Source organism: Zootoca vivipara, chromosome 8, assembly GCF_963506605.1.
Source record: "Zootoca vivipara chromosome 8, rZooViv1.1, whole genome shotgun sequence".
Taxonomy (NCBI): domain Eukaryota; kingdom Metazoa; phylum Chordata; class Lepidosauria; order Squamata; family Lacertidae; genus Zootoca; species Zootoca vivipara.
Window position 1 is genome coordinate 25,791,601 of NC_083283.1, and position 288,358 is coordinate 26,079,958.

The 288,358-nt window shown below is 42.2% G+C and overlaps 7 protein-coding genes across 12 annotated transcripts; 3 read left to right on the forward strand and 4 right to left on the reverse strand.

Moving 5' to 3' along the window:
* Positions 1-13,067: 13,067 nt before the first annotated feature.
* SLC26A7 (solute carrier family 26 member 7) lies at positions 13,068-88,798 on the reverse strand. Its single transcript, XM_035125263.2, has 18 exons — positions 88,146-88,798; positions 76,360-76,470; positions 71,935-72,107; positions 62,914-63,078; positions 53,284-53,436; positions 51,890-51,972; positions 50,157-50,304; positions 48,230-48,343; positions 43,806-43,883; positions 42,956-43,051; positions 39,526-39,632; positions 38,500-38,566; positions 37,403-37,543; positions 29,414-29,462; positions 25,162-25,265; positions 21,922-21,976; positions 21,721-21,824; positions 13,068-18,128 (listed from the first exon to the last, which is right to left on the reverse strand). The coding sequence occupies exons 1-18, from the start codon at positions 88,336-88,338 to the stop codon at positions 18,093-18,095; spliced, it is 1,977 nt and encodes a 658-aa protein (XP_034981154.1). The 5' UTR covers positions 88,339-88,798; the 3' UTR covers positions 13,068-18,092.
* A 16,889-nt stretch (positions 88,799-105,687) lies between these two features.
* On the reverse strand, positions 105,688-126,111 carry LRRC69 (leucine rich repeat containing 69). Its single transcript, XM_060278191.1, has 8 exons — positions 125,815-126,111; positions 123,188-123,314; positions 121,989-122,061; positions 120,183-120,378; positions 118,862-118,933; positions 113,247-113,348; positions 111,014-111,193; positions 105,688-109,574 (listed from the first exon to the last, which is right to left on the reverse strand). The coding sequence occupies exons 1-8, from the start codon at positions 126,109-126,111 to the stop codon at positions 109,464-109,466; spliced, it is 1,158 nt and encodes a 385-aa protein (XP_060134174.1). The 3' UTR covers positions 105,688-109,463.
* A 2,684-nt stretch (positions 126,112-128,795) lies between these two features.
* OTUD6B (OTU deubiquitinase 6B) lies at positions 128,796-137,225 on the reverse strand. Of its 2 annotated transcripts, none has more exons than XM_035125386.2 (7): positions 137,070-137,225; positions 133,230-133,384; positions 132,401-132,493; positions 131,364-131,676; positions 130,358-130,419; positions 129,486-129,592; positions 128,796-129,107 (listed from the first exon to the last, which is right to left on the reverse strand). In XM_035125386.2, exons 1-7 carry the CDS (start codon positions 137,188-137,190, stop codon positions 129,023-129,025), a joined length of 936 nt encoding a protein of 311 aa, XP_034981277.1. In that variant the 5' UTR covers positions 137,191-137,225; the 3' UTR covers positions 128,796-129,022. The 2 variants fall into 2 exon arrangements, with proteins under 2 accessions (XP_034981277.1, XP_034981278.1); XM_035125387.2 differs by having other exon boundaries at positions 129,486-129,587; positions 130,354-130,419.
* Positions 137,226-147,724: 10,499 nt separating this feature from the next.
* On the forward strand, positions 147,725-175,496 carry PIP4P2 (phosphatidylinositol-4,5-bisphosphate 4-phosphatase 2). Of its 4 annotated transcripts, XM_035125385.2 has the most exons (7): positions 147,725-147,995; positions 161,532-161,680; positions 166,075-166,181; positions 167,769-167,892; positions 169,866-169,918; positions 171,798-171,888; positions 173,973-175,496. In XM_035125385.2, the coding sequence occupies exons 1-7, from the start codon at positions 147,890-147,892 to the stop codon at positions 174,114-174,116; spliced, it is 774 nt and encodes a 257-aa protein (XP_034981276.1). In that variant the 5' UTR covers positions 147,725-147,889; the 3' UTR covers positions 174,117-175,496. The 4 variants fall into 4 exon arrangements, 1 of the variants encoding a protein (XP_034981276.1); XR_009557997.1 differs by lacking the exon at positions 147,725-147,995 and having other exon boundaries at positions 161,544-167,892; positions 168,820-174,086; XR_009557996.1 differs by lacking the exon at positions 147,725-147,995 and having other exon boundaries at positions 161,544-171,888; positions 173,973-174,018.
* A 4,361-nt stretch (positions 175,497-179,857) lies between these two features.
* C8H8orf88 (chromosome 8 C8orf88 homolog) lies at positions 179,858-188,839 on the forward strand. Its single transcript, XM_035126013.2, has 5 exons — positions 179,858-179,970; positions 183,520-183,615; positions 185,694-185,770; positions 188,016-188,100; positions 188,721-188,839. The coding sequence occupies exons 2-5, from the start codon at positions 183,546-183,548 to the stop codon at positions 188,837-188,839; spliced, it is 351 nt and encodes a 116-aa protein (XP_034981904.2). The 5' UTR covers positions 179,858-179,970; positions 183,520-183,545.
* NECAB1 (N-terminal EF-hand calcium binding protein 1) lies at positions 187,825-232,768 on the reverse strand. 2 transcript variants are annotated; one of them, XM_060277714.1, is made up of 14 exons: positions 232,390-232,768; positions 229,947-229,971; positions 223,350-223,458; positions 220,558-220,641; positions 212,955-212,980; positions 211,804-211,901; positions 203,556-203,692; positions 201,441-201,553; positions 199,072-199,148; positions 198,290-198,343; positions 197,714-197,826; positions 196,250-196,324; positions 195,446-195,537; positions 187,825-192,883 (listed from the first exon to the last, which is right to left on the reverse strand). In XM_060277714.1, the coding sequence occupies exons 1-14, from the start codon at positions 232,501-232,503 to the stop codon at positions 192,855-192,857; spliced, it is 1,146 nt and encodes a 381-aa protein (XP_060133697.1). In that variant the 5' UTR covers positions 232,504-232,768; the 3' UTR covers positions 187,825-192,854. The 2 variants fall into 2 exon arrangements, with proteins under 2 accessions (XP_060133697.1, XP_034981902.1); XM_035126011.2 differs by lacking the exon at positions 220,558-220,641 and having other exon boundaries at positions 187,827-192,883; positions 232,390-232,545.
* A 19,945-nt stretch (positions 232,769-252,713) lies between these two features.
* On the forward strand, positions 252,714-270,317 carry TMEM64 (transmembrane protein 64). The gene is made up of 3 exons (XM_035125762.2): positions 252,714-253,871; positions 267,721-267,876; positions 268,415-270,317. Exons 1-3 carry the CDS (start codon positions 253,101-253,103, stop codon positions 268,604-268,606), a joined length of 1,119 nt encoding a protein of 372 aa, XP_034981653.1. The 5' UTR covers positions 252,714-253,100; the 3' UTR covers positions 268,607-270,317.
* Positions 270,318-288,358: the final 18,041 nt, after the last annotated feature.

The window sequence follows — 288,358 nt, forward strand, 5'->3', positions numbered from 1 at the left end:
TGAAACTCCCCCTGTCCTGAAAACATGGATTCAATCAGCAGATAGTGTTGTACAACAGTGTGACAGGACACAAGTCAAATTCAGTAAGGTGCTTCCTCAAAAAAATAATCACCTTGTAGAATCTTCACCACTTCAGTCATCAGCTGGTAGTTGTTGCCAGACTCAGCGCTGGTGTTAGGATGAGGCCGTCATGCCTGGGAATGAATCTGCAGCCCTGCATTCTGAAGTCCATTAACAGCCTTACACAGTATTTTTTCCCTTTGTACAAATGTCTTTGAAAACCACTTTCAAAGGCATCACATTGCACCGAGATTATTGAGATGAAAAAGAGTTAAAAGTTTTTAAAAGAAAATAACAACAGTACCACTCCGACGATCCCCCTTTTTCTGAGTAACAACCCATTTCACGTCCGGAAGAAGCAAGCAAGAGATGAACATAACATGTAGCTGGATGGTATTGTAGTGAAGCGTTGGGTCTCTGGGGAGCTTAGAGTTACCAAGAAGCTTTGAATTAAAAACCCAAAACCTGCCCTCGGACATGGAGTGCTGCCTGACATCAGAACAACTCTAATTGATTTCAGTGGGAGTTGCATTCATATATCCAAGGGCAGAATTTAGCATTCTGTGTGGTTAAAATGCAATGCTCAATGCAATGTAGTGGAGTTTTTTAAAAAGAAAGAAAGAAAAAAGAAAAAGAATATGATTACTATAGGATTCAGGTACAAAAGTGCCTATTGCTTCAGGATATTTTTGTCAAGAGCTAGCTTGATAGAGATGGTGGGTTACATAATGTTTGCCATTTCTGAACTAGGGAAAAATATCTTAAATATATATTGGAAACAGAGAACAGAAAGCACTGGAGGTTGATAAATAGATTTCACTCCAATAAGCCCTGAAGGATGCAAGTACAGGGAACAAATGGCCTGCACCAATTAGGCGGCAAGGACACAGTGAGCTCCAGCCACTTATCTCCAGGCTAGTGATGGGGAACACATTTGACTGGGTTCACATTTAAAGGCGAATCCACCTAATTTTCACTTTCTGAAACCATACGCAAACTGAAATGCAGCTGTTGAAATTTGCACTTTTCTGAATTTTTGCAAAGTGGTTCTCCATCCAATCAATGTGTGATTCTATATTGTTGTTGTTTAGTCGTTTAGTCGTGTCCGACTCTTCATGACCCCATGGACCAGAGCACGCCAGGCACTCCTGTCTTCCAATGCCTCCCGCAGTTTGGTCAAACACATGTTCGTAGCCTCGAGAACACTGTCCAACCATCTCGTCCTCTGTCGTCCCCTTCTCCTAGTGCCCTCCATCTTTCCCAACATCAAGGTCTTTTCCAAGGATTCTTCTCTTCTCATGAGGTGGCCAAAGTATTGGAGCCTCAGCTTCACGATCTGTCCTTCTAGTGAAGGATTCTATATTAGGGAACATAATATGCCATTACTACTAGGTGGACTTGCTTGGCAAAAATGTGTGTATTTCGGCAAAATTGCATACCAGAATGTTTATATTAGGAGGACAACACACTGAAATGCTGTTGAATGTGCACAATCTAAGATTAGAAAACTGAAAAAAGGAGAGAAACTTAAATTGACAAAATGGTCTAGCCTTACTCCAGGTTTGGGACCAGGTAGCCATATGCTGCTAGTAATCAGTGGAGAGATTGTACAGGCTCCTGAGTTGTTCACTGTGTAGGAGGGGGGGGGCGGTTTCAAAATATATTCTTCAGAACCTTCCTTGATCATCTTTCATAATGTGTAGGACACATAACTAGGCATTTCCTCAGCTGCAAGCAACATGGCCCATAAGGATGTGAGTGATTATTGGGTCCTGATGGTGGGAATTTGTTTTACTTTCAAAGGTTAGGCAATACGCTATATGTGGTTATGTTTATTTTCTTTGATTGGTATCAGATGCTGAGTCAATAGGTACCAAATGCAACAAGAAGTCCTGTTTACTTCCTGTTTACATGCTGCTTTTTAGCATCCCTCGCAGGCAGTAAATTTCAAGCTCGCTAATGCCAGCTGTGAGTTTGGCCCATACAACTGTCTGTTGCTTCTCCTTGTGGTTTTGGCATGTCTGTTGTACGTTAACTGAATCAAATGACTCACAGCTCCGTTTCCCCCCCACAAACCTGTCACAAAAGCCCTCGTTTTATTTTAACTTAAAAAAAATAAACTCTGCTGAGGAATCACTTGATGAAAATGCTCAAGCATCTTTTGTGGAATGGGATCGAGAGTGTTCCATTTGTACTCTGACTATACTCATCGGATGGATTGTCACAGAATCACCTTTGGGCAATAGGAGCATGTAGGTAAGACCTCAAATATATGAATTCAGTTGTTTAACTAGATGGCACTAATGCATTTTGGCAGGACCAGTTGTTAGTGGTTTGTAGCTATGAGGCAGCTCATCTTATGAAAATTTAGAGTTCCCGATAAGTGCCAAGAGTAGGGGAGGGAAAGAAACCATCTCATTCTTTGGTAAACCGCTATTCGTATTCAGAAACGTATCCCCAAAGGATTTTTCATCTCCCCAACAGGTAATCATTGACTGAAAGACTCTCAACCTGCATATCAGATTAAAAACAGATGGTCATAGATCTCTATTTCGGAATATTCTTCAGCCACAAAAGAAACAAGAGAATGTGAGAGCATGCGACCAGGCACCATTGCAATCAGAATCAGTGAATGAATGGTTTGGGTTGTTCTTTTGTTCCTTTCCCCCAGCCCACGTTACACGAAATCACTTTTGCTAAAGCTTTGAATGAAAATATTGCGTTAACTAAGATAACACATGTGAGTATAATGGAAGGAGGGGACCTTATAGACTGGGCACTGGTTAATATCTTTACTTTCAATGGCCACCATCCAACTAGCTCCATCTGTCCCAGAAAGTCGGGATTTGCGTTTCTGGAACAGCAAGATCAGCACATGCTCACATGCCCGTTTTGAAACGTGAAGGTGTTTCAGAAGTAGTTTGTTACATGGCAAGGGTGGGTTGGCTGTTCAAAGGCTGGAAGGCATTTCAACACCAAATTTGGGGGCCCGAAGTCTATCATTGCTCTAGGGCTGGATCTTGACAATGGTTGCAAATAAATGGGTGTCAGTTGTAAGGATGCAAATTTTCACTAAGCATTAGAGGAAAACCCCTAACAATGGTTCAATAGCAGAACAGACTGCCTCAGGCACCCGTCTTTGCTGCGGGGGGGGGGGCATCTGCCAGGGATCCTTTAGTTGCAAGATTCCTGTATTCAACAGGGGGTGGGCCAGAAGATCTTAAATTCCTCCACATTTAAAACATTCTGGGCAATTAGAAGCAAAAGATGTGCAATGAGACAGAGCCAGAACCTTGCATTTGTGCAAGCAAAGAAATTTTGTAGTTACTATTCACAGGACAAAACCAATTATTTTTTCACTTTGATCGATCACATAAGTTGACAGTTTAACAGATGTAAACAGAAAGAGGTCAGATAGCTGAGCTGGCCAGTTTCCCAGGTATGGAAAATAACTGGTTCATATATACCAAACCCCTACCCTCATTCCAGCATGCTGGCTGGAACTGATGGGAGTTGTAGTCCAAAACATCTAGAGGGCAGAAAGTTGAGGAAAGGCTGGTATGTAGTATCCTTTTGGGTTCTGTACTGGCAACAAAAAACAGTCTTTGTCTTTCAGCGCTGAAGAGAAGATACCTTGGAATTGATGAACACAGCACATAGTTTTTGAACTCTTGTTTAGGAGCTGGACAACAATGAAGCCCTTTCATGGAATCAACGGTTGAGCCAAGTTCACAATGCTTCTTTGATTAGACAAAATGATTTTTGTATGTTATGCCTTGGGATGTTTCTTCAAATTCTTCTCTTCCTTTTCATTCCTCCACTCTCCCCCTCCACCCCGAAATCCCTTTCTGTTATTTGGCTTCAATAATACCTTGTGTGCTGGCTTTTATTTCAAATAATGAATTGTATGGTTTGAATAGATAAATAGCCTGATAAATATTTGTGACGCTATGATGCTGAGGCTGGAGGTAGGCACAGCAGCCTGAAGGCTTCATTGATCGTTTCCCCCTCTTTCAACTGTAGAGCGATTCTACACGTCTGTTACGGCTAAGGAAATCTCGTCATGGAAGGAAATCTTATCAGAATCACCTCCATGTTGTGTTATAAACAGCTGGCCACCTCAAAACCCCTCCGCTGAACTCTAACAGTGTTTGATTCTATATTTACTTGCAATGAAAGGTCACAGAAGAAAATAAGAGGAGCTCCGCTAGATCAAAAACAAGGCTTCTGTTGGGTCTGTTTTTACAGTGGCAACCCAGATGCCCACAGGAAGCCTGCAAGCCCGGCATGAGCACAAGAACACTCTCCTTCTTGTGAACTCCAGAAACTGGTACAGTGGTGCCTCGCATGACTAGTTTAATTCGTTCCACGGGTCTTTTCTTATAATGAAAAATTCGTCTAGCGAATCCCATAGGAATGCATTGAATTTTTTTTGAATTTTTTTTGCCCATAGGAACGCATTAATTGAATTTCAATGCATTCCTATGGGAAACCACGATTCGCTAGACGAATTTTTCGTAAAACGAATTTGTCTAGCGAGGCAACCTCCGCTCGAAAAATCCTTTCGTTAAGCGGAAATTTCGTTAAGCAGGGCATTCGTTAAGCGAGGCACCACTGTACTGCCTCTGATACTGAGGTTTGACGGGTGGGTTGCTCTGCCCACCTGTCAAAATCCCTTCCACTTGCAAAGCCCACCTGCCACTAATCCTTTCAACCTCTAAACTGAAGATTGAAAGGGTCGTTGCGGACAGGTTTCCCAAGCCTCAAACACCCCTCTTTTCAAGTTTTGCAGGGAGCCTGCCATGCACTGATCCAGTATGAAAGCACCAGTGCAGGCTTTCTTCCATTACAGCAGCACTGGGAGGAGGGCGAAGGGGGGGGGAATAATTATTTCTGCCACTGGTAAACATGCTGAGAGGGAGAAGTGGGTCCCTCAGACGACTTCCCCCTCCTTGAGCAAGGTGTTCTCCTACTGTCCATCACATGCCCTCCAAGTGTCCTGCTTTTCCAGGGACAATCCAGAACTGTGAAAGTCATCCTGGCTTCTGATTTGATCCCAGAACGTCCCTATTTTCCCCACTAATGCTGCCAGGGTAAAGCTTGGGGAGGAGGATGAAGTGACGCTTGTTTTCCGAGCGATGACAATGGCAGCTATGAGAAAGCATCCCGTTGTCTCTCCATGGCCACTGATGCCGGCCTTCTCCCTTGGGCAGCTCTTGTCTAGTCTTGCCCCTTTCTAAAATTTTATTATTGGTGCTTTTTCTTTTTGTATATCCAACAAAGAATAAAATAAAATCAAGATTAAGGAGTTTAATTTCACGCCACAGATTTCCCGATGACGTGTGTGTGTGTGTGGCAAACAGCTCAAGTAGATAGTATAGGTGTGCTATGCCCCACTGGTATAGTGGTGGTGTCCTTCTTCTGATATGAAATGCTTTGTGGGGTGAAGGACAAAAATGGTGGGTGTCAAGGAGGCTTAGTCGGAAAGGAGTGAGAAATTTCACTGTTTTCATCCAAGGAATTTTGAAGGGTATGCCATCAGCTGATGGGTGGCTTGGAGAGAGCACAAAGGAGAAATCAGGAGTCCATTTTGAGCTCACATTTGTTCTGTGGATACCCCACCCTTAACTGCCCCATATGTGTATGATGCCAAGTGTGGGAAGGGTAGGTGGGGCTCCCCAGAACAGCTTCATGAACTAAATGGGGAGGACTGGCAGGCCATATTTGGGCCACAGGCAGGAGGTCCCCAACCCAATTTAGGGTAAACAAGCTTTGTTTTACTAAGCAAAATGTTTCATAAATTATGTCTGGACTAACAGTGCCTGTTGGGGGAAACTTATTCCCTGAGGGGACTGCTAATTATTAGTTTGGAATACTTTCCCAATATCAGCGATGGCTTGCAATCTCTGGAGTCAGGAAGTCTGCTCTCACATTTTATGTCACAAACAAGAGTGAGGGTCACGGAGGAGCTAACACCATAATGCAACGTAAGCAAGATGGATGCCTTGAGCCATCAAAACGAACCAAAGAAGAATCAGGTCAAGAGTTTCCTTATCACACTATTTCCTAACAATCCCCAGTATGGAATCCTTAGCATGGATTCATAGCTGTGGTGTTTACAAGGACAGGTAAAGACAAAAACTGGACTTGCTGCATGGTAAGATCTCAGTTTTCCAGAGTCTGGAAACCATAAAAACCTATGTTGAGTTGAGCAAGCCTCCTTGATATGGGCAGTTACACTGTGCACCAGTCAGAAAGGGCTCAATTAAATTGCCTGCTTTTGATGCCTGCATAAGATGACCAAAACAGGGAACAGCCAGATCTCACCGGAACTGAATTCTGGTTCCTCTCTGGTGGGCACTATTGCCTTTATAAGAGAATAAGGGAGGCATTCATTGTGAGTTCTGGCACATCTTTTTCTAGAAAAATAGCATGGTGTGGGGGTACTGAATAGGTCACAATTAGGGATGGTCAAATCTGTCAATTTCAATTCTCTTTGTTTCTCATTTTTCCAAACTTAAATTGTGTACCTTTTGCAGCAAATTGCGACTTAAAAAAAAAATCCTCATAAACATTCATCGCTATTTCTCCTAACATATGTTTAATGCAGTTTTAATATACACATTTTTGCAAGCATTTTCCACTAATATAATGCATTTGTGTATGTCATTTTCACAAAATTGTGCATTTCTCCCTAATAATTGTATCTTTCTTTGGTTGGAAATATGCGTATTTTGAATGATAGTGGTGGTCTGACTTGCACATTAGTTTAAGGAGAGCAAATTAGGTAGTTTCTCGTTAAAATTCAAGTCACCTCCCTCGCAATACAAGCAACAACGGTTGTGGTGGGGTTGCGTTCCTGACCCCCGCACATGTCAGCAGAGCCCCGCTCCAGCCCCTTTTCTGGCAACTTCTGGGTTGTGGCACTGTACCTGGTTGCACATCAATTGAATGTGCATATATATTGATCATTGCCTGTATGTGACTGTTGGTCAGGGTTTCATGCAAAAGGTCACAAGTTATGGAAGCCTCAGCTGGGAGGTAAAGGGCCAGTTAGGTCCAGTCGCAGACGACTCTGGGGTTGCGGCACTCATCTCTCTTTACTGGCCGAGGGAGCCGGCGTTCAGCTTCCGGGTCATGTGGCCAGCATGACAAAGCCGCTTCTGGTGAACCAGAGCAGCACACGGAAATGCCGTTTACCTTCCCGCCAGAAGGTATCTACTTGCACTTTTGACGTGCTTTTGAACTGCTAGGTTGGCAGGAGCAGGGACCGTGCAACGGGAGCTCACCCCGTCACAGGGATTCGAACCGCCAGCCCTCTGATCGGCAAGCCCTAGTGGCCCATAACTCTTTCAATCTCAGGATATACACTTTTATGCACAGGAGTTTGATGATGAAAAATCACACATGATTTAATTGTGTTTAGCAGTATTAGTGCACTTAGGATTGCATGGCGAAGGGTGGGCTTTAAATGCATAAAAATAAATAACCCTTGGTGACCCTGGGTTCTAACAATACAAGATGGGGGGAGGGGAACGTTTCTCTATCCATTTTTTCTCAGCATGCATCATCTTACACTCCTCCAGCGGCATACCCTTGTGTGAGAAATACCTGAAAGTATTTTTTTAAATAATGGGGGTTGCTAATTGGTATGCAGCCCAGTATGGATAAGATGGGGTTTAGGACTTGGATGGAAGAAAACACAGAATCCAAATATGTTTATTGAGTGCATGCCCTTTCTGATGTGGGTAGCAAGATTAAGACTGTGTGTCTCCATGCGTCTGATGACCGCACTTCCTCCCTGTTTGATACACCATCTGCTTGCAGGTAGAACTATCCCATTTTGGCCTGGAACTTCCTTCTGGTCATTGGAACAAAATGCAGGACCTATCCTTAGGCTCACCTTTTCTCTGTGCTATGAAATGCAGCTGAAACTCACTCACATTAAAAGAGCTGTTAAGCAAACTCAAACGTGGATGCTGAAGTCATACTTGTAGGGTGATGAAAACCTGCAATCTAAATATCTTGCAGGAGGACAGATCACAATTGAAAAGCCCATTGCACTGCCAACTAAGAACACAAAACAACGGCCACTATTTATCTATGATCTTGTGTGTTTTATACTCCCCAGAGCCAATCAGCCAGCTGAGAAAACACAAATTAGCTAACAAACCCTGTCCCTGGGGATTTATTGACATCACTGATGATGCAGGTGGACCGAAGACGGAAGTTGGCAAATCAGGACAAATAGAAATCATTAGCTTCAGCATCACTGGAAATATGGGCTGGGGGGAAAGGCTGGACACAGATTCTTTTTAAAAAAAAAAAACACACCAAACAAGTTTGACAAATGGAAAATGGACAAACACTGGGAAGGGAGAAAAATCTCCTAGATCACTAGTTTTTCAAACTGTATTCCAGGGAACTGTGGGGTTCTTCAGAGGTTTATTAGGGGTTCCTTTTACAGTGGTTTATGAACACAATTGGTTCCGGAAGTCTGTTCATAAACTGAAGCGTTCACAAACTGAAGCGAACTTTCCCATTGAAAGTAATGGAAAGTGGATTAATCCGTTCCAGACGGGTCCGTGGAGTACTCAGCCTGAAGCGTACTTAACCCAAAGCATGGGTGTAATTGGTTCCGGAAGTCTGCTCATAAACTGAAGCGTTCATAAACTGAAGCAAACTTTCCCATTGAAAGTAATGGAAAGTGAATTAATCCGTTCCAGATGGGTCCACGGCGTTTGTAAACTGAAAATTCGTAAACCGAGGTGTTCATAAACCGAGGTTCGACTGTACAAAGTACTAGTCATGCTAGACAATCTTTCCTAAAAGGCAAGTTTTCTACCATTTTATTCATTGAGTTCCTCTATCACTCTTCTTTTGTCATAGAACTGAAGGAAACATATGGGGTTCTCCCACTGTTTCCTATCCAGCTCCTCCTTACCCGCTTCAGATCTGCTTAGCCACCGCAAGTGTATCATGTGTCCTCAGACTGTGCCCTCGGGCCCTTACTACTCAAAACATTAAAATGGCACAGCTACAGGGTCGTGCTAAGTGTTCTTCCACCCCCATACATTGTTGGACTACGGTTTCCATCATCCCTGACCATTGGCCATGCTGGTTGGGGCTGATGGGAGTTGCAGTCCAACACCATCTAGGGGTCAAAAGTTGGGAAATGTTGCCCTAAGGTCTATTCTCAGTTTGGTGAGAACTGTGGTGCAGCCTGGCAGACCTGCACAATAGCACCCAACCCAGACTGTGTGTGGGGCCCACCATATTTCCCAGAATTCTTGGCAGAAGCTTCCTCAGCCAATGCACTGATGTTTGTTGAAAGGGAGGAGAAGGTTCTCAGGGGCTACCAACCCTGGTGGGTATGTTCTACCTCTATGGTGAGAGGCCATACATATGCTTCTGAATACCAGCTGCTGGAAACAACAGGAGGGAAGAGTGCTGTTGAGTGAAGCCTGCTTGCAGGCTTCTCACCGGCATCTGGTAGCCCTCTCAGGTTGCCTCAGTGGCATGGAGTGCCTTCCCTCAGCTTTGGCTGGTGACCCAGCTGCGCCCCTATCTGGACAAAGCCTCACTACTGTTGTCTATGCTCTGGTAACTGCTAGGTTAGACTACTGCAACATAAAGGGCTGCCTGTAAATACAGGGGCCATTGGTTTGTTTTGGTTCTCTTCTTGTTTTTGTTATGTATTTTGTGTTCTATCTTGTATTTTTATGCTGTGAAGCATCCTGAGATCTACTCATCGTCATTAATAATAATAATAATAATAATAATAATAATAATAATAATAATAATATATACTGAGTCAGGTCAGCTGAGATAGCTCAGTCGGTAGAGCATAAGACTCTTAATCGTAGGGTCGTAGGTCATTCCTCTGTGCAGCTCAGTATTGACTCAGTTGGTTACAGCGTGGTGCTGATAATGCCAAGGTTGCACGTTTGATCCCCGTATGGTACAGCTGCATATTCTTGCCTTGTAGGGGGTTGGACTAGATGATCCTCAGTGTCCCTTCCAATACTAGGATTCTATTACTCTATTCTATGGGTAGGCAAACTAAGGCCCGGGGATCGGATCTGGCCCAATCGCCTTCTCAATCCGGCCCGCAGACGGTCCAGGAATCAGCGTGTTTTTACATGAGTAGAATGTGTCCTTTTATTTAAAATGCATCTCCGGGTTATTTGTGGGGCCTGCCTGGTGTTTCTACATGAGTAGAATGTGTCCTTTTATTTAAAATGCATCTCCGGGTTATTTGTGGGGCCTGCTGGTGTTTCTACATGAGTAGAATGTGTCCTTTTATTTAAAATGCATCTCTGGGTTATTTGTGGAGCATAGGAATTTGTTCAATTTTTTTTTTCAAAATACAGTCCGGCCTACCACATGCTCTGAGGGACAGTGGACTAGCCCCTGCTGAAAAAGTTTGCTGACCCCTGCGTCTATTCTTATGATTCTACAAGGAGAGGCGGCAGCTCTCCAGGGTTTCAGGCAGGGCTCTTTCCCAGCTCTCCCTGAAGATGCAGGCAATCAAGCCTGAGACTTACTGCCTGTAAACAGTCTCTGCATAACCTGTGCTCTTGTCTATTGATATTAGGCTGATACCCATGCTATATTATTTTATATGCCTGCTTATTTATCCTCCCCCCCACTTAGCCTAGCCGAATACATAATTTTGTCACCTATGTTCATTTCGAAAAGTGTATAGATTTTAATCTGTGGTTTAGTGACAATTACTTTATGTAATTTTAAATAGTTTTGTGGATTTAGTTACCATTTTATTATGCACATCATGACCTGCCCAAGGCCACTTGACAACTGAGGGGAGAGCGGGCCTGGATTTCTGACATGAAAAGCCAACCCACTTGGAGCAATGGGAGTGTTGCATTCCACCATATTGCATTTTGCAGGGAAGTGATGATCATTAAACTTCCCTCAGGAATCCTTAGCCTTGCAAATGCCAACTGGAAGACCCCCTCGAAGCGATGGTGAAGGAAGGGCTTCAGGAGATGTGGAATGGGTGCTACTTCTTCTGTTTTTTTGTTTAAATTTAATTGAGGCAGACGGTATAATGTGAAGCTTTCAACTAATGGCAATCTCAGCCTATGGATCTTTGCGATGTGGCTGATCGATCATGGGCGATAGCAGCATATGCTGCTTTCAGGCTCCAGTTTCCGAAATGCCACGAGAAGCATCCCCAGTTAGTAACCGAGGCCATTTAACACATCAGCTAAACTGCTAACTGGCACGCATAAAGCATCAGAGCTCATCGTGTAGACAGAAGACCTATAAAGAAAGCAGCGCAATTCAGCATGTGGAAGGGGAATGACGAAAAGGCAAAATAGTAAGGGTTTTAAATATATATACATAAGAAAATGTCCCTGTGGTCCTCTCTTTAAATGTCAAATCAGCATGTTTGTTGTCTGTCTCGCTCTTGCTGGCTTTGCCTTGGAGAACTGAGAGAGGCATTTGGCCTTTTGTGGGCCTGTGTCAGAACTTGTATGTCCTGAGGAGAAAAAGTAGCTGTTTTGAGAAACTATAAAGCAGCAATGAACAGACAAATGGTTGGAATGGCTGAGTTAAATTTTATGGAACAGATGTTATGTCCCAGAGCAGCCCCGGGCTTTGTCTGGTGTCAGCCCTTTGGTAAATGGGTTTTCATAATGAATTTAGCTGCTAATTCGCACATAAAAATCTATGTTAAAGTAATGCTAAGGGACTGTCTCTTAAACCTACAAAAGCCAGGCGGTTCAGGGTGGATGGCTTCTTCACCTGTCTCTGCAGGGCTCTTTCTTTCTGAAGGTAGGCCAAACACCTCATATATGGGGGGGGGTGATTTTCGGGGGTATTACAGTACAGAATGCATCTTCACCTGTAATGGCAAGATAAGCGAGCGAGCTGTGCAGCAGTGAATTGCAAGTCATTTTTAACCCATGAAGCTTAAAGCAGTGTTTAAAGCTTCAGTCCACGCAAATGTAATGACTAGGGTGTCCTTTTTTATTGTGCATTCCTGATCGGTGCACACAATGGTATTGGCGCAGTTATGCACAATCCTGCGTTCCACATACCCCCCGCCAAATGTCCTTATTTTCCAGAGACAGTCCTGGAATTATGAACGCCATCTGGACTTCTGATCTGATCCCAGAATGTACCTATTCCCTCTGCCGCCACCGAGCTCAGAGAGAAGGATGAGCTGGCTCTTTGTCCTGAGTGGCTGTGACTATGAGAAAGCATCCCATTGCCTCTCCATGGCTGCCGCTGCTGACATTCTCCATTGGGGAGCTCATACTGGCTGCTGGAGAGGTGGGGGGGGGAGAGGCTGTCACCACTGAAAGCCAACCTCACATGATGCGCCGGCTCTGCAGGGCAGGCAGGCAGAGGGCAAGGCTGCCCCCTGTGCAGAAAGAAAGGTGGAGTACAAGGAGTCTTAATTAAAACATGCTTTGTGTCTGATCTTGCCCCTTTCTAAAATTCATTTATTGGTGCGTGTTTTTCTTTTCGTAAATCTACCAAAGAATGGAATGGAATAGGAAGAGGGATAAAGGGGTTTTCTCAGGACAGTGAAGGCTGTGTGTGCTGTGACTTCAGATCAAGCTTTGTTGGCAGTAAACAAACCAAACCTAAGCTGCTGGACACAATGGCAAGCCACGGTTTACTAAGTCATAGTTCAGTAAACCATGGTCTAGTATTACAGTATACGCAAACCAGGCCTACATCAACCCATGTGAAGTATATACTTAAAAATCATGCTGAGAGTCAACATTCCTTTTTGTGGAGTGGGTGACAAAGTAGTAGAAAAAAATGTTTATACAAGATATGACATCCTAGTCTCTGGATGCAATCCAGTGCTTTTATATTGTATCATCACTAAATGGTTGAAAACTAAGATTGAAAAAGTGGGGACTGTTTAGCACAGGACATTAAAATTTTTAGCACAGTGCAGTGAAAGAGAGAACAACCCATTCCTCCTCCAACATTGAAATTATCTACATGCCAGTTTATTTCCATATAAATTTATTGTTACATATGCGAATAACAAACAGGGGAAAACAAACAAAAGAGAAATGCATTGTTAAACATACAGAAATGAGCAGATTGTACTATCCTTGCTAAAATCCATCAGAAGGATGAAAGCACCATTTCACATCCAGTCTGGAAACACACTTATTTATGAGAAACATTTTATTATTATTATTCTTTTGGCAGACAGAAGGAAGTACCCCTCCCAGGAAGTGCATTCTTTTCTAAACAACTCGTTAGTATTATTTTGCTAGCCAGCAAATGTCAAACAATCTTAACAAATGCTTTTTGGCACATTAAGGTTTTCATTAGACAAGGAAGGTATCTTACACGGTAGATTTATGCCATCCAGCTCTGTCCCAGCGTTCAATAAATTATAACAAGGTAGCTAAAGCCAGACTTTGTGGCACTTAATATAGGGATTTAGGGGGAAATAACCTTTAAAAGGGAAAGCACAGGATGAACATTAGGGACATTTAATTTGCATAGCAATGATCCTAACAAGTCTCCCTTATTATGCATTTATGTCTAAGTTATCATTTTCACTAAGTTTCTTTTTAAATACTTTATTGATGTTCTCTCTGTGTGTGCGCACGCGCACACACACGTACAAGAGCTCATAAAAACAGAGGTTGTAGCACTGCAGGTTTGTACAGTCTGTGTGGCTTGATTTTCAGGGCTGTTCAGAAAATTTATGGGACCCTGGGCATTAATGAATGAAGTCCCCATTAATGTATGTCAGTCTGCTTTTCTCTCCCAGAGCTGATTTGGTAAACTTGTGGGGTTCCCAGCTTGTTTTTGTCGCATTTCAAGAGGTTTTGGAACTCAGGGCACCACCAGGTCCTTATTTTGGCACATCCAAATGCACGAGGTGTTCACAGTAATCCCAGTCAATTGACACAGAAGCCTGGAGGGCCAGGTCTATACTTGGGAAGCTGATTTGGGGTGCCATGGAAGGTTGATGTTGATAATACTGATCTAGGAGGGATCAAATGGTCTGACTCTGAATAAGGCAACTCCTTATGTTCCTATGCCCAAAAAAAACCAAACTTTGCTGGCCTTGCTCTGGGGTGTATCTCGTGCTAGTCCTACTCAGAGCAGGCCTGTTGAAATGAATGAACATGGCTAATATAGGTCCATTCATTCCAGTAGCTCTGCCCTAAGTTAAGCTTAGTGGGATAATAATAGTAATAATAATAATAATAATAATATTTATACCCCGCCCATCTGGCTGGGTTTCCCCAGCCACTCTGGGCGACTTCCAACAGAAAAATAAAACACAGTAATCTATTAAACATTAAAAGCCTCCCTGAACAGGGCTGCCTTCAGATGTCTTCTAAAAGTCTGGTAGTTGTTTTCCTCTTTGACATCGGATACAACCACCTTGGGTGTTATGCAGAGCCAGCCACAAAATGCCTGAAGCACCAAACACCTCCAAAATCCTGAGCTATTGCTTCACTGAGTTCACCAACTTTTGGCACACTGCGCTTAAAAGAAAACGGGGAACCCTCTGGGAAATTCTGCTTAAGGTAAAGAGAATCATGCCAGCTGCAGCGTTCTTTTGGCTTCAAAGGTGCATTAAAAGAAGGGTTGCCAACCTTTTTTGGACCAGTGGAGACATTTTGAATTTTGAGAGTATGCTGGGAGTGCCAGCCACAAAATGACTGCTATAGGGCAGCATGGCATAGCAAAATTAGACAAGACAACCACCCCTGACAACTGTATGCTTATCATGGGAATTCAGCTATGTCCTATTGGTCCCAACTATGGGGATCATTCAATATTGATTCTACACACACACACACACACACACACACACACACACACACACACACCTTCTAATAGCAACAGGGAGCATTCCTCACAACACTCAGTTTAATTTCACAGAAGTCACTTAGAAGTTACCTGCACATTTTGCCTTATAACTTTCTTTCTAGATGGACTAGGGACTGACTTTTTTATTATTATAAAAGGCACCAGGGTGTCCTTTAGGGCATCAGGGTTGGCAACCTCTGCATTAAAAAAGCAGTTTTGGGCCAAGTGGATTCTTACAAGCTGTGTATGTGTGTGTGTGTCCAATTTTTTATGAAACATTCATCGCATTATTAGTTTGCTCCATAACAGCTGACTTTTTTCTCCCAAACCCTGATGGCATACAATGAAGAGATTCTGCAAACCCAATTTTTAGCACACTCAAACATGGGTGCACACACCCATCTTTTAAAGTCAGCCATTTTTTAGGACTGCTGCTAGATTGCCTGAGAAGATAGCTTGATTCTTGCCTAAGCCCTGGAGAGGCTACCTTTGTCCACCCACCCCGACATCCCTTGCAGCATGGCCAGTTGCAAGGGATGGTGGGAGTTGTAATTCAGATACATCTGCACAGCCACAAGTTAGCCACCCTTGCCGCCTTACCCCCCCCTTAGCAAGTTATCCTAACCACACTTTTACTCCAGTTAAAACCCTCTTCCCCACAGTCAACGAAAGCTTGTAGCAGATTGAGACCCAACAGTTTTCCTCCATATTTCTTTTTTTTAAATGCACAAATGTATAATTGACCCCTTCAAACTTATTGCTTCAAAGACCTGCCAATTTGGAAAGTGAACCCAATGTTCTGCAGACATCATCATAAACAACCAGCATAATCCAACATAACATGAGGCAATTATTTAAGTGTGATTGCTTGGAGCCCTCGTGTCACAGCGCAGATCTCCTGCATTCTTTGCAAATAAGCAAATCATAACCACAATAAGTGCTAGCAGCAGAAAATGGTAACACTGCACATTGCAAAATTATCAACCTAACATGTCCTTCTAGTCCACAAAAGTTTGTGAAACGTGTGCTTTTAATAAAGGATTGCCAGCCATTCATAATCGTTATGGATTGCTTCTATTTATTTTTTTAAGAGCCAAGTCCATAATGTGTAGAAAGCTTGCTCATTTCTTTTGGGGAGGTGGGGAGAGAGAATAACAATAAATTTTGCATGAATTATGAATTCACCACTTTGATAGAGATGCCATGAATATCAACCCCTGAAGCAAAAATTGTGTACTCGCTGTTTCAGACAAGTGTCCATTGCACATCTGTTTTATGAAAAGCCAATTGTGCATGCAATGTGTAATAACGGTTCAGATCTGCCTTAATTTATATGGCTTTTGAATGCAGATGATGCACAATTAAGGAAATTATGAAATGTGACATGCAAGAATTATTCCAATCTGCACTACTTAGAGAACACAGTTGTACAACTACATATAATGAGAAGCATGCAACACAATGCAATGATTTAAATCAGCTCTGCAAACACTGCACACCCACTTTTGAGGATAAGGATCCCAAACTTGCAGTGCCAACATGTTGAAAGTCTGCAATATTCACCAAGAGAAAGGTGTCAGATTTTGCACACCCTGCACTTTCAATATGTCTCCTATATAGTGTTATTTACATCTACATTGTCCTCATATCACTAGAATCCAATGTGCCAGATGGAGAAATTTGTCTCATTTATTAACCGGAGCAATTAAACTATGTGACTAGATATTTATAATTTTATGGGGGGGAGAGAAACAATTCTTAATGTCCTCCATTTTTTGCCCAAACTTGGTTGTGGCTTGAATTATCTGTAATTAGCAAGCAAAAAGATTGCAACCCCACTTAAATATCTATGACATTTGTCTGACTTTTGTGCACTGGATTAGAAGCACTTTCAACAAACTGTGCAGAATACTGCTAGTCAAAAGCTATTTGAAACAATGGCACTTTTGCTTTCCACTTATCTATGCAGAATTTCCCGATCATTGTTTAGTTGTAATATGAAAACATAATTTAGCATCCTATGCACGAACCTGCATCCTTCTCTTTCTTCAGTATGGCCATGAGAAGGAGAGCAGCCGTTTAAAGCTAAGAAGAGTTTGTTGCTTGGTCTAAACTCAGAACTGTGCTTCGTTTTATCCAAACAAGCCAGGATGAAAAACAACTTGTCCCAAAGTGACAAACTGCTGTTAACTTAAAATACATGTGGATGCTATAGCTACATTGAAGGAGAATGTGCAGGGGGGAGAGGATGAGCCCCAGGCTCATGCATGTAGCACTACACTATGGTTTAGTGTGTTACATTCTAAACCTGCCCCCCCCTTGTGCTTGCAGAATTTGTCTGAGCACTTAGATCTAGAGCTGCAAACTGGCCCTCTCTGTATGCAGATACAGACCTATGTGAGCACATGTCCTTCCCTGCAAAATGTGACACAGAATAAGCCTCTGTTACAAGACCATCCCCCTGATCACTGTAAATTAGCACCATTCTACTTAATTCAATGGAGCTGTCAGCATAGGTCAAACCTGAGAATTTTACAACAAATGCTAAACCTTTTCACAACAGAAGGGGAAGCAAGGGCTATGTTCGTAACTGGAAACATTTTTTAAAAAATTCATGAGAAGATACATAAGGCAGCGCAGAACATAAGTAACACTCAAAACAGCCAGTGACCTTGGTGGTTTTGATAGAATATGAAAGGGGCACGGTGGGATTGCTCTAATGGGTGCCCTGCATATCTAAGAAGAATCACAGTTTGTGTTTCCATGTAACAAGCTGTACATCCTTGGGATTAGATACCACCGAATGCAGTACAAAATTCAGTAAGGTTGTATTCTCTTGTGCACAAAATGATACAACTAAGTTACAATAGGACAGTTAAAAACAATATACACTACTGAAATGTCCTAAATTGCATTCTAATTATTATTATTTATCTAAATGCATACAAAAATATGTAGGAATCAAATAACAATTTTATTTTTATTTAATTTTTTTTTTTAAAAAAACTGTCATTGCTGGTAACTCAAAGAGATACCTCCAGGAACATTTTGACAGTAAACACTGTTGATGTTGGATTTGTTAAATAGTCTTGGCATACAATTATCACCATCAAAATCCCATGTATGAAGACCTGACGAAACACTGGCAAAGTTCCTTCTGTAGGTAAATGGTTCAATATATCTATATCAGGCCAGCTTCAGACCTCAGTGTGTTCATTAAGCTTGCAGAAATTCTAAAATTGAAAGAAGAAGGAGATTTCACCCTACAGCTACAGTTTTCTAGAATACATTAGCATGTAAGTCATTAACAATCCAGGCATTTAACAATGAAAATAGACCCAGGGCCTAGGTTCTGAGTAACTGTATTGTATCAACATTCCCAGAAGTGGTACATGAGTCTACCACATTTGCAAAGATACCATGATGTGGTCCATATAAAAAATGTCATTAGTATGATATGTAATGTAAAAGAGAAGATCTGGATAGAACTGGAATTTGAGAAACCTGTGCAATACAGAATACCAGGCATCCCGTTCTTGATTCATAACCGAACTATCTTAGAAATGATAACAAACCCATTTGCAAAAGCAGAATTAATCCTAGATGCATAAATTAACACCACCTGTATCACTACCAATTCCCTTCACGTTGCACCCATCCTTTTACAAACCTGATAGAAAACTGATTGGTATGAAAGGAAAGGAAAAGGCTTGTACTGCTTGATTCACTTTTATGAAAATGACACTTCTCTCACAGCAGGGCAGATCATGGAAAGAATGGAGGGATGCTGGGTGAATTGGCTATCAGGTGATGCATTGTGTCTCAAATTCAACAGCTAAATCTCAGGCAAATTAAAACAATGACACCATTTGAACGATTGATACTGAACATCCAAAAAAAATGCTATTAATTTTATATAAAATACTCACTGATCTAGCCATTGGACTGTTAACTTGGTTATTAAACAAAATTGGGAAATAGACCTAGCCATAGCAATTGAAGCAGCATATTGGAACAATCTCTGCACAATTAACCCTCTAAAATCAACATCAACCCACATCAGAGAAAATAATTTTAAGTTAATACATATGTGGCATTCAACACATGTACGAGTCAGCTATATAGATAAAGCATCCACTTTGGCACATGTGAGCAGCACATATCCTGCTGTTCTAAGAAGGTTATCATAGTATAACACAGGCACCAAAATTCACGAGACCAGCACTGCTAGTAATGCATACCTGGCGTTTCATGGGAGTGTTATGTTGAGAGCTACTGACTTCTTAGCTTCGTGGAGAAGAACTCATTTGTCTCACGGAATCCACGTTAAACACACTAGCACACATTAAACGTAGGCTGGCATAGTCCAGATGCTGTTGGATTTGCACCTCCCATCAGCCCCCTGCCAGCACAGCCAGTTGTGAGGAATTATGGGAATTGTAGTCCAACAACTTCTGGTGGGTACCTGGGCTGGCCACCTGAGCACTAACGCTGTCATTTGCCAGAGTTTATATTTGCCCAAGGATTCTGTGTACTAGCACTATGTCTGCTCACTAGGCTAGGTCTCAAACCTTAGCTTGAGATCTGGAATCCCTGACAATAATGCAGCAGTTGGATTGTGGGGGCTAATCTGGATGGAGTGCTGAACCCAAGGACTTGAGGGCGTGTTGGGTAGTTCCAGCACTAGGATAGAAAGAACCTGCTGCTCCACTGTTTTATCTTTCCTTTGATCCTAAGGGAAGCTTCAGGAAATTCATTTTTCACCCAATGAGTCATGATCTCTGGGGCCGCCAAGTGAGAGGAAGCCACTGCAAACAGGTGGGTCTGAAACCAAGCCCAGTGTCAGCACTTGCATGGAGGAGCCAATGGGCTCGGAGAGTCCACCACTGCTGACACTGGCTTCCTTAGACTTAATTTGTTTTTGCTTAAAATGCTTTTTTTTTTACAGCACTCTGAAAAGAAGTCCAAAGGCCACCTAGAGAAATTAAGATGGTGGTGATAGCTACAGCCATTTCCCCCAGCATTTGTTCCCAGCCCAGGGCTGTGTGAGACCATCCAATAATTCCTGCTCTTTGGTGCAACCTGGAAAGTTTGTGAATGGGGGGAGCCCATCAGGGTGGTACTGAGGGGAGCATCTTGCCCAAGGCACCTTCAAACCTGCCCACCACACTTTGGGCCAAGCTGCGAGTTGTTTGTTTACTGAAGCCTAGGTGAAGGAGGAACTCTCTGTGTGTTGAACCTACTTGCACACTTTAACTCCAATAGCTGTAAAATAAAAAAATAACACACACCCCAACACAACCTGCTTGTCCCATAAATATGTAAAAACTAAATCAAAGAGAGTGTAAGTTTCAAATAGCTAAAATACTGCCTTTCTCCTGTTCGGCCTTTTGCTCGACAAACACGGCCAGTTTTCCTTAGTTTTAAGTCAATCAGCCTAAAGCGATATTGGCGGAAAAGGAGGATGAAGACTTTTCTAATTAAATTAGCAGAATGTGCCTATTCATGGTAACAGGGGAGGGGAGGGCAAAGAAACAGAAAACAACAACTCATTGACTAGTTTTAACTTTAATCCATCTTGGAGGGGACTCTGTCTTGGACCCCGGCCAATGCTGTAGTCATGCATAAAACAATGAAAGCCAAAACTCCACTGGCTGCCTGAACATTTGGTTTAATAACAGTTACAGTGGAGAGTCTTGCAGGAGTTTACGCTATAAGCAAGTCTGCACCCTTTGAAACCAGAAATGTGGAAACACTTTGGTTCCAATCCAAATAATACCCCTGAGCTGTGTTGTATAATATCGCCTTAACAGAGGCTGCAAGGGTGGGGCTGGACTTAGGCAGCTGTAGGCAGCCATGAATGAATGCAAACAGGAATGGACAATCACACTGCAGTAGACGACCCTCATAGCTGCTGGATATTGTTGCTTCCAACTACCTGCTGTTCCTGTTGTTGCACACACACATGTGCATGCGCTGATTTTTAAAATGAAATGGCTACTATATGTTAAACGGGGAGGTCAAGGGGCTGTTTAGCTTAGAAAAGAAGAACGGAACATAGGAAGCTGCCTTATACTAAATCAAACCACTGACCCATGTAGCTCAGTATTGTCCACTCTGAGTGACAACAGCTTTCCAGGATTTCAGGCAGGGGACATTTCAAGACCCATCTGGAGATACCAGGGATCCCATTCAAAGCAGATGCTCTACCACTGAGCTAAGTCCCTTCTCATAGGTCATTAGGGCTGAGGGTTGGAGTAGTCAACGTGGCACCCTCCAGGTGCTTGTGAACTATATCTCCCATCAGCCGCAGTCAGTATTGCCAATGGTCAGAGATCATGGGAATTGTTGTCCAGAATCATATAGAGGGCACCACATTTATAACCCTATATCAGACTAAGAGTGCCATGGACAGAGTAAATAGGAAAAGCATGACTCACCTCTTTCAAGGCATAAGATCTCAGGTCAGCCAGTGAAATTAGCAGGTAAGAAAAACAAAAGGAAATACTTTATGACATAGCCCATCATTCACCTATGAACGTCATTGCTGCTGGTTACTGTGACTGGCTTAAAAAAGATATAAAGATGCATAGAGAAATAATATCCACTGGGGTAGTGAACAGCAAGTGCCAGAAATGCAGAAAAAGTACACCTCCTGACTGCTGGATGCTGAAGATGAAGAACAAGGTACAGGGATAACCATCTCACCCCGTTTGTGAATTTCCCACAGACATTTGATTGGCCACTTTGCAGAGGGAACTTGAGTGAGGTAGAAAATCATGATAGCTCTCTTATCTTCTTCTGTTCTCATGCAGTGAGACTCACCTTGTTCAACTGAATGGCACCAACAGCTGATGACACCGATTCAAAGAAGACTGCATTCTCGGATTCCAGCTTTCCGCTGAGCTTCAGTGCCTTTATCAAAGAAGCTGTAGTAAGACAGGGATGTGTGCACTTTAAAAGAGAGGAACGACACCCGGGAAAGTTAATTTTTAAAATTTATGCTCACCAAAAACTGATACTTGCCTTTGCAATTTGCCAGTAAAACATCGATGTTTCTTTTTTTAGATTCCGTGTAGATCTAAAAGAATCCAAAAATTTAAACTACCTTACTCAAGATGCTGAAGTATCACATTCAGATGAAACGATGCTCCCCCTCCCTCTTCTCTGTTTTAGATTTTCACACCTGGTTGTTGTTGCTTTCATTATTTCATATAAATGAATTTAACACAAATTAGCAAGGCCCACTTTCAGCTCAGGAAAGATGTCATTCAGTAAGAAACAGGTAGGGTGCATACACCCCATATCTTTAAAACATGTTTAAAGCACATTCCCCTCCAAATAAAGTTGGGGGTTGTGATTTATCCCTCACAGAGCTATGGTTCTCAGTACCCATAACAAGCTTCAGTTCCCAGGATTCTTGGGGGGTGGGGGTTGCTTTAAATGAATTATGTGTGCCCAGCCTAAATAATATTTAGCAAAAAATATACATGCTGAATTGCAAGTGTCCACCAGAGGGAACTGTTCCATAATATAAACATCCCCCCAAAAGCTAAAAATCCATTAAGGTTTTGTGGTATGGAATGGTTAAGCCTCAATGTCACATTGTAAGGACAAACACTGCTGTGATCCAGGAGGGTTCTGCTTAAGTTCCATCTAGTCCAGTATTATGATCCCCTCAAAGACTGGCCAGTTGCCTCCAGGAAGGCCACAAGCATGGCAAGAGCCTGTCCCTGCTGCCGTCCCTGCAACTGGTCTGAGCTTATTTTGACCAATGATGCAAATGCAAAGAGAGCACAGACCAGAGCATATATTTGATGCACCCCCTGCCCTCTTCCCTTAGTCCATGGCACATGCAGCACATGGCAAGCTCACATGCACTTTGCTATGTCACGTGGATAAAGGGTCCCATCAGTAACACTGTGGCTTCATCGGTTCTTCCTTAAAACATAATGCAAATATTAAACCTATGTTGGTCACATCATCAGTACGGCTTTTAAGCGTTGAATGTACAGTGGCCCAAGTTTGCATTCTTTCCTAAAGCAAATGCATGTTTTCCAACTGGCGTGTAGCAGCTAGGGATTAAGGTTTCCAAAACCCTTTAGTGCCACTGGATCTCAAGGTAGCAGCTTTTGGTCTTTGCCCCTCTGTGAAGCTCTCCCACATGTAATACAAAAGAAGCACATGGCATCTGCTTTCTTCTAACTAATCTTAAAAAGCAATGTGAAATGATCTATTTGATCTAGGACTAAAGGCATGTGATGTTATTTGTGTGGTTTGAATGCAGTATTTTTCTTTCACAAATAGCCAACACACACCCCTAAGCAGGACTGGGGGTGTCAGGGGATGCTTAAATATTTTGCCCCATTTGATTCCCATCTGGATAGGTCAAACCCTGCATCTTATTTGCACAGGGAGCTTTTTTCCATGCACATAGCAGGCACAGGGGGATATCTGGATTGGGAACACAGGAGCAAATGTCTAAAGTCCCTCTCCCCTCCCAATCCAGCTTGCCTCCACCCACTCACTGGCTATTGTGAAAGAAAAATGGAACAGTTCCAGTAGGATAATACTTCAAAGGAGATTGGCAAGTGGGTGATGCCACCCATCTGTCCAAGTTGGCCCGCTGGGGTGGGGGGAGATAAAGATCTCTCCCAATGGGCCAAAAAGGTTCCCCACCCCAGCTCAAGGGCAAATCCTGCCATTCCTACCTGGTCAATGATTTCTATTAAGTTTGATGAGTGCAATGTCCACAAAAGCAATGTCCAGTCACATATGTTGTGACTGCTCTGGTTCTCTGACCCTTTTCTCTCTTGTGATAAAACTTGCATGTTTGACTCGTGACTTCTGAACACTTGTTTTGCTACTCCGTAAAGTATCCGATTGTTAACAGAGAAGCAAAATAAAAAAATTTCCTTCAGTAGCACCTTAAAGACCAACTAAGTTTATATTTTGGTATGAGCTTTCGTGTGCATGCACACTTCTTCAGATACCATGCATGCACACGAAAGCTCATACCAAAATATAAACTTGGTCTTTAAGGTGCTACTGAAGAAAAAAAATTTTATTTTGCTTCGACTCAGACCAACACGGCTACCTACCTGTAACTAGAATTAACAGAGAAGGACAGCCAAAGGCTTTGGATAGGTCATCTCTATGGGGAAGGAGGGGCAGTTTCCGGGAAAAGGTGAAAAAAAGAAGCAATCTGCACTTGGTCAAAAGAGGGGGGGGGGGAGAATGTCTGAGAGGAAACTTCCTAGAAAAAAGGGACAGCTAGAAAGTGAACATAGGACCCTATAGAAAAAGATACAGGAGGCAAATAGTTTCCAAGCCGGGATCTGATTCCCACGTATGTGTAGGTCAGTTGATTTCACAAGATGACTTACAGTATGAAGATTACACCACTCCATTGGGAAGTATTGTGTTTGAAGCGACAAAGGAGGGGAATTAGATGGTGATTGACCTCTGAGGGCTTATAACCCACAGGCAAGTCATCACTTGATGTTGCAGCCATCAAGCAACAAGCATGGATGTATAAATTTGGTCTCAAGAATTTTTTTTTTAAGGATCAGCACAAAGATTCGTGCCCATTCTGCAACCATTGGACGGTTGTGATATAAATGTTTAGGCGGCCTTCTGCTATCCTAGATTATGCCAGCAGTATACTTGTTGGAACACGTAACTGGGAGTAGAATGAGTGGGAGATTCACCCACAGAGCACACACACACAGGTAGGTCTATAGAATCATATAACTATATAGTTGGAGGGATCCCCAAGGGTCATCCAGCCCAGCCTCCTACAATGCAGGAATCACAGCTGACAGATGGCCACCCAACCTCTGTTCAAAAAATTCTGATGAAGGAGAGTTCACCACCTTCCAAGGTAGTCTGTTCCTGAGTCACACAGCTCTTCCTAATGTTTTCTTGGAATCCCTTTCTTATAATTTGAATGCATTGGTTTGGGTCCTACCCTCTGGAGCAGCAGAAAAATGCCTTGCTCCATCTTCCATGTGACAGCCCTTCAAATATTTAAAGATGGCTATCATATCACCTTTGTCTCATCTTTTTCAGGCTAAACACACCCAACTTCCTCAATCGTTCCTCATAAAGCTGCTTGGTCTCCCTCCTCTGCACATAATCCATCTTGTCAATATCCTTCTTAAGGATTGGGCACAGTACTCTAGGTGGGGTCTGACCAAGGCAAAATACAGTGACAGTATGGAATAGTGTGGATACAATAAAATGAATGTGGTGAATCATAAATACCTGAGTAAGCACAGAGATGCCAGTGTAGTCAAAGAAAGTCAGGCCACTGCAGTCAAGTATTAGGGAATGCCTTTCGCTGGGCCATTGCTGTAATGATGATTCACCTATATGGTTAGTTAAAAGGTCTGTTATTTATTTATTTTATCTGTGGGCTATAGACAGATGCGGTATCAATCGGAAATAAGTGGGGATTTCTATATGGAATCGTAGAGTTCAGAAGCCCAGAGGTTATCTCGTCCAACCCCCTGCAATGCAGGAATCACAACTAAAGAACCCCTGGTAGATGGCTATCCAAGCTCTGCTTAAAAATCTCCACCAACTTCCAAGATAGTCCATTCCACTATTGAAGAGCTCTTACTGTCAGAATGTTCTTCCGAATGTTTGTCAGGTCAGAATCTCCTTTCTTGTCAATGGAACCCATTGGTTTGGGTCCTAACCTCTGGAGTAGTACCAGAAAACAAGCTTGCTCCATCTTCCACATGACAACCCTTTGGACAGCTGAAGACGGTTATCATATCACTTTTCAGCCTTCTCTTCTCCAGGCTAACCATACCCAACTCCCTCACATGCTCTGTATGCTGAAGGCCCCAGATTCAATCCCTAGCATCTCCAGGTAAGACTTGAAGAGGCTCCTGCCTGAAGTTCTGGGGAGCTACTGCCAGTCCATGTTGACATGAATGAGCTAGATGCACTATTGGTCTGATTTGGGATGTGACAGATTCCTATGTTCCTAGGCATGACTGGAGAGAAGCTGAGATGACCAGAAATGAAGCCCTGTGGTGGTTTAACAGTTTATTTTATGGTTTCCATTCTTTATCAGATTTCCCAAAGAGCTTTACGGAAAAGCCTTGCTAGTTCCTCAAAATAAAAAACAATTCCACTTTTAGTGAAGTTCTTTAGCTTCCTTCAAAATTCCTCACATGTTTTGCTCAGGAGGACCTCCTGGATTTTGATTCAATTTCTGTTGGCACTTACCACCCAAATTTTCTATTAGGGGAACTAATGGCAAGTTTGAGGGAAACTGCCTCTTCTAGGACTGTAAAGGGAACAGCTTCATAGATGCTTTCCAATAGGCAAACTTAAAACCATAGAATCTTAGAGCTGGAAGGGATCCAAGGGTCATCTAGTCCAACCCCCTGCAATGCAGGAATCTCGGCTAAAGCATCCATAAAGCATCCACTTCACTAGGTAGCTGCTCGGTTCAGGTAGCAGGTGGTTAGCCACTAAGTATCTTTAAACACTTGATGCTTCTCATAATAATGTGAGCTTTCTAAAAACATATGCTGAAGTTACCACTTCTAAGAAATGTTCCATAGCAACCTCAAAGAAGCAGATTCACAGGCAGTGCTAAATAACCATCCCATGAGCGCAAGGATTTCCACTTGCAAGGCAGAACTTCTCCCCTCTCTCTTCCTGCAGCACAAAGTCTGCCCCCTCCTCAATTCTACTCCAGATGGTTGGGGAAAACCCCAGAAAAGATTTAGGGGGTGCATGGTGGTGGGTCGAAATCCTTACCCTGATAGGATAGTTACTTTGCACTGCCCGAAATACAAACCACAGTATTTGCTTTCCAACCCATTACGAGGATCTGACCTACGGGACGCAAGTATCATTTGCTTTCTTTTGTTAAATATTGGAAGGGAACTAACCTTCTAAGTTATAAACTACAAAGGATGGAGATACAAAATGAAACGGTTTAAACTAAATAGTTTTGACAAAGAATATAAAGGGCTCAGAAATTCTTCAAGGGACTTAGGTGCTGACAATGTATGGATTTACATTGGCACTAAATCCTCTCAATGAATAGCCAAAGATTCGGTGCTTTTTTGTTGTTTGCAGTCCTTGAGGTTTATTGGATTATTTAATTGTATATGCATAATGTTTTCCAAATAGAGCAAAAGAGAAATTATTTTCAAAGAAAGTAAACTCCAGCCAGCCAGTAACTAAAAATAGACTCAAGAGAGCTGCTAGGCCTTTAATGCAATCCTCTCCACAGCCCATACAAAAATGTCAAAGAGTAAAAGAAAATCTTTGCCCCAGAGAGATAATGAAAGATCAGGAATTATGGGAGAATACATCAAAAGCTTGGAAAATTCTCCAGTATTTGTTTTACCTTGTAGTTACTGATTTACCTGAATAGGGGGGGGGGGGGGAACATTGCTGGCATTTCAACGCCGCCAGGTGGTCACATTGCCCCATAATATACGGTACTTTTCCATGTATAAGACTATGTTTTTTTACTCTAAAATAATGTTCAAAATCTGGGCTCATCTTGTACATGGATAGTATCTCCCCCCCCCCATTTTCTTATAGACAGAAAAATATCATATTTATAGGTTTTTATAACATATAAAGTTCACAATGTTTTTATCTTACTTTGTCCCAAAACACAATCTTTGGACATGGAATTCAATGGGGAGTGAGTTAAAGGATTCTTTTGTATTTAAAAAGCCTCCTGTCCCCCGCCTTAGCATCCCAATTAAATGAGAAAGTCAGGACATGGAACAAGAGATGGGGAAGAATTTGTTGAGTTTGCATTTTAATGAAACCTACTTAATTTGCACTTTCCCCAAACAATACGCAAGCTCAAATGCGGCTACTTCTTCAACTTTTAAAATTCAGTTCTCCAACCAAAAAAGTGTGTTCAGAAATGTGTATATAAAATGCATATATTAGAGAAAATAACATTCAAAATGCAGTACAGTGGTACCTTGGTTTGCAACCGTTTTGGATTACAAGCATTTTGGATTACAACCCCCCCCCCTTTTTTTTGGAGGCAAAGCGCACTTTGGGTTACAACCTGTTTTGGTTTACAACCGGACCTCCGGAATGGATTATGGTTATAAACCAAGGTATCACTGTACTGTAGGAGAAAGTGGTTGAAAAAATGTGTTTGTCAGGTAAAAATGCATATAAAATGTAAATTGGGAGGAATGAGCAGTAAAATGAGAGTTTTTTGGAAACCACTTTAAGTTTTGCTTTGTTTTTACAATCAAGTGGTATACACACATTTTATAAAATAAACAAAATACTGATTAATTTAAGTGAAGCCTAGTGGAGATGAGAACATAAGACTATAAAAATGAGAAACTGAAACAGACAGATTCTTCCAGGCCTAGTAAGAGACAGCCTGCTCTGCCAAGCTAAGGTTCCATTTGCACTATACATTTAAAGCAGTATACCAATTTAAACAGTCCTGGTTTCCCCCAAAGAATTCTGGGAACTATAGTTTGCTATAGGGTCCTGAGGGTTGTTAGAAGATGGGGGGGGGCAACATAGCATGCTCTCCTGAGTCTCTTGTCCTGAGGTGAAGAGGGGTGGCAGTTGGAAGACCAGGACTCTGATTCCTGCATTGCAGAGGGTTGGACTAGTTGACCCTAGGATCCCTTCAACTCTACAGTTCTGTGATTCCCCTCACAGAGCTGCAGTTCCCAGAGTGGTTTAACAATCTGTTCCTCCTCCCAAGGAACTTTGGGAACAGGGGCTCTGTTAGGAGAAAGGGGGGGGGGTCTCCTAAGAACTCTCAGTGCCTTTAACAAACTTTGCTTCCCAGGATTCAGGGGGCGGGGCAGGGGGACCATGATTGTTAAAAGTGGCTAGATACTTTGAATATATGGCATAGAAGGGATCTAAATGAGCTGGTTCTTGAGCTTCAGGAAAGTCATCTTCGACCCCGTTAACAACCTTTTGGCCAGTCAGGCATCAGGAAAGCTCTTCCCTTTCACCTCCTCGCTGGCAGCCATTTGTGTACATCCTACAGAACTCATGTCATGCCTGCCTGCCTCTAGGTGATTCTAAGTGACATCACATCATGCTGTGGAAGATTGAGAGCAAAGTTCTCAATGAAGGCACAACACCACAATTTGGAGCTTGTGTAGTGCATTTGAACTTTAGATTCTAAAGCAATAAAGAACCAGGGGGGAAGAAATATGACCCAATCATATAATTTTATGGTATTCCACTGATCTCCAAAGTGGTGCAAACCTGGAAATCTATATCACCTATGTTTGGTAACTGTCCCACATGTTTATTTTACAACACATTTTGAACTCCTAGTTAAATCAACACACTCATTCCAATACATTCGCAGCCTTCAGACCCTTCACCTCCTGCCATGTCAAAGGGAAGGTATGTGGGCCAGTGAGATAAGTTCGATTCCTGATCAAATTTTAACAGCTGACATGGGTCCTAGAATATGATGGGGGTAATTTGAAGGCCCGTCGAATGTTTATGTCTTAAATGATAAACTCACCATGGCAATTTCCATTGGATAATGGGCTGAGCAATGTGTTCTGTTCATACTGTAAGAAAAAGAAAAAGGAAGCAATGAGAGAAAGAACTGTCCCTTGTTTTGCTGCCTTAAAAATTTTGCAAATCCACCATACGCAAAGGTAACTGAAGTTCCATTGTATTAAGCTCTGTGTTTCTTTACTGGGCCTGGAGACTCAGTGCTTCTTCGTGAGGCAACTACAACCCAGCCTCAGTAGCACCAACATCCTCACTTTAAAAGGGGTGTGATGCAAAGATTAAACAAGAAATAAATACTGTTTATTATGGTACATTTGTACTCAAACTCTCCATTAAAAATGCCCAAGGTGGCTAACAGTAACACTCACAACAGAAAATCGTCAAACCCTAATTTTTTTCAATAAAAAACCCCCATACACAGTATTACAATAAACCTAGGGGTGACCCTAAATTTGCCTCAAACTACCGAAGGAGAGGCTCAAGCACATGAGGGGAAGGCGTAGGGAGAGAAGAGGGTACATGAGCCCAAAATGTGTTTGAGCTGGGAACACGTCTATTGTAGCATGGTTTGGCTAGCAATGGCTCAACAGAATAGCAAGATGGGGGAAAGTGTGGCTGCAGCAGCAGCAGCAGCATAGATGCTAACACCATGTTATATGGGCCATAAAATGCCTCTGGTCAGTTTCATTTATGCATATATTTGCCTCTGTAACTTAAGAACCTAAGAATGCTGCTGGGATAGACTAAAGATTCTGGTCAAGAATACTATTTCCCATAATGGCCAGTTAGATGCTGTCAGGAAGCCCAGAACCCAGGCATAAAGGCAATTTCTTTTTCTCTGAATACTGCTTCTGAACATGGAAGCTCTATTTATCCATGATTGCTAATAGCCGTTGATAGATCTCTCCTCCATGAATTTGGCTAATCCTCTTCTATGCTCACTGAACTGACACCACATGCACACACACGCAAGCCTACATCACACTTGTAGAATGCTTCATTTACTGTGCACAACTCATTTTCTATTTGAGTTTGGCTTCAGTAGCAAGCAGTGTGTCTGTGTGTGCGTGCCGAGCATCAGAGCTACCCGGCTTAACTAGTTGGCACACGGTCTACCCTGGATCCAAGCACTGGCTTTTGGATTGCTGGCTCTGACTAGGTCACTGTTTTCTTAGGCGTGCTTTGAGTCATGCTCCTAGGTTTCTAATCTGGATCAACTCCATAGCTTCAAATGCTGATTTGGTGGAGGGGCAGGGGAAATGGCCAGGCATGGAGTATTCATATAAACAAAGTCTTTGTTAAGAGTGATGGATGGACCACTGTTCTGAAAAATTAAGCTTTTGCTTTCTCAATCATATCTAACCAAAATCAACAGAAGGACTCCACCACTGTAGCGATGGAAATTGGCTTCTGTGTTGCCATATCACACAATCTTACTAAGCGGGAGGGGGGAATAAATAATGTTGTGCTTTCAATTCCTTCAACTATGGGAGGTCCCAGTGTAGCTTTGCACAGTCAGTTTGCTTGAGAGAAGTGGGAGTCCTGGAGATGTCTGGTGGTTCTGTAATATCTAGCATTGGCTTGCAAGACTCACCAGAGCAATCCGAGGAGGGAAATCAGTCATTACCAGAAACACCAGGAGCTTGCGAGAGAGGCAGAGGCTATCTCATTCAGCACCATAGTGGCATATTGGCTAGGAACCCCAGGTGCAGAATGCTGACATTGGTGGGGGCTGCTAGTCAGCCAGCAACCATGCACTTGCATACAGGTGACTGAGACACCTCCTGCCTTCACGGCTGCCTCGCAAATGTCTCAGGTAATGTGATAGTTTTCCTGCAGCCACCACCAATGGTACTTGAAAGCGAACCACAATGCTGACCTGTACTATACAGACAATATCTTCTTATTAGCAAATTTATTGATTGAGCAGGTTACGAGCACAAAAGGCAATGAGATATCCAAATTATCATTGCCCTCCCACCCCCTGCAATTTAGTATCAATATCTTTAGCAAATTCAAAACTGCCTTCCTCCCCCATTGCTGCCCAGACCCCACATTCTGACAAGTTAAGCCCGTTTTACTGCTTCTTCTCACTTTGCAGGTGGGTGTCAGCCACAGTAATTATCGAAATAGCTGAGTTGACCTGCTGCCTTGATCATCCATGCATGGTCAGCATTCATGGTAAGCAGCCATGCCACTAAAGGGATGCTCTGAAGATCAAGACAAAGGGGCCACTATTAATAATCCTGAAATTTGCTGCTGCATATTTGGGGTAAGGTTCCTCCATCCAGCCAATACTGTATTGTCAACTTGGATGGTCAGTAGCAAGGTGCTTCTCCCCCCCCCCAGTCAGAGCACACCGAGGTGTAGTTCTGGCCCCTCTCAGGTGGATGTCATTGTGGACTGTTGCTCCCTCCACAAAACAAACATTTCAAGTCAAAACATTTCAAGTCAAAGCTGGCCAGCGTGTGCGAGTCTACACTTTTATTTAAATCTACTGTATGACTCCACCTGGCTCCTAGCTGCCAATTCCTCCTTCCTTTTCCTCAACTCAGGCTTTATGCTTTCCAGCCAGGCCTCTACTAGTGCACACATACATGTTTGTGTGAGGGCCCTTCCGACCTGCCCTAGCCATCCACCTGAAACTAAGAGAACGAGGGAGGTGGGGGCACATTTATTTGACCTGTACCAGAATCAGGGGAGACCCCCACACCAGTTAGGGAGACAGCTTGCCGTAGTTTTTAGACCCCTGTGGGTGGTGAATGCAGCTGTTGTCAAAAGCGGCATCTGTTCAGGGCTGCCCTTAGTCACCCAGTGACTTACTGTAACAACTTACTGTAACAACAGGAGTGCAGCGACTGAGGAAGGAGCAGAAGGGCTGCTGCCTCTTGGATTTGGGTGACTGTCCAGGCTTGTGTGGGTGTTTGTTTCTGGCTGTGACCTTGTTTGTTTCTGGCTGTGACCTTTCACCTAGAAGTGTGAGTCAGGAAGTTCAGGTGATTAGCTGTGGGCGGAGCTAGTCAGAGCTTGGAGTGCAGCGACTGAGGAAGGAGCAGAAGGTGAGCTGAGCTTGGGAGACACTCTGTAGGTTTTGTGGTTTTGTCTTTTGGGGCTGTGTGTGAGTAAGTTTGTGTGCTTATTTGTTTTCTTACTTGTTTGTGTGCTTGTGCTGGTTTTCTAGGGCTGCTGCCTCTTGGATTTGGGTGACTGTCCAGGCTTGTGTGGGTGTTTGTTTCTGGCTGTGACCTTGTTTGTTTCTGGCTGTGACCTTTCACCTAGAAGTGTGAGTCAGGAAGTTCAGGTGATTAGCTGTGGGCGGAGCTAGTCAGAGCTTGGAGTGCAGCGGCGCGCGCCTAGCGGCGCGCGCAGTTTAACCCATCTTTTTGACCTAGGGCAGCAAGTCTCATACGTTTGTTAGGGGGGACCTAGGCCTCTTCCTCTTTCCCCCTTGACCTCAAGGTTTTCAAGATGGAGGTGGAGGGAACAACCATTGTCACCTGCAATTCCTGTGCAATGTTTGTTTTCTTGCCAAAGGATGTGGGTAGCTACACCTGCAACAATTGCAAGTTGGTTTCCCTACTAGAAAACAAGGTTGCCCTTCTGGAAGAGAAGGTGCAGCAGCTTCAGGGGCGTGTATCTACGCTCCAGAGAATTAAAGAGCTGGAGCTTTTCTCGGATGCAGCAGAGCACACTGTCTGCACCAAGGAGGAGACAGGGGATCTCCCTGAGGAGGAGGTCAGTTCCCCAACACAGCAGCCAGATGTATGGAGGAACGTGACTCATAGAAGTAGAAGGCCCAGGGATCGCTCTGAGTGCTTAGAATTACACAACCGTTTTGAAGTGCTCATGGAAGACGAGGAACAGACTCCACCTGAGGATCTCTCCCTCATCACAGTTGATGAGGAATATGAAGACGAGCAACCAAGTCAGTCCTCTGGAAATATGCAGGTAACCTTGGAAGGGACAGCACATAGAAGAATCCCAACCAAGCCTATGAAGAGGCGTGTAGTGGTGATTGGGGATTCCCTACTGAGGGGTACAGAAGCAGTGATCTGTGGGCCTGACAAGATGTCTCGAGAGGTGTGCTGTCTACCTGGGGCCAAGATCAAAGATGTAACAGAACGGCTGCAAGGAATCATAAAACCCACTGACAAATACCCCTTCCTTTTGGTGCATGTGGGAACCAATGACACTGCAAGCCATAGCTTACAGAAGATCAAAAATGATTATGAGGCTCTGGGCAGGAAGTTGAAGCAATTAGATGCACAAATTGTCATCTCTTCTGTCCTCCCAGTTGAACGACATGGCCCAGGGAGAGAGGGAAAAATAGGGGAAGTGAACAACTGGCTTCGCAAATGGTGCAAACAGGAACGGTTTGGATTCCTAGATCACGGTCTGCAGTTTCTTGAAGATGGACTTCTGGCAAGTGATGGACTGCACCTCACAAAAGTTGGGAGGAATGTTTTTGCCACAAAACTCAAAAACCTCATCAGGAGGGCTTTAAACTGACTTATGTGGGGGAGGGAGACAGTGGTCCTGAAGGTAGGAGTCTATCAAATGCTGAAGATGATCATCCAAATGTCAAGGACCAAATGGAGCAAGCAGCATGCAGACCTAGTGGTGGGACGAAAATATCCTTAAATAAGAGACATGGGGGAATGATCAACGGTCTTCAATGTCTGTATACTAATGCACAGAGCATGGGAAATAAACAAGATGAACTTGAGCTCTTGGTACAGCAAACTAAATATGACATAATAGGCATCACTGAAACCTGGTGGGATGAGTCTCATGACTGGAATGTAGTAATAGAGGGATACAATCTATTTAAGAGAAATAGACCAAACAGGAAAGGAGGAGGAGTAGCTTTATATGTTAGGGATATGTATACCTGTGAAGAGATCCAGGATTTAAAACTTCAAAGCCAAATTGAGAGTATCTGGGTCAAAATTAAGGGAGAGAAAAACAACAGTGATCTCATTGTGGGAGTTTACTATAGATCCCCAAGCCAAACTGAGGACACAGATGATGCCTTCCTGGAACAGATGGCCAAGCATTCCAAAGGAAGTGAGATAGTAGTAATGGGGGATTTCAACTATCCTGATATTTGTTGGATGTCAAACTCAGCCAAGAGCATAAGGTCGAACAGATTCCTCACTGGCCTTGCAGACAACTTCATTGTCCAGAAAGTGGGAGAAGCAACAAGAGGATCAGCCATTTTAGATCTGGTCCTAACCAATAGTGATGACTTGGTTAGTGGGGTAGAAGTGGCAGGATCATTAGGTGGGAGTGACCATGCTCTTCTGGAGTTTATTATCCAGCGGAAAGGAGCAACCAAGCATACTAAGGTCCAAATTCTAGACTTTAAGAAAGCCGACTTCAGAAAACTTAGGGAAACGCTGGGTGAAATCCCATGGACAGTAATACTAAAAGGGAAGGGAGTTCATGATGGTTGGGAGTTTGTTAAAAGGGAGATATTAAAAGCACAACTTCAGGCAATACCAATGAGACGGAAACATGGAAGGTGCCTAAAGAAGCCAGGCTGGCTATCTAAAGAACTTTTGACTGAGTTAAGATTTAAAAGGGATATGTACAAAAAATGGAAAAGGGGGGAAATCTCCAGAGAGGAATTCAAACATATAGCCAGCACGTGTAGAGACAAAGTCAGAAAAGCTAAAGCACAGAATGAACTCAGGCTCGCTAGAGAGGTTAAAAGCAACAAAAAGGGCTTTTATGGGTATGTCCGTAGCAAAAGGAAAAACAAGGAAACAGTGGGGTCACTCAGAGGAGAAGATGGTGAAATGCAAACAGGGGACAGAGAAAGGGCAGAACTCCTCAATGCCTTCTTTGCCTCAGTCTTCTCCAAGAAAGAAAACAACGCCCGACCTGAAGAATATGGAGCAGATGATTCAGCAGGGGAAACACAGCCCAGAATAAGTAAGGAGGTAGTACAAGAATACTTGGCTAGTTTAGATGTATTCAAGTCTCCAGGGCCAGATGAACTACATCCAAGAGTATTAAAAGAACTGGCAGAGGTGATTTCAGAACCACTGGCAATAATCTTTGAAAATTCCTGGAGAACAGGCGAAGTTCCAGCAGACTGGAGGAGGGCAAATGTTGTCCCTATTTTCAAAAAGGGGAAAAGAGAGGACCCAAACAATTACCGCCCAGTCAGCCTGACATCAATACCAGGAAAGATTCTAGAGCAGATCATTAAGCAAACAGTCTGTGAGCACCTAGAAAGAAACTCTGTGATCACTAAAAGTCAGCATGGGTTCCTGAAAAATAAGTCATGTCAGACTAATCTGATCTCATTTTTTGACAGAATTACAAGCCTGGTAGATGAAGGGAACGTTGTGGATGTAGCCTATCTTGATTTCAGCAAGGCCTTTGACAAGGTGCCCCATGATATTCTTGTAAAGAAGCTGGTAAACTGTGGGCTAGACAATGCTACCATTCAGTGGATTTGTAACTGGCTTACTGACCGAACCCAAAGGGTGCTCATCAATGGCTCCTCCTCATCCTGGAGAGTAGTGACTAGTGGGGTGCCACAGGGTTCTGTCTTGGGCCCAGTCCTGTTCAACATCTTTATCAATGACTTGGATGATGGGCTTGAGGGCATCCTGAGCAAGTTTGCAGATGACACCAAATTGGGAGGGGTGGCTAACACCCCAGAGGACAGGATCACACTTCAGAATGACCTTAACAGATTAGACAACTGGGCCAAAGCAAACAAGATGAATTTTAACAAAGAGAAATGTAAAGTACTACACTTGGGCAAAAAAAATGAAAGGCACAAATACAGGATGGGAGACACCTGGCTTGAGAGCAGTACATGTGAAAAGGATCTAGGAGTCTTGGTAGACCACAAACTTGACATGAGTCAGCAGTGTGATGCAGCAGCTAAAAAAGCCAATGCAATTCTGGGCTGCATCAATAGGAGTATAGCATCTAGATCAAGGGAAGTAATAGTACCACTGTATTCTGCTCTGGTCAGACCTCACCTGGAGTACTGTGTCCAGTTCTGGGCACCACAGTTCAAGAAGGATACTGATAAGCTGGAACGTGTCCAGAAGAGGGCAACCAAAATGGTCAAAGGCCTGGAAACGATGCCTTATGAGGAACGGCTTAGGGAGCTGGGTATGTTTAGCCTGGAGAAGAGAAGGTTAAGGGGTGATATGATAACCATGTTCAAATATATAAAAGGATGTCATATAGAGGAGGGAGAAAGGTTGTTTTCTGCTGCTCCAGAGAAGCGGACACGGAGCAACGGATTCAAACTACAAGAAAGAAAATTCCACCTAAACATTAGGAAGAACTTCCTGACAGTAAGAGCTGTTCGGCAGTGGAATTTGCTGCCAAGGAGTGTGGTGGAGTCTCCTTCTTTGGAGGTCTTTAAGCAGAGGCTTGACAGCCATCTGTCAGGAATGCTTTGATGGTGTTTCCTGCTTGGCAGGGGGTTGGACTGGATGGCCCTTGTGGTCTCTTCCAACTCTATGATTCTATGATTCTATGATTCTATGAACTTTGTGGTGAGTTCTGGAACCAATTTTTCTAGAAAAAAAGCACCGAGTAAGATCCAGATCCTGTTTCCGAGTTAAGAAATTTATGTCTCAAGCAACAAAAGGTTGACTAGACATGCCAGAGACCAAACCTGACAGCTCAGTAATAGAGAGACCACATGCTCTGCCTGGAGAATGATCCAGGACCCAATCCTTGTATAAAGCCTACGAAGAGCCACTGGCAGTCAGTGTAGACTGCTGAGTTAGATGTGCCAATGGTTTTACTGCAGCTATCTCTGTTCTAAAGTGTGTTCTCTACCCCCGAGTCATTTCCTCTTGGCAACAATTCACAAAGTGCAATCACCATGCTTTGAATCTGCAGTACAGTTTGAATTTCTTCTTTGCAATATGAGTGGGTGGAATGAAAACGTGAACCGAAAGTACAGAAAGAAACGCAAGCAACCCTCTCTCCATGATGAAGCATGCCTTACCTTGTTCATATCTTCAGGTAGCTGCTGTGCACACGTGCTTTCCTTCTGGATTATTTTTAATATGTCCATGTGAAACTTCTTAGCATTGAGAAAGACTAGTGGGTTATTCACCGAGACGATTTTTACCGGTTGTAAGGACTCCTTTGAATTAAAATTAAAAACAGATTTGCAAATATAGTAGTGCTTGTTAACCAGCAGACATAGCATTCTAATGTTCTCGAAGCTACGCACATGAGTCTGACCAAACTGCGGGAGGCAGTGGAAGACAGGAGTGCCTGGCATGCTCTGGTCCATGAGGTCACAAAGAGTCGGTAACGACTAAACGACTAAACAACAACAATGGACTTGAGAGTTGCAAACTCTATAAAGGCCATTTGAGTTCTAAGAACTTCCTGCTCAATGCAATGCAAGATCTACAATGCAGCCACCCAGCCTCTAGTAAAATACCTCGGCCAAGAGAAAGCCTACCACATACCGCCCCAGAGGCAGTGTGCAGAAGTTTCTCCTCATGTTTCACTGATCTCTGCTTTCCTGCAATTTTCCACCTTTTTGGTTCTCGTTCTGCCCGCTGGAGCAATATCTTCCTCATGGCAGTCCTTCAGATATCTGAAGACAGCCATGCCTCCCCTTAACCTTTCCTTCAGGTGAAACATACTCAGCTCTTTCAACCACTCCTCAAAAGACTTGCTTCCCAGGCTCCTCTGCAAAACCGAGTGGCACCAGCTGTTGTCCCTCAGGCTGAGCCTCCCAGTAGGACCCACAGCGGACAGGAAATAAATGCATGGAAACTGAGAAATCAGAAATGTCTCCCAACATTTTTTTACTGCTGCTTAAAGCATTCTGTACCCTAGCCTCCTGAATGCCAAGATGATGCCAGGTTCTCGTTAGGTTGTGTGCAACAGGAATAAAACCAGCTCCCTCCCGCTACACCCTCCCCTGCTGCTATAGGTACAAGCAGTCTCCACATACACTCTGAAAAAGGAAGTTGAAATGGACACATGTCCAGCAAGGACAAAGCACAGAGCAGGAGGAAGAGGACAGGAATTTCCCCATGCCGAAATTTAACTATAAAGGGAGAATAAGAAGAGTAGGCTTACAGAATCTGCTTCTGTTTTGAATCTGCATTCCACTTCTTTCATATGTTTCAGGCTCAGAGTCGTTGCTCTATAACAGATGTGTGAAAGCAGCATATATAAGACTGCACACTGCGACTGTAAATGCCAAAACAAACTTATTTTCCAGGTGGTATCTGGCTATTCACATGTTCCAGATTCTGCAAATTACTTACTTCATACAAAGGACAACCTGTGTTTGTTAATGAGTGCTAAAATAGAAAGGGTTCTATAGTTACTTGCTCTATTTTTTTTAAAAAAAACAACCTCAGGCTCAATCAGAGGCATAGTGTGAGGGGGTCGGGGGGGGCATGGCCCCCGGTGCACATCTTTGAGCCCTGGCCGCTGAGGCGTGGCAGAAAGCAGGTTGGTATAGTGGTCAGGTGGATGGAGGCAGCAGGCAAGCAGCCTGTTGGAGGAGGGCTCCGCTCACCCTCCACATGAACTCCACACACCCCTCCCGGTGTGAGCCCCCACCCCAGCTGCCCAGTTCACTGGGGTGGGGGGGTGCAATATTTGCCCTGCCCTGAGTGCTGGCAACCCATGCTACGCCACTGGGCTCAATTGTTAAATTAAGAGGATCCGTTCTACCTATATGTAGACAAACAAAAAAGATATTGGACAGTTTTTCCAGATGCATTTGCAAGGCAGAATCAAGAGCAGAAGACAAGAATTAATCCATCCCCAACTACCAACTGGCTCCTGCTAACGACATCCTCAGACCCCATATTCATTTTACAATGGATATCTTTGTATCCCCTTACATCATGCTTATTTTAATCCTTAAATTGGTTGCATAGTCATAGCCTATACTCTGAGCATTCTGTGACATGGGCTAGGAATTCGAACCTTCAACAGACTACAATTCCAATGATTCCTTGGAGGTAGGAATGACAGCTGAACTGGCATATAACCTATGTAAGTTTGTAACGTATTTTTGCCCTAATGATGTATTTCACTGTTGTGGATACAAAATTGTTTGCCTATGAGAACACTGTAGGAATGTCTCACCTTGGGAAACGGAAAACCACTATAAGTATTGTGCAGACTACGCCGTACAGCAACCCCACATTAGCAGCAAAACAAATTGTAAATATGTAAGTGCTAACCCATATACTCTGTAAGGAAAAGAACAGAAGACAAAAAGAAATTAGTTATACAAACTTAGCAAAAATGTGTGTGGGAAGAAAGGTTATTAACCCTTTCCCTGCAAGCTGATTTTTGTCCAAAATATCCCTTCCCCATAGGGATCACCCTATAATATTTTTCTTCTTTGGGATAAATAAGTACACATTTATTGTAGCAGCACTGGTCACACTACTGGGAGCCAACATGGGCTTTTCCTAGGCCCTGGTCAAAGGACTAAAGAAACATTCAGAACCAATATGACCACAGCAGTGGCAGGACAAGGGGGGAAAGAAAAGAAAGAAAGAAAATCAGTACCATGGACAGTTACAGATTTATCCTACCACATGCAGTGGTATCGTGCTTCCTGTATGATATAACAAAAGTCATGCTTTTTGTATGATACAACAGAAGTCAAGCAATGCACACCTGTGATTACACTTTGATAACCCAAGAAGCCATGACTAATAAATGGTTGGATTTGGTACGCAATATAGTCTAAAAGATCTCAAGCCCTGACAACGAGCCTAGTGAGCTATTTTACATACAGCTGTTTACAGAGGCTGTTATAGCATTGTGAGAGATCTATGTATTTAAGTGCACTGGTGTGGTGTATAAAGATCAGTGGGAGTGACTTTTAAAAGATACACTTATCAAGATGGTGACACTAGATGGTAGGATTCCAAGGTTGGGCATCTACATAACACACACTTTTAAAGAGAAGTGTTATAATTTATTGATCACGTTTCTTTCTTAACATGCCTACAAGGATCACAGAGAAGTATATAAGAGGTTCCCCATTTTATTCTTACCAAAAAAAAGCAAGCCTTTGATGTCGGTTATGCTAAGTGACAGTGACTGATCTGAGATCACCAAGAAAGTTTCATGGTTGAAACTCAGTTGCTGCTCTATCCCATGCTGTAACTACTACCTCACAAAGGATTTCTGCAAATATCTAACAATCTGTAGCAGAGCAATCACTCTCAAGTCTATACACATATAGAAACTTAAAAACCTAATCCAAAAAATAGTAATTTTATATTCAGCTTCAGTGCTAGCACCGAAATCTCATAACATTCTGATATCTCATTGACTTCTACTGGTTTGAACCAGAATACTGAAGTGTGGAGGGGGCAAGGGGAGAATGATTGCAAAAGGTTTCCTTTTACAAAATTTGAAATTAAAATCTGTTCATCTTTGCATTTGTGTAAAAAGATCTGGCTGCTTCTTAATTTTACTGAATGTCGTTCTCTTGCTTATTATTTCTAAGCATGATCCAATGTCAAAGTTTTGCTCCTCCAAAAAAGTAAGATTTATAGTGCAAATTGAGATGAGAACAACGAGTAAAACATTAAACCCAAACCATCAAAATGCATATGTATGTACAGGGAAGAAAACAGAAGCTAGGGGTGGGTGGGACTCAGGACCGGGGAGTTGCTTTGTAAGAAGGCTGATGAAAAGGCCTTTTTCATATCTATCATGTTGGTTGTAAAGAAAGCCAAAATGATGGAAAATTATCCCCCAATGACTAATTGGTACCTGGATGAAGCAATTTGATTATTTCAAGTTCCTTCCATAGTGGTTGTGTTGCTAGATAAATCATACCACAATTCACATCCCTTAGAACAAATTAGCCAAACTGAAATTACAATCTCGTCTGAAATGAAATGGTTTCTTTGTAATAGCATTGAAGCACACGGCCTGGGAAAACTGCTAGCTCAGCACTTGCTTTTGAAAATGATGACTCTGAATTCCAAGGAGAAGGCAAGGAGAAGAGAAAGAAAAGGGCAGGATAATGCTTTATACAAATCTTGAAGAGCAAGAAACAAAGGTAGGAGGTGAGAGGAATACTTTGGATCCAAGGAGAATTTTTCCACCCAGACAAAGAAGATCTTCTCTCAACAATGAGTTGACAAAACATTTTTGGGGAGAGCACTGTTCTCAAACCCCTAATCCTAAGAGGCCAATGATCTCACTTGCGTCAAAGTGCCCACCTGGTTGTAGCAACTACGGGCTTGATAGCAGCTACAGCCAGCCAAAGAGCTTCCCACCTGCCTGCCTTCTTAGGGTCCACACTTCCTCTTATCCCATGCTGAGAAAGCAAGGATCTGAGCAGTTTTCTGCTTGTCCCGTGTTCTCTAGGCATGGGTCTAAGCATTTTCCATTTGCCCTGCCACTTTCTCTTGGAAAACCCACTCTTTACCCCAGAATCGGAGCGAACGTTAATCCATGGGAAACCCAACTGAGGTCTGCTCTGATTCAGCGGTAAAGAATGGGTTTTCCCAGGGGGAAGCAGTCCCAATGGGCAACAAGACCTGCTATCCCTCACAGCAGTGTCTCTAAGTTGCTGTAGAAGAAAAGTAAGCAAGTAGAAGTGGCAATAGCTGTGACTGTAATAAGGCTCTCCAGACACCATAGCAACTATTAGGCCCAATATCTGCTACAGGCAATTAGAGGTTTCTCAACTCACAAGGGCTAAACCTCAAGCTCCTTAGAACTGACGTATTTGGTTCTACATAATAATATTTGGCATGTGACAAAGAAGCGTATGTAACTGTTTCTATTTCCTGAATTCATTCTTGTTCTATTGATGTTCCTATGGAGTTTTAAACATCCAACCTAGAATGCAATTGTAAGTATAAAACCAATATTTGTTTCAAGAAGGCTCCTCCTTTGGCAATGGGACATCTTCACTTCAATCATAATACAACGCACAAATGCCTGGGAAGGGCTGGCCAAGACAACCATATCTCCACCTGTCAGTTACCCTTTCAGAGGTTTGTTATGGCTCTCTGTCAGAACTCTTATTAATAAGTTCGTCAATATGCCACCCTGACACAGAGTAAAGCAGGTTTTCTTTTTATCTTCCAGCTTTTAAAGGAAAATCATAGACAGGAACAAAGTTCAGTAAAGACATTTCATAATATACAAAGAGTATTTTGGCAAAGTATTTTTATAAAGACAAGTAAGGCAACTAATAGAAATCAACACATCTTCAGCTCGTCAAATACACGTTTAACCATCACCCAACTTAATTATTTGTTCTAGGACCAACATCAAATGAGAAGGTAGATTCCTGGGAGCACATGCCAGAGGAGAAAGGTGCTTTGTTAGCAGGGGGAAAAGGGGTAATGGAAAGAAACAGTGGCAAAACTTTAATTCATATGTAAAAGAATGGACCTTCCTCAGTAAATTCCTACACAGTTGGCTGAGGGAAAGCAACAAAAGGGAAGACTTGGTAAGGGGGAATTTAGGGCATTATCCCATGCATTAAAAGGCCTAGAGGAGGGGAATCCTTAGATTCAGTTTCACTTACCCAGTCTATTTTATCCACATTCCAATACTTTTTTAAGTCACGGAACTGCACCAGCATCCCCTTCAGCCCCACCACAATGATACTTGCTAGAACACACTGCAATGAAAGAATCCTTTGTCAAAAGGTGAATTCAGCATTCCCCTCCCCCTTCCCCAAACATGCAGGGAAATAGATTTCGGCAAGTTAATTAGCAAATTCCCAGGAAGCCTGAAGACACCTCTTCACTACAGTTATCAACACCTCCAAATATAATTAATGCCAAAGAGAGAATATCTTACACGTCCCTTTTGTGGATTCTGGAATTGCAATGCACAATACATTTGGGTAGCAACTAGATCTCAACTAGAATTCAAAGAGCCTTTGAAATACCAGGCATTTTTAAAATAAAAAATAATAATAACCAGGGACAAGAACAGGCTGTGAGTGAATACGCCACTTTCATTTCTTCAGACAGTCAAAAGGCCTCTTCCCTTGCGTGGAGAATAAGGGTTTCCCCCCTTACTCATGGGAAGAAGGGGGTAAATTATCCCCTGGTGCTGGTGCTAGAAGCCCTGGCTCCAGTCCTATGACCTAGTGCAAAATTATACACTAAGTGCAAAGATTCAAAACTTCTGCAATAAGTTCCATTGAAAACAGGCAACCCAGTTCATATCCAAGCAAAACAGAAAGAAAGACTCCCCACTCCCTATTTGTTCTTGGCACATGAAACTGGTGTGTTCTCTCCCTTCTATGAGAGCATTAATAATCATGGAATCATAATGAAAGGTGGTGCAGTCATTTTCAGAAAGATTAGTTTAGTCTATGAAAATCATATGATTGCAAATAATAGTAATTAAAAAAAGAACTGTACCATGGGCAGCCAGTATAGCATTGGTCCTACTGCATAGATGACCACAAGCACCAATACGCAAGATATTAGGCAAGCCACCTAAAAACAATTGGAAAGGAGAAGCATAAATAATCACATTATTCAAATTCTAAAGCATGCCTAAAATGAAATGAAAGTGCTTGGTTTGCCAAAGTTGCTGAGCATAACAAAACACTGCAGACACATAAAAATTCTAGGAGCCAGGAAAGGAGATTTTGGCTCTCACATGGTCTGCAGATTGGAAGCATCTGAGTATAATTTAAGATTTGACCTGTTGTGGTTACCCTTAGCCCACCTAAAGAACAAATACATGGATCAAATACCAATATACACAATATACAAAAAAGTGGGTTAGTGTTTGATCTCAAATATGCAGGCACAAACCACTGAGCTTCTGGAAAATATACTTTTGTGCCTGTGTTTATTACACAATGGTTGCAATCCGAAGAAATTCATCCACACCCAAGTTTCACTGAAATCAATGAGATTTAGGGTGGGACTACGTGTCATCCACATACCTGTTGGTTGGCAGCTTCTCCTGGGGGAGGGGGGGGGATTGCGGCAAGGAATGGTAGCTGGGGAAATGTTAGGCACTCTGTTCCATTACTTGTCTCCTCCCAAGTTCCTCTCAAACCTGATTGTTTTATTTATCCCAGCTTTCCCCTAAGGATCTCAGACATGGCTGGCTCCTCTTCACAACAATCCTATGAAACCAGGATTGCTCCTATGAGAGCAACAGTCACTGGGAATTTGAACACAGGGCTCCAGCATCTAGCAGTGGAGAACAAGCAAGTCTGCATGGATTGCTGTCTCTTTCTGAATCTTTTGCATTTCATTAAGAAAGTTGCCCGTGCAGTTTTTTTCCCATTCTACATGGAGGCATCTCTAAGAAGCCTTTATTTTGTCCTCAGGGATCTAATACTGCAATTATACATTATGAAAGATGCAGGACTGACACTAAAAACAGCAGTGCTCCCAACTCTCCACCTCCATCTCTTCCTTTTCTTGCATATAAATGAGTGTGTGTGACACCACACCTCTAGTTTCTGCACTAATAAAGCGGCACAAGTGCAGAAAAACTAGGAACATGGTACCATTGCGTCATTCATTCTGTTTTACTGCACAACAGGAGGAAGGAGAAGAGGTGCAAAGATGCTGCTTTCAGTAATAGCCACACATCTCTCATAAGATGTTCCAGTCTAATGGTGAATTGCCGCAGGATTTGTTTGAGTAGAGACCAATTTGTGGGGAGTGATTGGATCTGTTTCTTAGCTGTACCATGACCTGCATGATTTTAAAATATTCTCTGTTTCATACATATTACTTTCCTGATTGGATCTGTGATTCTTCTTGGATGGGAACTTTTTTGCCTGTATTTGTTGCTTTGCTTATTTTAATGACAGTCTGGTGACTAGACTTGGCTTGAGATAGGCAAGTAATAGATCAGTTTTGTTTCCAAAACAAAGGACTGTTTGGTTTGTCAGGGACTTTTATGTGTGTGTGTTTAGTGTCTGTGTCTAGCCTCTAAAATCACTATTGTCATTCGCTTTTGTCTCTGTTGATATTTTCTATGGATAGCTCCAGTGATTGATCATACGCCCTTACGTATCAAAGCATTTGCTGGTCAGTACAGTTTTGGTTTGGTTTTCTTTGGCCTTCATCAAGAGAAGGAAGACATCAGCTGCTTGGGTCTAGAGATACTTTCCAAATGAGCACAGACAGGGTCTCAGGAAAGGGCAACTACTATTTCCCTTCCCCCACAGAACATGACCTCACTTCAGAAACTTCCAGTTTGGTAGTGTGGGCAGGCTGTTTTATCACCTTTCATTGCTGCTTCTTTTAAGGGATTGCAGCACTTATTCCACACATGTTAGAGTTCTAACTGAATGGCTACTTTTTGCATTTCACTTTTGCCTGATGTCACTGCTTACAAATCCCATTCTCCCCTATGTATTATACACCTGCAACTGAAGATTATACCATGCATCTGATGAAACAGACTCAAGTCCACAAAAGCTTATGCCATAATAAAAACGGTTAGGTTTTCAAAGCACCACAAGACTTCTTGTGGAGTGTAGGCAGAGACAATCAATACAATTGGAGGCAGGCTCTTACTGCCCGACAGTTATTAGTCTGATTTTCTTAAGGTGAAACCAACACTTTGACTGTTAACCTTAAGATTATATTTATATCTTTGCTAGGTATTGTAAGATAGTTTAAACATTACTCTTTTTTCCATTGGGAAATGTAGACCTATAGAAAAGAACATGTGCGGAACAGATATAGAAGATATGTAGAGCCACTGACCCCGTGGTGGGTCTCACCAATTGAGGCACATGCCATAAAGAAATTAAATACCAAAAAGAAATGGCCCACATATAGAGAGTTAATAGAAGAAGACCAGGGGAATTATAAGCTGAAGAAATTTGAAGAATTAAAAAAGATAGGAATTGACAAATGGCAATATAGACAGCTGGTCAGTATTTTCCAAGCAGATAAAAAGAAAGGGTTCACTAAAGAAAATTCGAAATTCGAAATAGAAGTGATCCAAAACAAAAAGAAAACATTATCTAGAACATATAGCTTATTATTAAATTGGGATTTAATAGAGGAAAGCACAAAAGAAGTGGTGATACAATGGTCAAAAGACCTCGGCCATACAATATACATCGAACAATGGGATAAATTGTGGGGACACGATATAAAATTTACAGCCGCCAATAACATAAAAGAATTTTTTTAAAAAAAATTCTATAGATGGCACTTAACGCCACTGAAATTGGCCAAGATTTATAAAATCAAATCAAATCTGTGCTGGAGATGCAACAAAGAACCGGGAACTTTCATACATATATGGTGGAAATGCGAGGAGATTGTTAAATTTTGGAATACCATACATGAGATAATGAAAAAAATGATGAAAAAATCAATCCAAAAAAACCCAGATATGTATTTATTAGGTCTATTAAATGAGGAAATTCCAAAAGAAAATGAAAAAGTATTTATGTATGCAAGCACAGCAGCGAGAATGTTAATAGCAGCTAATTGGAAAACGGGTAAAGTACCATCTAAAGAAGAATGGATTAATAAATTGAGTGAATACCTCTTGATGGCAAGATTGACAGCAGCAGTAAGGAACCAGTCCAAGCAAAAATTAAGTGAGTGGAAAAGCTATGATGATTACATGAAAAAGCATTGTTCGAAAGAGGACATGCTAGCATGCGTTGAGTAGGAGATATGAAGAGAAATATAAAATAAACAGAGTTTGAGTTAGTTTTATTAGTATCACTGTAGAGTCTTATAGAAAATAAATGCACGAGTGAATATCAGAGTGGAAATGGAGGTCGAGAAAGTGTGGGGGGAAACAGCGGGGGGGGAGGGGGAAAGGGTGGGAAGGGAGGGAGGAAATGATTTTCTGTTTTGTTTTGTTTTTGATATTTCCATAATTTCTGTTATGATTTGTAATTTTTCTTTATCTTTGGTTTTTGTTATAATTTTGTAATGTTTTAAAGATTGGAAATAAAGATCTTTTTAATAAAAAAAGAAAAAAAGAACATGTGCTAAAGGTAAGGTGAAGATCCCAGGTTCATCCGCTGGCATCTTCAGTAAGAGGGTCAAAGGCAGAAGAGCTGGGAGAAACTTTTTGCCAGGAGAGCTGCTTCTGGTTAGGATAGGGCAGCCTTTCCCAGCCTGGCAACCCTGTGTAGGGAAGTTTTTAATGACTGATGTTTTAATGCATTTTTAATCTTTTGTTGGAAGCCGCCCAGAGTGGCTGGGGAAACCCAGCCAGATGGGTGGGGTATAAATTTATTATTATTATTATTATTATTATTATTATTATTATTATTCGTATCCCATAAACTCCCTTCAGCCCACACCAGCACAGCCAATTGTAAGAGATTATAGGAGTTGCAGTACAAAATATCTGGAGGCCATCAGGTAAGGGAAGGCTGGAAAGCCCTATTGATCTAGACAGTCCATTGGATCAGTTCAGTGTAGGCAGCTCTTAATATATTTTCATTCTGGGATCATTGCCCCTGTATTTGATTGGTCGGTATTACTTTTATAAAGCATCTTAGTAGAGTTAAGCTCGCTTCCTTTACCTTTTCTTCTGCCAACGTAGCAGGCAGCTGTGCCTACAACATTCCCTGGAATGATTACGAAGGATCTCACACCTCATGTTCAGCATTAATTACAGTGCAGGAGATGCGAGTACAGGCATCCCCAAACTTCGGCCCTCCAAATGTTATGGACTACAATTCCCATCTTCCACGACCACTGGTCCTGTTAGCTAGGGATCATGGGAATTGTAGGCCAAAACATCTGGAGGGCCGCAGTTTGGGGGTGCCTATGCGAGTACAACGGCCAATATTTCTATTCTGCCCTAACAACACAAATAGGGTTACCTGTGTTTTCGCTCCAGTGCTGAACAGGAGAGCAGTACGGCCCATAGCTGCTGCACTGGGTATGCAGAAGAAAAAGGATGGGATCACGTTGCTGAGGCCGTGAGCCAAGAACTCCTGGAAAGTTTTGGGGGGAAAGAGCATAAGAACCAAAGTAGAGTCCTGCTAGATTGGATCATCTCAACAAGCATCCTGTATCCCAACAGTGGCCCACCATATGCTTCTGTGAAGCCCACCAGCAGGGATTAAAGGCAACAGCCCTTGGCAACTGGTATTCCTTGGCACATTCCCTCTGCACTTGGAGGTTCCATATAGCTGTGTTGGCTAATAGCCAATGATAGGCCTGCCCTTCATGGATTTAATTGTCTAATCCCCTTTTAAAGCTGTGTAAACCAGTGGCCATCACTGGGGCCATGCTTAACTGGCATCTCATTCCTACAATTACTGTGGGCTACCAGGAAGGGACCGCAGCTGCTAGGTTGGTGTAGTCGTGCAAACATACCAGTGGGAAAGCCAGATTGGCCTCACCAGTTAGCTTGCACTCCACCACCCTCATGGCCACTTCACCTTTCTCTGTCTCTCTCCTGGCAAGCTGCAGCAACAGTGGTGATGGGAGGTCAGATGAGCCTTGACACCCTGCCAGCTGCTACTGTGATTTACACAAGTTAATTATGCATTGTGTGAATACATTGTTTTGTCTGTTCTAAGCTCACTGTCCATCAGTCTCACTGGGTGACCCACCCAAGCTCAAGTGTTACAGAAGAAGGAGAAAAAAAGAAATGTTCTCTATCCACTGTCTTCTATCCACTACTACGAAGACAAAGGAACTGCAGGAGCAGTCCTATCCCCTTGGCCTGGATATTATCTGACCCATTTCCAAATTTGGTCTTGTGGGCTCAGTGGGTAGAGCATGAGACTCTTAGGGTCATAGGAGCATCCGACAAATTCGAGGTGGGGGTTGCTTTCCAAAACCAGAACCTGTGTAAAGTGAGGAAGTCTGTTCTCTTGTTCAGCGGTGGAAGATCTACAGGGAAAAGCCCACACATGCTCAGATTGTAAGCAAATTTGCTTAAACCTGTTGGCAAGCTAATTTTCGCTATGCAAATGGCTTTGAGAACATTTTGCCAAAAGCTGTAAAACATTCTAAATCAATAAACAATGCCATGCAATAATTTTACAAATCGTTCCCCTCCCTCCCATTGCCTGAATACCCTTATGGTTTCTCCGCTGGGTCATTCCACGTCAGTTCAACGCGGTCATGCCACCCACCGTCTCGGATTTTGATGAAACTTGGTGTAAACCCTTCCCTTATGGGTTGTGTGAAATTTCAAAGAGATCTGATCATTGGTTATGGAGAAAAAAATAAAATGCACACAAGGCCGAGGATCTCAAGAGGGACAGAAACACAGATTTCATGAAACTTTGAAGTGCTATAAAATTAAAACCGTTTGAGATAGAGGGGAAAAAATTAAGGGGGTTTCTTTCAACCATAAGGGAAGGGTGTACACCAGGTTTCATCAAAATCTGAGATGGTGGGTGGCATGACCACGTTGAACTGATGTGGAATGACCCAGGGGGGGCATGGTAAGGTGTAAAGTCACTAGCTGCGTGGAAATGAGGTCATCACTGCAGCAGGGTTTATAGGCTTCCTGGCATGCCTAGCATATCCCAAGAACCTAGTTTGGAAAAAAATGCCATAATTTGAATCAACTTTCTCAATTATACTGAAGTCTTTTTTTGCAAATTAATCAAACAACTCTCACTTGCTTTTGGAGAATTTCAACCAACCCTAGGAGCATCATGGCAGTAAAATTGCACCCTTAAGACTAATTGTAAGACCAACAGTAAGCATGTCAAGATCCTGGTAGCTTTCTACTTGGAGCATGTTCACCAAAGTTTCATCAGCAGAAAAGAGTGTACAAGCGTTCACCTGGTTATCATCCACAGAGTAGTTGAACTTCTTAGCAGAGGCCTGGGCAAGGGCTAGTGAAGCTACATAACCAACCAATGCCACTCCAAATGCCTCTGTGATGACTTCAGGGAGGATATTCATGGGTGGAGACCTTGGCAGTGGTATGCTGTAAAAGTAAGGACAATCCTATGTGGTGGAGGATGTTATGCATTAGAAGGCAAATGTGCCAGTATCAAATAAAAACTGTGAACTGAAAGATTTCCATTCATTCAGGGTAGGCACAGAAATGTAAATTCTGACAGAATTTCCTCATTTTATAGCCACAAAAATCACAGTCTATTCCAGCTTTTCAATTTTAAGTTTAGTTTGAGAAGGGTCATTTATAGGCAGCATTTGCATTCTTCAGTGCTACAAAGCCTACCAAACTGCGCTGTCTGGCTTGCTCTTATTTAATAAAGCTGCACTGATGTACTGAAATGATACATATTGGAGCTCTTTGCCTCAGATAGATTATCAAAGCTTCTTCTCAATATCTCTACATTGCACATAAATCCAACGAGTGCATTTCTTCCGGGGGGGGGGGGAGGTGCCTGTACTCACCAAGAAGTTGTTATAGTAAGTGCCACACTTTTAACCAGTGCTTTTATTCTAGGAAAAAATTGTGCCGGTGCTGTGTACCCTTGAGTACCCCTGGAAAACAAGCACTGATGCCAACCAGCTGTAGCCCTTATTCAGAGAGTTAGCAAAATCTCAAACATGTGAGCAGAAGGAGGCACCATGGCCACTATGCTGGACCTCCACACATGGCCAATTTGTTTGTGAACAGATATGCATATGCCAATTGTATGTGTATAGGTTGCCTCCTTGGTAGGATCCCCAAATCACATGGTGAGAGCTTAAGTTCATACAACTTGAATACGTAACCTCTGATTTCAAAGGAGCAGCTGCTTACGGAGGTTGATGCTAGGACCACAGACACACTTCCCCTCTTTAAATCCACACGCTTAGTATTTCCAAATTTCGATCATCTGAAAAATGACTACATGTAGTCCCACAAGCCCAGGCATAAAAAGAGGCTGGACATTCAGTTTGTAAAAACCAGTCAACGTAAAAATGGATGTGTCAATTTAGTCTTCAGTAGCAGCTTTAGAAAGAAATACTGCAGGGGACAAATTCAGACAGCAAAGAACTTGTTGTTCTTCTTCTACAAAATAAAGCAGCATTCATATTCATCAGAAGAACTGGACCTACATTACCTACACAGTGTTCTCAGTCTGCTAGGAAGTGGATGAGTTTAATGTTGTGCAACACAGGACTCCAATGTAACAGTTGTGCTAGCAGAAGCTTGTTGCACATCAGATTCCATAACCTGTTGTGCAAAAAAGTTACCAGCAACCTGCTTGTGCATTCTCTTATGCAGCTACGTTCCGCTGGTGCAAAACATTTCACCAGCAGAACAAGAGTATAGTGCTAAAGGAATTTTAACTTGGGTTGGATACAACCCACAGATCCCCAGTATCTGATGTCTGGTTCTATATAGGTTCCCTATTCAGCCTTCTGAAAATCAACTTTGTTCTCATCATCCTCATTAAGGCAGAATTCATGGTTTCATTTTCATTTTTCAGCTGTTGGCCATTTTATTGCACAGGATGAGGGTATGCAAACAATGATTTTAAAATGCAAAAATGCAAAACATACTGAATATACATATTTATGTATCAATACATACAAGCATATAAAGAACACGTTACCCTTCTGGAATATGTCCCACAACTTTCATGCCGTAGCTCTGCTCCATATCAGCATAGTAGCAGGCAGCAGAGGTAGCAACTATCTATTGGTCAAGCAACAACAAAGATTTAGAGGAAGAAGGCAATAAACACTTCACACTTTTTAAAGAAATCTTCATGTTTCTTTTGGCATTGGGCTCACTACTTCAGAGAACAATCTGAGTGGAACTAATGGAATAGAAGCAATCTTGTTAAGTTACAGAGATGAGACCATTGGTTATATACCATATTGGGTCAGCTTCTTCTCAGATGGGGATTGCCTATGTTCACGTATAGCTGGGTTTACATGATAGCAGCTATACAGAAGCTATGTGAATATTGGCTCTTCTACACACCCTCAATTTGTCTATGATCATTACATTGAATTAACAGTTGAGAAGCATGGAGTTTATTGAAAAGGAAGGGGGTGCAATTTCCCTACATTAAGAGAGCATGTGTTCCCACACATCTCAGGTGTATTGAAATGAAGGCGAGGACCACCCTTCAAACATACCTCTGTACCCTCCATCCAGATAAGTAAGATTATCAGCATCCAAGGACACATTTCAGCCAGGCAACAACATTTGGGGTACAAAGCAGGGTCAGTAAGGGGTGAGGCCTGGGGAGAGCTCCAAGGGCAGACAGAGAGGCTTGGAGTGCCCAACTTGGCCCCCAGGTTGGGGGTTCCTCACCCCTGCCCTATATGTTTTCGTCTGGCACATGTACACATCCAGATTCAGAGTACTAAGTGTGTGCTCCTATGCACACAAGGCATTTATGTGTCTATGAGCAGGCCCTATTAATACAGAAATACCCAATCAGCTCACATTAAGGTGTGATAATGAGGCCCCATTCATTGAAATGTGTGTGTGTGTATGTGTGTGTGTGTGTGTGTGTGTGTGTGTGTTTGGGGGGGGGGGAGATCTTGAATCAAGCTCCCACCTGTAAGGCTTCTTTGTATCAGAGCCACAGTATGCATTTACAAAGCACAATCCCATAATTCTTTACTATAAAGATAGTAGGCCAATATACCTCATTACTATACCATTTTGAAAAACAGCTGGGCATTACAAAAATTAAACATCATAGCTGAGACACCAGAAGTTTGCATGGCTACAATTAATGAGCCCAAACAATGCTTTTTAAACCTCACAACTGAAGCCAGTCCATTGCCAATTTCCTTTGTGCGGTATTTGTTTAATATTATTCTTGTATCAAACTTTTCCGAGAAACAGTACACCTGAATTTATCTAAACTGGTCACACCATTAACTAAATGGCAAAACCATAAATATTTGCCCTGCATTGCATTAACAATGAGCACCACCGGCTGCAGCAGATTAAGAAGTGCAAAACAGTGCTTCTGTTTATACTTACCAAAACCAAATCAATAGGAAGAACCACCTTGATTTTCCCTTTAAACTTTTCGTTCAGTTCTTTAACAAGAACGAGAATCACGATGCTCAGCACAGAGAGCAGCAAAGCTTCCAACTGAATGGATTTGATGTTTTCAAAGATGTAGGCATAAATCTATAGTGGAAAGAAAATCAGGTCAGTTGAATATCAAGGATGTAAGTGCTCAAAGAAGCAGGTCCATAATTTTGGAACTTATTACTGAATACAGTGGATTGTATCTAGACATGCCTTTCAGCAAACGCAAGGGCTGCTTCCATTATATATATTCCATTTATATTCCAGGAGAATATAAACTAGTTCTTTTCTGAACTCAAAAGTCACCATCAGAACATTTATATCTGCTGTTTTCTTACACAGAATGGTAACAAAAAATGTTGACTATTGTGGTGTTTGGCCGTTCTTTTGGAAATGTCTGTACAGGGGTAGAGAAAGGGTTAATAGGAGACCAATAGAAAGGGTTTGTTGTTGTTGTTTAGTCGTTTAGTCGTGTCCGACTCTTCGTGACCCCATGGACCATAGCACGCCAGGCACTCCTGTCTTGCACTGCCTCCCGCAGTTTGGGCAAACTCATGTTCGTAGCTTCCAGAACACTGTCCAACCATCTTGTCCTCTGACGTCCCCTTCTCCTAGTGCCCTCAATCTTTCCCAAAATCAGGATCTTTTCCAAGGATTCTTCTCTTCTCATGAGGTGGCCAAAGTATTGGAGCCTCAGCTTCCAGGGAGCACTCAGGGCTGATTTCCTTAAGAATGGATAGGTTTGATCTTCTTGCAGTCCATGGGACTCTCAAGAGTCTCCTCCAGCACCATAAGAAAGGGTTAATAGGAGACAAATAGAAAGGGTTAATAGGAGACCAATAGAAAAGCCCAGAGGTGGAGCCTACCTGCTTTTAAAAGGCTTAGTACTTAACCCGAGGTACCACTGTACTGTCTTTTTTATTTTATAGTACAGTACATTGATTATTGCCTTCATTTTATGGATCAATGGTCTCGTTAGACAGTAAAATTTGTGTTAAATTGCTGTTTTAGGGGGTGTTTTCCATTGTCTGGAACGGATTAATCCGCTTTCCATTACTTTCAATGGGAAAGTTCGCTTCAGGTTAAATACGCTTCAGGTTAAGAACGGACTTCCAGAACCAATTAAGTACTTAACCTGAGGTACCACTGTAGAGAGAGAGTTAGTTCAGTTGGTTCCTTGTGGGTGGGAGGCATAGGAGTCAGAGTGAGTTAGAGACAGAGGGGAGACAGAGAGAGTGTTTCAAAGTATTTAAAACTTGTTTGTGTTCACAATAAACTGGAATCTTTGTTAATACGTTACAACCTGACTGAGTCTGAATATATTACCGGGGAAACCTGGTTGGTGGCAGTGGAAGAGAATAGACGTGGTGGCACAGGGTCAATAGTCCGTGGAACGACCCGGGGGCTCTGTGTGAACGCACAACTATGTACATGCAAAAAGTTACAGAGCCAGCTATGATGCCACTTTCCTGGAAAGCCACCAATGCCACAACTAATGTCATCATGACCTAGTCTAGATTATTTCACTGGCGGGTATTTGTCACAAAAACAGGGATGCAGCTTTTTCATGCTTGTTGGGGACACATTTTGTACATGAGTCAGACATTTGGAAGGATGGGCAATGAAACCACAACCTTGACCCACATGTTCTCCTTATATAATCAAACAATGAATATGTTATGCTAGAGGGCTTGGGATTTGGCAACTAGAAAGCCATGCCTATCCAGAAATGTGTGTTGAAGACAGCATGTGGCTTTGGCTCAGTGCCCCACCAGGAGCCGAGACTGACTAGGACAAAAGACAGAAACTTGGAATGACATGTCAGAATGTCAGCACAGTCATCAGCCCAGGCTCAGAAGCTACCCAAAGCCAGATCCAAAGAGCAGCCAGCAAGCAAAATGAAGAGCTGGACTAAATCCCACCATCAACTATTTAAATATGACATACACAAAGACTTGCAAGTTTTATTTCAAACATCTGTCTTTTGTTGAATATAGGCTGCGTTTGCCAACCCATTCTGATACACTATGCTGTTAAGGCTTTATGAAGGCATTCTGAAATAACAGGAATTGATTTGGGAACTCACAGACAGTCATTTTTGTGGATCATCACTACCCAGTCTGCCATTGCTTTTGTTAGCCATGGATTACCATGACCCATTTTGCTGTGGTGTGCTACTTGTTTTCCCATAGCAACACACATGGAGACCAAACTACTTGTCTGAAGGACCTAGTCAGGGGCATACCCAGGGGTTGGCTAGGTTGGCCCCTGCCAAGGGCAAAGGCCCAGGAAGACACAAAAATTGTGCCTCTCCACTCTGGCTCCAGGTGGCTAGGAGTTCGCCTGCCCATCGGCAGGCTCCCTGGGCCGCTCCCCTGCTGCTCTGGCCAGCCACATCTCTTTGCCAAGGGTGCAAGGGAGGGAAAGGGGGCACAAGGGAGCTTAGGTACATCTCTGGGCCTAGTACAACCTTGTGTCCTCCAGATGTTGTTGAACAACAGCTCCCATCACCTTTGGGTCAGCATGGTGGAACAGTATTTGTACCACCAAATATTCATGCTACATAGTACTTTTTCTGAGATATACTTTTCACTTCACTGCCAGTTTATTACTGGCTTAACTGGCTGTGGCAAATCTACTACCAAGGCACAGTCCAAGAAGTTCTCCTGAACTGTACTCAGAACTCTATGGAACTGATAAATGTTACATTCCACATCTCTAGAAGGACCAATGGGATTAGATAGATAGGAAAGAATGGATATAATATGCACTGCTAGTCTTGCATTTTAGCAGATGTTTATCAGACAACGAACACTAGGAATTACCAACTCAATCACTTAATCTAGCATACCATGTATTAAAGGTGCAGGCTCTGAAAGAAATTTCAGGGGCTCAATAAAACCAACCTCAAAAACTCTTCCCTAATTCGAATTTTGATCCAAGCTGGAGTGGACTGCTCACCTCCCAACCACTCTCCTCCATCCCCAGCCTCTCTTCAAGCACACTACCCTGCTCTGGGATCTAGTGGATCAAAGCTGCTGCACTCAGTCCCTGTGGAGGGATGTAAAGTGGCTACAGGGGGAAATTTGGGGATTTAGATGAGGAGTGGAATCTGCCCTTGGAGTGAGCCCCCATCAACCTCTCCCCATGGGACCTCTCCATCAGGGTTTACTGGGGTTGGATGAAGAGATTATAAGAGCAAAGTAGGTCAAGGGAGAGGTCAAGTCTCACATTCTTAAACCAATTTCAGTTTCCAAACAGTTCTCACATAAGAGTGTGTTTGAATCATTTTATTTCAAGGTTTCAAGAGTATGACAGTAGCCAAATGGCCAATTCTCATGAGCCCTTAATCAACTTTCATTTACAGGAGTATTTAAAAAAATGGGTGACACAAGTTCATCGCCTGATCGTTATATGCACATCTAAGTGAAAGGCTGCCAAAAACCTCTGATACACTTTTGAGATAGGACATAAATTTGAAGAACCTCAATTTACCAAGATTCTTGGAAAACGTGAATACAATTTTCTGATTAAAGTTTTCCCAAAAGATATGCACCTTCATCCAGTGACTCCATGGCACCCATGAGGTTTTCTGATGCCATGGAACTCTTCACAAACAAGTGGTGCAAGCTGCATCCTCTTTGGTGATAAGACAGGGATGGCACAGAAAGAACACTCTTGGGCAGAAAATGGGACTCCCATCCACTACTGACATATAAACGTGAGAAAGTACATTGGATTGCCATATTTCAGCCATATAATGCAATGGTGGATGCTAAACAAAGGACAGGCATGCTGATACATCAGTAAGTTAATATGTCAGCAAGTATAACTGTAAAGGTAAACCATTAAGGCTAGAGTTCCAAACAGGCACAGCTATTAAAATACACAAATTAGTCAAAATACTAGAGTTTGCTCTAGGATCAATCCAATTTTACAGGCAAGAAGTCTCTATTAAACTGCTGAAAAGTGCTTCTCTCCAACAATTGGCTGCCAAATGCAACATGAATTGGGAATAAAGTTGCTTTACAAAAACAATTCAAATCTAATACCTGGACCATTTAGTTAGGAAACTTGTTCATAAAAATTAAGAGATCCAGATTCTAAACAAGAACATTTAGTTTTGCTTTCTTATTTTCTCTCTCTTTCAGAAAACTTACCACAGGGCATTCCAACCCTCAGGTGGCATCTTGCCACCCCTTGTTCTGAAAAGTAGGTTTGGAAGCCAGAGGGTTTATTTTTAATACTCTATTTGCTGCATTCTTCAAGTATATGCAGGGAGCTGAATACAGTTTGAGGTAGCCAGTTTGAAAAATACATGCGGCATGATCCTTCCATGTGTGGGTGAAACACCAACACATGAAGGGATCGCCAGAAGGAATAACAGAGCCCTATATTACATGGGCACTCAGCACACCAGGCCATTGTGGGAATATGCTGCACTTCATCAAGGAATACAAGCTCCAGACTTTAATGGAGTGCAGGAAGTGAGCTAAATGAGATGGGGGGGCATGCACAGGGGCAGGGAGGAATGGGGATGGGAGATGGGAGAAGAAACTAGCCATCTTGTAACTCTGCAGCACCAAGATCCCTCTCCGTGTACATGGATGGTAGAGGAAGCAATCTAAGAGGCTGTCATATACCAACTACTGAATTTGGGATCTTCAGGCTGTTTGTTTCCTTACTGCAAGTTGTACAAGGGAGTTGCCGGGGGGGGGGGGAGTCCCTGAAATGTAATAGTTGTACAAAAGAGCAAGTATATAGCTATAGCTGCCCAAATTCCAATTCTACACCACTGCGAAAGATACAGAACTCCTCCCTTTCCTTCCATCCTCACATGGTTATCACTTCAGGCCCATCTTGTAATGGGGAGCCAACCAGTAGCCCAGCAGGAATTCCCTATATGAGATCATATATCTACTACAAAATTCCGAGTAATAATTGACATTGTTAATAATGCCAATAAAATTAATTTTTTAAAACACCAATACTGAAGGCAGAGTTAGTGGAGAGGAGATAACCATACCATCAGGCAGAGTGAGGTTGCAGTCTTAGGTGGCAGATTTGGGGGGGGGGGAGACAGGACAATAGTGGCAGCCCCCACCTGCTCTTCTGAAGGCACCCACCTGTTCCCCTCTGTTGAAGAACTCCTTATTGCCCTCAGATGCTCGGAAGGAAACTGTTCTATTCTCAATGTCGAAGTAAGTGTCAACTGCTAGTCAAGTTGGCCCCTGTGCATGAAGTGCAGCTGGTCTTGTCCTCAGACAGAAAATTGTCTTGGTCTGGTGGTGGTGTGTGGGTTCTCCCAGCCTACATACTGCTCCTTTTTGCTAACTTATGAAGTACCTTAACTAGTGAGAGAGTCATACTTCAGTGGAAGTACCCTGTTTCTCATATTTTAAGACATACCCATAAAATAAGCCATAGCAGGATTTTTAAGCATTCAAGGAATATAAGCCATACCCCGAAAATAAGACATAGTGATAGGCGCAGCAGCAATGCCGGACGCGGCAGGAGGAGGAGGAAAAAAATAAGACATCCCTTGAAAATAAGCCATAGTGTGTTTTTTTGAGGAAAAAATAAATATAAGACATGTCTTATAATATGAGAAACACGGTATGCTTGAGGAAGGTCTTTGCTTGAGGAAGGTCTTTGTTTCAGTTCCCGGCAACTGCAGGGAAGACCAGGAAATATATCTGTCTGAAATTCCTGGAGAGATGCTGTCAATCAGCACAGATAATACTAACTTGCCATGTGGCAGCTTCTTATGTTCTCCCAGTTTCATCCAACTGTGAATGTAGCGTACGATGCCCTGGGAGAGGCATCACTTGTGCAGCAGGCTAAATGTGTGGTTAGAGGAGCCACAGGGGCAGAACTTTTTGTGTGGCTCTCTACTCATGTGGGAGCAACCACAGAAGAGGTGGCAACCACACTGAGCATTAATAACAAGTCTTATATTTAGGGAAACCTTGATTGGACAAAACTCTGGCTTCATATAAATTGCGAGCTGTAACGCTTTTGTGATAATTATGTATCTCATGGGATCCTCAAAGTAGGTTGGTTCTCTCATTTGCTCATACCGAATTATGATCTCATTCTATAAAAGAAAATGTTTCATTGGCTTGTTTCCTTATGACTCTCCTACTCCACTTTATTAGCAGACTGGACTCCTGCATTGCTGCGCTCACCCCTGCCCTGGGTGTCCAAGCCAAAAAGAGAATTAAGTAAGTTGAGGTTGTGAAAAAGAATATAAAACCAGGAAGAATTAGGCAACAGGCTAAACTTACAAAGGTAAATGTTTTAAAAGAAAAAACAAAACAGACCAACTAAGTGGCTGCCAAATCTGCCTTTTGAGGTGCAGTTGTGCCTGCTGAGCAGCGCACAATTACTTAATTCGATTTTTTCATATAAAACTACTACCATGGCAACACAAATTATCAAAGTTATTGCATGGTGACACTGGCCCCTCTCCAAAGCAACCCATGTGTAATGCACATGGAATTTTAGGCTAATTTTTAAACAGCCCCTTTAAGAAGGAGGCATCTTCTCTAAAGGACGCAGGTGGCGCTGTGGGTTAAACCACAGAACCTAAGGCTTGCTGATCAGAAGGTCAGCGGTTCGAATCCCCGCGACGGGGTGAGCTCCCATTGCTCGGTCCCAGCTCATGCCAACCTAGCAGTTCGAAAGCACGTCAACGTGCAAGTAGATAAATAGGTACCGCTCCAAGCGGGAAGGTAAATGGCATTTCCGTGTGCTGCTCTGGTTCACCAGAAGCGGATTTGTCATGCTGGCCACATGACCTGGAAGCTGTACGCCGGCTCCCTCGGCCAATAACGCGAGATGAGCACCGACTGGACCTAATAATGGTCAGGGGTCCCTTTACCTATCTTCTCTAATAAAAACTAAACAACCATTTTAAACAAAGATGTCAAATATTATGCTCCGTAATATGTCAGTGTGGTTTTTAAATGTTATGTTTGGAGGGAAAGTGCAAGGTGCATTGCCTGTTTTTGAATCCTTTTGCAAACTTTAAAAAAAAATCAGCTAGGATGCAGTGGTTTGATGCTTGCTGGGGTTCCACAGTGAGAACATCAGTAATGGTGCCATGCTTCTCCAAATTATAGCTTGTCCATCACTACTCATTTTCTCCTGCAATGTTGAGTGTGCTATTGGTCACATTCTTGGTTCAAGTGAGGCTTAAGATGGTGTTCCATGCAAACCGTGTGTGCAACACAGAATATTCCCGTGTTGCTTGGTGGATACGTTAATGCGGAAATGACTCCCCGAATGTAAAGTATATGAAAACCATTGGATGAATGTGGAAAAATCACTATCTATCTGCAACCGTTCTAGCAAATAGCGTAAGTTTGAAGAAGATGGAAAAGAAGAGAGGGGCTGCTGTCAAATAGAGAGTCTGGGTCGATTACTATAGATTCTCAATTTTCTATAATATATATAGAAAATTAGCAGATGACATAAAACAAAAAGGCTGAAAGTATTAGGAGCCAATTGCACTCACAAGAAATGTTAGAATACAGGAAAGTCTGGGTTAGAGAGATGAAGGAAAGTGGGGCAATACATACCATTTTTAGCATATCATGCAATTTAGGGTCCATTGGCTGCTGCATTTAAATATCAGTATCAACCACCAGATGGCATTGCTTATTTCCTTGTAATTTATATGGAAGGAATGGTTTACAAATGATAAAGGTTATACTTTACAGTACATTGAAGAAAGTTAATACACAATTAATAATATTAAAAGAGAACAATGTATTAGTAAAACATTACTGGGTCTTCAGATCATGTTTTCTATCTATCTGTTTTGGAGTACTAATGAAGACCATTTTAAGGATGCATTTCTATATATTCTTACTTAGGTACAAGTGCCATTGAACTCGACATTTTTATGCTAAGATAGTTTTACCCCATCATAGGCCATAGAATTTAACTTACTGTCAGAAGCCCAGGCAAACTGGAAAAACTTATCTTTTAGATAAACAAGGCTTTTATCTTTTAGAAGCCAAGCTATCAATGCTGATGCCTGAAAAATTCGACAATAAGATAGCCACCACAAGAAAGGCTCTGTTTCAAGCAGCTACCCACCTAACTTCCAAAAGTTGAAGCACCAGGAGAAGGACCGTAGATGAAAATCATAACTAGAGGGTAGTTTAATATGGGAACAGCTTGTTCTCCAGATTCTCTGTCCCTGGACCAGTCAAAGTATATCAAGTGCACCACAACAGCACTTCACACTAGTCATATTACAGGTTGTGTAAGGAGGTTGGGAATTAATTGCTGAATAACCACAATATACGGTACTTGCCGCACCACCCCAGTCAGTCACAGGTAGTAAAGATGAGAAAGTACAAGAAAGAGAGGGAGATACTAAAGGATTGGTTCTGAAAAGTGAAGGACAATGGCGTTTCCAGAGCCAGAGTTGCAGTTGGACTATGGGAGATTGTGGGAAAGTAACTGCATTTCAGTCTAACATGCCCCACAATATTGTTTAGAGATTAAAATGGGGTAATTGCATGTATTTATTTATAGATTGAGACACAGCAATAAAAAACTAACTTTAAAGGACGGTTTACAAAAACAGCATTAAACAATTCTAGCATTCGGTATCATTAATGCAGTCAAGTCCTTCGTTTTCTCAGTTTAGATTGAAGCTGGTTGGAACCAAAACACGTCAAAATGAGGTATTTGCTAAGGAAGAATGGGATAAATTCAGAATAGGTATGAATTGTGGCTAACGTCGTGTGTACACCACTTCCCAAACCAGTGGTGGGAACGCACTGGATGCAATGGGATTGTGTACACAGCCTATGTCAGAAGATGCTATAAGCTTGGGAAAGTAAAAAAGATCTTTGCTTAGCACTAAAATACATCAGTATATTGACCAGACATGCGTCCCTGAGGAGGGTGTATACCACAAACAAGGCACCACCACAACAACAACAAAAGCCCTCTTTCTCATCACTGCTGGCTACACCTCAGATGCCAGGAGGCCATACAAAGATGGTAGCTGTGCATGGATGGATTGATGGAGAGTAGATGTAGCCTTAGGTACTCAACTCCCACGTCACATTGAGGTTTCAAAGGTAAGCTAAGCACCAGCGCTTTGAATTGTGCTTGGAAATGGACTGGGGACCAGTGGAGCTCCTTAAGCACTGGCAAGATGTCTCTGGCAGCTTTGCAGGTACATTACGTGTGGTCTTCAAAGGCAGCCCCACATACAATGCATTGCAATAATCTAGCCTGGAGGTTAGCAGAACAAGGATAACCATGGAAAGGCTCTCTGTATCCAGGAAGGGTCTCAGAGGGTGAAAGGCACTTTGTGCCACAGGCGACATTTGGGCCTATGATAGCAAAGCAGATTTGCTGAGGATCCCCAAGCTGTGTACCTGCTGCTCCTTTGACGGGAATGACCTGCATCCAGGACAAGTTGAATTTAGATATACATAGACCCAAACCCCACCTGGACACCACAGTGCCTAGGCCTGAGCCTGCATCTTGAGCAAAAATGCAAACTGTGAGCAATATGGCAGAGCAAATTTTCAAGAATGAACTTACATAAAAGAATCCCAGGGGTCCCGATATATACGGCATTTTCATTCCCAAGAGGTACTTGACTTGTGAAGTCACGACGTGCGTAGCTGCTCCCGTCGTCATTGCGCTTATCACCGGCTCCGTGAGCAAGAAGGTGGCACTGCCCAAATGCAGTACAAACATTGCTACCTGAGAAACCAAAGATATACTAACATGTGAATAGGGGTACCAAGGCTAATGCGATTACATGTGAATAGGGGTACTAAGGCTAATGCAAGGAAAAGATACGCCCACCCTTTAAACATAAAAGGGACAAGATAGCACCACAAACTAATCAAACAGTGAAGTTGTTTTTTTAATTATGCATTGCATACCATGAATAAACTTTCATGCATTCATTATATGTTATCTCTCTCCTATCACTGGTTTACCAGGCTCTGGGTTGAGATTAGCTATAATAACAGCTGGTTCTGCCAATGTGTATTTAGTACGGTGACTTTTCTGAAGCATTGGCTTGAATGTTGTTGTTTTTTCAGTTACTCCAATATATAGGCACAATAAGCTGTGCAGAAGAAGAAGAAGAGAAGAGTTTGGATTTGATATCCCGCTTTATCACTACCCTAAGGAGTCTCAAAGCGGCTAACAATCTCCTTTCCCTTCCTCCCCCATAACAAACACTCTGTGAGGTGAGTGGGGCTGAGAGACTTCAGAGAAGTGTGACTGGCCCAAGGTCACCCAGCAGCTGCATGTGGAGGAGCGGAGACACGAACCCGGTTCCCCAGATTACGAATCTACCGCTCTTAACCACTACACCACACTGGCTCTCTGCAGGGCTTGGGGGGGAATTAAGCCACAAAAGTCAGGCTGAAGCTACTTTAAAAAAGCCATTCCATTCATACCATTCTCTGTACAGTGTCTGACAGATTTAAAGTCACAAATGGGCAGGATTTCAGGCCCCACAGGTTTAAATGGGAAGAGATATGCCTCTCAACCGCGTTTCTATTCCTTTGAGATGTACACTGCCTGGTCTAAGACAGAACTAAACAGGCAAAATGAAGTTGTTATGTCCTCAGCTTTGTACCGACACCAAAATCTTTGAGGGCTATCTGAGAACAGTTTTCTGTTTCCTCCTGGTACACGCAGTTTTGTACCCATTACTTGGTTTGAGAACTGTATCACAAAATTCAAAGACTAGCTGTGTTTTGGTTTGTGTTGGTTTAAGAAGTGTGCATTGCAAACTGTCTCCTGCTCACTTCTTAATCTGTGACTCTCCTCTTATTCCATAGCTGCTAAGGTTTCTCAGGTGTCTTTGGTAAGAAACTTTGTAAAACTTTTCAGAAAATCAATGCATACAATGTCAACTGGATCACCTCTAGCTATCTGTTTGTTGACACTTTCAAATAACTTCCAGAGTCCTGGATACTCCTTCAGATATATGTATGTATGTATGTATGTATTTTTTTAAAAAAAAAACTCCCTGCACAAAGGAAACTAAATCAGGGATAAGGGTTCTAGCCAAGCCTCATTCCTGACATGCCTGTTTTCTGTATGTAACTATGCCAGTTCCCACAGGGATTGTTTCATAATGAAAGCCCTCACAATCAGTCAGGTGCAATGAAACATGGTTACTGTCTCATCTACTGTTTTGTCATAACTAGGCTGTGGGCACTGCTAAGGAACAACCTCATGTGGTGTGAAACTAAGCAGGATATTGACACCCATGTTCCCAAAATGGCCTTGTGAAATAAAATTAAGTTGCTACCTTGACAGGGGTTGAGCTCAGAGCAGATCCATAATGGAGCCAGAGGGCAAAACTCAGGTTTTTCAGTAGGGCTCAGCAGTATGCAGTCAATGGCTCAAGGTTTTTGAGTGGAACTTTGGGCGAAAGACATCTATTCATATAAAAGTGTGTCGCTTGAAAAATGGCTAAACAGATGAAAACCACCCTTTCCTTTGTTTTTTGAACATGTCTACAAAGAAACAAGAAACGGCCATTGCTTTTCCTAAGGGAATGGCAACTCCAACTGGAGAAGCCCTCCTAGGAGATGTGGAGTGTTGTTATGGAAACCATGAACCTGTTTTCTAGCCACCATCTGGTTTGTATGATTCAACTCAGGGCCGTCTTAAGCATATCTGGCGCCCTGGCACGACGGATCCCTCCAGCGCCCCCCCTCCCCATTTCCCAGCGCGGCGGGCAGGCAGGCGGGCACAGCGCGACGCCCCCCTGGTGGCCCGGCGGGCGCAGCGCCCTGCACCACCCAGCCTGGTCGTAGGGCCGGCCCTGATTCAACTTGACCCACTGGCCTCTCCAGTTTTCTCTTTCCTTAGTAGGTGCACCTGTGCCCCCTTCACATACTGACAGTACCAGAGAGCAAGCACGAATCCGCTGCCACTCCCCAAAAATACAACAAAGTTGAAGAACACTGTGACATTGAATCATAAAAAATCTTTGCCACAGTCACTGGTTTACTTCAATGGCCAAGAAACTAACTCTCAAAGGCATTCCTAACTGAAACCATCACCAGGATGATAAAATTTGTGCAATTTATGGTAGGTACATTGATGCTGTTTTCTGATCACAGCCAGGATATCCTGAAGAATAAACACTTCCAACGTCTATTATTTAGAGTATAACGGCTAATTGGATTTTCAATTTTATTGAACTATTAGCCTGAACAACATATCCTGCTGCAAATAGCTTCAGAGAATGTATGCTGAATAAAGACAAACTTGCTTTTACTGGCCCAGTCTTTTTGCCTTACATTGACTGTGCTGAACATGCCTTGTTTTGCTTTTCTTTAACTGTGGCAAAGACTTTTTTAAAAAAACTTTTCTATCTGTGTTCTTAAATTTGTTCTGCAGTTAATTACTTGTTGCATTGCAATCTAGACAACTTTTTTGTACCCCAAGTCATTCAGCACCGTCAATGAAGTCTTGCTCCTGACCTACTTTTACGTACTTATTTCAATTACAGTTTCACTAGTCTAGTGATTGGAACAAAACTTGTGTCTATTTTCAGCGTCCTGTAGTGACTAGAAGTCGCAGCTCATAACTTTCATCACTGTAAAAACAATCAAAGTTTGAATGTTAAAATTGGGGCTGATTTGAATGCTTCAGATACATGGATTAATGCACTTATGCTTTCATTTTTGTGTGTGTAACATGCAAAAAGGCAATCCATAAATCTCTTCCGGAGACTGACATGTGAGCTCATGTAATTCTCTATGAGGGAGCTATGGAAGCGGTTTACACAAGAAACAGTTTCTACACTGGAAACCACCACCACCACCACCCCTGCTATACTGCAACTAATAGCGGAATGAATATTCCAAATGGGAAAACAGTGCAGATAGATCTCAAAATGCAGGATGAAATGTGTATACAAACAAACCCTCTTTGACCAAGAAGACCGAGGGACATAAAGACATGCACATTTCATCCTGCATTTTGAGATCGGAAGGTGACAGTCCTCTGTTTTTACAAGCATGCCATATTTATCAACATAGCTGCCAAGTCTCCCACTGAAAAATGCGGGATCAGCAGCGGCGTGGCACCGGAAGTCGCTTCTACGCTTGTCCAGACATGCGTAGAAGTGGCTTCCGCTGCCGCTCTGCCCGATTTCCAGTGCCCAGACATGGGCAGAGCGGCACCCGAAATGGAACCTCCCTGGCAGGTAGGAAATCCGGGGAATTTCCGGGATTTTTTTCTATTCAGGATAACAGCGGGAAACAGATTAAAATCCAGGGGTTTCCCACGAAAAACGGGAGACTTGGCAGCTATGTTTATCAAGGAGATGTATATGGACATGTATCGAGGAGATGTATATGGTCTTTATTGCAGTTGATTTAACATATCATTGTAGCAATGGTAGGCAGCAGCCTTCCACACAATGGCTTCCCTGAATATGTGGGGCAATCAGCAAGACCACAGCCTAGCCAGGATAGTATAGAGGCAAACGTGTCGAAGGAGAGTGCAATGAGGGATACAGCCCATAACATGATAAATGGGTGCGCACAAAAGTATAATTATATTCATCAGCCCTCTAGAGTGGAGCCACTGGCCACAGTCCAACACAATAGTTGCCAAAGCCCCTTGAAATTAAGCATGGTTAACTCTGTTGAACTGCAGGCATCTCACAGCAATATGTAGCCAAAGGTGAAACCACTTTAGCACGGCTACAGCCACAGAAAGGGAAAGATTGTGAAATAAAAAGGAACAAGTCCAAGGACAAATGGACATGGGAAACGCACAATGTCCTTCCAACATCAGCAGTGTGAAATAGAAATGATTTGTTAAGATGAATATCTGGCCAAGAGCCATCTTGAAAAGGAAAGGGCAGGGCTAATTATTTGAAAATATGCTATATTCTACTAGGGCGTTGACAAGCCTGTTCAATAACATTGGTCTTTGAATGGACCTACCTAAGATATGCTCTTAAATTGACACTACTTAATGAGGGTCAGGAGATAAGATAGAAGTCACATCTTGGACACTACTGTTATCTGGGTGGAGACAATTTGGGCTGTGTTAAAGGATGCACAGAATTGCATCATTCTATCAGCTCTCTTTCCAGCAGCAAGTTCCTTTAAATATATTTAAAGGAATGCAACTGGATCAGTCGGAAGGAATCAAATGTTTATACCATAATAATGTTTCTTAGTCTTTAAGGAGTCACAAGACACTCGTCTGATTTTGCTGCATCAGGCTAGCATGGCCATCCCTCTGGAAATAAATTAGGAATGTGGTACTAGTGGGTGGGTGGGTGTTTTCTTGTGCCATTTGCCCAAACTAGGGACATTTATGATACCTTTATGTTTTGCCAAACAAGTCAGACGGGAACTTTGCAAGGGTTCCATTGATCTCCTGCATTCCAAATAGTTTGGCCCTTGGAGAGGAAGTTTTCCCATGTCAGATGAAAAACAAACTAACTAACTAACAAGAATTGGTAGGCAAATTCATTATTTTGTTGGGGGTGGGGGTCTTAAAGGAAAAGCAAAGTAGTGGAAAGGCAGGAAAGGCAGAACAATGTCCAGAGTTGGAGACTTGCAATTAAACATAGAAAAGGTTATTTACCGATTTACTGTCTTTTGTGCAAAGAAGTCTAAAGTGGAGCACTAACTAGTGAAGACAACACAAGGAATTGAAGCATGGAGTGCACTAGCAACTTAAGGTACAAATCACACAAAATTAAACATGCTAAAGATATAGCCCAGGCATAGGCAAACTCGGCCCTCCAGATGTTTGGGGACTAGAACTCCCATCATCCCTGACCACTGTCCCAAAACATCTGGAGGGCCGAGTTTGCCTATGCCTGATATAGCCAATTCATAATGGAATATTCTGCTGGGTAGGGGAAGGTTATGGTCAGGTTGTCACCTTCATTTGATTTGCTGTGATTTAATGTGGCTTGCCTGGAGCTGGTGGAGAAAAAAGAGAGGTGGGGGGGGAGGGGGAGAAAATATGATAAAAAATATTAAAAAGTGAAAATCCTGCCTCTGCTGAAAAACTGAACAAAACTTTGAAGAGGAAAGACACAAGATTTTCCACAGTTCAGTAGCTATTGTGTGTTGGTTCAAAAGCATTCCTTACCTCTCCTTTAGATAAATAGTGATTACAATAGAATAGCCTGATTAGCTTTTGTTGCCATGCTAAATGAGAACAAAAGATGTTTTCTTTCTGATAGTGTCCATTGGCAACTAATAACAAGAGCTGTCAAGCATATGACTGTTTACAAAAGTCAGCATAGAAAAGTAATTTTTTTTTTAAAAAAAAGTTACATGATTGTAACATAACTCAGGGGCAAATGTATATGCCATGGATCCTGGCAACCACATAATACAACATATGGACATCAATTGCAAGAATCCAACATGCAGTTCATCAAGCATGGGATGTATGCCCATGACTCTATTTTGGCACGCATGAAAATGCCAGGAATCATGAATTCTCTCCTGTGTACATGTAACAAAACAGACACATGTGCAATTGGGACTTAGGTCTCAAATAACTGAAAACCCGCATTCTTCCCTACAGATGCTCTTTGCGTGTTAAGGGCAGCAGCTGGAGCCATATCGGTAGTTCCACTGTCCTCAGAAATTCAGAGGGTAGTGGCCCAGGAAAGGGCAATCTCTGTGGCAGCCCTTAAATTGTGAAAGAAGGTACACTCCTGGCACCTTCTTTATACAGCTTTTGTCATATGCGCATCTTCACCATGGTCAGGGACACCTAAAATATATATATTTCTAGTGACTGTAATTTGTTTTAATATGTTTTTAATAGTTTTTAATGGTAGGCCAACATTTCGGGAGGGGGGGCACCGAGTTGGAGGAGGCTACACTATGGTCTTAATTAAATGTCTGGGGTACACCAATATCCACTTTTCACAATGACAAGAAAACTAGGGCATGCACCTCACCACAGAAATGCCCCAAAGCATGCAGTAACATAAGCATCATATAATAAGGGTACATTTACAGCAATATACCTGAGTGCAATAACTGACTGATGGTAAGGAATTGTGAATACTCTAGTTAATACAGTGGTGCCTCGCTTAACGAATGCCCTGCTTAACGAAATTTCCGCTTAACGAAAGGTTTTTTCCAGCGGAGGTTGCCTCGCTAGATAAATTCGTTTTATGAAAAATTCGTCTAGCGAATCGCGGTTTCCCATAGGAATGCATTGAAATTCAATTAATGCGTTCCTAAGGGCAAAAAAAAATCAAAATAAATTCAATGCATTCCTATGGGATTCGCTAAACGAATTTTTCGTTATAAGAAAAGACCCGTGGAACGAATTAAATTCGTCTAGCGAGGCACCACTGTAGCTGATTCTCAGTGGAGGTCATATTTCAGTTCAATTTCAGTTTTGTGGATTCAGCTATTAGCCATAACAACAACAGTCTACAATGAAAATGAACACTGGTCTGGCACATGCTCCAAAAGATAGCACTTGACAAAGCATGTGTGAGCTTTGGCCAAAGCAAAAGCTAGAGAGGTTATTTTACGAGTAGCAGCCATATTCCAAACGGCAAGAAGGAAAACTTTGGGAGTTTTGCCCGGTGTCATTTAAAAATATAAATCAAAATAAGTGTATCCACTGGGCACTGAAGCAACAAAAGAAATGCTGATTAATAAAACCAAACACTTCAATTTGGGTGTTTCCACAGACCAAAAAACCAAATTATTATGATTATTATTATTATTATTATTATATGGAATTGCATGCAACACTTAGATATCTATCTACTAATACAGAAGCAGTCATTAACTGAAATGTGATCGTAGTAAAAAAAATTGTTTACAGCTCCCTCCTCTTCTTTTTTTAAAAATCGTTTTACATAATTCCTATGCACAAAATACCATATACATTCATTCCATCTATGGGCTCCTTATAAATTTTGAACAGTTAAAGGTACGTCTCATAAACAAATACATTATAAAGAGTACATACATAATAGGGAAAAAATAAAGATATCACATTTTATCTTTCCTTATTATTACTTTTCATTTGTATTACATTTGCATGAAGTTTGCTCCAATCTCAGTTACCTCAAGTTCTTTTCTTCTGTATTGCACTACCAGCCTCCAATCATTTGGCCTTTCTTTATTATCCCTTATTACACATAGATGTATGGCTGCCAAGTGAGAGTAATGCCTTGCATCTTATGAAGTCCACAAAAGCTTACACCTTACACTTTAAAGTGCCACAAGTCCCCTAGGCTATTATAGACTGTAAGTCCTTTTGAAGATCTTACAAGCTGAAAAAGCAGGAGATAAATGTTTCCAATAGATAAATTAATAAAATACAGTCTGCGTTCTGCCAAAATTCTGCAAAGCAGAACAGGGTGGTTCCACCGATCCATTGCCACTAGACCTTCAGTTTGGCCCTTTTAAAAATTAGTTGCCACTGATGTTCCAGGGCATGCTCTCAGTTTGCATGCAGCCTGTTGGGCATATCAGCTGTGCTATGTAAAATGAGAGGCCAACATGAACATACCTGGGACTCCACTTAAAGTGCATTAATAATCGGATTTAAAAGAGTGGTGGAACCAGCTTTCTTGGTTAAACCTGAAAAGCAGCGTGTAAACTTAGAAGGGTATGTTGAAGCCAGAGCAAGCGATGTCACATATCTTTGCACCAAACCTGCCGGCAGCTTTCTTAAGGATAAGGAAACAATTGCCTGTGCTACATGAAACTCCAGCTTCCTCTCTGGCCCAGATCAACTTCATTTGCAAGCTGAAAACAGTCACAGTGGAACTTCTTGCTGTATGACTAGATGCTGGGAGATGCAAGAGAAGGGATGCTGGGAAATGGTCGCTTGAGGACTAGTTCCAATGTTATTATGCCATGTGCGCCATTGTCCCCCAAATGGCTTCTTTGCAAGGATTCATCATGTAGGATGGGGAGCCCGTGGTCCTCCAGAAGTTTCTGGACTCCAACTCCCATCAGCTCCAGCCAGCATGGCCAATGATCCAAGATGGTGGGAACTGTAGTCCAAGAACATCTGGAGGGCCACGTTAGCCACCCCTGATGGAAGTAAGTGACTATAACATTTGCATATCAATTTCCCATGTGATTTGGCCCATCCACAGGCCCATGAAAGCAGGCCACTCAATTTTGCAACAGACTCCCATCTTGATTTGGCAGAATTAGCTCCCAGTTTTTATATCTTGGAGCAGACAGAAACCCTGGTGGATAAAACGGAACATTTCCCCTTATATTCAGTAAGCAGCAGCTTAGCTGAAATACTGGATCATGTTTTACATAAACGTCAGCATGTAATGAAATGTATATTTCATTTTTAAAGATCATGTACAACTGGCAGCTCCCTCTGATCTTGCTTTTGTGGCATCAACACTACAGCAGTGAGGTGTCTTCCATGCTACGTAGGCCACATCAAACTCCAGAGCACATGGGAGGACTCCATGCTATGGCTCCATCACAATCCAGTTTTGCTTCTTCTAGGGCAAGAGCAGGGGCTCTGGATGCATTATGATTTACTGCTATTCTGATTTTCTATATGTATCAGCTATTAAGGGATACTTACTTGAATGAGTCCTCCTAATAATGAAACCGCTGCAGCAACTCCAATCCTCTGCATCTCAAACTCAGATAATCCCAAGACCGTGGAGTTATTGTTTGCTGTGAAGTTGCTGCTCATGGGAGGAACAAGACGCTCGACAGCATTTGCTGATATCAAGGAGGTCAAAGCAAAGGTTCCTGCAAAAGAAGAGAGACAGCTTAGTTTCTGTTCGGTACAGTTCCAGTTTGTTTTGCATTGTGCTTAAAACGAAGAAAATGCAATTGAAATCTATTGGCTGGGTGCAGACTAAGTCACATTTCAAGCAGAAACCAATGAGTCAAGTTAGTCATGACGAACTATGGATGTAGCCAAGGGGGGCGGGGGGGCAGCAGCCCACCCTAAATCAAGTAAAACCTCTTACCAGGAAAATGTATTTCGCTATTATCCGCTCACCTGGGGCGCCAGGGGGAAGCATTTGCTGCGCAGAGCGGCTGGTCCTGGGAGGCCACCATCTTCCTGTGTAGTCAGGAGAGGGGGATGGCTACCTGGTGCCACCCACCGCTGGTCATGCTGGACCATCCAGTTAGGGTGAGCCTTGCCTGCAAGGCCAACTGGGGCAGGGACAGGGGGGTTGTGCCCTGCCTGCTCCTGATGTATTTAAGAGGGCTGCCAAGCACAGGCCATCCTATTTGCTGACCGCTGTGGGATTTTCCACCCCTCCAGTCTGTTGGGGGTCCGCCTAGTGGGGGAGCAGGCAAGTTAGAGTATGGACCTTGCTATATTCAGGGCCAGGAAGGAATTTTCTCCTGCAAGCAAACTGGCTGGCTTGCCAGTTTTCACCTACTTCATAGCAACTGTCATAACTTTGGTGGATAAGGCATTGGCCTGGATCCTGAGTAGTGGGGGTACCCCGTTAAAGGGGTCCAGGAGGGGTGACTCTGTCCAGGAGTCCACATGGGGACCAATGGTCCAATACACCTCACCCAATGGCGGGCTGTGAAGGGTTGTGGCACTCGATCCATGTTGGGGATGACTTCCCAGCACAGGGCGACCCCACTGAGTTCCTATCAGGCAGCATGAGAGCTGCCTGATGCTGGATACATGCCCAGTGCCTTAGCCAAACCTGCTCTTTCCTGTAATCAATAAAGTTGTGGCCTAATTTAACCCAATACCAGTCTCCTGTGTCCATTCCTTCAGCCCTTCCCGCACCAACTGCAAACATCATGCGCCTGCCGCAGCAATCAAAGTTACATTTGTGTGTTATTGAAATGATGAACAAAGGCTGTTTATTCAACTCCTGTTTTGTGTGTATATATGTGAGTCATCCTGCTACATGTACATGGGATCCTTACATAAATGCTTGAGTGAAATATATATGAAATGTTGTTAATGGATGTTATGATAGTCACCAACCCAATAGAGAGATCTGCAGCAAAGGAGTAACTTGTACAGTTAGGGGAAATATAAATTGTATGTCTTGAATCCTAAGGTGTACTTTAACATTTATACTTCTCTTTAAGGTAAATGTTATAAGAAATATTCGTGGGGGCATTAATAGCATTATTGGAGGCATTATAGAACTATAAGTTCACCTAGATCTATAAAAGATTGCAAATACTGATCACAGAAAGAAGATACTTTACAATAACCACAAAGCATTTTTTAAAAAAATGAACACCAAATTTCTCCACTGATCAAAATTTTCTAACCAAACACTCTACGCCTTCATTCTGGGAATCTTATTTCATCTAAAAGCAACATGAATAGCACAGAACCAGCATCAATTACGCTGCTCAGATATCCCAAACCCTTTAAATATATCAAGCTGCATCCAACATTTATTCAAAGTACCAGATGTCCTAAATGCTTTGCTTGAAGAAACCAATAGTCCAGCTTGTCCCTGTTGGGCAATTACTACACTTTAAATGAAGTAACTACGTAATGTCTACTTTGCTGACTCAAGAGTTATGATCGCGTCCAAGGACCTTGCCACAAGATGCAAATCCAAATTGCCAGTAAGTTGCAAGGGGCCTTTGACAATAGGCTTTGCATACGTCCTGATGCAAATTCTATGTACTTTGGACGGAATGCTGCTTTCCCAGCAGACCACATGGCTGCTACAGAGCTGTTAAATGTAGCACTGAATGCACATTTTGGCAGGCAGACCATTTTCAAAAAACCACGCAATTACTCAAAAGACAATGATTGCTCCTTAGAAAGCATAATAACAACCAAAGGGAATGTGCATATACTTGGGCTTTTCAAACCCCGAGGGGATAGCTTTGTGTGTGGTTCCACGCAATTCTGAATTTCCCCTCCCCAATATCTGAAAGGCTCCCATAGCTCTTTCCCTTCCTCCATCCTTTCCAACCCGTATTAACTAAAGGGAGGCCATGACCCCCGTACCCAGCTCCATTGTTTTCTGCAACCGGGACCAGATGTTCTCTGTAAAAACCCTGCTTCTCATTCTGAGAGATCAGTTCTCAAATTAATATCTTAGACAGACCCCTTCTTTGGTTCTGAGTGCTCACTGGAAGGACAGATCCTGAAGCTGAGGCTCCAATGCTTTGGCCACCTCATGAGAAGAGAAGACTCCCTGGAAAAGACCCTGATGCTGGGAAAGATGGAGGGCACAAGGAGAAGGGGACGACAGAGGATGAGATGGTTGGACAGTGTTCTCGAAACATGAGTCTGACCAAGCTGCGGGAGGCAGTGGAAGACAGGAGTGCCTGGCGTGCTCTGGTCCATGGGTTCACGAAGAGCTGGACACAACTAAATGACTAAACAACAACAACAACAAAGCATCACTAGGATGCTCATATGAGCTTGAAAATTACCTAAGACTGGGCTGGGCAACTGGTGGGTTCCCAGATTCCCATCAGCCCTAGCCAGAATGGCCAATAGTCAGGGATGATGGGAGCTAGACTTTCTAGATCCAATCACTGCTCCTCTGCAACAGGAGGAGGAGGAGGAGGAGGAGGAGGGGCCGGCTACTGGAGTTGTGCCACAGTTGGCTCCGCACTTTGCCTCCGTGATTTGCAGAGCAAGGTAGATGGAGTGAATCAAGTGCTTGAGGTGAAGCAGTAGCATGGCACACTGACGCCATCCTGACTACAACCCGGCCAGGAATTGCTTAGTATGAGAGTTGGGCTCCAGCGTCCTTTGCAAGGGATGAATGATTTAGATGATACAGTGCAGCTGCCTAGAAGAATGGCAAAATGTCTGATGCAGAATTGCCCTTTCTTGCTTAACCAATCTTCTGTTGTACATAATATGGATTTATATATTTACATCCATACATAGAGAAGGAACTAAGGATCAGAAAAAGACGTGTGTGTGTGTGTGTGTGTGTGTGTGAGAGAGAGAGAGAGAGAGAGAGAGAGAGAGAGAGAGAGAGAGAGAGAGAGAGAGAGAGAGAGAGAGAGATTATCTGAATATGAGTCAGCCAAACAATAATAACAATCTCTTCTGGTTTCAAAGCAGGAGAACATTGTGCAGCTCTTGTTTTTTGTTTCTGGAAATAAGCAAATAAACTGTCTTTGGCTGAGCTCTCCCAGGTGAAAGTTTCATCTTAGAGCAAATTTTATAGAGCATTATATATATATATATATATATATATATATATATATATATATATATCCCTGGTATAATGTGTTTATTTTGTTTTTATTTTTGAAACTTAAGATCCTGCACTTCATCAAAAGACCCCAGGGCAGATTATAGCATTGAAACAATAAAACACACAAGAGGATACAAACAAAACCATACAAGCACATTTAACTAAAACTACACCCATCCATCCAAAGGCCAAAGCTTAGCATCCAAAGGCCTTCTGAAAGAGACAGACCTTTAGCAGGCACCAGCCAGATCTCAAAGTAGAGAGTCCTTGTGGAGATAGTGTTGGTGCAATATTAATGATGCAGATACAGTTCCAGATTGATCTTCATCATGCTTCCCCCACCCCCAAATAGTTTTATTACACAGGGGGGGGGGGAATTAGTTGTAAAAGAAATGCACCAAAAAAATACCAAATCCATTTCTGGAGGGTGATTTCTATCTCTTCCAAGCTGCAAGAGTTCAGAATAGTCCAACTACTGAAGATCATAAAACTATTGCCAAATTTGAGTGTCACAGAGAGCATCAAACGATGCTGTTACCCAAATTCCATTTACTTCCACGGAACTTACATGGGGTTCCTACAAATGAATGGAGTCTGAAAAGTTGCAAAGCTTTGTGCATTGATCCTTGGAGACTCTTTGATTTTCAGAGAAGCCGAATGGAAACTAATTCTGCATTCTGCCCTTCCATGGAAGAACAGCTTGTTTAATTTTTATTCATCGTACACTGCAAGCTATACAAAACACTAACCTCGAAGGCAACATTAAGAGAGTCAGCCAACAGACCTGTTAAGCTTTCAGAACTGGTCCTCAAGGATCCAGTAGCACTTACCTGTGGCAACGTGGCGTCCCATTCCAAATATGGCATAAATAATAGCAGGGAAGAGTGATCCGTATAAGCCAAACACAGGATGCACTGAAGAGAGAACAGCAAAGGCAAGCCCTGTAGAGAAGGTAGATGGGAATTATGAAATAAATCAGGTTACATTCTGAAGGAGTTTAAAAAGGGATTAGAAAGGTTCATGGAGCTATCAGTGGCTATTAGCCATGATGACAACATTCTACCTATGCCTCTGAATACCAGTTTCTGAGCAGGAAGAAAGTTGTTGTGCTCAGGTCCTGCTTGTGGGCTTCTCACAGGTATCTGGCTGGCCACTGAGACAACAGAATGCTGGAGTAGGTGGGCTATTAGCCTGATCCGGCAGACTCTTATGATGTTCTTAATTAATATCAATCTGTAATCAGAATCTCATTCTTTAACCATTTTTAGAGGTGGGGTAGCATGATACATAAGAGCACAGGAAGCTGGCCTATGCAGAGTCAGGCTACTTGCCCACCTGGCCCACTGATTTCTAATCATACCAAGATAGGCTATGCCCATGTTCCCAGGATGCCAAATCTATGAAGCACATTTTGTTACACTGTGGTCTGTATAAACAAGTTAAAAGTAAAGGTAAAGGTACCCCTGACCATTAGGTCCAGTCGCGAACGACTCTGGGGTTGTGGTGCTCATCTCACTCTATAGGCCGAGGGAGCCGGCGTTTGTCCGCAGACTGCTTCCGCGTCATGTGGCCATCATGACTAAGCCACTTTCTGGCGAACCACAGCAGCGCACGGAAACGTCGATAAACAGGTTAGAAGCACCTAATCAATTCAATATTAGCAGAGCACCCTGGAATGGCTGGCTCTTCTCATGTCAAGGGTCTCCTTGAGGATAAGTTTGATACTATTACACTGGCTGTAGCAAAATTCAGTATATACAAGCTAAAGCTCCTCTGATGGTTAGCAAGGCCAATCTTACACCTGAATAATTGTTGATATATACTATTGTACTGTGTACTTTTGGTCTATGGGTCACAATAAAGCTGTGTGTGCTTTCTAATCTAACAAGAATCTGCTCTGCAACGGAGGACTTTCCCATCTTCTTCAACCTCATCCTTTTATAGATGGAGATGCCAGAGATTGGACCACCAACCTTCGGCACACAAGGCAGACTCTCTACCGCTGAGCCACAGTCCCTTCCCTATGGGAATTCCATCTTAGCCACTGTACTATGAGGAAGTCTCTGGTTTGAATCCTGCATCATCACAACTGCCAGTTAGTGGCCAAAGACCTGTCCAAACAAAAAAGCTTTTGCCTGCCGGTGAAAGGAAAGCAGAGGGGCGGCTCGCCTAGTCTCCCCTAGGAGTAGGTTCCAGAACTTGGGGGTAGCCACCAAGGAAGTAATCTCACAGGTCCTCCTTGCCAAACATTTCCTTAAGAGTGGTGAGACTGAGACAAGGTCCTTCCCTGAAGATCTCAAAACCTAGGCAGGTTCAAATAGGGAGATACAGTCCTTTTAATGGGTATACTGTATTTAAAATTTAGTTAACTACTCAAGTCTATTCCAGCTGCAGAATCTGGAAGTCTCATGTATTTCACATCACCAGCTACCTGGTTCTTTTTTAAACAAACAAACAAATCTAGAGGTGGCAAAGCAGGAGCCTGGGACCTTCTGCATACACTGCAGGTGTGCAATCACTTAGCTGCTGTTTCTCCCATAGAGAGTTTTCAGATTGTTCCTGCTGGACAGATCTACAAATCTCACAAACACAGGGCTTATTCACACCTAACTTTTAAATAGGATCAAGAGGAACATCAGATAATTTTCTTGCCACAATCTTTCCTAAAGTCAATACAACATGAGGGAAAACAAGTAAATCATTAACAAGAAGTAGCAGCCTACACATTAAGGTCACAATCCAGTCAAAGCTAAGAACTTTGAAATCCCATTGGTTTTGATCGGTGAGATCCAAGTGTATGCTTGTCTTGAAATAAATGGGACTTGAAATGCATTACTTTGGCTGGATCATGCATTCTACCATTAATGTTCATAGTGCTTTACAGAGTAATAATGAACCCTGAGCTGTAACATGAGCTCTGAGCTCTACTAAGGTGCTAACTATTCTTCACTGTGAAGACCAAAGTCAAGTTAATCATTTTGCCAGAGTTAGAATGCACAAGTGGACAAATTACATAATATGGCAAACATATCCGACTTGGGGGGGGGGGAGGTGGTGATGGAAAATAGATTAGAATAGGCAGTTTTTGTAAACTTTCTGTACCTAAAACTAAGTTTCAGTGTTCTTTGGTGTCTAGCCACAAAACCTAGTCTAAACTGAGAGATAAAGGTGCATGATCAAAGTGGTTACTTTTAAATGTATTTTTAAATGAATTATAGCCCTCCAAACTCACTACAAAAGTCAAAGCATTTGAGCACTGAATGAAGTATGAAAAGGTTAATCCTCAGTTCTTGCCTCTTTGTCTCATTAGCACCACTGTCCATCAAGCCATTCTCTCAAGTAGTTTTGTCTAAGAGCCCTTGTTGAGATTTGATTTATATTTATTACACGTCTTCCACCTTTTTTCAGTGGAACCAGAAATGGGTGACCAAATGGCATATAATATTCCAAATGTGGACCTATCAGAGTTATATGATAGCATCATAGTTGGCAGCCTCAGGATGTTTCAGGTGAATGAAGCCTTATGTAAAGCACCTGCAAAGCCTAGGCAAGAATGTAGTTAGAGAGCATTGTGTCCAGTCACAGGAAGAATTTTTATTCTTGGCTCCGTCCAACCATCCCATAACACCAGGCACAATCGTTGCTAAGCATGAAGGACTACATAGTTAGCCGCCTTACCTGCATGTGTTTTTACTCTGTGTGTGAGAATTCGTACTTAAAGCAGGAAATCCTACTCAAAGCCAAGCTGACTTTTTTTTTACCTTTTTAAATAAACATTTTAACAATAAGAACACTGTTGTTCTTAAAGATGAACGCTGACAGGAGTGGAAGGGCTGCTTTAAATAAGAGTCCACCCCTTGTGTAGATGAGGGCCAGTGAGGCATGGCAGTTCAAGTGCTGTATGAGAGCTGAGGAGACCCAGGTTTGAATCTCCTCTCAGCCACAAAGAACTCAATGAATGACCATTGAGCCAGATTAGTCACTATGTGTCAGCCTAATCTACCTCACAGGGCTGTTGCTGTGAAGGTCAAATGTAGAGGGGAGAGATCATATATAGCACTTAGAAATCCTTGAAGGAAAGGCAGGTTATAAATGAAATGAATGATTGAAATGGGAGTGCTTATAATAAATAGGCATGCACAAAGAAAAGGGAAGGTAACTTTAGCAGTTTTGGTATCTGGCCACAAAATCACTGACCCAAACATCCGTTTTGTAACTGGTGCAGAATTCAGCAGCCAGATTGGTGACCAATGCAGGATGGTCTGAACGTACAAAACCAATTCTGGCATGAAGGTACTAGCTACAAATTAGTTTCTAGGCTCAGTTCAAAGTACTGGTTTTGATCTATAAGGATCCCAATACTTCAGGGACCACTTCTTCCCACATAAACCAATGTGGAGCCGGCAATCATCATCTGACACCCATCTTCTTGAGCCCCCTCCATGGAGGTCCAGAGAGTGGCAACATGAGAACGAACCTTTTCAGTGGTTCAAACTGGGTTGAAGAATGCACTTAGGCTGCAATCCTATACACACCTACGAGAAAGTCCAACTGAACTAACCTAGGGGTGATTCCTTCTTGGTAGGCATGCATAGGACTGTGCTGTTAAGCATATGAATATAACCAGTTTCAGAGGAATGTAAGCATTCTGGGTGACGTACCATGGGACAAAGAAGCCAGCATATTTAACAGGAGTGCTTGCATCTACCAAGAATCTTTTGAGTTTAACTGATGCCCTTAGCCTTCTGGAGTTTCAGAAGTTGCTGGATGGAAGACTCATTGAGACACATGATCCGTCTTTCTGGTTTTTAAGTACAAGTTTCAAGCATGTACACCAGCAGCCTAAGAAAGACTGCCAATTTTTAGGTTTTTTGCCAGCTCATGAAGTCTTAAGTTCCTTGGCTTTCTGAGAAACCCACAAGCCAAGTACAAAATTTAGAACTACCTTAGGTAATACATGGGCTTTGTCCCACAGCCCATGGCTCTAATCCTTTGCTAGCTAGCTTTGCTTTAAGAGCAATGATTCCTCTCGTTCTTCTGTTTAATTATAACTGCACAGTTCATGTTAAAGGGTCGTTTTTATGTGAGGCAAATGAGTTAGTAAAAACTACATAAATCATCAGCCTCATGGGAAACCAAGGATTAAAAGCAACTTCTCTACCTGGCACTTGTGGCCAAAGTCTTGGAGAAGGTGGTAGTGATATAAGTAGAATAAAACTTGGGAAGCATGGGACACCATAAAATCTCTGTCCTCAAGCCAGAACATCTGGCTAGATCCTTGGAGAAAACTGAGCTATTAATTTGCAATTAATTAAGCCTATAATCACAGATTGATCAGTGATGCAGAGGCAAAGGATGTGAATCATTTGAAGGATGTACAACCATATAAGCAAAAGAGATGTCTCCCTTTGCCAAATAGGATGAAAATCATGAAATGAGTCCTTCCAATGGATATACAAAGCTATTTCAGAACACTGAGCTGCTGAGCCTAGCAGTTCTTCCTCATCCATTCTCTCGTAGCTCCATGGCCAGTGGTGAGACCTTCTCAACACCATCCAGGCTATTAAGAACTAGCCATACTATCTGAGCTCCTTGGTTTTCCTTCTCTGACTCTAAGGACCAGCCATTAGAACCTAATAGAGACTTATCATATTTCCAGGCACTCTAATCCAGCAATGGACTCACTAGATTTCTCATATGTTTCCTTCCACTGCTAGGAATCTTTGCTTGCTACTTTCCCTCTCTACTTTTATTTGACCTTCCATCTTCCTTTTATCTTATTCCCCTACCCCCTGAGCAAATTTATCCAACTATTCAACCACAGCAGTGGTAAAATCCCCAACTCTATTCCAATAAACCCTAATCCAGAAACAAACTGGTGCTACAAAGGCCAGGCCATGCAAAAGGATAGAAGGTCTCAAATGCTGCTAAAAGGTCCAAGGAAAGCAATAGGATTAAATTTCCCATCTGCCCCACTGAACTACAAAAGCGGTTTCCATAATATAACCAGGCCTGAAACCAGATTAACATGGGTCTACATGATCCATTTCATCCAAATGGAAGGTCCACATAGCCTTTGATGGATTTATCTTCCATGAATTTGTCTAATCGGTTTTTTAAAAAAACTATCTAAGCTAATATATACGTCTGTCTATTTATAGTGTCAGGTAACAGAGCTCTGTTCTCTCTTCAGGGAATACAAAAAGAAAACATTCATCAGTGTTGCATCATCCATCAGTTCAAATACAAACAACAGATTAGTCTTACAATTATTATTCCTCCTACAGTGCTTATGAAACCAATTGAGGGATGGATTTCTATGTTTCTTAAAATTAAGTTTAGGGCACTGGAGTAGGGGGGTTGAAATGGATGAGAAATTGTGTTAGGAAAAAGTCTCTCCAGATCCAATCTAAGCATGCACTAAACAAATATGACATTCCTTTGAGAATTGCACCATTTCAGATGTTCACGTACGACCCCAATGAAGCAGGAATGAGAATGGGTAATGGCTAATAAATTTAAATTCAATACAGGTAAGGTATCACTTATTCATCCACATCAGTGATTGAATCCCCCCACATTCTGACCAATCCTCAAGTGGTTCTACCACAGCTGGACCCATAAATGCACTACCATGTGATCACTTTAACAATGTGGCTCTCTGAATTGGTTCTAAATTCAATTAATGCTTTTGTACAGGCAAGGCGTACAAGTGGGTTGAGAGGCATGAGCCATATGAGCATCAGAAAGTGTAGGGGTGGGGAACCTTTTCAGTCCAAGGACCACATTTCTTTCTGGTCCATCTTCCAAGGGCCATGTGCCAGTCATGGACTGGGCTAGAGCAAGGGGCCAGAGCAACAAATGTAAATTTTGCCTTTGTTTCTTGACATGGACTTGTTGGACGCCGAGGAATGCTGGAAGGAACTGGCTTGGGAACCCCCAAGAGAAGAAGGCTCAGAGCCCAGGGAGTGGTGGTGGGATGACAATGAGTGGTGAGAGGGAGAATAGGGAGGAGAATGGGAAGAGGAGGTGTCAGAAGCTGAAGGGGTAACAGGGCTCAGTGAGCTGTGAGAGTCTGTGGCAGAGAGAAGTCTGGAATCAGAGGCAGAAGCTGACGCAGAGGAGGAGAGAGGCCAAGAGGCAGAGATGAGTCAGGTTGGTGAAGAGCCACAGGTGTCTCCCCCTCCTGCTGTGACAGGTTCCCCTCCCCTCTGGTCTCCCAGGACCAGGAAATGCTTGAAAGGGGTGGAGGAGGGATTGGTGACGTGCAGACACAGTCTCTGATTGCTTGGGGGGGGGAACCCCAGAAAGGAGGGGACTTAGGCAGCTGTGAGGAAGCGGATACCTTTTTTATTATTTTTTATTTATTTTATTTATTTGATGAGTTGCTCTGTTCATTAGGCTTGACACTCCTGTGTGGATCAGGTTTTTGCTAATAAAGAGTTTTTTCCAACTTGAACATTGCGATGTACTGCTGGCTCACCTCTAACATTTCTACATTCTCACACTCCTCTCTATTCTCCATTCAGACAAGCAAGAGCCATTAGCAGGGCTCAAGAACATATTCTAGCCACGCAAAAATATCTAGGGTGTGAAACAGAGCCTGTGAAGGGTGTGAGCTGGAGAAATTTCCAGAGAGAGAGCCTGGAGGACTGACTGCATTTGACCCCTGGCATGAGGTTTCACGCTTCTGAGCTGGACTGTAAACCTCCTGCCTTCAAAGTTTCTATGGCAGACTATGGCACTCTTAGCTCACTCCACATAAATTACTGACCCATCTGAATAGCTAGGAAGCAAAAGGATTAGCCTACCAATAGTGCCCATTACTACAATATCTTAAACATCTAACTCACTGCCATCCTTTTATATTAGCAGCACAAGCATCAAAAAGGATAGAGAGTGCACTATTGGCTATATGCTGACACGAAGCCAAAAAATATAGGAAGCGGTTGTCTTTAGCCAATGGAAGAGATGTTTAGGTGGCATGATTGGTGAAGATTGCTGCTCTGGAGTATAAGAGGATTTTGGCGGGCAAGCAGTGGTTGTTGTTGTTGTTGTTTAGTCGTTTAGTCGTGTCCGACTCTTCGTGACCCCATGGACCATAGCACGCCAGGCACTCCTGTCTCGCACTGCCTCCCGCAGTTTGGTCAAACTCATGTTCGTAGCTTCGAGAACACTGTCCAACCATCTTGTCCTCTGTCGTCCCCTTCTCCTAGTGCCCTCAATCTTTCCCAACATCAGGGTCTTTTCCAAGGATTCTTCTCTTCTCATGAGGTGGCCAAAGTATTGGAGCCTCAGCTTCACGATCTGTCCTTCCAGGGAGCACTCAGGGCTGATTTCCTTAAGAATGGATAGGTTTGATCTTCTTGCAGTCCATGGGACTCTCAAGAGTCTCCTCCAGCACCATAATTCAAAAGCATCAATTCTTCGGCGATCAGCCTTCTTTATGGTCCAACTCTCACTTCCATACATCACTACTGGGAAAACCATAGCTTTAACTATACGGACCTTTGTCGGCAAGGTGATGTCTCTGCTTTTTAAGATGCTGTCTAGGTTTGTCATTGCTTTTCTCCCAAGAAGCAGGCGTCTTTTAATTTCGTGACTGCTGTCACCATCTGCAGTGATCAAGGAGCCCAAGAAAGTAAAATCTCTCACTGCCTCCATTTCTTCCCCTTCTATTTGCCAGGAGGTGATGGGACCAGTGGCCATGATCTTGGTTTTTTTGATGTTGAGCTTCAGACCATATTTTGCGCTCTCCTCTTTCACCCTCATTAAAAGGTTCTTTAATTCCTCCTCGCTTTCTGCCATCAAGGTTGTGTCATCTGCATATCTGAGGTTGTTGATATTTCTTCCAGCAATCTTAATTCCGGCTTGGGATTCATCTTAATGGCACTTCCACATGGGCCAGTTTTGGTGCTGCTCAAACATTCAAATTTTTTGCCGTGTTCACACAACGCCATCCTCACCAAAATGATATCCTACAACATCTCCTCATTTAATCCAGACCATTTTCATAGGTTCGGCTCTCTTATCAGATTTTCCGCATAAATCGTGGTTAAATAGGAAAATAACATAGGGCAGCATTTTGATGAAGACAACATTCTATGGGTGCTGAGCAAAACTTGCATGCAAAACAGTGAAGAGTCCATAATAAACTGCAGGATGGAAGCACTCTAAATGATAGGGGACTTAGAACTGCAAGGAGGTCTTAAGGTCTGGTTGGAAACTCGTGATTAGGAGCAGCGGCAGTTGATGAAAGTTTTTTTGCACACTGGGACTGGATGGTAACGAGTGTACTAAGTAATTAACTACTGGTCCTTTTATTGCCTCCCACACCCCAAATCAAATACTGAAAACTGAGTGCAGCCCTTGGACATCTTCTGAATGAAGAGTTTAGACTCCAGTTTGACACCCCTTCTTTGCGTGTGTCTGCTATGGGATTAACATCCATGCTATCTGATTCTGTCCCCCTTTTCAAGTTTTTGTATCAAATCTCTCATTAGCATTTAGATATTGTACAAATTTTTTTAAAAAAAAAATCATCCTGGGCCAGGGCAGAATGAACAGTACAGCTTGACAGAATGGCACCTGAACATTCCTTAAAGGTAATGATCCGAAGTCAAAAGGTGGAAGGAAACACTTGGGCAGAACCTGTTCGGTTCACAGAATAATTCCACGACAGCCATTTATCCTGTGGATTCAAGCAAATATCAAAGCAGATGTAGGCTGCAAATACCAAGAGAGAGCTTCCTTCTCAGAGAACAGTTACCAATGGAATAAGTTGCCTAGGGAATTGTAGAATCTTCTTTAAATGGAAGCTTAATTGGAATCTGCTTTATATTAAAGCCTCGCCCTCTTGTATATGATCCTCATGATTTCCTGTGGTTCCTTTCTACATCATGATGATATCATTGGAAGCTCCTAGCCACATAGGAAAAGCTAAATCTGGGTACCCCAATGCTATGTTATCCTGTAAACTACGACAACATGGGATTTTGCTACATGATCCAGGGCTCCTGACATTCTCTGATTGGCACAGGAAGCAGCCACACTGCAATGGCCCCCAAGCCACAAGCAGAAGTGGGGCCAAGAATAGACTGGGTGAGAATGAATATATATAAATATATAGATATACACACACACACACACACACACACACACACACACACATCCTCCTTGACCACTGGCCATGCTGGTTGAGGCTGATGACAGTTGGAGTCCAACAGCGTCCTTAGCTAGAGAATGCTGCTGTACTAAGTTTATAGAAGACTAAATGAAATACTACGCTGACAACCATTAGCTGAGGCAGCTTTATAAGAAGTTAGCCAAATTCAATGAGATCTATCAGTACCATTAGCAATAACAGCCAGGTAGAATCACTATGCTCTGAAATAGAACACCTTTGCATTCACAGGTGCTGAGATTCAAAGACTAGAGAAGGGGCCGTTACCTTCATCCCCTGCTTGTAAACTCTGAGCATCTGATGGCCTCTGGTGGAAAGAGAATAATGCACAGGACAGACCTCCAGTATAATCTAGTGGGTTTTTCTTATGTTCTTATATTTGTTTTATTAAAATAATCAAGCCCATAGCTTCATGGCAGAGCACCTATTTTACACGCAGAAGAGCTCTGGCATCTCCACTATCTTAGCTATTATAGATGGACAGGATAGCAGGTGATGCAGGAAAGTCCTCTGCCTGAGTCCTTGGGGAGCCACTGCTGATGGTAAAATATTGAGCTCATTGGATCAATGGTCTCACCTGATGTAAAGGCAGCTTCATATGTGATGAAAATGGTAGTTTTCTTTAGCATCACCTGTGTATTCTAAGCTGTAGCCAATAAAGTCCAATAACTCTTTTGTGGAAATCCAAAAAAGAAGGCTGGAGAAAAGTAGTACTTACTCTTGCCTGCCTCTTAATTCAATATTTTGGTTGGCTTCAAACATACCATTGTTAGCTGTGTTTTAATTGCAATTGTTGTCTATGAGTGTACCAGTGAAACAAGATCCTTTACAGTACTACAGTATTAAGGTCTTTAAAGTTAAATCATGCCAGTGCAGATGTTCCTAATTACTCCAAAAGCATAAATACTTACACAAACCGGTTGGTTCCAGCTGCAGAATAATTCAATTAAAGGAGCACTTATAATTTTCAATGCATGAATGAGGACTAAGGCTAGCTGTTAGGGAATCACAAAATGTTTGCCTCTGAATGATCTTTCAGCTGTTTTCACAATACACTGAATGGGGGATTTCTCTGAAATGTCATACATAACATGACAGAAACCTTAATTTCTCCAAAAACTATTTAAGCAGTTTTGTACTTTTCACATCTGTTTTTGTTTTTGGTCTCCAGGTATCAGCCAGGGGGAGATTTCTTTGTACCTATGGCAACCAAATCAGATTGGAGCTCCACCCTGATTTTTATTAGTTTTCAATGGAAATTTACTGTACATCTCAGAAGACAAACATGCCTGCAAAAGGTCACAATTTTGGCTACCATCATAAAAATGTAACAAGGAACTATTTAAAAAAAATCCTTCAGTAGCACTTTAACGACCAACTAAGTTTTTATTTTGGTATGAGCTTTCGTGTGCATGCACACTCCATCAGATACACGAAAGCTCATACCAAAATAAAAACTTAGTTGGTCTTTAAGGTGCTACTGAATGAATTTTTTTATTTTGTTTCGACTCAGACCAACACGGCTACCTACCTGTAAGGAACTATTTTATGTGCTAAACTCTTTGTGGCTTGTTGGCTGTTGCTGTCAAGGAAGTGGCAGGTAACACTAGGGGGTAATGCTAATGTTTGTCCGTCTCTTCGCTGTTTCTCTCATATGAGCAGGGTAAGAGAAAGATGCTACTTTCAAGGTGAATTGCTAGATTTGCATAGAATAATTATAATAATGCTTAGCATTTGCGTATCAGTTTATGGCATTCAAAATACTTCACAACCATTATCCTGGTAAGCAGTAATCCTCACAAGAACCCTGTAAGGTAGGTCAGTATGTGCTGTTCTCACTGCAAACACTGTACAATAAAGCACTGCAACAACCAACAAAGGAGGGTAAAAGCGGATAGATTAGTAAAGGGTTAAGGCTACAATCCTACTACACATCCCACTGAACAGAGTGGGATGAACTTCTGCATCAGCATACATAGAACTTACTGTGAATTTCACTTCATAATTAAAGGGTTCTGCTGTGAGTAGCAGTAAACCTCTCTGCACAGGTATAAATTATTTTTTAAAGGAGAGTGGAACAACAAGCAAGAATTGCTCTTATATATGCTGTCGGATGGCACCCAATTTATGTATGTGCATGCACACACAAATACTGCCAAATATGTATCAGTATTGTTGTGTGCTTGCATGTTCAAGGAGAGAAATTGCCATTTATTGCATCAAAGTTAAGGCACATTTAATCTGCGAGCAAGCCCCCCTCGAACACAACGGAATTTACTTCCACGTAAACACGCGCAGGCTTCCGCTGTAAGGATAAGGAAAGGGGATGGGGGAAATGCCAATCCCCATCAGTTCTGGTAGGAGACAAGCACAGGCTTGAGCAGTTCAACCTGTACGCTAAACAGCTATCGGAGCCCGTTTCCAGCACAGTACCTTGAGTCACCTGCTGAACAGCCAGCATCATCCCAGAAATTGTGTCAGGAAGCAGGTCGGCTTTCCAGTTGTAGTTTGGCGCCCACTCCAGAACAGGGAGCCTCCTTACACACCACAGTTTGAAGTCTTCGTAGCGAAGTGCATGGATCTTTCTCCAGATGGCATTTTTCTTTTTCCGCTTGGCCCCTGCCATGCTGTGTTCCCACTACCCCTTTCTTTTACAATGTTCCTTCTTCTGTAGCAGAAGAAAATAATAGAAAAGGAAGGGGGGAAAACACTGCCTCTGTTGAACTGCACCCAGTTGGTATGAAATTCGCTTATTCTTCTGTCAGGTTATACTTTCAGATCTGTGAAAGAAACACCCGTTCTTTTATCTCCCTCCCCACCTTTCTTCCAGTGTCAGAACCTTGCTAAGTATGTTTTGCTTTCAACCATGCAAACTATCTAAAAGGCTGTTCATGTTCAGCACAATATTTTTCTGCCCTAGCCAGAGATGTGGTCTAGCCTTATGACAGTTTATGGTTCTCATTGCAGTCATTCTCCTCCTTATATTCAGTGTAGCGCTTGTACGTTTGGCCTGGGTCCAGCATTAAAATGAGGTAGTGCTGGGCGTTTGTTCGATGTGGGTTGGGCTATGCTAATGAAAGCAGGAAGTGCCCAGGCAGACAGGAGTCTCCTTGCCAACCATTTAAGAGAGAGAGAGAGAGAGAAGCAGCAATTTGTCTTTTTTGTGCGAGGGAAACACTACACAGGACTTCTCTCCCTCCCTTTCTAGCCAGAGGAAAAACTCATCAGTGCATTAAAAAGTTGCTCCGAATCCCTGGTGCTGGCAAACATGCTCAGTGAATTTAGCTAGACCTCTTGCAACATGACACTTTAATTAAAACATTCTCTTTGGAACAGCAGCTTGTGGATTAGACTGCCCACACGTCTTGGCACAGTTGATACCAGCTGAAAACAAACAGGGAGACCTTTTCAGGTAAGCTGGCAAGCTTACCAATTGGCTATGCACAACCCCCCTGATTTAGCCTGTTCCTTCCCCTTTAAGAAGGGTTTTGATATGCAGAAAGGATCAGGTGAAGCCTTTGATAGCCAATATGGTCTACATATTGTGACTAGGAGCTAAATGTGATCCCCACCTGCAATTGCTGCAGATTAAATCACAGTTAAAGGAACAGCTAGGGAGGCTGCTTCAGAAACTGGCCACCATGGGAACATTGGGAGCTGCCGTCTATTTGGCCCCAGTATTGCCTATGACTGGCAGTGGCTCTCCAGGTCTCAGACAAAATACCTGCAATGAACCTCTTTAATGCAGATGCCAAGGACTGAACCTGGGACCTTCTGCAGTCAAAGCATGTGCTCTGCCACTCAGCTATGCACCCCAAGGGCTTCTACACACATTGCATTTCTGAGGTGTGACACATAGGATTTTTTACAATAGATGCCTAGAAACATAATGTGTGAATGTGGCAAAGTGGTATGCGAGCACACAAGCATCACACAAATGCAGTCTTCAGAGCACCATGCTGCCTGCCTCCTTCTCCCTCTTCGATGTACCACAGGCAGCAAATCCAGGTTGCTGCTGTGTATTGTAAGCTCCCAGTGTGGTGTGTAAAACAAAAGTTGCAGAGCATCCTCAAAGAACCAAGGTGCTGACCAGGTGCTTGCCCTCCAACTGGAAACATGGGCAGTGCACACTCACACCCCAATTTTCTAGTAAGTTCATAAGCCTGGTATGAGTTACAGGGAGAATGAAAGAAACCCAACGAGACTGTTCTCATCACAATGGAAAAATTGAGATTTACATGCCACCATAATGTAGCTAATTGCAGCGCTGCAGTAGATGGTATGGTGGTTTATCTAGTTCTGATAAGTACAGCTAGGTATCTATTCAATTCCTAATATGAAGTACGTGCTCACCATCCATATTTTACAGCCGTGTAATCTGCTCTCTCCTACCGGTATTGCTGCTGTTGGCAGTTTATACAGCTAATATGCTCTCTATGGAGACTAGTCTCTAAATATTTGTAATGCCTAGTGATTTCTTATTGTTCCTGTACTCATATTTCTTTTTCCAGGTGCTCAGATGCTACCCTACTGAATATATGACTCTGTTATAAATGCCTAGGTATTTAAATATCACACATTTTATAATGGCATCAAAGAAACGGGTAAATAATGCATTTTTTCTGTTATAAGTATATATTCTGCATTTATGAGTCATGGAAACCATTAGGCAACAAGGTGCTAGTCAAGTAATCCGCAGTGCATATAAAGCATTATGAATTCCCCCCTGCCTCAGCCCCAGAGGGTAATGAGTAACAGTCAAGCTAATCTCCGCTGCATAACAGAGCCATTCATCTCTTTGTAACATGGGGTTTCTAATTTTGAAACCTGAACATCAGCTTATGCACTGCAACAAGAAAAAGGCTTCACTGAAGGAAGAGAGATGCCCACTAGAGAGATGGTTCCCACAGTTTCATCCGCCATATACAATTTTTATTGGCTATTCATAATTAAGGATATATACCCACTACGGCAGGAAGGTAAACGGCATTTCTGTGTGCTGCTCTGGTTCACCAGAAGTGGCTTTGTCATGCTGGCCACATGACCTGGAAGCTGTACGCCGGCTCCCTTGGCCAGTAACGCGAGATGAGCGCCGCAACCCCAGAGTCGGTCACGACTGGACCTAATGGTCAGGGGTCCCTTTACCAGTGGTATACACAGACCCTATGCATAAAAAAAATTACAATCTGTGTCTGAGTAACTTTGCGCTTTTTCTCCACTTTGAACTGTGTTTCGAGTTCTGAGCCACTCTGTATAAAGCAAAGCACTGTGTTTCCCCACTAAATATAATGCAAAATCTAAAAATGGCTATAATGTTTTTTCTATAGCTGTTCGGCAGTGGAATTTGCTACCAAGGAGTGTGGTGGAGTCTCCTTCTTTGGAGGTCTTTAAGCAGAGGCTTGACAGGCATATGTCAAGAATGCTTTGATGGTGTTTCCTGCTTGGCGGGGGGTTGGACTGGATGGCCCTTGTGGTCTCTTCCAACTCTATGATTCTATGATTCCCTTTTGGCCAAAGTTGGTAAAATTTACAGGCACAGGAAACACTCCAGAGTGGATTGAGCCTGCCAAATTGCAGATAAATAGGTCCAGGGGCTTTTTGTAGTGGAGGTAAAGGGAATTAGCTTTCCTCCATTATCTCTTATTAAGGGGTATCACTTTCTTAGTTTAAGATAATTAAGAGGTGGCAGAATGGTGGTGTGTATTCTTTATAGCGCTTTTTTTTAAAAAAAACATTTTTTAAAAGCCTATCTTCTAGTGGTTGTTTGAGGCCTCAAATAGGTCTTTATAGGTCTCAGATATCATAATGCTGTTATAAAAATTATGGTGTGACCGCATTTGAATGCTGTGTACAGTTCTGGCCAAGTCACCTTAAAAGGGATATTGTAGAACTGGATGAGGTTGCAGCATATGGGGCTTTTTATTCTAGAAAAAAAGCAGGTAAGAGAGAACTTGATATATTATGAATGGCAGGGAGAAAGTAGATAAAGGTTTTCCCCCCCTCTCTCTCGTAACACTAGGACTGATGGACTGATCTAATGAAGCTGAACACTGGAAGATTCAGTACAGGTTTTTTAAAAGAAGTATTTCTACACAGCACATAAACTATGGAATTTTTTTCCACAGGAGGCAGTGATGGCCATCAACTTGGGTGGTTTTGAAAGAGGACTGGACAAATTCATGGAGGAGAGAGCTATCGATGGCTCCTAGCCAGGATGGTATTGTTCTGCCTCCACAGTTGGAGACAATGATGCTTTTGAATACCAGCTGCTGGAAACCACAAGAGGGAATAGTGGCATTGTGCTTGAATCCTGCTTGCATGTTTCCCACAGGCCATTTGGCTAACCACTGTGAGAACAGGATGCTGGACTAGATGGGCCATTGGCATAATCCAACAGGGCTCTTGTGTTTTTATGTTCAGATGTTTATTGTGTTTTCTTATTGCAAGTTCCCATCGGTAAGGGTTTGTTGATGCTGCTGTTGATCAGTGCAGTATTGAGGGACTATTTGCATGGGTGGAACAGCTAACCACAGATCAAACTCAACAGACAGAACTCAGCTTTCCTATTTCTTCACATCATCTCAACCACACTGCTTTCCAGTGGTGTCTGTTCATGCATGCAAGTCATCCAAACCCTCTACAAAAGTCCAATCTGTGTAGGGTGGATGTGTGTTGGGAGTGCGGGGACAGCTAGGCATAGGCATAGGCAGGCGCTGTCCCAAATGCATGCATGCTTGTTTGAACTCAAAAGAGAACCTACATGTGGTGAAGGCTCAAGCTTTCTGCTTCAGTTCCTTCCCTCCCACATCTGCATGTTGTTGTTGTTTAGTCGTTTAGTTGTGTCGAACTCTTCATGACCCCTTGGACCAGAGCACGCCAGGCACTCCTGTCTTCCACTGCCTCCCGCAGTTTGGTCAAACTCATATTCTGAATCTACATTATGTTTCCTTCTGTTGAATGGCACTACCATTGGTTGTCTACACTGAGTGGCAGTGATTCTCCAGGATCTCTGACAGAGGTCTTTCCTTTTTAGCCAGGAGATGATCCTTTTTAACTGGAGATGCTGGGGGCTCCACCACTAAACTATGGGCTCCTCGAACATACACATCAGCAGGTTTCTAGAGAAGGGAATCACCTAAACATTAGGAAGAACTTCCAGACAGTAAGAGCTGTTCGGCAGTGGAATTTGCTGCCAAGGAGTGTGGTGGAGTCTCCTTCTTTGGAGGTCTTTAAGCGGAGGCTTGACAGCCATCTGTCAGGAATGCTTTGATGGTGCTTCCTGCTTGGCAGGGGATTGGACTGGATGGCCCTTGTGGTCTCTTCCAACTCTATGATTCTATGTCAGTCCCAGAACTTTATAATAAAGAGTGTCTCTGACCTGGTGCAGGGTGAATTTATTTCCCTCCTAAGCCAGTCTAGTGAGGGAGGCAGAGTTAGCAAGTTAGATGGGGATGCTTCTAAGCTTAAGTTAATAAAAAAAAAAGCTCTCTGAAGAAATTAAGCACTGCAACCCACGCTAGTTAACTTTTGCAATCCAGACTGATCACAAAAAGATGGTTAATATCAATGGCAATTAATTCCCATATGAAGCAAGCTTTACAATGTGCTGCAGTAGGAAATGTTTTGTGGCTATGTTTTAGTTGTTGGATCTTTAAAAGTCCCTGCAGTCATTTAAGGGTAATTTTATTGGATGTCTCTACAGAAGAGCTAGCAACAGGGGGCACCAAAGCACTAAAGATTCTGCAGGATCCACCACTGATTACATAAGTGCTACAAGAGCAGAAAGAGATGCTGAAAGAAAAGGCCCAATGGAGTCAAGAACAAAAAATTCTACATCTCCTAGCCAAAAAGCAAACAGGAAGGTGGCAATTTTTCATGACTGCTAAGTTTACATGAATTCTGCTGGCTTTTCAAAAGAACTTTGGAATGATGACCAATCAGAATCCCAGATGCACAGGAGCTTATGTGCTTGTCACTGGAGTTAAAAGGCTTCATTGAGCATCTTTTCAGGACTGGAGGTTTCTCTAAAATCTATTATAACTAGAAAGACAGTTGTGTACCAGTAATGGGTCATTAAAGTCGTCACCTTTGCAAAGTCTATTGATCTTTCTCTTGATGTAGGATCTTGATGTAGACCCTCGTTAGCCACTTGGATGCAGCTCCCTTTCTGGAAAACGCCCCAGCAGCAATTTATGCATTAGAAGAAAATAATAATAATAATAATAATAATAATAATAATAATAATAATAATGCACAAACAGAGCCCAATGTGGCCTCCAGGAGCCAAGGAATATTAAGTGTCAGTTGGCGAGGGAAGGAAAGGGAAGATGGAGAGAATTGGCTTGATTCTGCTCCTAGTAACATGCAGGTTCAGTTCACATGGAATGCTAATGCATAACGTAAGAAATAAAAGCAGCTATAAAATACAATTAAAAATTATAAAGCATGTAGCACAGTACATTACCATTACCATTGCTACAACAGTCAGAAAAATCACTAAGGGTTGGATGTGGGGAAAGCCTTTGATATGATTGACTGGCCCTTTTGAGCAAGATCCATTTTAAAAAAAAATGAATCTTGGTGGCAGATTTAAAGAAGAGATTGCCCTCTTATATAAGGACCCAATGACAAACGTTTTTGTTAACAATCGCCTGTCAACGCCACTAAGGCTACAGCGTGCCTTCGACACCTTATAGTTTGTCACGGTTTCCAATCTTTTTTCAACCATTAGCGATTTTGATAGGAATCAACCAAATGATCCATAGAATTAACTTTGGCATGTAAGAATTCAAAATTTCACTGTATGTGGATGCAGGGCCTGAGCTCAACAGTGCTCTCCTCATTTGCAATTCCCAGAAACTAATATACAATGGCATACTGTCTCTGACAGTGAAGGAAAGCATAGCCAACATAGACAGCATAGTTTGTACAGTTCTATCCTCCATGAATTTGTCTAATCCTCATTTAAAACCATCCAAGTTAGCAGCCATTACTACATCCTGAGGAACAAATCCCATTGTTGATCTATTCGCTGTCTGAAGAAGTACTCCCCACATTCCCCATCTTGAATCTTAGAACATTCAGGTTCTTCGGATGGCCCCAACTTCTAGTATTAGAGAGAGGAAGAAAAGCACCCCCCTATCCACTTTCTCCACAACATGAATCTATATATATATATATATAGAGAGAGAGAGAGAGAGAGAGAGAGAGAGAGAGAGAGAGAGAGAGAGAGAGAGAGAGAGAGAGAGAGAGAGAGAGATATTGCACGCACGGAGGTCACAGCCTTTCTCCGTAACTGCTGAACCGTAATGTAACAAATTTGGCCACAATGTTCCATGCCCATCCAGGAGGGATCTGGCATTAAAAAATTTCCAAAACACAAAAAAGTGGCGCCCAAATTAGACGTCACCACCAGAAGCTCTGAAAACTCCAGCAGCATCCAATAGAAAGGCAAATCGCACCCTGCCGCCTCCAAAGCTGGGCCGCCAGATGACATCACAAAATTCCACAGCAACCAACTAAAAACAGTCCTTTTGCAGCAACAAGGCCCAGCTTTTTCAATAGGCCACAGCATTGCCAAGCAGGGGAAACTGAGTAGCCGCACCATTCAGTAGGCCACAGTCAAAAACAAACAGAATAGGGCCTTTCACAATGGGGGGGGGCACAGGGATAAGGCACAACAAAGGGAGGGGGGAAACACATAGCCATGGGGGGGAGGCCCCTGAGTCAGCCAAAGCAGTGGGGGTGGGGACATTTTCAGGAACACGTGTGGGTGGGGGAGTCTTATTTTTGAAACTTACAGTAGGGGAGTCAGGGTTGGGACAGAGCAGGTGAGGGGACTCTGAAGGAAGACTCTGAAGGTCAATTTAACAGAAAAGGGTCCATTTAACACAAAAACCCACAGCAACGCGTGGCCGGGCCAGCTAATTACTTTATAAACCTCTAACATGTTCCCCCTTCCGTGCTCTTTTTGCTAAACTAAAAAGCCCCAAATGTTGTGACCATTCCTTTCCTCATAGAATTACTCCATCCCCATCAATTTTGGTTGTCCTTTTCTGAACCTTTTCCAGCTCTGCAAATGCCCTTTTTTTTAGATGAGGCTACCAGAACTTTACATAATATTCTAGATCTGATCTCACCATTTGTATACTGGCATTATATTTGCAGTTTTATTTTCAATCCCTTTCCCATATGATCACTAACATTTAATTTGACTTTTTCACTGCTGCCTCTGGGGCCATCTGGGTATCCACTATGACCCCAAAGTCTCATTCCTGGTCAGTCACTGCCAGTTCAGATCTCATTAGTGTATTTGTTAAATTACGATAATTGCCCTAATGCATCTCATTTCACACTTGCTTAATTTGAATTGCATTTGCCATTTTACTGCCAATTCACCCAGTTGGGAAATATCACTTTGTAGGTCATCACAATCTCTTTAACCACATTGAACAACTTAGTGTGAACAAGGAAAAAAGCACAGGTCCCAACAACAGTCACTGAGGGACTCAGAAGATGAGTTCGTTTCCTTCCTCAGCTTGGCCTCTTCAACAGTTTATCATGGATCCAGCTTCACCCTTCCTCTCGGCCGAAACTGGGAGACAATTCAGCGTTCGTAGAATTCAAGCCCCACCTTGGTTTCCTCAACATTCTGAGGGCTGTGGGCTGTTTTAAGATGCTCACTCAGCACAGTATGAAATGACGACATCACTTCTATCTGCATTCCTTAGAACTGGGCAGTGCTTCCAAATTAGCATGTGTTAATTTGGTGTACCAAGTCACTTCCTAGAACCTACCGTAGCTGCTACGATCAGCCTACTGTATTACTGCAAATCATGACAAAACTATTGTTCCTATCATAGGCTTGTCTAATGTCTGTTTCACGGGAGTTATCATGGAAAACACTGGGAGGAAATGCAAATATGTTTTAAAATATATTAAAAGTTCTAGCAATTTTTTTTTCTTATTGGAACAAGAGATGAGTGGAGTTAACTGATTAATGGCAGCTCAAGTCCTGGACCATTCTGGTTTAACAATCCATAGCAATACTGTATACCTCCCTTCCTTCTCCACTCACCCACAAAAGAACCTGGAAAAATGCCACCTTTGTACAAGTTATAGATCCTGGTTCATCTAAGGTTGAAGATGGCCAAGCTCTTGGTGAGTTTGCTCTGTCGGTCTACAAATTACATACTGTTGTCACTCGGGACTGTTTTTATGGCCTTTATTGCATACTGTATATTCAGGGCATGCCATTTACCAGGAATAAGGACCACTCTTCTATAGTTATTGACACTGCATAACCTATCCCAGGTGGCGCTGTGGTTAAACCGCTGAGCCTAGGGCTTGCTGATCAGAAGGTCGGCGGTTCGAATCCCTGTGGCAGGGTGAGCTCCCGTTGCTTGGTCCCAGCTCCTGCCAACCTAGCAGTTCGAAAGCAGTTCGTCAAAATGCAAGTAGATAAATAGGAACCGCTACAGCGGAAAGGTAAACGGCGTTTCCATGTGCTGCTCTGGTTTGCCAGAAGCGGCTTTGTCATGCTGGCCACATGACCTGGAAGCTATACGCCGGCTCCCTCGGCCAATAATGCGAGATGAGCGCGCAACCCCAGAGTCGGTCACGACTGGACCTAATGGTCAGGGGTCCCTTTACCTTTTAACCTATCCCATATGGCACATCCCTTGCTGGCACATAATTATCCATAGAAAGAAGAAAGTACTCTGTGCCATACGAACAGGAAAAGGTTTCATTTTTATGGGTTCCAAACAACAGAGGTGACACAATGGAATTTAATAAACAGGATGCCTCTCTGCATCTTTGCAAAGACAGTTCTCTGCAACACAGGCCAAGCAACTTGCACTTCTGTGCCATTACTTTGTGTTATATCTCACAGATGACCTTACCAAAATCCCAACAAAAGACTTCAAGACTGAAAACAAAACTATGCAAACTTCCACATCCCACCCTTAATCACAAAAACCTTACCAAACACTTCCACTAAATGCACACACTGTTGTCATGTGCTCTTTTCAAGCACTGGCTATCTGCATATGGCATGAAAGCGTACCTTGCGTGTTCGGTGAATACATTCAATTTTATCACAAGGACACACAATCTGTGCATAGCAATCTCTCAAAATTATTTGTTCAACTAATCAGGGAAACTTGTTTCTGATAACAAAGCAATATTTTGTATATAGCTCTGAGGAAGCCTAATAGTTCTAATAAAACTCTCTCCAGAATTCTGAATCTAACAAGACTGCATTGCTTGTAACCAAAGCTGAAAGCAGTGGAAACTAAATGGAGCATAAAAGGTAAAGGGTAAAGGGACCCCTGACCATTAGGTCCAGTCGTGACCGACTCTGGGGTTGCGCGCTCATCTCGCATTATTGGCCGAGGGAGCCGGCGTATAGCTTCCAGGTCATGTGGCCAGCATGACAAAGCCGCTTCTGGCAAACCAGAGCAGCACATGGAAACACCGTTTACCTTCCCGCTATAGCGGTTCCTATTTATCTACTTGCATTTTGACGTGCTTTCGAACTGCTAGGTTGGCAGGAGCTGGGACCAAGCAATGGGAGCTCACCCCGTCACAGGGATTCGAAATGGAGCATACTCCCACATAATATGCAAGGACATGAGTGCGTGGTTTACCTTTGACTTGAACTTCTAGCTAAAAGAAATGTTTTCTCCATTCCGGTACTAAACTAACTTCATTTCACAAGAGGCATACAAAGCAACAGTGACACCCAGTGGCTTCTATAGGTAAACTGCTACTGTAGTCATTTGTCCTTGGATCACAAAGGGTAGCATCCTGCTTTCTCAATCAGCAAGATTCTCCGACCTTGACATCATCCTCCAACTACACAATGTACCATCACAGATTGATACTGGAGTTTCATGGATAAAACGGAGAGGTTGATTACTCATGCTTTTGTTACACAGCCAGTCAAGAGAAACTTTAAGTGACTCCAAGAAAATGGGAGATTATGCAAGAGGTCCTTGGAGGGCGTAAGCAAGAAATCTGAAGTTCTGACACCCTTTAGTATTACAATAAGCCCACAACCTATGTGGGGGTTACATTCTGGGGGTCGAACCTAAAGCCAAAATCGCGTATAGTCAAAACTCATTGCGTTCAACAACTGGGGCGAGGGGGGATTGCCAAAGTCAGAATCCTGCCCCCTTTTCACCTTTTTATTTTATTCATTTTTTTATTTTATTTTTTGCCATGCACTTAAATGTTAAATGTGCATGAATGTGCATAAGTTGCAGGCTTACTGTATTAGATAAATAAGCTATAAATGAAAAATATTGACCTAGATAAGTTATCTTGATTTAACACGAGTTGTGAGCACACAAGTGCATCTGCTTGCCCAAAGTACGTGAATAAGGCTGCACATCAGAATGTTTGGCCAAGCCAAGGGTGGTGCAGGTGTGAGAAGTTCATCCCCCCCCCAACAGCTTGTATCCATGTAGGCAGGTGCGGATGTGCAAGTGAGTATCATCTTGTGAGTTGGGGGGCACTAGGCCATATGCTGAGACCTCTCTAATCCCTGGATCCAGCAAGTGTTAAAATATCGGCCAAGCTACTTTCCTGGTGAAGCGGTCACATCGGTGATAGGCCATTAACACGGGTGTGTGTGTGTGTCCCTGCCAAGGTCCTGTTTCCATGACCTATGCTTTTCAGACACACACAGAATAATATGAGAAAACAAGTGTGAGAAAACAAGTCAGGCACTGACTCTGTTCAATCGGTACAGCTGGGGGAATATACAAAGCTCCCAGGGCTCTTTACTGCGGATTCTGGGGCTACCCGTTGATGACGTTTGAAATATCAGCTTACTTGGGTGGAACACCTACGCACGTTAAAAGCGTTGCAAAAATGCTTTTTTATTAAAAAAACGTTTTGAAAAATGCATTGAATTTGCTCACAGTTGCCGTCCAGTGTCACAACTGTATACTGCACTTTTTACAACACATTCAAAACATTTTATCTGCAGCTGTATAGCTGAGTCCTTGGTACCTGTTTCTCCCCCACCCCCACCCCGCTAAGTCCCAATCTCTATATTCAAAATAATCACACAGGGGTGGGGGGGACAGGACAACATGGTACTGCTAATTCAGGCCGCAAGTAGGGGCCTGCATTTTTGAACGGCCCTCCTTGAGTGCAAACTCCCTACAAGGAGAAAAGTAGCACCTCAAGGTGGCGGCTGTGGAAGAAGCAGAGTCCAAACATCATTACGCTAGGCCCAGTATAAATTGGTAGCAAAGGCCTCCCCTCTCTCTCATTCCCTTGTTTTGAAAAACTGAAAACAAAGGCCTTGTTCATTTTTAAAAATAGGATGCTTGGTTGATGATGCAAGGCATGCGAGTGTCTGTCTCTCTCGCACCAAGGCCTGTAGCAGACAGTCTTCCGCCATCTTACCTTCCTCCACGAACAGCATCCTGAATCTTCAGCAAGCCAGACAACTAAACTCTGTGGACCAAGGCTGCCTTCCAGGCTCCTCTAGTTGGCAGGATACTCTCAGCTGACCCACAGAAGCCAATCAGAACCCACCAGGCCCTATAAAATCTAAATTGTTGCCTCAGTAGGAGTAACAGGACAACAGGGGATGATGCTAGTTGCTCACCTTGGCAACCAGCTCGCTCCAACCTTCCCAGGTGCTTGTCTACTTACCCTTGATCGCAGACATGGGCCCATTTTAAACTTTGCAGCCTGCTTCTTGCTATTCGGGCCTCAGTCTCCCTGCATCAGAACTGGGCCACCAGAACTGTGACCTTTGCCTGAGCTTAACTAAAGCCCGACAATTGTTTCCCTAAGAAAACTTATTTTATCTTCTTTTTTTGCACTCGTATCCCTCCGTTCTTTGGTCATGGGACCCAAGATAGCATACATGTGGCTTCCAGGCAATCGCACATCCAGGCACACCCAGACCATTATTAGCTTCCGCAAGCTGCCGGCCTCATTTGCCTCCAGGCCATACTCTGGGGTTGTTTCCTTCTTTATGAGTGCCTTATGCTTTTGGCTGTCTGATTTGCGCTTACCGGCGGAAATGCATGGCAGCAGGGCCTGCATGCATATATTAATTAGACATAAATGACACATTCGTTTTAGACACTGTTCCTTATTCCCAGCGTATCACATCAAGTTCTCCTGTGCTTTCTGTAGGCCAGAGGCCTGAGTCACTTGGATATATTTCAGCCAGTCACTTTCTCTCTGCCTAACCAACCTTCCAGGATTGTTCTAAAGAGGAAAGTACTGCTTACGTCACCGTGAACTATTTGAAAGAAAGGCAGAACAAAAAATGTGGCTAGATCAACCTTTTCAGATTAATGCAAATCAAGTGACAAAATTTCATTGTCTTTGCTGTATTTTGGGCTGTCAGGATCACGATGGTCCGCATATGTTAATTGTTTTAGTTTATACTGACGCTTAAAGGATCTTATCTAACTCTTCTGTGCATCTTTAAAATGTGAGTTTTGTATTGTATTTTTCATTTACTTGTGGTCATTTTTACAAATTTTGTAAACCACTTAAGAGATTCCCTTGATCTATGAAGCGGTATATAAATTGCCTAAATAAATAAATACATGTGCAGATAACTCTAAGATTGTGAGTTTCATGTCTCTAGGAGACGAGGAAATTTATGGCCCCATTACCACTGCATCTTACACATTTTCTTCATTGCCACTTGGTTCTCACAGTCATGATTGTTTTTAACAAATGTCCCTGGATCCGTCAACCTGTACCTCTCAGAAACTCTGGTTTGCAATGCTACCCTGTTTCTCCTATTTTAAGACGTAGTCATAAAATAAGCCATAGGAGGATTTTTAAGCATTCAAGGAATATAAGCCATACCCCGAAAATAAGACATAGTGATAGGCGCAGCAGCAATCCTGGCTGTGGCAGGAGGAAAAAAAATGAGACATCCCCTGAAAATAAGGAATAGAGTGTTTTTTGAGGAAAAATAAACATAAGACGGTGTCTTATTTTCAGAGAAACACGGTAATAGGAAGGTACTGTGCCCAGACCCACAGATCAGCTTCTCTGTCTTCTACCTCTACCTGTTGATTTCACTTTATTTTTCTTTTATACCAGGGCCTCCTTACTTCACTTGCCTCCACTTTTGCTGATCAGAAGAAGCACATACCGGTAAGAACCAGGGGACAAAACTTAAAAGGTCATATAAATCCAAAATTCCACACATTTCCAGGATCCAAAGTCAACTTTTTGAATTCCAGACATGATCAAAATCTGCTTTGAATAAATAAATTTGGGTTTACTTAAATAAATTCTAGTTCATACTTTTTAAGGCAATAATGTTAGGTACTAACTTGCTTTATCAGTGTTTTTATGGTGTGTGTATATGTGTGTTTAACTATTGTAAAATCCAGCAATATGTAATATACTACTGATAAATTAGTTTTACCCTTTACATCAACCCTGCTGGCATACTATCATAAAGGAGCCATGAACTAAGAAAGCTTATTAGTCTCTTAACACAGTACTATAAAGTAGCCACTACTTAGTAAACATAGCAAAACATTGTTACTTGCTTTACTACAACAAAATAATTTCTTTACTAACACTACTTTTTGAAAACAGTCAAACATTTAATCATTCATGCTTTGGTCTGGATCTCCCTGTGTAAAGCCTCCTGAGCTACTTAGTCTCTTGTCTCTGCTTCCACGTCCACACTCCACACATCCTGCGTGAGAGGCACCAAACAGCCATCCTACAGAATAGATCATGGGCAGGCAAACACCAGACCTGGTGGCTGGATACGGCCCAATCACCTTCTAAATCCGGCCCGCTGACGGTCTGGGAATCAGTGTGTTTTTACGTGAGTAGAATGTGTGCTTTTATTTAAAATGCATCTCTGGGTTATTTGTGGGGCATAGGAATTCGTTCATTTTTTTTCTCCAAAATATAGTCCGGCCCTCCACAAGGTCTGACAGACAGTGGACCGGCCCCCTGCTGAAAAAGTTTGCTGACTACTGGAATTGATTAACAGGAATAATTTGCTGACAGTTCATTTATCAATACTGTACCTAAAAACAGGTGTGAGTGGAGCTTCTTCTTCCAACAAGTCACAGCCCATCTCTGAGCAGCAAATCTAGCTTTGACACCATTTACTGCAGACATAGGCATGTGTTGCTCTCTGTTATGTGACAGTTTTGATGGCGAATTATCCTATCAAAATAAAAATACAAGGCAATCCATTTTCTTAAAATTCTGGTTAGACAATCTTTCTAACAAGTTCTAGAAGATTAGTCATATCAATCAGTAGGGAGATAAGAGATATAACATCTTAGTAACAACCTATTTTTTTTGTTGTACATGAGAAGCTGTGTAACACCATTTGTTTGCCTAGCAAATTATTGCCAACTTAATTATAATTATAATAATAATTTATTATTTATACCCCGCCCATCTGGCTGGGTTTCCCCAGCCACTCTGGGCGGCTTACAACAGAAAAATGAAATAAAATAATCTATTAAACATTAAAAGCCTCCCTAAACAGGGCTGCCTTCAGATGTCTTCTAAAAATCTGGTAGCTGTTTTTTTCTTTGACATCTGATGGGATGGCGTTCCACAGGGTGGGCGCCGCCACCGAGAAGGCCCTCTGTCTGGTTCCCTGCAACTTGGCTTCTCGCAACGAGGGAACCGCCAGAAGGCCCTCGGTACTGGACCTCAGTGTCCAGGCAGAACGATGGGGGTGGACACGCTCCTTCAGGTATACTGGACCAAGGCTGTTTAGGCCATTAACTTTGACTGGAGGAAGCTCTTTGGGGTATCAGGAAGATCTGTTCTCTGCCCTTTTAACTATTAGATGTCAGGGCATCATGTGCTTGCAAAATGTGTGCTTGCAATTAATCAGTGGTCCCTCCATAGGCAACAATTCTCTATAGAAGACAGTCCAGTTTAATAGTAGTATGACAGAATAACTGTGTAAGTAAGTAAATTTATTTCGGCCATTGGCCCATATCAAACAGCAATTCAACATAAAACAGCCAAAGCAATACAAATTTTACAATTTAGGCAATACCAGCTTAACAACCATTGATAATCAGTTGAAAAACTGTGCGGTATTCTAGGCCAGGGTTGGGCAGAACATACATGGAGATCTATTTATTTAGTTTCTTTCTTTCTTTGGACAATTTATATGCCACTTATATTTAAACAAAACTCTAAGTGGTTTACAAAGTATGTTAGAACTGTCTGAAATAACTACAAAAAAATGCCAGAGAATTTCTACCTTCAATAAACAAAATTAACAACTGGAAGATCCTCTTTAGCATCCAAACAAACATTACACTTAAAATCGGCTACAAAAATACCAAGGACAATTAACAGAAAACAGCCAAACAACAGGAAGTAAAATATTACAAATGCCTATCAACTCAAAAACATATATTCTAAGATTTTAAGTAACACAATTGACCAAAATAAAAAATCAACATTCTATCCAGCCACCATACATGAATCAATTATCATTAAATAAATAAATCCAGTTAAATGTCCAGCCCCCTATACAGCAATAAACACAATTTAATCTAACTACAGATAAAAATGCATGCATACCTATAGATAGAAGATCCCTTGGTGGTTTACAGTGTATTGGCAAGGCTTTCTGGCTCCGTTTAACAGCAACAACAAAATGCCCCTCCCGCAACAAAGCTATCAGAATTACTGATCCATTACATTGTAGATACACATTTGTACATGCAGATGAAGATAGTCTGGCACCATTTTGAATTTGGCTCTGCTCCCAAGCCACCTGGCTTGGTTGGTGGGCAGTGGGCTTGTAGTAAAAAATGAAGTAGATAGCACAAGTATGGTCCAACCAAGCTTGCATGTCCAGTTCATAAGACTTGGCAAACAATCTGTGGGAACTGAGATTGCATCTGAAGCCATATCCCAGAATTCTTTGCAGCACATTGGATTTCTATGCCATATGCTCAGGGCACATTGCTTTGGCAAGCACAACAATGTGGGAAATGATCTCTGGAGTTAGAAAGTTGCAAAAGCCCGGCTATATGTGGGAATAGCAAGTCAAAAAAGGCAAGAACCGAAGGTAACAGTATTACAAAGCATGTTTTGATTACTAAAGCTCCAAATATAAAGCTGGTATGCAAGACCTGTTCAATACCTGGTGGAGGAGTCATTTTCTCGGACACCATCCTGCTATGTATCCATGACAAGCCACATCTGAATGTGTTTTCAAAGGAAAACAGTGAGGGAGAGGGAGGAATTCCTTCTAAGTACACCTAAGCTCATGAGTGTGTCTTAAGTGGCTCTTTGGATCCTGGCCACAACACGCATAAATACACAGTCAAATGCATATTTACTTTATCTACTTGCACTGGCGTGCTTTCAAACTGCTAGGTAGGCAGGAGCTGGGACAGGGCAATGGGGGGGGGGGGAGCTCACCCCGTTGTGTGGATTTGTCTTGTGGATTTGTGTGGATTTGTTGTGTTTGTCTTGCGCTTGTCCAAGAGGTTTTGCCTTTGACTTCACCCTGGAAAACCCACTATTTAGCACTAAATCAGAACCCACTGCAATCCGCTGAAAATCCAATTGCCGTTTCTTCCAATTCAGCACTAAACCACAGGTTTACCCAGGAGAAAGTGATGGGGCAAATGGAAGTGGATGAGACCTCAGTGATACTGACCGAGACAGACAAATCTCTTGAAGGGTGAACTGGTGGCTAATCAGAGAATAGTTCTACAATTAGTATTGCAAATGTCTAAAGAAAACACCTTACTCTTTATGCAGCAGCCACAACGTGGAATGGTCAATGTGGAACTTACAACCACAGCCTTTGGGGATCTCATTTATGTTGATATTTTACTACAAGAGCCCCCCCTCAGGCATTTGCCTGAACATGCAAAAGTTAAATATTTGTAGGGGGCATCAGGGCTGGATTAAGACCTTTAGAGGCCCTAAACACCTAGAAGATTTTGGCACCCCCATATATATCTAATTTGGAATATAAACAATAATAAACCATAAAATGAAACTTTATTTTTCGAAATGAAACAAAACCTGCATTAAGATGGAAAATAATGTTTATTTTTGTATATTTGTATAAATAATGGTTATTTTTGTTCAGCTGCACCATATGGCCCATGGTGAATCCAACAACTGAAAATTTCTGTGGTGTCCCCCTTCTCTTTATGCCTTAAACATGTGCCTATTTTGTTTAATGGATGCATGTGCAGGACCCTCAGATTCTCATGCATTTGACTGAACACACATAAGAAGCCTCTGTGTAATCAGGAAGTTTGCTTGTCACAAGTCTGCTTGTACAGAAGCTTCTAAATGGATTCAGATATGCTCAGAAACTGTCTTCATCCTTCATGCTCAACAAGTAAAAGGTCAGAGAGAAGCCCACGCTGGGAGGTCCAAAAGATGAACATTTATGTCAGTAGAGCTGCAGTCCTATTCTTACTTATCTGTAAGTGCCACTGAATTCACGGAAACTTAGTTCTGAGTAGGGAAATTTAGGATTGTGCTGCAAAATAGTTTATGTAGTCCAAATAATGTCTGCAGATCTTTCCTATTAACACAGTTATCTGAGGAAGTTCTTTATGGCAAACCATTGAAAGCAGTTCGTGTGTATCTTATAATCTTTATACTATGGCCAAACACAACTTTTGCATAGAGGATTCTACCATATCTTAAGCAAATACAAAATTATTGTGTTATATCTCAGATAATTATACTAGGCCATACCAATGACAGCTGCTTGTGAATTATTTCTTCCAAGTCTTCCAGTCCTTTAGGGGGAAGGCAGCTTAACTTCAACAACACTTGTTCAGTGCTTTGAAAACAGCACTCTCACTGCCACTGCAGTTGTAGTTTCCAGCATTGCATTAGGAATGAAAGCAATTTAGTATGTTCTGTAACTTTGAATACACAGAGTCAAGCTGCCAAATATTTAATTTTTCATAAAAATAAAATTGACCCACGAAAGAATTAAGCCTGGACAAGAAAGGAGTCATTTTCTAGTGATATCTCATAATAGTATTTTCTTTATAAATGCTTGAATAATATATTTGTTGCATTTTATGCTACACTGATTTAGTTTCCGATAAGAATGATTAAGTAAGAGAGCCACTGAAAACTCAAGTAAATGTAAACAAATGTGAAAGTTCTTCTCAAGTTGTTTCTGGTCTGTTGCAAAAGGGTGGATTAAAAAAACACAAGCACTGAAAGGGATGTCATGAGCCTTCATGGTATCTCAGCAAGCATAAGCCCGAAAAGTATTTGCATCTTCTTGGTGGAACAAAATATTGTGGTAAGTTGCAAAATGTAGACACTTGCTTCTAGGGCTGGGGTTCCTTCAGGTACCTTTTCAAGCTAATTAACTCTGAATCAGATACCTGAACTCAAGTGCTGCGGCAATCAATGAGATAACTGTATTGCAAGTAAAGCGCTACTGATTTCAACCATTCATTCATCCTTAGGATAAATCTGAAGAGTTTTTCCACTTGAATAAAATGTCAAATGCCTTTTTGGTCCCATTGCTTTTACTAAAGAGTACTATTTATTTGATAGTTGAATCAATAGACCTTTTTGAATCCTTTTGCCCACTACAACTGTGTTCAGAAAAAGCAAGTATCAGATGCGTTTTCAGATAATACCATGCACCAACAAATATTTTAAACAGGGTCTTTATTCTTCCCCATATTGTAAGCTGAAATATACTGCCTAAGAAGTGCTGTTTCTATGTAACTATCACTTGACAAATGCAACTACATTTTGAAATCATTATGCACTAGTGAAGAACAGTGTTTGAGAGTCTCCACTTCAGACATCTGTTTCAGTGCTATTTTTCTAGAAAAAGAGAACATCTCCCTTGTTCTCTTATAATGCCAATGTTGCCCACCTGAGAGGTGCCAGAACTGGCAAGTTCCAGCTGAAAAAAGCCCTGCTGATTCTAATCTATTTTGCACACCCTTGACCTTTGGGGGGGGGGTTTACAAGCTGGGGCCTGTTAGGATCGTTCTACTCTCGTGTAGGACCCTGGCAGAGACACATGCCTGACTGGCATGTTCTCTCCTTCCTGCTCGATCGTTCGGGAGCTTCAAAAGCTTTCTTCTGCCTGAACATCACAGCGACTGATGGCAACAGACATCAGCACACTCAGGGTTCCACAGATTGTTGGCAGTTCGCGTAACAGACCTCAGCAACTCAGCATTTGGCTAATTACTTTATTTACATATAAACACACACGGAGCATTGCAACATGGCTCCCTCTCTCTCTCTCTAGCAAGAGAGAGAACAAAGGACAATAATCCCATTTCACAGAACACAGTAACACAAACACCCTGTCGCGTCACTTCCCACTCTGTGAAATGAAAACATACACCATCACGTGATAGACAACAATCCCATGACTGCAGACACTGGGAATGAATCTCTAACTGAATGGTATTCTAGATGCTGACATCAGCTTTCATTCTGATGTCTCAATCTTCAAGACAGAAAACACATTTTTACAGCTTTCTTGAAAATGAGCAGTGTGCTGGGGTTTACACTTGAAATGCTGAATGCTGTCTTGAATGTGGACACTGGTTTCATTCTAGGAACTCAATGTTTCACTTGATTTCCAAGTCACTGTGTTACATAGAATTCTTTCTCTTAAAAAAAAGGGGGAGGGCAGTCACATACAAAATATCTGCAATTTAGGGAAGTACATGGTTCTATTTACTATTTCAAATTTAAATACATCTTTCTTTGTTTAGATCAGAACATGAATGATCTCTATATGTAAACAGTAAAGTCAATCCACATGCTTAAATTTAGTATCAAATTTAAGAAACAGCCCTGTTTTCTGTAGCACTGCAATTAATTACATGAGATGAGAATGCAAATTGCAAACCAGGAGGAATTGCAGCATAGAAATACTTTTTTCCAGTTCCGGCACCTCTCAGGTGGGGCCTTTGCCATTATAAGAGAACAAGGCGAGTTTTCTACCGTAGTAAAATAGCAATGGAAACACTGAAGATAAAACATGCAAAGAAATAAAAGTGGAAAAGCAAGCAAGCAAGCATGCAAACGTCCTATCAAACTATTTGCTTCTCCATGGAATGTTCTTTTTTTCCAAAGGTTGCCAGGATACACAGCTTTCTTATAATCAAAGTTCCTATGAGCAAAGAAATCCTTCTTAATATGTACCAATTCCCTTTCTTTTTAAAAACGCTCCAACACATTTTCTTCTGTGTTGAAAATTATGCATGCCAAATTTTAAAGCCAAGTTATAAACTTCTAGAAAACAGGATTTATAATGGAAATCAAGCACTACGTAATCACTGGACACACGTTAAAAGTGTTCTTTTGCAGTTTTAAGGTCTGACCCTAAATCTTCAGGGGGGGAGAAACACTTATCAGAATTTCAGATTAAGGTGCATGGATCATAACAGAGAAGCCAAAAGAAACCACAGTAACCTAGGCTAGTTAGAGTTTACATTATAAAACTTTTACCTCACTGTTAAACAATGCCATTAACGGAGTCCATTTTCAGAAGGAGAGTCAAGGCTGCCAAAACACACCAACTGTACAGCTGTAGGAAATAATTCCTGCCCACCACTAAATCACTTCTCTGCCACCATTGTTCCAACACAACTGTGTATTTCACATTGAATATGGATATAGCACAAGATGCTATGTTCTGTTTCCATTCTTAAGAGTGTCACAATAGTTGCAACTTGCCAGCTGGGTGAGATCCTGAGTTTATTGCTTGCTCTAGGGTACAGCAATCCCAAAGAGGTTGTGGCCGCTGTGATTAAAGCATTTGTATGAGCACAGAAGTACCTTGACAGGTAAGAGCTCCAAGTTTCTGCTAGTCTTCATTCGCTTTTTTAAAAAAGGGGGAAATATAACAGCATAACTGTTAGTGTATTTTACAGAGCATATTCATTTTTATAAATTGTAGCAATGTATAAATTGAGGGGTCCCCATGAACCTCTCTGACACAACACAGTCAACCCTTACATTCAAATTTGCTCAGACAAAATGAACAACAAAGAGCTGGCTGAAATGATGCTTAAAATTAATAACATTTGTGTCAGAGCTATAGTTGCTCTCGCACATTTATCTCTAAATAGAAAGGCAGCAGGAATTTTACATCTGCGAAGAACAATCCAACGCTATGTAATCTGGTGGGGAAATGGGCCAGCAGGAGTCAAGGGAAAGCTAATTTACTGGATGGCATTCAAAATTAGTAATTGGAGGAGCAGGACGGTGAAACTGAAAATCAAGATGTTATACCCTGTTGATGAGGTGTTAGGAAACAGTGTCAGACTTGCCACTTCAGCACAAGCCTCAAGAAAGGGCATCATGCAATGTCCTTTCAGAGACCTTGCCCAGGAGAAATATTGATTCTATTATGAAATATAATAGAAATTTTATGTAGAGATTCTGTTTGAGCTTCCATGAACTTATGTCCTCCCTTAGTCCAGAGATTAATCCTAGCAGTCTTGGGGGGGGGGCATAATCTGTGTGTCCTCTCCCTAGTGACCCTTTCACTATGGTAATAGAACTGCCAGCGGGCACCATCAAGTTATGGTTCCCATATAAGGCGACATCTTTCTACTGACACTTGTATGTGCACAAGAGGAGGTACTGAGTTGTATACCCCATGCTAACAGTCACTGATGGTTCAGACCTGTGGTTTTTATGATATCTAAAACAACAGTACCCGACAAACCAGGGTTTCTGGATAGCCACCCAACCAAGAACTGATTATTTGCAGCTGCTTTGCTATAACACCTAGACTGACAAACCTTGGTTTGAGATGCAGCAGAGGGATGCTGTATGAGAAAAGTAACCCTCAAGTTCTGCGTGGCACATTTTAATTGGCCACTGACCCTGCCTAGGTGACCTCCTAGGCCTCACCTAATTGCCAGATCAGGTTCAGGGGCCACTGTCATGAGCTTGTGAGGCTGAAATGTGTCTCTGAAGGAAGGGTGGGATACAAATTACATAAACAAATGGAAGGCAATAAAAGAAAACAGGAGATTACAGATGAGATAAGCAAATTAATAAATAACAGCAGAAGTGGTATTAAACAACAGAGAAAGCTGAAATACTGTAGTTTAGATAGGAGATGGCTGACCACTGATGGAAACCAAATGCTGAACCAGTATTCTCCTTATAACTGGGACATGCACATGTGCAGAAAGGAAACAATAGATTTTGAAGGCTCATGGAAAACATGCTGCAGCAGAACCTAGCAAAAGTCTGGATATACAATGAATCCAGCCTTAAATAATACATGATTCAGGAAAAATTACCTGTTTTATATCCACGAACTGTACACATTCTAGCCACATACCCAGAAAGCCACGTCTGCACTGAGCACATTCTTGTTTATGGGCAAGCATCTTCTGTGCATTTAAGTTCTGCTTTAGCGCTCTGTGTAAATTAAAGTTTTTCTTTTCCAGTTGATCAAGAATAAATCTTGCTGTTAGTTCCTGTATGATTAAAAAGACTGACTAGCTTATATTATTCATAAGACTTGCAAGAGAACCTCAAAGTGAATTCTTTTAACCCTGGACAGCAGGAGACTCTGTGAGCATATGGCTCCATATTTTAATAATCTCTTATCCAGATGGGCCTTGTAGCCTTTTACCCCAAGTTGCATAGCTCTGCTTGCAAAAGGCTCTGCCTGATAGGAGTAAAAGAGTTGTTCTCTCTGTCTCCAGATGTGTGGTAACCATGATGCACTGTTAATTTATTGTAAAGGATAGATCAGGTGCCATACTCAAATCTAGCTCCAGGAAGGATGTTTTTCAATCAGTGTCTGTTGATGGAACTTGGAGGGAGGGAGCTGCTGCCAGCCAGTGTGGACAATACTGAGCTAGATGGTAGCTCCCTGTGTTCCTATCTGAACATGTTCCTTTTTCCTTACAGAGTGCTTATTCATTTCATGAAGGATGCTAGACTTTTCCACCCACAGACAGCCAGTTAAAGAATTCGGTGCTATTTGTATAACTATTTACAAGATGAAATCAATTTTAAAGCTTCCAAATTAATCTGTTATTTTACAATTTGAGCGAGAATTCAATTTTAACCTCAAATTAATACGTACTGAAATAGCTAATCCTTTTTGTGAAAGATGTCCCAAAAATGCTCAGATTGCTCCATTCTGCTTTTTCCAGCATAAATGCTTATTTTGTAATTACAAATGTTTCGCTGAGCTCTTTGCAAAAAGATATATGCAGGCCCTACCCCAAGAAGGTTAATTTTGTAGAATTTGGAAATAATTTCTGTTTTTTCTTTAAAAATTAGATATTTGTGTTAGGGTCTTTAAAAAACCATTACTCATTGCAAAATCATTAACTCAAACAGAACCAAAAAGAATAGCCATAGAATCCTATAGGAATATAAAATGGCTCACTGTAGGAGAAAAGCAAATTTATTTACTGTATAGCAATTGAGATACAGTTTGCTGAAGGCATACAATATACATAGCCATAAAGTACATTTGCAGTCCTTCACAGACACAGACCACTTGTGGATGTGGTGCTCAAATTCTCGGCTCGGTTATTGTTAAAGGCTTTGTTCCAAAATTCACTACAATGCCCAAACACATATCAGACTACAGGTTAGTTCAGAAGTTCACAGCAGAGCTCCAAGATACATCAGTAGGCATTAAGCTAAGACATTGCCTCAATACTTGCCACACTCCTGGAGCTCCCCTTTATGAAGAGCCGGTCAGGCTGTCATGTGTGCAGTGGTAATCTCAAAATATGGGATTGGGCAAGTAAGCAGGCACTCCTACAAATAGACTGGTCATCCTTTGAGATCCAGTTGGCACAGTCAGCTCACAGACCATCCAAGTGTCCCTATTTTCCATGGACAATCCCGGATTTACAGAAGCCAGCCCAGTTTCTGATTCGATCCTGAAATGTTCCACTTTTCCTTAGAATATCCTGATTTCCATTGGATAAATGTTATGGTAGGGTATGGTAGGATGCCCCTATTTTTACCATATGAATATTGGAAGGTATGGAGTTATCCGACCCCTGAGCCATCTGAAGGCAGCTCTGTAAAGGGAAGTTTTTGAATGTTTTAATACTTTATTATGTTTTTCATATATGTTGGAAGCCGCCCAGAGTGGCTGGGGCAACCCAGTCAGATGGGTGGGGAATAAATAGTAAAATTATTATTAAGGTATAAGATGTCCCTATTTTCATTGGAGAAATGTTGGAGGGTGTGGACTCACTGTCCAGTCTAGTCCCTGGAGGCAGAAAGTGCATCACCAACAGGAGGCAGTGCTGGAGTCCAGTCAGGCAGCTCCACCAGATCATTTTTAGTAAGTAAAACTATCTCTTGGAATACAGAATGGTTATTCAGAATGGTTCGGATGACAAGGATTTGGATTACTCTTCAATCTGAAAAAAAGTTATTTTTAAACTATAGGGTGGTATTCAACTAAGTCATACCCAGAGATGACCCACTGAAATCTATAGACTTAAGTTAGTACATTGTTATCTATAATTTTGAAAAGTTTTCTCCAGTAACCTTAAGAGTCAAAATGTCCTCCTCTTGTATGGCACTAACTGGATGTTTCTGAAGCAATGGATTACTTTCACAATAAAGTTCCTCCAGTTCAAGATCTTCCATCTGTTTAAATAACAGAAGAAATATAGGAAACATCAATACTTTCAGCGAAATGTTTACCAAATGTCATTTCCAATGAGAAGGCAGTGTTTTATCTCCTGATCAGATAAAAGTTGCAGGCAACGTCCTGTAGCTTGGCAGATGAAATTCAGATCACAGGTTAGCCACCCTTATTCTAAAGAGAGGTCAGGCAGGAGCATCTACCCCATGAGATCTCCAGCTTGGCATGTTGATACTGCTGGCTGCTTTAGTATTAAGCCCTGATTGCAGTTGCAAAAATAGGCATATTGACTTCGAAGAAAGTCCCTGTGAACAAAGTCAGACTTAGGGCCAAACTATTTCATGTTCAATTCATTGTTTAAACTTGCATCTTTTTTATAAAAAATAATAATAATAAGCACCAGAGGGGTCTAATCAAAGGCTGCAGCGGGTGCCCCTCCAGCCTGAAAATTAAGCACTGCTGTCCTCAAAGGACTCCATTGTTGAAGTCCCAGAGAGACCAGAGGCTCCTTTGCTCATTGCAGCAGGACATTACTACAGCAGGTGGCACCCTTCAACTGAAGAAGTACCTTCCTGTACAGCAGAGCTTTCCAAACTGTGTGTCATGATACCTGCTGGCTGCAGTGTGTAGGTGTGTCACGTGACTGCTCCCCACACACCTCCCGGGGCTGGAAAGGGGTTAGTTTAACCTCTGGTTTGCTAGTAAACCTGACCTACTGTGTCGTGAAATGGTGCACGTCTAAAAAGTGTGTCACCAACAGGAAAAGTTTAGAAAGCTTTGCTGCAGAGACAGGGCTAACAACTGGGATGTAGCTGCTACCACATTTGATTTGTTGCTGAATCAGTATCCTATAACACAGTCTGAGATTCACCTCCAGCCTGAACTTCACCTTGCCTTCCTCTGCTTTCAGACTGAGCCTTCCCTCACCTCACCTTGCATCCCACCTGAGCCTACTTTGCATTGTGTTGTTCTGCACCTAGCCTGACCCTCACCTTACCACAGGCAAGACAACGCCACCACCCATTTTCCAGCCCTTAGGCAGGAGAGACTGTACAGGGCATGGTGACTTTGGCAACAGGACTTTCCAGGAGTCCATTATGTCCAATGGGCTTGCCATAAAACTAGTAGCTGACAAGGGACAAAAAACATCTCAAATGGATCAGGAAGAAATAGTTAGGACACCCCCACTACTGTCAACTGTGTAACAAGTTGAGTTATTATACCCTTGATTTCTAGAGCTACCAAAGGGACCCAACACACTGCGCTGTTTGCTGGAAAACCATCCAAGAATGTATTTTTTCTTTATGGTTTCATGAAATTTCTCTAAGTAATTTACAAACTATCTTGAAATAAATGGTACTGATTCTTTGTTCCTTCTGTAATGATTACTATTCCTCTTATATACATTCTGGTTTATGAATACTTTCCACTGACAAATCAGTAAAAAAAAAAATATTTTAAATCACAAGTTCATGTGCTACATAAGCAAATATTAAGTGGGCTCCTTTGAGAGGAAGTGCACAATAGAAATTTGCTTAATAATAATAATGCATTTAGCTTAATTTGATACTATGTGGTTTTATGAAACAACCTAAGCTTATCTAACTATAATGTTTTATTAGATAGAGCATACAAAGATAGGTAAATCAATAGATAACAATTCTGCTGATATTATATAAGCAACTACTCAATGTAAGCAAAGCTAGAAGACCTTGACTTACTGAGAACACCTGTATTAAACGTATAAACACAGAGAGAGGATTCTGTGCAGCTGGTATATCTGTAAAACCTTTTATTGTCTTTCCACCAATTAAAGCTTGAAATTTTGTGACATTAAAAAGTTCATACCTCCAGGGCAAGATGAGTGAAAAGGCAATTACATTCTGGGTCACATAGTTTGTAGCAATCACCATAAAAATATATCACTTTCTTACAGCTTTTTTTTTCAAATTATAACTATGACAGAATCTCTGAGGTGTAATCCAAAATCTCCTTTACAAGAAACGTCAAAAGATGATTTCATTCTCATAAAATATAGTGAAGAACAGATCAGTAAGTTTGGAACTCTTGAGTTCTATAGCTAGCACAGGTTCCACATAAAAAATGACTACTAGCTGTTCATGACAATGAATTTAGCAGATATTTATTAATCCAGCCAAAGTTAAAACTCTTAAAGCTCATTGATTTCAATGGAAAAGTTTTTTAATGTGCTAACACTGAAAACAGTGGGATTTAAAAGTGCTTAAATTTAGGTCGATTATACCAACAATACTTTAAAGGGTTCAACAGGATATAGAAGGCCAGGTATTTGTTTGCATTTTCAGCACATAGGCTTACAAAGCATAAATGGCAGTTAACTGTTGCAACAAGCACAATTCTTCAATAATTATAATCTGGGCAGTTGTGGGATAAGAACTCTATCTAAATATTTTTTAAAGTAACAAAATTAAACAGTATTGAGATGGTTCTAAGGAATTTTTCTATGCATACTTACTTGGGAGAAGGAAGTTGCATTGAACTCAAAAAATGTTACTTCAGAGCAAATATCCATAAAACTGACATGTTCAACACTTTCAAATCCCTTATTTAAATGGTAGAGTATTGAAGTGCTTAACTCTGCCTCTTAAACTGACTTAGGGGCTAACTGCATCTTAATGGACACATGTAAAATTAGAGTCTCAAGACCACCTTTCAAAAGTTAGATGTGCTCAGCTGTGCGTGGATAGTGCCAATTCTTTTTCCATTGGGAGAAATGCTCAATTCTTTTCTAAATCTAGGTCTGTTTGGCTGCAAATATCCTTTTTAAAAAATGAATCCTTTATATCTGCCCAAATACAAATTGGCTCACAGACAAACTTTACATTCTCCCACCACCACCATTATGTGAGTTTTATAGTTCAAAAGAGCTATATTTTCATGCCAATATACACACTGTTTACATTACAGAATCCTTGCAACCTTTCGTTCCATTTAATTTACATAATTCTAGTACATGTAAAATGATAGGTGCAAGAAGGCATTCTAGTTCCAAAATCTATTTGGTTTGATAACATGCTTGTTTGGAGTTTCATAATTTTTTGAATATTTTCCTTCTGAAAAAAATTAAAGTACAGCCAAAATAATCTAGAAAAGGGCCTTTGCACATGTAAAAGTATAATGTATGCATATGAGAACACTAGTTCCTCAGTAAAGTATTTTCTACTGTGCTCTCAAATGGAAGAGATGAATTTATTGTGTCCATCACAGATGTCAGGTGGAAGACTAGAAGTGGAAGCATAGTGGAAGCATAGTGGCTTCCATTATGAATGATAAACTCATCAAAAGAAATAGATAAAGCAAATACCACAAAAAGAACCCTTTAGAAAAGTACTGCTAACAAAACATACCTAATCAAACTTTATATTTGAATGCTAAACCTTGAATTTGAAGTTGATTACTTGAATTCATAGAAGGGTATCTCTTCAAACAAGTTTCAGAAACTGAACTCATAAGGCTTTCTTATGCTTACAATACAGATGGCTTCTGGCCATCTTCAGTAGTTGTGTGTTGTTTGTTGCTAGTTAAAGATGTATTTTCTATTTTGCTAGCAGTATCGTTTTTAATAGTTCCATTATGAATGACTCATTTTGCCTCAACACCCCTGAAATTGCACATGACTTGCACCACCGGGAATAGTATGTATAGTACAGCAGGTTATGTTAAATTCACTGCTTCACACAACAGGGTAGAGATTGCTAACGTAAAGAAACAGGCCTGGACTGAAACAGGAAACACAAATGGTACCCGCATCTTCACACTAAATAACAGAAGGTTCTCCTGTACACGCCTAGCTGAAAAGAATGGATGTTGCAGAGTACTATTTCAGATTCCTGCTCATCTTGATGTTGCTTAGAAAGCCCTTTCCTGGATTGTGCCCTATAGGCCAGACCTATGCCTTCCACTCTACTAAAAATTAATGGAACCTATTATCTCTTGCCTTAGGCAACTACCACACACTACCTCATATTAAGGTCATTTTTGGTAGGGAAGCTGAGTCATTAATGTCTAATGGCAGCTCTTTGCATTACACATCAAATACATTTAATGCTGGTATCAAACAAGTGCTTTCTGCAACAATGCCATGATATATTCAGGTACACAAATATATGAAACACACATGAGCACAAGGGGATGCTGTCCACACTTCAGCAGCAATCACAGTTGTAGTTGCGAAAAAGAAAAAGAAAAAAAAGGTTGCCAGGTAATGTACCTGCAGTAGGAAATCACTTTGTGGTTAAAGGCTGTTGGTCAGATAAACTGGAATATTGTGAAACCATATGCAAAGACTAAACATTCAAATTATTTTCTACGGGTGAACTTTTCCCGTTGGCTTTTCTGTATGTATTAGTAAGAAACTTGAGTTGAGCAGTGTGACATTATGTAGTGCTGCCCTCAGGTGTTCACTGATATTATTGCAGCATGCATTCAAACATCCTCTGTAAGCACTTCTATATGCAGTGGTACCTCGGTTTACAAACACAATTGGTTCCGGAAGTCTGTACTTAACCTGAAGCATACTTAACCTGAAGCGAACTTTCCCATTGAAAGTAATGGAAAGTGGATTCATCCGTTCCAGACGGTCCATGGAGTACTTAAACTGAAGCGTACTTAACCTGAAGCGAACTTTCCCATTGAAAGTAATGGAAAGTGGATTAATCTGTTCAAGACGGGTCCGCGGAGTACTCAACCTGAAGCGTACTTAACCCGAGGTATGAGTGTAATTGGTTCTGGAAGTCCATACTTAACCTGAAGCGTACTTAACCTGAAGCGAACTTTCCCATTGAAAGTAATGGAAAGTGGATTAATCCGTTCCAGACAGGTCCGCAGAGTACTTAAACTGAAAATACTCAAACCGAAGCATACTTAAACCGAGGTATGACTGTATTGGGGTGGAGTTGGGGTCCAGAGAGCTGTAGGCATACTGCCCTTCACATTGTGAAACTTTCCTGCCTGCTGCTCCGGTTACTAGAATTACCATCCTTTGCTCACTCACTTTTTATGGAGCATCCTTATTATATGGTTGTTAACCAACTGCATCCCAGTATTTTCTGACTGTTCTTGCTGGTATGGATCTTAAGGTAAGTTAAAGAAGTTCATGGCATGAAAGTTTTCTGTCCCTTCTTTTTCCCTTCCTCCCTGCCCCCTCCTGTACTCCATCTGTGTCACCCACAAAGCCTCTTCAGTAGGTTGGGGGCCCTTCTGAACAATGTGGAATAGGACACAAAAGGTTGGTGGCAGAAGGAAGAATTCCCCTAAACTGAGTGGGGGCCCTGCTAATTTGAGGTGAACCTCCACTACCCTGCATTGTTCAGGAAGAATCCACATAAACAAGAATCCAAATCGGGTATATTTTTATAACTAATACAAGCGTATTACTAAATACGCATTCCTGCTTCATGTTTCTGAAATCCATTTTACTAATTTTCATAATGTACAGATTATTCCACTGAAGAGATCTATTAGTAGTCCTACTTACTGCTGTTGGGAAGATCTGGATATTGTTTCCTGCTACATCTAGAACTCTAAGCCTCTTCAATTTGCAAAGTCCCTAGTGAAAAACGATAAATTTAGTAAAAGCCAAAGGAGCCTTAGCAACATTAAAGTAAATTATATTAACTCGGACATCAGAGGTGAAAGGACAAAAATAAAACAGTTGTCAGAAGTGGGAGAATAAAATCATACAGGGAAAGCTGAAAATGTATTCTAAGAGGGACTAGATTTTAGTTGATATTAAAACAAATTATTTAGAATATTTACCTCTCTGGGGGTATATTTACAAATTGAAAATTGATACAGAAGGTAACAAAAGACGACATAGATGATAGAGGTGAGACAGATAGGGAAAGAATTTGTATTTAGGTTATTTGCACTTAGGCAGAGAGCTTATTCAGACTTCCGCTTATGGCATGCCTGGAAAGCATGGGTCCAAGCAGTTTTCACCCGCTCCTTTCCAAGAGAAAACCCGCTTTTTAGCAATAGATTGGGGAAAAAATAGCAAACCAGAGAAAACACAAATCGCTATTTGCTCTGACTGAGCGCTAAAGAGCAGTTTTCCCCAGGGGAAATCAGCGGGACAAGAGGAAGTGTGGACAAGCCCTTAGTTTCAGTAGTGAATGGTAACTAGGTGGTTTTGCTAAAGGCTTCAAAGAAAAGGAGGGATTTAAAGGAAGAGGAACACAGTATCACAGTGGTATTTTGGGAAGCAATTATGGGCATAGCGGGCAGCAAAGCAGAAAGGCAAGGCGACGTTCCATCCGAAGCAAAAGGTATTTTCCTTTATTCCACCCATGGTAATTCTTGATTAATTGTAATGTTAGGGTATTTTCAGGGCTGAGCATTTCCCATATGGTGAATATCAATAATGTGCTTATATGAATTCCCTCCACCTTCTTAGTTTAGCAAAGCATAACAGATTCTAGGTTGTAGCTAACTACCGTAAATTCTACTCATAGTAGTAGCAGCAGCAGTAGTAGTTATAGCCACGGGTTGTTCTTGGTTTACTGACTGTTGTTTGCTGAGAGAGAAATAAAGCATGATCACTGGTTCAGATGTAATGCTAAATCAGGGATTGTGGCTTGCTTCTTCCCAGTGTGAGCAGGGAAGAGCAAATCAACTAAGGTGCACACACAGTAAACCATCAACTATGGCTTACCATGATGTGCTAACTGGCTATGCCTATATCAAGCAGTCTGCACAACACAAGGTGATTTTAAAAAATGTTAATCCCTGTACAAACTGCATATGACTTTTGTATTGGTCTCAAGAAGACACAGTTTTCAAAGCACACCACTACTCACATCAGGAAGTTCTTCTATTTGATTTCTTGACAAAATCAAGATCTTGAGTTTTCCCAGGTATTTAATCTCTTCAGGGAGTGCAGTGATGGAATTGTTGAACAAATGGAGTTCACACAACTTTCGGAGATAACAGAATTCTTTGGGTAATTTTTGCAGTTGGTTATTGTCTAAACTCAAGCATTCAAGATGTTCAAGCCTATGAAAGGAACAAAGAATTCCAAGCCTCCAACTCTATTTTTCTTTTGTATGTTTACTACTGAATGTTGGTCTACACATCTGCATCGATAGATTTTAATACAAAAGAGGATTTAAAGTTGTTAATTAGTCTATCAAGTGAATGTACCTCAATCACCTTACTGCCAATAAAGGTATAGAAAAAACACTAAAACTCAAAATTAATGTGGTAGTTTTTAATTCATAGGTCAGAGTTATGTTTCTCGTAGGTCAGAGTTAACCCTGTAACTAAGCACAGTCAACTGAAGATGTAGCAGTCCAATAAGTAACTGTTTATCATCAAAGGAACAAGTAGGCCTGGCTTTGTCTCAAGGAATGGGGACATGGGAAAGGGCCTTCTCAATGTGGAACTCCCTTCCTGTAGGCAACCTAAGGCCGTGGGCCGGATGCGGCCCAATCGCCTTCTCAATCCGGCCCACAGACGGTCCGGGAATCAGCATGTTTTTATATGAGTAGAATGTGTCCTTTTATTTAATATGAATATCTGGGTTATTTGTGGGGCCTGCCTAGTGTTTTTACATGAGTAGAATGTGTGCTTTTATTTAAAATGCATCTCTGGGTTATTTGTGGGGCATAGGAATTCGTTCATTAATTTTTTTCAAAATATGGCCCAGCCCACCACACGGCCCACGGCTGAAAAAGGTTGCTGACCCCTGCTGTAGAGGCTCAACTGGCTCCCTCTTTGTTGTCCTTCTGCCAGCAGGTGAACAGACTTTTGGGAATTGACTGCTTTGAATGAAAGGGCTGGTGCTGTGCTGTTTTTATTGCAATTATTTGTATGTTTAAAACAAATTTTATATATGGAATGTATATAGTTTTATTTCTATTTAAATGTTCAATTGCTTTTAATTATTGTTGTTTTTCTCTATATTTTTAGTGATTCTTGATTTTATTTGTAAGCTGCCTTGATTCCCATCAAGGAAACAAGTGGGGTATAAATAAATATATAATAATAAAGGAATGGCTGCTGACAGGAATGGAACCTGAACCCTACAAAGGGTACAATACCACAAAACATTATGTTTAAATATCTAGCTTAAGATTTCTATAGGAGCCCTTTTGCAATCCTAATGTGACTATATGAGAACTTGGGTCTATCTGATGTAACACTAACATGGACAGAATAGAAGCAATTTTTAGTACAGCTAGTGAGTCTCAAACAAAAGAAAAGTATAATGGATGACTGGGGGAGAGCACTGGTGTTATTTTATTTTTTCTGCTGCTATTGTCCAAAACATGTGAAGTGTAGAACCAAAATAAGGCGTATAACTTGCTATATTTTATTGTTTTTGCCATTCAGTATTAAGGAATATATCACACCTTCTTCCCAGATAAACATGGGCAAATGCTATGTCTCATACTAACAAACAATGGTATAGGCAGCTTTGGTAAAACTTCAAAATTCTAGTTACAGGTAGGTAGCCGTGTTGGTCTGAGTCGAAACAAAATTAAAAAATTCCTTCAGTAGCACCTTAAAGACCAACTAAGTTTTTATTTTGGTATGAGCTTTCGTGTGCATGCACACTTCATCAGATACTTCATCAGATTCAAAATTCTAGTAATCAAAGTTACCTTTCTATCTCTGGAGGAAGATCACTAAGCTGGTTGTTGTTCAGATTAAGGAGTACTAAATTTTGCAATCCATCTGTAAAAAAAGACAGTTTTAAGATAAAGTACATATTATCTATATAGACCTGAATATGCATTTTAATCCCATTGCATTCCATGTTTGTCATTACAGTACAGTGTTTTGTTTTGTTTTAATGATCAACAATGTAACATGGGTGATCGTTCCATTTGGTTACTAGATACAGTAAGTACACGGTTTCAAGGGGAATATGAAGTGCTGCCAAAGGAGATCAAGGAAGTATATGCTCAGAGAGGTGACAGGGCAGAGTCATGGGAAACCAAAATGGGAATCAATGATAGGATAATCCACAGTATGGAACAGGAACAATAACAGTCCAGTTCTATACATAGTTACTTGCAAGAAAGTTCTCCTGAATTAAGTTACTCCTAGGGCAGTGTGGACAGAATGACAGCAAGGGAACAAAATGAGGACAGAAAGCAGGTTTGTAGACTTGGCTACAGTGTCATAAGCAGTCTAAATCTCACTGATTGCCCATGCAGTTACATATATATTAATTACAAACATCGTACATTTGGGCAACTGAGACTATTTAGGGCTACAATGTTTAGTAAGAAAGATTATTAAAAACATTTCAACGTAGTCTCCTTGAAAAGTGTCATGTTAAACTGGCACCATCTTAGAAATTTGCCTTATCTCAAAAGAATAAATGTTTTTCTCTAAGATGGTATCTTCTTCAACATGTGTATACATCATCTAAAAAGAGAGTATTTTCTTCAAAACTATTAGGGTTTGCTCATATGCAAATTGATTCAATTTGATTCACTGATGCTACAATCATTTCCCCTCTGAATGATTTTTCCTGCTGTGCCGTCTTTCAGATTGTCAACATGAAAAGAGGAGAGAGAAGGGGAGGGGCTGTCATATTATGAATATCTGTAGGTCATTCTGGGAGCCTCCATTGGCTGAAGGGTTGGGTAAAAGCACTTTAAGTAAAAACCGGAAGTAAGTCCCATTAAATACAATGATGCTTGTTTATGAGATAACAAGCATAGATTCAGAAACATGATTTATCAACTGTAAGTTTTTATGGAGCAGAATTTCTACAATAGAATATATTATATGTCACATTATATACACTGCACAATAAAATGATTTTGAGCAGGATATGATATGAGCTTACCAAATATTAAGGGTGATATTCTGGTGATCTTGTTTCTAAACAAATGAAGAGTCTGCAAAGACTTGAGGTATTTCAGCAGCTCTGGAACCTCCTCAAAATTATTATTTCCCAAATTTAGTACCTTCAACTATAATAAAATATTTAATTAAACAGCCTTGCATTTCTTTCACCAAAGCATCAGGCACATATGAAGAGTCTGTTGGATCAGACCAATGGCTCAATTGGTCCAGCATCCTGTTCTCACAGCAGCCAACCATATGCTTAAGCATAAGCATATGCTTAAGCATAAGCATGACCTGAGCCTAGCTGACATTCATTTACTTAAATTCATGCTATTAAATACTAACTTAAAGCTGAAAACATACCCAGTAATACTGGAATGCAACAAAAAATTACCTAATTCCAAATACTGGTATGTTCAGCACCATGTAAACCCCCTTAAAACACACACACACACACACACACACACACACACACACACACAAACACACACATTATTAAGACACTACTATGCTACACAGCATCCTGTTGTAGTATTGCTGGGCTTCTAGAATCCTAAATCTCCATTCTTTTTATGACAACAGTCACAGCTCATGTTTGTACATGAGGGAATCCAGTCAGTATCAGTCCATTATAATCAGTTTCTTATTTGAAAACTAGGAAAATAAATACCCCAAATCCAATATTGTTTTAAAAATGGCATTTTTCACAAGATCACACTGTGCTTTTGCAGTGTACTGTACCTTATGCTACAGTGTGGTTTTGCCATTTTCTCTGTAAGCATTTTTCTGCACTAAGCCTCCTTTCTGTCTGTAATATGCTGTGATTTTAATTAGTTAGGCTATACAGAGCTGGTTGAACTAGAAGGTCTGATCCATCCAAGTTACTTGCTTTAGTTGTGCCCAAGGGTTTGAATACACTCACTAGGAATTTTAACTTTTCCTTCTTAAAACAGTAGGCCTGGAATCCTATCAGAAACTGCATCCTGAAATGATGAGACACGTATCTCTTGCTCTTACAAAACATGAGTTAGGAAGGAGAAGCAAAGAGAACCAAATACTTCTCCATATAAATCTACCATATGCCATCATGCCAAAGGAGAAAGCATGATAGGACTGCACCCATTCCGAGAAGAGAGGCTGGCACAGTGCTACTCAAAATAATTATGTATTGTGGTATAGCCAGCACTTTCAGCAACACTGCTTTCAGCATGAAGTATAAATATTTTACAATTGTGGAAAAATACACATTTTCGTGCCACAGTCATGGGGCTTTGTGAAAGTATTTTGAAGTAATTTGAGTTTTCCCAGAACATTTTTAAAATGTTGTTTTAAAAAGTGCATATTAGTCCCAGGTTGAATTATACTACTGCCAAGTTTCAGTCCGTCATAAAAAGTTCCATAACCACTTTTATGACCCATAAAAAATAAAGGCTTAGATTGAGAGATGTAAAGAACTATTCCCTTCCCTCCACCCCCAATCCAGCTGTTCAGTCAAAGCCTTCTACTTGATCCAGTTCTCTAATTTAATATGATAAATAACCATGAAACTAAGGGCACTGTCCAGTTAAACGTTGTGCACCCTTAACCCCCATTGATTCTAATGGTAAAGTAGAGCTTTTAAAAAGCTCTTAAATCTCTGTCACTGAAACCAATGGAGCTTGAAAGTGTTATATTTGAACGCTTGCGTCCTCTATTTATGACCATGAAGATGATAGCATCTTTATCTTTCCATTAGCAATCTAAAACTTGATAGTGGCATAAAATTTTGTCGCAAAGACAAATTGCAGAATTGTTCAAAAAAAGCTGCACTACAGTTCCCAAATGCTCTTTTAAAAAAATGATTTTTTCAGAAGGAAGAAGCCCAATCTCATTTACAGAAGAAGCACACATTCCTCTTATTTTAAAAGCCCACAACACAACTGGAAACCCTAGGATGATGTTTTCCCCAATGAAGATTTTGAGCAGCCGTCCATTCCAGCTGTCCTGACATTACAAAGAGCCGCAGATGAGGGTGTCCCCCCCCCAACTTTGCTGCGCAATGCAGAATGGGGATCCCAAGCCACTTGAGTACAGAGGTAGTGATTGCCCTGGACAGCTTATCCTAGACCCGTGGTTCCCAACAGCGTCTACAGGAGGTCAATTTGATTTTTAAGGGGGGCAATTCAAGAACGAGTTATTAACAGTTAATAGCCTTTCCTGCTTCCTCCACATGAACAGGAGTTCATTTTTTGAATAGTAAGAATTATATGTGGGGGGTGGGGTGGGGCGATGATCAGGATTTTAGACATACTTAGGTGGAGCATGGCCAAAAAAGGTTGGGAACCACTGTGGACCTAGACCTATAGGGATGGCTTTTGAGCGGGTCCTGACCAGCCTGCCAAATGCCCCCCACCCCACCTTGCACTGTCTCTTTACCAGCAGCTGGGGGAAGAAAAGTCCTACCACTTTATTTTCATGCTAGGTTCATAGGCTAAATATGTAACGCAGCGAGAAAGGCTGGGGGGGATTGAAAGGTGGCAACCCTAGTGGTTACAAAGAGGAGGGGCCAAAGGGATGGAGCCCCATGGCGCAGAATCCTCTCGGCGCGCCTCTTAATCGACCAAGGGATCTGCTGGGCCGCCTCACCCGGCCCAAAGCCTTCATATCCTGGGGCAGCCGGTGCAGGCTGTTGTCCCGCAAGCTCAGTCTCTCCAGGCCCTTCATCTTCCCCAACCCCCGGGGCAGGCGACTTAGCCCCCGCGCCTTCAGCGACAGGCAGCGAGTCCCTGGCCCACCACGCAGAGCCCGGAGCAGCTCCGCCGCCATGTTTCCTCTCCCTCCGGCTCGGTCAGCTCCGCCGTAGAAACCGCGGGAGTAAACAAGGCCTCGTCGTCGCCATGGATACGGCGAAAGCGGCGCGTCGTCCTGGGGCCTCGCGGCCATGGTAACGGGCGTCTACGTTACGAGGGGCCGCGAGGAGACCGCGCATGCGCAAGGGAGAGGCATGGAGACCGGGGTGGGTGCTGGGAGCTTAGGAAAGTCGCAGGCAGTTGCCCGGTCCCTGCAAATAAGAAGTTGAACCAGGGGCAGCGAGGGGAGGGGAGATGAGGGCGACTAATCGTGATTTTGGCTGCTTCCGCTTCTCTTTATAAAAAGGTGCAATAGGAACTGGACAAGAAGAAATAGCATTGTTTGTAGGTGGATAACAACAAAACACAAATGCAGGAGTGTAGAAATTATTTCTCTACGGGATGGAGCCAGGAAGGGGAGGCTGGGACATAGGAACATTGGCAGGTGCCTACTGAGTCGGACCATTTCATCCATCTAGCTCAGTACTGTCTACACTGACTGGCAGGGTCTTCCCCTGGTTTCAGACACGTTTTTCTCCCAGACCTGCCTGGAGATGCAGAGGATTGAACCTTCTGCGCGTGCTAATGCAAAACTACAGGAATAGTTCCACGTACATCATTATTTCTCCTAACTCCATGTTTTTCAAAAGTTTATTTTGCATTTCTTTTACAGCAAAACTAAATAAATCTTTAGTCCCAGGAACTCAAGCACAGAGTTTTTTTTAAAAAAAAATTATTAATCTGTCTGAATCATCAGGGCATTTTTTTCAATTAAAAGTTTTTAACTCTGATAAAATGGTGCATCCCTAAAAACAGTGCATGTATTCCGTTTTACAAATGTATAGAGTCTCCCTCCAAAAGCACCCTCAGCAACTTTTACTGTGATTTATAGAGAGCAGTGAGCAAACTTTCAGAGCCCCTCCCCTGCTGCAATTAACATTGCGGGGTGTGTGGTTCTGGGGGGAGCTCTTCCCTTGCCAGCCTCTATTTGCTGTTGCTGCAGTAGCCATGGTTACTGGTGGGGTAGAAGACCCTTTCTGGCTGCACAATCAACAATAGGCACTTTGCAATAGAATGCTGCTACTGGGAGTGAAAGTATAAATCAATTCTTACTCTGCTTTTCTATAAAAAATTATTTCCAAAGTACTCCTGACCAAACATAACACAGAACTTATGAAAGACCAAAAGAATGGTGCAGAAATAATACAGGCCAAGGCAGTTGCAAGGGAACAAATGCAAAGCGGTGGGGTGTGGGAGGCTGATTTGCCACAAACTTCCAGATCTTTGCCTGATTTATCTTAAACAGGAGAAACATTAGGCCAGGCTTCCTCAACCTCGGCATTCCAGATGTTTTGAGACTACAATTCCCATCATCCCTGGGCACTGGTGCTGCTAGCTAGGAATCATGGGAGTTGTAGGCCAAAAACACCTGGAGGGCCGAGGTTGAGGAAGCCTGATTTAATGGAAGACAACAGCAGATACATGTTTCTTTACAGTAAATTCCAACTTCTCATTTGCAAGTATTTTAAACAGCTATATTTACCGTAATTCCAACTACTATTGTGACAGCCCTGAAGACAAAAGAAAAACGTTCTCTGAACGGTACATATCTGTTCTGCATAGAAGTTTAATTATTTGCAGGGATGTTTTATAACTGGCAGCTGCATCTGAAGCACTCCCTGTAAGCAGCAGTTTTAATTGAAGCTGCTACTTCAAATATTTGGGCTTTTACGGTATATCTTACAAGTGTAGGGCTGATTTAGGCATGTGATGGCTTTCTGTCTGACATTGCTCATATGAAGGTACTGCCTGTGTGAATTAGTATCTCTATATGGCAAGCATATGGTTCTTCCTATTCTTGAAATATGGCAGCATTTGACCTGCTGCTGCTCTGCAAATCAGGACAGTCATATGCATGTTTTAAATAAAACATGGAGGGTCACTTCACAACCAAGTTTGGAAAGAATGCCATGCGCTCCAGAGGCGATTGTGTAGGGGCTCTGTTTTAATCAGAAACCAGGATCAGCAGCAAAATTCATTCTTATTCCATATTGCCTTTACTGCGACTGCAGAAAGTAGTTGCCATCCTATTAAAGAACAAACCAAACTTGTTCTTCAATAAGTCTATGTAAAAGGGAAGGGGTATAGCTTGATGGTAGAACACATGGTTTGACTGGGAAAAGGTGCAAGATTCAGTCCCTAGGTAGGGCTGGAAGAGTCCTGTCTGAAACCTGGAAGGCCACTGCCAGTCAGTGTAGACAAATGAACTAGGTAGACTAATGGCCTGACTCAATATTATAGGGCTGTTTCTTATAACCAGGAATGTGTCTCTAAGGCAGTTACATTTGGATGTGCAACCCCATTTAAGCTAGGCAGGGAGGTTCTCTGAAGATTTCAGCAAGAGGTTTTTTTAAAAGTCACAACAATGGATAAAAGCAGGCATCCCCAAACTTCGGCCCTCCAAATGTTTTGGACTACAATTCCCATCTTCCCCAACCACTGGTCCTGTTAGCTAGGGATCATGGGAGTTGTAGGCCAAGACATCTGGAGGGCCACAGTTTGGGGATGCCTGGTTAAAAGATATTTGACCTAAAGAAGCATCATGCAACCATCTCCTAGTATCACCAAGTTTTTTAGCAATTGCACATTGTTAAATATTACCATCATGTTTTAGTTGCAATTATTGAATGACTGCTATTTATAATAGTTGAAGTATAGCCATGGTACATAAACCATTGTTTTTGCTACTAAAGGAGAGGATTGAATGCAAGTGGGGGAAAATCTGTAATACACAATTTATTAGTTACATTACAAACACCTTGGGGAATATTTTGTTTAAAACATGATTTAAATTAGAATTAACCGTTCATACAACAAATCTGATATATATCCCCAAACCCTCACGGTCTTGTAAAAAAAACTCGAGCAGAATTTAAAAACCTATCCAGAGATAAGCAGCGTAAAGTGCAAAGATGCACTCATCATATCTTCTGACGAATCCTGTACTAGCTTTCATTTTCTGTAGGTGTGTCCATTAGAGGTTTTACAGAATTATAATGTTCTCCTAATCCATACGCATGTCTCATATACCTAGAAGCAAAAACAACAGGTGTTATAGCAATTACAAAGATGTCTTCCAAACGAATAGAACGCATGCACACAGATGCATCCAATGGTTTTATTTCCAGTGGTGTTGCTCAGCTGATGGTAAGCCTTCCAATAGTAGAACAGAGAAGAAAACCATTTTCAGCTGTCGTCTCTCCCTCCCTGCTCCCCGCTCTGAAATCTGCTCCAGACCCTTCCCCCTGATGCTACTATGACTGCTTACCCATAATATGTCACACTGAATTCAATGGTCTTACTCCAAGGGACCCTTAAATACATAATTCAACCCATGTTTTCAGTCACTTGTATACTTCTTCAAACCCAGAACTCCTTTGAGCCCCAGTGTTTAAAGTATCTACTTACACAAGTATTAGTGGTTTTCTCCTGTATTCCTCACCGACAACTATAGGTGGCGAATCCATTTGTACAACTTCAATCGGCGTTTGCAAGATGTGCGATAGAGCCCTTAGCTGCAAGGCACAATTACATTTTTTAAAAAAATGTATGAGATTTGTAGTTATCTTTGCAGCACACAGCATTAAGCGGTTTACAACAAAATTTAAGCATTTTTTAAAAGTAAGTGTTCTAATCAGTTCTTTGAACAACATAATTATGCTCCAAAACCTGTATTGTTTTAGACATTTATTAAAAAGTCATCACTGCAAATATGATTTTCCCTTTTTTATTAATAAAATTAGGTTACAAATTCATATTGACATGACAGCAGTCTCAGTATGTTAGACAATCAGCATAGCATGTGGTATGTATGGGCCCAGATGATGCCAGTAAACCTTTTTCAAACTAGAACTGTTCTTCTACCATATAAACCAGGCATCCCCAAACTGCGGCCCTCCAGATGTTTTGGCCTACAACTCCCATGATCCCTAGCTATCAGGACCAGCTATCAGGGTTGATGGGAATTGTAGTCCAAAACATCTGGAGGGCCGAAGTTTGGGGGTGCCTGATATAAACAGAACAGAAATGCTCTTGATTATCTCTGCAGTAAGAATTGCCTAAACCTGAAGCAATTTCTTTATTGTGAGAAAATCTGTTACTGGACTCCCATCTTTCCTGACCGCTGGCCATGCTGGCTAGGACTGACCGGAGTGGAAAGAAACGATGGAAGGGTCACAGGTTTCCCAGCCTCTCTTGAAGATTTGGGAATATTCTAAAGACTTAAAATGAACAAACATTGGCATTTCAGATATTAGGAAAGAGCAGGGCACGATACTTACTTCCAACTGGCCACCCCAGGCAGCTGTGTTTGCTATATCATGGCAGTATTTTTCAAATTCCTCTGGAAGGGGAAAGTGCACCATTTTTAATTTGAATGTTGGAAAACAGAGCAAGCCCAAAAAGGAAAGCTTACATTGGCAATTAAAGTATGCAGAAGAACAGAACTTTGCATAGTAATACACAAGGCAAAGAGGAAATGGGCTGAAGGCAAAGATGTAGCCGTTGGATAAAAGAAAAGAGACGAGCAACAGATCAAGCAGTGTTCTGTGAAATGACAAAGTCAATAAATATTATAAAAGGTATGGTCAGATTTGCCATTAACATGTTTACTGTAATAGTTTGTGCTTCTCCTAGATTGCACAGAGGTTCTGCTTTGGGATGTTTCCCTTGGTTACAGAGAGACAGTTTAGTGGGGGAAAGCTTTAACAAACAAAGCTTTAATCTAATGCAGAGTTTTAAGCATGCTTAAGTCGACTGGTTTCAGTGGGCTTAATCAAGCTTAACCCTGTATTGGATTTAGGCCACAGTCATTAACATATTCTTAAAGTCTCAGCCCCTCTGATGTGCTTAGAGCCACAAGTCAGGTGTGGGACCCTTTGGCCCTCCAGATGTTGCTGAACTTCAACCCCCATCATCCCTGGCCATTGGTGATGCTTGTTGGGGCTGTTGGGAGCTGTAGTTCAGCAATATCTGGAGGGCGAAAAGTTCCCCACTCCTGCCATAGGTAATAATAAGTAATGCCTTTACATCTTATTGCAATTGGTCTATTCCACACACACACACATTTGCTGTCCAGTACATATTTACCTAAAGGAAACATGAAATAAACACAGAAAGACTAACTTCTGAGCAGCATAAGTAAGATTGGGTTGCAGCTGTTGGGGTCCTTACAGTTTAATTAACACATCTGTGCCACTGATACCTGGTAAACAGACTTGGTACCAATTTTCTCTGTAACACTACTCACAACAGAAATATGCACAGTGGCAGAAGCAGTTTACTTACCATGACTGTACAGATCTCCTGTATTTGGGTTAGTTAGAAATGGTAGGAAGTCATCCACATGACTTTTCATGTACTCTGCCGTTTGACTTCTAAGCGTTGCAACAGTCCAGGAGTTTTGTTGCTCCTTGAGTTGATCTTCAATAGCTCTGTACATGCAGTGGCCATCAGATGGGATTTGCTTAATTTCTAATTGCCTCGTGGCTAAACTATGTGCAAGTTTTTGACTTTCAAGATGCCTAGCTCCTGTTAAATTTTCTATCTCTGCTTCTGCGATTCTTTCTTCTCTTTCTTTTTCCATGGCTGCTTTTTTATCCTGTGGTTTGAAAACAGAAAAATGCGCTGCGACATCACATTTGTCCATATAATGAACTAATATTAAGGTAAAGGTAAAGGGACCCCTGACCATTAGGTCTAGTCGTGACTGACTCTGGGGTTGAGCGCTCATCTCGCATTATTGGCCGAGGGAGTAGTACAGCTTCCAGGTCAAAGCCACTTCTGGCGAACCAGAGCAGCACACGGAAACACCGTTTACCTTCCCGCTGTAGCGGTTCCTATTTATCTATATATGCTTATTAAAATGGGTCTCAGTGGCTCGTGATTCACAGCTCAGTTCTACTAACAGAATGGTGCAAAAAGCAAAGCAATAAAGTTGCACAAGTTAAGGGGAGTACTGAAACTTATTCAGAAATTTCAGTTACACCATTTGCCTTTCAGAAAGGTCACCATGAGCAGCTCTTGGAATCCAGTTCCAAAGATGGGGTCAGTTAGCTGTAGCCAATTGTGGGTATACATGAAAGAGGCTTGAAGGACCTGAAGAGCCTTAACAGGATAATATGCAATGAGATGAAGGGGTCTCTAACCCCTCTCTACCTGATCTGCGCTGGCGACTGCTTCTGTCTGGGCCACGGGGCTGAAACCAGGTCCCAGAGACCCCTGGGGACACCAGATCTCTCACGGAAGCAGCTGGGTCTTGCACCTGGGTCTGCATGTTGCTCACTGACTAATCGAGACAATATTCACATTGGTAAGCACCTTACCCGCCTCTTCTGTGCTTTTGTTATTCTAGGAGGCTGAATCTGTTCCATGTCCTCAAGCTCCAGTCTTGCAATATTTATAACTGCAGCATCTTCCTAAATGACAAATGAGAATTATGTAAAATGTGCAGCGACTAGTTTCTTGAACTTCCCACCCTCTAATTTTCAGGGTAACTACCGTTAACAAGACTACTATTCTCATTGTGAGCTTCGGTAGTCTTGTTAAGCCTTTACACATGAACCTTTGAAAGAGTCCGTCCCCTGAGGAAACCATTCCTGTGAAACGGGGAAGAAGCTGGCCGCCCGTCGGATGAGGTAAGATCGTATGGGAAGAGATAAGAACGCATGATCATAATAGCACTTTATTATCGGACTTGATTGTTGCACTTTATACTGGACTTTCAAGACTTCGAGCATGAGATTTTGTATACATTTTTGAATCTCCTTGTATATGTGAAGGTTGTTTATACATTTAATATTTGCACCTCACAGTTGTTTACCTTTTCATTGTTTCGCAAACATCACCGTGTTGTCTGTTTGTTGCTGCTACCCTTGGTAAGCTCAAGCATATGATTGTGATTCACAGAAGTAACCCAACTCATCTACTTTTATACAGTGCAGCTTCCAAGAATCTCATGTTTTTAGTGATCATTCGCTCACTGTGCATTTAAGGAGAAATAAGATTTATCATGGCCAAAATAAAAAACAAAAATGGTGTCACAGCATTGAAACCCAATTCCTTAGCAAGTTAGAAATAAGCAACGTTCAGACGCAGTTTCAGTGGATATTATACCAACAGAGCTTTGAAAATGGAGTGCCCCTCAATACGTACTTTATTCTGTTCAGTTAGTGTCTCCTCTAGCTTCTTTAGCTCCCCCTTGTGTTTCTGTTCCAGCTCGGCCTCCAGTTTGGCAACCTCATCAGACAGCTGTTTTCTTCTCTTTTTGTCATTCTTTGGAACGGCATTTTTCATTCCTTGGATTTTGGCTGCAGAAGCACAAATCAGTGAGACAACTGGTGAGTGCCTAGCAATTATGCATGTCACTGTTCATAATTGGAAAGCTGGCCATCATTAATTTTAACATTACTACACTGCAGGTGTGACATAATAGGCCGTATCCAAAGCACTCGTTCCATGTGTGCAGCAGAACTCCCTCTTATCTCCCTGTGTGTGCCTGACACCCTCCCAAATCTGCTCCAGAGAGCTGGGAGAACCCGCAGAACAAATTTAATGGCGCACAAGAGAAGTTCTGCTGCACAGCTAGAAGTCCTTGCACTTGAACAGAAAAAGATGCACTTAACATCTTTCAATGTATATGCCTGCCTAATGTGAACGCAATGTAAACCCATATTGCAGAAAGTAGTATCTGTTTCGGGGGGGGGGGGGAACCTGCCTCAGTCACATTACTATTAAGTACAATTTTTATTGTGCATGAACCTTAAACATAATAGGGAACAAAACCACTGTCTTTCGAACACATTCAAAAGGTGAAACCATTCTGGAATGCTGGAATGGAATCCAACGAGCTGTTCGGAACTATGCAAAGACAGTCCGATTTTTTTTTTAAAAAAAACAAACTAAATAAAATCTGGCCTTGCTTAATATTATTTATTAGTTGCTTTTTTACAAAAAAAAATTTTCTCAAAGTTCACAAATGCACATGTTGAGTTCTATGCTCTGAAACATGTACAACTGAAACATGTACCTTGGTTGGTTGACAAACGCCTTGCAACTCGAACGTTTTGGCCCCCGATCACCGCAAACCCGAAAGTGTTCCAGTTTGTGAATGTTCTTTGGAACCCAAACGTCCGACACGGCTTCCAATTGAGTGCAGGAAACTCCTGCAGCTAACTGGAAAGCCGTGCCATGGTTTTCAAACGTTTTCAGAAGTCGAACGGACTTCTGGAACGGATTCCGTTCCTCAAGCAAGGTATGACTGTGTGTGTGTGTGTGTGTGTGTGTGTGTGTGTGTGTGTGTTTAATCTGGATGATGTGCTCAGACTACCCAGTGAAGTAAAACAGTGATGGGGAATCTGTCGCCCTCCAGGTGTGTCTGGACTACAGTACTGGTCATGCTGGCTGGCTGGGGCTGATGGAAAGGTGCAGTTCACCTCCACCTTGATGGCCACAGTTTCTCTATCCCTGTAGCAAAGAATGTTCAAGATTACTACTAGCCCTAGCAAACATAACAAAACCTACAATGCACAATGCTCCTTCCGGTACCACAAAGCTAAGTAAGAGAGCTGTGACAATGCAGGATGAGATAAGAAGCCACAGCCTGGACTCCTTCCAGCCTGGTTTTAGGCTTCTCACATTAACCTCAGCAACACCAGCACTGCTGCAGCTCCCCCACCTTTGAGGTCCGCTGCAGAAAGTGCTCTGAACACATCTGTGGAATTGCTAATGCGTCATGAATGCTAATCGAGGCTCCACAGCAAAAAACTGTTTGTGGGCTTTGGAAACTGGCACCCCATCTTGTGGATTGTGGTGCAATGTCAACAGGCAGCATGTGATCCAGTAATAGGGTCAGCGTCAGCCTGTCTCCTGTGCTGCAAGCTGGACTTGCTCCAGATTCCATACCCACTGCCATGCCAAGATTTGCAATATGATTTTGCAAATATCACATCTTCAGTAGCAGCTGAATTTGTCCCACTCCCCAATAACAAATCCAGCTTTCCATACACACTGCCCAGGCTTGCGCTCCATAGAGGTCACTTCGGTGCTGGTAACACAGCGGTTTGGCTTCACCCCTGGAGGCGCACTCCATTGTCTCTCGAGACAGACGGATGGCAACAATCTCTTGTCCCCTGGTCATACAGGCTGGGAGTTGGAGTCCAATAAAAACAGGGCGACACCAGGTTCAGAAATCACATAGCTATAGAACACTTACCCCAGGTGTGAGGACTCCCACTGAACCGAACTGGACTTATTTCTTAGGAGACACGAATAGGATTGTGCTGCAAGAGGCTTGTGCCTCCTTAAAAGATGGAACATACTTCTCTTCTAGCACATTAAAGTTCATGAACAAGAGCCCACTTCATCCTATGAAGCAGAATCTAACCTACAAAAGCCCACGTGCTATAACACATCTCATGTCTTTTTTCCGTTTTATATTTAAGGTGTCATACTTGCAGGGCCCCATTATCAGAAAGCCAGCATCACTGGGCACCTGCAGAGGCCCACATCCTTGCAGGGGGTCAGCTAGCAACCCTACTTGGCCCTCAGCAACTCCTGACTGGCGGCGCTCACCACATGAGCAGTGGCAAGAGTGAGGAGGTGGGGCAAGATCTAGCCCTTGCTTCTGCCTTTCCTTCTAGGTGAGCCATCAGCTCCAAGGAAGGCATCTTACCCAAAGCTTCCCCCCTCCCAGGGTCAAAACCAGCCTTGTGCATTTGTTCTAGGAGTGAACCAGAGAACCCATGTTATATGGGGCAGCTGCATACATTTACTTTGCCAGATACACTGACCCTGTTAGGTCATGAAGGTGCCACGAGCCTGGCTCCTACTTCTATTCATTCATTTCATAAAATTTATATACTGTACTGCTTGATTGTAATGTTTAAAAACCCACAAAGCGGTTTACAAGGAGACAAATCAATGAAATTGCAATGTGCAAAACTTAAAGCAGAAAGCAGATTAAGGTTCATGCAACTTCCAGGTGGGCTTGTCCCAACAAAAATAACAGAATCATAGAGTTGGATGCACCCCAGGGATGATCTAGTCCCCACACACCCCACAAGGGGACAATTTTATTTTTAAGGGGGTCAATTTTAGAATGAGTTATTAACAGTGAATGGCCTTTTAGGCTTCCTCCACGTGAAGAGGAGTTCACTTTTTGAATAATAAGAGTTACAGGTAGGTAACCGTGTTGGTCTGACGCAGTCAAAACAAAATACTGTAGAAAAATCCTTCCAGTAGCACCTTAGAGACCAACTAAGTTTGTCATAGGTATGAGTTTTCGTATCTGAAGAAGTGTGCATGCATACAAAAGCTCACACCTATAACAAACTTAGTTGGTCTCTAAGGTGCTACTGGAAGGATTTTTTTAAAAAATAATAAGAATTATATGTCACGGGGGGGGGCGTCATCAGGATTTTAGAGATGCTTCAGTGGGGCATAGTCAAAAAAGGTTGGGAACCACTGATCTAGTCCAGGCACCCCCAAACTCGGCCCTCCAGATGTTTTGGGACTACAATTCCCATCATCCCTGACCACTGGTCCTGTTAGCTATGGATCATGGGAGTTGTAATCCCAAAATAGCTGGAGGGCGGAGCTTGAGGAAGCCTGATCTAGTCTAACCTCCTGCAATGCAGGCATCTCAACTGCATCGTGCATTACAGATGGCCATCCAACCTCTGCTTAGAAACCTCCAAGGAATTTTTCAGCAGGCGCCGAAAAGAGTACTGAGAAGGCGCCTGCCCGGTATCAATAGGCGGGGAGTTCCAAAGTGTAGGCGCTGCATATCCAGCCCGTTGAGTGAAATCCGCCCACCCACAAACCCTCGTTTCCTGGCTCCCTAGCAACCCGGCTCCCCCCCAGCCTTTCATTGGGGTCCCTCCCTCCCTCCCTCCCTCCCTCCCTCCCTCAGCAGCACCAGCGCCTGCCTGCCTTCCCTGCTCTTCCCTCGGTCTCTCTGCCCCAGCCGGCTCCCTCCCCTCGTGCCGCCCTCACCTTGTAGCTCGCGCTTCTCCTTGCGCTGCTGCCGAGCAAGCAGCTCCAGGGCGCCGCCCCCCGCCGCCTCCGTCGCTCCTTCCGCAGCGGCCGGCTCTTCTCCTTCCCCGGGCCCGTCCATGGCGGCCCGCCTTGACTCCTTCGCCAGGGCGGCTCTCGGCCACGGCTGGCCCCGCCCCGCTTGCCACGAGGCCCCGCCCCCCAGGCGTTGGGAAAGGAGAGGAAGGGACTCGGCGCACGCGCCCCCGGCTCCATCGCCGCGAGGCCGGCGAGTGACCATAGACTCCTGGCGATGGAGGACTGCGCAGCCGCGTGACTGTGGAGCTAGGAAAAGTGAAGAGCGATCGCTGCGCTGACTTTCTCAGGACTTCCGCCTACAGCTGTGACTGGGTCGCGGCGGCGGCAGCAGCAGCAGAAACAAATTTGCTAATTTGTTTATCTTAGTGAGAATTTACTTCCCATCAGGTGTCAGGGGAATAAAAAAATTACACAATATTTAGGAAACATCTAAAGTTCGGGGAAGTTTTTAGGGTCTGATATTTTATTATTTTTTATATTTTGCTGGAGTGGCTGGGCAAATCCAGTCAGCTGAGCGGGGTTAAAAACAATATTATTATTATTATTATTATTATTATTAATCGGAGTTTCCCCTCATATGGTTGGAAGGACTGCTCCCAATCACGACCTCAAAAGCTCAAGACTTCTCTGCAATTTTCTATGGGCGCCAGCCACTTCCGCCTTGTGGGAGATAGGGAGATAAAGGCGTCGTCCAAAGTCAACTCAGAAGCTAAAACTATACAGTATCTACACTTTTCCTATCTCTATGGTGAGGGAGGGAGAAACATGGGAAAGAACCGAGGGAGCGAATGCATTCCATTGAGGAAGCTCGCCACCCAGTGGCCCTTTGCAATATCGCACCTCCAATTGGCTTGGCCTTCGCTGATGGTTCTTTTCAATTTCGGCCTTGTCTCTGCATTCTTCTGATACAGCACCCTTAAACAGGGCCGATGCTAGGGTTCTTTGCGCCCTAGGCGAGATCACCTTCTGGCGCCCCGCCCCCCCCCAAAAATTTAATAATAAATAAATAAAAATAGAAAAAATAGGGGGGAAAGTAGAAAAGTAGCAAAAATTAAAATAAAAAAATAAAAGAACAACTGAGAGGCGCAACGAGGTGGCCCCAGGCTCGTGCTCCCCGTGCACCTCCAGAGCTTTGAGAGGGGAGCGCGAGCCTGGGGCCGCCTCCACTGTAGCTGTCAGCTGTTGAGCGGCTTCAGGCTGCTCTCCAGAGGCACGTGCGCGCCTCAGGATAGTGGCCTGAAGCCGCTCAACAGGTGACAGGCACAGTGAAGGCGGCCCCAGGCAGCACCGGGGAGCAGTGGGCGGCAGGCAGGCTGACCAGCGCCCCCTCCATTTTGGCGCCCTAGGCAGCTGCCTAGTTTGCCGGCCCTGCCCTTAAAGGTGTGGTCCTTGCGGTAGGGCAAGGATGGGGCACTTGTGGCCTTCCAGAGGTTGCTGGCTGGGGCTGATGCGAGCTGGAGTCCAATAACATCTGGAAGGGCCATACATCCCTGTGGTGGACTCTGAAACTCTGGCCTGCCCCCCCAAAAAGTTTTAGCAATGGGAAATGAGCTGTCAAGGCAGAGTTTCAAAAATGCAGCTTCTCACATCCCTCGGCAGACAGGGCAAGTTGGAGAAATAAAAGCAGAACATGTTAGGGTAAATATTATCAGATTGCAAATATGTGTAGAATTTATGCCTGAGCGTAAATTATTATATTATTATTAAAGTAATTATTATTATTATATTATTATTATTAGGAAATATAGTACTAGCATGGTAGAGCACTGGGGCCAAAGTCCATGTGACCTCCTGGCCATTGGAGCTTTTGGGCTGAGGTTGGCTGAATGGTGCAGAGAACTGATTGGGTGGAGAATGGGAGATTGGCAGAAATGTCTCCCTGAGCTGCTGTAAATTCAAATGGCTTATGGAAGGATGTGTGTGGCACAGCAAAGAGCGTGGCTTGGAAATTTTGGGGGAAACGTAAAAAAAAAGTTGGTTAGGATTTCACCTGGTAGTGCTAAGCCCTGTTTGCCCTAATGGTCCAGCATCCACTGACATAAATCAGGGACTAGGAGAAATTAAGAGTTTACAAACTAAAACAAATTAAAACACTGTAACAATGGCAATTGTTTGTAGTCACATTTCAAATCAAATGTATCCTCTCAGTTAACAATGTATACTAAGAACTCGGGGGGGGGGGAGTGTCATTCACAAGAAACCCTAACTCCGTGCATTCTGTCCATAACTATAATTCCACCACTCCCCTGACATGAAGTTTGAGGAACATTGAGGCTTTGTAGCTTGTTGCTTGCAATGGACCAGATTTCGCTGACCCGAATATGGCATGAGGGGATCCACAAATAGCAAGAAACAAATGAACTTAGTATATCATATAGGGAACAGCAATAAATTTGAGCATGATGAGGGGATAAATAGATCAACTTTTGTGTTTGAAGACACCTGTTTTTTGTGGGAGGTGCTTAGGAGTAGCTGTGATACACTGGCATGTGGAAAGCTAAGGCAGTAGAAAAAAATTAGGTTACGAATTTTATTTGTAAATTTGTAAGTTTTATAATTTGTGAGATTATGTGTATTGATTAGAAATTTAATGAAGTTTTTTTGGAGGGGAAAGAAAAAAAAGGTTATGCTAAGAGTTTTTCACACTTCACATTTCTAATGAGAACACTCTTAAACCTTGGGATTGAGACTTCTTGCCTTGTTCTAAAAATAAAATGAATAAAAATAGCAGAAGGATTATAAAAGAAACGACAGAGGCGCTGTATGGAATAGATAATGGGAGTGAAACAGCATTTCAAGAGCTCAAGTTTCAAGATAAGAATTGGAGAAGGCTCCCTGGCGTGCTATGGTCCATGGGGTCACGAAGAGTCGGACACGACTAAACGACTAAACAACAACAACCCTTTTTGTGTAAGGGAAGACATTGTCACCATAATAACAGCTGTCACTTTCATATGCCATAGTAAAAGGCATTGTGTTCCAGCAGCATGTCGACTTTGTAACGCCATAATCTTCCATATAATGCAAAGCTTTTTACATTGTTAAATATTGCATTAATTTGGAAGAAACGCTCAGGCATAAATTCTACACATCTTTGCAATCTGCTGATAGGTCAAATGCTCTGTTGTTGCTGCTACTGATGTAAACAGGAGGACAGCAAAAATGCTGAAGTGTATTGCAATGAGGAACAGAACCAAGTGTTGGGCACCAGGGGTCTTGAACCAGGGGGCTCAGGGAGAGGGACCCAGGCACTGTACTTCCTGCACCAGCAGGGCAGCTTTCAGTGGGAGCGAGCTTGCAGCCTGATCTGTGCTGTTTCATAGCTGGAGATAGCGTTACAGCTTGCGGGACCAGACGCCGGGCTCAACCCATATAAATAAGAGACCAATAAGACTGGTTTGGGATCAAAATAGGCCACAACTTTATTTAATACAGATGGGCATGGGGTAATCTAAATATTTCTGATGCGTGGTCAATCCAGGCGGGGGTTCCTAAGACTTACATCCAATAGGGTGACCTCCGCAAGGACAGCTGCTTGGGGGAGTGCTTTTGCCCCCCCCCCCCGGGAAGGCGGACATGGCCACTCCCCCCTGGATCCCTTTAACGGGATACCCCAGCGTTTGGAGGGGCAGGCAAAGGCTACAACCTCCCCTCCATCCAAAACAAATGATTGCCCCAATGCCCAACCAATCGTGACAATTGCTATGAGGTAGGCAAAACCACCGGGTCAATGCTGGCTAGGGAAGGAACAGGTAGTGCCCCAGGTGCAGGCTGCTTGGCAAGGGGCGGATCCGAGGGAAGCCCACCTTCAGCTCTGTCAGCTCCGCCCCCTGTCACAGCGCCAGTCCCAGCCTGCATCCCCATTTCCCAAAGCAGGGTGCAGGCTAGGAGCCGGTTTCTGTTAGGCAGGGGAGGGGGAGGCCTCTCCGCCTCCCCCGCCTATCAGGAAGGGCACAGCAGTTCCAGTTCCCACGTCGGGGCCCCCAGTGAAGCCGCTGCAGCAAGAGGCATGAGCGGACTTGTCAACCAACCAAGCTGACCCAGTTGACCAGAGGAAGCAATAGGGGCTGGGCTGGCTCTATTGAATTGTTGCTCCAAGCTTGGTTTCTTAACATCAGCAACTTGTCTGCAAGGGCAGGTGCTAAACAGATGCCAACCTATTCTAGGTCATGCCCACTAGTTGATCATGTTGAACGCTTTGCAACCTTTGGATTCCTGTCTGCCTGTTGTGGACCCTGCTGTTTGCTGGGTCTGAGACGCCATCAGCTTGATTATGGGCTTCCAGATTACTTTTTAAAATTACCTGTTGGTGCAATGAGGTGAGGACGACATTTACAGCTTTGAGGTTCCCACCTGTTTCCATAGCATATTTAGATGCACTGGTGACTATTCCCCTCACAGAACTACAGTGCTCAGAGTAGTTGAACAATCAGTACCTCTTCCCAGGAAACTCTGGGAATTGTAGCTCCTTGGGTGGAATACTCAGCACCCCTAACAAAGGACAGTTCCCAGGATGCTTTGGGGGAAGCCATGGCTGTTTTAATAATAATAATAATAATAATAATAATAATAATAATAATAATAATAATAATAATAATAATTTATTTATACCCTGCCCTCCCCAGCCAAGGCCGGGCTCAGAGCGGCTAACACTGAATACAACTCAACAACAAGATGAAATACATTAAAATTAAAATTAAAAATTAAAGTGATATGATACTGTTTAAATGTATAGGGCAGATGGAGCCTCAGTTTTACTCAGAATAGATGCACTGAAATTAATAAACATGGCTAAGTTTGGTCTATTAATTTCAATAGGTCTACTCTGAGTACAACATAGCTGAATACCATCCAATTTTCTCAATATTTTCCCTGATAGGTTAGCCTGCTCCCTTCCCTTGTTCTCACAGAAAGGTCCAGCGGAGGCCTATAACATAACGACAACATTGTCTAGGTGAGAGGGGAGCAATTTCAGAACTCCCCCTGTTGTAGTTTCATTGAAGGGTATCTGTAGCCACAACGAGTCATTTATCATGGCGTGAATGTCTTCATAAGAAGACATAAGAAGACAGGGCCATCTGCAACATCCAGTCACTTTGTGACCAAAGTTTCCTGCACATCTGCATCTGAGTTCAAATCCAAGCAGAGAGGCAGACACATTCTCACCTCCACCCTGTGACCCTATGCTACCCTATGCTACATATAACCAACTTCACAGCCAGTTACATGGAAACACTGTGGTAAGTGGCATGGGACTGAATCCAGGACAGACAACAACATGCCTTCCAGATGTTCTTGAACTCCAGTTCCCATCAGCTCCCAGCCAGCCCGGTCAATGGCCGGGAATTATGGGATCTGTACTTCAACAACAAGTAGAGGGCACCATGTTGCCTACCCCAAATAGCCAACCCAGAGGCTGCCTTTGTCACAGCAGAACATGTCCTTGCTGATTCTCTCATTTGTACACTGCAACAACACGGAGGATTGAGAAGAAAGCAGAATTTAACATGGTTGCTTAGTAAAATTAACAGCTTTTGATTAGTTCCTTATCGAGCTCTAACATATGTGTTTGTGTAATGGCTCTGTGCATTCGTGTGCCTTAGTTGAGAACTTTCCAAATTTAACAGAGCAGGATTCCAAGTCACCTGAATGTTCTGCCTCATCCACAAGGCTAAGCTAGCAAACTGTCGTACGGCAAACATAATATTCTAAGTCCTTTGAAAATCCCTGACCGCAAACCAATAGGCTGGAGCAATCTAACCGACACCTTCTTCACAAATCTCGCCCCCACCTCCGCCTCTGTCTCTCTGCAAATATGTGTTTAGAAGGGAACACGCTAACAGGTGCATAAATTCTTATCATAAAGCATCCAGTTCACAGGATGTAGCATTGAATATTGGTGGCTGAAAATATACGCATACACGTTTTCCAGCCAGTTTTGATCTCTCAGATCTTGCAAGTCTGTTTTTCCTATATGTCTGAGGTTTTATTATTATTACTGCTGAGGGATTCTTTATCTGCCCACTTCCATATGCTCAAGACAGCACAGGAAGTACAACTCCTAAGATGTGACATTGTATGGCACAGCAGGACGTGCAGGGAGAATCCTTTTGTAAGTTTATATTTGAAGGTACACCCTCTGGCTCATTTTCCTGTGCCGTTTTTGGAGTCACAGTAGTCGTGATTAAAGCAACATTCATCACAAGGGGTAACTGCAGGCAGAGAACTGGTGGGTAGGGATGCAGGAGTATTTAGATTCGGTTTGCATTTAAAGATGAACCCACCTAAGCTGCGCTTTCTGAAACAATACGCAAACTGAAACACAGCTGTACATCAAAATTTGAACTATTTTGAATTGTGCCATGCAGCCATCCAGTCAAGTAATGCTTACAAAAATGCAAGCCCCCCGCCCCCCGGTTTTTACAGAATGGTGGTCCACGAGCCACAGTTTGGGAACCCCTGTACTAAACTATATGTTGGGCACATAGAATGTTATAGGACAACCGGTTCTGTAATGGGCAAACCCCCTTTAGGATTCCCCTTGAGTCATTACTAGCCATGCCAAGCCGCAGCACACAGAACGATCATGGCTTTGCCATTAGGCTACCTAGTGGCCTATCAGTGTTACTGTTCATCGACTGTTGGCTGCTCTTGCTGTGCCAGATGAGTGGGTTAGGCTAATGATGATTTTAATTCTATTTTTAATACTTTCATTTTGGTAAAGGCTGGACCTTTTAAATTCTAAATCATTGTCCAGATCCAGTTCCCATCCCTTGGGCTAAAGGGAACTTTCACTGCAGAAGTTGTTCAACCTATTTCTAGGTTAAAATCCAAATGTCATTAATGAGTCACTTTATGATTTATTTTGCAGGTGTCTATTCATTAGCGGATGATGATCCAGAGACCTGCTGTATTCCCTATTTAATAATAATAATAATTTATTATTTATACCCCACCCATCTGGCTGGGTTTCCCCAGCCACTCTGGGCGGCTTCCAACAGAAAAATAAAACACAGTAATCTATTAAACATTAAAAGCCTCCCTAAACAGGGCTGCCTTCAGATGTCTTCTAAAAGTCTGGTAGTTGTTTTTCTCTTTGACATCTGATGGGAGGGCATTCCACAGGGCGGGTGCCACCACCGAGAAGGCCCTCTGCCTGGTTCCCTGCAACTTGGCTTCTCGCAACGAGGGAACCGCCAGAAGGCTCTCAGCACTGGACCTCAGTGTCCGGGCAAAACTATGGAGGTGGAGACACTCCTTCAGGTATACTGACCGAGGCCATTTTATTTTATTTACATATAATACCATATCATATCATATATGATTTCTTATATTTATTATCTTGAAAATATAATACAGCCCACCCCAAAATACCATCCAAGAAAATGCATATGTATCAACAAACCAAATGGTATATAGAGAGGGGCTCTAACAAAAATAGCTCAACAGTCAAAGGCAAAGAAGAAGATGTGAATTTTCAATGTCTGAGGGACTGTGCCTGAAGCTCCTCTATAAGGGGAGAGTTCCATAGTTTTGGGGACCCATTAAGGGGGCTTGCATTTTGGAGGAAGATGGCACCACAAGACTTTCTGCAGGTTGCGACATCCTACAGGTAGCAATCATTATTCATTATGCACATAAGATACGCTTGGCCTTTCATTCTCTATTATCCATGAAAGAATGATTGGCTACAAACAATTACAGGCAGAACATTGCCTTGAGGTTTTAAATAAGAGCCCAATGCCATAACAGAAGGAAGAAAAACAGGTGTGAAATTTACGGACCGATGCTGCATTCCATTCTTTAATTTACAAGAAGGCTAATAATCCTTTAAAATCCCACGACTAGCAAAAATCCTAAATCTGCCAGTCATTTTAATCCTTTTCACAAGGAACAAGAATTTCCATCATGAGATAACTGACCCTTCACTGAAAATATGGCTGTCACCTTAATACTTATCTGTTAATTGCAACAAGGAAATCAGCTTCTGCAGCTTCTCTCCACTGATAGCCAGAATCCTCTAAACCCCTCTCCACTTTCTGTTGCTTCAAGTCCTGACTACAGCAGAACAAGGGGGACCTGCAACAAAACAATGCAGTGTCAAGTGCTGCAGTTCAGGATTCTAGCAACTTCATTCTGTTCTGAAATCGAGAGCTTTCTGCTTCCCTCTCAATTTCACCCTCACCCTGTCCTCTGCTTAAGTGCCTCATCCTTTTAACATTTCAAGCCAGCCTCTTCCCACCTGTGCCTTCAACAAGAGAGGCTCCTCTCTAATCTATTGCAAACTCCCTTGCCACAACTATAGTCTAGTCTTGCAGCAGTGTTTAGGGAAGTTTATGGATGCATGCCAGAGGCCGCATTAAGGAAATGTTTCATTAGGGATGTGATGCAAACTTATCAGGATTTCTTTACAATCATATTTAGGACCCTTCAGACATCCATTTGTTTGGAGGGGGCATTCATGATTATTTGTGTTTACAATGGTATTGGGAAAGTTATACATGATCCTGCTTTCAATACTGTTTGTTACCACAACAGTTTGGGGGCAGTGTTTTGTTTCCAATCCGTGTACTTCCTTTAACTTCCTTGTGGAATCCTGCACATTTTTGGACCACAAATGTTCTGGTTCATTTTTTGTCCTGCTTTTGTTGCACCACTGATGGATTTATCAGTGCATCAGACATGTTGCAGTATACCTCCCTGTCCCCCCCCCAAAAAAAAACCCCACCAGTCTATAGGGGCCCAAGACTATCCTAAATAATTTAAAAATAAACTCAGGTACTTTACTAGTACAACAACCATACACACACATATATAATATACACCTTTTTGCAAAACAATTTCCCTCAATACAATGTATTTTGTTACATTATTCTCACTAACATATGCATTTGTATGTTCACTTTACCCTATTGTTTGCATTGTTGTCCACATTACAGTACTAGGCTGGAAAACCACATTGCAAAATTCAGAGAAGCATGAATTTTGAAGGATGGCTGTATGTATATGTATATATATTCTAAATATATGTGTACTTATACAGTCATACCTCATGTTACGTCTGCTGCGGGTTACGTCTTTTCAGGTTGCGTCCTGCGCCGAACCCAGAAGTCCTGGAACGGGTTACTTCTGGGTTCGGCGCACGGCATGCGCAGAAGTGCTAAATCGCACTTTGTGCATGCACAGAAGCGCCGAATTGCGTCACACGCTTGCGCAGATTCGGCGATTCAGGATGCTGCCTTTTCATGTTGCGAACGGGCCTCCGGAATGGATCCTGTTCACAACCAGAGGTACCACTGTTTATAATATAAGCACGTGTAAATTTTGCAAGCTGCGCCATAGCTTGTCCTCTTTTTGGTGATGTATTTCTTCTCTTCTTGGCAGTGCTTAAGTGACCACCCCAGGCAAACCACAGGTCTGGATGAGGTCCTTAAGAAATCATTCAGACCCACTGCCCTGCATTACAATATAGAACACAATTAGGGCAGCCACCAAATTAAAAAGCAGTAAGAACAATTAAAGATAGATTTGTCAATTTAGCTTGAGAGCATCTTAAGCTTACTCAATTGTCCTAATATCCATAGATTTGTATGGGGCAAAAGCAACACTCTGGAAGCAAGAAACAGACTTCTCTTTGCTTCTGATGCAGGTGTGGTAGCACACCATCCGAAGACAGGGGTGGGGAATTGGTCACCCATCATGGGTTACTGACTCCAATTCCCATCAGCCTCAGCCAGCATGGCCAGTGATCAGGGATGGTGGGAGTTGTAGCAACTTCTGGAGAATCATACCTGGTCCCCCATACCTGCTTTTGGAGGAGATATTCCCTCCATTCCATCTGATCATTATGAGGACTTTGGTGTTGAACCAAGAACAAGCGTCAGATGATACTTCCCCCGCCCTCTCCCAACCTCTTTTTGTTTTCATGCAGTGCCTTTCAGAATAATGCAAGCCTGAGAGCAGGGTCTGTTTGACTAAACCCTAGTAAGCTGATTTAGGAGCTTTTGCTGGAGCTGAAGGGGAGGTGGGCTGAGAAGGCCCTAAATCAGGGGGGTGCTGGGCAGTGTGATGCCCCTCGGATACTGCGGACTCCCATTACCCCTCGGACCACATGGCAGCTGGGACTCAAAGATACTGTATGGGAAATCCGACACATCTGGTGGGCACCACTTTGGCTACGCCTGCTTTAAATTACTGTACATATACAGTACAGTACTGTATACATTATGGGAAACAGGAAAGGGAGGAATGTCTAATTTAAGATGGTGCTTGCTCACTGCAGGGTTCTTTTTCTTTATAATATGCTGCATATGCATTAAATTAATCTGTTGCCTGCCCGGTTGACGATCAGCGACACCCTTCCAATGCAAAGTTTCAAAATCGAGGAATCTGAAACGCTGCATTCCCCCAAAGGCATCCTATGCACTCCTACACGTATCAATGCAACTCTCTCTCTCTCTTCTCTCCTCCACCCACAGCAACTTTTCCTGGGATTTGCCCGCAGCGAGCAAATCCTCGGAGCCCCTCCTCCAAGCGACTCATCGATTAAGTTGCACCTCGGAAGGAGCCGGGGCTAAGCTTTCTCCCGCCCCCGAGAAGCCGGGCTTGTGTGTGTGTGTGTCCCACACCGCTCTGCCTCTCCCCTCCCCCGCCTTGTGACACGCACATTGTGCGAGTGTGTGGAGAGGGCTCTTCCCTCGCCAGCCTCTCTCTCTCTGTGTGCTGCTGCTGCTGCAGTAGTCATGGCTGCGGACGGGGTGGACGAGCGATCGCCGCTGCTGTCAGCCCCCAGCTCGGGCAACGTGACGCCGACGGCCCCGCCGTATTTCCCGGACAGCAGCCCAAGAGGTAAAAACGGCGAGGGGGGTGGGCAGCGTCGCCCCACCTTGCTCCCCGCACCCCAATCTCCAGGTTCCCTTTTCTACCCCAGGGAGGGAGTTTTATTATTATTAATCAACACATATCATTATTTGCATGCACGTTTGCCCCCCAAACTCCCTCTCGCCTCGGTGCCAACTTGGGCTACCGGGGGCGGGGGGAGAAATGGGCTTGTTCGGGTGCAGATCTGGTTCGCTGCTGGGGTTTTTCGGGGGGGGGGGGGAGCCGCTTCTGAGGTTTCGTACCATTGCAGGGTTTTTTCTTTCTTTCCCTGCATCTTCAAGGAAAGACGGGGATTTTCTTGGGGTGGTGGAGGAATGAGTTTGCAATGTGTGTGTGTGTGTGTGTGTGTGTAGCTGCGTGTCTTTTCTCTGTGTGTCCCTCCCCTCCATCAGCCATGAGTATACGTGGTTAATGGCAAGGAAAGAATCGATCACGCAGGCTTCCGCACTCTTCGTGAGTTGAGTGGGGGGCTTTCCCCCCTCTTTTGCTTTTAAGGTGAGTGGGGGAAGGAGCAGGGGGGCAGGGAAGGCATCGGCGGCCCACATGGCTCTTGTGTCCTTGAGGGAAGGTTTTCCGAGAGCCTTTCATTCAGTCCGTATTGCTGCTCCCCCCTTCCAGTTCTGCTGATTCAGGGGGCTCTTCCCTAAAGGACAAGGTCAGGCACATAACCGGAGACGAGACTTTTGAGGCTGGGTGGGTGGGGGGCCCTCGATCTTTGATATAACATGTAAATATTCTCTCTCCAGCCTGCTCCCCACCCTCCGCCTTTCTTGATTAAATAAATACACACGCCCATCTCATGGAGTTAGTAGGGAAAGGGCTGGCTTACAATGTGAGAGATAAGGAGAGGTGATAATGCAGCTCAATACATTTTATTAAAGATTATGCAAGTGCCAAAAAGGCTCCACAAGGCTGGGATGTGCCCCTGTGGCTGGGATGCAGGCTGTGTGTGGCTTCTGATATTTAGCCAGCTGAATCTGACACTTGTGCCCTTTGACCTGGAAGCACTTGCTCCCCTTCTTTAGGTACATGGGGCTTGCCTGATTCTCATTTGTACTCTTCATATGCCCATGAAACTCATTTTGAGCACCGCTCTGCATGTTTCAGTGTGGAGATCAGCTATTGCAAACAGGTTCTGATGTGCAAGGAATTCCTTTTCCTTCTCTCTTTATCTCACCCTTGCCCTTCCACTTTTTATGATGGTGATTGCGATGCGGACGAATAGATGGTTTAAATCACACCTGGCATTGATTTGCATAACTTGATGGCTAGCTGTATCCTTAAGAGTGGTGAATAGGGAGTAGGATTCGTTTAGGCCTCACCAGATGATATGCCAACAGGAAGGGTTAAGGACCTAGTAGATCCAGGCCTCTGGTTCTGCCTGTTATTTACTCCCATGTCAGGGATGGGGAATCTAAGGCCCTCCAGACATTGTCAGACCATAGCTCCCATCATCCCTGACCACTCTCCAGGCTGACTAGGGCAGATGGGAACTGTAGTCCAACAACAACTAGAGGGCCAAAGAGTCGTCAGCCCTAATCTCTCTCTCTCTCTCTCTCTGTCTCAAGCTCTGTAACAGCAGCTAATGTTCTGTTGTTTGGTAGGCTCTTGTTTGAATGGTGCTTTGTGATTATTATTATTTAGTTGTAAAGCAGACTTGGAGCAGAATTATAATGTTTGAAAATGCATGCGACTGCTCAATGAGATAAGGGGTTAAGCCAAAACAAAAAGTTAAATTCAGGTACTGTACCCAGCAGGGTGGATTGGTTTGCAATCAAACTTCAGTCATAAATCATCAAGGAAAACGGCCACTTTCAAGTGGTTGATTTTAAATTAAGACTCTGATTTAAATCATTTGGCTTCCCCCAAAGAATCCTGGGAACTGTAGTTTGTTAAGGGTGCTGGAAGCTGTTGGGAGATCCCTATTCTTCTCTCATTTTCCAGAGTTCCCTGGGAAAGGGAAAAGATTGTTAACCCACTCTGGCCATTGTAGCTCTGTGAAGGGAACAGGGGTCTCCTAACAACTTTCAGCACCCTTAACAAACTACAGTTCCCAGGATTTTAGAAGGGAAGTCATGTGCTTTAAATGGGAATTGGATGTATTTTGATTATGTGTGGATCTGCCCTCAATGGGTTAATCTAACCAATTACATTTTAATTTACCAGAGACTATATCTTAAACATGTGTCTTAGGCCTCAAAACACTCTAGTAACCCTGTTGAACACGGTGGGGCTTGTCTCTGAGGAAATGCACATAGGTTTGTGCTGTATTTCCCATCTTGGATGGTAGTTTTCCTATTTTGGTGGAGAAACAGCTGCAACATGTTGTGATACCCATCAGAATCCCAAATCCCTTTCTCTGCTCCCTCAGTAAAAAAGAAAAAGAAAAGAAAAAACTGCAAACTAGTTGAGACTCGACCAGGCCAGGTTACTCATCGATAATTCGGCTCCTAGAGGCAGGGAGGTGAGGGCAAGTGAGGAAAGCGAAGGCCCTTAATCAGGAGCTTGCAAAACTTCTCAGAATCCCTAGAAAAAGGTTGTAGAACACTGAGTGCAAAAAGATCTAAGAGAATGTACTTCTTTTTTGTATTGCTCCTTCCTTTTCTTATTTAATTTCCACTCTGCCTCCCTGATCTCATTCACATCACAACAACACAAAGCTGCTAACAATCCAAACCTTTTGCTCATTGCAGCTCATGTGGTTTTGCTCATGTGTTACTGTCTACATAGAGGCAAAGCAAGAAGCAAGGGCTGGAGGTTATCGGTCAGAGCATTTTATTGTCAGGAACATAGAAATATGGCAGATTTTGTAGGTGAGCATTGTGGAAGGGAAAGGGACATTGGAAAGGGACATCTCAGTGGTAGAGCATCTAATGTGCATACTGAAGGTCTTGTTTCAATCCCTGACATTTCCAGTTAGGGCCTGGAGAAGTGAACCCCTCGAGAGCTCCTGCCAATCAGTGTGGACCAGTAGTTTCCAATTAGTGCAGGCACCGAAAAACAAACACATTATAACCTGAAATGGCGGGAGAGAGCTGGAAAGTTCTTGAGGCTCAAAAGAAAACCCTTTCCAAAGCCCGAAGAGGATGCCAGTGAGTCAAAAGTCCAGAAAAGAAGACTCCCAAGAACTCCAAAATTGCATGCGGGAGCTCTCGCTGTTACCCAGAATAACAGGTATTGAATTCAGTGGGGCTTACTCCTGGGTAAGTGGAGTTAGGATTGCAGCCTACGTTGGCAGCCATCACAACAGCTTGTGATATTAAAGTTCCATATTTTTCACCATGAGCTATGTGAAAATGCAGCTCCTTAGCTTCATTGGATAAACCTCAGGTTCTAATATTATGAAAGGGAGAGAGAAGAAAACATCTATTTACTTTTTCCACACCAGGCATAATTTTTTAATGTTTCTGTAATATTCCCTCATAGGAGAGATTATTCAGGCCTCTGATCATTTTGCTTGCCCTTTTTTAAATCAAGCCCATAATAAGGAAATGGCCTCTTGACCTCTTAGTGCCTCGTTTAAAATGTTTGACCTCAAATATATATTTTTCCATGAATATTTATTTTCACAGGAAAGCACCTTTGTGTTTGATTGAAGGCCTGAGATTCAGTTAAGAGGTGATGAGCGCCACAAGAGCAAGCCTGCATGAGCCTGGGCTCACACAATTCCCTCTCCTCTGCCCTTGTGGCTGGGAAGTGGGCTTCAGCCAAGTCTGGTTTCCCTTTTAATGAATCCTTAGTGTTGCATGGTAGTAACAAACTTGGTTTGAAACAAACTCTGGCTAGTTTAATAAGGCATCACAAGCCATAGTTTGACATTGACTTGTTATGAAACACGGCAGAGTTTGTTTTAAACCAGTATCCCTGGTTCAAGCATAACCCTAAACTAGGATTTTAGCAAAAGTGAAAGTAACTCTGCTGAAATCCACCTTGTGTCTGCATGGAAGGAGGGAGCATGCAAGCTCGATGCTTTGCTCAGGCTTGGCAACATAATGTTGTGTATACAGTATTTATAGGTTTACTTATATTCACCAGCAGTACTGATAAGAGAAAACAGTATTCAGATTTCATGTAATTTAGGCTGCAGTCCTACCGCCATTTACCTAGGAATAAGCACCAATGAATTAAACCTACTTCTGAGTAGACATGGTTAGGACTGCATTTTTCCCCTAATGAGAGATGTAGAATTATATACAGTTTTTAAATAAAATAAATACCGGTAAATATGGTTTAAGTCACCTAAAACATGCATTTAAAATGATGACCTTCAAAATATTTTTAGGAACCCCGGTGTCAAGTACAAAGAAAATCCTGTGGAACATAATAGCACTCCAACTAAATGAGGCTGTAAACCTGCAGAATGTGATCTGGCAGCAACACAAAAGTGAACCTTCCCTATAGTGGTGCCAACTTCTGGAATGCTCTCCTTTCTGTGATTTGGGAGTGTACCCAAATTTCATTAAAAACTCATTTGTTTTCTCAGGCATTCTCTGACTGGTACATTGATTCTGCTACACTATACCATTAATGATACCCATAACAACTTTTTTTATTTAAAAATGAGATGGTTTTAATGCATTTTTGTTTCTATCTCTGTAAACTGCTTTGTGATTTAATTGTAATGGCAAGCTGTATAAAAAAAACCTATCTAAAGAAATAACCCTCACAATCTTCAACAGATAGGAAAGATGAAAGCCACACCTAGCCCATTATTTGGCTGCATATTTGGCAAGTAAATACTTGTGGTGTGGTCAAGCCAAAGTGAAGTACTTGAAAAACTACATGTGCTTAAAAAGTGCTAAATGTTAGCTGGATAATGCCCTTAGTGATTTCAGACAAGACAAGAAAAAAATGCATAAGCTTCCTTCTTACTAGGAAACACATGAAGAATTTTTTAATACTTAGCATTTAAATAAATATAGGACAGTAGCATTCAGTGTTAACAGGACATTCCCAAGCAAAGAAGTGTGTGTTGGTAAGCACTGGGCACTAACATACTTCTTGGGGGAAACTGCTGTCAAACATAACTATGCATGAGTGCTAGTTAGTGCATAAAGGGGTTAAGACTACCCTGTTTCTCATATTTTAAGACATACCCATAAAATAAGCCATAGCAGGATTTTTAAGCATTCAAGGAATATAAGCCATACCCCGAAAATAAGACATAGTGATAGGCGCAGCAGCAATGCCGGCCGCAGCAGGAGGAGGAGGAAAAAAATAAGACATCCCTTGAAAATAAGCCATAGTGTGTTTTTTTGAGGAAAAAATAAATATAAGACATGTCTTATAATATGAGAAACACGGTAGAGAGGTCTGTTCCTAGACTCAGCTAGGTCACATCACATCCCCTTACCTCTGTGAGGGAGGAAGTGAAGCTGCTTCTCTTCCTTTCTCTCACTCTCTTCCAGCCATGTAACCAATCAGGACAGATGTGTTTGAACCAGCTCCAGATTTCAGACCAAATGCCTGAAACTATAGTCAGTATTTTGTATTCCTTGTTGCTTCATGGAATAACACATGAACCAGACATTTGGATTTAGTAAGTAAAGCTTTTTAACTTACTCAACCGTATGTGCATAGCTGCCAAGTTCTCCCTTTTTTAAAGGGAAATTCCCTTATGCTGAATAGGCTTCCTCACGAGAAAAGGGAAAACTTGGCAGCTATGCGTATGTGTACTCTGCTCATTGCTAGATAGGTAAAGAGAGGGGGCAAGAATTGTAAGCAGACTAAAAGGGATATGCGAAAGGGTTTAACAACCTTTATCCCATGCTATGCTGCTGGTTAACGCTTGAGAGTGTTTCTAACACTGCTGAGGGATCTCTCACACTCTCAGAGTGTGCAAAGTCCCATGTTTTGAATCTAGGCACCCAGCTGATACTTTTGTTAATTACTCACATGTGGGTGAGATCTTTTTCCACCTCCACATTTCTGACATATAATTACAAAGCAGCTCTTTGCTTTGGCATGAACATGAACACTAGATTCTACAGTCCTGTATCTCTTCATTTTCTAATAGTTGTCCTTTTAGGAAATGAGTTTAATGTACGTTTTTATGTTGTGAACCTATTTCAGATTTTCTTCACACTAAGCAGTATAACAGATATTTTAAATAAATAAAAGTTATTGCTAACTTTAGAAATGGATTCCCAAATTAATTAACTTAAATGTGTGAAATTGGTCAGAGCATATGCACAAAACAAGGACCATGGTGCAGAGATAATAGTGAAATATGATATAGTCATTATGAGACAGTGATGACCATCCTCCAGGGATTCTCTTGTCTGTAAAAGCTTACACACAACCATGCTGGTCTAGTGAATTTGTGGGTTACAGGGGAAAAGCCTTCCTCATTAATATCAATGACAGGGGTGGAGTTTTGCGTGGATAATGAAGTGAACATGTGGCTATTGATAATAAAGTGGAGAAGTCTGAGCGCATGGTGTGGAGGTTCCTTCTGTGCAATAAGACTATAAATCTTTGGATCTGAGAAGTGATGAGGAACGTGTGACATCTCAGATGTTGGACATCCACAATGATCTGTGCCTTGAATCAAAATACTTGTGGTGCTAACAAAAACTATGTGGTTTTTACTGGACAGCCTACCAGTGTAATACTTGATCTGATGGTGCATATTTTGGCTTCCCATGTAAAATCATGTCAATTCAAGAAGATCCATTTTAAGACTACTGGATCTGACTTCTACTCAGAGATCATGCATAAGTAACAAGTGTGTGTGTGTGTGTGTGTGTGTGTGTGTGTGTGTGCGCTTTCTGACCATCAAGAAAGGGGAGTGTGATTCAGGAGATGGGGGAAAGACACAACCAGAGAGGGTGGTGCCCATAGCACAATCTCAAATTCCAAATGTGTTCACTTCACTGGCCTAAAAAGTGGCAATCCCACCTGGCCTTACTGCTTTTGGCACTCATACAAAGCTAGCACTTAAAATCAAGTGGGGGACTGCTTGCCCCCTGCCCACGTCCTGTATTGTTCTGAGGGTCCCCCAACCCTCTGGAGTGGATTTCTGTGGTGCATAGGAGGACACAGTGGGACAGGAGAGGTAAGAAGTGTCCATTGCGTGAGTGAAAATCTGTTCAGGGAAGTTAAAATCCAAGTCAGTAGCTGGTCCAAAGAGCTTTATAACTTGACAACATATTTGAACCCGTCCCTGCTACCTGTGCAGAGCTCCATCCATTACAACATCATATAGAATGGGGCTAGCTTCTGGATTCCCTAGCTGAAGACTAGGTGTAGGATGCTAGGGGTTTTCTGTATTTAATAAATTCACGTAATTAGTGCACAAGGAATTAAAGTTTGTCTTGATTTATGCACAATTTTAAAAGCAAGCCCAAGTGACTAGCCGAAAGACTTCTTGCTAGATAGGGCTCTGCAGCCTTGCTCAGTTAATACAAAGCAATTGTGCCACATGGTTAATTGTACACAAAAGAGACACTTCAAAACAAATTACTGTATGCTGAAGACAGAATCTGTGGAATCAGTTGAGGAGTGTTTAATTTTTCAAAAATGAAAAGCTTGCAGATGCTTTCCTCGCCTAGATGTCAACACTTGTGTCAAGGCTGAGGTTTCTCTGTAGCCATTTCGAATTCTCCTGAGCAGTGAATGCATCTAGTGGCCTTGATTGCAGAAGCCTTGTCTCTGTGTGTCCTGATAATAAGATTGCTAATTATTTTAATGGAAGCCTGTCAGAGCTGGCATATAGATGCTAACCTGCTTCATTCCAGTATCTCCTTTTCAAAATGCCGCTGTTAGTGTAATGAGTTCTGCCTTATCAGAAGAATGAGATTGTTCACATGCATTTTCTTTAAGCAGAGATCCTGCTGATAGTGATGTGTCTTCTTGCAGCTGAGCATACAGTACCTGTGTGTACTGTACTTTATAAGTCAGTGGAGAATAGGTGGCGATAATGGAGAACTAGTGATAACTACCTAGTAACAGGTAGACCATGCTATGCTTTACGCTAATTTAATATTTTAATGGTTAGCATTTACATCTGCCACATTCTCCTCCTTTCATCAAAATGGGAATCTATAATATCCCACTCATGTATCATGTGATTCCACCTATTCAAGGACCACTTACTCTTGTTATTGCTGATTAAATTGCCACTCTGGTGTGGTTCCGGCCTGGGTAGAATTTTGGAATACTATTCTTGAAAACACTGGGTGCTTCTGAACATAAGTCAAAGAAGATAGGTGTTTCCTATCTTTCATCTTTGGCTTCATATTTGACCAAGGATGAAAATGTGCACCCATTATTTAATTGGATCTAAGATAAAAAGCAGAAGAGTTTTGGTTTTACTTCTTGCTTGACCTAATTATCTCCTACCTCCGCCTTTAAAAGAGTGGCTGATTGACGTTGATAAGCAGCTATAAATCTCTCAATGTTAGTGCCAGTGGTATGAATTAAACTTTATTACGTACTTCAAGGACGCTGGAAAGGCTTGTAGCTTGTAAAACTAACAAGACTTACTGGAAATAACCAGAAAGCAGGAACAAAAGGAAAAGTTTTATGCACATTTCATCCCTGCCAGTATATTCTCTATTGAATAATACATTGACCCATCTTTATGTCTCAGGTTACTGGCAAACCTTGATTTATGTTCCAGGAAGTGTTTGAAACAGTGGCAGGATCCTTTACTAACCTAGCTTCTACTTCTGTTTACTTGTTTGTTCTAATAAACTCCTGAAGTGCTACTAACTTGGTGTTGGAGATCCTCTAAATGTGTGTTTTAGCGTGATGATCTGTTGCCACAAGATTATTGTAAGCTTGTGCTGACCTTTTGCCCAGTTCACAATGCACCTTTCTTGACCAAGCTAAATGCCACTGTTACCTCCACTACTGCTGAAGGAAACCAGGTTTCCTTGTATCGTAACATGTAGGACCAGATGGAGACTGACTGACCTGGTTCACATCTTATACTTACCATGACCACATGGATGCGCTGCCTCCTGGAGAGGAACTTGCACCTGTCTGCTTTGGCCTCTCTCACACATGCAGGTGGGAAGAGATGACAGGGCAAAGAGGGTTAGGCATTGTCTGTTTGCCTTCACTCACCTGTGTTTCCCAGTTTGAGGGGCCTGCAACAGCCTCTCCACTTGAGCCAGAAAGCAGAAAGACTCCTTCCTCCCTGTCAGCCTGGATAGCTCAGTTGGTTAGAGTATGGTGCTGATAATGCCAAGGTTGGAAGTTCAACCCCCGTATGGGGCAGCTGCATATTTCTGCATGGCAGGGGGTTGGACTAGATGATCCACAGGGTCCTTTCCAATTCCATGATTCTAAGACTTGGCTGTGCAGAGATGTACTGTATTTGAGAAGAGCTGCCACTGTTGCCCCTTGGATCAAGTTAGGACTTGCCTGGCGGAAACTTTTTGGACTATATTTGGATTCTTCAAGACATCAAGCACTGGAGAAATTTTGAACATATTTTGACGAATGTAGCTCTTCCCCCTATTTTACACAATCTGCAATATGCTATAAATTGCTCAGGTGGATTTCTTTAGGCTTTAATGCTATCAGAGGTCAACATACTTTTCTGATAACTTTTATTGCCCTATTCTGTGGAAATGGGCATCTGGGAATCCAAGCCAAGGTGAATAATAGTTTCTTCAGCCTTTTCTAGCTGGCACATCTTTTGGTCTCTCTATGCCAATTTTTGTGACTTGCAAAAACAGTTACAGTGGAAACTCGGTTTATGAACACCTCGGTTTACGAATTTTCGGTTTACGAACGCCGCAGACCCATCTGGAATGGATTAATTCACTTTCCATTACTTTCAATGGGAAAGTTCGCTTCAGTTTATGAACGCTTCAGTTTATGAACAGACTTCCGGAACCAATTACACCCATGCTTTGGGTTAAGTACGCTTCAGGTTGAGTACTCCGTGGACCCGTCTGGAACGGATTAATCCACTTTCCATTTCTTTCAATGGGAAAGTTCGCTTCAGTTTATGAACGCTTCAGTTTAAGTACTCCGCGGACCGTCTGGAACAGATTAATCCACTTTCCATTACTTTCAACTTTCCCTTCAGTTTATGAACGCTTCAGTTTATGAACAGACTTCCGGAACCAATTGTGTTCATAAACCGAGGTACCACGGTATTGGTAAACACTGTCACTGAGTATAGGCAGATACTTTTGATGTCTCGCATAAGAGACGCCTTTCTGTGCTTGCAGAATTTAGATTCTGTGCATGCAGAATTTAGAGGGGCTGTACCTTAGTGGTAGAATTCAGTCCCAGATTAAATCTCTGACCTATCCAGTTACGTTTTTAAAAGCATCTTAGTAGGGATGGGAAAGATCTCTGCCCAAGTCCCCGGAGAGCTGCTTTGAATCAGAGCAGACTTAGCCTGCTGTTCCAATGGCTTTGCTAATATAGTCTCTGTCCCTTATGAAAAATATCCATATGCAGGAAAGACTCAAGTGCCGAAACCAGAACAGAGCATGAACATGAAGAAATGTATACAGTCAGCTGTGGTGCATGTACAGTACCTGGTGAAGTAAACTTTAGTTCACAAAGCTTATGCCATGTCAACATGTTAGTCTTCAAGATGCCACAAAACTTTGTTGTGCTTGAGACTATCTGTGACACATTGGTAGGAGGACACAGATGTTAAGTTTCCCTGCCTTTATCTGCTCATACAATTAGCTCCAATCTGTACAGGGAGAACTTGTAGGAATCAAATCCCCATCCCAAGAGTATGGCTAGAGTGCATCTTTCTAGTGATGTATGAAAAATAACTTGAGTTTTCTGTTCTCGGGGTTGGATGCTACCAGTTAAGTTATAGTTCGATTCATGTGGATATCATGTCAGTTGCTGGAGAAGCAGTGATAACATCCCATGATACCTTCAGCAGAAGCTGCCAAAGACTAATCAAAGCTGTTCATTGTGAGAACATCTCCTTTCTGAAAGCCGTTGTGTTGTGCTTATTGATGCTGTTCCTCATTTTAGACCTCAATCTGTGGTAAATACAGTCCGTATAATTATTAAGCATTGGCAGTGCACCTGACACTATACAGAACTTTGAATCAACATAGAGGGCTTATAGTTGACCTGTGCATCTTCCTGAAGGGTTGGTCTGATAGCTCTGGGTGCATGACTGACCTTTCCTACCAAGGTGCTGTATTATAATCAATTGCTCCTCTTTCTGTTCCTTGTGATTTACACCTCAGACAAATCTTCACAAACGCATTTGAAGCTGGCAAGCAAATTCTCCAGAAGATAAAGGACCTGTTTTTGCAAAGGAGGTTAGAACAAAGGTTTTGTAGGAGAAGTGAAAAGTCAGTTATGTTTGGAGAAAACACTGCATAGGGCAGAGGGATGAGGGGCTTTAAACTGTTGCATAAAATAAGAAGGAAGGGCTGTTTGGGAATCAGTGAAGCTTGTAAGGAGGGTTAGCAAGGAAAGTTTGGAAGACTATTTTTGGTATAAGAACAAGCAAGTATATGTCAGGAAAGCAGGCACTGGAGTGAATGAGAGGCACAGTTGGCAGAGCCCTGGGAAGGAAGGAGACGTCAAGGGTCTTGGACAGAACCTCACACAAGGCCTAGTAACAGGAACATTTTGTACTGTGGGCAGTTCAACCCCCCCCCATCTCATTTCACTCCCCCCCATCTCATTTCACTTTTAAGTTGTATACCACCTTTCTCTATTGCTATAAACAAGCCATTTTACAACAACAAAATATACAATGAAGATCACACACCTTACGATAATCTGATCCAATACAAAATGTCATAATAAAAACATAACCTTAACATAAACTCTGCTGGGAGGACTCACCAAACAGCCTCTGCTCTTGTGTCCATGATTATCTGTGGGGTTTGGATGGACTTTGCAGGTCAGGTTGGAGCTCCAGGAACACACAATTCACTTGTAGCCCTACAGAAAGGAAAAACTCTGGTGTATTGAAACCCTTGCATGCCCTCTGATTTCCCCCATGCTCAGTTGTAAACTTATGTTTTACTCACTGTTCTTCTATATATTTGGTGGGGTGGTGGTGATGATGGCAAGCATTATAAAATCTAGGCTTCTCTTTCTAATTTCCTATCAGAGTCTACAATGCTATGTTGCATCACAAGGTTTTTTTAAATCATTTTTTGATATTAAGAACGGAATGAATGTTTGCCTCCTACACCTAACCCTTCAGTAGTCCAACTGCCTCCCTGCTTGTAACTGTTTACAGTATTGCAGAAATGCTTGCAGTGTTACTGGAGCTGTTCTGTCACATCATATTGCTTTCCAGCTTAGTGATGGGATGTCCTTGCAGCTCCTTTATTCTCATGCCCTAGTTTTGTAACCACGTGTGGTGTGCAACTTGGTGGAGAAAAAGAAGCTGCTTCAGCCATTCATGTAAATTGAGGGGAAAGGGTGGTTTAAGGTAATATTATACCTTTGTGATACAAGGTGTTGGAAATGGAGTGGTTTTTTGGAGAACGATCAGGAGTTTATTCCTGATAGCATACGGTATTCAAATGCTCAGAAAAAGGACATAGTTCAGTCCTCTTGGGACAGTATGAGTTCAGAATGGAAGATCATATACTAGCATTGTTTGTTACCTGTGATTATTTTTGTGGAAGAAAAGCCATATTTATTTTACCAAAAAAATCTTTGTTTTGTTCCCAATTGGGGTACAAGCCAGGAGGAAAAAAATACATGTTTGCATTTCTTCTCAGATTTACGGTAGCTCAGGGGAGAGCAAGGGAGCACTTTGGTACAATGACATGCCTTCAACAAGGCTATTTGCTTTCTGAACTGCCATTTAATTTGTGAGCTGGGAGGAAGAATTGAAATTTAGTTAGTAGATGAATTAATCATCTGTGAGATGTTACCCATTCTGCCTTAAGAGTAATTTGGCTTAGTCCGCTCGCTTTTTCCTTGCACTTCCTTTTGCTGAGATTGACAGAGAACTGAGAGGACTACTTTAGTCCCTGTTGTACTTGATTTCAAGTGAAACAGTATCTTGATTTCGGCAGTTGTCTGTTCCTTGATTAAAAAGTGTTGTTTGTCATAATGGACAAGTGGGTTATCTGCAAGGTTGGTGTTATCTATTAGCTTCATGTTGCCTGTGCAACTGCATTTTGGGACACTCAGGACAGACCAAAGGAAGTACTTAACACAGCACAGTTAAACTATCGAACTCACTAGCACAATAAGTAGTCGTGGCCACCAACGTGAATGCCTTTAAAAGGGGTATACACAAATTTGCAGAAAGTAAGGTTATCAGTGGCTGATAGCTTATATCTTGCTTGTAAATAAGTGGTGAAAGTATTATTGCACTCCTATCCTGCTTACAGACTTCCCACAGACATTTAGCTAGACACTGTAGGAAGAAGATGCTGAACTTGCTGGGCTTATAGTCTGATCCAGCAGAGCTCTTGTTACATTCTTATGATGCTTTGCCTTTCATTTTATTGCTAGGATTATTCTCCAACCCTTTCACGTGTTTGCTTATTCTGATGCATTTTACTTTTCATCCTTTCCTTGCAGCAGAACTCCCGCCACCGTATACCGCCATTGCCAGCCCAGATGCCAGTGGCATTCCTGTAATAAATTGCCGTGTGTGCCAGTCATTAATCAATTTGGAAGGGAAGCTTTACCAGCATGTTGTCAAATGCACAGATTGCAATGAAGCTACGGTAAATGACTTTGCAGGCTTCTCGCTCTCGTGACATGTTTTATTATGCCCTTTCACAATAGAAGAGACTCACATCGATGTGACTGCTCAGCAGCTGAGAATTAGCATGCAGTATGAGGATCATTTGGATGCAAGGAAAGCCACTTTGAGTAGAAAACAGTAACCAGATGATGATGTGACTAATTCATAGGCGCTACATTTATGGAGATAGTAGTTCCCATGGCCTATAATTAAGTCCTGAATGAGTAGCTTCTTTATTTGCAGTCCAGTCCAGGTATGGTCAGTTTCTGTATTCTGCAGTGCTTTATGCAGATCATATAGTTTGCCAAACCACCATTTTAAGAGTGTAAAATCCTGACTGCCTACTATTATTACTAAAATAGAAGAGAAAGAAAAAAGAGCATCTTTTGCTCGCTCGTATTAACAATAAAAATTAATTCATCAATCCTGACTTAAACATGCACGTTAATAAAAGCAGTCCATATGTCCAAATAGATAGCCAAACAAGAATGACAATTAGAAGATGCACTTTCAGATACAGAAAGGGGAGTGAGATCTTTGGACCGCTGGGTAATAGATGGTGGGTGTTCATTCTTTGAACCTTGAAGTATAAGTCCCTGTGCAACCATAGGGGCTCATAGCAGCAGGAGACTCTTCCAGGTGGTTCGCAATTTAGCGGAACCACCTGCTCCATCCGGGCCCAGTACGGGCCACATGATCTCCTGCAATGATTTTGCAAAGTTTTTTGCAGATAAAGTCGCTCAGATTCGGGAAGAGGTAGACTCCACCGTGGGAGCAGGGCCGGGGCGGGGGAGTGCTAGAGTCCTGTCTAGTCAAGTTTTGTGGGATCAATTTCAATCTGTTACCTCCGAGGATGTGGACAGGCTGCTTAGACGAATGAAACCAACCACCTGTCTCCTTGATCCTTGCCCATCCTGGATTATAAAAGCTAGCCAGGAAGGGCTGGGCGATGGGCTTCGCGGGTTGATAAATGCTTCTCTCCATGAGGGAGCCTTCCCAGACCCGCTGAAAGAGGCGGTTATTAAACCGCTTCTTAAAAAACCATCTTTAGATCCGGCCAATATGGCCAACTATCGCCCAGTCTCAAATCTTCCATTCTTGGGCAAGGTGATTGAGCGAGTGGTTGCGGAACAACTCCAGGCACGCCTGGAAGAAGCGGACCATTTGGATCCCTTCCAGTCAGGATTCAGGCCTCATCATGGGACTGAAACTGCCTTGGTCGCACTGGTCGATGATCTCCGGCGGGCTAGGGACAAAGGTAAGAGCTGTTTCCTTGTTCTGCTGGATCTCTCAGCGGCTTTTGACACCATCGACCATAACATCCTTCTGGACCGTCTAGAGGGCTTGGGAGCTGGGGGCACTGTCATGCAGTGGTTCCGCTCCTTCCTCCTGGGGCCGTGTTCAGAAAGTGGTGGTGGGGGATGAGTGTTCAGACCCCTGGGCGCTCACTTGTGGGGTGCCTCAGGGTTCTGTCCTCTCCCCCATGCTTTTTAACATCTATATGCAGCTGCTGGGAGAGATCATCAGGGGGTTTGGGCTGGGTGTCTATCAGTATGCTGATGATACCCAGCTCTACCTCTCTTTTAAATCAGAACCAGTGAAGGCGGTGAAGGTCCTGTGTGAGTGCTTGGAGGCGGTTGGAGGATGGATGGTGGCTAACAGATTGAGATTGAATCCTGACAAGACAGAAGTACTGTTTGTGGGGGACAGGAGGCGGGCGGGTGTGGAGGACTCCCTGGTCCTGAATGGGGTAACTGTGCCCCTGAAAGACCAGGTGCGCAGCCTGGGAGTCATTTTAGACTCACAGCTGTCCATGGAGGCACAGGTCAACTCTGTGTCCAGGGCAGCTGTTTATCAGCTCCATCTGGTACGCAGGCTGAGTCCTTACCTGCCCAGTGACTGTCTCTCCAGAGTGGTGCATGCTCTAGTTATCTCTCGCTTGGACTACTGCAATGCGCTCTACGTGGGGCTACCTTTGAAGGTGACCCGGAAACTACAACTAATCCAGAATGCGGCAGCTAGACTGGTGACTGGGAGCGGCCGCCGAGATCACATAACACCGGTCCTAAAAGACCTACATTGGCTCCCAGTACGTTTCCGAGCACAATTCAAAGTGTTGGTGTTGACCTTTAAAGCCCTAAATGGCCTCGGTCCGGTATACCTGAAGGAGCGTCTCCACCCCCATCGTTCTGCCCGTACACTGAGGTCCAGCTCCGAGGGCCTTCTGGCGGTTCCCTCATTACGAGAAGCCAAGTTACAGGGAACCAGGCAGAGGGCCTTCTCGGTAGTGGCACCCACCCTGTGGAATGCCCTCCCACTAGAGGTCAAAGAGAACAATTACCAGACCTTTAGAAGGCATCTCAAGGCAGCCCTGTTTAGGGAAGCTTTTAATGTTTGATGGATTTCTGTATTTTAGAATTTCTGTTTTTTTGGAAGCCGCCCAGAGTGGCTGGGGGAACCCGGCCAGATGGGCGGGGTATAAATAATAAATTATTATTATTATTATTATTATTATTATTATTATTATTATTATTATTGGATCTGCTCCTGTAATCCTTATATTAAAAAAGTTTTTGTTTAGAGGGCATGCTTGTAAAGAGTGAAAATATTTTCAGTATATCTAGGGAAGAAGAATTATATTTGAGTTCAGACATACAATCCTTATGGAGTCAGAGCAATAGTCTAGTCCAGGGGTAGTCAACCTTTTATATCTACCGCCCACTAATGCACCTTTCTTGATGGTAAAATTTCCTTACTGCCCACCAGTGCTCGATGTAAGGCGGATTCAGCTTGTGCTGTAGAACCCCCTACTGCCCACCTAGAATCCTGAAACGCCCACTAGTGGGCAGTAGGGACCAGGTTGACAACCCCTGGTCTAGTCCAATATTTTGTTACAAACTTATCATGAAAAAGTCGCTGATCGATTTTTGCAGGCTCCTATGAACATAATAATAATTGTATCTAAAACAGTTCCTCCTGTGAACTGCCTTGATAACCTGTGGTTATTTGAACCAGAATACATTGCCATATAAAATCATTAAATAGACAGACCTCTCTTTTTTCTACTCTGTGTGTGTGTGTGATGGTGGGAATTAAAATTAACTTGCTTACATTTCTATCTTTAAAAACCAAAACAAAAAAACCTGGATATAAAGGAAATATAAAAACATTAAAATAAATGCACCAAGTCCAAAAACTTTCTGTACTAACACGTAACTGGCTAATGCTGGTCCAGCCCTTTGACACGTAAGGCAGTATTCGATGCACTTGTTCTGTAGGGGCAAGGATTTACACTTGTGCAACAAAACTTCCTCTCCATCTCATCCTGTGCACAGCCTCCCTAAATCTGCTCCAGAGGGTTGGGGAAAACCCCAGAGCAGATTTAGTGGGAGGCGTGTATGCAGGGAAGTTCTGTTTAACAAGCATAAATCCTTCCTGTAATGGGGATATTTAGCACAGCTTTGAATGCAACCCATAATACTTATGTGTAATTTATGCTCATGTGGCTGGCATGTGCACCTATTGATAGGATTATAATCTTAGTTATTGTTTCTGAAGTTTGCTGTAGATTTTTATCGCTGTTATTTAATTGGTTTTGTTTTGTCCAGCACTTCCTTTAACTTGTAGTTAAAGTAGTATTGGTATGTAAGGATATATATGCATGTAACAACTGTTTCCATGTGATTTGCACCTAACAGTACCATAAACAGCTTGTGGGGTCCAAACACCATCCTGTGCTCTGTCCATCCCCAGTGGCATGCTGCCTGTGGTTTATTTTTTAAACATAGAAGTACATATTTTTTTGAACTCCATGCAGTCTGTTTTTCTTTTCTTAGTAGAATACTGTAATGTCCTGCACACGAGCTATTGCCCTAACACTTCCCTCCCACTGTTGCAGTTTTTTTTTCTTTTGACTTTTTAAACTGGATTGTTCATATCCCATGCCCTCTTCCACCTTGACTAATATTCATCACATTTCTGTTTTTTCCCCTCTCCCTAACACTGAAATGGCCCAATAAGTATTGGCATCCTCCCTTTGGCCCCCTCTATTTCAGCCTTGTAAAATCTTATCATTTCTGCACATTTAGTTTTTGCCTAGTCTCAGGATTGCACTCAACACTAAAGAGTGAATGAAGAACAAAAAGAAAGCAAAAGAAATGTAAAAAGTGTTCTAACAAATAGGTGCTGGTGCAGACCTGTCTTAAATTATTTGAAATATCGCCATGCTAGAATCAGCTGCTGTGCATTGAATATCTATGTAGTTTTCCACCTTGAGTTTTAACTTTTCTGTTGGTCTGTTTAATCACTGTAGAATATTTTTCTTTTGACAGTCGGTACATTATATATGTAATTGCTTTTTCTTGTTTTGTGTAGCCAATCAAAAACCCCCCTTCAGGGAAAAAGTATGTTAGATGTCCATGTAATTGTCTGCTTATCTGTAAGGATACATCACGGAGGATAGGATGTCCAAGACCCAACTGGTAAGGGCAAACCAAATTATAATTTGCTTTTTCTCTTTGGTTTTCACACACACAAAAATGGTCTGACTAGTGTGATATAAATAGCATAAACAATAAAAAAGAATACTGCCTCTGGCTATTTCTCTGTTTAATGTTTCACATAAATTTGTGGCTGCTAACCTCTGCAGAACTAAATCAATCTTTACCAAGGACAAAGAAGAAAAATAACTTCTGCTTCTACTGTGCTACCCATCATGGGAAAGACATAAAGATGGGTGCCTCTTGCACGAGATAAAAGGCAAAAATATCATATTTGATATTAGAAATGGACCAAGTAAAGAAGTGGCTGCAAAGGAACCATTGGGTGCATTTAAAGCGCACACCCAATGGTTTCTTAGCAGGTGGGGCTTGCATTTGGCACATTTTTAAATTTTGTACCAATTACATGCCCCACTGGGATTGGTCTCACTGAGGAAACTTATGAAATTAGGGGCTGCAATTGGCACCAGTTGCACTGATTGCCACTGGCTGCAGCTGCTGCTGGGATTCACTGCACTCCAGAGTGCCTGGTCAGGAGCGCCCCCCCCCCCACCAATCCCTGGCTGTCAGTGCTGATCAGCTGATTGGCCCTGACTGCTGCACCTGCTGAGATTGCCGGCAGGGGTCTTTTTTGCAGACCAGCTTGGTACTTTCGTGGGAAACTGCTAGATACACAGCTATTACAGTATTGTTACTGCCTAACAACTACAAATAACCCATCTTTTCTCCAATAAACACTTCTTATGTATTGAACGTAGTCAGATTGGTTCCAAGTGTTTAGTATTGCAGTAAAACAAAATGAAGAAGGGTAAGAAAGAGGAAGGTAGTTCAGTATATCCAGGAGAAACACAGTAAGTCAATATATTAGTGCACACTGCTGTTTTATGAAATGCCTGATCCTACATTGTGTTGCTATAGGAGCAGCAGAACGTAGGATGTATGCTAGGAGCACCAGTTCAGAACTGTGTAACACCTTACTCCGTACTTCCAGTACAGTAGTAGGAGTCTCTGTCGCTTCCTGCCTCAAGGACTGCACTAGTTATTGATGCTGCCGCATTGGTGACATTTGGGGAAACAGTGGGGCTCTGTACTGCCCCCAAGTACCCATTTGCCTCTACAAATAATGCATCCAAGCACTAGGGAAAGGGTTCAGCCAAGGAGTAGAATGGTGGCTTATCTGTGTAATGGTACGGAGCTTAGATAGTGCATACATTGCTGCTTTAGCTTTGTGGCCATTCAAGTTACGAGGTGGTAGGGTTGCTTGAGAAAGACTATGGCTTCAAGGCAATGTATTCAACTTAGATATCAGTGCCTAGTGAGCAAGGTGATATATTTGAGGACTAATGCATAAAAGTATGCATTTCTACAACAAAGGTTTGCATTGTAACCTTATCAGTTTTGCCATATGTTTTGTATCTTAAAATGTTGCTTGGGGTTTGATGCCAGAACAGGCCCATTTTAGGCGGGCCGAATCGGAACAAGCTTTCATTGTTGAAGATATATGGCTAGGGAATACCCTTTTTCTGTGCTGTATACAATGACATGATGGGTTTACTTTTCTCCATACAGTAGGCGAATAATTAATCTTGGTCCAGTTATGTTGATTCCAGAGGAGCAGCCAGCACAGCCTGCAATCCCTGTTCAGCCAGAAGGTACTAGAGTGGTGTGTGGGCACTGTGGAAATACATTCCTGGTAAGTAGAGTCCAAATACCTTATATGAGAGGCATCACTATTTGTCCTCAAAGAACCAACTCATTTCTGTCAAGCATTGGCTTCCTAACTCCATTAGGATATTCAGCCTATGTTTTAATTTTCTCTTCTGCCAGTTGCCAGAGCTGGTCTTGATGTCTGGGGTGGCTGTTATTCTTAGGGTTGGTTCCCTAATAAAATGTTAGCTTTTCATCTAAGAATATGGTTTTTCTTCTGTCTAGATGGAAATGCTCAACCTTGGCATATTCAGTTAAGATAATTAGGCTGTAGATAATGTAAAAGTCCTCTTCATAAGCTACTCACAGTCAGTGCAGACTATAATGGGCTATTAGATGGACAAATAGTTTGACATGGTATAAGATCTCTTCTGATGTTAAGACTTTAAACCATTTCCTTAATCATGCCATGTTTAGTTTCTGGTAACTTTCTTCAGTTGCCCTTTCCTCTTGAGACCATTCTCTGTGGAAAACATTGCAGACAAAAGGGGGTGATCTTGATCAGTGCTTGAAGTTGGAGGAAAAAGGAAGTGGGATGGTTTTGATTTTTATTATACCAAACTTAAATTTAGCCTGTTCTCCATTAACCATCTTTAACTGCATAAGCTGTCTGCTAACAAGTTTGAATTAGTGCATTCACACTCCGATACTAATTATTTCCATCATTACCATGAAAAGAACAGAGTTGCTATAATGGAAGTTAACACCATAAATGTATATGGCACAATATTAGGCACTACAAGGCATAATATTAGGTTTTGACGTACCAGCAAAAAGTTTCTAGATATTTGTATTATGGAATTACCTGCACTAAAATGCCGCAGAGGCAGGGCAAGAACTGTAGTCTGCATGACGATGCCCCTTACCCAACCATTGTTTTATATTAATTGTCTGCATATGACATTAAGTGTAGGTATGCTGGTCATCGTTTGCCCAAAACAGCCTGGCACGCCTAATTCTGCTCATGGACTGAAGGTTGCCTATCACTGGTTTATTGTGAATAAGCTGTATGCTGCTCTAAAGTTCCTGTGGCACGCCTCTCTTGCTCCAGCTGCTAACACACCACAGACAAAACTAGTTAAGACTCTGGCTACCATGTTGTCTGAGCCCAGATTTGTGAAGCTGAAAGTTGGAAGATTCAGGACAAACAGAAGGAGGTGCTTCTTATACACTGCATATTTAAGCTATGGCATTTGCTCTTTCAAGGTGTAAGGATGGCCAACAATGTGAAATGCTTTAAATCGGGATTAGACAAATTCATGGAGCAAAAGGCTATTGTTGTATACTACCTCCAGGATCTGGGGAAGTGTGCTTCTGTATACCAGTTGCCAGAAATCAGATGGTGATATTGCTGTTGCACTCTGGTATAGCTTGTGTTCTTCCCACTGGTTGGCCACAGTGAGAACAGGATGCTGGACTAAATGGGCCTTTGGTATGATTCAGCAGAGTTCTTATATCGTTCTATTAGTGCTAACAGCAGATTCAGTAGGGGTTTTTTTTCATTGGGACTGCAGTTTTGAGTGAAAAGGTCCTGATCCAAGCCAGAGACCACATGGTTTTTTAAATAAACATATGAATTGGAGGATGAAAAACTGCTAAGGAGTACCAACAATATAATCCTAGGGGGTGCATGTGTCTAGTTTCGAAGGAAGAGTAATAGCTGCATTAGTGACATGAAAGTGCTACTGCCATTTATAAACAGAGCGTATAGTACGTCAGACAACCTAGTAAGCAGCAAGTCATGGGAAATCGTTTTGTAAGGAAATCCCAAACCACAGAGTGTGGGGATACTGCTTGCAAAAGGGCATCCCAGTGACGGAAGGAAATGAGGAATAAAAACTAAGTGAATCATGAGAAGTAAAATCTTGTGCTGTGATTCCCAGTGACATTTAACACGAAGCAAAATAAACAGTTTTCATACTGGCATTTTTTCAACACTTCCTTTCTTATTTATTACAGTGGATGGAACTGAGATTCAACACTTTGGCAAAGTGCCCACATTGTAAAAAAATGTAAGTTTCAACAAGTGCTTCTACTAACGTTGTTATTTTGGGAGATATATGTATTTGAAATATAATCCCTCAGTCATTGGACAAAACATTTGTAAATTCTGATAATGAATGTCAACTCACCCTTCTCTTGTCATTTCTAATTTTCCTTAGTCAAAAACTATTGAAAATTATTACTAAATTGGAAATGCTTGGATATAGAGAGAAACAGTTGCTGAAAGAAATATTAATTTCCTAATTAGCATGAAAGCGAGTAAATGAAGAGCAAATAAGTTTTTGTTATGAAAAATATGCATGCTACTTTCTTTAATGCAGCAATTTAATTAAACTAGAAACTAATAAAAAGCAATTTATTACCTGTTTTGATTATTGTTATGATGGTCATTTTGATAATGCTTACAGATTAACCTGATAGAAGTTCTTACTGGAACACTTCTTGACGATGAACAAAAAACAAAACAAAACAGTATCAGTAAGAGAACAGCCTTCCTGGAACAGTAGCAATGACATCTAATAGTGCTACTAAAATGAGTTTGCACTGTATCATTCTTGCAATTGAAAAGCTCTGAAATAAATTTTGCTTAATTTCATGATGCTACAGAGACTGAATGGTTGTGTGCACATTTTAAAATGAAGCTATATTACAACTTTCCAGCTGTAATTCAGAACAGGAATTGCATCCAGATTCCTATGCTACTTTAGTGACGTGGTACGCTTGTGGTGGTGTGGAATCTCTTGCCATACGGACAGAAGAGTGGTGAAACACAGGGTAGGGAAGTAGTGGCCAGACAGCATCTGTGAGCCCAGTCCAGGTTGAAAGGGTACATGGCTGAGCACGAGTGGGTGTGCGCACAAGGGTAAGAGAGAAGGGAAAGGAAGGGGGGAGCTGATGGGGGTTTTGGAGTGAAGGGTGACATGGAATGATGACATGGGAAGAGGACTAAGGCACAGGAAAGACTTGGAAACTGCTTGGTTCAGGTATACCTTGTGCGAGGTGAACACTACTTCCTTCCACATTTTGAAGCCATTTAAGTGAGGGAGGAACAAAAAATGAGCAAGGAAAATGAAGAGTATCAAGATAGTTCTTGATAACTGGGCTTGCTGCAGAACTTTCTGTACTTGGTACAGATACATAATTTTAACCATGCTGGAGGTGCAAAATAGTTCAAACAACATGACATGTATAAACAGTTTTGTACATGATGATAAGCTGTGTGCAGAAAACAAAAGTCACCTATGAAGCTCATCTAAATAATCTACAGAATTTTTAAATCACCTTATTACAGTAGCTTTATTTATCTTAGTTAAGTATGGACCAATGGAAAGCCCCGGGCACCAAGGTACAAGCCTCATTAAGTAGTACCCAGGGGACTTCATCTTTTAGTTTGAAAACTTTGAAATTACTTATTGTAGTAAATCTGCATAAACCAGGCAATTAAAAAGCATTCCACCTGCAATAATTTTTATTAATTTTTCCAAATATCTTAATAATATTATTCTCCTTTAAATCTAAAGTTAATTTGGATAAGAAAAAGCATTCCAGCAACATTAAAAAATAATAATCAGTCACATGCTAGGCTCATGAGCCCTTTCTGTGCTTTTAGTGGAGTGTTCGAGCATTTGAACAATCACATGACAGCTTACAGATATTTTTTTTTGTTAGCAATGTTGTTGCTGCTTTGATTGGGACATCTGTAGCCTTCCTTGCTCCAGAATGTGGTGTAACTTTGAAATCCAGATTGAGAATAGACTCTAACAAGTTTAAACTCATGACTTCCATCAGGGGAGATGTAGAAAGTATACCCTTTAATGAATCCTTTATAAAGTCAGAACTGTTTGTTTTGTTTTTTAATTTTCGCTGCGGTATACTGTTTGTTTGCAGTTCTTCTGTTGGATGTGCACTTCCACGAAGACGGTGTTGTGCATATATTACAATTGGAATGATATTTATCTTCATTGGAGTTGGATTAACTGTGAGTTAAAACCTATTTATCTACTTGCACTTTTTGGCGTGCTTTCGAACTGCTAGGTTGGCAGGAGAATCTAAATTAAATCATTAATGGTATCCTGCAGTTGAACAGAGCTAGTGGCATTGTTGTAGTGGTGCAAAAAATTGGGACTCTTTGCTAATGCGTCCTAAAGGAATTCATAAGCTAGTGTGTACCAAAACGTATTTTTAAAGCCTCATTCTTAAATTTCAAATTATCATGCATGGCATCATAATGCTGCAAGATAATCTCAGAATGAAAATGGAAAATTTTAATTTTTCTGTCATTGGGAAAGGCCCCTACTGTGGCCAAACTACACACTGCAACAGCTGACCGATGTTTTCTCCCAGTGGTATTCCCCAGTCAAATTTAAATTGGACCCAGTGTGGTGATTTAAAGCAGGGATGGGTAGCTTTGCTGCATGTCAGCTGGGCAGCTCAACAAAGCCCGCTGCCCCTGCATGTCAGTTCTGCAGATTGAGGTACTCACCCCGATTTAAAGTGTCAAAGGGTACCATATTGAAGCACAGTTGGGGAAAAGGTAGCAGGGGCAAGGATTTTGTCTTGTACATTCCACACACAGCTCAAGGAACATGTGGTGATGGTGGATCTATGCTCAAATACCTGGCTTGCCAGGAGGGAGATATTGAATAGCTTTCAACATAGTCATTGGAGATTTTAAGTAACCTTTCTTTTGCTTAGATAACTTCTGCTGTGATTTGTACACACAGATGCTCATGCCCTTGGTGATGTCAGTCTAAACAAAGAAAGTGCAGCCAGTGTGTCTTGAATGCAGAAAAAATGTGGTTCCTGGCTTCCTTAAATTCTATTCTGATCACGAAAAGGATCAATAGCTATAGAGTTACAGTTATGTCCATTTTCATCTATTTGTGCCTTGCTGCATGAATTCTCCCATGATACTTGGAACTGTAGTAGGACCTTGCTGCACTGATGTAGGCTACAGTTTTATACACACTTAACTTAGGAGCATGTCCGTCTGAACTTAGAAAACAAGCATATGCAAGATTGGACTGCAGATGTGCATGGAAGTACTTCATTACTCCTGGGAAGCTGTGACCTAACTGTGAAAGGGCAACGTCCCCCAAAAGATTTTATGGTAACTTTATAGTGCACTGTTCCCAAATGAACAAAGTTACATAAGAAAATATATATTGACCCAAGAGGCGATTCCCCACATGGTCTATCTATGCATGAAAATACAGTCCCTCGGCCTGAAGTGAAATGATTGCCACATCCCATAGTTGCCTTTGACTGGACTCAACCGTCCAGGGGTCCTTTACCTTTTACCTATATACAGTATCTTATGAATGGAATTTAACCCATTGAAGACAGCAGCAGGAGGGGGTAATTGCTATATTGGAAAGCTCTGTTAAAGGCAAGGCTTTGAGGCAAGAACTCTAGCAGGAATCACAAAGTTCCTCAAAAATGGGAGCTGGAATATTAGATTCACCCCCTCAACCAAAGTTTTTCTTTAAGAAGAGCAAGTATAATCCAAGACAATAAATGTAAGTTGTAAAATATAGCTTTAAAATGGTAACTTTTTAATGTCCAATTTAATATTTTATTTCACAATTAAAATACAAAATTTGTAGTGATCAGGGTTGTATTTATTGTTACACTAAATATGATGGCAAGTACGCCTCCAGCAAACTTGTAGAATTGTTTATGGTGTAATTATTATGAACATCTCAGTAAGTCTGACCAATCCTATACCCTATACTTCCATTGTTTAGAATGTAATCGGTGTTCTGTGTCTGTTGGAAAACAGCATGTTCTTTTGGATAAAAACTACATTAAAAAATTCCTGGTAACTTTCCGAGTATGAAATGCAAAATAACTTCTCTCTATGGCAATAGATTTCTGATGTGCTAATAGGAAAAGGCTATCTATGTCCCAAATAAGTTAACGCAGAGCAGATTGGAATTGCTTCAGAAACCTATAAGGTTGTGTTATTTTTTCCCCTTTAAGTATTAATTTTATACAAATTGTTAATGCTTCACCTTAAAGATTTAAATGATACTTATTAATTGTTCTTTTTATTTTTAACAGGTTGGTACGCAAGATTTTGCCAGAAACTTTCATGCCACTTATGTTTCTTGGGCTATTGCTTACCTCTTAGGTTTGGTCTGCCTAATTCGAGCCTGCTACTGGGGAGCCATAAAAGTCAGTTATCCAGAACACAGTTTTGCATAGACTCCTTATGCTTTCTTATAGAAAATGGATTTCTAGAGGGTCTGATAATATGAACTGAGTAACTTAAACTTTTTTTTTCCTTTTAATGTTTCCATTCTGTTACAGATAGTTATAAGGCTGGGGATCCTTTAAGAACAAATGTTCATTGCACTACATTATATGCAAATAATTTGTTTTGCTGCTAGATTCCCAACCTCTGAATACTAAAGCTTTGTTTACACTATCATACATCTGTCTTAAAAAGTACTGTTGAATTCAATTCCAACTACAGTATTCTTTTACTATATTAAACAGTCTGTGCCATTTGAGATGAGTATGTAAAAGCAAGGTGTTTGAGTTTCTACAATTGCTTCACATCAGTTTGTACACTTACAAACTGTATCAAAGCAGCCTGCTTTAAAATTTTAAGCAATAAGCATTTTGCTTTAACTGCTTACTGTAACTTCTACTTAAGAACAAAAGGATCTTACTAAGTGTGCATCATTTTGAAGAATGGAGCTTTTGCTAGGGCGCCACCATTTGTAAACACAGTATGCTTTCAAATTTCCAAGTCAAGGTAGCCCATCTTAAGAAAAAAGTTAATTTAAACACAATTAAAATTCAGCTTGGGTAATTTTTTCTTTCTTTTTTTCAAGGACCCTGGCACTTAATATTTTTTATCTTTTTACAGGCAAAGCCATGATTGAATTAATGGAACTTAATTGCTAGCAATTTGTATGAGTTCCTTTACAGGGTCTAAGTAAGGGAAGCATTTGATATGACTTGTTTTATAAATTTAGATGACTATAGGGTGATGTTGGGTTACTTCTCAGTTTGCTTGGATTGTGGTTTATTTTCCATAATAGGAAAATAATTTTTCAGTCACTGCAAAGGGAAATATAGCTTTACACTAACTAATAGGAAATGAAATAGAGTAAACAGTTACTCTGATCATTCCATAGATGTATAGCTGGTTAGTATAACACTGAAAACTAGTTGAACAATACAACAACTAAAGATGATTTTTTTGAGGTCACAAATAAATTATGGGGACCAGTTATTGCACTGCCCATCTTTGAAGTTTTACACAAAGTGTTTTTTAAAATTCTGAAGGAATACCCTGAGCCCTTTAGATTACAGTAGTCCTTAGATAATGGGAGTTGAGGTTAGATAAATGTGAATGTTTCAGGGTTGTGCATAATATTTTCAATGATCTATATTCCTGTTTGGGGGCAAAGTGATGCTTGGGTGAGGATTTGGAGCACAATAAATGTATCCTTCAAACTGTAAATGAAAGTCTTTGTATAATGTTAAATGTACAAAAGCAGTAGCTCAGGATTACCATGTACCTTTTAAAATACACTAATAAAGATTATTATTCAAAGCTATTATTTCTGGATTCTCATTGGGGAACCTCTGTGATGGGTTCATTGATCTTGTGAGCCAGTAGCCTGTGACTTAGGATCCATAGGGAAGATACTGTGAAGAACAAGAGGGGGTAATCTTTCTTCCATGGGGTACAGTGACTAATCCCATGAGGCAGGATAGTTTAATCCATTAATCACTAATGCAGACCCTCAGAAGTAAATCACATTCAATTCATTGGGGCTTACTTCCACCAGGTTAGTTTGGTTATGATTGCCACTTAACCACAAACAAGTCTTTTTTTCACTGTAACATTTTACTTCATACATGTGTATCTTATACAGGAAATGGTAATAGGTGTGTGTCTTGATAAAACAATGCTCTTATAAGAGCCCACTACTCAAGGCTGCTCAGAAACTTCAGCTACTACAAAATATGGCTACTACCGGTACGTGCTGAGGTTTTTTCTGGGAGCAGTTGAAGGTCTTTTTCATTTACCAAGGTCTTTCAGTGACATTTTTTTAACGTTTTGCTTTATATGTATTATTCCTGGAGAGAGTGCTATTGCTTTTCTATTTTTGCTCTTTTAAAAATAATACTACACACAAAGTGGGTCTAGATGTCATAGGATTTAAAATCAACACATCAAGTTTTTTTAAACAAATTTTAAAAATAACAATGCTTTGTTTTGACCAAAGATACAAAGAAATAACATCACCAAAATTTTGTTTATTTTGACCAGAATAACAACTGAAAGGAACTGGAGGATGTTAAGGAAAAGGACATTCTAAAAGCAGGTTTCATCTGGAATACTTCCAAGACGTTCGTAAAATGAAGAAACATTATCAACCTTGAGGCTTGAAATGAAAAATCTATAAGGGCAATGAAACAACCAGTTGTAAAATTGGCACTGTATTATAGTATTTCAACCTAATGATAAGACTATTTTCTCATTGCCAAAGTCATAATGGACTTTTGGGTAAAATCTTTTAAGTTCACAAGCTCTCAAGTGCATGTGATATAAGCAAGGGTACACTATGAAGAAAATGTAGACCACCAGAGTTGCTGTGATATTTTCATCATGAAAAGCCTCTCTCTCATGGCTGGTGGGCACTGAAGGTTAACTGCATATAAGACAGTTTACGATTTAAGAATTAAGGACCCTGAAGGGACCATTAAAGCCCTTGAATAATAGCATAGGGTCAGATTGTAGCTTGCTGCCAATGATATACACTGAGCAGAATGCGAAGGGGTCTACAGAATCGTAGTTAGAAGGGACCCCACAGATCATATTCTAGACCAGGGACGTCCAACTCCCAATAGACTGTGATCTACTCACAGTATAAAAAAATCTAGCAGTGATCTACCCAAAGTTTTTGAGCTTTCTTGGGAAGCAAGAGTTGTTTAGCTTTTGTAGGAAGCCAAAGTTGTTGTTGTTGTTGTTGTTTTGCTTTCCCCCCTTCTAAGGAATCATAGAGTTGGAAGAGACCACAAGGGCCATCCAGTCCAACCCCCTGTCAAGCAGGAAACACCATCAAAGCATTCTTGACATAAGGCTGACAGCAACGCGTGGCTGGGTCAGCTAGTAGAATAATAGAATCATAGAGTTGGAAGAGACCACAAGGGCCATCCAGTCCAACCCCCTGCCAAGCAGGAAACAACATCAAAGCATTCTTGACATATGCCTGTCAATCCTCTGCTTAAAGACCTCCAAAGAAGAAGACTCCACCACACTCCTTGGTAGCAAATTCCACTGCCGAACAGCTCTTACTGTCAGGGAGTTCTTCCTAATATTGAGGTGGAATCTTCTTTCTTGTAAGATCGCTGGGAGATCGCTGGGGGCCAGAGATCAACCAGGATCTACCAGGAACACCCCGTGATCTACCAGTAGATCACGATCTACCTGTTGGACATGCCTGTTCTAGACCAATCCCCTGCAATTCAGGAATCACAGCTAAACAATTCCCGACAAATAGCCATCCAAGCTCTGTTTGTTCCCCTGGACGAAGGCAACAATGCATGTGACCAGGGCCAGATAACAGAAGAGGTAAAAATTTCTAAAAACAGAAGATGGCAACTCTTCATACAAAAGATTCCAGGTTCAGTCCCTTTTATTTCCACTTAAATGATTTATGACAACAGGTGTTGAGAAAGATGCCTGCTGTGGAGCCTGGAGTTACTGCCAACACACAGTACTGTATTGTCCAAGACAATGGACTGATTTTGCTGAAGCACTTAAAATGAAAAGCATAACCTGGAAAAGTTGGGGTCAAAAACTCGAGTCTAAGTTGTTCTCCCGGTAAGTAAGTTTAATACATATGCAGCTTCATCCTGACCTGAATTTAAATGTCTAATAAAAACGTATACAGGTATTTATTTTCATTGCTTTAAGCAGTTTTTTCAACCTTTTCATCCCCCATCCTTTCTGCATTTAGTCTCCAACAGTGGAATCACAATGTGGTTGTTAAGGCACAATCTAAGTGTGCATAGGCTTTCAGCTCTAAGCCAATATGCACTTACTTGAGAGTAAGTCCCACAAAACTAAACAAAATTCCATTGTTAGGTTGTAATCCTATGCACGCTTACCTGAGCAGAAGATCCATTGAATGCTGCAGGATTTATGCATACATAAGCTCATGCAGCAAAATGGGAAACATGACTCCACCCACTTTCCATTTTATACAGATGTGTGCCATAGTTCTACACAGAAGTTAAGAATGTAAGAGCCTGCTCAATCAGTCCAATGGTCTCTATCTCATCCAACACCCTGTTACTTTATTTATTTCAAAAAAATTATATACTGCTTGATTCTCACATTGGCCAAGCAGATGCCTGTGTGAAACCACATGTGGGACCTGAGCACAGCACTCAAGTCCTTCCCAGTGGGTTTTATTCATAAGCAACTTCAGCCCCAGTAGCTCCCGAAATAGATTTCAGGACTGTGCAATCATAATCTGAGGCCCTTCTTCGTGTGCCTTGTCCAGGAGAAATCCAGAAGGCGGCAACACCAGAACACGCCTTTTTAGTGGTGGCTGGCGCTGTGGTTAAACCACTGAGCCTAGGGCTTGCTGATCAGAAGGTCGGCGGTTCGAATCCCTGTGACGAATCCCAAGCAATTCCCGTTGCTTGGTCCCAGCTCCTGCCAACCTACCAGTTCGAAAGCACGTCAAAATGCAAGTAGATAAATAGGAACCGCTACAGCGGGAAGGTAAACGGCGTTTCCATGTGCTGCTCTGGTTTGCCAGAAGTGGCTTTGTCATGCTGGCCACATGACCTGGAAGCTATACGCCGGCTCCCTCGGCCAATAATGCGAGATGAGCGCGCAACTCCAGAGTCGGTCACGACTGGACCTAATGGTCAGGGGTCCCTTTACCTTTACCCATTTGTGGAATGTTCTTGCCACTATCTTTAGGGGCTAGGCAAAAACATTCCTCCTCTGCTAGGTCTCTGGCTAATTTTTAACTCTGTGCATAGGGTATTATTGTTTGGTCTGATATATATAGTAAACTGTGATCCTCAAATGAAGGGCGGTATAGAAATTTAATAGGTAAAGTTAAAGGACCCTGGACGGTTAAGTCCAGTCAAAGGCGACTATGGGGTTGCGGCACTCATGTCGCTTTCAGGCTGAGAGAGCATTTGTCCACAGACAGCTTTTCGGGTCATGCGGCCAGCATGACTAAACCGTTTCTGGCGCAATGGGACACTGTGACAGAAACCAGAGTGCACGGAGAAGCTGTTTACCTTCCTGCCGCAGCGGTACCTAAATAAAGACTGAGGGGACATAAGCAAATTAATGGCCCTCTTAGGATGTGGGTCTATGGGACATACTGTAGTAGCAATGCGCTTTGACAAGCGTATACAGTACTCTACAAAACCAAAACAACCGAGATGGGACTGCTCAAGTTGAAACTTTGAGGGGACAAGCTCTTCCTAGACTCATAGAACTGTAGAGCTGGAAGGGACCCCTCGGTCATCTAGTCCAACCCCCTGCAATGCAAGAATCTCAGCTAAAGCATCCATGACAGAGGGCCATCGCATCCAACCTCTGCTTCAAAACCTCCAAGGTGTCCACAACCAAAGTCGAGCACCTCCTTACCAGTTCTAACTCCAGGATGCTCCAAAAAATAAAAATAAAAAATGGGGCACCCCTCCCCTTCAAAAAACAAAATTCCCACCTGAGACTGAAGGCGCGCCTTTCCCTTCCAGCCAAGTCTGTCAACCCCGGCTCGAGCGACCGAGCACGTGACGCCAACGGCCTCCGCCACCTGCACAGCGCAGGCGCAAGAGAGCGCGCCGGCTTCGGAATGCTTAGCCGCACGCGGGGAGACCGTTAGTTGCTTAGCCAGGTGAGAGAGTTCCGGCCCTGGCTCCACCCACTTTCACAGGCGGCCCCGCCCACCTCGAGCTTCTAAAAGTGTGAAGGCGGCGACGGGTGGGCCTTGTCAGTGTTGGTTGGAGCGGGACGGCGAAAGCTGCCGAGCTTTAAATTCGTCGGAGTTCGCGGTAAATGGTAAGGAGGCGATATTTGGAGAGGGAGGAGTCGGAGTCGTTTGTTCGCCGAGGTGGAAATTGGGAGCGTCCTGCGCGAGGGGAGTTCGCTGTCATGAGAGAGCGAAGCCTGTAAGTCGCCTTGAGTCCCCTGAGGGGAAAAGGCGGGGTAAAAATACTGAAAATCAAAACGAAACAAGCACCAACTCTTAGGAGCCTCAGGAAGATGGAGGAAAAGCGAAATTGTATGGAGGCCTGAAAACGCGACCATCCCCTCCCCCCAGGTTCACCATATCGGTTTTCCATTTCAGTATTTGGCCCCCCTGTCCCGTCGAGGCTGACCTTGGACTCTTTCCTTTTAAGCGGTCTCCTGAATCTCAGGGATTTTTAAAATATTTATTTATTTTATTTCGGAGCTACGGTGTGTGGACGCAAGCAAAGCGGGACTCCGCCCCTCGCACTTCTTTGCCAAGTCGCCTTTAAAAAAAAGAATATTTCTTGGTATTGTTTCGAATAGCTACTATAGCAGACAGTGTTTGCTAACGGGCAAATGGGTCGCTGAAAATTAATTCCGTCACTTTCAAGTTCAGTAGCATACTGTTCTGGCAGTTTTTACTGGGGCCCAGGTCCAACCAAGACCATCTGGTTTCTCTGAACGGTTAATCACCTACCGGTGGGGGCTTTTGATGTGATGGGTTATGATTCGGATAGGGTGGTCATGTGATTTAATTGAGTAAATTAATCATATGTGATTTGGTTAGGTAAAGCTACATATATTTGTATACCAAAACCAATAATGCTGAATTCCTTATTTTCTCATAATGCACACAAGTATTGCAGCTGACATCCTCACTCTTTGTCAGTACTTGTATTTTTTTTTAAAAAACAACCTGAAAAGAAACATGCTGCCCAGGCACAAGAATGATTCCTATGCCTAGTGATGTTGGTTGTCTCCTATGGAAATTAGGATTGGGGAGAGAAAGATCTGGGGGGGGGGGCATTTATTCAGCAAGCAAAGCTAAAAACTTAAAAGCCGCCAAATGGCATGAATTCATTATTTGAATTCATTACTGTATTACTAATGAATTTATGAAATGGAAATTTACTCCAGAAAAGCACTGGAAAACATTTCCAGTTTCTGGAAAACTCCAGAAAAAAAACTGGAAAATGTAAGCCCATGTTACATTTTAGACACAAAAAGTTGTAAAAGTGGAGGAGTTGTCTACCTGGTTCATTATGACAGTATCTGGCCACTATTATTAGAATTTTGCTTTCAAAACCAAAAGTACAACCAAAAGTAGCTGAGGTCTATCTTAGGTTGGGAGAAAAAGCAATTAACATATTCAGTTATAATAATCATGATAACTCTGACTGCTAAGACATGTTCAAATACATGTAACTAAAGCTTATAAATTCATAAGTGTGCAAAGGAAGTAGTTTCTTCTTTTACAAAATACAGTATTTTAAAAGGCTAGATACCAAAATGGAAGATGGTATCCAGCAACAGCTGACTTGGATGATTAGGGTTTATTTAACTTGCACATTTCCATTGATATGCCTACCTAGGATACAACAAAGTAAAAGTTAACAAAGGCTTCACCAATCACATCTTCAGAAGCGCATTGTACAAGGTATGGACAACTTATCAACCCTTACTGGAACCGTATGCAGCACACCATGGTGGCTATCAGCATTAGAAGCCTTCTCAGTCAAAAAAGTAAATACTGTACGACAGGGAATAGGGCAACGTACAGCCAAACATTTGAAGAAATAAGGCACCATCTCACAGACTGGCTTCAATATCACCAATTAAACAATGTTTTTCCTTGGATAAAAAATTAGGCTTTGGGAAAGGAGAATCAAAGCTGCAGAAAGTATTATTAGGAAATAATAAAAAATTATTATCTAAAGTATACAATCTATTATTAGAGTGGGACTTAAAAGATGAACAAATAAAAGAAGCACAGATCTAATGGGCTCAAGCTAACGGACATTTAATACAATTAGACCAGTGGAAACGGTTTTTGAAAATTGATATAAGATTCACCACCTGCTATTCTATAAAAAAGAATACAGTATCATGAAGATGTTCTATAGGTGGCATATGACACCAAAAATCGTTAAAATATATAAGACCAAATCCAATCTTTGTTAGAAATGCATGAAAGTAGAGGGTACTATAATCTACCTTTGGTGGGGCTGCATCCACGATGAACTAAAAAAAGATGCTCAGAATATCTTTAGGAAAAAAAACCTGAGTCATTCTTACTGAGTAGTAGGAGATGAGATACCACAAGACAGGAAAAATTATTTTATGCAACTGCAGCAGCCAGGTTACTCCTTGCAAAGAACTGGAAAGGAAATTCTATATTCACAGAATAGGATTGGCTGTACTGTATAAATTAACAGAATTTATAGAATTGGCAAAATTAACTGTGGTAATAAGATATCAAGCACATCAGAAATTAAGGTCACAATGGTTATGGTTCAAAGAGTATATGAGTAAACACTGCTCTAAAGATAACATGCTGATATGTTTAGACTAAGCTCGTAAAGCTGTATTGATAATATAATATAATAGCATACTAAAAGAAATGTAGTGATACATGATTTGCAATGTAAATTAGAACTTGAATGAAAAAATGACGAGCACTGGTGGAGGAAAGTAATAAAGGTGTATTGTCATCCACCTATTTTATGTACTTCTTTCTTACCTTAACTTTTTTCTTTTGTTTTTCTTATATATTTCCCCCCTTTTGTTGTTGTTGTTGTTATGATATTATGGTTGTAAGTGTATGTGTATTAATGTTTGTATGAATGTCTAATAAAATAAAATAAATAATTTTTTTAAAAATCACTGTAGAAATCAGATATATTAAAACTGCAGTCCTGTACTTGTTTACCTAGGAACAAGTCCCATTGAACTCAATTAGGCATACTTCTGAATAAACATGTTTTGGATTGCACTGTAAATCAGTTCACAATGACATGAAAAATATGACTCTTATGATGATGTCCCCTTTAGTGCCTCCCTCAAGAAAATAGCCTTAAACATTCAAAGAGTGCATAACAGTTCATAATATGCTAATAGTAAATTGGGAAATAGTATACTGTTTTAGCCATAGTGAACATTCCCATTCAAAATCAGGATTAATAGGCCACTACTCTTGCTTGACTAAGCCGCTTCTGGCGAACCACCGCACGGAAACACCGTTTACCTTCCCACCAGAGCCTCCCTTTACCTTTTACACTTGCTTATTAAACGAGAGGCTAAACCTCTCTTGTTTAGTTGAAAGATACAGCTGCTAAGTTCACATGTTTAGGGTGTTACTGAAATATTGCATAACATTAGGAATTATTAGGAATTTAGCTTTTTGGTCCTTTAAAGGATGAGACAAGAAAGTTCAAAAATAGGGAACAGGGTTAAGGGTTTGGTGTGCGATGCTAGAGATTGTGCTACAGCAGGTGGACAACCTTAAAGTTGCAAGGCTGCTAAATGCATGTTAAGCTTCTTAATTTCTGGATGTTCTACTACAGTTATTTGCATGTACATGTACTTTGTCTTTTACAGTATGGCTCCTCAAGGTGTTTAAAATAATGGAAACAAAAAGTATGATTGGTAAGCCCCTCCAGCCAGCAAGACCTGCACGCCATCTCTCTTCCCATGGTAAGCATCTTGATGATTTTGGAGTGCATACTGTACTTGGAAATAGAGTACCAAACTATATGTAAATTGCTGTTGAATGATGTGATTCTTAAATATTAAATAGCAATTAGATATTAAATAGCAATCAGAATAAATTTTAAGCTTTTCCTTCTGTGCCACAGTCCTAACAATAGTCAGTCTTTCTCTTTCTCTGTATATATATATGTGTGTGTGTGTGTGTGTGTGTGAGAGAGAGAGAGAGAGAGAGAGAGAGAGAGAAAGAGAGAGAGGTTTGACCACAGCACCACCCACGTCCCTCCATTAATTATAGTGGGACTTAATTCTGAGCAGACATCTACAGAACTATGCTGTAAACATAACCAACCCGCTCCACTTATATTTTTTGCCATATTCATTGACAACATTACCATCCTCTCTGTTATACAAACATAAAGCCTTTTAACTTTATTTTATATTTTAATTGTACTTCTTTACTCTCCACATTTGGTCTGTTGGCAAGTAATGTTGCTTTTCTCTTAATAACACTGCAGAGAAATACAGCCCTTGCTCTCTGTTCCCTTCGTGAAAACTCTGGTTTATTTCCTGGTCACCCCTTGCATTTACTACTGCAACTGTCCTTTTCTGGCAAATAATAATAATAATCCTAACTTCACATGTACACCAAGGGGTTCTGAACTAGTGGTGACTGACCAGGAAAGAAATCTTGGTTATGGTGGATAGCTCAATGAAAATGTCAAAACAGTGTACAGCAACTTTGAAAAAAAAGTGAATGACATGCTGGGGGTCATAAAGGAATTGAAAATATTATTATTATGTCTTTATACAAATTGTGGTGCAACCACACTTGGAATACTGTGCACACTTCTGGTGTCCACACTTCAAGGATATTGTAGAGCTGAAAAGGGTTCAGAAATGAGCAACCAAAATTATCAAGGGACTGGAGAAACTCCCATATGAGGAAAGCAAACATTTGAGGCTTTTTAGATTAGGAAAAAGGAGTAAGTGGAGATGTGATAAAAGATTATGTATGTCGAGAAAGTGGATAGGGATATCTTTTCCTCCATCTCTCAATACTAGAACCCAGAGTCATTCAATAAAGCTGAATGGAAGATTCAGAAGATACAAAAAGTACTTCTTCACATTGTGCATAGTTAAACTAGGGAGTTTGCTTTCATCAGATGTGATACAGACTTGGATAGCTTTGAACAGGAATGGGATAAATTCAAGCAGAACAAGGCCAGGCTATCAACACCTAGTAGTAATGATGGCTATATTGCCTCTAGCATCAGAAACAATATGCCTCTGAATACCAGTTACTGTGGAACATGACTAGAAAGAATACTGTTTCATGTTATGCTTCTGAGCTTTCAAAACAAAACAAAAACAAAAACCTTTGCTTGGCTTTTAGTTAAGAATTTTGTTTATCTCCCCTATTTTTATCTTAAATTATTTTATCCTGTTCTTGTATGGTAATAATTTTAGCGATTTGCTTTTATATTTTATGTAAGCCTAAATAAATTTTTATTTTTAAGAACTGCTTTGAATTTATTATTTTTAGAAAGCACAATATAAATTTCTGCATGAATAAAAAAGCCAGAGTCCACTATGGCACTGCCATCTTATCTGTCCGTTCATATATATTAATATTTCTCTGTCCTTCACAATCACCCTTTCTCCCTTTTTGCTCCTTTTGTCTTGATACAACCTTAATTTTGTCACCTTACTTCAGATTTCTCCTCAAAACCGACCTTTTTTACAAACCATTTTTCATAACCCTTTAGTCTTCATTCTCTGTTTTAACAAGTAACCAAAATGCATTCAAGTTCTTCCATTGTTTACTCCTGCCTTAATTTCTGTTACCTTACTAGTGGCGAAACATGATAAGCTGTGTTGTATTTTATATTGTAAGCTTGAGATATTTACAAATCATGTACATTGATGGTTTCATGAAGGTTTCCTATGGACTAAATATTACACTGTTTAATTTTTGAAGTTCGATTAGAGCAAGGAAGTGTAGTTCAATTTACTAACAAAGAAGTAAACATATTAAATTATTTCTACAACATCCTTTCCCACAGTATCAGCAACCACATTCACTTTCCAGACTAAGTTTCCATGCAACCCTTCTGTATGTTTGCATAATGAAATTAGTTCGGTAAGTATTCATCCAGTATACAAAATAAATAGTATTCACTATATTCTGGGCTACTACAAATGTCCCAATTGAGCTTTGATATAACTAGATAATAACTGCGTCTCAACTTCAGTTTTCAATTTGGGAGACGGGAATAATGATGTGCCAATAAAGCTGAATGGAAAGAATTATTTTTACAGTAATATGGTGGGATGATGATTTTGGTAGCTGTGCCTACAGAATCAGTAGTAAATAGTTCCATTTACACAGTCAGTAGTCTAATCCTTGAAATCTTCCCCAGCCTTTCCTATCCTGGTACCCTCTAGATGTTTTGGATTCCCATCAGTTGGAGGTAATATTACAAATGGTCGTGGATTGTGGGAGTTGCAGACCTAAGCATCTAAAATGCACTAGGTTGCAGAAGGTTGTCTACTTAATTGGTGCTGAAAATACTGCTTGGGGGACCCAAGCAGTAAAGAGGTTTATAGGTCAAAACCAGCACTCTGAATTGGGCTTTGGTATATTTGTTTTGGATGCTAACTGACACATGTAGTTTGAGGATGGTACCTTTGTCCCTATTCAAGCCACAGGTGATGACAATTAACATCTTGATAAATTGTAATACAGCATTTTCACATAAGTCTCCCTTGAAACTTCTTTTCTTCAAGGTTACAGGGGTCTGGTAGGTCGAGTTTCCGCAAATGGTTTTTGAGTCTTGCCATTTCTGGTGTCAAATTTGCATCAATTTATTATTCTATTTTAAAATCTGGCCTATTAGTCCATAATTTGGGAAACAATGACATAGAACTGAGCACAACATTCACATTGCTGCTGTCCCTACCCTCTGAGTCACTGCTGGCTGTAATAAGCAGTTCAGCTGTTTTCAGAGATTAAATAATCAGTAGGAAATGTTAGTAGCTGGCATAATCTATGTCAATTGTCTTTTTTTTTGTACTGGCTTTGTCTCTGCACCAGCACTTTGTGACTGGTGGGCATCAGTAAATTTCAGCCCAAGCAGTAGAAGGTTTGAGAACCCCTGTTCTCTGGAGGCTGCAGAAATGCATTGCAGGCAGATTGAACATTGAAGATGTGAAGGTGAAAGAACCTTTTGATGCTGGCGCTAGTTCCAGTAATAATTTTGCCAGAGTGGACAGACTTTGCATCTCAGTTTGCCACATGGCTGGTTCTTCTGTCCAAGTTACATGACATATTGCTGGTGAGTAGCTGTTTTAGGTTGGGTGAATGTAAACAAGTACAGGTCTACCACCCAAGGCCTGTGAGAAAGTGTGACGGTCTTACTTTCTACAATCTACATCTTACAGTGGTACCTCGATTTGCGACCACCTTGGGGAGCGACCGCTTCGGTTTCCGACCACCGCAGACCTGGAAGTGTTTACATCCGGGTTTCGCAGCGCTCGGATGCGCAGAAGCACTCTTGTCGACGCTTCGCGCACATGCAGAAGTGTGCCTCGGGGAGTGACGAACTCGGGGAGCGACCAGCTCCCCGGAACCAATTGTGGTCGCAAACCGAGGTACCACTGTATTTCCCTTTTGCAGCTACTTGCACACATATGTCTGACACTTCATGCTTATGCTGCTACTGCTACTCTGACCCCCCCCCCAATTAATAGAATTAAGCATTCATCATAATAGAATTTAATAATAATAATAATAATTTATACCCCGCCCATCTGGCTGGGTTTCCCCAGCCACTCTGGGTGGCTTACAACAGAATATTAAAATACAATAATCTATTAAACATTAAAAGCTTCCCTAAACAGGGCTGTCTTCAGATGTCTTCTAAAAGTCTGGTTGTTTTTCTCTTTGACATCTAGTGGAAGGGCATTCCACAGGGCGGGTGCCACTACCAAGAAGGCCCTCTGCCTGGTTCCCTGTAACTTGGCTTCTTGCAATGAGGGAACCGCCAGAAGGCCCTCGGTGCTGGACCTCAGTGTCAGGGCAGAATGATGGAGGTGGAGACGCTCCTTCAGGTATACTGGACTGAGGCCAATTAGGGCTTTAAAGGTCAGCACCAACACTTTGAATTGTGCTCGGAAACGTACTGGAAGCCAATGTAGGTCTTTCAAGACCGGTGTTATGTGGTCTCGGTGGCCGCTCCCAGTCACCAGTCTAGCTGCTGCATTCTGGATTACTTGTAGTTTCCGGGTCACCTTCAGAGGTAGCCTCACATAGAGCTATATTTGCATGAACAGCTTAGATGAATTCTAGACTGCAGTAAAACACCAGTATTTTATTTTGTTTTTAGATGTGCAAGTCTAATGGAATGCTGGTTTTAAATGACAGTCTGATTCCTACACTGTCAGAGCAGCATAAACCTGAAGTCACAAAAGGTAAACATTGTGAGTAGAAGTACTGAACTATACTAATAAACTGGAGGTGTATGGACTATTGAAAAGCCAATTTTTAAATTTGGGACATGTCTTGATGGGCCCTTTTACGTTGTCTCAGGATTGAGTGAGAGGCTTCAGGCAATCACTGAGGAAACATGCAACGATCTTTGCATATTTACACAAAATTTATCTCAGATTGCAATGTTAGTCTTGTTCTATTTTTTAAAGTTCATAAAACTTGGGAATTGATTTGACTGAGTAAAATGGAGATTTACTTGTGTTCAGGAGCTCCTTCAGTACACAAAGCTCATTGCAAGACAACTTTTTGTGCATCGGAGGTACATGAGCTAAACTCGGTTTCAACTGGTTGACATTTCCTGTCCCTTCTCAATATTGCTAATGGTATAGAACTCTCAACTTTAAAACTGTATAAATGGGTATCCCATAGTCTGTAGAAATCCCAGTCTATTAAAGTGCAACTTCCACAAACACTCACTTGCCAATGATGTAAGAATCATAAATCACCATAAAAATAGTTTAATTTATAATTTTCACGAGCTGTTTCATGCATGTATGTACTCTTCAGCACAATACTTAAAATTTAAAATTTGCATTGACAGAGAGAATAACATATAGTAGAGATTTCCTCTTGAAGCTTTCAAAGGTTTCACTTGCCCAAAAGAAACCAGAATTTCTTCCCGATCATCCCATTGTACTTGAAAAACCAGTAAGTGTTTGAAAGTATTTAAGTAGCTTGTTTTGTGCTAAAAGGAGTACAGATTAATAAATTGATGGAGCTTGCTGTTGGTATCTAGTGCTGCAGTTGCAGAAGGGGAATTATCTTACCCAGTGCTTTTTTTCTAAAAAGAAATGTTTAGGGGTACTCTCATTTTCCTACTCATATTGAAATACTGCCCTTCAATGAGGCCAAACTTAGATTCACAAAATGTTTAGGGGTATGTGTATCCCTGAGTCCCCCCCCAGAAAAAAGCACTGATCTTACCCCTCTTCCCACTATATTCCCCAACACTCCTGAATAGCTTCTCAAGGGTCCAGGGACAGCACAAAATGCCTGAGATGTGGAGGAAGGGGGTAATTAGATAAGGGCAGTATTTGAGTAGAGCTGCTCTTATGTAAGCTGCCTTCACTCGGTTACCCCCTCCTAGCCGCTATCGCCCAGCAGGAGGCTACAGCTGGAGAATGGGGGTGGGCGTTCTTGCTTGAGCAACCCAGTTTCTTCCATTTATGCAAGCTGCTTCTAAATTACTGCTCAAGGAATAGTTCCTACCATAGCTGCCAAGTTTTCCCTTTTCTCGCGAGGAAGCCTATTCAGCATTAGGGAAAATCCCTTAAAAAAGGGATAACTTGGCAGCTATGGTTCCTACTAATATGCTGCATACCTGGGAATTCTGAGTTTTTCAGAGCATCAATTATGATAAGGTAAATATTGTATAATCTGTTGAGATGTTCTTGTGTTTCAATACTTTCCCAGTAACTCAGTCATTCCCATAATCTGACTTGAATACAAGAACTATAAGTATGACACACTAAAGTGGGGTGTGGCTGGGAATTTGTCAAAGAGCTGTTATAGGGGAATGCTATAAAAATCTTTAAACATTTCTGGGTTTAAAGAGCAATCTGGTGTGTTAGGGAAGGGTCTTACAAGAACTACAAGTAGAGAAACTGACTCTAATTAATGGATACACGCCCACATTTTTTTTTCTTTTATCAACTGCTCTTACTACTCCAAGAGTTTGTGTTCACTTATTTCCTGGTTCTGTTATCCATTTATTATTTTATGTCAAGGGGGCAGGACTGGACCTGGTTGGTGGGCCAAATCCAAAGTTCTCACATCTTCTGTGGACCACTTATATACACTTATAGATGAATTGCCCTACCCACTTATACTCTGTTGTCAGCTTTGAACTCAAGGCTTGCACAGGAAGAGTCGGGAGTACAACCAATGTGTGCTTGATTCTTCTTTTCCTTTTGGTAATTTGGTACTTTTTGAATTCAGCACTATTATTATAGTATCACATTCTGCACATATGTCACAAGCAATGTACAAAATATATTAAAACAGCTAAAGAACAATTAAATAAGAGCACAGAAACTGATAGCAAGTTAATTTAAAAACAAACAGCAATACAAAGTATTGTTGCTGCAGGGAATCAGGAAAAAAAGGCTCCAAAATTGAAAGAAATCGAATTTTACAAGTGTCTGGGGAGGAAGAATCTAAGTGTGCTTCTGTTTCTCCCGTTTCAGTTGGTACTGTTGGTTTACCTGTCTCAAGCCTGATGTTAAATGTCATTTGGTGATGGTCAGGTGGGGGTGGTTTTGACTAAACCATGTCATGGGCTAAATGGGGAGGCGTGTGAGCTGAAGGTTCCCTTCTGTAGTTTTACGCATAAATGTGTGCTCCCAGCTTTTTAAATACTTGCTCAGAGTCTAGTCCTGAGGTGTGATTGCCCTTAAGCTTGCTTAAATATCTATTGCAAATATTCTTCATTAACTAAATTTGGTGGTGGGACATTTTGTCTTGTAGAAAAACTATTTACTACCTACTGCAAGCAACAATAGGTCTTTCTGAAGATGAGGAATGTGTCTTTTTCACCACTAAAAATTAAGGGAATGGGATCTGTAATGCCAATAGACTGTAATCAAAATTTATCTTTTACAGTTGGTGTACCCATCAGTTCATTTCGGAAGTAAAGCTGTTTTCAACAGAAAACTTATGTGAAAACTTCAAGTTTTGTATGACTTAAACCAATAGTTCATTGAGCTTTTGTAGTTATAAAGGAGAGAACTGCTAAAATGAGGCAGAACCACTTCACTTTTCAAATTTGGAAATGTTGCCTATGACACCATACTGCCATAGCTGTGGTGTCCGAAGGACTGCGAGTTCACTTGATCACTTTTGCTGCAACTGATTAGATATGTGCAATGGTGACGAAGGCTATTCTCATTGGTCGGCTGCTATAAACTACTGACTCCTCATGGCTACATACACCTTACAGTAAGCCTTCAAACCACCATCACATGGTAAACATTCCTCTGTATCTATCCTTAGTGAATGTTAAGTACACTGTATTATATATGTATATCTAAAATACTGGCTAGTCTTTTATAAAAGCACATACTTAAATCTCTTCCATTGAAATCATTGGGACTTGACTTTCGTTAGAATGTGCCATTTTTCCCCTAGTGTTATAACATTTCTAATGTATTTATAAATAGTAGCGGTATGTTTTAATAATTTTATCCCTCTCTGCCCTTCCATTTTTTTCACCTTTTTCCATCAATCACTGTAACTCTTCCTAAATAAACTAGATTGATTCAGGGTGGTGTGGATTTTAAACTCTGTGTAGAGTGACTTATGTGACTACAAGCCACTGATCTTATTGTCTTAACTTTAGTCATCAGTATACAAAACAGTCATACTTGGGAGTAGACCTGTTGAAATGAATCAACTTAAGTCCATTGATTTTAGTGGGCCTGTTGAGTAGGACTAAAGCTTGATACTACTCTCTATAACCAAGTGATATCTTTCTAGGTTAACGATAGCTGTTGCTAGCTGCCATAGCTCTGTGGCACCAGGCAGTGGATCTATATAGACGCTAAGTCCTATCCTGCTTTTTGTACTAACAAAATAGTAGTTTGTTCTGCTAAACATATCTCACTTTGTGATTGTCAGCAGCAGATAAGTTGGCATTGTAGACAGATATACAAATAATGGTTACTTGCAACTTGTGGAGGATTACGTTCTAGGGACTGCGCGTAAAGCCAAAATTGTGTATAGTCAGAACAACCTCTGGAACTGCCCCCATGTGCGCATCCCTATCACTCCAAAGCCAGTGCAGCAAATGGACTTTGCCTCCCACACAAGGTGGAGAGCTTTTAAGCGCTCTGCCTTCCTTACTGGGCTATGTGTTCCTTAAATGGACCTCCTTGTCATAAACATTGTTACAGGTAACTTGAACGATTTCAACTTTGCAGCCATTCAGTTCAAATTATACAAATGAAATGCACTGAAGGTGGACAGCTAAATCCATTCTCATTTGTGACTTGACCTATCATTGTTGGAAGGAAGACTGGTAAATGGCCTGTGTTTCTGATCTTTTCCGAAGGCTGCAAACAGGTTTTAAAATTGAGCTAATCCTTGTAGAGATGGAATAGCACTTTCTTCCATGGGCAAAGTTTTTCTTGAAGATCTTTTGGGTGTGCATGGGCTTACAGCTGATCTTTCCATTTTTCAGTAATAAATAGTAAGCTTGACTTACTTAACAGAGTAGCAGCAGCAGCTAAATATGAGTTGTTAATATAAATGAAAAACGTGTCAATCCAGGAGTCATGCTTCCCATTTAGTTCACATATGTTATATAGAATATCTTAGTATCCATGTTGGGCTGACTTCAGTGCACACCATGTTATTAAGCAAAAGGCAGCAATGTCCAATGTAAGCATATACGTTAAAATCTACATCCTGATTTGTGTCCAAAAATGATTTCTCAAATATTTACAAATAGTTAAAACATACAATAAAAGCACTATGCACAATAACATAAAGAGCCATATGAAACAAATTAACATCAATAAATACCATTATATAATTCCATAAAGTAGCAACAAATAACTTGTACAATGTGGCCCTTTTTAAAAATGGAAGGAATGTTATTTGCTAATTTTAGAGGCTTTATAATAGTTTTTTTGAAATGCAGAACATATGTCATTAACTGGGAATTATAGCGAAGCTTCTAGTTGTTGTTAAGGATCCACCAGGAAGCTGAAAAGGAAGTATTCATGCTGATTAGACAATTATAGTATTTTAGCAACTTCTTAAATTGTACTAGCTATTTTGGTTTTTAGTGGATGAGTTTATTCCAGGCATCCCCAAACTGCGGCCCTCCAGATGTTTTGGCCTACAACTCCCATGATCCCTAGCTAACGGGACCAGTGGTCGGGGAAGATGGGAATTGTAGTCCAAAACATCTGGAGGGCTGAAGTTTGGGGATGCCTGGTTTATTCTAACCATTTAAAAGTTTGCACAAATGAAAGCACAACAATATTCAGAGCTTTTCATATGGAATAAGAAGCTGCAACTAAAGCAAACTACCAAAATGAAAATAAACATATACCTGATTTAGTGACAGGCCAAGTTAACTAAGTTCTGATTGGCGATAGTTAAAAAGAATTGGGCAACCTTTCAGTAGTAGCAGAAATTTTATCAGCTAACCAGTGAAACAGTGGTTTCTACCATGGAACCTGGAGAGAACAGGTGAAATTTAATTATCTCCTCATATGATCACATAAAAGGTAAAGGGACCCCTGACCATTAGGTCCAGTTGTGACCGACTCTGGGGTTGTGCGCTCATCTCGCATTATTGGCCGAGGGAGCCGGCGTATAGCTTCCAGGTCATGTGGCCAGCATGACAAAGCTGCTTCTGGAGAACCAGAGCAGCACATGGAAACGCCGTTTACCTTCCCGCTGTAGCGGTTCCTATTTATCTACTTGCATTTTGACATGCTTTCGAACTGCTAGGTTGGCAGGAGCTGGGACCAAGCAACGGGAGCTCACCCTGTCACAGGGATTCGAACCGCCGACCTTCTGATCAGCAAGCCCTAGGCTCAGTGGTTTAACCACAGTGCCACCTGGGTCCCATACATACATACACATACATACTGTTAAATTGAAACCCAATTTCCAGGTCCCCAGAGCCCTAAGACCAGGAGGGTTCTTTATATTGCTCATTACAGTATGTTACAAAAGGGAACACATGAGGCAGTGTAAAGGGGAATCCAATACATATTGTTATTTAGAGCACTTAAATAATTACCACCTTTGCTCCCAGTCAGATAGTGCCGTCACATTTTGACTGACAATATTATATAATCTTTGGAGTATTAATGCTTTTGCATTCATTTCACTTAAAGATAAAAATGCCTAGAGACATTTCTAATCTCATTATTTTAATAGTGAACAGCCATTGGCACCACCATCAATTTCAAAGGGTCTACTCTGATTAGGACTAACATTGGATACAACCCACTATCAATGTTGTTCCCCCTCGTAACATCCCATTACTACTAATGTATGCTATTCTTGCTAACACAAATAAATGTTATTTGTGGTATAATTTGATCTTCGTCTTTAAGTACTGACACACGATCAATCAGAGGGTTGAAATGTTTCTACCATGTAGGAATATTCCAGTAGATTACTCCCTTCTTTAAAGTGACATGATTCAACCCTTGTCTGCTTTGATCTTGGAAAGGGAACGGGAACTGTCTCCTCGGAATCTCTAAGACGTTTCCCATATCCCATAATTCAGATTATCGAGAAGAGGGGGGATAATATATAAGAAAAGCAGTATTCCAGCTACCACAATGTGTATGTCATGTTGGAATTGTTCCTGTTCAACATGGCTAATACTTTACATTTAATTTTTTGGGGTTAATCTTTTAAGATCTCAGGAGCAGGAAAAATGGCTTATCATTTAAACAGATTTTACTTCAACCCAAATTCCTGGAGGTACTAATTTCAGAGCTATATCTGGTAGTCTGTTTATTTCCTCCTGTAGGACTAATATCAGTTTTTAGGGGAGATTTAAATTGGTTGTTCTTAAATCCCTCACTCAGTGCTGTACTCTGAATTGGTTTCAACTGCACCCAATGGCTCCTAGTAAGGATTTCTGTGGATTTATTAAAAATGGGAAGCTCTGGTCACAGGTCTCCCACATTATACCTTCTATTCAAGTGACAATTTGAATGGTATTCATATTATGCCACCAAGCCATTTATATTGAAGATAAATATTGCTTGTCAAGTTTTGTCTGTGCTTTATTTGTTAAAAGCTTCCCAGAGTGGCTGAGGCAACCCAATCAGATGGGCAGCATATAAATAATAAATTATTATTGTTATAACAGTCATACATATGACTTCACTGCTTAAAAAATTATCTGTTACTCAGGAGCATGTTCCACTTTGATCAATGGGACTTACATGGGAGCAAGTTCCATTGAATACAGTAGGTCCTATTTCTGAGTAAACATGCATAGGATGTCATTAGTGGGAAATCCCTAAATCAGGCATAGGCAAACTCGGGCCTCCAGATGTTTTGAGACTACAACTCCCATCATCCCTGACCACTGGTCTTGTTAGCTAGGGATGATGGGAGTTGTAGTCCCAAAACATCTGGAGGCCCGGGTTTGCCTATGCCTGCCCTAAATAGATGCTTCTCTGCTTCTGGAATGGAAAATAGGTGTTGAGGGAAGAAGGGATAGAATGAGCGGGGGGGGGGGGGAGAACTTTTTCACACAGATAACTACGGTATTTACAGGATGATTACCAGGCACTAGCATAGTTGTAATATGTTCTGGAGTTTCCAGGCAATCCACATTACTTCTTTGAAATGTCTTGCTGTAGTTCATCTGCAGGTGGCTATAGAAATAAAAGCGATAACTTCATTTACTCTTTCTCCTTCCTATATCAATTCAGAGTTTAAAATAAAATTGGATAGGGAGCCCTCTTGGTTTACAAATCTGCAAAGCCTTTATTATATAGTATGAGATTGTTAGATAAAAATGTACTACTGAGTTAACCATAAATAATAGTCCAGTTTACAGCCTACACAATCAAAACCCAGCCCTGATCCATGTGTCCCTGAGATGTTTGTTTGGTGGCCACTAGAAAGTGTGGATTGAACCAGAATATCTGGGTTTTTTTAATGGAACATTTCTATGTTTTGTTAGAAAATCTCTTCGGGGCTTTAATACATCAGTACATTTATCTTTTTCAAGTCTATTTCATGTCGTCCTAATGTGCTTTTGCTTATTTTATGAATACTTCCATCCAAGTGTTCTGAAGGATCAGTGCATTTGGAATGGAAACTTGGTATGCTGTAGAAAAGTATAATAATTGGACTATTCTAACTGATCACCCAATTAATATACGTAGGAAACGATCAGACAATAAGCTACTTGTATTTAACATGGCCCCCCCTTTCCCACCCCCAGCTAGGTGATGCTGATAAATATTTATTCTGGAAAATCAGGTTTTGTTTCTAGTAACAGTAGTTGTAGATAGCTGATATTTTGAACTATTTATTTATATTTTTGTCCATAATAAGATATACACATGGCATTTTGTGTACCTGTTCCAGGCATTGTTCTCCCAGAATTCATAAATGATGAAGCGAGATTCACCAGAAAACCTCTGAATAGAAACACTAATAAAACAACAGAATTAATTTGATAAGTAGATAGCAAAGCCAGTATGAAGAAGTAATAAGTTTGGTTAAGATGTAATGAGAACCCTGGCTTCTCACTTTGAGAAGAAGCTGCCACATGCCTTGGACTTACATATTCCCAACCTCTTCAGTAGCCACAAGGAGATCAGATCGAAAGTTGTTTCATATCTTAAACTGAACCAGAGTTCCCTGTAATGCCCAAACTTAAGAACCTGTGGTTTGTTTTAATATTAAAAAACCCTTATTTTCAGATCATTATATTCACTTTCAACTGAAATTCTGTTAGTTTTTTTGCAAGAAAAGAGGAGTGGGACGCTAAATCCAAACCACCACCACCCATTCCAAAAAACAAACAAATCCTGATCGGTAGGATTTCAACTTTATAAAGAAATGATTACAGTTCTGGCACCTAGATCTTGAGGAACCCAGTTTGCCCCACAGCTACGGTAGAATGGTATGCATATTTTCAGTGGTGCCTCGCTTAACGAATGCCCTGCTTAACAAAATTTTCGCTTAACGAAAGGATTTTTTGAGCAGAGGTTGCCTCGCTAGACGAATTCGTTTTATGAAAAATTCGTCTAGCGAATCACGGTTTTCCATAGGAATGCATTGGAATTCAATTAATGCATTCCTATGGACAAAAAAATTCAAAAAAAATTCAATGCATTCCTATGGGATTCGCTAGACGAATTTTTCGTTATAAGAAAAGACCCGTGGAACAAATTAAATTCGTCTAGCGAGGCACCACTGTATATTGCTACAACTATAGTTGCATATAACCTTCCATCCAAGTTCTCTGCAAGGTTTACATAAATGGTAAAATACAATTTGAAATAAAAACACTAAATCAAAAGTAAGTCACACAATCAGCTAAAGTCTTTAGGCTTTACTTGTTTTCAGCTGTATAAATTAAGACACAATTGGTGTCAAATCAGAAAGAGACCAGCAGGTGTCACTATGTACATAAGGAATACAGTGTGCGAGGAAAAAGTCAACTACGGTATCCCTTTTAACTACAGTATATTCAACAGGTTACTTTGCAAGTACAGCACTGTATGTTAACCTTTTTCTTTAATGGGTAATTCGCTGTTGCTCATAAAACTTTTTGGTTTGTTGTAAACATCTAGTTTTGCAGTCCATTTTGTTTTATGTTAAGTATGGCTGCTTTTTTGGAGCAGATATTTAAGTTCCATTGAAATTAATGAGAGTTCCGAGCTACTAACTTTGGCTGGTGCCAGGTCATAATGTGAGGGATGCTTATAGAACCCCTTCGCTAGTTGTCATCCTGATGACTTCCGATGGAATTCTAAGCAGAAATTTACAGCCATCTAAATTTTCTCATCCTCTGGGGCCAGCAAATGTACTCACTGCAGGCATCCGTCTTGAGAAGAGGCCGTGTCCACATACTGCTTCAGAGCAAACCGGAATTGCTCCAGTTCTTCTTCTATTACTGACATCTGACGCTGAACTATCATTATGTGCTGACAGAAGTATGAAGACAATATTATTAGTGAATGCATTGCACTCCTGATATCAGAGCATTTTTATCTTGCCATCTGGGTTGATTGCATACAATAAAATATGGTATGTAAAAATATTTTTTACAGTATATGTAAAAATAAGAGCAATATAATGCAAAGGTTGTTTTTGTTTTTGTTTTTTAAAGGCTGAATAAAGCAATGATGTAACTGGGTCTTCCCTCTAAATGTAATATACCGGTAATTGTGTTACTTTTGAGGGTCCTATTGGAATGCTCAGTAACAAAATTTTGCATCCTTACCCATAAGTAAGCCTTACAGAGGCCAGTGGGACTTACTTCCAAATTAGTATGCATAGGATTGCAAGTCCTTGTTAATTAAACCAGAATAGAATATCCAAAATTTACTTCATGCCTCCATGCAGAAATAACTGCATCAATTCATAATCTAGGGGTGGGGTACTTACAGATTTAGTGTTTTCTTCTGACACCTCTTCTTCCAGTGGCTCAAGCTTTAGATCCTTGCCAACAGCATGGAGGAGAAATGCAAACAAAAGTACCAGATATTAACTATCCACACAGTCATCCTCTGACTTGGACTTACAAGCAGCAGAACCATGGTAATTGGGCAATTTCGTTATAGTGTAACATACCTAAGCTATTGTTGGAATTTGAGAACAACAGAAAAGTAACTGTGTGCCTTGGGAAATAGATCCAAGAAACAACTTCTATTTTGTAACTGCTTGCTTATTGTCATTGGGATGTGCCACTGCTTTTATATACTCAGCACGGATTCAAGCCGACCTTCATATATGTAACAAGTAACACGTTTCAGCAACGAGGAAAGAAATTTTTTGGAGGTAGATAGAACAGGTAGTTATGGATACTGCCACTGCTGGACCATGCTGGCTAAGATAGGGAAAGATGTGGTACAAACTGACCAGAGGTGATTGAGAGCTGCCAACTGTGTCTGCTGCATGGTGATGAGGGTAGGGAAGAAGACCCACTTCTCTGCCTCCATCCCATCATCAAGTACCCACCAGCTGAGGGTTTTTTTGTGTGATATGCCCTACAACGTGCTACTTCAAAACCTTGCCCTTCAGTGGCAAAGAGGGCTACCCAGGTAGGTTATTTAGCTCATTTAGTGGATGTTGTACCTGCTCTACTACTGTCAGGGATGGAAGGAGAGTGCAATGCAGTAAGGATATAGAGGTATTCTTTACAGATTAATGAAGGACCTTGTGCTCACCTTCTGCTCTAGCCTGTCAATCAGTTTCTGGAGTCTGTTTATCTGGGTCATCCACTGGTTGTCTTCCTCCAACCAGCCTTTAGGAGACATAAATAATGGAGTTTTAAAACACTGTTGAAAACTATGGCTTTCTTTATTCACCTCTTTGTTTTGATGGGCATGTTTTCATCCATGTTAGAATATTCAAAGTACTGTTAATGTTCAACCTGGATAATGCTTTTCTAAACATCAATAATAGATAGCATTTTCCTACAATAAGTACTTCACATGACTCAACATTTCTTACTAAATGCAGCTAAGAAATTCTTAAGCCTTTCTTGTCCTGCAGTTTACGGTTACTCCAGTTTATAATTAATTCTGAGGACAGAATCTACTAGGTCAGAGAAGGGACATCCTTCAGGAGTTATTCCAGACTACATAGTTCCTTTTTCTTCCTGGACACTGTGTGGAGATGCAAAGCTTCAGAAGGTGCTAAATATACAAGATCGCATGCAGAAATGTGCTGCTTAAAAATGGCTGCCCGAGCTTCTTACAGTACCGATACTTTGGTTTACACAAAATGCCTATGCTGTATTTATGTTTAAAGTACAGTAAGACTCATACAACAGATGCAGTATTTTCAGATAAGCACATAGCCAGAAGGGTGGGAAGAGTTCTTAGAAAACGTGGACGGCTGCGATTCATCTTCAAAATGAATGCTATGCAAATAACTTTGAACTTGGAGTGGCTTTTCCCAGCATTGTTTCAACATGCAAAAATGGCCCCCATCCGGATCCTTCTTACACACACAAGTCTGATTGAAATTAGCAGTGTCACCTGTGGCAGCTCCTGGTGACAAAATGTTGCTGTCACTGTGGTGGGTAAAATCTCTTTTTGCTTTGTAAGATTGTTAGCTGGTTAGATAGAGACCTTAGATTGCTCATGGTAGATATAACCTGGCACATTCCTTGCAAGGAAATGCCTCTCTGGTTTATGAGGTTTATTGGCATTTTGTTTGTTTTAAAATGGCAACTACAGGAGAATCCAGTCAAAACTGGGACTGTGTTATGTGGGGATGCCTTTAACCCTTTATGCCACAGTCCTAATTAACACCCCCTCCCCCGGTAGCTGCTATTGGCTCTGGAAGGGGAAGCTCTCATATTACAGCATACTTTTTGATTCATGATAAAAACAGTTGCACTAGATGAGTGCAAAGGACAGCTACAGAAATTGCTCTGTGTCCTGACTGACCACATATAGGAAAGAACACAGCTTGTTCCATAAACAAAAGGGGATAGATCAGTGTCAAAAGGCAGCCCTTTTTCTTGTCAAGCTAACATGCAGCAGCAGGGACCCTTGATCTTGCACACCTGTTTTTGAAGTGCCTCAATACCCTACCTTGAGCTAGGAGGAGTTCCCTCGTATCCGAGAGCAGTTTTCTCAAATCCTAGATGTGCCAGGGCAAAACTGAAGTTGGTCATAAAGGAAAGGCACTCTCTGCATGTGTTCAAATATGTTTGCATTTCAAAAGATGAATTGAAAACCAGTTTGGGAGCTCATACTTTTGCATAGCTGCCAAGTTTTCGCTTTTCTCGCGAGGAAGCCTATTCAGCATAAGGGAAAATCCCTGTAAAAAAGGGATAACTTGGCAGCTATGCTTTTATCATCTGCATGATTTCTACAGCCCTTTTAAAACACGAAGTTTTTCAAGCCATTTGTCCCTTGTAACAGCCCTGTGAGATTAGTTGGTAACACCTCCACTATAGAAATAGGGAACTGCAGGTAAAGACAGAGATCTAAGTGAGGTGGACAGACTGTTCAATTATGACTACAAGTTGCTGGTTTTTCTCAATTTGCTTAATTGTATATGAAAAAGTAGGGCCTTTGTACTGCTTTGATTTTACCTGTTCTCCATATTCCAATTTAATATTTTCTCTGATGTTGGATAGCTTCTGACTTTTCTGTTTCCACTGTATTTTTACAGTTTGTTCAACTGGCAAATAAATGTTTAGGGTGGTATATGCAAACTACTGCACATGTCCGCTATATGACAGGAGTTCACACCCAGATTTGTCAGGGCCAATTGAAGTGACAACTTAGGGCCATTCACACTGGTGTATATCTGAACATTTTGTAAATGTATTCCTTAAAGCACCCAAATCACTCATACATGCATAATCCAAATGCCTCGTATCAGCACTTGGACTTGGCAGCCCCCCCCCCCCTGCAGTATCCCAACTGTACACTTGGTGGAATATGAGAATTACCTTTTACTGGGATTTAATTTCATATTAATTTAAATGAAACTTGCTATTTGACTTGTCCTTGGTGGTTACAACTTGTAAAGCACAGAAAACCAAAAATGCAGTACTTCTCTTAAATAACGTTACCTTGGTTAAAAAGAGGGCTGACTGGAGAAAAACTGCTGTTCCTTTGGAGTCTTCGACTTGAACGTCTTCCCAGCTGCTTAACTGCAAGCACCTCTGGCTTTGCTGGCCTTTGTCTTACAAATAAATATTTATATATGCATAAATCAATTGGATTAATGAAACTGTCTCTTTATTCTAAGCATGTTTCCAGTCCTCTTCACACATAGAAACACACATACTAGGAGCTGCCGAGTCACAGAATGTAAACATTCTAACTGCAGAGGGTCTGTCACAAATCTGGCATTCACCACAGAGCCTAGAACATAAGCTTGAGCAAAATCTAGGGAAAGGAAGATTTGGGGTGGCTGCCAATCCAGGTAACTGGAAAGCAGAACGGCCTTGGAGTCATTCACCTATCGGAATGAAATAAACATCCCTACAGTAAAGGTGTGCATCTGGTTCATACAAAGCTCAAATTCTGAACTGATGCAAGCTGCTTTTTTCTGAGGTGACATATGGCTTCACTGGCTGAGGGGCAATATGATTCTATGGAGCTTCCTCTGCCATCAGAGAAAAAGATTCAACTCTAGAGGGCTTGACACTGTGGCCATGGAAAACTCCCCCACCATTGCTATTCCAACAGCAGTGAAGCCAGGAATGGGGTGTTGCCCCATGGGGCATGTCCATCACTGTTTAGAGAAGGAGGGGCTGCAGGGAGCTTGCTACCTCCTCCTTGCCAAAAAGTATCACCTGCTCTTGCTGTCATTTGCCCTAGGACTGCAGAAACCACGAGGGAATTGGCCCCATCCACTGGCCAAAGGAACAAGAGCCACCAACTCCTCTTCAAGCAAGAACAGCAACGAGGGAAGCTCAGCCTAACTATCCATAACTGTTTAGCACTTTGTTCAGGTCCTGAAGGACTCAACTTTCCCACCCCACTCCCTTTATGTATTCTGTCTTTAGTTTGCAAGTCTGACAGCAGGGCCTGTTTTTCTCTCTCTTATTGATGTGAGCTGCTTGGGGAGGCAAGTTATCTGAAAGGCAGGCTAAAAGTATGGCAAACAGCTAAGAAAATGTCTAGGGAAGCTATACTCCCCAGACCCCCAAGATGCTAAAGCAACTCCATCTCCAGAGTTGGGGTAGTTAATTCTCACCCACTGGCTGCAATGGGAGGGAAAAGTTTATGAGAGAATAATGTGGCCACCCTCCTTCCCTGGCTGCTGCGAGCTTGCAAGGCTCTGGATGTGGCAGTTGACCCACTGGAAATGCAAAAACATACCTTCTCCAGTAGGTTAGCTTGCTCTTGAAAAAACATTGCTTGGGTGGAGTTTTACTGAGAGTCGACCCAATGAAATGAAGAAACATGATAAGGTTAGGTACATCAATGTCAACTGAGTCTACTCTGAGTAAAACCTAGTTGAATAAATACCACCCCATGGGATCACCATTAACTGGAAGAAAATGTATTGAGACTGACAGTGGCTGTAGGAAACCCGCAAACAAGATTCGAGTGCAAGGGTACTGTCCCCTCCTGGGGTTTCCAGCAACTGGTATTCAGAAACATTACTGCCTCTGACTGTGGAGACAGAGCCATAGCCATCATGGCTAGTAACATTTGATAGTCCTCCTCCATGAATTTGTCTAAATTTGCCTATTATGTTTTTCCATCCACAAAACATTTCTCCAGTGTTTGCAGCCTCCCTGGCTGCCTGTACTCCCTGATCTAAAAAGCCTCATGGAAGAAATTATCTCATGACATCTTCCTCAGGGTTATGAATGATGTAAGGCAGGCTTCCTCAACCTCGGCCCTCCAGATGTTTTGAGACTACAATTCCCATCATCCCTGATGACTAGTCCTGCTAGCTAGGGATCATGGGAGTTGTAGGCCAAAAACATCTGGAGGGCCGTGGTTGATGTCACCCAGGAAGGCTGCTGAGTGCTGACTGCTACTGAGATGATTTGTAGAATGAGGGAGGGGAGGGAGATGTTCATTCACAAACATGCCTTGACCACTTGAAATGACTTGTTTTTACAATCGCAAGGTAATAGGAGCACACAGCATTACTCAGTTGCAACCTCCCCCGAAACAATTCCTGATACATTTCCACAGGGGTTGGGGAACGGTTGAAATCTCACTTATCTTGACGGGTCTGTTCCTCTGTGGTTTCCATGGCGCACTCCAGGGAATTATGGAGCGACTGTAGCTGATTCACTGTTTCTTTCAGCAGAAAGCGAGTCACAAACTGTTCCAACTTGGAAGCCTCCTGATAATTCTACAGAAAAGAAATAGACACTAGCAGAAAGGGAAAGTGCAATATTTCACACTTGTGCAGCTTTCCTCCTAAACATCAGCTGCACACAGTCTGTATTCCGTGCTCTCATAAGAAGACAGCATGTGCTCATAATGTGATTCTAAAGCAGTTCTATAGTATTTTTTTAAAAAACAAAAACGAACAACAGTACAGGAAACAACAATAATTCCTAAACTGCTGGGACAGAAGTTTTATTGTGGCCCAAGGAATACCTGAGTTAACTTGTTAGCAGGTCCTGTGAGCCGAAACTATCTCCACCTATACACAGGAGGCTGCCTTCTGCATCTCTACAGTTCCCTACTCAATCTCTTTACAGTTGAGCTGGATAATTCTGCCCTGTCTATGCTAGGAGTATTTGGAGCAAAAACGATGCCAACATGCAGGAGAAAGGTCTGCTGTCATAGGAGGCTGCCTGTTGCTCCTCTGCATGAATCATCATTAGAGGTGGTAACTCTAATTACAGATAACTTTTAATCTATGGGCAAAACTAGGTGATGCATTAAATGTTTTATTACTATTATTAAATATATATATATATTTGTTATTAAACATTAAATCAACATATCACAAAATACACCAAAAAAATAAATAAATCCAAATTATACAAAATTAAACTTATAATACAAAAAAGATAAAAAAAGAGAAAAAAGGAAAAAAACTAAGAAAACAGGAAAAAACAATAAAAAGAACATAAAACACAATAAACTTCCCAGCACTTCCATGTCAGTTCCCTATTTACAAATAAACTCTACTATGCATTAAATGTGTGATAGCATCTAAGCTGTCCAGTTTCCTTTTCTTTCTGACAACCAGGGAATTGGCCTTCCAGCCTGTAATAAACAGCGAGAGAAGGCTAATCCTCCCCTCCCCAAGTAATCCTGACCAAAATTAGCCCCCAAAATTCTTATTTATCCTTGGATGGAAAGTGCTATTTCTGCCAATTGCTTGGCAGGGTTTCCTTCTGGGATGATTACCATAGCTGCCATGTTTTCCCTTTTCTCGTGAGGAAGCCTATTCATAAGGGAATTTCCCTTAAAAAAAGGGAGAACTTGGCAGCTATGATGATTACAATGTGTGTGATTTTCTCAGGACCAAGCATGGTTAAGTCTCACATGATTCTCACTCTCCCCCCATCTCCATCCTTTCTCCCTGTTATTTCAGAGGAAAAGCTTGAGACATTAAATACACTTCTAACATATTGCTTAGTTTGGCAGCCGAACACATGCCAGCAATTAACCTACAGGTGTCAGAAATCATAGCTGGGAGTGGTGGGGGAGGCAATACTGGTTTGCTATAATTGTTACTTTTTATAGCAAGATTAACAACAACAAAAAGAGGGGAAAGGAAAACAAAAAAGGGAAAAGGAAACAAACTCACATTAATAATACAATGATAATTGGTGCATCCATTTCAGTTTAAACATATAAGTTGATACATGCCATCCAAATGTCTTGATAATCAAATGAAATTGGTGTTTATGAGAAATATGTTCAAAGTGTAGCAAGGCCAGAAAGGGCCTTGGACCATTGCATAATAGATGTTTATATCCTCCCAAGCTTGAAGTATAAAGCCTCTTGGGGACCATCAGGGCATGCAAAATCCACTTTTGTCCTGCCATTAGTTCCCATACCACAACTGTAAATGCCAAGGATTTCACTAAAGGACATCATATGGTTCCAAGACATGGCCTGAAGCAGGGGTCAGCTACCTTTTTCAGCCGTGGGCTGGTCCACTATCCCTCAGACCATGTGGTGGGCCGGCTTTTTTGGGGGGGGGGATGATGAACGAATCCCTATGCCCCACAAATAACCCAGAGATGCATTTTTTTAATAAAAAAATCACACACTACTCATGTAAAAACACCAGGCAGCCCCCACAAATAACCCAGAGATGCACTTTAAATAAAAGGACACATTCTATTCATGTAAAAACACGCTGATTCCTGGACGGTCTGCGGGCCGGATTGAAAAGGCGATTGGGCCGCATCTGCCCCCAGGCCTTAGGTTGCAGCGGCACAGCTGTAGTTAAGAAGGGTAAGGGTTGAAGATTTAAACACATTGGGAAACATTTAAACTATAGAATACACTGCCATTAGACTACAGAATTCATCTGTTGTGCAGGACCTCCTAATGAACTCTAATTGTGCAACCTGAATTGCCCTGCATGTGACTGAATCCTACCTGAAAATAGCAACCGCCTGGAAGCACCCTAAGAGAAACACATGCTGTTCCCGCTAGGACATCAAACGGTTATTGAAATCCCAGCTGTGAAGCTGTCCCATGTACCACCCCTGCTAATTATGCACCTGAAGACATTAAAGTTGCCACCGACATTAATCAAGCCTGCGATATCACAATTCATAATAGCTACTACTTCTAAAGCTAAAGGGTGTGGGGAAGCCTGGCAGGACAGGTTGTCTGTGACTCCCTTTGGCACCGCTCTGAAGCTGGCACCAGCTCCGCGTGAAAAACATTTGCGGCGGCCTCTCGAAAGTGACAGAACGCATTTGTACCAGCAAGGCGAAGTTCTGCCTCCCCCCCCCTAAATCGTCCGACATGGCTCCTCTAATTGGATTAAAGCTGCCACAGTATCCAGCAGGGCTAATTCCATTGCTGGAAGCTTTGATTCTTTGTGACACCATGCTAGGGCCATCCACAGTAATGTTGCCGTAATGGGAATTGAAATTCATATTCTCCGGCAGATCCCCAAAATGGCTGCCTTTGAAGAGCAGTATCCTTTGTTGTCAAATGAACAAAACATTGGCAAAGGGGTTCTCGGAAGACCTGCCTCGCCTGTGAGAGGTTTGGTGACCTTAAAGAGGCTTCGGTGACGCATGATCAAAGGATGTTCAAATCTATAAAACATTACAGGTGTCTAACCTGCAACAAGAATTCTGATGAGTACTGTAGTTTGGGGATATGCTAGGCTAGCCTTCACTAGCTTGGGATACCCTCCCGATGTATCCCCCACTACTGGCTGGGACTAATGGGAGCTGTAACCCAAAATATTTGAAGGGCACCAGTTTGGCAAAGGCTGTGCTAACTAACTGCAGGGGGGGGGGCATTATTTAGGTCTTGGTGCCACCCTACCCCTAGAATGGCAGGTAAAGAGGCAAAAAGGGTTTGCAGGCACCCCCGACCAGGTGACTGGCAAATCTATGGGTACAGCACTTTGCAAAAACTGTCAATCAGTTGATGGTTGGAGTTTCCAAAGTGGCACAAAAGGAATGCCAAGGCTTCCATTATACCCCGTGTATATTTGTAAATAAAGGAAATATTACGAAGTTAGCAGAGGACTTGAGAACCAAGGAGCAAATGATTACAGGACTTCTTTTTTTCTACGGCTGTCTAGTAAAGATGCATATAATTGCACTATTGCTTCAGAGAGGCTCGTTTACCTACTCAGATAAGCACAAAAGGTGGTAGAAGACATGATTTTTATTGATGGGGTGTGTAAGAATAATTCTTATATTGAAAGAAAGCCTGTGCAGTGGCCTATCTCGATTCATGTGGGTGAGATCACCATTCTGAGAGTTCTGACTATTCACACAAGCTTTCCTCTGCTATGTTTTGTGTTGATGGAAATTTGTTGTTTTCTTTTTGGCGTGTTGAAGTAAACAATAATAATAAAAAGCAGTTTCCCTCTTGCTAGTTGCAAGATTAAAGCACCAACTTCTCTTGGCTCTAGTCTAGTGTCATAAAATGCAGGCAAGAAATGAAAGCGAACCCCAGGAGTTCTTGTCTCTTGTGTAGGGGGAAATAACATCACGAGAAAATGTTCACAGCTCTAGATTGCATTCCTCACAGCTCCAGTCCTTTGCTCCCGCTGCCCCACTAAGTCTGGTTCCTGTGACCTTAAGGGTCCATCATACTTTTAAATAAATAGAAGCACAGTGCAACTCTAGAGCCTGCACAGTTCCAGAAAGCTGCAATAAAATTACTGTATTTTAATTTTCTAAATGTTTTTTGGGAAAGCATACATAATATTTTTCCCTGTATGTGTGTGCAGCGGGTGGATTCTAATGGGAAACTACCTAATTTGCACATCTCAAACCAATACAGGAACGGAAACACAGCTATCATTTGAAATTCACAGTTCTCCAAATTTTGTGATGCAGTTGCCCAGCCGATGTAACCAAAACACATATACTAAGGGAACTGTGAACACAAAAACGAAGATATTTTGAAAATGACATACAAAAATGCATTGAATCAGGAGAGATTGCTTGCAAAAAATGTGAATTTTTTTTCAAAACTACATACAGAAGTGTGCTTATTAGGAAAAATTGCACTAAAATGCTGACAGATTTTAATGTGGATTTAAAAAGGATTTTTTAAAAATTGCCATGGAGAAGTAGAGAAATGAATTTTACCACTGGGGGAAATGACAAAACAAAAATGTAACAGATTTGTCTGTCCCCAGTAGTTCTTGGCATACAGATGCCCAGTGGTTCAACCCTGGCTTTTTTTAAAAAAAAGGAATCTCAAGGTTTCGAGAGACTTTCATCTGAGGAGCTGCAGCAGCATCAGGTGCAGTAGGCAGTATGGAGACATATAGCCAATGGTCTCATTCAGTTTCCTTTTTGCCACAACAAACAAACAAACAAATAACATTATACCATTTTCCAGGTAAGCCTCACAAAATAGTTTACAGGAAAACTATTACATCACCAGTAAATAATGATGTTTTTCCTACTCACTAAAGCCTCCTCCAAACAGAAATGATTTCCTTAGTTTACAACCAAATACTGAAAATGGCTGCCAAGAAAAACTCGCTCCCAATTATAGTTATGGGAAAGTGGGGCGTCCTTCTCCACTAAGTCACAGGTGTCAGGTGTGGTTCCTGGTTGCTGCTTGCTCTTTCCAAACTGCCAAAGGGGCTGGAGTGGTGGCAAGAGGATGGAAACAGCTCTCAGCCTACCTCAGCTGTTCTGCAGGCTGTTGCTGGCTCTCAAAACATTAAAAGGTTTGATGTGAATAGCTGCCCGCAAAACAAGGAACAACAACACATTCTAATAATAGCAAAAGGTTAAGAAATAGGAGCAGCTTCCTTCACTCTGCTTGCTAAGCATTCTGGCACCCTCTTATATCCCCTGCTGAAGACACACCTCTTTACTTATTTTTTAGGGTTGCCGTATTTCAAAAAGTAAAAGTCAGGACACCCCAAAAGTTGTTGAACTTTTTTTAAGGAAAGCACTGAAATTCTTGAGCTTTAATGTAGTTTAATGGTGAATTTTGGACATAATGAAGATGTAAAGGATTTGGATTATCATAAAAGATGCAGGAGGAAATGGTCAACAGTAGGACCCACAAAGGGGAGGAGGGAAGTCCAGGAGATTCTTTGGAATCTTATTTTTATGTTGTATGTTGGATATATAATTGTAAAACTTTAATCTGAAAACCAAATAAATAAAATCAATAAATAATGAAATTGTTAAGGTCCGTCCCCCCCAAAAAAACGCCAAAAAACCCCCACAGTTTTGCCTCGGACATCAATCCTGCCTTTGAAATCCTGAGAGAATCTGGACGTATGGCAGCCCTATATTTTTAGGACCCACCTAATTTCTGTGTTTGTGTTTTAAACAGTGTTGAGCATTGTGTTTTAATTGTTGGCACCTGCCCTGGGATCTTACAGCAAAGGAAGGGTAAATAATAGTAACAATAATGATAAATATAAATACTTTCAGTTTTGGTAAGTTAGACAGAAAGATAGCTTAAAAACAGTTCTTCTGATTTCCACTTGATCAAAGGCAAATTGTAACCTGACAGATGCAAAGAAAACCTTCCCCAAACCAATTGTTAATCTGGTCACAGTCCTATTTTGCAGCAGAAGTGACTCATAGCAGCTCATCTCCAGGAGCGAAGTAATGGGATTTATACGCCACATTTCTTCCCATTTCTTCCTCTCCCCAGACACTCCACTATAAATACACAGGGCTTTCACTCCCTGCCTTTTGCCTGTTCTGCCTCGGTGGCACAACAACAAGGCATCAGCCAAACATGTTTTTGTAAGGGTATGTTTTGTATTCAAGTCCCAGCCTTCAAAAATAAAAGGGGTGGGGGGGTGGGGTGGGGGACAAAGAGCAGATTTAAAGGCATTTTTAATCCACGTATTACTGTTTCTTGTTCTTTCTCCCGGTGACATAACATGAACAACTAGGATCCCTGCTCGATTAAGAAACTGGATCTTCTAAGGTTCTTAATTGCTCAGGGAGCAGATAGAAGGATTTCCTTTGCAGACTGAAATATACTCGGAGTCTAAAGTGAATTTCATGCTCTTTATTCAGCTTGTAGTAGCAATAGAGGAAGAAGAGAAGAATCGCTCTTTCCCAAAAAACGTCTGCTTATATACTGTACATTATTTACACAATGGGCCTTGCGTGCTTGGCTACTTCAGGGCTGCACCTGGGGGCCAATCAGGTTGCGAATTGACTTCTGCCAGCAGCCTGATTGGCGGCTCCTGCAGGCCAATCACGTTGCTGATTCACTTCCACCTGGAGCTGGATTGGGTGGCTCCTGCGGACCAATCAGACTGCTGCATTCTGGATCCTATTGTTCTAGGATTCAGCTCAGTACATAACACAGACATTTAAGACCAGGTATGGCAACACACTCAGTGATGTTACAAATGAGTAATAAAATTAATAAGGGATAAAAAAGGATATACATTACTTTGTTTTATTACCATGGGGGGGGGCTCTCTGAACAAGGCAATGGCAGAGTTTTATTCCCTGCTTGAGTTCAGGTTTTTGCTATTTTCAACAAATACTCACTGGGTGTTCACCGACCACAGTGTTTGTCCATTCGTTCTCTCTTTCTCTCAAACCCCCTCACAACGTACTTGGTTACCCTGGATACCAAAGATGAATGATTTATCCAGGGACCCAGTTCAGAAATTCTCCTCAAGTAAAAAACACCAACTAACCAAGGCCTCTATGGCTTTGGAGAGTCTTGTTTTCCCAAGGAAGAGATCTAACATTCTTTGTTGATCTGCCTCTAAGTTGCACTGCAGAAGTCTGCTCCTGCACAACAAGATCTACATTTGTTTCCAGGGCACCCTTGGGAAACAGCAAGCTGAGTGTCCAGAAAAGTGTGCACAGTGTTTGATCTTGCAAACACTGGGTGTGGGTGTGTTGCATCGTTAAAGACCTTGGGTACCATTGGGTCCTGCTACTCAACTTGACCTAGGCAGTCAATACAGTATTAGGAACATAGGGAATTGCTTGATACAGAGTCAAACCAGTGGTCCATCTAGCTTCAGATTGTCTGCTGCACGGACTGGCAGTAGATCTCAGACAGGGGTCTTTCCCAGCCCCATTCTGGGAATGTCATGGATTGAAGGCAGGCACTTTTGCGGGTGGCATTGTGGTCTAAACCACTGAGGCTCTTGGGCTTGCCTATCAGAAAGTCGGCGGTTCAAATCCCTGCGATGGGGTGAGCTCCCGTTGCTCTGTCCCAGCGCCTGCCAACCCAGCAGTTCAAAAGCACGCCAGTGCAAGTAGATAAATAGTTATCGCTGCGGTGGGAAAGTAAATAGCATTTCCGTGCGCTCTGGTTTCAGTCATGGTGTTCCATTGCGCCAGAAGCGGTTTAGTCATGCTGGCCACATGACCCAGAAAGCTGTCTGTGGACAAACACCAGCTCTCAGCCCGAAAGCGAGATGACCGCCACAACCCCAAAGTTGCCTTTGACTGGACTTAACCATCCAGGGGTCCTTTACCTTTATCTTTTTTCTACCTTACTTTTGCATGCAGTGCATGTGCTCTACCACTGAAAAGCAGAAATGGCAACCAATCCAGTTTTCTAGGAGTTGAATGTTTGGAATATCAACCTGAAGTTGCCAACCATATCCTTTGACATTCCAATGTAATTTCAGATACTTGCTGAATTACATCAAAGGTTCATCTCTAGCCACGTCGGACGTTCGGCTTCTGAAAAAACATTTGAAAACTTACTCCCGATTTGTTTGTCAACTAAGCCGATCGAGTACCAAGGTTCCACTGTATTATGAAGGTACGGGTGATAGACAGATAGACAGTGTTGCTGAAGAACAAGAATAAAACTTCCTCCTACTTTTTTTGTGGAGTCCATTGCCTTCAGTATGGATAGATTGAGGTCTTCCAAAGCAGACAGCACATTTTCATACTCTCCCAAGTGTTGGGAAAAATACTCTAAAAGAAACAAATTCACAGCACAAGCAAAGGAAGAAAGATCAAGGAATTATTCTCATTCATATATACTGTATTGGAATCAAATACATAGAGAGATAGAACAAGAAGCATAAGGATCTAAACTCCGGTAGAAGGCTCCTTCCCATTAGAATGGGGGGTTAGTTTGCTAACAGCCTGATGCTTTATGACACACAGTGCAGCTTCTGGCTATGCTGTGCTGTATTCTAACTTCTATGTACGCAACCAAGAGCTTGCACAAGGGAAGGTACAATAGATTATTGAAGCAAAGGGGACATGAAAAGGAAAGCAGCAGTAAAAATGGGCAAAAATGTAAAGAAAGGACATGAACCTCCTCGAGTAAGAATGTCAGATGCTAACACCAGCCCTAGCAAGCGGCTCTTGAGATGGTACTGTAGAACCCTCTTTGCGTAGATACATTACATACACACACACTTCAGAAACTGTGACAAAAGGAAATATCCACGGGGTGAACATCATTCCAGGGCTTCTTGTAAGGCGTCCAAAATACCTCACACAATATCGCATGACCCTCACCTTTCTATCAACTATCAAAGGAAGATGTAAGGAGGCTCACAAAGCATAGGAAATCACAGACAGCTTCCCTAGGGAGTCTCCCCCTCAAATTTTGGGGGGGGGATCTTGGCAGAGAATCTACACATTAAACAATCCAGTGTTGGGGGAGTGGGGAGACTGGAGAAAGGGGGCAGGATCACTTAAAGGCAGCATTTGCCTTATTTTCCCCTCCCCAAGCAAAAGAGGGATACATTTTAAGTTAATGTCCTAGAGAGGGGGAGAAGAAATTTAGATTAAAAGACATACAAGAGGTGCATGTAATTCTGCACATTTATCTAGTCTCATTAGTGGTAATGGTTTATTGATTACCTTCCCTGGGAGTTCTGCACAGCTGCATTTTGCATAATTAGCTGGTGTGATCAAAAAGGAGCCACTCTGGCTACAGAGCTCTTTTGTTTAACTCCACCTGCCCATGACACACCCAGAACCGAAGAGCTTGGGAGTTAAAAATTAACTTACCGAAAAGTTCTTCTGTGTCAAGGTTGCTGTAAAAACAAGAACATCATAAAAGGAGTGTTATAATTGCTATTTTGTGCATCCTGCTGCTGTTTAAATGTTAAGCCCAATCACCCTGGAGACTACATTTATTTATATAAACAATTTATACTATTTCATATACTGTAGTAAAAAATCTCTAAGTAGTTTACTTGAAACAATTTTTTTAAAAAAACAAGCAAAACCTTTCCATAAAATTACTTAAAAATTTGATTTAAAGAAAACAGGATATCACAAACAAAACTGTGCCAATGAAAATTACAAGTCAATGAGAGCTTGGTCATTACTGTATTCCCTTGAATTACCTACGGGAGGGCATTCCAGAGGGCAAGGTCTCCTTCCATGTTGTCTCCTTGGGATACCTTAAAAATTGGCTTGGTCCAGACTGGGGAAGGTGGCCCCAAGTTCTACAGGCCTTAAACATTAAACCACAAAACCCTGAACTTGACTTGGTACCTAATAGGCAGCCAATGCAGATCTTTCAACATTGGCATAATAGGTGTAAAGCTGGTTGTCCCACTTTGCATCCTAAGCAGCTACCACTTCCAAACGAGGCACAAGGGAAGCTCCACAAACAATGCACTACAGTAGTCTAATTGGGAGACTACCACTGTATGGACCACTATGGCAAGGCTAATGGAAAGCTCACCACTTCTGAGGTGTTCCATGCAACAGCAAGGTCATCCAGAAGTTATTTAACCCTCTGCACTTTGCTGGCACGTTTGAGTGTGTCATATTTTATAAGCAGTAACCTGCCTTGTTGCCTGGAAAAGTTCAGTGAGCCAGTGCAGACATCAGAGCATCAAGTATAAATATCATGATTGGTAGCTGGGCTTTTAAGTGGAGGGTGGGAATTTTTCCGGAGCCAGTACTTCAATCCTGCCATTTGGAGATGCAAGGATTCCATTCTGCATGGAAGGTGCGTTATCTGACCCATAAGTCTGTTCTCTCCAATTGGGATGTAGCTCAGATGTTCTCCGTGCCTTCATAACAAAAGCACAAAATGGAATTCACTACAGAATGGAGCAGTTGTGAATAACAAATCACGATGACAATGATTGGCATCGTTTCCCTCAACAGATCCATCCACAAACCTGGAACACAATATGCTTCCTTGCGCAAGAGAATTATTCAAGTCAGAGAATGGCTATGCAGCTGGTAACACAGGCACCAGATCAGTTTATTCAACTCTCTGAATGGTGCTTATAAGAGCCGTCAGCAACTCACAAGATGCTGTTGTGAGAAACATAAAGGGCAAACTCTTGAACAGGGATTATAGAGTTGTGGGGTATTATAAACTTGTAGACCGAGCACCAGATTTTGTTGGGCCCTGTCGGCATAAGGCTTGGCAGGCCCTGGAGGAGGAAGAGGAAGAAATGGGGACTAAATGGTGGGAACCTGGGTAGGAGGAAGAGAAGGAATCTCTCCTCTTTCTGTCCCAACTCGTCACTTTAGAAGGGGGAGCAGGGATGCTGTCTCTCCCTCTGACCTTCCTGCGGAGAGGAGAGTTTCACTGGAAGCTGAGGAAGGCTGAAGAGGAAGCAGCAGTGACTAAACAGGAGAGCATTGTCACCAAGAAGCGGGTGCCGCCTTTATAGATAAGAGCAACCCCCCCTCCCAACATAGAATGCACCTGCTATCTCAGCATTCCTGCAACGTGAGAGAGTGAGCATGCCAAGCCTCATCTTTAGATCTTGGCAGGAGGAGTGGGGAAACTTGTTGGGACATCCTTGTCATTTCCAGCCAGTTCTAAACCTCTTCCCCTGCTCCCAAACTGACTCCTAAGCATCATGTCTGCTGGTGAGCCTGTACCAATACTTGCTGAATAAAGATCTCTTTCTTACTTCCAAGTAAGTGTATTTTTTTTTTTTGAGTAGGAGTTGGAACGCTATGCAACTTCAAGGGGACCTTGCATGGTTCACATTGCCACCTCCATCTCACCCCCACCCCCTTAGTTTATAAATGTAAAAATAGAGCATGTGATATAGTTGTTGTTTCCATTCGTACATATTAAGATGGTACCCGTGAATCAATAAATTTTCCACTAAGACAAATTCACTTGTCCCCACCCCCAACTATACACCAAATATTAAACGCATCGGTGTGCCCTCGCCTGTGTCCTATTTGCATTCAACATACAGCTGTACATGGAAAGATACCCCCTGAAGATGCTATGCTTAATGTGAGTATGCATGTCAACACTGCATGCAGGGTTAGCAACAGCCCTGCTTTCCTATCCATGCATTTGCTATGTGAGTCCTGATCCCCACCACATAGATATGTGATAGCTCAAGCAGTGGGGAAATCAGGAGTTCCTGGGTTCCAAGTTGACAGGGAACCTCGGAGATGGACCAAGTTATGGGTTTCAGTACCATGGTCAGTGATCCTGCAGCTGAGGCAGAACATACAAGTTGCCTCAGCGGTGAGCTGGACCAGCAACTGCCCTATATCTATGGCTTGAGCTAGGTGTTAATTGACTAGAGGCCTCAGCCCATTCCTGCTGTTATCAGGCAAGTTAAAGGTCCGGAACATTCTTCTGTAGCCATTGGCTTGTTCTAGGCTCCAGGGTTTTGAGCTGTAGGGATGTCTCCTGATCCTCAGAGTCTGCCAGCAGAAGTGTGGCAGTGAGGAATAGAGGAGTGGAGGAAACAAAGAATGATTGTCAGCTGCCATATTTCAATCAGCTATCACACAATGATATTCCTGAGAGTTCAGGAATGAGAATGCAACCTTTTCTCTTTTTTTACAAGTTTTTGGCATCTCCTCATTTTGTAGCGTTGCTGAATGCTCCCGTCTTTTTCCCTGACACCATTTCCCTGAGGATCCCATTATTAAAACAATTCCTAGGCAGCTGCAGGAGCAAGAACATTTGCTTCTGTAATGAGGTTTTTCAAATTGCACTCTCGCTATCTAATAACTGTTAGAAGAACGCTTCCTCAACAGAAGTCTAAGTTCAAAACGATTTAAATGACGATTATTCCGGTGTTTTAGAAAAAACTGACAGCCTAAAAATGTGCCCACATGAAGCACCCAAATTTATAGTTCGGTCCTTCCTAACAAGCCCTACAGCAGGACCTTTGAAACAAGTGGCAAGTACGGTAACTTGGAGAAAGTACAGTAGGTGTGTGTGAATATGTTTGACCAAAAGGGGGATAAATTTCCAGAGACTGATAGCAATGACATTCCTGCTTTAGGAAATGTTTGACCAAGGTTACTGAGGAGGCATATGGAATGTCCCTGGGGAGGAGTGAGATTGCTTCCAGATTGTCGGTATTTTGCAGGGGAAATTCAAGCACAAATTGGAACTTGAGGTTATGCGAATAAAGCACACTTGCAACAAATAGATTTTGCTTTTCTTTTTAGTGGGTTTTTTGCTGTTAGGAAAGTGATAGCGAAACACACTGAAAAGTGTGACATGAACCAATGATTAATGGGAAGCTGTGGGAAGCTACCACCAGCAAATCACAATGAATGATAATTTATCATAACCTCTCTGCAAACAAATCAGAATTGGTGTACAATAAGGATCAGATAAAGTCCAGCGCAACGTGGGGCTCAAATGCATGACCCTGAGATTAAGAGTCATGCTGTATTTAACTGAGCTACTCCAGCAGTTCTGTCAAGCATTGCTATTCTGTAAGCATGCTGGACCTGGAATGTCCCTGGACCCAAACTGTTTTGACGCTGGCTTCACCCTTGTCAATCACAACTCTTCTGGAACACATCTTAAAAACTGTCCACTTGAGCACATCCTTTGCCTGGAGGATCTATGCTACTTCTCCTAAATTATGGGCCTCATGCATCCCCCCAGCAAATAAAAGGATGCCTTGCACTATGGAAGATGCTGGAACTAAGAATTATTCATTCATTCATTCATTCATTCATTCATTCATTCATTCATTGTTTACCTTATTTTCTACCTCCACAAATAATTTTTTCAAAGTTGCTTGCAAGTAAAAAAGCCAGCATGAAAACAACAACGATCCAACTATTACATAACCAATCATCAGACTGGAAGCAAAACGCAAGAACACAAAGAGCAGCAAATATTGATGAAGAGGTGTATTCAAATTTTCCTCCTGGCCAGTAAAAAGGTAAAGGGACCCCTGACCATTAGGTCCAGTCGTGACCGACTCTGGGGTTGCGCGCTCATCTCGCATTATTGGCCGAGGGAGCCAGCGTATAGCTTTCAGGTCATGTGGCCAGCATGACAAAGCCGCTTCTGGCAAACCAGAGCAGCACACGGAAACGCCGTTTACCTTCCCGCTGTAGCGGTTCCTATTTATCTACTTGCATTTTGACGTGCTTTCGAACTGCTAGGTTGGCAGGAGCTGGGACCAAGCAACGGGAGCTCACCCCGTCACAGGGATTCGAACCGCCGACCTTCTGATCAGCAAGCCCTAGGCTCAGTGGTTTAGCCCACAGCGCCACCTGGGTTCCTCCTGGCCATTTTCCTCCTGGCCAGTATTACACACAATTTTCCTCCTGGCCAGTATTACACACAATTTAACACCACTAGCCGGTGATGTTTGGATCAATATTATCAAGTTGGATATATCCAAAATGTTTGTAGAAGTATTTGTTTCAACTTCAAAACTGTAATAAAGAAAACAACATTAATATGTTTTTTACCTGACATATGGATATTATGGAACCAAACCTTTATAATGAGCAAGAGGATGGTGGATTCCAAAAGGAAATATTAATGCAGAAATAAAAAATGTACAGTGAAGTAATAGACATTATAATAGAACATTTGAAGTTCTTAGTAAAAGTTGTTGATACTGCTATAATGCTTTTGTTTTGTTTTTATGAGATGGCATTCAATTTCGTTGTACTATGTACAATGACAATAAAGTATCTATCTATCTATTAAGAATCAATGCATTAAGAAGCAACAGAATTAAAAGCTTGTTTAGCTAAAATTTAATGCTTGTTTTCGTTTTATGCATTTGCTCTTACTCGTTTAGCTTGAATTGTCTAAGAAAAATCTCGACTAGAAGCTTTTCTTGCCAGTACCAGCTCTAGGTTTTGAAGGGCAAGACACCTCCCATAGAGACTCTGTACCTGCTACAGGGGCGTCGCAACAGGGGCGGGCAGCCTACGGCAGGCTGGGTGGTGCAGTGCAGCTGCTCCCACCCGCCGCACTGGAAAATGGGGCGGGGGCGGGGCACCGGAGGGATCCGTTGCACCACGGCGCCAGGGCACCGGATATGCTTAAGACGGCCCTGCTGAATCCACAACCCCAGTCTGCCATAGTGCTATCGCACCTGGAAACTAGTCGAGACACCTGGGTATGCTTTTTGTAATTTGCTCTTTGGGCAGTGACATCGCAATGTGAAGACTATGGCTCATGTCACTGCTTTTAAGACGTACACGTTTAACTTTTGGATGGAGATACTATGAACTGAATGCATTTGCTTGTAACAAATTCCAGGGAGCCAGAGCCAACTATGGATTTACATGCTGCTGTTTATAAGATGGTGCTGTTTGCAACAAAGCAGAAGCAGCCTATCATCAGGCTGACTGGCTGGTTACGGTTAAAACACACACAATTGAAACGTAACATTATAGAACAAGTCCTCCTTTCTTTATCTATCTTTAGAACCCTGGCATTCTCCCGCCTGTTATCCTAATGAGCACTTAAGCCAACACAACAGGAAAAAAAACAACGATAAGCTTTGGATTTAACATTTCTGGGAATTCAGGCAACAAGCTATTAACAAATAATAAAAAAAGTGGGGGACTACATACAGCTATTATCACATTGCTCTCAGAGTCTGGGGAAAACCCAAGATCCTTAAAGCAGAAGTGCTGAACGGTTCATCTGCGAAGACCCTAACATTACCTCTAGATCTAGCTGAAAGGCTATTAAACAGACCTTGGGGAGCTCTTACAGCTTAATGCATGCCTGAGGCCACCTGGCACATTCTGCCAGAGGCATCCAGCCTCCTTCTCTAGCAGTTTACAGGTGTGCTATATGAACACATATTGGGGCATATGGGCAGTGCCGGATTCACGTATAAGCTAAACAAGCTATAGCTTAGGGTCCCAGTCCCTTGTGGACCCCAAAAAAATTTAAAGGGAAAAAAACTGGATGTACATTTCCAAAACGTAAGATTAAAAAACAAATAAAATAAAACCTACACACAGCAACAGTGTTTTGTGTTGTGTAGGCTCCTATTTGTTATGTGCAAATGGCTTTCAACACCTATTAGGTCCATAAATTACCATATAGCATATATTCAACACAAAAAACAGCAACAATTTGTTGTTGACAAAGGACAGCTGGACATATAAAGGGCCCCATTACCTTCAGTAGCTTAGGGTCTCATCAAACCTAAATCCGGCCCTGCATATGGGTATTAAATGGAATATCTGTAGATAGGTCATGTGCGAATCTAAGGGGCCATCCACATTTATGCTTGCCCAGTGGAAACTGCTGTTTACTGCTAAAATGGAACGGAAGTATGTCGGGATTTCTGCAGTTTGTTCCAATTGAGCGGGAAACAGAGGGTTTTCCTGTGGAAACGGAAAACCACTCAGATCCATGCCTAGAAAGCACGGGACAAGCAGAAGTGTGGATGACCCCCCAAACAAGAGAGCTTGGATTACGTGGAGACCGCTGTCCAGTTATACAGCTGTATGCACAAGTGCTCCCTGCTGACTTTCTAATGAATGTGTGCCAGTTGGAAGTACAGTGGTACCTCGGTTTATGAACACAATTGGTTCCGGAAGTCTGTTCATAAACTGAAGCGTTCATAAACTGAAGCGAACTTTCCCATTGAAAGTAATGGAAAGTGGATTAATCTGTTCCAGACGGTCCGCAGAGTACTTAAACTGAAATGTTCATAAACTGAAGCATGGGTGTAATTGGTTCCGGAAGTCTGTTCATAAACTGAAGCGTTCATAAACTGAAGTGAACTTTCCCATTGAAAGTAATGGAAAATGAATTAATCCATTCCAGATGGGTCCGCGGCGTTCATAAACCGAAAATTCATAAACCGAGGTGTTCATAAACCGAGGTTCCACTGTAGGCTAGCCATTTGCAATTCATCATCAAAAGAAAAAGTGGATACATAAAATTCACACATTCTCTCAAATTTCAGCAGTGCTCTGCACAACACTAAAATTTGGCACTCCCCCTGCCCCTCACGCTCTGTTCTACACCATTGTTTTGGTGTCCCTTGCCGTGGGGCACCCTGTGCGACCACACTGGTCACGTTACCCTAAAATTGACTCGGGTGTAAGGGTGCACATTTTAAAACAATGCCCATAATTTGGACAGAGATACAATACACCTCGCCATAGTGGAGCAGCATACCCGCCAACATTTCTCCAGTGAAATAGGGATATCTTATTCAATAATAATAATTTTACTATTTATACCCTAGCCATCTGACTGGGTTGCCCCAGCCACTCCAAGAGGCTTCCATGACATATAAAAACATAATAAAACATTAAAAAGCTTCCCTACACTGGGCTGTCTTCAGATGGCTTGGGGTCACATTTTACTATTTATACTCTCCAACGTTCCTCTGATGAAAATAGGGATGCCCTACCATACCTGTCAACATTTCTCCGCTGAAAATTGGGATGTTCCGGGATCAAATCTGGAACTGGGATGCCTTCTGTAAATCTGGGACTGTCCCTGGAAAATAGGGACACTTTGAGGGTCTGGGGCAGAGTGACCAGGTGACCTGTGGTGTGTGTGTGTGTGTGTGTTGGGGCTGCTGTCCACCCAATAACTGGTGATGAGAAACTTCAAAGCCCCATGCTTCCCTTCTTTATCCTCAAACCAGATTTGGACCAGATAGAGCACTTCAAACAGAGGGCTGTTCCCCTAGAGCAGGGGTGGCCAACTCCCAAGAGGCTGTGATCTACCGGCAGTGATCTACCCCCTTTTGGGGGTTCAGGTCAAAGTTGTTGAGCTTTTTTAGGGAGGAGGAGAGCACCGTTTTTTGGGGTGCAGGGCTAAAATGTTGAGCTTTTTAAAGGGAGCCAAAGTTGTTGAGCTTCTTTGGGGGAGTCAGTGATCTACCACAGTCTAGTGATCTATCAATAGATCATGATCTACCTGTTGGACGTGCCTGCCCTAGAGAAAAACCTGTTGGCATGATGAGACTACAGTGACACCTCCCCCTCTCCCATTCATTTTATGCGCAGGGCTATGGTGTGGTGGTTGAAGTGTCAAAACTCCTCGCCATGTGTAGAGAGGACCCGTTCTGTGAGTTTACAAACTACAGTAGTCCTTTCCTTTCATTTTTTCTGATAGGGTACAAACAGTCCCCCGCTGTTTCACAAAGGAATGATGGGGTGGGGAGGTTCAAGGCCACAGCTGGCGTTAATCAGAGTAATCAGTAAAGCTTGGTAAAGGTAGCTGCAGATTTGATGCAAGGCCTGCATACAACAGCTGAGCCCAGAGCCTCTAATTGTAATTTTGAATCATCTTAAAGTGGAATTTTGAGCCCTGTTCCAGCAAATGGCAGAGCGGAACTTGAGGGTCGATCTTCCGATTTGCATATTCTTCGCTTTCACCGGGCTACAGATAAGATATACCAGCAGAGCAGCTCTTAAAGCTCAGAATAGACTTCTGCAGCAGCTGTAAATATTAAGTAGGCAATTATTTCTTTTAGCTCATGATTGACCATGTTCTCCTCTGAACTGTAACGCAGATATTCAAGGTGAAATAGTGCAATTGGCATGACTTTCCCAGTAACTGCATCACAACTTATTGTGGTATAAATAATGCTGTGTTCTAAATTGCAACCCACTCTGGGACCTTAGAGTGACGGGTGGATATTAAATCGAAGGAATAATGTAAGAATGCAGTTTCTGGGGAAATCATATACACCAATGCAAGGCAGAGGAGCCAAGCCAGAAGAAAAGGGAGCAAACCTGGTTTGCTCCAGAAAGAAAATGATATACAGAATCAATGTACACAGGTTAATACATTAGCAGGGTTTTAAGAATACTTGTAATTTTATTATGAATGGACAATAAGTAATTCAAATGGTTAAAATTTTACAATGGACATGTAGTATCTTGATATACAATGGAACCAAGGAAGGGAATTGGGAGGAAGTCAATTTGTTCTGTTTGGATTATTTTTATTGTTGTTTGTTTTATTTTTGTTACTATTGGAAAATTAATAAAATGCTGTATTAAAAAATGCTTCCTAATATTAATGACACAGCCCAGTTCTATGCATGTTTACCCAGCAGCAAACCCCACAGCGTTCAAGGGGACTTTCCCCAAGTAAGTATACAGGGCTGCGGCTCTTTGCAATTACTGGTCCAAATGATGTATTATCATTTGCATTTAACAAACTGGAAATCAAGAATGACTAATAGCAACTCACTGAGACAATGGCTATGATGGCACTTGAACTCACATCTCCTAGGCTCAGGATCAACATCCTATCCAGAAACACTGGCCTTTCTAATCAAAGACACCAAGGATCAACCTGGAGATGTGTGACATACTAAGCACTGAGCTATGGTCATGCCTCTTTTCAAGCAGATGTAGAATAAGGATGGGGAAGTTGTAATATTCTTAAGTGGGTCCCTAGTCACATGGCTGCACACCTTCCATGCACCACAGAGGACTCCAAGAGAACAGCAGAATGCCTGCTTTATGAAACTGGAACTACCTCTGAGGCCAGCTTACATAGAACAGGCAGAGGGCTGAAACACAAATAACATACAGTGTAATGGTGCTCTACCATTGAGCTATGATGAGCCTTCCTTCTCAAAAGAGGCAAAATAAATAATATATTTATACCCCGCCCATCTGGCTGGGTTTCTCCAGCCACTCTGGGCGGCTCCCAACAGAATAATAATAATAATAATAATAATAATAATAATAATAATAATAGTAAGCGATAAAACACCAAACATTAAAAACTTCCCTAAACAGGGCTGTCTTCAGATGTCTTCTAAACGTCAAATAGTTGTTTATTTCTTTGATATCTGATGGGAGGGCGTTTCACAGGGTGGGTGCCACTACCAAGAAGGCCCTCTGCCTGGTTCCCTGTAACCTCACTTCTCGCAGTAAGGGAACCGCCAGAAGGCCCTCAGAGCTGGACCTCAGTGTCCGGGCAGAACGATGGGGGTGGAAAAAACCCAGAAACTGGGAGTTACAAGGGAGATGAATTACCCATTTATTGTTATTTTTGTAGCATCTTGTTTAGAAACACAGAATGCAGGCCATGGGCACCAATCTGGGTATATAGACTGGTGTTCTATGGCATTTCGTATGCTATTTGTAAAGCTGCAGTTTTGCCAGGAAAATTCATATTGCACAACCATACTGCCTTCCTAAAGGCTGACCATATGACTTTTCAGTAACGTTACCCACTCTGTATTGTGCGTGTCGATGGTGTGAAACAGCTCATGCAGTTCCTCTCTGCTCAGGATTCCGTCAGCGAAGTAAGCTTTGAATTCATCAAAGGACAGTTTGCCATCATCTGAAATCAAAGACGCAGAAGGAAAATTGGTTGCACAGATGGCTGGTTTTTCCCTTTAATCAAATTGATTCTAGGAAGGTGTTTCTGTAAACAACAAGAAGTTTTCTCATTTTTAATCTCTGCATAGAGCTGAGCTCTGATACTGAAGGAAAAGAACCAAGAGAGCTAACAAAACCATTGATCAATAGATAAGCACAACAGCAGGCTACTTCATGTCTTTCCTTAGGGAAACACTTTGTAAAAGATCCAAGCATCAGCGTTCGGTATCTCGGTGGCATCAGAAAGAAGGCAGAAGTATAGGGAGCCTGAGGCTGGAAGTGAAATGTGGGTGTTTTAAAAAGCAATATATCAAAGTTAGCCCAAAACTGGAGATTTTTGTTTGAGGATACACCCACTTCATGTCAATCCAGCCAAGACTAGTGATGAATCTTGGTGAAATGTTTTACCCAAAGCTTCAAACTTGTTAACATGTGTCATCACCAAGGGCCGATCTTCTCAAGTCTGGAACCCCCACCACTCCAGTAATATTTGAATGGTGCCAATTCTCATGTACAACTATTCCCAGGACAATGCAGAGCTGGTGCGTGAACTTCTCACCCGACATGCTGCTATTGCCACAAGATTTAAATGGGGCCTGAGCACAGGAAAGCAGAAAGCCCACCTGTAACGGGAGGGGAGGATATGAACCTGGTGTGCGCTGGGCCATCAGTCCTTCCTCGCCACCAGAATCCGGTCAAACCGAAACTTCTGGACCTTGTTATAAGAAAAAAAACTGCTCCTTTTCCCTTATGGGGTATCCAAGAGCCCGTATAGTGTCCTTATCCTGTTTCATAACAGAACTACACATAAAAAAGGTTATGTGAGAAAGAAGAAAACCCTTTTGGTCTGTCGCTACAGGAAGTGTGCCACAAAGCTGCTATTATTCGAAGGAGTGTGGTCATACTGGTTCAAACTTTGCTGGGAATGTCTAAGCATGCCAGAGTTGCAGAACATGGTTGCCGATTACTCCACATTAGACTCCAGATATCTCCCAATGTGTGCTGCTTCTTCATGATTTTTAACCGAACAACTTCGGTTTCCTGCACAATTGTGCAAAACAATGGATTGCTTTTTGGAGGTTATATGCAAGGTTGAAGGTGTGTCCAGCCCTGTGGTTCCTACATGATTACAAGTTAAAAACCAACCCAAAGGGGTGCTGATTTCCGAGTAGGCTGCTGTTTAAACAACAGAGCCCAAACTGCACACAGTCAAGCACAGTATCTTCCTAAGCTTGCTTGTAGCAATGCAAGATATGAAGAGATATAAAATTACACACCAGTATTAAGCACAGTAACATAGCTAAGGGATCAAAAACCACGAGGAGCAACTAAATAAAATGGCACAATACTTTGCCTGATACTTTTGCTTTCTCTTATTTTCTTTTTTCGACAGAACGGTCTTAAACATCAAATTCAGAATCTAAATGTGCCTGTCATTTGGCATCAAATGTGAAACACTGACTGAATGCCAAGAATAAATTTGCCTTGATAAATAAGTGATTTTGTAAGTAGCTTGACTTCTACATCCTCCAGGCAACAAGTTCACTCAAATCTTAACATACTACTACTACATGCCACCCCTTTGAGTTATGTGAGATTCCAGGGGTACCAGGCATGCTTTACACAGGGTCTGTGGTTCCTTTTGGACAATTAGGCACAGCAAAGACTACAGTGCCTTTCTGATATATGGTTTGATTTACACACACACACACACACACACACACACACACACACACACACAACCTGAAGCCTCCAATGGAGAAAGTTCAGTACATCAATATCCCAAAGAGGATTCTGTCCCTCTCATTTGCATAGCACTGCTTCCAAGAACCAAAACCAGCTTCACACTGAGAGCCAGTGTGGTATAGTGGTTAAGAGCCGTAGACTCGTAATCTGGGGAACCGGGTTCACGTCTCTGCTCTTCCACATGCAGCTGCTGGGTGAACTTGGGCTAGTCACACTTCTTTGAAGTCTCTCAGCCTCACTCACCTCACAGAGTGTTTGTTGTGGGGGAGGAAGGGAAAGGAGAATGTTAGCCGCTTTGAGACTCCTTCGGGTAGTGATAAAGCGGGATATCAAATCCAAGCTCCTCCTCCTCCTCCTCCTCCTCCTCCTCCTCCTCCTCCTCCTCCTCCCCCCAGCACATTGCTTCTTAATGCCAAACTCGATTTAGGAAGATTGCCTAGGTTAATTAACTTTTCATATATGCTAATCCCAGGGGATTAACAGTGGCTAACACGCATCTTAAATACACATGAGTCTGGCTATTACTTCCAAGGAAATTAGTTTTAGCACCACCAAACCTTAATTAAAACCCAGCTCTAAATTTATCAGGAATTTAGGAATTATTGCACCCCCAGATTCATAACAATATCATAATGCTGGATCAAACATTATATGCAAAACCATGGGAAAACATAGGAAAATGGGCTTCTTAGGAAAACACAGAAATTTACAGCCATTCTTAATGAAGGAGAGAGGTTTAGAGAAGATATTAGTAAATGGAACCTGGTAATACAATGAAGTTAACTCTTTATTCAAGGAAGCTGAAACAGCGCAGGTCTAGTGATCCTAGAATCCTCTTCCCAGTAAGTCTTGCTGCAATGAGGTAAAGTCCTAACTTGGAAGTCGAATGGAATCTGTTCCAGAAGTCCATTCGACTTCCGATTGGCTGCAGGAAGCCGCGTCAGACATTTGGCTTCCAAAAATAGTTCGAAAACCGGAACAGTCACTTCCGGGTTTGCACGTTCAGGAGCCAAAACGTTCAAGAACTAAGGTACAACTGTAGTTGCAAGGATGGAAGGTCCCCTCCTTCCCACCGCTCTCTAATACAGTGGTACCTCTACTTACGAATTTAATGTGTTCCGAATGCACATTCGTAAGTCATAAAAAGTTGAATCCCATAGGAATGCATTGGAAGAAAAAATCCGTAAGTCGAAGCAACCCTATCTAAAAATTCCTAAGTAGAAAAAATCCTATCTAAACCACATCCAAGATGGCAGACGGAGCTCCGTTCGTAAGTAGAAACATTCGTAAGTAGAGTTATTCGTAAGTAGAGGTACCACTGTACTCCTCTTCTTGAGGGTCTTTCCCAAGCAGTCACAGACTGCATCTGCTCACAACCACTCTCTACTCTGCCTTCTTCTTTGTGTGTTCTAGGAGACCAGGGGAGAGGGGAGCTGGTCGCAGCACCATCTCTGTTTCCTCTGCTTCTGTCTCCGAGTCTGGACTGCTTTATGCCACAGCATCTTCCTGCTCACTAAACCCTGTTACCTCTTCAGCTTCCAACACCTCCTCCTCCCAGTCTGCTCCCTCTTCTCCTTCTGACCACTTATCGTCATTCCACCACCAACCCGCTGGCTCTGAGCCTTCTTCCCCTGAGGGTTCCCCAGCTAGTGCCTCCAACCACTCCTCTGCCTCCAGCCAGTCCGTGGCAATATGTTTGATGACAAGAGTTCAGAAACGGCAGGCGTTAAGTCGAAGGTGAACTGCTTGTTTGGGGAGGCACTTGTCCCTCAATCCCTTCTGACACCATCTATGATGGAAGTGGCAGCCCCTACGATGGTAGTCATCTACAGATTTTTGTAATTCCTGGTGGAAGAAGCTGTTCAAGGCTGCCTAGGCAGGCATGTGGAAGTCAGAGGGGGCATAGTCTCCCTGCCCCAAAAGTGCATCATCAAGCACCAAGGCTGCATAGCCCACAATGTTATTGTCCAAAGAAGGCTGGCAGCTTCTCCACACCAGATTTCCTGGCTCTCTTGTAGAAAAAGTGAAGTAAAAAAATTAACCATCTCTCAACCCTCTTTAGGGCTGTCTCCAGGCTCAAAGTGGCCACAAGGGAATAGCCCTCACTCAACCCAACCTTGAACTAAACACAACACCCAAGTGCCACAAGATGTGTCTTCTTAGAAGGGCTTCAGCTAGTTTCTCTCAAAAACTTTCAAAGTAGAAGAAAGATACCAATTTTCTGTCCTCTGATCTTTCCAAAAGTTCACATCTTGAAGACAAGATGAATCGTGAAATGAAAGCCTTCACTGAAATCCCATTTTCTTCAGATGAAAAGTTAACCAAATGCAGTATCATCCCCCCTGGCAACATATCTTCCGACAAATTATTTCACCCACCTTCCTGATCTCACATACTCTCTTCCTAACGTGTTTCATTAGCATTTTCTCAAGTAGTCATAGAAACCTGTTTTGAGCACTTTGGAGAATAAACTAAACTCTAAAAGGCAATATATATATATTGTTTTATATGAGAATGGTATTTATGTTTGTCAGCTTACCCACCAACAATGTGTTCAATAAAGGAAGATTATATGGACTTTCCCAGCGGGCTGCAGGCTAACACATACTGTAAATCCTAACGACAGGGTGTAAAAGTTTTCCTAGGGAAAATAGGAAACTACCTTACATATTGAAGCAAACCAGTAGCTTGATACCACCTACACTGACTGGCAGCAGCTCTCTTGGATTTCAGGAAGGGGACACTCCTAGCCTTAGCTGGAGAGGCCAGGGATTGAACCTGGGATGCTTTGCACTAACATTTAGCTGCCCAGCTCTTACTTACAGTGAAGGACTTTGGTCCCAAGGCCCAATGGTTCCACCCAGACAGATCCATCATATTGAAACATTTCAATACTTCAACAGAATTAAAGCAAACAAACTCTCTCTTACACTGTACACAATTTGACAAGGGTATTATTAAACCAAGTCCATGCATCAAAACTTTAGATACTCTTTGGGGTAAATATAAACATATATTAAGTTAGGGACTCTCAGGGTGGATTTGATTTAAATCAAACTGATTTAAATCATGATTTAAATCACGATTTAAATCACTAGTCAGTAAGGCTTGATTTAAATCATAGTCGATTTAAATCACATGAAAAACTTAAATACTGTCCACTCCAAACAATCAGAAAAATATTGTTTCTATTCTATTCACTGAACTTCTTGAAACTTAGCACTGAAGGGGTTGTTTCTGTATTCATAGGTTTGTAGAACAATAGGATTAAGGTCTTTTTCTCAACTCTGTTCATGTTATAACATTTTTGCTGTGAAGAAGAGGCATGTGATCTCTGTTGAGTCAAATTCAGTTTTGAGAACTGCAAAAGTAAACCAAGCATCTGTGATAATATCTTGTAGGCAGAGAATCTGCCCAATAATCTTACAAAAACCTCTGGAAGAGCATGACATTGTGAATGGATTAATGGCATTTATTTACCCCCCAAAATAAACATATACAACCTTATTCTACATAATTAAAAAACTAATCTTTATTTCATGATGGAATAACCTTTGGATGGTAATATATTTTCCTCAAAAAGCATTTTATTTTAAAAAATCAGATTTAAATCAAAAAATCGATTTAAATCAAAAAAATCCGATTTAAATAAAAAAAATCCGATTTTTTTGATTTTTTTAAAAAAAATCATTGATTTTTATCCACCCTGGGGACTCTCAATTCTGGCATCATTTTCCTATAACGAAAAATGGAGGAAGAGGTTCCATTGGGTAATATTAATTTATGGAAAATGCATGGGATCATAGAACTGAAGGGAAATCTACCAACTGTGTTGGCTCAGAGTATACATCCACTTCAGAAAGACTTGTTGGGGGGATAGTGTTGGGGGTTGGTCACAGTTCTTTTTTGCACCATATAAACTCTCTACACATCATGTATTCTCCGTCAACTATGCTGTGCCTTTCTTCAGTTCTTAATTATTGTCTGCCTTTAGGAATGCAGTTAGAATGAAATGTAAACACTGCACAGATGTTTATTCGCAGGACCCATTCTCTATTTGCAACGCAAGATTTCTGCTTAGATCTTGTTTTGAGCAGGGGGTGGGTAGCAGACCTGGAAGTCAAAACTGAACATATGAGGTTAACACATTAAATCCCTTGGCCCACCCGTCCCAGGACTTTCAACTATAACTACTGGTAGCACTTATCATTAGGTGAATTAAAGCAACTACCCCAGGTTGTGGAAAGATGCTGTCCTATTGCCATAGTTAAAGTACTGGTAAGCATCTTTCTAGAGAGCAATTCTGTTCTCTGCATCTCCCGGTCTGAACTGCTTGCCTTTTCACAGACACAAAATTTGTACATTAGGATCTCCAACCATTAGCACCTGTGGCAACAAATCACTTGTACTTGTCCACCTATTTTACATAACAAAACCAGATCTGTTTTGCACATTTGACCAGTCAAACAGTCCTTCTACTGTCCAGAAAGCAATCTTCCAGTGATGGAAAAACAAGAACAAACCTGTCCTGCCATCAGCGTCCCACAGATGAAACCATCAATGCCACTGTCAATTTCAGAGCACTCTGTAATCCAATGCAGAAAGTCAAACTAAATATCTAAATATCTAACTAAATATCCCAATGGAATCCCTTAGTGCTTTTACACTGCAATTCTCTGAAAATAAAGAAATACTTGGACTTACCATTTTTATCTGCTCTTCTCAGTACCTGCAAAGAAATAAATTCAGGCTTAGTACATTCCAGTATACTGATGGCACCTCTCCCCGAAACTCCTAATGACTGCTTCCAACGGCTTCGTGTAGAGATGAAGGCCCAAAGACCCCCTTGGCAAACTGGACAATAGCTGTTCCAACCCAAATATTATAGTGATTACAATCTCTCAGTAAAGGTAATATTTTTGGAGGTAACGTTTTCTATTGGATAAGGGATGAACGTGTTCCAAAATGCATCCATGCAAAGTGGGGAGTCATTCTCAGTCATGCACAAATTAGCAACTGCATGGAATATGGCTACCAACTTGCAGTGGTGGCCACCAACCAAAGATGGCTTGGGAATATTTTGCTCAAACCTGAAAATAAAAGTGTTGTGTTCTACTGGCTGAGCTATCCCAACAGTATTTAGCACACGACATAATCAACATGCAATTGTATTTACTATTTAGAAGGATCTGACCATTAACAGTGTATGGGATTCAACATTTGATGCTTGTCAAAACCTGGCAACCCGACACAAAACACTATTTTAAAGGCTTGTTTTCCCTCTGCCAGGGTTAGGACAGCAGCCGCTGCCACTGCATGAGATTTGGACCTGATGTAATCTTATACTGTCTTAATTTACCAGCTTCTTGTGCACAGGATTTCCCCCTAGATGCCTGATAAATGTCAGCCATCCCTCCTCTACATGCTTATAATATTAATTAAATTGGCATCTCTGATTGACAAGATGGACTGGTTCTGTTGTGGATTTTGGTCTCATTTTTGTGCTTCTCTATATTCGCTTTGGTTTTGTGTGTTTTTACAATGTTTCCTTTTTACGTAAATAAATTTTTAGATTTAATTTTAATTAAAATTTAATTTTAATTATATTTTTAATTTTAATCTTTTCTTCCAAAAATGCATTTATATTCTTTTGTGTGACCTTTGAGGACCTCTTTGGAGTGGAAAAGTGATCTATATAATTTAATATCGTATCACATATCATATAGGAGACAGCCTATCCAAGTACTAAGAATGCCATTTTCCATGGCAATCAACTGATATTCGAAAGCAGTCTGGTTGTGCAGAAGAAAGTGAACCAATTAGTAGTTTGAAGTTTTTTTATTTCCATTCATATCATGACTTTAGCCACTGAATTTAATGAGCACAACTAACTTAGTTTAACCCACATTTTTATTTATTTATACAAAAGAAAAACATTAATGCATCAGAGGAAAATAGGTAGCATAATTTTGCCTTCTACAAATGATGGCGTGGATTGCATTTTTTACTTTGATTTGCTCTCCCCATTTGACAGGCTAACTTGATTCTCAATCCTACCCACATTTACCTGGGAGTAAACCTCACTCAAATGCAAACAGACTTGCTTCTGAGTTGATACGAATACGGTTAGGATTGTGCGATGAGGTGCCCCCCCCCCATTTCTTAGTTTTATTTACAAGTGTATCAGAATGCCACTTTCTAAGCTGCCTTATCACCCTGCATACTAAAAACAGTAATAGAAAAAAATCTCCAAGGAAATTATGCATTGAAGATTCCCGCTATGCCCATCGAAGCTATCACAGATCTTTCTTTTTACTACGGGAGTACATATTCGGTAGCAACCTTGAGTAGCAGCAACCGAGCAGCAAAACGTTTTTTTTCACCTCCCCATTTATCCTATCAATTTCGGAGGCGTCAGATACACACAAGATGTGGATGCCTATGAGCCCAGTCTCCAGTGCTTTTTTAAAAAGTGTTTTATTTTTAAACCCTTTAAGTTTTAGTCCGAGGGAGGGGTGTTTAACTGATTCACTTGTGCCATTTCTCAACCCCCCCCCCCACATCCAAAAACTAGGAAGGTAACGAGAGACGGGGGGGGGGAAGGAGAGAAAAGAAAAGAAAGAATAAACCCTTTGTGTTAAGACACCGCGCCTGCGATTTGCCTCCTGTATGGCTCAATTTGGGGGGGATTATTTACCCCCATGGCATCTAAAACGTTTAGGATCAAGATTTTTTAAAAACCCAAAACCATGTTCCAGCATGGTCCCCTGAGAGCTGCCGGACTCTTGAGATGGGTGGTTCCTAAATTTAATCTAATCTTCATCATCATCATCATCGTTGCGTGATAGACGAACATTCAACAGGTGCAGCTTCCCTCCTCGGTCCGCAGATGCAGCGAGCGGCAGAAGCTTCACCTGTGGATCGTTTGCAGCTCTCGGAGGCGCAGGTAGGAGCCCGGTGGGGAACAGGCGGCCACCCCCCACCCCCTCTTCCCTCCTTGCCCCCTTCCTGGGAAAACTTTCCTAATCGAAAGGCGCCTGCATCCATCCAAATCCGGAAGATGCTGAAGCCTGGGGGGTGGAAAGGGGAGATCACCAACCAACCAAGCGCAATGGCGACAACCCAAAGTGACAGGCGCCCTACTTACGTCGAGAAAGATGGAGAGCCCTTTGGTCATGGTCAAGGCAGCGCGGAATTCTTCGCAGGAATCCGCGGAGGAGGGAGACGTTTCCGCGCTACAATCCGCCGCCGAGCCGTCCATGTTGCCGGCTGCCGCGGCAAAGTGCCGGAGGGCTGGGCTGGGCTGGGCTGGGTGGGAGTGGCAGGCGCTGGCGACTCCGCCCTCCGGGCCAAAGGTCCCTCCCCTCTTGGCCTTTGGGGGCGTCCGAGCCGGATCTCTGTCTCCGCTGCTCCGCCCTCGACGGGCCGATGAGCGAAACGAAGGTGCGCTCTCGCTCGCCGCCGTCGGCTTCCCCTCCTCCTTTGGGGAACTCGGCTGCCTGCTGCTGAATCGCCGCCCAGCGCGTTCTGAAGTCGGCCTAGAATCTTATTCTGTGAAGCAGCCTGCGAACGGCTGCGTTCCTGAGCATGTGCAGAGTGCCTTTTCCTAGTGAGCTGTACACCAGCGGCGCACAATACCGCTGCACGGCGGACGTGGCAGATTTCGGAGGTCTCGCGTTTCCTTAGCAGCTGGGATCATGCTGGCTTTCCAGCCACTTTTAAGGCAGGATTCGCCCACCCAGGCCAGTAGCCTGCTTCCTGCGGCAGCCAATCAGGTGCCTTTGTGAACTCCACAGGTGGGGCTTGAAGGCAGAAATTACTACCGTAGTCGGAGATATACTACCTCCGATCATGGGGGCTCCATATAGACTGTGTTCACATTAGAAGCTTAAAATGTAGCGAGGGCCATTCCCGCCCTGCCCCCCCTGCATTTCAAGCCAAATTTGCATGGTGTGTTCACATCAGCGTGAGAAGGGGCAAGAATGTCTTCCTTCCCCAACTCATGGGATCTTTTTGGTTCTCTCTCCCCTGCAATCCCTCTACCAAAAAAACCTACCCTTGAAGCTGTTGTTGGCATATGTGAGACAGCTGTTAGGGTGTTTACATTGGTGCTAACTCCACATCCAGTTTTGTGTATTGTTCTTGTGCAAGAGTGTGCAAGCTGCCTTGAAATGCCTTGATTGGTGGAATGATGAAGTGCATCATCATCATCATCAAGGAATTGCTTCATACCTTTACATTTCAGAGCAGAGCCCCAGAACTAACAGATGCTAAGACTCAGGGCATGTACACACAGTGCGATGATGTGTATTCTGTACTGGATGCCGGTGCCTTTTTGAGGTGCTGTGCACACAACATCACCCCTATGTCATCCCTGTCCAACACTGTTTGCTGATCTAAAGTGCATTCCGCTGTAACGATTGCAATCCATTTTGTGTATGTTTTTGTTGGCACCTGTCTGTCTCAAGAGACAAAGGAGTGTGCCACCAGAGGTGAAGTCAAACAGCTGTATTTTTACCGAAGTGATCTCCCTGGGGCGCAAGCCTGGGCAGTGTGTATGGAGGTCCTGGGCTGCCCAGTCAACAAGACCCCCTTCTTGGCCTCGCTGGTGTGGTCCAAAGGACAGCAGAGCAATCAATACATTTTGCACAGCTTGGCTGCAGGAGTTGCCTGAAGGAGGCATACAAGACACCATCCAACTGTCTTAGGGACTCAACTCTGGATTTGTGTAGGGTTTACTCCTTAGCCTTTTCTTCTCCCGAAACTATATAGTATATGGTACTTGCTACATGCATGTGCACACAGAACGTGCTTTCTCAGGTCACCTCCACAAAATAGACAAAATAGGAAGCAGGGCAGTAACTTAGCTGCCTCTGCATATCCTCTGCATATCAGTATATCAACACACCAGTTTCCGGCCCCTCTCTTTTGAAAGACTGCAGAAAAAAAATATTTCTAAAAAAGAGGTCTCCAGAAACACTAATGGAGGGGAATAGAGAACACCATTGCACAGTGTGAAAGCATCCCCACCTGTGTTCCCAGGCAATATGGAGAGTAGCTGCCACTTTGGGTGACATTATCACTGTGGCGCAGTGGGTCAGTGCATCTGGCTGTTAACCGGAAGGTTGGTGGTTTGAGCCCCACCAGGGATGGCTGTGAACAGGATCCCTCCATTGCAGGTAGGATCAGATGTGTTAGCATTTCACTCCTCCGTTGCTAGATATGTGGTTGTTATATCACATTACAGGTAGGTAGCCATGTTGGTCTGCCGTTGTCGAAGCAAAATAAAATTCCTTCCAGTAGCACCTTAGAGACCAACTAAGTTTGTCATTGGTATGAGCTTTCATCGAAGTTTGTCATTGGTATAAGCTTTCGTGTACACGAAAGATCATACCAATGACAAACTTAGTTGGTCTCTACTGCTACTGGAAGGAATTTTTTTATTTTGTTGTATCACATGTCTATGTTTAGTTTCCAGACTTGGAAACTGTGAGAATGAAAGCTAGTCTTATCTCTTCCACTCTGTTGTACTGTTGTACTGTTGTACTTTACTTTCTCTGTGTGTCTCTTGGAAAAGAAGGAGGGGAGTCACCATGATTGCTTTGTGCTGTATAATGTATACAGTATTGGTTAATAAATACAGTGGTACCTCGGGTTACGCTGTGGGGACCCAGGTGGCGCTGTGGTTAAACCACTGAGCCTAGGGCTTGCTGATCAGAAGGTCGGCGGTTCGAATCCCTGTGACGGGGTGAGCTCCCGTTGCTTGGTCCCAGCTCCTGCCAACCTAGCAGTTCGAAAGCATGTCAAAATGCAAGTAGATAAATAGGAACCGCTACAGCGGGAAGGTAAACGGCGTTTCCATGTGCTGCTCTGGTTCACCAGAAGCGGCTTTGTCATGCTGGCCACATGACCTGGAAGCTATAGGCCGGCTCCCTCGGCCAATAATGCGAGATGAGCGCGCAACCCCAGAGTCGGTCACGACTGGACCTAATGGTCAGGGGTCCCTTTACCTTTACCTTACCTTTACCTCGGGTTACAGACGCTTCAGGTTACAGACTCTCCTAACCCAGAAATAGTACCTCAGGTTAAGAACTTTGCTTCAGGATGAGAACAGAAATTGTGCTCCGGCGGCGCAGCGGCAGTGGGAGGCCCTATTAGATAAAGTGGTACCTCAGGTTAAGAACAGTTTCAGGTTAAGAACAGACCTCCGGAACGAATTAAGTTCTTAACCCGAGGTACCACTGTACTTAGAACGCACACACCAAGCTCCACTTCGTTTCTGCTATACTCTGCTGAGTTGAGCAATTGAGTGTGCACATAGACTTCTGTTATGTGTCGCTGGAAGTGTGCCGGGACTAGAGATTTATGTGCTTCATCAGGAAGACGCAGGAGAGGTTTGTCTCACCCCGGGGGCTGCGTGGACCCCTAGGCGTTATTCCGACAAGATGAACCTCAGACTCCCTTCCAACTCTACTACCATTCTGTGAGTCTACGATCATGAGACTCATTGCAAACAAAAGAGACTCTGTGTACAAAAGTGCACTGTGCAAAAATGGACCCCTGTGTGTTTCAAAGGCTATATATGTGTACACAGCCTTAGGCTGCAAACCTTACAAACTAGGGAGTAAATGCCATTGAAGTACTCAGCGGGACAAACCTGTTTAGGATTGCTCCATTAACCTTGGCACAGATTGTGCGACACGTCTCTTTATCTACACAAAATAAATCTATTGCCTATCATCTACAAAGGCAAAGGATAGGAGGGATTAAAGAGGGTTTCCTGCTGGAAATTTTTGTTCCGGCCAACTAAAAACACATGCAGCACAGCAAGGCTTGAAACAAATGCTCAAGGAGCAAAGGAAAATGAGAGAGGCCTCGCTGTGTCATCAAGATTAAATTTTAAGTGGTAGAAAAGCTCATCTTTGACTGGATGTTGTGAACAGTGCCATCAAATAGGATGCCCAGATACTGTACAAAGGTGGACTACAGTCCTGAATCATTTACAACTAACATGGCAAAGAGAATTTTCTCACCCCGCATGGCAAGCTGCAAACTGCCCAAACAACTCATATTAGTATCATTGCTGAAGTCTTTGCCATCGGTGTACCTTGTGCTTTAAAGGGTGACATATGCAAAAGACAGACTCCTTCCACTAAATGTAAGATATATAGGTCCAGGGAAGATCCATAGTTCAGTGGCAAAGCATTTGCTTTGCATGCAGAAGTTCTCATGTTCAATCCCTGGCTTCTAGGTAGGGCTGGAAGAGACTCCCTTCCTGAAACCCCCAGAGAACCTCTGCCAGTCAATGTAGACCGAGTTAGAGGAGTGGGCTTAGCACATGGCAGTTTCCACTACCGGTATTTCAATATTTTTCGTGTCTGACTTGCGTCACCATCTTCATTAGCAAACTTTTTTTCCTTTGGTCATATAGGGCTTCTATAAAATAAATCCACAGGCGTGTGCACATTTTCAGTCAAAATAATCAGACGGTAAAAGCAACAATGATGTAATTCCCATTTTTTTGTAATGGGATGCTTTAAAAGCTCTCGTTGCTCACTTGTTGACAGTCAAAACACGAACGAGTGCAATGGCGCCCTCTTGGGGAATGATGTTCTATGGCAGTTTAAGATACTAAAAATAGTTTCGGATGGTCAAAAGTTAGTGTTGACGCTTGGAATATTTGTCTCTTTGAGACAGAAAATCATTGTGTTGCTTTTTTTTTTTTTGGCTAGGGATAAACATGTGTGAAAAACTTTGTGCATCCGAATATTCCTTTGTGGGAATTCAGTCCATGCCAAAAGTAAAAAAGGCCCTGTTAGCCCATAAGGGGGTAGGGGAATCAAAATCTTTGTTAGGGCAAAGCCCTTATTAGGCCAACTAGAGTGTCGCAAAACAGTGTGCAAGCTTTTGAGTTCTCAAGAACTCTTCATCATCAGGGTAGATGGTAAACAGAGCAGGGATTTGGCACTGGGTGGACAAAAGAAGTTGGTAGGTGGTGAAGTTCACAAAGTCCATCTGATCACAAGGTGAAATGTAAGAGGAGGTAGCAGACATTCAAAAAAAGCTCTGTTTGGTGCTCTGCGGTTTTCAGATTGCACCTTCCACCTGCAAAACACCCGTGCCCCCATCTCACACTGTTCAGGATTTAGAAGTGTCCCCCGGCCCTCCATAGATGCAGGGGGGCTTCAGGGACAGGGAAGAAGTGGAACAAGCTTCCTTCTGTTTACAGTTCTCAGGGTCTAACTCAGACTGTTGGATTGGATGCCAAAATGGGAGACAAAGGAAAGATGTCAGGCCTTGCTGCCTCAGCACACGCGGGTGATGCTGTGGTCTCTAAACCACTGAGCCTCTTGGAATTGCTGATCAGAAGGTTGGCGGTTTGAATCCGTGTGACAGGGTGAGCTCCCATTGCTCTGTCCCAGCTCCTGCCAACCTAGCAGTTCAAAAGCATGCCAGTAAAGGTAGATAAATAGGTACCACTGCGGCGGGAAGGTAAACAGCATTTCCGTGCGCTCTGGTTTCCATCACGGTGTTCTGTTGCGCCAGAAGCGGTTTCGTCATGCTGGCCACATGACCCGGAAAGCTGTCTGTGGACAAACGCCAGCTCCTTTGGCCTGAAAGTGAGATGAGCGCCACAACCCCATAGTTGCCTTTGACCAGACTTAACCATCCAGGGGTCCTTTACCTTTACCATATGAGTCTATACAATGTCAATTGTTTTCATTTGAAATAATCTTTCAGTACTAGGCCTGGCTTTGTAGTATAAAACCATTTGTACTATAGAATTCAGCCATATGAGAGTATGTAGGGAATTTTTTTATTTTATTTTATGAGAGAGAGAGAGGGAGAGAGGGAGTGAGAGAGTGAGAATCTAATTTGCTTCCTCTTTCTTCTACAGCTTGTCAGGTTATTAAGTTTTCATTTAGAAAAAGAAGAGTACTGTACCAAGATATTCAGACTGTACAAATTATTTGCAGCAAGAAGTGGGCAGCCAGCATGCAATGATTTTGTGCTTCCAGCCGGAAAAAAATCACTAACATTGAACTTTACATGAAATTGGCTGTTTCATAACTAAAGTACTATCTAGAGCTAAGTGGCGTTCTTTGAAAGAGTCCCTTTTAGCTGAGCAGATTTAAACAATCTCCACCTCTAATGAGGCAACCACATCATTTTTTAATGGGTAGTGGTTCATGCTTTCCCTAAATGATTGAAAAATGCACTGCATAATGGTCACATCAAAAACACCATTATGGATCAGATCCTTTTTCTAGCCCTAGGCTGGGCAGAAATGTGCAGAACTTGTAGTGGAAGATGAGACTGAAAGAGCATCCTGTTCATAAACTAACTGCTTGTTCCTATATTCTTTCCACAGACAAAAACAGAAAGCAGAGGCTTTGCTAAGCTATCAAGGAGCACATTGGACTTAGCCTGCACTTAATCTTAACTGTCGGGTATTGGTTCACATATGCATGAACATCATGTGACCTCTCACAATAACAAAAACAAAAACAAAGAGACCGTATAGTCAATATGAATGAGGTAATATGACTGAAGTAGGCTGCTTTATTTTGTTAGAAACCAAGCTTATTCTCTAAGCAGGGAAGAGGGGAACAACAGGTAACAATTTAAAAGGGTTGTATATGAGGGGATGGGGAGAGAGCAGAGGAAGCCCTCTTTCCAAATGGCACCTGCTTGAGTGAAAGACTAGAGAGCAGGGCCAGCCCTACCATTAGACAGGGTGAAGAAGCTGCTGGGAACGGGAAATTCTGGGGGGCTGTGAGTGGTGGTGTGGTATTGCTGAACACAGCGGGCTGCCACACACCTGGGATTTCAAAGGAAGCACTTTGTCCTGGATTTTAGGCAAGTCAGTTGTTGAAAAAGCTCAACTTAAAAAAGGTCCACAATTTTGGGGTCCCCCCCCCACAAAAGCTCAACAGCTTTTGAGGTGTCCTGGGTTTTCCTTTTTGACTTTTTGAAATATGCCAACCCTAGTTTCCAGTCTGGTCTGTATGTGCAATGTGGTGTATGTGTGTGTGTGTTTACATGTGTGTGAACCACCTTGTCCTTTGCCTCAGGCAGCAAAATGGCTTGGGCAAGACCAGAGAAGAGGAGATGGAAGAAGGTGTTCAGCCCCACCATCCAGGGAAGATCACCACCACACAGGGAACTTTCAAGGAGGCTGTATGGCTACAATACTCAGGGCCGTCCTTCCTATTGGGCTGACTGGCGCGGTGCGCCAGGGCGCCCACCCAGCAGGGGGCGCATCAAGGAGACACACAGAGCCGCCCTCCGCCTCCGCCTCGCCCGCTCTGCTCCTTTCCCGGCAGCGGTGGCTGAAGTGAGGCGGCAGCAGCGGCAGTGGAGCTGCCTCCGTTGGGGGGGACCTGGACCTGGACCTGGGCTACCTTCCGCCCACACAGTGCTGCCCCACAATGCTCCACGGCACCTCATTTGCATGAGGTGTGTGCTTGAAGGAGTGTGGGCGGAAGGTAGCCCAGGTCCAGGTTTCCCTCGACAGAGGCAGCTTTGCTGCCGCTGCTGCCATCATGCTTCAGCCGAGTAGGCGGAGGCGGAGCACAGCGGGCAGCATCCCTGCCTGTCGCGCCATGCCCTCTGGCTGCCCGCTGTGCGTTCCCTGCCTGGCAGAGCGCGAGGGGCGGAGGGATCATTGCGCCACAGCGCCCGGTACACTTAAGATGGCCCTGACAATGCTGCAGCTTTCATTGGGAGTGAACCACAATAAAATCAGTGTGTCTTACTTCTTATTTGCCAGAACTATTGGGTGTTAGGCAGATGTGGATTTGTGCAAATAGAATGAATAGAATAGAATAGAACTAACAGCACAATCCTATGTATGTCTCCTCTAACGTCCTCTTGAGTTCAGTAGGACTTACTCCCACATAAGTATGTACAGTGGTACCTCGGTTTATGAACACAATTGGTTCCGGAAGTCTGTTCATAAACTGAAGCGTTCATAAACTGAAGCGAACTTTCCCATTGAAAGTAATGGAAAGTGAATTAATCCGTTCCAGACGGTCCGCGGAGTAAGCGTTCATAAACTGAAGCAAACTTTCCCATTGAAAGTAATGGAAAGTGGATTAATCCGTTCCAGACGGGTCCGCAGAGTACTTAAACTGAAGCGTTCATAAACTGAAGCATGGGTGTAATTGGTTCCGGAAGTCTGTTCATAAACTGAAGCGTTCATAAACTGAAGTGAACTTTCCCATTGAAAGTAATGGAAAATGAATTAATCCATTCCAGATGGGTCCGCGGCGTTCATAAACCGAAAATTCATAAACCGAGGTGTTCATAAACCGAGGTTCCACTGTATAGGAATACAGTCTAGGTGGTAGTGACACTTAGTGACTAGTTGAGTGACAGCCAAGCACCCATTTTGCTACATTTCAAGGGATTTATAAATTTCCACTCTGCAGAGAGACCCATTTCCCTTTGTTTTCTATTCTGCTCTGGGTGTCTTACAGCAACGTCCTAACCATGCCTACTCAGAAATAAGTCATGTTGAATTCATTTGGGATTACTCTCAGTGTGGTTGGTCTCACAGCACTTATGTAGACCACATTTGCTAATTTTCTATCACACATTCAAAGCTTTTTTAATTTAGTCAAATCTACTAACACGTCTTCAGCATGCCCTCTGCTGGTTTTAAGAGAGAATAGTCTGAATTGTATGAAAAGGACAAATTTAGTTTGTGAATTTACTCAGTTCATAGTGCTGTAATTTTCATTAGAGAGTCTTCTAGCATCCTAATGACTTACAGATTTATATCACTATAAATATGGTGGGGTTTTTTTTTGCAGTAATAGCTTACCACTCTAGAATTTATCATCAATTCCATATAAATGAACAGCTTGCTGTTTTCTGAGTTATATCACTGAGAAAATTTTGCATTGACTCATCTGATAGTAGCATTATTAAATTGTATTATGTGGCCAATAATTGCTTCATCAAGAAATGCATCATTGTGTTAAGGATCTTACACATTTAAAAAGTGGAATATTTTGTTTCCCAATAAGTTATTTAAAACCTGTAATTGGATCAATTATAAACATTTGGTCCATGAGGTCACGAAGAGTCAGGCATGACTAAACGACTAAACAACAACAACATAAACATTTTACATTTCTGTTCCTTGAGTTATTAGAAAATAGGAAAGTTATCTGAATTAATTTATGTCACTACTTGTTTTTAAGTGAGGAAGAGTCAAATGTTCACCTCCCACTCCTGTAATCTAAAACTATAGGGCCCAAAGGGATCTTTAGCATCAAATATATCAGAACATGTAATACTGTATATCTTTGAGGGGTGGACAGGGCCGGCCCATTTATTAGGCAACTGCGTCAGATGGCCAGATTCACCCTGGCATCATTCTTCCCCCTTGTTCTGATGTAGATCTTCCCTCACCTCTTCTGACTTCCCTGGTAGGGAGGAAGCCACCATTTTGGAGTGTGTCTCAGGTGCCAAATTCTCTTGGGCTTGCCTTGGGTGTGGTGTATGGGTCCTTTCCTCATCCAGTCAGACTGAACATCAAAGCAGGCCAAGAGAGGGTAGATACAGGCCACATCACACCATCCTTTCTTTACTCTTTTTTGAAAACAAAACCCCATTGTTGGACTTTGGATGGTTCAACCAACAGGTGGAATGACATCAATGTACCTACAGCTAGGGATAGATGTGCATGTCCATTTCGGTTTGCTCAGTTTCTCATTTTTCCCAATCTTAAATTCATTTCTCCACTCCTGTTCAGCAATTTGTGATTTTTAAAAATCCTCATGAAAATTTGCCAATACAGTAGTACCTCCATTTACATAAACATTAGGATGCGAAAGGGGCAAACCCGAAAGTATTTGACCGGGTTTTGCTGCGTGGAAACCTCAGGATCCAACTGGACCTCCAGAACGGATCCTGTCTGCAACCGGAGGTACCACTGTAGTGTGAATCTCTCCTGATATTTTTGTTGGCAATTTTGCCTATGTGCATTTTTGCAAAGCAGTTTCCCTTAAGAGAATGTATTTTTGTATGTTATTGCCATTTTTATGCGCACTTTACCCTAGTATATGCATTTTTGTACACATTACTCGGCTGAAGAACTGCATTGCAAAATCTGGAGAAGTGTGAGTTTCAAAGGATGGGTGTGTTGTGGTTTGTGTTTGGTTTCAGAGAATGAAAATATGGTAGCTTTCCATTTAAATGCAAACTTAATTGACTTTATCCACCATCCCTACTTACAGCAATATCAGAAAGTTATCTGAATAATAACCTCATAGGAAGCTGCCTTATACTAAGTCAGCCTATTGACCCATCTAGTATTTTCTACCCTGATTTCAGGCTTTCAGGTAGGACTTTTCCCCAGCCTCTTTCTGGAGATTTCAGGGAAGATTTCAGGCTTGCAAAGCAGGTGCCCTAGCACTTGACAGTATCGTTGGTCCTCCTTAAAATCCCTCAAGGTCTTCTGCAAACATTTCACAAGCTTTCTCTCCCCATTTGAAGGTCTGTTTTACAGGTATGTAAATGAGAATCATATTTCTTTCATACTGCTTGTAACAGCCTCTTTCTAACCTGATTCCTATCTGAAGAAATACTGCATCCACCCATTTCATTTGTAGAGCCAAGTATTAATCTGTTGTGTAATTTCACTAATACTTGCTCATCCTCTCCTCTAATTCCACACCACTCTAAAGACAACCAATTAATTTCTTCATTTCCCTGCTTTGTTGATACTTGGAAGAGCTTTTTCCTGTTAATTGCACTGCAATGTGGCATTTGTTTTTTCCAAGCCACAGTTCCTTTCCCCAACCTCCTTGTTTTGAGTTAAGCTTCTTTTCCTAATCCACCCGTTTCTCGGAGTTAAATGCTTGGAAAATGTGCCTTTTCTACTCCTCACAGGTAATCAAGAGTGTAGAAGAGACTCCGTTCAGCCCTAGCAATTTACAAAGACATGAAACACCGAGCAGCTGGATTAAATAACATTAATGGTAGCTGTTATGTTTGCAGTCTTGTGCACAGTTCAGCTGCTTAAATCCCACAGAAATCAATGTGGAGTATTTCGTCACTGCAACCCTTTTCTTCTCCAGTTTCACTATTCATTTGGAAAATCTGGTGTTTTTAGATACAATTGCTAGCAAATAGAGTTGGCGCTTCTTTTCCAGGCCTCTGAACAAATAATTTTTTTTAAATGCAGTAAAATTAAAAGGAGAGATTCGTTCTTTTAAAAAAAGATGCAACTGCTACATCAGTTCAGAAAAACACACAAATGTGCTATACAGCTAAAAATATCTTTAGCAACTCTTTAATACACAGCTGTAGTGACTGTGCAGTGGAAGGGATGTGTCACAGGTTATCAAGCTCTAACGTGGAATTTATTCATGAGTGGAAAGTAACAAGGAGGGGAAGGAGGAATTTATCAAGCTCTAACGTGGTTTTTTAATATTGAGCTTTAATTGTTGCAACCCACCCTGGGACCTTGGGACCCAGGTGGCGCTGTGGTTAAACCACTGAGCCTAGGGCTTGCTGATCAGAAGGTCGGCGGTTCGAATCCCTGTGACGGGGTGAGCTCCCGTTGCTCGGTCCCAGCTCCTGCCAACCTAGCAGTTCGAAAGCACGTCAAAATGCAAGTAGATAAATAGGAACCGCTACAGCGGGAAGGTAAACGGCATTTCCATGTGCTGCTCTGGTTTGCCAGAAGTGGCTTTGTCATGCTGGCCACATGACCTAGAAGCTGTACGCCGGCTCCCTCGGCCAATAATGCGAGATGAGCGCGCAACCCCAGAGTCGGTCACGACTGAACCTAATGGTCAGGGGTCCCTTTACCTTTTTTACCCTGGGACCTTGGGGTGAAGGATGGGTATTACTTTGTCATAATGATGATGGTCATAATAATATCCTTCTGAATAAGGTATTGCACTGTTTCCTCAGGGTGCATTGCAATTGCTGCCCTTGCATTCCCAGAAGGGCTTTTGATCCCGCTAATGAAAAACGCCGGGAGACAGTTTTTGCTCATTCCGCCTCCTCCTCCGAAAATCAACTGAAGAGAGTTGGGGGACCCTCCAGAACAGGCAGGCAGGTGACATGGAGAGGGAGGAGGAATCTGCAAACATCGCCTTTCCTCCTCTTCCATGAGTAGAAGCGTCCACTGGATCAAAAGCCCTTCCTCCGACTTAAGATTGCCACTAGGATTCTGCTCCTAGATGGCAACGTGTTGACAGTACAGTGGTACCTCAGGTTACAGACGCTTCAGGTTACAGACTCCGCTAATCCAGAAATAGTACCTCGGGTTAAGAACTTTGATTCAGGATGAGAACAGAAATTGTGTGGCGGCAGCAGGAGGCCCCATTAGCTGAAGTGGTACCTTAGGTTAAGAACAGTTTCAGGTTAAGAATGGACCTCCAGAACGAATTAAGTTCTTAACCCGAGGTACCACTGTACACAATTGCCCTGAACCTGAGAGGGAGATCTGCATACAGTTTCCCACATGTGCAAATGCAATGCTTATATAGATGTTAATGCGCACATTTATATGGCAGAGCTATATAAATTTATCGGCCTAGGTCAGCTTTTCCCAACCTGATGCCCTTTAGAAATAATTTAACCTGTTTCTCTGTGAGGACTCCTCAGATTTTATCATTCTTTCCGCCTGCCAATTTCCCCACTTCTCATCCTTCCCTATTGAGAACAATAAGAATGATAATAAGAATGATATTCATTCATTCATTCATTCCCTGCCCAACTGGCTGGGTTTCCCCAGTCACTCTGGGCAGCTCCCAACAGAATATTAAAAAAACACGATAAAACATCAGACATTCAAAACTTCCCTAAACAGGGCTGCCTTCAGATGTCATCTAAAAGTCAGAAAGTTGTTTATTTCCTTGATCCCTGATGGGAGGGCGTTCCACAAGGCGGGCGCCACTACTGAGAAGGCCCTCTGCCTGGTTTCCTGTAACCCCACTTCTCTCAGTGAGGGAACCACCAGATGGCCCTCGGAGCTGGACCTCAGTGTCCAGGTTGAATGATACTGGGAGCCAATGTAGGTCTTTCAGGACCAGTGTTATATGGTCTCAGTGGCCACTCCCAGTCACCAGTCTAGCTGCCACATTCTGAATTAGTTGTAGTTTCTGGGTCACCTTCAAAGGTAGCCCCACGTAGAGCATGTTGCAGTAGTCCAAGCAAGAGATAACTAGAGCATGCACCATTCTGGTGAGACCGTCCACAGGCAGGTAAGCTCTCAGCCTGCGTACCTGATTGAGCTGGTAAACAGCTGCCCAGGACACTGAATTGACCTGTGCCTCCATGGATAGCTGTGAGTCCAAAATGACTCCCAGGCTGCGCACCTGGTCCTTCACAAGGCAGCTGCTTTGGTTTGTGATAGGCAAGGCCGTCTTAAGCATATCTGGCGCCCTGGCGCCGTGGTGCAAAGATCCCTCCGGCGCTCCCCCACCCTGTTTTCCAGTGCCCACAGCGCGGCGCCGCCTTGGCAGCCCGGCGCCCTGCGCCACCCAGCCTTGCCGTAGGGCCAGCCCTGGTGATATGCTATTGTATGAAGAAGGGAATGATCTCTGAAAATAACCCCCTTTCCAGAAGGCTCTGCAGGGTCTGAACATGTTTTATGAACGCACCTCGTCCCAGTAACATTGGTAATCCTGCTTGTAGGTTTTTCATATGCAAGAGGTTGGCGTGAGAACAGGATGTTGGACCAGATGGGCTTTTGCTTTTATGCTCTGCTCATTTCTTAGTATATATTCTAGTCATTCCAGCTCCGTCCGCTCCCCCCCCCCAAAGGACACTTGTAACCTTAGATTAGCCATTAATATTTGTCTAGTAAGTCTCCTTCAGGGGACTAGGAGGGAAAATCACTCTAGCAAGAAATGAGTTTCATCACGCGACAGGGCATTATCCTACCATCTGAGCCTCAGTACCTGGGTAAAAAAAATGTCAAGAAGGACTTGACATAACAGATTTATTTTATTTTTTTAAAAGAAAAATGTGAAGCTCAGTCTGGATAAAGTCCAAATGCAATCTAATGTCAGCTGAAAGCAAAAACACTGGATTTTCCACGAAGGGATTTAAGGAGCTTCACTGTCTCTAGAATGGAATGGCATCTGTCCTAGTCCTAGAAAAACATTGTTCCTCCCTGTTCCTCAGCTGACAGTAAAGTGATAGCAGCAACAGCTGTTAAGGAAAAGGACAGAGAAGTTAATTCAAAGAGATCGGTTTGGCCAAAGACCAGAATGGGCAGAAGTATGCAAAGCATTGACTGCAGAGAGGTGAAGGCTAGGCATTCACTTCTCTGAACATGTACACAATTCCAGGAAGAATGGGGGGGGGGGAAGATTCAAGAGGCAAACATACTTTCAGATCAGAAATGAAACTTTATGTAACTCATTCTAACAGGAATGCAGAATTCCTTGGGGATAAGGAAACTGAAAGATGGGCTTTTAGATCAACTTTTTTTTAACTTCTGCTTTCAATTGACAGTATTTTATGTAAACTGCTTAGACAATTTTTATGATTAAACAGTATACAAAATCTGTTCAATAAATATATATTAGGATATCAAAATTAACAATGCTTATTTTAACAGGGAGGTCTTTCAAAATAATTATTGTGAAGACTGCATGGGAAAACCTGGTGTGTGTGTGTATGTGTAATTTACAAGTCTTTCTTTTAGTATGTGTGAATCCCTCAATGCTTTCCTGAGATTCAGCTGAGGATGATTGCTATGCTATAGGATGCCTGATTTGCGCCACTCAGCTGTCCGGTGAGGTGGGTTTGTGACTTGCACAAGGCCACCCAGTGAATTTCACAATGTTGGATGCTGCTGCCAGGCCTGCATCCTAGTTTGCCCTTGCATGTGAACCAGTAAGCTGTGGTTGCATAATTCCTCCAGATCGCTGAATCAGATGCAACGGCAAACTATGGTTTCCATGAAATCGGAAGTAAGTGATTAAAAATTTGCATGCAGAGGTAGGTGGAAGAAGCTCATGAGCACAAGGCTCAGAGATGTATCACGAAACTATGAAATTAGATTACATGTTAATGAACCCAGAGCTGCATGTGGGAAGGGGAAAACGGATAAATAAAATATAAAGCCAAGGGTGAATGGTGATGTTAATGTATATTGAAAAGAAAGCTTTTCAGGAAAGCTTTTTTGGACACACTTTCGAATGGCAATCAGACATCCAGCTTGATATATTTGAGAAGCTTTTGTGTGCCCTGAGTCTATGGGAAGAGAAATTCAATTTCATAAAATGAATTTATGGCTCCCACTTTTGACATTGGCTTGTGTGGCCTCAACCTAGTCACTGTTTCTCTTGTCCATACCTATAAAAAGGTGACTTGTACACCTGCCGTTGGTGTATCATGTGAAAACACAGATAATGAAGACAGTCTGGTCTTTCATTACCTGCAATTTCACATACCCTTTGAACCTAACACCCACCTACTTTAATTGTTACTTTTGTATACATTCAGTTTCACAACCTTATAATTAAGGTGAATATGATTGTAGTTGCCGGATTCTCCTTTATTCCTTTCTCAACTGACTCATCTTTGATTACACCAATATGCTCCATGTTAATAATGTTCGGATATCATAAAACCATGCTGAGGCTAAAGATTTATTACTACTATTTGTTTTTTGCAATTTCCTGTGTTTGTTCCATGAGAAGTTTTCACGTGAAGTTATCTACTTTCTCCATTTGAGCAAATATATTGTTACATGTGAGGGAGGGTACGCTGCGTGCCTGAGTCCCTTCTGATTCCTGGATCCAACAAGGAATAATTGCTGGAATAGCCAGATAAGTTTCTTGGTAATAGCCCCCAAAGTATGAACCCTTAAGGTAACAAAGGATATGGCACTGTGCCAGAGGACAAATGTTCATTGATAATCCTAAAGTTTAGAAAGATCATGCAAAAAAAAAAAATATGCATGCATGGTCAAATCTAAACCCCAGCTATCTACCTTATGCATCATATATATATATAATCACAATTATACAAAACTTTACAGCAACTGCTGCAAATGAGTAAATATGTAAGTAATTTGCTTTAACATATGAACAATGAAATAGTTTCTCTAAGTGCAAAGAGAAAATTAGAAAATTCTTGCTTCTCTTACAAATCTTCTAATCCACCAAGATTCTGGACATACTTCAGAGTTCTTCCTTTGTAAACAGCTTTTGTCCCTAAGCAACAGGGACTAACTGCAGCAAATGGCAGACTTGCAGCTTGAAGGACGTAGCCATTATAAAAAGTGACAAGAGCCCAGAAATACTATTCAACTCCCCAGCAAAACAAGATTTCACTTTCCCTCTTCTGTCTCTTCAGTGAGTCCACCCTACTGGGATAACCCAACTCATTCATGGGTGTTTCACTTTCTTCCATGTAAGTGCTATTAAAATTGTACCCTTATAAATCAACTTTGGATTTGATTCACTGCATCTGTGTGCAACATCATGCGGACTGTACCGTGAGCCATTTAGTATTGCTTAGAGACATACTCTTGGCAGGATCTGCTGTATGCACTTTTTATTAAGTTATCCACTTGAGTGGAAAAATAGAACATCCTGTAGCGTATAGCCCAGGCTATACTAAATTCTCCAGTAGTGAAAATACTGTAATAATAATATAGAGGGTGGGGGAGGGAGCAATTCAAGAGTTCTCTAGTTCAGTTCCTTACTCAAAGACATTCAGATCATTAGTGATTGTCCTCATCAACTTCCCTGTAAGCAGCAATTACCTGCCATATCCAGACAATTGACCAATACAGCCTATGGTAATATCCAAATCACAGCATACAGGAGAATCATAGCTTAGTCTTTGGATGGAAGCATGGTTTTTTAAAATGAACTACCAGACCTTCCTAATTCCAAGGTCAGCAATAAACTGGACAATAAGCAAATGAGGAGGGCAGAGCACTGCCTTATCTCAGGCCCCAAACAGACAACACAGGAGATTTATCAACAAGATCTCACATTTTAAAAACAACACAGCAGCTGCCCCATCTGATCGGCAGGACTGTTGGTGATGCAGTAACCACCTACCCATGTCATTCTCCAAACTGAACTCTCAATGCCCCACCTCAAGCTGCTATTTGTCTGAAATGCGAAACATAGAATCTTAGAGTTGGAAGGGACCTATAGGTCATCTAGTCCAACCCCCTGCAATGCAGGAATCTCAGCTAAATGACATGCAGGTGTCACACTTTCAGAGTGCTAGCTAGCTATGTGGGTGTAATGTAATGAAAGGAAGCCAGTAGCACCTTAAATATTAGGGATATGATCCTAACCCCACTTACATGGGAGTAAGCCTCATTATATTCAATATTTATATCTTTGTAGACATGGTTATGATTGCTCCAGGCCCACTCAGAGATCCATAGAGGTCCAGGCTACCCCTAGGCATAATAAACCCTGTTCTGGGCCAGTTATTGTTCAACATCTTTATAAATGACTTGGATGAAGGAATTGAGGGGGTGCTCATCAAATCTGCAGATGACACCAAACTGGGAGGGGTAGCTAATGCCGCAGAAGACAGAGTCAGAATTCAAAATGACCTTAACAGATTGGAGAACCGGGCACAAGCTAACAAAATGAATTTCAACAGGGACAAATGTAAGGTTCTGCACTTAGGCAGGAAGAACCAGATGCACAAATATAGGATGGGGGACACCTGGCTTACTAGCAGTACATGTGAAAAGGATCTAGGGGTCTTAATGTGAGTTAATAGTATGATGCAGCAGCAAAAAAATCTAATGCTATTCTAGGCTGCATCAACAGAAATATAGGGTCCAGATCAAGGAAAGTAATAGTACAGTCGTACCCAGTGCTTTTTTTTGGGGGGGGGAGGTACGCAGGGGTACGCATACCCTTAAACATTTTGTGAATCTTTGTACTTTGTCCATTTACTGTATTTATTTTTCCTGATTTGAACTATAAAATGGTTATTTTCTTAAGTCAAATTGAGAGTACCCCTAAACATTTTTTTAAAAGAAAAATAACACTGGTCATACCTCAGAAGTCGAATGGAATCCATTCCGGAAGTCCATTCGACTTCCAAAACGTTTCGAAACTGAGGCCTCGGATGTTTGGGTACCAAATAATTCTGGGTTTGTGGCGTTCGGGAGCCAAAACGTTCGACTCGCAAGGCGTTCAACTTCCAAGGTACAACTGTACCACACTATTCTTAGACCACACTTGGAATACTGTGCCCAATTCTGGGCACCAGAGTTTAAGAAGGATGTTGAAAACCTGGAATGTGTGCAGAGGAGGGTGACCAAGATGATCAAGGGTTTGGAAACTAAGTCTTACAAGGAGTGCTTGAAGGAGCTGGGAAAGAGGAGGCTGAGAAGAGATACCATAGCCATCTTCAAATGTCTTAAGGGCTGTCACATGGAGGAGGGAGCATGCTTGTTTTTGTGTGATGTAAAGGTGCAGTCGAGTGCAACATTCCGACAGAGGACTAACGGCCTCCATGTTCTAACCAGTTGCTGTGACAACTAGTTTGTCGTCGGTTGCTGGTAGTTTTGAAAGATAACTGCTCAGTTGCAGTCACCTCAGGACCAACTTCCCTCTGGTATAATTTATTTGTTTGTTATGTAACCTAAGCCTGACTTCTGGGACAGTTCTGTAAACCTGAATGAATCTGAGAGCAAAATAGTTTTATATTAACATGAATCAGATTTGTGTGTGTATTCTTTAAGAGGAATTCAAAGGGATTTTTAACCAGGAAGGCATCTTTATTAGTAGAACAAGTTAGCAACAAACTGATCGCTGCATAAACTTATAAAGGGGATTGTTTAACTCTGCTAAAATAAACCTTCCCACAGTTTTCTCCTGCTCTAAAGGGTCGGACTTGAACCAATGGCTTCAAGTTGCAAGAAAGATTCCGACTAAACATTCAGAAAAACTTTCTGACAGTAAGAACTGTTCAGCAGTGGAACAAGAGGTGGTGGACTCTCCTTCCTTGGAGGTTTTTAAGCAGAGGTTTGATGGCCATCTGTCATGGATGCTTTAGCTGAGATTCCTGCATTGCAGGGGGTTGGACTAGATGACCCTTGTGATCCCTTCCAACTCTAAGATTCTATGATTTTATGAAACATAAAAAATGCAAAAACAAAATGAGGCACCACAAAAGAGTAAGTGGTTTGTCTATATATATAAGCTGATCTTGAGAGGACATGTTCTCCTGGTATAATATGGTGCCAAGAGAACAGATGCCTATTTATTAAAATGAACATTTTAAACTTTAATATGACAACAGCTGTAACAGTTAACAAAGTAATTATCTTTGCTTAAATGGACAGCTCCAAGCTGAGAAACAAGTTGTGAAACTTACCAGATGTCAAAACATTAACAAATGTCTAAATTGGAGGCCACCTTTGAGCTTGAGGCCCTGAGTCAAAAGGCCCTCTGCCCCCTTCCCATTGGCCCAGGATTGTGCTGTGACAGTTTTTTTAAAAAACTTTTGTGGGCAAAAGTCCACTTCATCAGATACAGCATACATGTGTGTGGAGAAAACAAAAAGAGAAGTAAACAGTGGAAACAAATGTCACAACATGCAAAAATTACAGTTCAACTGAAATTTGAGCAGCTTCTGCAGGAGAGTTAAACACTCCATGCTTGGCATCACTGCCTCCCGTGGCTGAATGGGGGAGTTTGGTGCCCACCATTCAAAACCTGGGGCTCAGTTTCTTCCTTGCAACCCAACCCTCTGAAATCTATAGGCTTCAGCAGGCCTAACTCTGCAAAGTACCTCAGTGGGCCACCGTGTGAGAGGTGCTAGGCCCTAGGGGGTCACTGTGTGACGTGTGCCAGGGGTCTGGGATTGACTCTGCCATGTGTGCACAGTCCATGTACACAATATGTAAAAACCCGCATAAGCAACCTGCATGTAATAATGTATATATAATGTATATATAAATATAATGTGTGAAGCAAGTATGCTGGACATTCTGATCAGCAAGCCCTAGGCTCCGTGGTTTAACCCACAGCGCCACCTGGACTGTGGCAGTGGTGCACGCACACTATTTGAATGACAATGCTCATCATGCCCATCTATTTTTTTTGGGGGGGGGGAAGCGACCCCCTGAAATATTTTATTGAAAGGGGCGGGCACCGAAGGGACCATAAGAGTTGGCTCCACTCGTGACGAGGACGCCCTTTCACGCGTTTGCGTGGCAGCACCCGTGTTCTGCGCGTGAAATTCGTTTAGGACCGTGAGGTAGGATGCGGTGATGATTCGTGAGGGCGACGCTCTGCGGGGAAACGTTCAACGGCTGTTTTTCGTCAAGGGGGGCGTTGGTTTGTTCTCTCTGAGGGGGACGTATTCGTGAGGGGTTTCCTTTAATGTGTGCAGATAACGTATCTGCGTGAGGCGGAGGCGGAGGCGCGTGCTCCTCCCCCTCCCCCTCGCCCAGCACCGCCCACCGGCCTCTTCTCTCCCGCTGCCACATCGTCCGGCAGCGGCGCCGTCTCCTCCTCCCTCACGCGGGCGGCGGAGGCTCCCCCACCGCCGCGGCTGGAGCCCAGAGCGGGGCGGTGCTTCCACGAAGAAGGCGACCGGGTGGCGCGGCCTTGAAGAGAGCCGGCGGGAAATGGAGCCCTGCTGCCGCTCCCTGGGACGCCTGCTCCGCCAAGGCCGCAGCTGCCGAGCCCGCCTGTTCCCCGTTTGAAAGCTCTCCCGCCCGCCTCGCAAGCCTCGCTTCTCCTCGGCGGTGGCGGCGCCGGAGATGTGCGAGCGGCCGCCGCCTCCTCCTGCGCCTGCGAAGCCGGGAAGAAGGCGAAGCAGCCGGCCGCTCTGGTCGCCGTAGACGCCGCCGAAGCAGACGACGCCGTCGCCCGGGCGATGTGGAGTTTGGGCGCGACGGCGCTGCAGCTGCTCTCGCGGGCGGCCAAGCACGCCTTCGCCCAGGGAGCCCGGCAGGACCTGAACCGTTGGCTGCCCCGGCAGGGGGCGGCGGCGGAGCCGGGCGAGGCGCCGGGCCGCGGAGGAGCCTCCGAGGGGCTGTTTTGGGGAGAGCAGAACGGGCTGCACCATTACCCGCCTCCGCCTCCCCACCACCACCCTTCCGTGGAGCCGTCGGTGGAGATCCTGCTGTGCCAGCTGCCCGAAGTGGGTCCCGGCTTGTCCGAGGGCAGGACGTGGCGCTGCTCGGGCTGCCTGCTGGGCACCTGCTGGTGCAAGAGCTGCCTGAGCGCGTGCTTCTTGGCGGCGCTGTGCTTCGCCTCGCTCGCCCTGGTGCGCCGGTACCTGCGGGACCTGATGCTGTGGGCTGAGAGCCTGGACACCCTGGCCGGCGTGCTGCTCTTCACCGTGGGCTTCATCGTGGTGTCCTTCCCGTGCGGCTGGGGCTACATCCTGCTCAACGTGGCCGCCGGCTACCTCTACGGCTTCGTGCTGGGCATGGGCCTCATGGTGCTGGGGGTCCTCATCGGCACCTTCATCTCCCATGTGGTCTGCAGGAAGCTGCTGGCGGAATGGGTGCTGGCCAGGATCCAGGGCAGCGAGAAGCTCGCCGCTGTCATTCGCGTGGTGGAGGGAGGAAGTGGCCTCAAGGTGGTGGCTCTGGCCAGGCTCACCCCGATACCCTTCGGGCTCCAAAACGCTGTCTTTTCTGTGAGTAGCTCTTTGCAAGAAGCTCGGGTGCCCGAAGGGATGCCCTTTGCTCTCAGATGCCTGGCTTGTAAAGGACATTAATACACTAGAGAGCCATTTGGGAATAGAACATATATTCTGCCAAATCTAGGTTTTGCGTTCAAATTGTCTGTGGGGAGAATGCAAATTATATTGAAAAGCATTTCCTGTGGAGATAGGCTTGGACATTCAGAACTGTTTCAAAGATTTTTGTTTTTCTCCATGGGAGTGGTTTTGAAAAGTTTGCCATGGAAGCATTTAATATATGGGAACCATAAGTCTGTCCTGATTAGTAAGATAAGTAAGGGCCAAATATTACTTGAATGTATATAATGGTAATCCAACATTCTCTTGTAGATCTGATCTGAAGCAGAGGTGCAGAGGCAAAAGGATTCACCTGCATCAAATGACACCTTTCCCCTGCTTCTTGCAGGATTATAAAAGCATAACTTTTAAAACACATAGGGAAAGCTATTTATGGTGCAATCCTAAACTCATTGAATACAAAATAAAAAAAATTCCTTCAGTAGCACCTTAAAGACCAACTAAGTTTTTATTTTGGTATGAGCTTTCGTGTGCATGCACACTTCTTCAGATACATTGAATACAATGAGACTTGGAAAACATGCATAGGATTGTTCTATTAGAGTGGGGAAATTAGCAGGAAAAGGTGGAAGCATCCTTACCTGCTGCTGCCTCCATTGTTGATTAGTCCCACAGGCAGCAGTGTTTTATTATGGGTCTCTTGAACTACAATCAACCATTATGCACATTTGAGTGCAACTTGTACTTTGGTCTGAGTAGGATAGTAAATTCCAGCTGCCTCTTTCAGCTTTTCTGAAAAATCTTCATGGCTTTTAAATTGCCACATACCTGTAACTTCAAAAATTCCTTACATGGAATTCCAAAATAATTCTTAAGGAGAATACTCCTGCATCAGAAAAAAACTCCCATTTCCTTCTAACATCAAAAGAAAACTCCATTAGAAGGAAATGAAGGTTCAATAAAATTATGGGGGCCAATTCTGTTCTTCAAATTTATGTGGTATTACTGTTTTTCAAACTTGTGTCAACAATCCTCTTGATATTTAAAATAGGGAGGTTTAACTTCACATTTTCCTATAAGAAAGTTGTAGGTACTGTTGAGTTGGGACTCTTGGAAAAAGCATGTGTCTATCTTTGTACAATTTTAAAGCCACAGGAGAGAACTTGCAGCTAACCCTTGCTTGAATGTTATAAAGATTTTAATCAGGTGACTTGATTAAAAACTTGCGTGTGCCTTACTATGTGTAAATAGGTGATCATAATAGGTGTTTTTTTTGTCTGGGAAATCTTAACCATATTTTGTAGTTTGCTCTTATTATAATCCCCCCCCCCAAAAAAAATAACATGCAGAAAGAACATACAACTATGTAGATCAGCAGCAGTGCTATGCTTCCCCCAGACTATAAACATGTCTTTGGGGAGAAAAAACAGCTTACTAGAGTAACTCTTCAATGATATTATTAGTGATAAAGGGGAAAAGCAAGTGTTTTAAAACACCAGCAGTTTGAATTAGGGATACAGTTGGTAGAGCAGGAGAGACTTAATCTCAGGGTTGTGAGTTCAAACACCATGTTGGCCAAAATATTCCATCATTGCAGGATGTTGGACTAGATTACCCTTGTGGTCCCTTCCAACTCTACAATTCTATGATTCTACATTTGTCACATTCAAGTGCCTTACCAATGCAGTCTTATGGATGCCTACTCAGATGTAAGCCCCACTGAGGTCATTGGGGTTTACTTCCAGGTAATACTGTGTAGGGTTGAGGTATGCAAACATAAAGATAAAAGTTGGAGTTGACAATCTGGTAACAGTTTATTTTTTAGTACTTTTTAGAGTTTTAATAAACCTTGTGAGCTTACTTTTTAGTAAGTGTGCTTAGAACTGCATCTTCAGTTACTTACTTTGGGATTACTGCTATGATGCTGAGCTTATGTGTTCTTCAGTTTGTGTTTATCCTTATTCTGTGATGCCCTCTTAGATAGTCTCCCAGCTCTTTGAAAGCTGCTTCTGAGTAAACAGCTCTTGTGAAATGACTACAACATTTAAAGGACTGAACCATGTGGGCAGATGCTGATCGTATTAGTGTCTCCAAGGAATTGGTTCACGTCTGTGCTGTTCAGTCACTTAAACACTCTCCCAACCCTGTGGGAGCTGTTTACAGATAAGTGGGTTTCACAGTACCAGAAGATTGCCTAAAGGTGCCTGTGTGTTGCTCCTTAAAACGTACTGTGCATTAGTGCACCTGCAACATTTTAATTTGAGCCAGCAATCCTTTTTGGATCAAGTGCCCCAAAGTGTAACTCAGTAACAGTGGATCATAAAAGAGTATGAGACTGTGTGCATTCTTTGATAACAATATCACAGTGGTACTCCTAAGGGATAATAATGAAATTCAACGGAGAGCCTTGTGGCACCTTAAAGGCTTTTATTATGGCAGGACCTTTGGTGCATCCATCTGGTGACATGAGTTCTGCTCCACAAAAGCTTTTGCCATAATCAATTTCCTGGTCTTTAAAGAATTACTCTTTGCTTTTTGCTTCAGCAGACTAACAACCCCACCCTTTTGAAAATTGCTATAATGAAATCTAGTACAGTAATAACTACAAATGGATGAACCATGGAAGACATTCAATCACATCTGTAACTCCTTTCTGGAAAATCATATTTCTACATCTAGCATATGTATGCTGGATACATAGGGACATCTGGATTCTGTAATTTAATAGGACATCTGGAACTCACTCCTTTCTATTACTTTTTCATTCTTTTAATACCTGTGTGAAATTGATACTCTTTGATATGTGTAATATTTCATATACTTTTGGTATATGTAATATTTAATTATACCTTCATGGTCTGTCTTATATGATGGTTTTTCAACTTCTTTATTGTTTTCGGGTTATGCTGTCCTAGTTGTGGCAGCTTTTCACAAAATAAGGATATAACGTAAATGGTGCAACATGTTAGGAGTCTGGTCCTAGCACTTACAGTTGCTTTCTTAATGGCATTCTGCATGGGAATTTCAGGGAACCTAGGAACTTTTAAGTAGTCAGAGAAAAAGTAACCTAAAGACTTGTCATTATAGCACCCATCTGTCTCGAGAGAGAATAGAGTGCAACTCTGGGGGTGAAGTCAAATCGCTGGAGAATCACAGTACCTCCTGTGGCTGCAGAGACCAGTAACTTGTAACAGCTGTCTCCTGAGTTGTTTTTGCTGTATTAGCACCGAAGTGACCTCTGGGGCACAAGCCTGGGCAGTGTGTATGGAGGTCCTGGGCTTCCCAGACAACAAGGCTCCCCTCTCGGCCTTGCTGATTTGGTACAAAGGAAAACAAAATACGTTTGGCACCAGCTTGGCTGCAGGAGTTGCTGAAAGGAGGCATACGAGGCATAGGGACTTCACTGTACCTTTTTCACGAATTGCAATGGCAGCAGAGGTTTAGGATCAGAGTTTTCCTTTTCCCTTTTCCTTCCCGAGTTGACAAGCCCAGTTTGCATCTCATTTCCCTTGACAGTACGTGCAGTAACCACCTTCTTGACCATTGAACCCACTGTTGGTCTCGTCCACTCAACCACTGGAGCCTGACTTTGCACACAGGGAGTCCCTAACTCACCATTGGCTACCCTCACCTGGTTTAGCTGGGGTGTGGCTGCTGTCACATGCTGATAGCTTATCAGAGCCACAGGTGAGAGCTGAGTGCAGAGTGGGAATGAAAGGTGGACAAACTACCCCAGAAGGAGCACAACGTGTCCCCCACCAAAGGTACTACCCCTCCCCTAATACCCCATATGCTCCAACTTATAGTTTCATAGAATTCTTACATTCTTACTTCCAAGTCCTTTATGAATATAAACTGATGTGACGTGTGAATTTGTTCAGTGGGGTGTATATATCAAGCCCTTGAATAATTCTGGAATATCCTAACAGCAACCATCAGGTCATGCTAAACTGTTACAAGAGAGTAGATTCGGAGGTAATTATAATATCCGATGATTTCAGTTAGCTTGAAAACATGGTGGTACTCCCATTACTTCTGTTACTTTTGGAAACTTGCAGAAACTGCTTGTATGTGATTCTAAGTATTCCTTTTAAGATGGAACAGTAAAAAATGCCTGGAAGTACTCCAGTACAGGAAAGGATATACTTTCAGAATTAGTAAATAATAATCTATTGGAATAAAGGTACTTGGAGTCTGTTAGGAACACTTAGATATCCATGCTGCCCAGTCCTAAACTTGTTTACAGTACTTGGAAGTAAATTCCAGTATATTCACTGGGACATAATCCCTCCCTTTTAGGTAAATTAGGATTGCAATCATAAACTAGGTTCATGGTTGTGAAAGGCAGGCATCTTGAGAGAGTGCTTCCTTTTTGAGTGCCTTTAGTTTATCTCTTCTGCAATGCAGTGTGCAGGACTGTATATTAATGGATGCTTGATGCATGAAGCTTTTCCTACAGAGATAAAAAATCTCCGTGTAAGGAAAAATAGTATGCTGTTGCTGGTAAAGTGCAAGACGAGATTTTGCTACAAATAGCAGGATGAATTGATTAAAATCGCCACAAAACCAGACAAATTGAAATCACTTAAATCAAGAGTATCTTATGATTTGTGCTCTTCCTGATCAAGCATCCACATTAGGTGATTACAGTATATAATTTAAGATACTGGTTTGCAACTAAATAAGAACCTTTATACTAGCTGGGACTAGGAGTATGTTCTGAAGCCTTTGATCATTCAGCTAGCATGCCATTAGTGCTACAGAATTATATTTGTTGGAGAGGCAGGAAGGATAGTGCAATTGTGAGATTTGTTGGCCTCTCTATGTACAAATATCGGTGACACTAAGCAATATTACTTATTTGAAGGCTAACTACACAATCCACTGTATGTTTTACTTAGATGCGAGTTCTACTCTGTTCACTGGGACTTACTTTCATGTAAGCCCAAGGCTGCAGTTGTATGAATATTTATTTGGGACTAAATCCTATTGAAATGATTGGGACTTCCTTCTAAATCCAAGTGCAGAGAATCACACTGCACACATGAAGGTGAATTTCTCCATGTGATCAATGGCAATAGCCTTATTTGGTTAGTAGAGTAATAAATATTCAGCACTTGAGAACTGATTTTATTGCAAAGCTCAGGTAGTTGTAAAGCAGTAAAACAACATCACCCAACCCTCTCCCATGAAGGTTGGTCAGTTGATCTGGTGAGAGACAAGATTATGTCTTCTGGACCCAACCCCCTATGATTTGACTATTTTGAGTGGTAGGCTCAAATCAGTACAACATGTCACTTATTGTGTCCTATTTATAATGCTAGACCTCAGAAGTTGGCCTTTTCTCCTCCATTTCTTCCTTTGACATAAAAAGCAAGTGTTAAATCAATCTGCTTGGTAACAGATCATCAGACAATAAAGCTAAAATCCGGCAACCACTTAAACATGGAAGTAAGCCTCATTTAGCTCTGGAACATATTTCTGAGTAGACCAGAATATGCTTGCACTTTAAATGTGGGTATTAACATTTTTCATAAAATTTAAACAATGCTGTCTTTACAAAGAAACTATAATTGAAATATAAAAACAGAAAGGAAAGCAGAAAATGTGATCTAAATTTTCAGCTTCCCGTGATCAAGTTAATAAACGCTCAAGGCCATGCCAATGCTGTTAAGTTGCTTTCAGGACCATGTGTCATCTTCTGGCCCATGCACTCAACAGCATGGGTAAAGGTCAGTGACTTTAAACAAATAAATAAAAGCAAATGGTCCTGAATGTAGGTGTAAGTGCATTGGGTGATGTTGCATATTTATTAGCTTGATCATGAGTGGGTGTGAATTTGCATTATATTCTATTTTCTTCCACAGTTAGAAGCCACTGTGTTTAGTTGCAACCAGGAAAACATTGCACTGAGGACTAGGCTAATGTTTATCCAGCGTGTCAGGTCAAAGGTAGTTCTTGACTCTTAGAGTGACAGCATTTCCAGAAAGATTAATACAGTAGTATTTGACAGTGAAGTAGTTAGCAGCCCACATGTCTTATCAGATAAACTACTTTTGAAAAAGCATGTCTTATTCTTGAGATGTATGCTTTCTCTCTCTGTGAGATATATAAGCAAAAATACAAATACGAGAGGAAAAATTGTACGCAATTTTGCGTAAGACTATCCAGATAAAATACAGTGGTATCTCTGTTTTCGAACATCTCCATGTTCGAATCTCCATGAACATTTCTGTTTTCGAATGCCGTAAACTTGGAAGTACGGTAAATGCTTTGGTTTTCAAACACACCATGGAAGTCAAACATGCCACGTGGCTTCTGCTGAGTGCAAGCTCCTGAGGCAGGCATCCCCAAACTTCGGCCCTCCAGATGTTTTGGGCTACAGTTCCCATCTTCCCTGACCATTGGTCCTGTTAGCTAGGGATCATGGGAGTTGTAGGCCAAAAGATCTGGAGGGCTGCAGTTTGGAGATGCCTGTCCTGAGGCCTAGCTGTTGGTTGTTGAGTCCTTGGTTTTTGAACGTTTCAGAACCCGAACAGTCTTCTGGAATGGATTACGTTCAAAAACTGAGGTACCACTGTACTCATCTCTGCAGGAGAATGTTATAGTAGACATTCCAACACTGAACAAAAGGTTTCATTCTATTTTATTAACTTTGTCAAACTCACCAAATCATTCATTTTGGTTGTATTCAGAGCCTTTCTCATCCATTTTAATGTTGAAGAGTACCCCCTTTTTAATATCTGTCAATTACAACTTTAGGGCTAATAACAGGTTGTCAATTAATGCATTTTTCAGATGAAAAAGCAAAAAACAAACAAACCCAAAAACCCAACAACCCAAGGTTTTGAATTAATTAATTTGCATTTAAATAACAATATCACAAATGGATCTAATTTCAGTTTACACCTGGCCATCTGATATATTACATCAATCACTTTCTTCCAAACTTCAACAACTGGAAGGCATTTCCTTCACAACTGCATGAAGGTGACACCTGATGATTGACATCTCCATCATTTATTATAGGTTCCATACATATTGTTGACTTTATGTGGGATGAAGAACTATTTGCATAATGATTTATATTGTGTTTCAGATTTAAGCAATATGAGAAGGATCTGATAGACTAAAAACATATGGCTGTTACCTTTTTTTAATCATTGGCCCCTGCCCTTCATCAGTTGAACTTTAAGGACATTCACACACTTTCACTGTGCACACTATGAAAATATTCCTGAGTAATTTTGAGGTGATTCAAAAGGTGTTTCATGAATGTGGCTGTTTGTTTGTCTGGTTATAATACTTATATTCCGTTTGATAGATCCAATAAGTTCTCAAAACAGCTTACAAAATATTTTAATGATATGGTTGCATTCAATGATAGTTTTAGGAAGAGAAATAATATAGCATCCATATGATGCTAGGCTATTTTGGAAGCATTTCCTTTCTTCATCCGTGGTCTTCCCTGCTGTTGCCAGGTAGCAATCCCACTGAGGATCTCTGAGGCAAAGGAACTAAGGCTCAGCAGCTGGACCTCACTCAGCCCATGATGGAGGCAAGTCTTGGTCAAATCAAGTAGCTATTGTCTTCCTTCTTCAAAATCTACCTTGAAGAAAGACCACAACTACTTCCTCCTACCTTGAAGAAAGACTTCCTTAATACCAACTGTATGTAACATTTGGTAGTAACTTATTTTGGGCTCTATCCTAATCCTTGTTCTAAGGAGCTCAGGGAAAGATGATAGTATTGTTGAAATGAAGAGAGACCCAATTCCCTATCCCCAGGATGCATGAGGTAGAGAGGAGGGTGGGTGGTGGGGAGGTAAAATCAATTAAAAATTATGATAATCCTGTCTTTAAAAAATAAATAAATCTGAATTTTAATACAAACATGTTGAAAGGCACAACATTTATTACTGTGTGTGTGTCCCTTGGTCCCAGGTAATTATATTTTCCACCTACGTGTTCACTTCTTATATTATAAATATTTATGATGCTACCAGGCAAAAATCCTGGGCATTTGTTTTTCATATCATGGAGGAATACAGTTTTGTGAGGCAGCTACTACAGCCAGCAAACATTTTAGGCACAGCCAATTGATATGCAATTGCCGACGTGCAGGTCCTTTTGGACCCAGAAGAAGGCGGAACAGAGGTGGCCAATGTGCTGGGCGGCCAGAACGGAACCCCCACGTGAAATGGTTGCCACCTGCATCTGCAAAATTCTAGGCACTTGCTACCATCTGATCTTAGTCACAGTTATGTAGAAGTAAGCCTCACTTTGTTCAGTGGGACTTACAGTACTTCCTTATAACTGATCAAAGGACTACAACCTTAGCCTTCAAGTAAGCGGTCTTGCTTAGTATTCTTGCATGTCTACAGCAAAAGCCAAAAAGACATAATTATGTTTCATAAATCTGTGGTGCTAAAGGTTTTGAATTATGCTCCTAGATTACATAAAGATAGATAAAGATAGATGTTTTAATTGTTAAAGTAGCCCGTTAGTACACATATATTTAGGAAGGGTATGAATTTCAAAATGAGGAACTTAATAGAAGTTTATTATTCTAATTGGTCTTTTTTCTTTTTCCTGGTAACTTAAATCAAAATAGATAACAAAATTAAAACCAGTCTACCCTACTTGCAAAGCAGTGTGAGAAATAAATAAAAAAGAATAAATATCTGATTAGCCCTCTGTCTCTCAACCAAGAAAGTAACTTCCTTCAACTGTGCAGAATTTGTGGTTTGCTTCTTAGTGGATCACTATGGTGTGTGGTCTCCAAGCTTAGATGTTCTGCATTCCCCCCCCCCCCCAAAAGAAAAGAAAAATGGTGTTGAGATGAAATCTTATCTGGATCCCTCTGAGGTCTAAACTGCACATGATGCATTGCCTGCTGTGTCCTTTGGGGTTCTTTTATTTACTAGTAAGTGTGTGTACACATGTGTCTGGGACTCAAGGCGGCTTTGCATAGATAAAATAGAAAAACCTGAAAAACAAAAGACAATAATTAAAATAATTTAAGATACGGTAGATCCATTAAAAACACAGGCAACAATAAAAGCATGTTGGAATAGAAACATCTTGACCTTACAGCGGAAGGACAGCAAGGAGGGAGCTTGTCTACTTTGTCTAGGAAGGGAGTTCTGAGATCTTGGAGCAGTCACCAAGAAGGCACTCTCCCATGTCCATGCTAAGATTTCCTGCAATGATAGCAGGACTGAGAGAAGGGCCTCCCTCGCCTGAAGACCTAAGAGCCTGGGCAGGTTCATATGAGAGAATAGGGGTCTTTCAGATAGCTTGAGGTTGGAGTGGCATCTCAGTGACAGACCCTGCTCCCATTGCACACAAGCTCGTTTGAACATCTGTCTTCTATCGAGTCGGACTGTTGCTTCAACACTGACTGGCAGCAGCTTTCCAGGACAGGAGTCTTTCCCAGCCTTACTTGGAGGTGCTGGGGATTGCTGAATATAAAGCATGTACTCTGCCACTGAGCTGTAGCCTTTCCCCCAAACTTTCTTTAAGGATTTGGGTGCCTATGTTTGTATGGGCCAGGGGTGGAGTCCGCTGACCCTTTTTTATCCCTCTTCCTGCCATGTGAATCCTTTCTTCATGGTTAAAATGCCTATAAAGGTTTTAAAAATAATCTTATAAATTGAGTTCTTACAGGTTTCTCTTTCCCCCAACATTACAGTTTTTAAAAAAGGTTCTGATGTAAAAATAGATATGCAAATGGTTGTATCAAATGTGTCCCCTAATTTTATTTAAGCATATTTAAGTATATTTTCTATATTTGAAAAATGCATGGTGACTTTAGATTGGATTTAACTGCATCTTGCTAATGAGTTCATTAGACATGCCTCTTTCCTGCTCTATAATACTTAGTTCAGAGCCATTTTAGGATGAAAGATGAAGCAAAGATCATGATCTGTACAGATAACATCTTACCAGTAGCCTGGGTACATTACAGGCTGAACAAGTTTACTGTCGAGAGGTGTTCATCTAATCCTTGTGATTGTTTCAGAGTACGATCAAATTTAATGAGTGCCCTACTTAGTATATCTGGTTTCTAATTTAATATTTAAAAGGCAGAGAAAGTACTAGTTGCATCCTCCTGGCAATAAAGTAGGTCTCCCATGTGTAAGCTTTTGTAATGTCCCAGATTTCAACAGAATGACAAAAGTTATCAGAAAGTGCCTTTTGGATATATAACACTGGTAAGTTTATTCACATACCTGTCAATAAATTTTTCTCTAAAACTTCTGCCTAAATTGAATTCATGCTACTGGTGCAAATACTTTCTTGGAGAAGTACTGTAATAAATTGCCTAAAATTGTGGAAGAACTGTTTCACTACTCAAGTGTTTCAGCTGATCACCTTACTGGAGTATTTGATTACTCATGTCACAGCTTTATTTTGAAGAGATATTGTTAAAATACCAACACTATTCTAAAATAGTGGCTACTGACTATGTTGTGAAACATATTTTTAAAATCATCATTCTAATGCTACATAATGCTGAAATGAATAGAATATCATTTTAACATGTCTTAGTGTCTGCTGGGAAGATCTGTTTTCATTAAAACTTCAGAAGCTGTTTGGGTCTTCGTGTTGCTTGACTTAGGAACATGTTTTAGACCAGCCATGTTGCACTTCAGGCCCCCGCACCTGTGAAGTGGATTTGGAAAAAAACATTCATATGACATCAGGTGCTGTAGTGGTGACGTCTCTGTGCCTAATTCCAAAAGGAAAATTGGGAGCGCAGTATAGGTGCACTTCTGATTCTTTCATTCCAGTGACTGCTTCAATTTGGCTCTTTAAAAATTGGTGCCAGATTCAACTGGAAAAGAAGAATTGGGAGGGCATTTAGAGTGCATTCCTGATTCTTCTTTTGCAGCTAGGGTTTAAAATTTGAATCATCTGATGTCATATGATGACAGGTGATGGACTGGTGGGTGGCCTTGCTCACCTGTCAAAGTCGCCTGTGGGTGGGCCAGTTGAGGGTCTGGTTTGTCAGCTGCATCAAGTTTGCTTGAAGCTTCAGCTGTTGGAGAATGCAGCACCCCTGATGTTGACAAAGTGATAAACAATTAGGCCAACTCTTAATCAGCTTTACTGGCTACCTGTTGGCTTCTAGGTGCAATTTAAATTGCTGGTATTGACTTTTAAAGCAGGCTTCCTTAAACTCGGCCCTCCAGATGTTTTGAGACTACAATTCCCATCATCGCTGACCACTGGTCCTGCTAGCTAGGGATCATGGGAGTTGTAAGCCAAAAACATCTGGAGGGCCGAGTTTGAGGAAGCCTGTTTTAAAGCTACCACTGTGGGGGTGAGGAGTTGCAGTGGTAGAGATAGATTAGGTAGTTATTTGTGGCCCTCTTTTTTAGTCCCTGTGTGGTATGATTGGTAGTAATATAGAATGGTGTATGTTTTATTGTTTCTACTCATTGTTCTTGCATTGTTCTATTATTCAAATAACATTTGTATGTTTAAGTGGTTTTATCAGATATTTTATGTTCCCTTGGAAAACACCTGGTTTTGTTAGGTGGCTGACAAGGCTATAAAACAAATAGAAAAGGTTAAGGTACCCCTGACCGTTAGGTCCAGTCACAGATGACTCTGGGGTTGCGGCACTCATCTCGCTCTATAGCCTGAAGGAGCTATAGAGCTGACATTTGTCCACAGACAGCTTCCGGGTCATGTGGCCAGCATGACTAAACCACTTCTGGAGAAGCAGAACATCTCACGGAAACGCCGTTTACCTTCCCACTGGAGCGGTCCTATTTATCTACTTGCACTTTGATGTTCTTTCGAACTGCTAGGTGGGCAGGAGCTGGGAGAGAACAACGGGAGCTCACCCCATGGGGATTCGAACCGCTGACCTTCTGATCAGCAAGCCCTAGGGCTCTGTGGTTTAGACCACAGCGCCACCTGCGTTCCTTAAAACAAATAGAACTAAACTACAAATTAGAAACTGTATTTCTAAATACAGTATATGGAAAAAGCCTACCAGCAGTTGGGCTATTAAACATGGCATACTAGATTACTTTCAGAGCCTCAACACTGTTGGCAGTATGTGTCGTCACAGGCCTCTAGTATAAGTACTAGAATGTTTTTTTGTCTTCCTGCGGGCAAGCTCCTACTTGGAATGTATTACCAAAGGTAACTTATAAATACATTCATATTTTAAAATATAATGTGTTTGTCATACTGTATTTATAAATACTTGGCTATATATCAAAGGAGCCACACCCTGGGAACGGCTTCAACTGGCTGGCTAAACCAGGTGAGGATAGCTGATGGGTCTCAAACCCTTGGTGAGTTAGGGACTTCTGCATGCAAAGACAGGCTCTGGCAGATTGAGCAGATGAGACCAATAGTGGGTCCAACAGTCAAGAAGGCGATTTCTGCACATGCTGTAGGGAAATGAGGGGCATATGGGGCTCATCAACCTGGGAAGGATAACAGTTGCTTGCATGATATCTTTGGGAGAAGAAAAGGCTAAGGAATAAACCCTGCAGAAATCTGGAGTGGAGTCCATAAAGCGGTTGGATGGCACCTTGTATGCCTCCTTCTGCCAACTCCTGCAGCCAAGCTGATGTTAAACCTATTGTCCTGCTTTCCTTTGGACCACATCAGCCAGGCTGAGGGGGGGGGAAGCCCAGCACCTCTATACACAATGCCCAGGCTTTGCCCCAAGGAGGTTACTTCAGAGCTCCTAATGCAGGGTTTGACTTCACCTCTGGAGGTGCACTCCATTGTCTCTCAAGACAGCCAGATGCCAACAAAAATAGCAAAAACCTGTCATAATCTCAAATTCTGTTTGAAAGTTATTTATTGTTTACCCCCTATTTCACTAAGGGGTTCAAGGCAGTATACATGATCCCTCCCCACTTTTTTTAATCCTTATGTCTCCTCAATACACCTTCTGTCATTATGGTATAACACAATAACTCAAGATTTTAAAAGATTATGGTTTTTTCCATAATCCTCATCTTGTATCCTTTATTGTAAAACTTTAATTTTCATTGTACAAAAATTTGGGGCAAGCGGTGTGATGTCTGTAGAAAGTGGTTCAAATAAAATAAGAATGGGAGCATCACTCTGGACTGTGGTGCAGAAATATAGTCATGAATGGCTTCTTAAGAACACTACAATGTTTTGAGAAAAAGCTTCCAATTTATTTCCAAATCTAAATCTGATGAAACACCCTTAAAAACAAAATGAAAGGAATCTGGTATGGATTGCAGAGTTCTGCAGTTGCAGGAATTGTAGTAAATGGCATATCCTACTTGAACTGTACAGTCAAAAGCTATACAAAAAAGTTGGAAAAGAGAGATTTAACTGGAAGAACTAATAGGTGTATTTTCATAAATGTATTCCGTGGAATTTCCCATGTAGCTACTTATTTACTTCCTGCTTTGAACCTTTTCCTGAAATAAGTTATGCATCTAGTAATCTAAATTGATTGTAATATTATTTTAATTTTCACTTTTAGCATTCATAAATAATTTTTGAAATCCTTAAGCCAATTAAAATATGTAAAAATATTTTCCCAGTAGACTTACGTAGCTTCATAGATGTCATGGATTTTGTACTTCAAAATAAATTTTAATTACCTGATGTTCAAATATAAACACTATGGCTGTACTATTAGGTCTATTGAAATAAGTGATTCCTGTTAGCCTTGGGGCTGGTGATGGTGTCTTTGGGAGATTTAGAACATGTAAACTAATCAAGAGAATACCTTTTTTCAGGTTACATTTTATGCCTTCTTTTTTATTTAGATAACAGATCTTTCCTTACCAAACTATCTGGTGGCTTCTTCCATTGGATTGCTTCCAACTCAACTCTTAAACTCCTATCTGGGCACCACCTTGCGCACTATGGAGGATGTCATTGCAGAACAAAGTGTTAGTGGCTACTTCATTTTTAGTTTACAGGTAAGCCATTTTTTAGCCCTTACTCAAAAAATTCATTTTGTCTCTTTACAGTATGTGTTTAATGAAAAGTAAGTCCCACTGTCTTAAATGGTATTCACTCCCAGGTAATCTGCCTGGTTAATATTGGCTTGGATTGTAAGGCTCCTTTTATTTATATTATACTGTACTGTAGTGCAATTCTCTTTGAAAGCCATCCAAGTTGGAGGCCCATCACACTGTCTTGTGGGGGTTGAGTTTTGTAGTTTGAGTATATGTTGTGTGAAGAAGTACTTTCTTTTGTCTGTCCTGACTCTCCCTACATTTATTGAAGCCTCGGGTTATATGATATGAGAGAAGGAGAAAAACACATTCCCTGTACTTTCTCTGCACTGCACATATGTGAATTTGACATTCTTTTTAACGCAGTTGCTGCTAGCATGACCTGTAAAGCCTATTTAAAAGTTCACCTTTCTCCCATACTTTGAATCTTTTCCTTGTGCTTATTACTGCTGTTGAAAATATTTTTTAAAAAGCACTATCACTTCTGTTTCATTCACAGATTGTAATAAGTATAGGCCTCATGTTTTATGTTGTCCACCGGGCTCAAGTGGAATTGAATGCAGCCATAGTCGCATGTGAAATGGAAATGAAGACATCACTTGTTAAAAGCAGTCTACCAAGCAACAGCAATTCATCCTTTTGCAGCAAGAGGACGCTTGCATTTTCTGGAGGAGGAATCAACATTGTATGAGTTCCCCTCCCCCTTTCCTCTTGAAGTATTATATTAACTTTCTTTGTGAATCTGGACAACCTAACATATTGCCTAGACATCTCAAAAAGATTTAAATCCCAAACAGTGGAAGATGCATTATAGTTCAAACAACCTTGGTGGTTTTTAAATTGCAAAATGGGCAGCTTTTTGTAAGGTGGCTAAGTGACTGTAAATATAGATGTAAGTCTGGCTGCACCTTTTGTCATTATTATACGTGTCATGGCCTGTAGTCTGCACTTTAGGTTTGTTTTGTGTTTCCTTTTTCAAACGGAGAAAAAAATGCCCCTGAAGCAAATACCCCCCCCCCCCCGCTTAGCGTTATTTATAAGGCTGACTAATAATATACAGTAGATCTATAATACTGGCGAATGAGTGTAAAGTATGCAACTCCATGTACAGTACTCTTGAATGTGCTTAGCTTTCAAAGTATTTCCAGAAAGCAGTATGTTCTTCTGTCACAAGCGGCAATCCAGCAAAGGGAAGGTTCTGCTTCTTAGGGCTGGGAAAGGCAAAACTCTAGTACTTTCTGAAAAGGACAGCTCTCTCTCTCTCCCAGTATCCACAGTCATTTCCTGTCTGCGACAGGTTACAGGGTTTCTCCACAGTTCTTTTGGGGACCTGCTAAAAAGGAAAGTGCGGGAGCATTTTTGCTATTTGGGGACTATTTGGCTCCCTTACCTTGCTTTTTTCTTTTATTTCTTGTGGGGCCAGGGGGAGAACACATTATATAAATATTTGGTTGAATGTATTTTTGTAAGCCACTGAAATATTGTGGAGCCATTCATAATTTTTCACGCAAGTTTAAATCCTACATTGTGGGACTGAAGTGCTCTTATATAATGTTTAAGTTACACTGTGTAATATGCAAAGTAAAAGAGAAACTACAAAGAACTTAATATGATTGTGGCCAATAGCAGTCTGAGGGAGAACTTGTAGGTGAAATACAAGTCTGACCTGGTTTTATCATCCTCTTTAGTGACGAAAAGGGCTCTTCCATTGCAATCCCATTTCTAGCTAGCTAGAGTTTGGGGAGCGGGGTGTAGATCGGCTTCGCTTTGTACTGAGCACCATAAGACTTGCAAAGCAGGAGGAACTAAATCTCTCTGAAAATACTATGGTACTAACAAATAACGTGGCCTTTATTTTATGGGGAAGACCTTTTGGTTTTTCTTTAATAAAAGCTTTAAAAATCAACACAGTTCCTCCCTAATACTTTCCTCCAGTCATCAAATGATGCTCTTCTGGTATGTTTTGTGCAGTACGTTGGTACTTGCACCAGTGAAATGCTGTGAAGATGCTGTGCATGTGCCCCTTCTTCTTTGCATGTGTGAAACATTTGCAAAAATTAGGAGAAACAGGTTTTCCATCTTTAAAAAATAAATGACTAGAAAAGGGCAGATATGTCTTTCAAGGCTCAGGAATCCATAAATGTTTTTAAAAGAATATATTTCATATGATGTGATGGACTCTCCACAGAAGGATCGCCAGGTCTCTTCTCCGTGGGTTTGAACAGACTGAAATAATCTTGTGTGTGTCAGTACCGTAATTCTTTACAGATACATATTTGTATACTCTCAAAGATGCTTCATAGAAGTTGGAACCAGCACAAAACTACTTTGAACTCGAATAACCTTATTTTTTTTGTCTTAATTAGTTTGTTGTTAACAATAAAGTACAATTTGGGCTGTTACGATTTTGTGTTAACTTATTGCCCCCCCTTTCTTTTTTGTATGTGTGTCACCTGGTTGCAATCAGTTTTGGGTTTTTTGTTTTTTTTTGCCAGTTGTGTGTAAACTACCATCTGTAGAAAACAAGGGCCACAGTCTAAAACCATATGTCCATTAGCTTCAGTGGGCTTAATGCCACCTAACTTTTGTGTTTGATTGTGGCAAATTGCTTACAGGGTTATAGTTCGGAATAGTTTGCCATTGAGAATATACCATACTTTTTTTTGGTACAGTAATTGCACTGTTCCAATATGTCCCCAGTCACCTTGAAATGGTGGTCATACATCTTAGCAACATTTCCTTTCTTGAATCCATTGACGTTTCTGGAACTACTTGCAAGCAACTGTTTGGGGTGGAATTTAGCGTTATTCTCCTACACCTGCATTAGTTTGTCCCTTTTGAAAACTGACAGTTCGGTTACTATTTAAGGGCACGGTTTGACAGTGAAAGACTGCTGATCCCTTTGTTACCAAGCATTTTTATTTGAAAAGTAACTCCAGTAAGCAAAGTAACCTGGGTGTCATCCCACTTAAGACTTTACCAATACATGTATTTTGTGGACTCCTTTGATGACAACAATAAAGAAGACTTTGCAAAGCTGTATTCTCAAGTGCTTTTAGTTCCATTGTGTTTTGCAACCAAATTAACTTCACTGTGTAAACATTTTAAAACAATCTCCTTAAAGTTTCTGCTTTTGGCGTGATAACTTGTGTCCAAGTTAATAGAAAATATGCATAAAAGTCCCCCCCCTTTTTGTATCTTGCCAATCATTTTATACAATAAATTCACTCTTTATTCTGCTTGTGTAGATGTGAGCTTTAAGTCTTCTACTGTAGCATGTGGCTTGGCTCATTTGATAGAGCCACCTATGTACTGTATTACTGAAACTGAACTGTTACTTTGAAGCAGACAGCCATCACTGGTAGGAGGCCTCTTGTCGCTCCTGCTCAATGTGGATTAAGCTATAGGCATTGGCTCCCTTTGTATGTTAGTATGTGGAGGATCTTATTTAGACTTAGAACACAGGAAGGTCTGTCTAGTCGAGCATCCCGTTCTTTTGTGGCCAACCATATGCCTATGAGAAGTCCATAAGCAGGGCTTCTTAAAATAGAGGAGAAAACTTGGCATGAATACCGCTTCTGCATCCTGCTCTGTTTTAATGGCCGCATCAGAAACCTGCGTGTTATCCAAATACTTTCCATGCACGTTAAGAAAAAAAATTGTGTGATGTCTGGAATTTTTGGAATGTTAAAAACCTTTTTGCATCAAGCCAATTGCTTTCTTGGAATATTTTAACATCTCTTTCATGCCAAGTCTTATAATCTCATAAGACCTGGCGTGTGTGTTGGGGTAGGGGCGTCAGGGCAGTTGAGTGAGAAAATGGGTGTGTTCACAGTATATGTACAGTATACTTTGGTCCTCCCCCCCCCATCCCATGTGACAGTGAGGGAGAAATTCCCCACCCCTGTCCTAGAGCCAAATAAGCCTTGTGGAAAATACCTAGGGGCTTGACAGAACCACTGGCACTGACCTGTATTGTCGCACATAAAGCAGGGGCCTGGTCTCATTTTGAATGTGTTTTACATATGATGCACCGAACGTGACTTTTGTCATTGGAGCACAGAGCATCTCCTAAGATCAAGCCTTTGCAGATGTTTTCAGTGCAGACACTGTAGGCTAAAAATACCGTCAGATGTTTTTAAACAGTATAGTGTGCAATAGACAGCTGTTTTGTTTGTAACATGGATCTTCAGACCGTCCAGTTCCAAAGAGATCAGATCTGATCAATTATGATAAGTACCTGAAGATTATGAAGTTCATTCTTGCCATTTCCTGTAAAACTGAAATACTTCTGAGGACAGCAATATTACTTGTTTCCATATCTCATTTTAAGCAGCTGATTCAGAGTTACTGTACCTCACAACATGATGTGCGAAGGCTAGAAAAATTATGGACCCCCCCCCCCCGTTTTTTGCTTGAAGCCTTTTTGGTTTTTTCCTGATTTTTTTATGGATTATGAAACATTTTCTTTTAGAATGATGAATGAAATAGGAAGGCAAGGTGTATGGAAAACTCGAGGCGACATACTTTTCAGTATAAATAATAATTTGTTTTACCATAATGTTGCTGGTTTCTGTTTTTATTTTTGTCATAAACCAGCAAAACACAGAGTTGCTAGGCTCCTTACAGTTCAACAACTTGTAGCTCCATTTGTGACAACAACTTTAAAAATAAAGGCAATTCGCAATTATTGTCGGAACTACTTTTAGATATGATACTGTAATTCTATGGTGAACCAAGGTATACATAATGCATTTTACTGAAGTAACAAACCACTCTGAGAATTTTCTTTTTTCTTTTTGCAATTGAGTGGCTAATGAAATTTTATGAAATAAATTGACTTTCAATATGTAAAGACTGAAAAAAGTTTGTACCCCCCCATTTTCTGAAGCTTTCTTGTTTCCCCAGAAATTTTACATGTGTACTCCCAGCCCAACATTTTATTTTCCTGTATAAAGGAGATCTGTGGCATGAAGTTTCTGAGCTGTTTGAATTTTGCATCGTTAATATCTAGAGCTATACTGACAGTGGCAGATTTAGAAAATGAGAAGCAGAGGGTGAAAGACTGGGCTGGGAAAACTTGAATGGGAGGCTGCTCTTGATCTTTCAGTCTGAAGACAGCCGGCAAGACTCTGAATACCTGATGTGTGTCTGCTCTATTGATCTATTTTACATAGCTCACCGAAAGGATGGCCACAAAATCTTTCAGGCACAGAGGGAATTGCTGAATTGCTGCCTGTAAACCTACCTGAGTTCCTTCCTTTCAAACCACACTCAATTTCGGCTCTCACTACTCTGTAAATTAGGTAGCTGTACCACCCCCACCCCCCGGAAATCTTCCAATTATAAGGTAATATCCTGTCCTTGATTTGTGGGAATTAATTGGGAATACAAAAATTAGCTTTCTTGCTGATAACTCCACAAATGAGTTCCTATCACCACATAGGCACTAGGCAGACATACAAGAAGAAGATGGCGAGAGGAATTGTATTTGAATGTGCCTAAAGTATCTTCCTTGGTGTCAGTAAGAATTAGTTGCTACCGTTGGCTGGGGTGATAGCTCCATCGCCCCATCCTCCTGCAAGGCTAGCAGCCAACCTACGGTATTTGCTTAGCTGGGGTTGCAGAGAGGAGAGAGAGAGTTTTGAAGTGTTAATATGCAGTTCAAACAACATGATAGATCAGGGGTCAGCAACCTTTTTCAGCTGTGGGTCGGTCCACTGTCCCACACCGACCATGTGAGGGGCCAGACTATATTTTGTAAAAAAATAATGAATGAGTTCCTATGCCCCACAAATAACCCAGAGATGCATGTTAAATAAAAGCACACATTCTACCCATGTAAAAACACGCTGATTCCCGGACCATCCGCGGGCCGGATTGAGAGGGCGATTGGGCTGCATCCGGCCCACGGGGCTTAGGTTGCCTACCCCTGTGATAGATTGTGTGGTCAATGGCTCAGTATGGTGTGTCGTGTGTGGGCACACTGCATTTGCTCTCATCCTTGGGCTTTATTTGACTTTTGTCAAATGCCTTGAATGAAAAGGCCCTAATAATCACAGAACTTGAAACTTAGTACAGTACCATTTGCCAGTGTTGAAGCCTCCCTCCCAAATCCACAATCGCCTCGGGCAATTATTACCCTCTCAGAAGGGTTTCTGAATGTAGAAAGTTTTAGCAACTGTTTCTCTCTCGCACTGTTCTGTGTGATCTCTGTGCAGTCGTATGCCTTGGAGAGCAGCATTTCAGAAACTTCAAAAGCTCAGAAGAGCCTGCAGCTTCTGCCCCTGAGGAGGGGAACACAATGAAAACTCTGGGTTTATATGTGGCTCAAGGCTTTTTCCTCAGTCTTTTCCTTCACTTCCTGTATGGCATGATAGAGAACTTCCTTTAGAGCTTCAGAATATTTCTCATACTTTTCACCTTGGCTTTAATCTGTTTTCATCTCCGTTAAAAAACACAAAACACTTCATCTTTAAACCAACCAACCAACCAAAGGGATACAGGCGAAATGAGACACAAAGCATTTCCGTTCATTATTTTTTTTGGAGGGGGAAATCCTGCATTATTATCTTTATTTTTTTAAGGGGAAATTTCTGTAGATGCTATGTCTGATGCGTGGAGAAGGTTTTCTGTGCCTGACAGATATGACTGGTGTTTTCCTCTGCTCCACCCCACAGGTTCATAGCAACAGTTTCCACCCACACTGTTTGAGCTTCCTTGAGCAAGAACGTCAAGACTAGGCCATGTGTGGCTCTCTGTGGATTTGGGCATGAAACATGTTTGAGTCAATACTCCTGCCTCTGTACTGATGCCCCTGTTCACTGGTGTTCTTGTACCGGTAGTAGCCCCCAAAGGCACTGGCACTTTCTGGCCTCATCCGTGATTTTGACCATGACCACCTGGCACAGGAGATTGGGGAATGCATCAAAATGCCACAGTGGCCTTGGTGGTGCCTAGAACACTACCAGTTCAGATGCGTTATGGGTTTAATCTTTCTATTCCCACAACATTGCTAGAGGGGATTAAGCCGACATGCGATTCCTTCAGGAAACTGACCTGGACAAGCCCTGAATCTGTCTGAGGCGGCCCCATTTCAGTTCTTGATTCAGGATTCATCTAAATCTTTTGCGCACACTTAGCATATGTATATGTGCACACACTTCCAATGATTTGTGTAGCAGGTGGTCAAACAGTTTGCTTTCAGGTGTATATTATTAGGAATTGCATGTCAGCTATGCGTATCCTGCCATGTTATTGGTGTCAAGCTGGAGGTACAGCCAATATAATCTCTTCATTGCATTGGTTGACCTTCCTGGAACATTTTTTTTTTGTCAGTTGAACCTTGTTCAGATCAGTCCTCCAGGTTCATTTAAGAATTCAAATGTCTCCTTTGAGCCTTCACATCCTGGGTATCTTGACAACAAAGCCAAATCTCAGTCTCTTTCGGAGAATCATAGAATTATAAGGTAAAGGTAAAGGGACCCCTGACCATTAGGTCCAGTCGTGACCAACTCTGGGGTTGCAGCACTCATCTCGCGTTATTGGCCGAGGGAGCTGGCATACAGCTTCCGGGTCATGTGGCCAGCATGACTAAGCCGCTTCTGGCGAACCAGAGCAGCACACGGAAATGCCGTTTACCTTTCTGCTGTAGCGGTACCTATTTGTCTACTTGCACTTTGACGTGCTTTCGAACTAGGTTGGCAGGAGCTGGGACTGAGCAACGGGAGCTCACCCCGTCGCGGGGATTCGAACCGCCAACCTTCTGATCGGCAAGCCCTAGGCTCTGTGGTTTAACCCACAGTGCCATCTGATCTTGCCTAACGTGGAGCTTGAACCCACAACCCTGAGATTAAGAGTCTCATGCTCTACCAACTGAGCTACCAGTGAGTAAAACCAGTCTTTGCAAACACTCTTTAAAGGGGTCCCATTGCTTGATTTGCACAATGGTGCTAAAGGTTTCTGCCATGCAGTTTGTGCCAAATGAGAGGAAAACTTGTCTGGACCCACCTCCAGATTGGTCATTTTACTAATCTCCCATATACGTGTCTGCGCAGAGATTACAAGGAAGACTAGGCAGGTTACTTATCTGTTGGTTTTTGTTGTTCCAAATGGCCATCTGTCACGTAGCCAACAGGCAACTCATCCTACTTCCTTGTTGCTGGCCTACCTTTTGATTTGATCTTGTGTACAAATAACCAGATAGAGATCCTTGGAGCCACCCTTGAGCCATGCAATGACTTGGGGTGGGTGGGGAGTGCAGGCCCTCCCAACTCTAGTTTCCAAAACGCTGTTCCGTGACTGCACAGATGGTCGCTCAGCTCAGAGAACAACAGCTACACCTCAGGAACATGCCATTCCGTGTAGCTCTGGTATTATGGGATGCACTCCTTGCTGAAAGATGAGACTCCTGGTCTGCATTGGCATTCTGCTGGCTTTTGAAGATGCATCTGTTTACTACTTCCTTGAGCTCTCGACCTGAGTCTCCTGCTTTAATAGCTGTATTGTTTTAATGGGATTTGTTTTCTTGTGTAATTTTTTTATTATCATTGATGTTTAGGTTTTAATGTTTGCATGGCTGGTTTTTATACCACTTAGAAGTTTATTTTGGCACCAAGTGGCACATAAATAAATGATTGGATGCGAGAGCCCTCCTTTGAAAGTTTACTTTGTAAACTATGCCAATTGCTGACAGTAATCAGGGCCCCTTAGGCTAAAAAGCCTCCACCTTTGGGACTCATTAGGAAGCTCCTGTTAATAAACACATTTACACAATCAAGTTTTCACTTTGACCCAGCAGACAATTTTTGTATTGAATCTCTATAACCTGCTTAAGCGCCCCTGTATTTAAGACTGGATTGGGGAGCCAGTGGCCCTCCAGATGTTATTGAACTCAAACTCCCATCAGCCCCAGGCAGCATGACTGAATGGCCAGGGGTGATGGGGTTTGTAGTCTGGCAACATTTAGAGAGCCGCAGTTTCTCCATATCCTTGATCCTAAGAGATGATTAACAGATGCGTCTGTGTCGTTCAGCTTCAGATCAAAACGTTTTTCTGTTCTTTGAGGTGATGCCAGTGACACATAACAACCTCCGTCTAAAATCCTTATCTGTAATGATTCTTTGACACGTGAAAGTCATCGCTGGATAATCAAGGGATGCAATGAAATTGCCTTCAAGTTCTTCATTATGTTTAAAGTTTTTTAATATAATATTTTTATTGAAGAAAAAGAATTTTTGAACGATACAAATTTCCAATAACACAGCCAATTACATTTTCCCCCTTATGCGGAGTTGGCAAAGATGACATACAAACTACGTGAGAAGGACAACCGTGACTTCAAAGAAGAATGGGAACTTCTTACAAACTATTTATAAAGACAACAAAAGGATCAGGTCTCCCCTCCCTCTCCAACATCTCCCACCCTCTAAGGACTTCACTCAGCTCCCCTCTCTGATTTGTTTGTACATATTGTTTTCTGCATGTTATAAAATTGTACATATCATTACCTTATCTACCATATGTTCTACTAATAAATTGTGGATGTTTATTCAAAACCTGCCAAGGAAACCAGATCCTTTTGTTGTCTTTTTAAATAGTTTGTAAGAAGTTCCCATTCTTCTTTGAAGTCATGGTTGTCCTTCTCACATACCCTGTTTCCCCTGCTTTAAGATGTAGTCATAAAATAAGCCATAGCAGGATTTTTAAGCATTCAAGGAATATAAGCCATACCCCGAAAATAAGACATAGTGATAGGCGCAGCGGCAATGCCGGCCGCAGCAGGAGGAGGAGGAAAAAAATAAGACATCCCCTGAAAATATGCCATAGTGTTGTTGTTTTTTTGAGGAAAAACAAATATAAGACGGTGTATTATTTTCGGAGAAACGCGGTAGTTTGTATGTCATCTTTGCCAACTCCGCATAACTCACCAGTTTTCATGCCATTGTTCTTTCGTTGGGATTTCCTCATTCTTCCATCTTCGTGCTAACAAGACTCTTGCCGCTGTTGTAGCATACATAAATAAGTTCTTTATTTTCCTTGGCAGGTCTTGTCCTAGAATCCCTAACAAAAATGTTTCTGTTTTTTTTTTCAAATGTCATTTTAAACTTCTTTTTCAATTCATTATGTATCATCTCCCAGAATTTTTTTGACTTCTCTACATTCCCACCACATATGATATAAAGTGCCTTCTTTTTATTTACATTTCCAACATATGTTTGACTGGTTTCATACATTTTTGCCATTTTTACCAGTGTAATATACCATCTATACATCATTTTCATGTAGTTTTCCTTCAAAAGCGTTATGTTTAAAGTTTTTAAAGATTAAAAGCGTTTGATATCCTCTCCTGATATCAGAGAGGGGAAACACCGCTTGTGATCACTGTTAGAACTTCCTTTGTACACAAATTAGTCGCTTTCAAAGGAATTAAGATTTGGTTCTGCTGTATCAGAGTTAAGAATTCATCTACTCTTAGAGAGTGTAGTGGTTAAGAGCGGTAGACTCGTACTCTGGGGAACCGGGTTTGCGTCTCCACTCCTCCACATGCAGCTGCTGGGTGACCTTGGGCTAGTCACACTTCTCTGAAGTCTCTCAGCCCCACTCACCTCACAGAGTGTTTGTTGTGGGGGAGGAAGGGAAAGGAGAATGTTAGCCACTTTGAGACTCCTTCAGGTAGTGATAAAGCGGGATATCAAATCCAAACTCTTCCTCTTCTTCTTCTACTCCAGTTCTCTGCTTCCAACAGTAGACAGCCACACTTTACTATTCATTCCATGACAGGGTACATGCCATGTTACTATTGGGACTCAATGGACTTGTCAATTGGAGTCGGGAGTCAATTGGACTTGTCTTTAGCTCATGTGCATTAAAAGCTCCACGTTGCTTGCCTTCAAAAACGCCATGTATCACCACATATTGTGATCATAAGTTGCCACTTCCTTTTGACTCTTTGCATATACCCTCGTTCAGCTGTACTGGAATATGCCTGAGTTCTAGCATGTGTGTTTATGCAGGGAGCGGTGTGTGTGTGTCCTTATTTACTCTCCCAACATCACTCACAATGTACAACATTGATCATGCCTACCTCAACTGTGCAGTTAAAAATCCAAAGCATGATTTCTCTGAAGTATCCTACTGAATTGAGTGGGCCTTACTCCCACACCAGTATATACAGGCGTGCAACTCTACATTGCAGTCTTTTACTTCTTTTCAAAAGAGAATGTCTATAGCACAGGGTGAGCACACAGGTGGAAATAGAAGAGACTGCCATGGGCATTTCACAGAAGAAAAACGGGTAGTGCCATACCCCCAACATTCGCCGATGAAAATACGGACATCCCATTCCATAATGATAATTTTACTATTTATAACCCTCACATCTTACTGGGTTGCCCCAGCCACTCTGGGTGGCTTCCAACATATACAGAGAAATAACAAAACATTAAAAAACTTCCCTATGCAGGATTGGCTTCAGATGGTTCGGGGGGTCGGATAACTCCATACCCTCCAACATTTCTCCAAGGAAAACAGGGACCCCCTAAGGAAAAGCAGGACATTCTGGGATTAAATCAGAAACCAGGACAGATTCTCTGAATCAGGGATGTTCCTGGAAAATAGGGACACTTGGAGGGTCTGTAATGCTTAAAGCCCCCCTCCCTTCCAACAACAGACAAAACACACTGCAAAAGAAATAGACAAAAAGAGAGGCAACACCCTCCCCCAAAGAGGCAATTCTCCCTAAAACAAAAAGAAAAATTCATTTTTTAAATAATTAGGAGGGACCGGGGACCTCAAGGAAGGCATGTCTGAAAGGGGTGGATTTTGGCCTTTCAAATTTCAGCAGCACCCTGTGTGATGCCAAAATTCGGAGCTCTCCCACCTCCCAGCTTCCACTTGGCTCAATTTGTTATATCATAGTTGTGGCACCCCCTAGGCTCAGTACCCAGTGTGACAGAACCGGTCACGTTGCCCTAAATCAGGCTTCCTCGACCTCGGTCCTCCAGATGTTTTTGGCCTACAACTCCCATGATCCCTAGCTAGCAGGACCAGTGGTCAGGGGTGATGGGAATTGTAGTCTCAAAACATCTGGAGAGTCGAGGTTGAAGAAGCCTGCCCTAAATCTACCTCTGTACCTGAGAGCAGTAGTTTAGCCTTTCAGAGCAACCCTAAATATATGTTTACTCAGAAGTAAGGCCTATTGAATTCATCGGGGCTTACTCCCAGGCAAGTGGGGTTAGCTTTGCAGCCCTAAGTTGCATTTTATCTAAGCTCAGAAAGCCCTGCCCTATTTAGCTTCCTAACATAATTTTTGAAACGGAAATGAAACTGCACTTGTCACAGGCTGCCATAAACAGCCTTCAAACAGAGCGAATGTGCGCAAAACAATACAGTATACCCTTGTATCCAAAAGTTAGCCATGGGTTCTGTGTCACTTGTCTCTTCCAAAAGAGCTGTGCTATTTTGATAGCATGTTAAGCTGGCAAAACTGTGACTCCCCATTTAGCAGGCTGTATGTAGCTTTTTTTAAAAATAAAAATAAAAATAAAACAACAACACAGATGCTCTGAAGTTGTAAGCAGCAGCTTAAGCTGCAAACTATTTAAATGACTTGCTAAATATAACCAACCTAGTGAGCGTAATTTAATTTTGCTCAACCAAATCTTAAAGCGCTCAGCTTTTAGAAATCAGGAAGTGGAAAAAGGTCAGTGGCTTGATTTCCTCCTATGTCTCACATGAGCTCCAGCGCAGGCTTATTAATGGGATAAAACTAAAGCTTCAATTTTGTTCCAACCGGTTATTCAAAACAATGTTTTTAAAAGCCTATCAACCCAGTGTAGTAATTTCTATGTGTACAGGCAGATAGGGAGCGAGTCTTATACAAAACTCCTGCGGAAAAACAGACCTATGTTCATACTCCCTTATATGTTTGAATTCCAGTTTTTGGAGTTTAATTTTTAGGCATTTTACCCAGTCTGTCCTACTCTCTTATAGGGTAAACAAATTTCTGAAATTAGCTTCCGTTGTCCTTGATGTGCTCAGAAGGACTGCGGTCAGTGAGTTTGGGACAGCAGCTGCCAATTCCAATATCAGCGGTAGGTCACACACCCTAGCTCAGATACGTAATTGATAGCAACAGCTCCCTTGTTGCAGTTGAAATGTTTGCTTGAGGCAAAGACCAAGATCTACCTCTCATTCCACACGCAGGAACAAGGGCATAAACTTCAGTTCCAAAGTATGAAACATGCATATTTAGGAAAGTCTCCTCCTTGTACGAGAAGGGAATCAATATTGTGGAATTACTAGTGAAGCCAGCAACAAAACATTGTAGTGTATCAACCCTCTTAACAGGAGTGCTCCTATTCTGGGTTCTAGTCAGCCATTTTCTCTGCTGTTTCAGTTTTTCCTCACCCTTTTCTCTTTGACCCCATTTTTCTTTTTCAAGTAGCCTATAGCATTTTGTTGCCCAGTCCTCATCAGGCTGCCTTTGGGAGGGTTTGTCCTGTTAGTGGTTTTTTTTAAAAGGCATCTTGGTCCTCCTGCAAACTGCAGTGCCTCCTGCTATGCTGATACTTCCCTCTTATTTCCCAGCAGTCTTGTTTTAAATCAGCTTCTGTCAACATTCAACGTCTGAGTTCGATATTGGAGGAAGTGAAAAACAAGCACTTGTGCAGTAGCAGCTAAGGCATGGCAGGAGGTGGAATCCATGCATGTAAGGTGGTAAGGTAAAGGTAAAGGGACCCCTGACCATTAGGTCCAGTCATGACCGACTCTGGGGTTGCGGCGCTCATCTCGCCTTTTGGCCAAGGGAGCCGGTGTACAGCTTCCGGGTCATGTGGCCAGCATGACAAAGCCACTTCTGGCGAACCAGCTCAGCGCACGGAAACGCCGTTTATCTTCCCGCTATAGCGGTACCTATTTACAGTATCTACTTGCACTTTACAGTACCTATTTACAGTATCTACTTGCACCTATTTATCTATTTGCACTTTGATGTGCTTTCGAACTGCTAGGTTGGCAGGAGCAGGGACCAAGCAACAGGAGCTCACCCCGTCGCGGGGATTCGAACCGCCGACCTTCTGATCAGCAAGCCCTAGGCTCTGTGGTTTAACCCACAGCGCCACCCGCGTCCCTATGTAAGGTGGTATATGGGATAAAATGGTTTTCTTACCTTATGCAGCCTCCTTCCTGCTATGCTTTTCTCTACAGTGAGCCTGCTCCCCGGGGGAGCCGGGGAGCAGAAAATAAACCCTTGGCCACCTCATATACGAAAGAAAGAAAGAAAGAAATATTTTGAATATTTTGGAGACAATTTCCCCACAGGAAATCTGAGAATATTGTACCGTTTTTGTGTGTGCTTGTTGCGTTTTTGCAACAATTAAGACGGCATTTGCTTCAGCACGTCCTAGAAGATGAAAAGGGCTTCGCTTGGTGTTGGTATCCTGGTTGTGGAATCTACTGAGAGCTTAGCTGGCACAATCTTTACTATCATTGCAGCACCAGGGGAAGGCATTTTAATTCTCCCAGGCCTTTAAAAAAACTCCATTTTTTTTTAAAAAAAGTATTCTGAACTGCTTACGGTATTATCTGCTTTTATTCTAAGTTCTTCAAGTTTTTTTTCCAGCTGGAAAGTGGTTCCCAAATCTGCATCTGCACTGGAATTGTCTTTAAATATGTTCGTATTGTTTTATCACTTGCTGTTTGCTGCCCGGGGCTCCTTTGGGAGGAAGCAGGGATGTAAATGTGATGGTGATGATGTGTTATTTGATGATACTATGTTTTTAATTGCATTTCATGTTCTGCTGTGAGAAGCACAGGGAACAATGTTCTCAGGCAGTTTTATAAGCAAACCAATGAGATGGAAGAGACACGAGGCATGTCGAGGAGAAAGAACTAGGGCAGAGGAAACAGGCAATAAATTACTGTGGCACTTTGTACTGATAAACATTCAGCTTTTCAGATGGTACGGTAGGAGACCAAGCTTCATATCTGCTCACATTAATGATGCAACAGTGTCTGATTTGTCTCCTGGCTCGGTGGTTTGATCTGAGAAAGCATGCTTCTGAGATACCAGGTGTTTGCTAATAGCCGACTCCTGCAGAAAGACTAAGAAGGGAGAACTAGAAAAGGAAGCAGGCTACAAAGCAGGCAAATCAATACTTGTATCTTCCTGTGCTACTTTTTAATATATAACATTGCTAAATAATGTTGGGATTCCAGACACAAGACTCGCTATCAGCTTTGCTGTAAAAGCCTGGGAATTATGGTTAACAGCTGCAGACCACTTGCAACCAAAGTATTCCGTTATTTGGCCGCTGCTCAGGAATCACATACTGCGGAATTCTAAGAAGGTATAAAACAGTGCCACAAGTTTCAGTAAGGCAGTCTGGTCAATGAAAACATCTTTCACAAACGTATTAAAAGGTAAAGGTAAAGGACCCCTGAACGGTTAAGTCCATTCAAAGGCAACTATGGGGTTGCGGCGCTCATCTCACTTTCAAGCCGAGGGAGCCGGCGTTTGTCCACAGACAGCTTTCCGGGTCATGTGGCCAGCATGACAAAACCGCTTCTGGCACAACGGAACACCGTGACGGAAACCAGAGCACACAGAAATGCTGTTTACCTTCCCACTGCAGGGGTACCTATTTATCTACTTGAACTGGCGTGCTTTCGAACTGCTAGGTTGGCAGCAGCTGGGACAGAGCAACAGGAGCTCACCCCGTCACGGGGATTCGAACCGCTGACCTTCTGATCGGCAAGCCCAAGAAGCTCAGTGGTTTAGACCACAGCGGCACAATGGCGTGCAGTGAATTTTTCCATAAGGGAACAGTTATGGTCAGAGGTGTCACCTTGCGAGAACAATTGGGGGGGGGTGATGTCACACACATGAACATTGCGCCACCCTCCCTAAGCTGGGCAGAAGCTTTCCGGGCTTGGGAAGGAGGTGCCAGGCTTTAATACTTTAATACTCTAATGTGCCAGGAACATTTAGGGGACTAGTCTAGTCCCCCTAGTCCACTGACCATGGATAGATACTGTACATAACCTATAGTTAGATGTTGTAAATCAGGCATCCCCAAACTGCAGCCCTCCAGATGTTTTGGCCTACAACTCCCATGACCCCTAGCTAACAGGAACAGTGGTTGGGGAAGATGGGAATTGTAGTCCAAAACATCTGGAGGGCCGAAGTTTGGGGATGCCTGTTGTAAATAAATAGATCCTGCCTTTCTGACTCCTACCCATTTAGGGCTTGGGAAAAGGGGACTGCACACCTGACTATTGGGGTTCCACAAGTCTGGAAGCAGAGTTGCTATTCCACAGGCATCTTACAGCGGAACAGCAATGACTAGGTGCTGGAAATTCATCCACATCTGGAGGCACCCAGATGTTCCATAAACGAGTGAGAATAATGCATCTGTATTCATTTTCTTCACCATATTCACCTCCCCACCCCTGTCTTCTGATTTCACTTGTACTTGGCTATGACATATCCCCTGCCTATTCCACATGGGACTAGCCCTCAGGCCTGTTTTTGAAAGGCTGGCTTCAGAGGGGTAGGAGAGAGGCCTTTAAAAATAAGCAGTGAATTGGGAGCGAAGGAAGGCTGTCTAGAAAAATTACTCTGGCATTTTGTTATCCTTTGCAACTGACTTCGCCGCTTGATTTGAAAGCTCAGTTGTCATTTCGGGGGGTGGGGCAGTTGGAGCAGTCAATTAGATTTGTCAGCATCTCAGGATTTGAAGCGGGTGTAAACATGATTTCAAGGCTTGCTTTTTAGATCTGTTTTATACTCTGAGGACGAAAGAACAGAACTCATGGCAGGGGTGGGGAAATGTGTAGAGACAACACTCAGCATGGCCTTGTCAGTGACAGCTAATTGACTTCTCTAAGAATAGCACTCTTGTTTGTTACAGTGAGTAATGCTCAGGAGGAAAGTGCGGTGCAGAGAACCCACCAGCCTTCCTTGCCCTCTCTTCTGCCCACCTACACTCAGCCTTGGAGAGTGGGGCAGATTGAGGCTGCCCACACACCATACATTTAAAACACATTTCCCTCCCACCCATGAATTCTGGGAACTGGAGTCTACCCCTCACACAGCTATAATTCTCGCGGGGGGGGGGGATTTCGCATGATTCTTTCAAAATGCTTTAAATGCATGGTGCATATGAATATGTGTTTGCTGTGACAGCACAATCTGAGATGCGTCCAGGTGTGCCAACTTGAATAAAATTTTGGGGAGGGAGCGGGTAAGCCCCACCCTCCATAACTGATCACAAGATGCAGCACAAACACACCATTTGAATGGCAATGTCCATTAACTTGGGGTGCCGGCCCCCTCAAATATTTTATTGGGGGGGGGGAGGGCTGAAGTGACCTTGGCCCCTAGGAGTTGGTTCTTATGAGTGGGTCACCCTGGGAGCTGCATTTGCCCAGGGTGGGGTGTGTGTGTGTGCATGTCTGCGGTAGCCCTAAGTACCCCATACTACACACACAGAGGCTGGCAACCCCCCTCTTTTCAGTTGATCCAAGCAGATCAGCTGGTGGGGGGAGTCTATCACCCCTTCTCTGCTCATCAGGTGATCAGCCTGATGTTTTGCATCCCATCAGGGCGCTGGGTTCTGTCCATTTCAGCACCACCATGTTGGTTTCATCCCCCCTCTGACTTTTTTGCTGCCATTGCTAAAACCAGCAGAGACTTCGGGGACCACAAAGATTTACTTTCGGAGCCAGATCAGGCACCTGAAATGGAATTTGCTAGTGGTATGCCTTGGCTATGCCAAGCCTAACAGAAGAGAATGATACCTCCCCCTCCATTACATCACTCTGAGCTAACCACAAACAAATGGCACAGTCTGCATCACATCCCAGGTGTCTTTCTGTCAGGATGCTGTCAGCGGCTCCCGGCTGGTTGCCCAGGAAAGTATAAAGACAAGGAAAAGTTTCTTACAGTCCTTTTTTTTATTTCAAACTTTACAGAGAGAGGCTATGGAACCCAGCCTCTTGGATAATGGTGTTGTCCTGAGTGAATCTTCAACCCCCTTCTCTCCCACTTCCTCATTCGTCATCATCTCCTCCTCCTCTATGGGTGCCACTAAGTGCCCTCTGTCTTTGAGCTCTTTGCTCTCCTACTTTTAAGGCTTGCCGGGTTCTGGAAGATGGTGGATCTGGAATGCTTTCTAGTAAAAATGTGTCAGCCAGCTGCTACTCCGGCTCTGCTTGCTCTTCCTCTCCCATTATTTCCCAACTTTCCCCCTCATCTGCCTCTGAGCTGTGACCTGCCACAAACTCCTGTTGTAAATCTATACTGTCTTCCTCTTCCTCCTCCCTGGAGGGGTCAGGATGGGGAGGCGGTTTCCAACACTCCCCCTCTGCCCAGCGCCTGACACTTTCGTCAGAGTTCTCATTAAAGAATCTCCATTCAAGATATATTTTCCTTAGATATACCTTGGAGACAGATCTCATAAAGGATGGCGTTCCATACAACTTAACATCATTCCCAGGGACATTCTTGATGAAAAAGGATGGCTGCTCTTTTGGCCAGTGGCGGTAGCCATTTTTCTCTCTCCCAGGAATGCCCCTATGAATAATGCATTTCACAACACAGCGTGCAACTCCACTGATCTAGGTGATCTACCAGATCTATATTGGGGCTTGTGAACTTTCTGTCTTACGATCATAAGAATGTAGCCTGCAAAACTTGCTGGTATGGGAGGAAGATGTGAAATGTTAGGGCCAAGGGCGTTCACTCAAAAAAGGAGAGACTGAGTACACTTTAATCCAAGATTCAATATAAATCAGTACACAAGACAACCTCCAACAACTCCCACCATCTAGATATAAGGAGGAGAAAGCAGAAAGCAAAGAACCAGAGGAACTGGCAGTTCCTCCCTGTTTCCCCCCCAATATACCACCAGCCTTTATGCCTTGCTGCGGTTTCCACCCTGGAACACAATGGAGAGGATTTATGCTGATGTACAACTCTTTTGAGTTCTAAGTGCTTCAGAAAGAGCTCCCTGCCAGAATCTGATAAATTCATTGCATTACTGGGAGTCATGAGATCACTTTGAGGAGCCATGTGGCAGGGCAGAGTCTTGATGCAGTGGTGCAAGTTATTATTATTATTATTATTAAAGCTTTTATCACTGACCCCAGAACACAAGAAATAGAAGTGGGGTGGGTGGGAACCTGGTGCCTTTTAGGAAACACTGAACAAGTTTTTGTGAGGTTCCCCTCCCCTACAATCGAGTGGCCTATAAAAGGTAAAGGTAAAGGGACCCCTGACCATTAGGTCGAGTCGTGCCCGACTCTGGGGTTGCGCGCTCATCTCGCATTATTGGCCGAGGGAGCCAGCGTACAGCTTCCAGGTCATGTGGCCAGCATGACGAAGCCGCTTCTGGCAAACCAGAGCAGCACATGGAAACGCCGTTTACCTTCCCGCTGTAGCGGTTCCTATTTATCTACTTGCATTTTGACATGCTTTCAAACTGCTAGGTTGGCAGGAGCTGGGACCAAGCAATGGGAGCTCACCCCGTCACAGGGATTCGAACTGCCGACCTTCCGATCAGCAAGCCCTAGGCTTAGTGGTTTAACCCACAGCGCCACCTGGGTCCTTATAAGTGGCCTATAAGTTTCACAAAATAAATAAATAAAATAAATAATGTATCCCCACTGCATAGAGGCCATGTGGCATCTACACTGCCTCTGCAATCTATTCATCTATTTTAGGTGGCAGACATTGTGTTTATTTAGGCCGCAGGCACCCCCAAACTTTGGCCCTCCAGATGTTTTGGATTACAATCCCCATCATCCCTGACCACTGGTCCTGTTAGCTAGGGATCATGGGAGTTGTAGGCCAAAACATCTGGAGGGCCGCAATTTGGGGATGCCTGATTTAGGGTATCCCTCCGTTGCAAGCAACTTTCTATCTGTGTTAGCATCTGTCTGTCTCAAGAGATGAAGTCAAACCACTGTGCCAGCAGCATCTCCCTGGGGCACAAGCATCTCCCTGGGGCACAAGAGATGAAGTCAAACCACTGTGCCAGCAGCATCTCCCTGGGGCACAAGCTTGGGCCATGCGTATGGAGGTCCTGGGCTGCCCAGTTGACAAGACCCCCCTCTCGGCCTCACTAATGTGGTCCAAAGGAAAGCAGAGCAATGTGTTTGGCACCAGCTTGGCTGCAGGAGTTGCTGGAAGGAGGTGTACAAGGCACCCGCCAGCCATTTACAGGACTCCACTCCAGATCAGCGTAGGGTCTTTCCTTCTCCTGAAGAGAAGTTACATATATAAGCCAACATCACATTTGTGTCCCACCATAGTCTACAGAAGGGGTGAGGAACCTCAGGAGTCAGGCACAGAGTAAAATACAACCCTCCAGGCTTCTCTCGCTTGCCTGGAAGGAGGACAGAGAGGGACATGTGACTGTGTGAAGAAAAAATTCAGACC

Coding starts and splice junctions, on each gene's coding strand:
- SLC26A7 (XM_035125263.2), bottom strand. CDS start 88,338: ATGGCAGGGGCCAAGCGGAAAAAGAAAAATGCCATCTGGAGAAAGATC. Junction 72,108..76,359: donor GGGACGCCACGTTGCCACAG/GTAAGTGCTACT, acceptor CTTCTTTTGCAG/GAACCTTTGCTTTGACCTCC. Junction 43,052..43,805: donor TGCTATACTGGCTGCCCATG/GTACAGTTCTTT, acceptor CTTTCATTGCAG/TGTGTTCTAGCAAGTATCAT.
- LRRC69 (XM_060278191.1), bottom strand. CDS start 126,111: ATGGCCGCGAGGCCCCAGGACGACGCGCCGCTTTCGCCGTATCCATGG. Junction 123,315..125,814: donor ATATGAAGGCTTTGGGCCGG/GTGAGGCGGCCC, acceptor ATTTTATTATAG/TTGAAGGTACTAAATTTGGG. Junction 122,062..123,187: donor AATATCACCCTTAATATTTG/GTAAGCTCATAT, acceptor CTTTTTTTACAG/ATGGATTGCAAAATTTAGTA.
- OTUD6B (XM_035125386.2), bottom strand. CDS start 137,190: ATGGACGGGCCCGGGGAAGGAGAAGAGCCGGCCGCTGCGGAAGGAGCG. Junction 133,385..137,069: donor GGAGAAGCGCGAGCTACAAG/GTGAGGGCGGCA, acceptor GTGCTTCTGCAG/CCAAAATCCAAGGAATGAAA. Junction 130,420..131,363: donor AGGAGATCTGTACAGTCATG/GTAAGTAAACTG, acceptor TTCCCCTTCCAG/AGGAATTTGAAAAATACTGC.
- PIP4P2 (XM_035125385.2), top strand. CDS start 147,890: ATGGCTGCGGACGGGGTGGACGAGCGATCGCCGCTGCTGTCAGCCCCC. Junction 166,182..167,768: donor GGATGTCCAAGACCCAACTG/GTAAGGGCAAAC, acceptor TTCTCCATACAG/TAGGCGAATAATTAATCTTG. Junction 171,889..173,972: donor TCATTGGAGTTGGATTAACT/GTGAGTTAAAAC, acceptor TATTTTTAACAG/GTTGGTACGCAAGATTTTGC.
- C8H8orf88 (XM_035126013.2), top strand. CDS start 183,546: ATGGAAACAAAAAGTATGATTGGTAAGCCCCTCCAGCCAGCAAGACCT. Junction 185,771..188,015: donor TGCATAATGAAATTAGTTCG/GTAAGTATTCAT, acceptor TTTTGTTTTTAG/ATGTGCAAGTCTAATGGAAT. Junction 188,101..188,720: donor TAAACCTGAAGTCACAAAAG/GTAAACATTGTG, acceptor TTGCATTGACAG/AGAGAATAACATATAGTAGA.
- NECAB1 (XM_060277714.1), bottom strand. CDS start 232,503: ATGGACGGCTCGGCGGCGGATTGTAGCGCGGAAACGTCTCCCTCCTCC. Junction 203,693..211,803: donor CAATGGACTCCACAAAAAAA/GTAGGAGGAAGT, acceptor TCTTTTCTGTAG/AATTATCAGGAGGCTTCCAA. Junction 198,344..199,071: donor TTGACAGGCTAGAGCAGAAG/GTGAGCACAAGG, acceptor GCTGTTGGCAAG/GATCTAAAGCTTGAGCCACT.
- TMEM64 (XM_035125762.2), top strand. CDS start 253,101: ATGTGGAGTTTGGGCGCGACGGCGCTGCAGCTGCTCTCGCGGGCGGCC. Junction 253,872..267,720: donor TCCAAAACGCTGTCTTTTCT/GTGAGTAGCTCT, acceptor TTTTTTATTTAG/ATAACAGATCTTTCCTTACC. Junction 267,877..268,414: donor ACTTCATTTTTAGTTTACAG/GTAAGCCATTTT, acceptor TTTCATTCACAG/ATTGTAATAAGTATAGGCCT.